The 274,456-nt window shown below is 42.2% G+C and overlaps 5 protein-coding genes and 3 long non-coding RNA genes across 21 annotated transcripts in view; 3 read left to right on the top strand and 5 right to left on the bottom strand.

Moving 5' to 3' along the window:
• GSG1L2 (GSG1 like 2) overlaps positions 1–13,248 on the bottom strand; it is a 20,677-nt gene extending 7,429 nt beyond the window's left edge. The window contains 4 exon segments of the mRNA XM_072025887.1: positions 4,422–4,574; positions 7,085–7,132; positions 8,821–9,139; positions 13,237–13,248. Of these exon segments, the coding sequence (XP_071881988.1) occupies positions 4,422–4,574; positions 7,085–7,132; positions 8,821–9,139; positions 13,237–13,248 (532 nt within the window).
• A 587-nt stretch (positions 13,249–13,835) lies between these two features.
• Positions 13,836–55,499, top strand: GLP2R (glucagon like peptide 2 receptor). Its single transcript, XM_038165381.2, has 14 exons — positions 13,836–13,951; positions 14,043–14,213; positions 19,365–19,458; positions 21,643–21,747; positions 23,221–23,342; positions 27,458–27,564; positions 27,832–27,988; positions 29,758–29,917; positions 35,784–35,844; positions 39,032–39,101; positions 41,731–41,819; positions 45,030–45,168; positions 48,674–48,715; positions 54,438–55,499. The coding sequence occupies exons 2-14, from the start codon at positions 14,109–14,111 to the stop codon at positions 54,774–54,776; spliced, it is 1,590 nt and encodes a 529-aa protein (XP_038021309.1). The 5' UTR covers positions 13,836–13,951; positions 14,043–14,108; the 3' UTR covers positions 54,777–55,499.
• Positions 55,500–71,349: 15,850 nt separating this feature from the next.
• On the bottom strand, positions 71,350–185,671 carry GAS7 (growth arrest specific 7). 7 transcript variants are annotated; one of them, XM_072025811.1, is made up of 16 exons: positions 185,364–185,379; positions 142,933–143,038; positions 142,082–142,202; positions 120,740–120,811; positions 118,598–118,683; positions 114,420–114,473; positions 107,457–107,546; positions 105,308–105,423; positions 98,908–99,009; positions 98,049–98,123; positions 94,635–94,713; positions 91,347–91,475; positions 89,246–89,369; positions 85,586–85,665; positions 82,367–82,465; positions 71,350–81,638 (listed from the first exon to the last, which is right to left on the bottom strand). In XM_072025811.1, exons 3-16 carry the CDS (start codon positions 142,125–142,127, stop codon positions 81,525–81,527), a joined length of 1,266 nt encoding a protein of 421 aa, XP_071881912.1. In that variant the 5' UTR covers positions 142,128–142,202; positions 142,933–143,038; positions 185,364–185,379; the 3' UTR covers positions 71,350–81,524. The 7 variants fall into 7 exon arrangements, with proteins under 7 accessions (XP_071881912.1, XP_071881911.1, XP_071881908.1 ...); XM_072025810.1 differs by lacking the exon at positions 185,364–185,379 and adding an exon at positions 147,627–147,741; XM_072025807.1 differs by lacking the exon at positions 142,933–143,038 and having other exon boundaries at positions 185,364–185,671.
• Positions 125,895–138,479, top strand: LOC139999098 (uncharacterized). The gene is made up of 3 exons (XR_011804147.1): positions 125,895–126,199; positions 131,332–131,419; positions 138,343–138,479. It is a non-coding gene; the product is annotated as an uncharacterized lncRNA (long non-coding RNA).
• A 291-nt stretch (positions 185,672–185,962) lies between the features above and the next one.
• LOC119713172 (uncharacterized) lies at positions 185,963–226,213 on the top strand. Its single transcript, XR_005260112.2, has 4 exons — positions 185,963–186,048; positions 214,862–217,151; positions 220,015–220,167; positions 225,839–226,213. It is a non-coding gene; the product is annotated as an uncharacterized lncRNA (long non-coding RNA).
• Positions 196,536–202,466, bottom strand: LOC119713171 (uncharacterized). Of its 5 annotated transcripts, none has more exons than XR_011804173.1 (4): positions 202,342–202,466; positions 201,681–201,893; positions 198,398–199,732; positions 196,536–197,966 (listed from the first exon to the last, which is right to left on the bottom strand). It is a non-coding gene; the product is annotated as an uncharacterized lncRNA (long non-coding RNA). The 5 variants fall into 5 exon arrangements; XR_011804174.1 differs by having other exon boundaries at positions 201,681–201,897; positions 202,342–202,454; XR_011804170.1 differs by having other exon boundaries at positions 201,681–202,464.
• On the bottom strand, positions 218,700–258,063 carry LOC119713167 (myosin-4-like). 4 transcript variants are annotated; one of them, XM_072025825.1, is made up of 41 exons: positions 257,974–258,063; positions 257,524–257,559; positions 255,238–255,454; positions 254,993–255,136; positions 254,471–254,627; positions 253,898–253,925; positions 253,702–253,813; positions 248,739–248,831; positions 248,577–248,640; positions 248,389–248,487; positions 248,198–248,301; positions 247,844–247,982; positions 247,354–247,472; positions 247,109–247,258; positions 246,863–247,033; positions 244,571–244,880; positions 243,128–243,201; positions 242,932–243,019; positions 240,870–240,987; positions 239,119–239,242; positions 238,133–238,269; positions 236,547–236,802; positions 234,587–234,829; positions 233,512–233,688; positions 232,707–232,852; positions 232,538–232,628; positions 229,529–229,918; positions 229,310–229,436; positions 228,772–228,890; positions 227,874–228,070; positions 227,071–227,254; positions 226,003–226,168; positions 225,067–225,191; positions 223,463–223,771; positions 223,176–223,379; positions 222,966–223,091; positions 221,706–221,876; positions 220,165–220,269; positions 219,970–220,065; positions 219,435–219,569; positions 218,700–219,068 (listed from the first exon to the last, which is right to left on the bottom strand). In XM_072025825.1, exons 3-41 carry the CDS (start codon positions 255,439–255,441, stop codon positions 219,054–219,056), a joined length of 5,817 nt encoding a protein of 1,938 aa, XP_071881926.1. In that variant the 5' UTR covers positions 255,442–255,454; positions 257,524–257,559; positions 257,974–258,063; the 3' UTR covers positions 218,700–219,053. The 4 variants fall into 4 exon arrangements, with proteins under 4 accessions (XP_071881926.1, XP_038021304.1, XP_038021306.1 ...); XM_038165376.2 differs by lacking the exon at positions 218,700–219,068 and having other exon boundaries at positions 219,095–219,569; XM_038165378.2 differs by lacking the exons at positions 218,700–219,068; positions 257,974–258,063 and adding an exon at positions 257,673–257,944 and having other exon boundaries at positions 219,095–219,569.
• A 2,654-nt stretch (positions 258,064–260,717) lies between these two features.
• Positions 260,718–262,015, bottom strand: LOC119713236 (myosin-1B-like). Its single transcript, XM_038165561.2, has 3 exons — positions 261,806–262,015; positions 261,583–261,719; positions 260,718–261,018 (listed from the first exon to the last, which is right to left on the bottom strand). Exons 1-3 carry the CDS (start codon positions 261,998–262,000, stop codon positions 260,733–260,735), a joined length of 618 nt encoding a protein of 205 aa, XP_038021489.1. The 5' UTR covers positions 262,001–262,015; the 3' UTR covers positions 260,718–260,732.
• Positions 262,016–274,456: the final 12,441 nt, after the last annotated feature.

Raw genomic sequence — 274,456 nt, 5'->3', positions numbered from 1 at the left:
AAGCCTAACGTTTTATTTTCCAGCAGTGAACTTCCCTATGAACTTTTTTGTTGTTGTTGTTCCTAGCTACATTTACAAATCCATAATGATCTTAAAATTATCAAACATCCCACTGTCTAACACACATGAGCTTCTCAGAGCTGACAGCCCCCCACCAAACTCACAAGACCCAATTTGGTAGGTGTTCACAAAGTAGATCTTTTTCATGAATTCTTACAAAACAAAGCAATTGCTAGTACACAGAAGCTCTCAGTCTAGTTCATAACAAGTGAGGACTAACCATGATCTGTCTTCAGTAGTCACTAGGAAATGCCCTTCCCTGAAACACTGGTACTCCTTGAAACACCATCAACAGGCAATCAAGACAGCTCTTCTATACAGTATAAAGCCAAAGGGCGTCATAGTGTGAAACACAACTTTGGTAGTTAGCTGACACCCTGATACCACATTCCTTAATAAACTGAAGAAAGATGTTAAGCTGTAGATGTGGGGATTAGAGGACTGATGCCAGTTATAGAATCATTAAGGTTGGAAAAGACCTCCAAAATCATCTGGTCTAACCATAAGAATTGTTCATTTCTCACCAGAAAGATGGCATATCATAGTAATTTCTGAGTTAAAACAAATATTTCTCCTAAATCCGCCAGTCTGGTTACCTAGAGATGTATACACTTGAGTGTGAACATGAGATCTTTCACTGGAGCTCCCTCCTTTTAGCTCTTGTATAAGAATAAAATTTCACACTATGACTTTTTTTAGGTCAACATATTCTACATCAGTTAGAACATACATTACACATTTTATACAGTCTGAGCTGAAGACTGAAGGAAATCAAACACTGGCATACAGTGGTTAAATATTATTGTTTTCTTAAAATGTGTGTTTTCACAATAGTTAGAATTATGTAGCTACAATTTCCAGTAGCTGAATTTTAATTTGCATTTTTGTGCTAGAATAAAGAATGTGTCATTATAAGAAATCACATCTTCATTTCAGATTAGAGTGAAGGAAACCTTAAACCCTTTCCTTGATAAGGCAACTAGATCTGATTTATATTTACAACAGATTTAAACAACTAAGACATGTTCTTCAACTTTGTATTATCTCAAGAAATGTTTTAAATCAGGGAACATCTGAAATAAACAGCATCCAGTAAAATCTTCCTGTGTAACCCTCCTCCTGACCTTTTCTCAGTGCAACAAGGGATAATAAGAAAGGAAGGCAGCTATACACAAGAACATATAGGAACACAACCCTTACTGACAAATTATATGGGAGGCAGTGATAGAAACCAAACCTGGTCAGTCAGATTCATTGATGAGGGCATGTGAGAATATGAAAAAATTTATTCCAGCAAGAATATCTGATGGAGGAGATTGTCAACTGGGAAACTAATAGAAAAGGTAGAAACCAGAAAACAAAGTACACGGACCTGACAAAATAAATGTGGAGACAATGACAAGGAACAAACCTCTCAGTCACTCTAACTGATTAGCTATCAAGAAACTATAGGTGCCACTTCAAGAAGGTCAACTGGGACTTTGCAACTGATGATCCTATAGACCAAGGGGCTCAGGACTGGGAGGGGTGTTGGATTGGTAAAGCTCTGCAGAACCATGAGAGTATGTGCATGGGAAGGAGAATCAGTGAGTAGCAAAAGGGTGGGGGGTGGTGCAGACTGTAGTCAGGCTGTGTGTGAAACTGGGTCAGTCAAGTGTGCTTGTCTGGCAGAGCCCTGCATCTGATCACTGCAGTCTGTCCTACCTTCTTTTCATATGAAAACTTTCTCTTATGTATCTCTCATTATATTTACAATGTCTATCCTGTCTGTATGTGGGCTGCAAAGACTAAGTGCCATAAGACGCGGAAGTCTGTATGTGTGAGTGAAATTTGGTGCCAGCTATTGGAGTCAAGCATCTATTTGATGCTTGACTCCAATAGTCAAGCAGCTATTGGAGTCAAGGTGGAATCGGGCATCCCTGTCTGTGGTGCCAGCTACAGAAGTGAGTGACAGTCCTAATGTCAGTAGCTGGAGGGGCCATAGTTCTCTGGTTCTAGGGAGGGTCCTACAGACTTTGAGCCCCAGGTGCAAGCTACTGGGGTGACCAGTGTGAATGAACTGGGTGCCAGCTCCTGGAGTCAGAGCAAGGGTATGGGTGCCCCTGACCTGTGGTGCCAGGTACTGGAGCCTGTGGGGGTCCTTCACTATCAGCTACTGAAGCAAGAATGATAAATGTTCCCAAAAACAACTATCAGCAGAGACAAATGTGAATGTAAGCATGATATGTGTGTGTATATGACTTGAAAGGATTAAGTACCAGCTACTTGGAGGCCAGTCTGAGTTGAATTTAGTGGCAGCTACTGGATTTAGGCTGGGGTTGTGGGTGCCCTGGCCTACAGTGTCAGTTACTGGGACCAGTAGGGTCCCAGTGCACCTGCTGGAGTGAATAGGGTCTTCTACTCACCGACACTGGGGCAGGAGCAGTGTGTGTTCCCAAACCAACCACTGGGTGAGGTGAGAGCCAGGTTCTGCACTGGCAGCCAAAATGGGGCTGTGCATCACAGCCTCTGTGCGTGGTGCTGGCTTCTGGGGGCTAAACGCACAGACAACCTGGTATAGGGAGGTTGTCTATGTGCATTCACCAGCAGACTTCAAGCTAACCCAGTCAGCAGGACCTCAGGTTTGGGCTGAGGTGTAAGGAGAGTGGAGAGTCAATGCTGGTTCTTCCAGGGATATTGCAAAGTTGGAATGTGTATGAGAGCTGCATGTTTGCTGCAAGCATCAAGCTGGGCCAGCCAGTGAAGAGGGGAGCCATGATATGGGTAAGGGGGTCAGGGATCTAGACTGGTATGCTGGACAGACAGAGGGGCTGTACTTGGAGACCCATGAGTGTGTGTGTGCTTGCAAACCTAGAGAGTGCTGTGTGTGTGACTGCACAGGTCCTGTGCCAGCCCAAGATGATGAAAGGGACTCAGCTGTCTGTGTTTATGTTTTATGTGAGTCCTCTGTGGAGTACTGCCTTGTTCAAGGCAGTGCCTTATCTGTGGCTGTGTCAGTGTTCTCTGTGTCTGTGTGTGTCCTGTGTGTCTCTGGGGCACATGCTCAGCATTGCTATTGGCTGAACCTGCAAAGGGGAAAGGCAGCTGTGTCTCTTGGTCTGGGCAGACACTATGGGTCTACGGGCACTGGACTAGGCTCTGCTGGCCAAGATGGTGGGTTTCCACTGCCAGAGTCCTGGAGGAGGTCATCGCGCTCTTTACATCACCTAACAAAGCTTACTATCCTTTCTTTCAAAATAAACTTGACAATGGATCAAGAGATACAGGTAGAAATGTTTCTCTGAAAAGGTAGGCTTATTTAGTCTATTATTATTACTGTTATTATTATAGTCAAGTTAAAAATCATACTGTTTTACTAAGTCTATAGCTGAGGTTCAAAATACAGAAAATCTCTGATCAATAGGAGAAAAAATATTTTAAAACTGTTTTTCAGGGAATCTACTGATAAATCACTAGTCAAGAAAGATAATGGAGACTAATTTGAGTAATTAGTAGAATTGGTGAAAAAAAAAAAAAAAAAAAAAAAAAACACATTTTTTTACCACCTAGACACCTTTCAAGAAAATCATTCAGAAGAAAGGAGATGTTCCAGCAGGTTCTCAGAGATCATAGAGTTTGGGTACCACTCTCTGTCCTACAGGGAGCTGAGATAGAAACATGAAAATGTGCAAATGTTAGCTAAAAAAGAGGAAAAAATGACCTGCTCTCTATCGCAGGTGGGAGCCTAAAAGAAATTATGAAAAACTGTAGCAGTTGAGACTTTATATGTGGCATGAATAAGCATTTCCAACAGTAAAGCTTGGATTACATTTCCCAGAAAGGTCACAGAAACTTTTTTTTTTTTTTTAAACTGCAACTTTCCTCAGTAACAATTGTTTAACATAGACAAAATTACAGAGTAGTTCAGGCTGGAAGACACCTTTGCAAGTCTTCAACCTCCAGAGCTCAATAGCTCAATGCATGGTCAATGCTGAGTTCAGGCCAAATTGCTCAGGTACTGATATATTAACTTCTTCACCATGAGGACAGACAAGCAGTGGAATAGGCTCCCCAAAGAGTCTGCAGGTTTTTAAGATCCAGCTGGATACAGTCCTGCTCGGCAAGCTTGTCCAGTCTCAGAGCTGACCCTGCTTTGAACTGGAGGTTGGACTAGGGTACCTTCTGAAGTTTCTTCCAAACTGAATTTGCCTAGATCTCAGTGATTAAATAGCACTGGATTAAGAAGTAACATGGATAAATGAAACAGTGTCTCCATAGGTATTGTTATAGTTTTTAATCCTGGACACTGTTATTAGTCTTCAGTTAGAAATCTATCAATGTTGAATTTTCTTGATGTAATAAATTGAGATATTATACTGTACCTGCAAGTATGGTGACTACTGCAGAAAAGGCGTTGATCTTTAGCCCATCAATGACACTATGATAGCAACACATTTCTACTGACATAAGAACAACTCCAGTCAGAAGCAAAATGTTATACAGCAGCTCTGCTACAATAGACAGCCATAAAACCCCTGTAAAATCAAATTAATCGCACTGATATTATAAGCAGTCATTCAGTATTTTCAACGTTTATTTCTTCTTCTTTTATATTGTTTACACGAACTTAAACAAATGGTCAGAGACTGTGAGGTTGTTGTTGTAACATGTATAGGAAGATAAACATGGTCAACACCATAAATTGTTATTCCCTCTGCAGATTTGGCCATTTAGAAGAAGAGCACTTGCATGTTCCTGCCGTACACTTAAGTTTACAGTACAAGGTCAGGCAGTAAATTTTTTATACACAGTAGTTACCCTAAAATTAACTTGAACCAAAATTAATTTTAAAAAGGGGGAAAATTTTTATAAATGTTCATAAACAAAAGAATTAATTTCCAGTTATCTAGTTGTTGACACCACAGCTACTGTGTCCAGAATATACCAAAACAGAAGACATTCATCTAACAAACTTCAAAGGCCACATGCACAGCCACATGGCCTGAGGGTCTAGTCATTAACTAAAATATTCCTTTTGTGTTTAGTTTCTCACCAGGTAAGCTCTTGTTTTTGGACAGAGAAGCCTTTATGTGCCTAAACGCTCTCCAGATTTCACTGAGATTCATTGTTCTGGGTATTGCTTAATTCAGTTCTCCCTGGATATCTGTTGATTACATCTTACTCAAGAAGTTAATCTTCCTTCGAAAGATTATTAGCCTGCTGTTTTATTATTAACATGATAATGTCCCATTGGCTGGAGCAGGCAGTCTTCTTGTGTCCATACAGTAGCAAGAGCTGGCCAACAACTGATTGCTGAATCTCACAGACCATCTTAAGAACAAATTGGTATGTCTTCAGACATCTAGTTGTAGATTCAAATAGTGATCTAATATGCATTCATATGCATATATGTACTAGGTATATATATATGCTAACAATCATAAATGTAAAATGAAAACATTGCTAAGATGTGATTTATAAGAAATACTATGGATTATTATTGTCAGGCTATGCATGGGCAAGGTCTATTTCTAAAACAAATCTTTGTCTCAGTAAAAATAAAATAAAATAAAATAAAATAAAATAAAATAAAATAAAATAAAATAAAATAAAATAAAATAAAATAAAATAAAATAAAATAAAATAAAATAAAATAAAATAATTTTGTTCAGGAACTCCAGATGTTACATTGTCCAGCAGTGTGGGCTTCCCCAGCTATGAGAACTTGCATCTAAATATTCTTGAATAGTGAGCCATTGTTACACATGCACTGGGTAACTGTGATAACACCTGTGTACGTTGCCTTGTCTAAGGATGATAAATTCAGAAAAAGTGAGACTGATGCATCCCAAGTCTTGCGTACACTGCAGTCATACACCTTTGCTGATCACAAACTCTTTTCCTTTGTGCAGGACAAGAGCCTTAGTTTCCACACAGTAATTCACTGCCCAGGGTTAGCTTCACAGTGTGGTTATCAGGTACCAAGGTGCTGTATTAGGTCCCTTGATCTAACTTTTGGATGCCTGTGGCCACTCTCCTGGTCACAGAGATAATTTCTTCTCTGTGCCCATCAGTGGTTTCATGTGTAAGTTGCTCTCAGGCCAGGGCCCACAACCCACCCCTCCTTTTCCTTTTAGAAGATCATGTCTCTGTGGCTAAGAACCATACTATATGGTTTTTCATACTATAAACAGCTCTCATACAATAAACAGTTGTAATTATTTGTGTATAGTGACATAGTTGCAATAGAGGGAGGGAGAGCTAGCTTTCAGATATCATCTTCCTTTTTCCCCAGGGGTTGAAAACGTGATCTAGAAAGTAGTCCAGTGCCAGTATCCTGGATATGCAATTTCAACCCCCTGGGGAAGAAGGAGGACTTTTTTTCAGGACCCATCACTTCCAAAATGATTGATTTAACCATTTAAATTATAAGGATTACATGGGAGGGTTGCTCTTTCAATAGTATCTGCAAGCATGCATTGTAGGAATAGGAACTGTTATTTGAAAGAACAAGGCTAACTCTATGCTTTTAGGAGGTATCTCTGGGTTGCAAAACCTTGATGAGTGAAAATTCTTCCTTATAGTTCTGTGTAGGGTGCAGGAAGAGGATTCAGACTGTCATCAAGATTGGCTTGGTCCACAGTACTTCTCTCTGAAGTCCCCTCAGCACATTGCCTGGCCTTTTTCACATGCTACCTATCCTTCTGCCCTCTCCAGGCAGTATAGTGCCAACCCCAAAGTCCTAACTCTGAATTTGGAGATTTGAGGAGAGAGGTGGCAAAAACTTAGAAATCTTGATTTTCAGTTCTCATAATTAAAATATATATTTTTTAAATTTCCTATTCAAATTGAGTAGATTTGAAAGACATTGACTCAGATTTCAAGTCCTGTGGACTTTATTTTGAAGTTTAAAAACTAAATAAAAGACAAAAACTATGTGGGATTAAAATGCACATTATTTTTTTTTCAAAACAACATACGGAGTATTTATATTGGTTAATGTGATCAGGAACATTTTATTTATATTTAAAAATTGCATATTTACCTCGATCAGCAGCTGGAGCTAGACTGACAAAACTTCTACATTTCTCACCTTAAAAAAAAAAAAAAAAGAATTAAAATAAAACATACTTTTAAAATAAAATTAATTATGATTATATATTCTGTATTGATCTAAATAAACAGATCATTAGAATGCAGAAAATCAAAAATCTATCATAGACATACAGATTAAGATGACCACGATAAGCTAGTTCTGATGTGTGTTTGTACACACAGAGTCCCTGGTATGTGGACATACTCCTGGAGCTCAGATAAAGAATCGTTTCAGATTGTTTCAAGGCAGAAACAGAGTCACACTTTTGTGGTAAAGTTAGAGAAAGGCTTATAATTTTATTTTTTTTTTATCCAGAAGGTTGTACCTGTGAAAGTCAGAACTGGAAAACTAACGATTTACAAAACTGTATGCCATCCTGCCTGTGAAGGAAGAACTGTTTGCCGTACAGCAACAAGACTGATGCTCACACAAATTTCTTACAAGCTTGACTTACAAGCTTTGTTTGTTGTTTTTGTTTTTTTTTTTTTTTTCCCTATAAGCTTTGATTTTCAAACCCATGTGACCTCTTGACCCCTGTGCAGCTGCTTTGAACAAAGCTCTTGTAATTAATTTTGCTCTGCTCTGAAAATACAGGGTGGTTTGTTGTTTTTATTTTTTCAGCTGCTAACTGCACCATGTATGAAAATAAGAACTGCCGTAGCAGACAGACCAATTCCAGATGAATTCCATGATCCCAGTATCTGCAGCAATAATCCACCTAAAAGATGTCTTCACTGGTAGATGTCTTTTGCTCTGATCTATGACATCTACCCCCTTAAAACTACGTGATGTACAAGATCTTCTGGCAGAACTGGTCCTTCAAGAAAGTCAACCATTAAAATATTTTCATTTTGTTGCACAGATAGCTGATGACTCCTCTGAAGTTTCATTCAATTTGCCACTGCTAAACTAATCAGAATGATAAGTGGAAAAATCTAGTGCTGATTTGTATTTACCATATAAACACTATTTCTTGAACCAGTTAAGCAATTCACATACACAAAGATCCAAAATTAACTCGAGGTTCTCTTTTATGACAATTTGCATTCATTCCACTGATATTTAAATAGCAAGAATGAAACCAAGTCAAATGCCTTCTTTCATGATTAGTGAGTCTCCAAATTATGTTATAGCAAGGTGAAAATAACCTTCTTGTGCTTCCATTTATTGAAGGTGAGATCACAGTAAGAAAATTAAAATACCTGTGCTTAAGAGGAAATCCATGAAAAAACTTAGGTATCACAGAATTAATTGGTCAAATGAAAATCCATTTTTTAATATATTTTTTTTTTCAAAGAAGCATATTGTGCTTTTAATGTTGCTCCTGTGATATCATTCAAGACAAATATGTTCACTTTTGCCTAGAGTAACAACATCAGAAAGAATAAAACACTTCCCTGTTAAAGTAATTTAACTTGCTGTTTTATCTAGAAGTGTATGACATTTTTCATCTGTACTATAATCTGTCACTATAAAGTTCTTTACAGAAAATAATAGATTATTTTTTTTAAGGAATTGAACAGAAAGTACTCTCTAAGATCCCCCTTTCCAGGGTAGAGCAACTTTTTAAGGATACTTTTTCTTTTAAAATACATACATGATATTGCAGGAAAGAGGAAACTGACACCAAAAAATAGAAAAATCTCTGATTAATTTCTGAAGTAAATGTACATATTTCTACTTACCTTCCCCATTTATAATCTCTTCACAGGAATACCAGATCCCAGCATGAAACTTTCGGTCAACAAACTTGTCATCTCCTGTCTCCCAAATATATTGCACAGCATTACTGTTGTTGGCATCAGGGCTATTAAAGCGGATGCAGTGATCCCCTTTGTTCTGTTCTGTACAGAAAGGTTTGGCAACTTTTCTTGTCCCTTCACACCAGTAACTGCTGCTGAATGCTGTAATAGAGAAAACTAAAGAGAAAAAACTGAGAGAAAATGCTGCTGAGGCTCTTTGCTGTCTTGCTGTGCCAGGGTCTAAAACTGGCATCCTTCAGGACTGCAGTATTAATTATTCTAGAAACAACCTCTTATAAAGCTATGTCTGCCTGGTGAAACACCTGCCTATGTTTACTATCCCAATCTTTTTTCCTCTCAGCAAAGTGTACCAGCTTAGTAGTTAAGACAGAAAATAGAGATATGGGCATAAGGAGAAATCATGTGGCAGAAGAGATTAAGGATATAGGACAGTGTTATTTGGCACTAATGTCTTGTGAAATAAATACGAGGAGAAGAGATAAGTTATAGTTTGGCCTATGAATCATAGGAGAAGAAACACAAAGAACACAGAAGCATAGGAAGTACACCAATATACGATCAGAAAAAAAATATTTACAGAAACAAAATTCACATACTTACCTCGATCAGCAGGTGGAGTCAGACTCATGAAGCTTCTACATTTCTCACCTATGAAATAAATAAAATTAACCTTGCAGTTCCAAATGCTCCTGTTACACAGAACATTGAATTAAATAGAATACAATCAAGAATCCTACTTTAAAGAAGTTCTTAAAGAGATGAAAACAGTTGCTAAGTTAGAGCATTTCACAGCATTACATCGTTTCCCAAGACCACTGGGAAGGTGAGCACACTTGTCTGAAGTTCTACCAGTTACAAATGAAAGTCATAAGTTACACATTTTAGCTAAGGACAGTATGCTGGGCACTAGCCAGTTCTCCTCCATGAACACATAATTGAAACCTTGATAATGTTAGGTGAAAGAGTAGAGAAAAGGCTGTATTGTCTTAATTTTGTCTGCCCATCTGTTTGTTCACTCTGTGAAACAGCTATTTTTTCCTCCACCTAAGAAACATTTCCCACCTTGACATGTTAGAGATGTGTCTTTTTCTGCCTATTTGATAATGCAAAGGATTTTAAACTTTTTCTTATGAAATGAGTGAAGAATTTTGTGAAACCTTTTGTGGAACAGTTGTTGCATGATGAGATATTAAAAAAACATTTGTGCTAAAAGGAACAAGGGACAGGGTCCCTGCAAAACAATGCACAACCTACAGGAACATGAACAGGTCAAATCCACCTGTCCCTGCTGTGTAAGTGTATGAATATTATTATAAAAACGTGATGAAAAAAAAAAAAAAAAAAAAAAAAAAAAGAAAGAGCAGGAGTGTAATTAAATTATCACTTTGACTGTAAGGTCAAAAACATTCACTAAGGGAAAGTGATACCACAGGACAGAGGTGTATCTTTTAACAAAACCCATTCTAATTTTTAAGACAAGAAGCTGCTGGGGAAATAATGAGTCCATAAAACATCAGTACTTAGTCCTAAAATTTGCAGGCAGAGGTATATATATGGCCTTTTATGTCATTTGTTTATTCTTCCTATCATAGGATTTCCACTTTCCTTATGATTGTGGGAGTGATGCACATAAGCAAAGGACTTTGAGGACCTCCTTAGTTGTTTTGTAGCTTCATCCAAGGCCTAAGAAAAATGGAGGGAATGTTTCCACTCCCCAGCTGTGCAGAGTTCCTATTTTCAATTATGAAAAATTAAGCTTGAGGAAGTAATCAAGATTGCTGGTCAGGTATCTTCCTTTCTTGAATATTAGCACTTAACCATTCATTAATTAGTGGCATTTCCAAAGAGAGTTTGTCTTTAGATCAACTGTAAAATTACACCTGGAGTGAAGGCAGGAGCATGTCTTAAAACAAAATTGATCCATATAATTGCTCTTTTTTATGAGCCTGGCTTAGATTCCTTTGTATTCAATGTATCTGACAACTTGAACAATAGAAATATTGTTGCATTCTTAGTACCCATTGATATATTGATTGGATTATGTGACAAATATGGAGCTTTTTTTCTTGCTTTTTTTTTTTCCTTTGGCACAAATCCCTTTTCCTTGTACTGAAAGTCTCCTAAAATGCCATTATGTGCTACAGAAAGGTGTAGTCAAGATGAAAGATGCTGAAAGCAGAGTTTAGTATATGCCCCTTCTTGCATTGATAGATCACCTGGAAACCATATTAGCACTACAAGAGAGGAAGACACCTGTTTACCATATTCAGGATTATGATTTTGGGGTTTAGTAGAGCACTCCAACAAAACTGATGGTGTTAGAGGTATCAGGAGATGCAAAAACAGCAAAACCATAAATGATGGTGCTGAGGAAAGCAGGAGACACAAAGGTGGACCTTGGTGTAAGAGCAAAAAAGAGATACAAGACCTTGTAACGTAGGTCTCCTTCATTGACCTAGCCCTGGGTATTTTTAGCTCTGAAGAGAGGCCACAAAGCTTGATCAAGCATAAATGATGATTTTAGAAAGTGAATAGGTAAAAGCAACTTGTAGAAGTTGAAAACGGAAAACCGACCACTAGCTGCTGGGTACCAGCTATCAGTAGAGCAGATGGGAGGTATTGCATGGTCCTGAAAAATATCAAGGATGTATTGTAGAAGATCCTGTGAATCTGCTCATTTAGGTTCTAGGTATGCTTCATGATTTCTTTATCATCAAGATATATATGGTGGTCTCAAGAGAGCTCCAATGCCAGAGCATTATTCGGGTTTGCTGTTTGTAATCTACTACAGAGTTAGTTGATCTTACTCACATAACAATTAGAAAATTTGCATTTATCACTTGTAGCAATATACAGCTAAGCAGTTGCTCTGGGTGTTTTGAGGTGCATCTTCCTGGTCCTTATAATTACTGTTAGGTGTGGCTTTGGGAGGTTGTATACTCAGAAGAACAATTCCTGGACACAGGCACAATAGGGACAGCAGTCAACGCCCTTGCTGCCAGGCCTCTCTAGAGCAGGATGGTCCATTTCCATACTGAAATGCTTGTCTCCAGAGCACTTTCTCGTTCCATGTCCCAGCATATTTATCTACCACATCCAGGTTTCATGTAAAGATTGCATATGGTTATACATCATACCCTTCCACCCCTTGATTCATCTAGACAAAACCTTGGGCATGTGAGTGGGTAGTGAGTCAGGACACACCCACTGCTGATAAATATTTAATATCCTTATCAATGACATAAACAATGGGGTCTAGTGCACCCTCAGAAAGTTTGCATATGACACCAATTTGAGTGGTGCAGTCAACAGAACAGAAAGAATAGATGCCATTCAAATGGACCTGGACAAATTTGGACCTGGGCCCATGTGAACCTAATGAAGTTGAAGGTGCTTTACCTGGGCTGGGTCTTTCCCCATCATGAGTACAGACTAGAAGAACTCATTGCGAGAAGCCCTACTGAAAGGGATTTGGTGGTTCTGGTGGATAAACAGCTTGACATGAGCCAGCAGTGCACGCTTGCAGCCCAGACAGCCAACTGCACCCCGGGCTGCATCAAAAGATCAGTGACCAGCAGGTTAACAGAAGTGATTGTATCTCTTTACTCTGCCCTTGTGATACCTCCCTTGGAGTACTGCATCCAGGCCTGAGGCCCCCAGCACAAGAAGAATGTGGATCTATTAAAGTCACAGAGGAGGTCCTCAGAGGAGGATCACAAAGATGTTCAGAGGGCTAGAACATCTCTCCTATGAAGAAAGGCTGAGAGAGCTGTGGTTGAACAAGAGAAGGCTATGGGGAGGCCTCATTGCAGTTTTTCAGTACTTAAAATGGTCTTATAAAAAAGATGGAGAGCAACTTTTTGCTTAGGCAGGCAATGACAGAACAAGAGGGAATGGTTTTAAATTAAAGAGGGGAGATTAGATATTGAAGGGAATTATTCACTCAGGGTGGTAAGGCACTGAATCAGGCATCCCCAGGAAGCTGTGGATGTCCCATACCTGGAGGTGTTTACGGCCAGGTTGGATGGGGCCTTGGCCAACCTTGGGTGGCATCCCTGCCCATGGCGAGGAGTTGGAACAGGATATCTTTGGTTTCATTCTACCTAAGCTGTTCTATGATTCTATGGTTCTATGAATCCATGACTGCTGGACAGGTTGAATGATTGTATTGCAGAGTTTAGATATAGCCTATGTCTAGTGTTGAAAACTGGGCTACCACTGGCTCTATGGTCTTAGTGGCACATCTCTGCCCCTTCTTGCTCAGCTGTATGGGAAAGGTACATAGAATCTTCCTGTACCAATAGCAATTCTGGAAATGCAGAAGAAGGTAACACCTACCTGACTCTCCATGCTGTCAACTTAAAGCATAAAACAGACATGAAAATTATTGTACTGCAAATGGACTTTTTTCATTTCATGAGTCTACATATCATATACAGTTATTAATATTTTCAGGCTTTCCTCTGAATCTAGAAAAGCTGCAAAAAATGTTTTGAAAATTCAAGCTGAAATTCATTGGCAGCTTCTCAAAAATTGCAGCTGACGTTGTGAGAAAACTTTGAACATTACAAAAACTGCAGTAAAACTTGAACTGCTGGTTAGATCAGGTTTTGTATATTTAGAGTCTCTCTGAGAAGTATGTACTGATGGTACATATTTGATGAAGTATGATCAGAAATGATTAAAACAGCTATTATTGAGCAGCTTCCTATCAACTAACTTGATTCAGAAACCTTCCTACATTTTTTTTTTCATTCTGGGTCATTTTTTAATAGTTTCATGTGGTATGTATAAATATATGTATATATTCGTGGAGCTGTATTCCATTCTTGCAAAACCACTGGCAAAATTCCCATGAAGTTTCAAGGGAACAGGATCAGCCCTTTAATGTTTTAATAGTTTTGTGACTTCTTATTGGCTAAGGGACAAGCTGCAGTAAGCAGACTTTCTGTGAAGTTTAGAGAAAATTATCTGTGCCTTTAATCAGAAAAAATACAAGACTTAGTTGGAGTCCATCAAGCCTAGACATTCTTGTAGACTTCCAGGCTTGTTTGTAAGAAGATTCTTGAAACGGTTACACTTGTAAAAGAAGATAATTTTTGTTGTTGTTGTTGTTTTGTTGTTGTTTTTTCTTTTTTTCACAGGACTGGGTGATATATTTGATCTATAGCAGAGAGAAATAGCAGCATATTGGGTACAAAATTATTAGAATGGGCATGATGACACTTTTTGGTCTCTGCTCCACCATGGGGCTCTGGTCCAGAATATCTGCTGGACCTGCCAGCTCTGTCATGATATTATTTCTAGTTAAACAGGTAAGCTAATTCAATAATTAATAATTAGCAGTATAAAGCTATCACACAGCATTTTAACCTTCACTGCATGTTTGTTTCAAAAATAGTTCTGATATAACAATTAATGATAAAATGAGTTATGAGAAATGTTGACTGAGAAGCTGTAAAATTTTGTATCGTAACTCATTCTGAATAGGTAATTTATTACAGATTTCTGCTATTAACGTTGATTCATACAGTGAATAAGTTGTGTTTACTTGTGTTTATGCAATTTCTTTTCATAACAATATTGATCATTATTATTTTTATTTTACAGCTTGCCTCAGATATCAATTTCATTCTGAAATGTGTTTATTTTCTACTATTTTTTGTACTTGTATTCTAAAGTCACCTTAGGTTTGTTTACAGAGCTACAGCTTAGCCTTTTAGACATATATGAAGAGTGAGTGTTACATCTCCAATGCAATCCAAGGTTATTGGTGTTGTTCTGCACCTCAGCTTCTTAAGAAGGCTAGCAAAAAATTTATACAACATTTACTTTTATTTCTTGTGGAGCTTTAGCAAACTGCTCACTTCTATTTCTTATAAATCTATAAAAACTTAAAAGCATGTTTCTTCATCTATATTGTCTTAAAATTTTAAGAACTTTCAGTATTTAATGAATCTCTGTGTAATTCACTTAAATGAAATTTTCTTTTTCTTTTTTTTTCTTTTTCTTTTTCTTTTTCTTTTTCTTTTTCTTTTTCTTTTTCTTTTTCTTTTTCTTTTTCTTTTTCTTTTTCTTTTTCTTTTTCTTTTTCTTTTTCTTTTTCTTTTTCTTTTTTCTTTTTCTTTTTCTTTTTTTCTTTCTCTTTTTCTTTTATCATTTTCACGTTCATTAATGTGTACCATGAGTTCAGTAACGTTAAAACAAAAAATCTTAAGATGTTGTAGTAAATTCCAATTTGTCTGAAAAAAAAAAAATCTATATAAATTTAGGGTAAATTTATATGAAATAACTATACAAGAAAATGAACACAATAGATAGGTTTATGTTAAACTGAAAGTAGTCAGTTATTTCTATACACTTGTCCTACACTTAATTCCACAGGAAATATATTTGCATGTGTATGTGCTGTAAAGACTCTAATTTTGCTCCTTTTCCTTTTTTATCCTGAAAAAAAAATTACCAGGAGACACATATTCTGATTTATTTTTTTTTTAGTAGTAAATATTCTTATTGCTTTTGGATAATTGAATCTAGAGCTTTTTTCATATAAATGAGAATAGAACTGAAGCATCTCCCAGTTTTTTGAGAAGCTTTGAATCCATAGTCTTGACCTAAGTGCTGGTGCCATCAATATTAACAAGAAAATCTCCCAATGAGTTTTGTGAAGTCAAAGTTTTACAAGACTATAAACCACCATGAGTTAATTTATAGTAGTGTTTCCTGTAACTTGTTTACAACAGATCATGTAAAGAAATGTGTAATTTTTTTATATTTAACAATAAAGAAAAAACAATAATCATATACCACTATATCCACATGTTCTAGCAAACACCTCTAGAGATATGAAATCAGAGTAAATCAGGATGATGGATGAAAGAATGAATAATCCTTTGAACTCTTACATTATTTCTAATTAATTCCAAAATTTTATTACTTTTTTTTCTAACCATAATAGCATTGTCCAAATAAACAGAACCATTTCATTTTATTGTTAGCTTAGTATAAGAAATTTAAAAGGTGAAATCCTGATTAAAATGTAGTCAGTTATAAAAAAAAAAAAAAAAAAAAAAAAAAAAAAAAAAAAAAAAACAGATTTAAATCAGTCCATTTGCAACTTTGGAGGTTTATTATTTTAATCCACCTCTTAAACAAGAGCTTCACGCAATGTTCTCTGCTTATTTTTAAGCAGCTGTGTCAACTTTGTGCACCTTGTGTGCTCTGAGTGAACTAAATGAACTTAAAGACCCTTCCAGGAAAGTCTGATAAAATTTCAGTGCCAGTGAACTTTGGTGCAAGCATTTAGGACTAATGTGGTTTATATATTACCATCAAATTGTCAGACATTCTGAAATGAAGAAATGTCCAGTTTAGGTCAAAAGGTCACAGACTTGCTGAGCTTCTGTCTTGGACTTTGGTGTTTAATTTCTTCTGAGGTTAAAGTTCTGTTTAAATGCTAGAGTGCCTTAATGTCAACTGAAATGTAAAACTGAGACAAAAAGCCATGTTTAGCTGCATGTTGTCAGAAAGTGAGATCACTTTAAGTTTACCTAAAAGCTTGAGAGCATGCATTTAAGTTTTGGTAGCAGAGTAGCACAAAATTTAAATCACAATCAAACCTCATTGGGATCTCTAATCACAGACCCATTTCAGATGCAGAGTGATGTGTCATCTCTTTTTAGAACACACCCAGAAAACTAGGTCTTCACACATGGTGAAAGCAGGAAAAGTCCCTGTGATCACAGCAGTTATTGCTGTACTCCTCACATTGACTCAGGCTGTAGATCTTCCTCTTTCTGAGAGAACCTGCACTCCTTTCTGAAGAATATTAACGACACAAATATAAGATACAAAATCTGTATCTTTGTCCTGTCTCTTTGATATTCTTGTTGAATCCTTTTCGCTTAGCTAAACAGACACAGGACATCAAGGTGTCTCACCTCCTTAATTTCCCTTAATTTATTTACTTTTATCAGAAAGTCTTATGGCAGAAAACCAATCACCTCACAGACATTTACATCAATAGTGACCGGGTATTGAGTATCTGACTCTGCTTATTGTTTTGCAGGGAATGACAATTGCATTAGAAAAGGAAATGAATCTGCACTTATGCTTGATCTGTTCCTCCATTTTATTTACTGAGTTTCTTCATGCCAGCTTCTCAACTCTTTCTCTAGTAATGGAACCAAACAAGCAGCCAGGTCGCCATTATATGGCTTTTTCTGTTTCCATAGTTGTTTAATGCATTTGTTTATTAGAAACAGAAGTGCTATCTCTTAAATCAAGCAGTCTTTTCCACAAGTGCGTCATCTTCTATTTGCCTCTTTGAATGAGGTTCACTGACCCAGGAGTGTACAAAGAATCTCCCCATGCTTTCAGCATTTTGAGACCCACATGAGGGAAATATCAAGATATTTATTTTGGAAACATGCATTCCTTTCTCATAGCTGATGTAAATATTCTCTCCTTATCTTACAAGCCCATCAACTGAAGAATAATTATAGTCTTTCTACTCCCTGGAATTTAAAGCACAGTGTCTGGAAATTAGCTGAGCTTCTCAAAGCAGAGCAGAGAGCAGGCAACATCTTACATAGCAAAAATATGCATAGGGTGTGGTCTCATATAACAAGTAGATAATATTCACCAATGTTCTTGTTTGAAAGTAAATAAATACAGTATTATTTATTTTCCAACAAACTTAGCTTCAAAGAATAAGGTACAGGTGCCAGTCCTTGGTACATCACCTAGCTCAGACAAGCCCAGTACAATTGCACAGATGTGAAAGGCAGTTTCCAAAAAGGGGGTAGTCCAGACAAAAGGAAATGGATTTTCCCTGGTGAGCTAAAAGGTATTGTTTGGTGTAAGGATAATTGCTTTTTTGAAAACTTGTACTTAGCCCACTATCCAAATTGTGAGACCACTTCTCAAGTATTGTGTTCAGATTTGGGCCACATGCTACAAGGAACCCACTGAGTTGCTGGAATGTGTTCTGAGAAGAGCAACAAAGCTGATGAAGGGACTGGAAAACAAGACATATGAGGAGTAGCTGAGGGAACTGGGGTTGGTTAGTCTTGAGAAGAGGAGGCTGAGAGGAGACCTCATCTCTCTCTACAACTGCCTGAAAGGAGGCTGGAGCAAGGTAGAGGCTGGTTTCTTTTCTCAAGTGACAAGTGGCAGAATGCAAGACAACCACCTCAAGTTGCCCCAGGAAAATCTTTAGATGTCAGGTGGAACAGGCTGCCTAAGGAAGTGGTAGAGTTGCCATCCTTGGAGATATTTAAGAGATATATGGATGTGACACTCAGGGATATGGTTTAATGGTAGTGTTGGTTGGTGGGTGGACTTGATGATCTACTGGGTCTTCTACAATCTAAATGATTCTACAATTTTGTTATTTAATGTGGTTCTGCAGCTTCTATGCTGTCTATATAAATGAAACTATGTTCTCTCATGCAGCCCACCAGGATTTGTACATCAAAGTGCTCATTTAGGGAAAGGAACAGCCAAGAGGACCAGATGGGGTCTTGACATTGCAGAAGGGTTGATTTTCCAGGCACTAAGAGGGGAAAGTGCAGAATTCACTGTCACCAAACTGAATAAATCCAAAGTTGAGCCTATACTACACTACAACAGTAAAAGAGAAATTGGTTTTGAAGTGCTCCTCTTTCTATTCTCTTTAAGCAAACCACATAAAAGTAATTATTCCAGATTATATTCTCCAGAAATCTAACTTTTCAGAGGAGACAGTAAAACTGTACCATCTCTAGGCAAAGAGGATAAGATAACTCAGATGAATGATTGAGTGTTTTTCAAAATGCTTAGGAAAATAAAAGTGTCTATAGCACAGTTGCAGGTGTTGGAGGAAGAAGTGTCTGTTGAAGTGCTCAGGTGGAGCACAAAATGCATTGCAGAATAGATAACAGCAGCTAAATATTATTGTTTGTTTATTATACTTTCAAATTATTACTGAAGTACTGAAGTAAGGTTGATTATCTTTAAAAAAGCTGTAACAATAAACAGCCCTCAAAACTGTTATAAATCAGATTCATAAATTAGTCTAGCAAAAACAGAAACATAAATAAGAAACCTACATGAGAACGGTTAGCTGACTTTGGCATAAAATCATTGTAAAAGGCTTGGAAAAACTGAAGAAGTTTTGAAGATCAGCACACATTTTCTACAGTGGAGGAAATAATTGTCTTTTTTTTTTTTGGTGGTGGTGGTTTCTATGGTAACAGAGTACCATGACAATACATTTCTTGCTCAGGCAAAGAAAACAACTAATGAAATTTCAGTAAGAGTCTCCTAGAGAAGGAAGGCCTTTTTCTCCCTGCTTACCTAACTTGTCTCCATTCTCCTACCCTCTCCTCTCCTCTGTTCATAAATTTGTTATAATGGAAGGAAACTACCTCAGTAAAACACCACAAGGCTCTGATTTTCCTCATGCAAGGTGTTCTTACTCACAGGCCAAAGCATCTCTGCTGGAAAAAACAACTACCGGATGGAACAAATATAAACAAGAATGCTTGAAAATGCTACAGGAATCAACTGTAGATGCTGGTAAGGAAACAAGCAGAACAATCAAAAAATGTGTTAAGTAACATTGCTGAATATGCAAAATTCAAATTATTTTCCTTGCTTTGCCCAAGTGTGTGCCTCTAAATGTAAATTCTAAATGTAAACAGTCAGCTGTAACTAGACCTGCAGACATGCAGTCATGAAGTTAATGGCTGTTTTTGTCCTGAAATATATTAGGTTTCTATATATAAAACCAGATCATATACTGAAAAGAACTACTGAACATCTGGTCCTGAGCTACCATTATGATATGTCAGAGAATACACAGTCAAGAAATGGCTGCTACCCATTACTTGGATGAAACACATCATTTAGTTGAAGGAAACCTATGTTCACTCCCCTTTTCAGCCTGAAGGAAAGTCAAAACAATATTCCTGGAAACTGTAATAGCCATAAGACAACAGGTTATCAAGGGAAAATGAGATGACTCCCATTTTTCATTTAGAAACTGAGACATGGTAGACAAAAACACAAAACAAATGAGGTAAAGCATAGTCTGGTTTTTGCCTAGTCAAGGCACCTGGGGCCTGCTCTCTTCTCACAGGACTGCTTATGCTTTTTGCAGTAATGTAATTAGGTTAATAAACTAAGGCACAGTAAACAGGTTGCCCCATGTTCACCTGGCATCTGTAACCTTTAGCTTGCAGTTACTTATATATTCTCCCAACTCTGTAACTCGAAGTCTTAGCTCAAGAGCAGAATAGGTTCAGAGGACAGTGTCTTCTCCTGAAAAGTGGCAGAGGGAGGACCTGAGTCCACGTCTCCTACTTCTGTGTGTGTGCTCTTTATTTATTTTTTTAATTATTTTTTATATTTTTTATTATTATTTATGCTCTTTAGCAAAAGGGGAGCTCATAATCTGCAATTATTTTACACTAAAAGTATAAGTTCTGCTCAGCTAGGTGTCTGTCTTCAGGAGAGGATGACACAGGCTCTGTCTGAGTAGTGAGTAGTTGGAGAAGTTCCAACTTCTCTCCTCTCCTCTCCTCTCCTCTCCTCTCCTCTCCTCTCCTCTCCTCTCCTCTCCTCTCCTCTCCTCTCCTCTCCTCTCCTCTCCTCTCCTCTCCTCTCCTCTCCTCTCCTCTCCTCTCCTCTCCTCTCCTCTCCAATTTTGTGTCCCTCATGAGATATTGGTGAAATGAACAACAAAAATGCAGCTATAGATGTTAACAACTATGCAAGGCAGATAAAGTCACAAGTTCAGCCTCAAAAAATATTATGGAACTATTAAGAATGCAAATATTGCCCTTGTATTTTAGCAGAAGCAGGCCATAAAGTTTTTGGTGAGATAACCCACAGCTGTATTTGTTGTTCCCTATATTCTTCTTCCCACTCAAGATTCTCAAAGTATTGCTGAGTGTTATGGAAAATGAACCAGGATATATTCTTCTACCATGGATGGGCAGCAAGCTTTAATGTTGAGAGAAGAGAATTTCAACTTACCCTAGAAAAAAAGACAAAAGGACAGAAAATAACCAAGAAACTAGTGCAGTCATTAATGCATTTTATTTTATCTTACTCTAACATGACCAAACCATTTCACTTCTGCATTTTAAAGTGGTGTATCTTAACCTTGAGTCCTGTGAGTGACATGACTTCTTAAAAATGACTGAGCTTTTCTGAGAGATTGTAAGCTCTCTATCCTCTAGTTCCCCAGGTTCACTATCAGAGAAGTTTATAGTTGTCTGTGCTGAAAATTGGTGTCAGAGCAGTCATGAAAAGTAGAATATTTTCCATTTATCAGCTAAAACTATGTGGCATGTACAAACACAGTGGCATGTACAAACAGAATTCACATACCTGGAATCTGTTACATTTGGACAACAGAGGCCCCAGGCTGATTTTGAATAACACCCTTAGTTCATAATGAAGCGTGTAATACCTACTGCTGTTTCGTACATCCAGGGAAGGACAGCAGCTATTTCTGCACTGTGCACCAAACACTGCACTGTGAATGCACAAAGTTTATGTTAAATCTAAATAATTTCTGTCTAGAACACAGGTCTCTATATGATGGGATTGGTATCTACTCCACACAGAATGAACCTGTGTGATTGCAGGTTACTCAGTATTCATTGTTTTTCATGATTATCCATTGCCTAATTTTTTTTTAAATATTTATTTCACAGAATCACAGTGATTCTTGGTATTTTCTTTTCTCCCCAGGAATACATTGCAATGGAACATTTGATCAGTTTGTTTGCTGGCCTTACTCACCCCCGGGAAATGTCTCTGTTCCCTGTCCTTCCTATTTGCCATGGTTGGAAAATGGTAACTTGAATGTAATAACTTTTCTTGGAATGTATGTTGGTAATCCAGATATAGGACAGATGGTTCTGGTCTATTTTGTTCCTGGCTCTTGAATCACAAGGCACAAATTCACAGTCAGGTTCCTGCATAACCACTTTGAAGATGAGAGTTTATCAAGTGTGACCAAACTTCTCCCTAATGCTGATGCTGCTGATGCATAAGAACTGAGAAGGTATTTTTTCTTCTCTCCCACTTTGTGTGTCAGATTGGTCAGTTTAATGCCTAGAGAGCTAACCTGGCAACAGAATGGGACCACATCACAGCAGAGCAATTTCTCAGGAAGTTGGTCTGTAACTAACACAGACCTTAAGATTCCTCCTGATCTGACCTTATCTGGAATTCCAGGATCCCCACCCCCCCCCCCTTTTTTTTTTTGTAATTAAAAAAAAACAAAAAACACCACCAAAAAAACATCTTGCATAAATTATGTCCTTCAAGAAAACCTTCCTCTCTGTGCAGTGTGCCAGATTGCCAGTAAAAGTGGAAAAGCCATTTTCTGCCTGGGGAACCTGTTTCAACTCCTCTACTTGTTAGACCACACAAACTACACTGGGCACGGACAGCAATCCTGCCACAAAGCTCCTGCTGTCAGAGCAATGTGTGCTCTAAAAACAGTTCTCTCAATTCCAGTTATTCTAAATAAAATGAGATTTTCTGGTGGTTGCTCCAACACATTTTATATATATTTGTTATATTTATAATTAAACACTTGTGAATTCAAGAATGAATGAAAAAGCCCAGGTCTGATTAGAAATCATCTAATGATTTAGGAAGGCATCTGTTGAAGACAATCTTAAAATGAGGTCAAGAGGCTAAGAGAGAAAACATGGAGAAAATGTGGAGACACTGAAAAACAAACATCAGCCAGAATCTCCATACCATTTTTCTGATGTTATGGGCAAATTCTAATTTAGTATAAACTACAATACACTGAAAGCCAAGAAAGTTCCACCTGCTAATAGGGTCCCAAAGTGCGTAAATAAAACATCAACCACAGGTGCTTTGAAATTCAAAAGAAAGATAATTCCCTAGTTAAGCCACAGTCATCTTCATATAATTTTTGCAGCACAGCATAGGCAGTGTTGACAGAACTTAGGAACATAGTAAGGAAAAAGAATTAAAATGAAACGTGGGCTTATCTTTTGGATGGAGTAACCATGTTTTTTGTAAAGATTGAGTATATATTGGGAACTGATTTTTGCAATATTATATTCCAACTTTCTTCTGTGTAAATATTAAAAATATATTGTCAAAAACAAAGTAGAAGATGTGGGTGTTCTTGGTGGTTTTTTTTGTTTGTTTTTTGTTTTTTTTTTTTTTGTTTTTTTTTTTGCAGGTACTATTGCTATGGTATGAGGGAGAAATCCTTGAAATGTGCATGAAAAATTATATCTTTATTTTGACCTTTCAGACTAAACCTCTGTTTACTTTCAGGAAGTGCAGGAAATGTATACAGAGTCTGCTTGGATGAAGGAATTTGGCAAACAAAGGAAAACTCCACAGACATTTGGCGTGATAGTTCAGAATGTTCTGAGGAAACTCATTTCAGAAAAAAAGTAAGTATGATGTTTTATATTATGGTTTAATACTTTAATCTCCTTAATCCCTTCCTGAATAACTGATAAAACATTTCTATTGAATACCTGCAAAAGATATTCACATTTTATTTAGATTACCAAGTAGGAAACCTGCTTAGAAGAAGCAGAAGAGGAAAGATTAAGGAGGATTCCTGCTTTAGATGAAACAAATTATTTTCTGTTCAATCCACTGTTCACATGTGCTGAATTCCTCCTAATAAAATGGAAGGGAAGGGAAGGGAAGGGAAGGGAAGGGAAGGGAAGGGAAGGGAAGGGAAGGGAAGGGAAGGGAAGGGAAGGGAAGGGAAGGGAAGGGAAGGGAAGGGAAGGGAAGGGAAGGGAAGGGAAGGGAAGGGAAGGGAAGGGAAGGGAAGGGAAGGGAAGGGAAGGGAAGGGAAGGGAAGGGAAGGGAAGAACCCAATGACTTTCCTAGCAAATAGCTTAATCTCAGAGGACCCCTGTTCTGCCAAAGTCAGACAGCTTCATTCCCCATGGCCTCCTGAGCTTTTTGGTACTTAATGAGCTGTTAACTGGTCAACTGAAAAAGTTTGAAAAGCAAACCCTTATTTTCCGTTTGCCTGGAATTTCACCTCATAATCTAGCTAGCAGCAGACTGGAGGATTTAACATAACACAAATTCTATCCTGCCTGATACAGCATACAGCCCCAGCACTGGGCTTCGACAGAATGGGAAATTACTATCCCGGGCTGAATATAGAGCATAGTGGAAATACCTTGACAACACTCAGCTCTTAGTAGTGAAGATAAAATTAAAATATTTACTAATCATCTTTGGGTTTTGAAGCTGGGAATCATCCTTACTCCTCTGTGTTTGCAAAGAAGCCTGGCTGCATGTTCTCTATGAGAAAACACTTTGCAACTGCATATGCTCGCTTTCAGTTTTCATGTTATGTTTTAAGCAAAAAAGAGTTCAAACAGGAACCCAGGGGTCAATCCTGCTACCTGCTTGCCCAACCATGCAATGATGTGCAACAAATGCAGCAGAATTTCAGATAACAATAAAGTATACAGTTTACCTCATTTCAGTTTCTTGTAACTTCTTTTGCCATAAAGTTCAGCTTTACTGATGTCAAAATAAAGTCTCCTAGATGAACACTATTACCATTGAATGCTTTATAATTCACCTTTTGTTACTTTGGTGAGCACTTTAATTTTTTATTAATTTACTGACTATATTATTAATTAAGAATTTATTGATCATATTATTTATTGATTACTTTATTAAGCACTGCTATTTCAGGATCCACATGTTACCAAGATCTTAGTAAGTTATAGTGAGTATATGGATTTCCAACCTCACAGTTTATTCAAGTGCAATAACATTCCACGAGTACTGAGGGCTTTCCATTGTCTATTGACTGTTCTGGATTGTAACTTGTGGGCAGAAAAGTACCACATTAAGTCATCATGTGTGAGGTTTCTCTGAAGGCTTTCCAATCAATCCTAAATGTGGATGTTAAGCATAACATGCCAACATACCAGAGCTAGTATCCACCCACAATGGATTATTCACCCTGATTTCATATACTTTGGTTTTGAAAAAATGTCATAACCAAGGTGATAACTCACTCTATTTCTTAGGTTCTTGCCTGTTTGAATCTTCTCATAGAGCTGAGTATGGCCATGCACCCACATTGTTCTTCCTGGGCACTTCCACTCCTTCCAAGAGAGTTTCTACCAGCAGGCACAGCTCACTCTGCTATCCAGATAGTACTTATTAGCATAAATTCATCAGAGACAACTAACTGGCAGGAAGAGAGTGTTAAAATCTCTGGCTGAACAAGTAGATAGTTCATATAGGAAACAGAAAAAACACTAAGGAAAAGAGACAAGTTCCAAGAAAATATTTGTAGGGCAGATGTGGATTATGAAAATAACATATTCTGCATCTCCATGTCCTCTCTGTAGAGAAGCTTTTATTGAACTAGAAAAGCAAAATGAACATATGGGAGGCAGACACACAAAGAAAAAAATATAGCAGGAACAAATATCAAAAGAAGCGCTTCCCTTCTTTCTCTGAGGTCTTGCTCATGGCATAGAATCATAGAATGGTTTGGATTGGAAGGGATCTTAATGATCATCTAATTCTATCCTCCCTGTCCCATGGGCAGGGACACCTTCTATTCGACCAGATTGCTCAAAGCCCCATCCAGCCTGGACCCTAGTTTCCAGGGTTTTAATTTTTTCCCTTTTTAAAAATAGAGGTTATGTTTTCTGTCTTCTAGTCAGTAGGAACTTCACTAGACTGACACCACTTCTCAGATATGATGGTGTGAGATGTAGCAACTACATACGCCAGTTCCCTCAGGACCCATGGATGTATCTCATCAAGTTTCATGGACTTATGCACCTTTAGGTTCCTTAGCTGGTCTCAAACCTGATCTTCTCTTACAGCGGACAGTTCAGCATTCTTCCAGTCCCTGAATTTGCCTTCTGGGGCCTGGGCTATGTGGCTGGAGCTCTTTTCAGTGAAGACTGAGGCAAAAAAGTCAGTAAGTATCTAAGCCTTCTCCATATCCTGTATGACTGGGTCCCCTGTTTCCTTCCAGAGAGGGCCCACAATTTCTCTAGCCTTCCTTTTATCGCTGACATACTTATAGAAGCCTTTCTTCTTGCCCTTGATGTCTCTGGCCAAATTTAATTCTAAAAGGGCTTTGGCTTTCCTAACCTGATCCCTGACTGCCCAGGCAATATCTCTGTATCCCTTCCAGGGCATCTGTCCTTGCTTCCACCCTCTGTAGGCATCCTCTTTCTGCTTGAATTTGGTCAGGAGCTCCTTGTTTCTCCACATAGGCCTCTTGGTGTTTTTCCCCAACTTCCTCTTTGTTGGGATACATCTCTCCTGAGTTTGGAGGAGGTAATCCTTGAATATTAACCAGCTTTCTTGGGCCCCTCTTCCCTCCAGGGCTTTGTCCCATGGTATGATACCAAGCAGATCCCTGAACAGGCCAAAGTCAGCTCTCAAAGTCCAAGTTTGCTGTGCTCCTTCCTTGATGTCTTCTGAATAAAAAACTCCCCAAATTCATGATCTCTGCAGCTGAGGCTGCCCTTGAGTTTCAAATTCCCCACCAGTCCCTCTTTGTTGGTGAGAATGATGTCCAGCATAACATCTCTCCTCATTGGATCCTCTATCATCTGAAGAAAGAAGTTGTCATCAATGCATTTCAGGAACCTCCTGGATATGCCCTGCTGTGCTGTCCCTCCAACAGATACTGTGGTGTTTGAAGTCCTACATGAGGAAAAGGACTTGAGGATGCGAGGCTCCTTCTATCTGGCTACAGGGGGCCTCATCTGCTTGGTCTTCTTGGTCAGGTGGCACGCAGCACTCTCCTGATAATGTTCCCTATCCCTACTATCCCTTTAATGCTGTCCCATCAGCTCTGTCAGCTCCTCATCTAACCACAGGCAGAGCCATATACACTCCAGCAGCTCATTAACATAGAGGGCAATGCCCCCTCCTCACCTCTTCTGTCTGTCCTTCCTAAAGAGCCAGTATCTTTCCATCTTTCCATCCATTCTTGGGATCTGTCCCACCATGTCTCAAAGACATTCAAAGACATGCTAGTAAACAATAATTAAATCATTCTGTTTGTTGTGAAAGAAACCTTCATGGCAGAAGTCAGTCTATTTCAATGACTCAGACACAGCTGACTCTGAAAACTGTGAACACAGGACTGTTATGTAGCTGTGTCCTCAGGCCACACAAATAATAATTGCATTTGATTGCACAGGTGGAGTCAGTTAACTCTGCAATTAAACCAGTAGGATCCTTTTGTTGCAAGTAGTCATGGCAATGACTAGCTGTAATTAAGACTCATGATGGTGTTTGTGCAAGATCATTCTGGAAATTAGACCTTGAGTTCATTCTAATTTGAAAAGAAACTAAGGCTGTTCTCCATTTGTGTCTTTCCTGGAACGATTTCATGAGGATGTGCAGGGAACAGACAGCAGAAACCCTCCCTGGCTATGCTGCAACACAAAGTTGGACTCAAAGTTTTCTAAGCTGTGTTCATGCCCTGCCTACCTGCCTGCATGTATTGTATAGATATATTGTCTTTCTTTTTTGTTCCTAGGAAGAAGAACATCAATTACTTACTACACTACAGCTGTTGTACACTATAGGATATTATTTTTCTCTCATCTCACTTGTATTAGCTCTCCTTATACTTTCTTTGCTCAGGTTAGTACAAATTTGCATGTATTTTTAAATTATAGACCACAGTATGCACAGTCTTGTTTTCATATATTTAAGTTTATTATTTAAATTCTGATATAAATTTATGGGTTTTTGTTTGTTTGTTTGTTTTTTCTAATAATAAGCCTTACAAAGGTAATTCCTAATTAAAATCCATTAATGGCAGCAATATGACTATAACAGTATTTAGTTGTTGTTGCTATTGTTTTAATTAAATATATTCCAAAGGACTGATATATTTTCTTCCTACAGAAAACTTCACTGCACAAGAAACTACATCCATATGAATTTATTTGTGTCTTTTATCTTGCGTGCCACAGCAGTTCTTATAAAAGACACTGTACTTTACAATATTTACTCCAAAAGACCAAATGATGAAACTGGATGGATATTATACCTCAGTCCTGAGGTAACTTTTTAGTTCATTGCTAATAGTGAATGTGTGCTGTCAGTAGACATAACAGTTATGGTTTCAGAAGTTTGCCATGTGGCATCAACATTTCAGGTATTTGTTAGTTGATATTCAAATGCTAAAACTTTAGTGATAAAGCTTGGGGTAATCTGAAAAAAACACCTGTTTTGATAAATTATAAAATATTGATTTTATTATAAAGGTTTGTATAGAAAATAATAATTAAAAAAAGAATAAATATATATATTTAGAAACCTACATAAGCAAAACAATTTTATTACATCTGTAGTTTTAGGAGGAAATCTATACATTTATTTTGCACTTTCACATTATATTTATTTGCTCTAGATATGCATAGCACAATGCAATGCACACAAATCTTACTTGTGAGCAATGTTATCAAACTATGTATTTGCATTGAAAGTAAGAGGAAAATGTACTTTAAAGGCTTTCCGGAGTAGGAAAATATTCTAATTTTCTTATACTTCTATACATAATGGAATAACAATGTCTTTCATTGCCACCACTGTGGATATATTATACTTTTATGATGTATCTATATAGTTTGCCCATATATAGTTAGCAAGCTAAATTACCTGTAAGATGTTTATCACTTCCTAGCACAGGACTTCTGCTTGGGGACAATTGACTTAATAGCTCATCAGTAAAACTTACACGTATGATATGCAGGTCATGACAAAGAGCACATACCACAGCGTACACTGTCAATATCCTATCTCAATTATCAGCTCTTCTCAAACTTTGTGGCCATCCAATATAGAAACCGTCAAACTGTTACACTCCCTTCCAACCTCTCTCAAGTAACACACAGAGTTTCAGAAGTACTACAAGTCTTGTTTCTCCTCATTTCCTCTTAAAAGTACTGAATGCAGCTTGATTAATCTCAGATTAATTCAGTAAGTACTTTCTGGTTATTGGTACATAAGTTTGGAATATGTTCGGATGAATCATATAATCATACAGTATCTTGAGCTGGAAAGGACCCACAAGGATCATCTAGTCCAACTCCTGGATCCACAAAGGACCACTCAAAAATCAGACCGTATGTCTAAGAGTGTTGTCCAAATCCTTCTTGAACTTCAGCAGGTTTGGTGCCATGACCACTTTCCTGGGGAGCCTGTGTCAGTGTCTGACCACCCTCTCAATGAAGAACCTTTTCCTAATATCCAACCTGAACCTGCCCTGATACAGCTCCATGCTGCTCCCTTGGGTCTCAGGACCCAAGGTCACCAGAGGGATCACTGGTCACCAGAGAGAAGAGATCAACACCTCCCCTCTGCTTCCCCTCATAAGGAAGCTGTAGATCACAATGAATTTGAAATTGTAACCAGAAATTAATCAGAGTAAGTATTGAACACAACAGCCAGTGTAGTGTCATTTTCTCCTGACCTGCTTGTGTACTAGCAACACTTTTCTACAGAGTATAATTCATGAAATGAATACTCCTCAGTTCTTCCCCTTGCTCTTAGTGTCAACCCCTGGCATGAACAGGAGCCGCTCTGCCTTCAGCTCCTTTTTCCTCCAAAGAGCCATACACAGTCTAACTGTATTACAGGTTCTTTACTCTCAGAAAGCCCAGATCTCCCAAAATAACAGCAGCTCAGTATCTTGAAAGATATCTGACTGAACTACATATGTACCAAAACCACATGCTGGTTTTAAAATGGTTGCTAAACTAACAAATAAAACAGGATTTGTCAGAGTTTTTATACATTACAATGATGACTGGTCTTTCATTCCTACAGATTTTAATAATTTGCAGGACTGCCCAGTTTTTCATGCATTACTTTGCTGGGGCAAATTATTTTTGGCTATTGGTAGAAGGAACTTATCTCCATACATTATTGATTACTGCTGTACTCTCCGAAAGGCGACTGCTACAGACATATATTGTGATAGGATGGGGTAAGTACCTAACAATTTCAAAGTTCTTGATTCTGTGGCATTTTTTGTAAGTCATTGGTGGATATTTTGTAATGAAGAGAGAAAAAAAAAATGACTTTTGTTGTTTTGAAGTCAGCAATTGTTAATAAAAGTATATTAGAACTGATACACTAGCTGCAGGTTTGATCTGCAGGTACAGAAAACGGGTTAAATGTTTTATAAGATAAAATAGCTTAATAAACAGAATGAGAATAAATTTTTACTATATTTGACCATTTTTTCTGTCATTGCTGAATATTAAAGCACTATCAGCACCTTCACTTTCTTCCTTTGTAATAGAGCACCTACATGGTGAAGACGTCTGTACATTAAGCAATTGGCTTTTATATATTTACCTTGTTATCTCAACAAGTTCTTCAACTTCTGAAGTATGCTTTAAATCAGAGGACAGTGTGAAACTCTATATGATATGGGTCCTATATTTCAGGCATATTTTAATGGAATAAAGACAATGTAAAGTTAGTTAGAAACATTTGAACAATTTTGTGTAAATTGTACTCTTTTTCTTTTTGTATGAGAGGTGTGTGTAATCTGACAGTTGTATTTGTTGCTCACTCAGAGAACATAATAACGGACAAAATTATTTGCATGGACAAAGGGGAAAGTCAAGGCTTCCTAATTCCCAATTGTCATCTAAGATCTACCTGTACAACTTGCAAGTCTTGTAAGGCTTTAAAAGAAGATAAAAAATGTACTTTTAGACAATACTTGGGTTTGGTGCAAGAGTTATTGATTCATATTCAGTGGCCTGACTTGAGGAGGATGATAGGATGAAATGCCATATGAATAGCTTCTGACCATATAAATTTTATCAATGTATAATTTTACAAGCTTGTTCACCAATACTCTTATATTTTCTAAAAATGTATTACAAAAAAAAAAAAAAAAAAGTTAAAAAGAAAAAGTGATTAGACTATGGTGGATGATTACATAGTTATAAATAAATTATTCCATATTTGCTCTGCTGTTCTGCATGCTAAAATTATCAACCCAGGATAAAGAGGAAAATTTTAAAGATATGTTTAAACTCAAAAATAAATGAAGCAAATGTCAGCTAAGACTAAAGTTACACTGATTACAGTTGGAATGAAGAAACATCTACATGTTTAAAATATTTTTTTGTTGATTGTTACTAAGACTGTAAAAAATTCCTTGTCAATTTGACAATAGTTCATGTTCTAGCTGTCTTAAAGTTGTACAAAGTTCTTTCACCGAGAACTCTGAGATTTTAATTGGATAGGATCTAAACCAAATGGACCACTGGAAGAAATTATTAGAATTAAGTGCATTTTAGGTAAGGTCATTCTTCATACCTTTATAGCTGTATTTATTAAATAAACTGCATTTATTAAATGAGAACAATTGCTGTAGAAAATACCAACACTTTGAGAAAGATCTGAAACAGGGCTTCAGCATCAAATATACCACACAGGAAATCTAAAAAAAAAAAATAATAATTCAAAAATGTAATTTAAAAGCTTGTTGAAGTAAGTGTGGTAAATTGATTTGGGGCAACGCTGTCTAGTCAGAAAGAATATTGATGCATGAAAGAACCCAGAAACCTTAACTCCTTTACAGAAAAATCTTCCTTTTCTTCCTAACACTGACACTTCCTAAATCTTCCTAACACTGACATGGTTAAAAGGTATATGATATCTGTGTCTTAAAAAATTTGAAACAGGTTTTGGATGCTCATGATATGGTATCATATGCATTGTTCTGAAAATATTAATATAATGTGCATTGTGATATATTGCTATCAGAAATCACCAAAATTGTAGTCAGACCTAGTGATTTTGGCAATGACACATTTTATTCTGGAGTATTAAATCAGTTAGTTCCATGATGTGAATGCAAAACTTACTGTTGACCTTGTTTGTTGTGTCATTTTTTTTTCTTTTGTTAACAGTGAGAATATCTATATTCTTTTCTTCTTGTTTGCAGTTTTAAAACCAAAACACACACACACACACAAAAAAAAAAAAAAAAAAAAAAAAAAAAAAAAAAAACCACTAAACTATAACCATAAACTAGAAAAACAGGTTATTCCGGCTTAGGTTCCTGAGAAACTGAGGAGTTCTGACACCCTGTTGATTAGCGTTCTTTGCTAATCAACAAAACAATGAGCTAATAATGTGGTTAGTGATGAGAGTACAGAACAAGCATTAGACAGAAGTGGGTGCAGTGTTTCGATTAACTCAAAATTATTTTATTCAATTTAATTCAAAATTATCTCACTGTGTAACATATCCTGACATTTTGATGTCAGATCAGAAAGAAGCTTTAACAAAAATCACTGCTTTCAATTCAGGAAAAATGTGCAATGGGGAAATGCAAGTTTTATTACATACTTGGAAGAAACTTTTTTTTTTCCTTTTCTTTTTCCACCTCTGAAAGAGAAATATTATTATACTCTTCAATATAAATGTGTTTAACTTCATTAGATTAACACGATTAAAAACTTGTTGGAAATAGGTAGTTAATACTTATGATGAAGATTATTATTATTATTTACTGTACTGATTATTTACTCATCAATCATTTGGAACACAGTGCCTCAAAGTAAATGCTAGATACTCAAATGCAGTTTTTCCAGGTCCCAAGGCAGATGTGAAATTTCACATAAGCAATCCTTCTGTAACAAATTCACTCACACATTTGATCTGAGATGGATATGTACAAATATTCCAACATATTACAGCTCAGATTTGGTGATAAAACCTAGGTACATACAGAGACATCTCTGTGCATGCTTTTTCGAGAGTTCATAGGGCACATAGAAAACAGAAACAGGAATATTAAAGACCTGCATTTTGGTATTTGGATGGAAATGTGCTGATTAGAATTGTCTCAGAAAATTGGTCTTGCTCCAGAAAAAGTCTAGTTTCTGAGGGTAAATGATCATAACAATAAAGCAGATAAAAAAGATTCCTGCCATCTTCTCTCCATAATCAATGAGGAGTGCCAAATACTCTCAACCAATTTCCTTGTGTTTCCCTTTACAGGGAAATCAAGTAGTTAATATTAAAAATAAATAAACAAGTCTTTCCTTATTATCTAACCATGAAGCCCAGCTCTATATGATTAAAGCAGAATTCTATTTTTTTATTTATTTTTTTTTTCTATTCCTGTACCATCTCCCAAACTCTGTTGCTCCTCTGGTCCCCCAGTATGATTTTTGCTTTGTTTTTTGAGGCCCATGCTCTAAGTACTGTTTCACTTAAGAGTTCCTGTGAGTTCTTAAAATCAGGTAGAATTTAAATCTTCAAATTTAGTCTACCTTATACAGAGTGAGATTCATTTTATTTTATGAAGTTAAACTTAGGTAACTAATATCTAGACTCTTCCTAGAATTAAAAGGAAAAGAGAAGTACCTTTAAAAAGTGAATTTTAATGCTTAAGAGAAGTAGAATATTCTCTTAATCTTTTCATGTGCGTAACTCTAGATATAGTCAAATAAGAACTTGTATTTCCTAAAGAACCCTTTTCTCTGGCCTTACTTGTATCCATCCAGAATGCTGCTATGAAGATTATTTTTCAGGGTTGAAATTTTTAACATGCTATCCAGTTTTTGGCATCTTTCCTTTTCCTCTTTTACTTATTCCTCTTCAGAAATTAACTACTTCCCTTCTTTTTCATGCTTGTTCCCATCCTTCTTTATCTATAAAAATTTTCTGTCAAACGATAACACCACTCTTCAATGTCCACTGGTATATAACTTCTGGGCTGTCTCCTTTACTGTACTTTATACTTTTGAGGTTCATTCTCACCATTAATTACTTGATTTCTCTGTTCTGTCTTACATTCCTCTTTAAAGATCCCTGTGCTATGATAGCTTTTAAAGTTTATGGTTCTGGCACACCAAGACCACTGTCTTTCATGCTGATTAGTGTTCTCTCATTGCTGCCTCTTTCTTTCCACCTCTCTGAATGCCATTGCACTGATCACCAGCTCACTGGCAGGTTTTGTTACTTGAACAACTGCAATAGGACAGGTCTGTTAAGAAATCTGATTACCAATGTAAGAGTATAAGAATTATCTATTTGTAAGTTCCCCTCAATTGTTCTCATTCCCATGTCATCATCACTGATTTCATAATGGCTTTTTTCCACTATTTTGCTGTTTCCTATTTATATTTATTAGAATTACTCCTAAGACAGGAGATCTGGTCCTTCACTTCTTACAAACATTTGTGGTACTGCTGCTGCTGCTGAGCCAGCAGCATGCTTACACTTGCAGCTACACACACCTCCTCAGCTAATCCCCAGGAACTGCACTTGATAATGTCCACTCATCCTCCCTGGTATCATCTTTCCCCACTGGAAAACTCCATATTCCCCTGTACATGTCATCTCCCTTCCCAAGTAGTCCATGCCTTGATTGTTCTCTCAGATCTACCTTCTACAACAAAATAAACTTACATCCAAGTGAGATGGTTTCTATCTCCTTCCCCATATTAGCCATGCAGAGGTCTATTTTCACAAAAACATGGACTGGCTGAGGCAAGAAGGGTCCTCTGGAGGTCATATGGTCCAACCTCCCTGGCTCAAGCAGGGAGACCTAGAGCCTGTTGTCCAAGAGCATGCCCATGACAGATTTTGAATAACTCCAAGGTGGGACACTCTTCAGCTTCTCTGGGCAACCCATGCCACTGCTTTGTCACCATCAAAGTCAGTAAGCGTTCCTGATGTTTAGATGGAGCCTCCAGATTTTCAGTTTGTGCCTATTGCTCTAGTCCTGTCACTGGGCGCCATTGAAAATAGCCTGTCCCCATCCTCTCTGTACTCTCCCTTCAGGTCTTACAGACTTATAAGACCTCCCCTCCAAGCCTTTTCTTCTCCAGACTGAACAATCCCACCTCTTTCTGCCTTTCCTCCAGTCCCTTCAGCATCTTTGTGACCCTTCAGAGCACTCTTACTACTATTTTCGTGTCTCTCTTGCACTGGGGTGCTCAGCACTGGACACAGTACTCCAAGTATGGCCTCACCAGTACAGAGTATTACCTCTGAGAGTATTTTGTATCCAACCCTTTCTACACACTGCTCCCTCCATTCCAGCTCTCCTCACAGCCTTAGCTAGCATTCCCAGACTCATGAATAGTCCTTGTTCTGACTCATATCTCCTCTTCATTCCACCAGATAATCAGTCCTGTGTTGTTGAGCTGAGAATCCAGCTGAATAGATGCCTTTTGTAGTTCACATTGTCTTGTGCTTGAAGTTTGTACTTGCACATTTATAGGCCACTGGAACAGTGTAGTAATACTTAATTCAATATTTTTTTTCACTCTATGGTCTATGATCTCCAAGAGGGGGGCAACAATAGGGGGACAGGGACCATAGATTAACTTTAAGGTGTCCATGAAAGGTAAGTCAGAAAAACAAGCTTTTGTTAGTTGTGTTAACTAACCAGATAGAATTCTATGTCTCCACTGAAAATTGTTTAAGGTTCAACAAATGAAAATGTTAATAACCAGTACTTTAGGTAGTCTGTGATGCCTCAAGTGCCAATTCTTCTGAAATCTCATGGCCAGGGACTTAGAAGATTAAGACTAGTCAGGAGTGTATGTAGCCGTGTATCTTTGTGTGTATATATATATTCCAGTGGTGACAATTTCTATACTGAAAACAGGATATTCAACTGTAGAATGAAATTTCTTATTGTCTTTAAGCTACAAATGGGGAAATACAAGAACAGGTTGATTTTTGTACAACATCTAAATGGAGTACTGAAAACCACATGTCTTTGCACCACACACAGTTGTAGTGTATCTTTATTTTATATGAATCATTCTGTAAGCTTGGCTGTAATCAACTCCTTTTCTTTCCAGTTGTTCCTATTCTGTTTGTGGGCCCGTGGGGAATAAGCAGATCAAAATTGGAGAACACGGGGTAGGTTACTAAAGGAAAAATGTCTTAGAATACAGGTTTTCAGTTGCTTTTATTTATTTATTTATTTATTTATTTATTTATTTATTTATTTATTCTGGAAACCTTTGACCGTAATTGACACTGGTGTTGACAACTGGATTATATGGGTTATATTAAGATTATACTACACATATTAATACTTGTTAGATTTTCTAGGTTCATTTTAATCCTTTCACAGTAAACTAGTAGGAGTTCATGGGTTCACATGCATAAATCGAGAAAGAAAATGAACGTTCACTGTGTCTCAAATGCAAACTACTTTATTCACTGTTCATGAATACGAACATGGAAATTACATGAAGCAAAATTTCAACACAAACATCTTCACTGAGAGTATCTTGTTAGCAAGAAATGAAGACCAGTGCTTTCATTGGAGACCATCTGTGGTTTGAGTTTAATTAACATTCACTGCTATCATTTTGGAAGAAAAAAAAAAAAACAGTCATAACAGAAAATGACAAAAATGATATTCACAAAAAGCTGTTATTAGATGAATGTATTCAATATAGAGCTTAGGGATATGGTTTAGTGGGGACTGTTAGAGTTAGGTCAGAGGTTGGACTCGATGATCTTGAGGTCTCTTCCAACCTAGAAATTCTGTGATTCTGTGAATATTCAGTGAATTAAATAGTAAGAGTAACCTGCACCAGTAGGCATCAGTTTTCCAGTCTTATGGTTTTCAGCATTGCTGTTAATGGCGTCACATAGACTTTGTCTTTCATATATGATTTTCTTTGTTTCATTTCCCTATTTTATTTGTGGATCCTAGAGAGTTTTGTTTGAAATATCAGTATAGTTATTAAGCAACAATCAGGAGCTGAATCAAATTTGCCCTCTCATAGCGTTACATGTTACATAGACCATAGTCCCACAGGGTTACAAGCTAATTAGCAAGAAAGAACATTTTCATATGAAAAATTAGAAGGTTGAATCAGGAGAAAAGAAGACATTTTCCTGCTGACAGAAAGTTAGTGAATGACCCAGTTTCAGGGTCAGTTCTGTTCATCATTTTTACCAGTAATATGGATGCAGGATTGTAATGCATCCTCAGCAGTATTGAACTGGGAGGTTCAATATCATCAAAAACTCAAAAACTCCCAGGAGGGACAAGAGCATGAAGAGGGGTCTAGTTAGATTGGAGCAGTGGGTGATTAGGAAAGGCTTGAAACTCAATAAAAAAAGTGTAGTGTTCTGTACGTGGGACAGTGTAAGGCCAGACACAGAAACAGACTGGGAGATGAGTGGCTCTAGAATGGCCCAGCAGGAAGGGATCTGGGGGGTTTTGGTCAACAGGAGGTTCCACATGAGCCAGTAGTAGTGTGCCCTGGCAGCCAAGAGGGCAAACTGCATTTTGGGGTGCATTAAATACAGCATGGCCAGCCAGTAAAAGAGGTGATTCTCCAGCTATATTTAGAATTTGTGTGGACTCAACTTGAATATTCCATGTTGTTCTGGCCTCCAAAATATTAAAAGAATATTAAGGTCTTTGAAAGTGTCCAGAATAGAGCAACAAAGCTGGACTGGAAGGCATGTCATATGAGGAAAAGCTGAGGGCACCTGTGTTATCTAATCTGGAAAAGAGAAAGCCAAGAGGTGACCACTTTGCTCTCCACAGCTACCAGAGGAGAAGAAGCAGGGATGGAGGTGCTGGTCTCTCCTACCTGGCAACTGATGACATGATGTGTGGGAATTGTACAAAGTAGTGCCAGGGAAAGTTCATGGGAGCCTGTTCCAGCGTGCAACCACCCTCACAGTGAAGAACCTCTTCCTGATGTCCAGCCTGACCCTCCCCTGTGGCAGCTTGACACCATCCCCTTGGGTTCTACCGCTGGTCACTAAAGTTCACACCAGATATAAAGGAAAAATTCTTTACTCTGAGGGTGGCCAAACACTGATTTCCTAGTGAGATAGTTGATGCCCCATGCCTGTCAGTGTTCAAGAGTCATTTGGAAAATTACCTTATCCCTGGAAGTCTTTAAAAGATGTTTAGATGTAGAGCTTAGGGATATGGTTTAGTGGGGACTGTTAGTGTTAGGTTAGAGGTTGGACTTAATGATCTTGAGGTCTCTTCCAACCTAGAAATTCTGTGATTCTGTGATACTGTAATTAATATAATTTATCTTTCAGTTAGGCAGGCAGTTGGTCTTAATGGTCTTTCTAGATCCTTTCCAGCTGAACCATTCCATTTCATTTCATTCACAGAGACAGGATGCATACTTTTTAGTTAGTCAAAAAACAGTCACAGTTTGCAGCTTATCCTTTTCCAGTTTATGGATTTAGATGACTAAATTTCAGTAAGATTTATCCCACTACAAAGGTTCAGTGCCACATAAAGTTGTTGTGGGGATCCAAAGAATCATAGAATACCCTGGGTTGGAAGGGATCTTAATGACCATCTAGTTCCAACCCCCTGCCGTGGTCAGGGATGCCACCCACAACATCAGGTTGCCCAGGGCCTCATCCAAACTAGTCTCAAACACCTCCAAGAATGGGACATCCACAACTTCTCTGGGCAACTTGTTCCAGTGTCTCACCACTCTCATAGTAAAGAATTTCCTCCTAACATCTACTTTAAATCTCCCCACTTTCAGTTTAATCTGTTCTCCCTTGTCCTATCAGTACCTGCCCATGTAAAGACAAAAACCAACCAAACAAAAAAACCCACCCTACATCTTTTTTATAAGACCCCTTTAAGTATTGAAAAGCTTCAATATGGTCACCATGGAGCCTTCTCTTCTCCAGGCTCAACTACCCGAGCTCTTTCAGCCTTTCTTCATAGAATAGGTACTCCAGCCCTCAGATCATCTTCATGGCTCTTCTCTATCAGACTCACATCTTTCTTGTGCTGGGGTCCCCAGACCTGGAAGCAGTACTCCCAGTGAAGTCTTACAAGGGCATATTAGAGAGGGACAAGAGTTTGCCAAGTACACAACCTATGGAAACTTCTCTCAAGATCCTAATGGAAAGATTTTCAGAAAACATAGCAGTTGTTGGTGAGACTTTGCCTATTTTAATTCAATTTCTCCTGAATGTCACCTAAAAAAAATAAAATTTGTCAAATTCCCTTTGAAATATATACATACGTTATTTCAGCTTTCTAATTTATTTCTATGAAAATAATGTAATTATCGTTCAAATTATTCTGCAGGTGCTGGGGAACAAATGAGCACATGGGAATCTGGTGGATCATCCGAGGACCTATGTTGTTTTCCATTACAGTAAGAATTATTTTATCTTTTCCAATATCATACACAAATACGGTTTTTGTGATGTTTTCTCCCAGTGTAATCCAATCCTTGGACTGGAGGACATGAGATAGAAAAGACTGTAGATGAGATCTCTTACTTTGTGGGGCTAGACATAGCTTCACTTTGTCTATCTGTAAGCAACAAGAATTTCAGTAATAGTCTCTCAAAACACTGCTGTGTATCTATGCAGTGAATTCTGCACAGTTCTGCACAAACACAAAGCCTTTTGCTGCTCATAATTTTAGCCTAACTTCATGCAGTGAGCAGCTGACTTTGGAGAGTCCTACAATGTGGTGAGAATCTACAGAGTAAGTTCATGTGATAACAAGGACAGAGAGAACTAGCAACAGAAAATAAAAATGGTCATGGAGAGAAAGCTCTTATCAGGCATCAGAAGAATGGAATAAACTGGAGCATGGCTTGATAAGACTAAGGTACAGTTTAAAATAATAATAAAATTGCACAGAACACTAAACCTGAAATTGGGTGATAATGAAGAGATGAAAAAAGCATGAACAGAACAATTCATGAGGACATAATTGTGAGCACACATTTTTGATAGGCAGGGCTATGGTGTCTATCCATAATTATCTTATATTTTTACAAAGCCAGCAAGGCATAAAAGGATTAGAGGAATAGGTGATTAGTTTAGCATATTGTTAATCTTTCTGAGATAGCAAATGTACAGAAGAGATGTTCTTTACTTATGCAAGGATTGCTCAAAGTGCAATACTGAGGCACTGATGCATGTGGAAAGAACATTGTTTTCTGTTACAATGGAGAAAAGCTGTAGAAATTATTACTTTTGCAAAGAAACAATGGACTGTTTTGCTGCTGCCGAGTTGGAGAAAGCCATAGGAGAGAGAAAGTGGACATAGTTGTGAAGCAGAGAAACACATTTAATAAGCAGTCAACGAAAAGTAAATAACTTGAAGGGCAATGGAGCTCTTTATCTCTGTCTGCCTGTCTGTCTCAAAAAGACAGTGGAGAGAAGAGCCAGAAAAGAAAGGGAAGAGGCCTGATTGTTGAGAAGAGACACAAGCGGAAAGTGTTCAAGACTGAAACTGTCCCAAAACCGAGTGAGAGTTCAAGACAGACAAAGTCCAAAACTGAGGGGATCTGAACCAATTTCTTCCTGGATATGTCTAATTCTAAAGGAAGACTGGATTGCCAATTTACATTTTTGGAGCTTGGGTAGAAAATAAACAGCTAGTGGAACATAACAAGCAAAAACAAATACTAGAATTTCTATTATATTGAAGAGATCCAAGAGTTTTACTTTTGTTGTAAGAATGTTACATTCATTGATGTTAGTGTGCTCAACCCAGAGCACGTTCCCTGAATAACATGAAACTAATCAGATCTAAGAGTTAGGAATGAATTCATAAATAATTTGAAGAATAGCACTTGGATGGAGAGTATCAGTAGTTTAAAAACACCTTTTAATAAAGATATTTCTGCATGATTTCCTGTTATCTAGTGACATGGTAGGGCATAATCTTTGCTGCTGTAAATCAGTGCAAAGAACTGAGGAACTGAAAAGTTTGCCAATGACACCAAGCTGTGTGGTGCAATCAACATGCTGGAGGGAAAGGACGGCATCCAGAGGGCTCTTGACAGACATGAGAGGTGGACTGGTGAGAACCTCATTATGCCCCTGTGACATAATGATGACTCTTTTTCCTCTGAAAAAAATCAAACCAAACCAACTTGAATTACTGAGATCTTACACTTTGGAACTCCATCTATTTATGTTTCCATTTTCAGGTGTCTGTTTTAAAGAGAATAATATCTCCTTATCGCCCTTTGATATTTTAAAGATCTATCTGTGCACATTTATAGAGAACAGTATGAAAAGTGTATGATTTTTTATACAGGACAATAACAGGACTATACAACAAATGAAGACAAGAAAAGTAGTCCTGATTAACTGTCCATTGACCAAATTGGGAAACACCATTCCATGTTAAAATTAAAACATAATTTTGTAATGGAAGATCACATATCATAACGTACATGTAAATCAGGCTGAAATAAGGCAATGTTAAATTTCCTAACTGCACAACTTGAATATCTTTTTGTATAGGGCTTTTTGTTTGTGGAAGTAAAATAGTTAATGCTGTAAAGGCCTTTGCAGGCCACACTAGATGGAAAATATTGTCAGGTTAGTCTCAGTCAAGTCAGAACAATTTTATTAACATTGAGTTATTTGTAAATGGATGCACTGCCCAGAGCTTCCTTATCTGGTTGACTAGAAAGTACTTATCTAGAGAATTCCAAGTGCTGCTGTTGTTCAACCACATCCTGCCTATCTGACTAATTTTGGTGAAAAGTTTTATAACTTAAAGGTACATTAATGCTGTAAGTGTCTCACTGGGAGAGAGCACAGCCTACCAGCATAGCCTGTCACTACTGCTCTGTGCTCTCTCCCATGGCTGTACTAATAACCTGCTTCTGTTCTGACCTGAACACAGTTGCATTCTGGTTATTTAACATCAGGTTTTACAAATATTTAATGCCAATTTTATGACTCTTTTATAGCTATATGAATAATGACATCAAATCTTGTGTAAACAACTAATATATATTTTCTTTCAAGGTTAATTTTGGCATCTTCTTAAAAATTCTAAGGATGCTGATTTCCAAACTGAAAGCCCAGCAGATGAGCTTTCATGACTACAAATACAGGTATGTAATAAACACGAAGAAATCCTAGTCTTTTTTTTTTTTTTTTCTTTAATGCATCAGAATATTCCCAATGTGAACTTGCAAACTACACATTTACCTACCACCACCAATGTAAAAGGTATTCAGAATTTGACATATGAAAGCCAAATAGGGAAACAGGTTCCACAAATAGTTTCTCACCTGAGTAAGGAGGATAAGTTATTGCCTGTGTGCTGAGCATTATGGGTATTTTCTCAAGGAGTTTGCAATGCCATAAGACTTCTGCACTCATGTAACTAGACTATACGAAGATAGTCTTAACTGCTGTGACGCTTTTATTTTCCTTGATTGTGACAAAGGGCCCTCAAAAGAAAAGGAGGTTCAGCAGATTTGTGGGAAATTCCTAGGTGACACTAGCATTTACATCTTTTTCACAGACACAGACACCATTGATTGAAGAATATCCCTCTTCTTCTTGTACATCCAGATGAGAAAGCTAGCCTTAGTCTGCACTCTTGCTAGCCTTCCTGTGTTGTTTCCTAGCCAGAGTCTCAATGGTACAGCATGTCTTACATGAAGTCCTAGAACTGACCTCTGCATGAACATGTTCCCACTTTATGGGAACATCAAGGACAGGCTGCTCTGCAAGAGCAGGTGAGCCAGAAGCAAAGGACAACAGCAAGGCAGGCAGGGACAGTGATCTAATTGACAAGGGGTGTAGACTCACAGTACTATAATGATCAGGGCAGGTCCAATGAAAGTAGTCAAGATAGTCAGTTGTCCAGTGGTCATCAGACAAGTCCATAGTGAAGGACAAGGGAGCTGCAAGGTCAAGCCAGGAAATCACATGTAATATGAAAACTGCAATTAAACAAATGGAAACCAGAGGATATGCTGTTTTACGTATTTAATCTCTTTTCAGTTCTTAGTATCATTTAACAGCTTTGTGAAGCTCTGTCTCCTACTACAGTCCTACCTTACTTATATGAAGTATTTTATTGTCTAATGCAACTTAGGGGATATGGCCAACCTTTTTAAGGGATATGGCCAACCTCTTTTTAGTGGTCTGTGGAGACAGGACAAGGGGCAATGGCCACAAAATGGAGCACAGGAAGTTCCACACCAATATGCAAAGGACCTTCTTCACAGTGAGTGTGACAGAACACTGGAACAGGCTGCCTGGGAAGGTTGAGGAGACTCCTTCTCTGGAGGTATTCAAGACCCATCTGGACGCTTATCTGTGCAACCTGCTCTAAAGAACCTGCACTGGCAGGAGGGTTGGACCCAATGATATCTGGAGGTCCCATTCAACCCTTACAATTCTGTGATTCTGTGAACTGGATGGGGGGAGAGTGGGTGGCCATTCCAGTATTAAGTTCCTAGAAAATTCCAATATTAAATCCTCAACAAGGAACCTATTTCCATATTCCATATTCCCTCCCATCAGTGCTGAGTACTGAGGGACAATCGCTTCCCTAGTCCTGCTGGCCACACTATTTCTGGGGCAGGCCAGAATGGCATTGGCCTCCTTGTCCACTTGGGCACACTACTGGCTCAAGATCACGTATTGGCTGTTGACCTAGTTTACTCCTGGAAACTATGCTAAGGCACATGGAAAATAGGGAGGTGATTGGTGACATCCAGCATAGCTTCAGAAAGGGCAAGTCGTGTCTGCCAAATCTGATAGCCTTCTAGTAGGGCGCTAAAGCATTGGTGGACCTATCTGAAAGAGCAACTGACATCATCTACCTGGACTTGTGCAAAGCATTTGACACTGACCCACATGAAATTCTTGTCTCTAAATTAGAGAGACATGGAATTGACGGATGGACCACTTAGTGGGTAAGGAATTGGCTGGATGATTGCACTCAAAGTGTTGTGGTAACTGGCACAATGTCCAGGCGGAGATCAGTAATGAATAGTGGTGTTCCTCAGAGGTCAGTATTGGGGGACCAGCTATAACATCTTTGTAGGTGACATGGACAGTGGGGTAAGTGCACCCTCAGCAAGTTTGCCAATGACACCAACCTGTGTGGTGCAGTCAACATGTTGGAGGAAAGGGATGGCATCCAGAGAGACCTTGACAGACATGAGAGGTGGGCCTGTATGAACTTAATGAGGTTCAATAAGGCCAAGTGCAAGGTCCTGGATCTGGGCCAAGGCAATCCCAAGCACAAATACAGGCTGGGTGGAGAATGAATTGAGAACAGCTACGAGGAGAAGGACTTGAGGGTGTTGGTTGACGAGAAGCTCAACATAAGCCAGCAGTGTGTGCAATTGCAGCCCAGAAAACCAACTGTATCCTGCGCTGCTTTCAAAATAAGCATGGCCAGCAGGGCAAGGGAAATTATTCTCCCCTTCTGCTCTGCTCTCGAGACCCCACCTGGACCACTGCATTCAGCTCTGGGACCCCCAGCACATGAAGAATATGTACGTATTAGAATGAGTCCAGGGGAGAGTCACAAGGATGATCAAAGAGATGGAGCACCTCCCAAAATATTTTATGATTCTGTGATTCTATGACTAACACTCCAGGTCCTTTTCTGCTGGGCACTTTTCCAGCCAGTTGTTCCCACATCTATACTGTTTGGTTGAAAGTCATGAAATTGGATGCAGCTCATCAGTGTAGGCTATGCATATCCCTCTGAAGATCCTTCTTAGCCTCAAGCAGATCAACGCTCTCACACAACATGGTGTCATCTGCAGACTTACTGAGGGTGCACTTGATCTTCTCATCAAGATCACTGCTTAAAATGTTAAACAAAACTGAACATACAGCCAGTTTTATACCCAGCAGACAGTACATCCATTCAACCCATGAGCAGCCAGTTTCTCCAAGAGAAAGATATGGGAAACAGTACCAAATGCATTGCTAAAGTCCAAATATACAACATCCACAGCCTTTCCCTTGTATTGTTGTTCAGGTTAGTGAGGCAGGACCTGCCTTTCATAAACCCATGCTGACTGGGTCTGATATCCTGGTGGTCCTGTATGTATTGTGTGATGACATTCAAGATGACCTGCTCTATCACCTTCCTTTACACCAAAGTCAGACTGACAGGCCTGTAATACCCCAAATCCTCCTTCTTGCCATTTTGTAGATGGGCATCACATTTGCTCATTTCCCTGGTTAGCAGAAAAATAATTTCTGGAATATTTTCTTTGTAGATCAATTTTAACCTTTTACAAAGGATGTTGAATAATACCATAATCAAACATTTTCTTTTTAAGATTGGCAAGATCTACACTTGTTCTGATTCCATTGTTGGGGATTCATGAATTTATATTTACCTTCATCACTGATGAACAGGTGCAAGGACTTTCAAGACATATCAGACTTTTCATTCAGCTGACAATGAGCTCATTTCATGTAAGTACTCTTTTGCAAGTACTTTTTAGGGGTCAGATATCCACATATGTATGTTGTTCGCATGTAGATACCACAGACATATAGTATACTTTTTTAATGTTATACTCCAGCCTGTAACGTCTTTAAATATATTGTAAGACTGAGATGATAAAAAATTCACAGAGAGAATTTCACATGTGAAAAATCTTCTGGAGTTCTGATGAGATTTGTCAGTAAGCTTTCATGGGTGAAACAAATAGATGGACTAGCATCTGCAGACAGAAAAAAAAATCCCCACCTTGGAAACAATTTTTCCACAGTCAGTGGAGTGTTTTAAAGATATTTGTGCACTTGACTCCCTTTTAGAACCCTGCCTTTGTAGGGTGTAAGTATGAACAAACTTGAAGCAGTGAAGGAAAGTGTAAAGTTCTGGCAGCTCTGCACCCTTGTATCTTGGGCTGTAAACACGAAGGTGTGAAGGAACCACACTCAATTACAGTGGTTAATGCTAAGTAGTCCAAATTCCACAGGTAGCTATTACTGAAAATGAATGGTGTTTCTTAGATAATCACTTATGCACAAGTACACATATTTCACTGTAACTATTTGTTTTACAGTTCAAAAATGACAAAGAATGAAAATGCCAGTCTATTCAGCACTGTACATTGCTGTCTGCTTCAATCTGTGTTATATAAAGTTGCTGAGTAAGGGGTATTTTTTTCATGTAGTACTCCTGTTAAACTACCTTCTTAGCAAAGTTGTCCTTTGCCCATGAAAGATGATATATAAGAGATCAGTGAAAGCACTCTTACCCTGCTATATCTTCCTGCCTTAAACATCTTGGTGATATAGGACAGTTATCTTCAGGTCTCCTTTCTTTAATGTGGTGCTAAGGAAGATCTCTACCCAGAAATCCTTATTACTCACCAGTTCACTTATTTTTGACATACCTGTGCCCTCTGCTATTTTCTGAGACATGAAGACATCAAAACGCTTTCTCCACAATTTATTGTAATATTTGAAATTAACTTGTCGGTATGCATTGGTGGATGGCGTATGCATCAATGATTTGACACTGTTATTGAACCACTAATGAAAAATTTTGCACATAGTTTGAAGGGGAAAACCATCCAGGCAGGCAGAAGGGAGTTCATCTAGAAACATCCCTAAGAGGACTGGCTGATATTGTGTGGAAGTGCATGTTCCTCAGATAAACATATCCTTACTTGGAGAGATTGCAGTGTCTAGATGTTATTTTAAGCAACACAACCATATTAAGTGAAAACTTTATTTACTGGCTTTTAAAATAAGACTGATATAGAAGAGAACTTACTCAACCCTGCTAGAAACTTCATTCCATTTAGAGAAACATGCAGATGCTCTGATATATGGCAAGTTTAGAAGAAAAAATTACATTTGTTTAATCTGTATGTCTTCTCAGTAGTTTTAAAACACAGTTAAACTGTTTTGCTAAAGAAAACAAGTTATCTGGGATCTCATCTGCAGGTTTTAACTCAAACATTTTCAAAAATCAAAAAATAAATTCTAAATAAGAGTTCTTTTCTAGCTATGATGCCTTTTTATTTCAGAAAGTGGGGCAATCTCATCATCTTGGCCACCTGGTACATACGGACCACACGTGATAAAATACTGGCTTATGGTATATTAAAGACAGTTATTTAATGAGTCATTTATCATATTTTTATTGCCATTAGAACTGGAGGACAACTAAGAGGCTTACACATGAATGTACCCTTTCCTATTGGATAGCATGCCAATGAATATTTCTTATGAATTTCTGCTGCTTCTTTTCGCTTCATATTCTGGTCGTTTAGAAGGTGTATTCCTCGGAAGTCATGAAATAAAAGAAAGATTTCTAAGAACAAAGTTCTATGTATGGCAAAGGAAGAAGCATTAAAAATATCAGGATATAAAACAAACAGCAAACATGAGTAGTCAGCTGAATTTGCCATCAACTAATGTGAATTTACTGTGTTTCTCCCTGTCATTGCATGTTCTACTTTTGCAGCAGCAGTGGATTTAATTCACACAGAAATTTATGAAACTTTGTTCAACGTAGAGGTGCCATCAGTACTCATAAAGCTTTCTCTTAATTTGGTGACTTTCCACATTTCTGGTAATGGATGGTACAAAGCTTGTGACATAGCAGCACCAAGTAATTCGGCTCCTATTTCTGCTTGTGGTGCTTGTGGGTCCAAATTCAGAGCTCATGCTCAGAATATATACAAGCAAACAAACAAACACGGTACAGAACTGGATTTTAATGGAATTTCTACCCAAAGAGAGAATAATTTCTAAATAAATGGCTGCTTTTTAAACCACTTAACTTGTTTTTATGCCTCAGAACCTTTCTCTGTGGAATAATATTTAGTGATTTTTTTTTTTTTCATATTTCTGTGAAATAACCCAGATGCAGAGAATTATTTAAAAGTTACATTAATAAATGGTATAGCAAAAGTACCTGGATCTTGCAACCACAATCCAGGTGAAGCATGAAATATGGCAGAATTAAAATACAGGGATAAAGCAATTGCAACTGCTATTTCTCCTGCCCTTATTTCACTGATATGGCAGACAGACTGTTCTTTTTCACACTAACTGGACATATGTTTAAATTGCTAGAAAAATTCACTGTTGGCTCAGACTGCTACAGGTCAATGAATAAAAAATATTGAAGCTGCTGTACACATTAATTTCTTTTTAAGATTTTATATGAGAAAAACAGAAACACCTCTGGAAAAAAAAGTATGACTGTGAAAACAGATGAATGATATCAACTGGTTATGACACCTTTTTCCTTGTTATATGAACATTGCCTTGGGACTGATAGTCAACAACATTTATTCTCTTCATCAGAATCTGTGCCATAGATGTGTTTAGACGTACTAAAGGAAGTTCATTTCCTGAAGCAATTGCCATAAATCTGTACATTTGTGCCAGACTGTTAGTCTGAGATGCATACACATAATCTGTTTTGATTTGAGATCAAAGACAGGGAGGAGGAAAATGGGAGGGGTAATTTTTGGCTTATCTTAAACAAGTTTGATTTCTAAAATTTCAAATCTTTTTTTTTTTTTTTTCTTTCCTTAAGGTGTTTACTTAAATCTGTTTCACAGGAGAAATGACATTTCAAAATAGTCAGAACACTTAATATATTTGCATTTTTGGATACAAGTCTAATAAGTCTAAAAGTAGCAGTTTCAGTATAACAGTAGTAGTCTTAAAAATAATGTAGTAAAATGTAGATAAAATGTAAGATCAGATGGGGTTGTATAGGCTCTGTTCTTCAGCATCTGCACCAAAACACCTGCAATTGTGCCTTAATTTTGCTAAGGCACCATAGGAAAACAAGTTAATAGGTACTTCACTAATAAGAGAAGACAGATAGCTAGTTTCCATTCTGAAAATTAGGAAATGTTGTTTATATTTATGACTTTAATACTAATGACATCGCTAAACTGAGACTTCAGGTATCTAACTTTTCTTTATTGTCTGTCTCTTACAGGGTTTTTTTGTAGCAGTTTTATATTGCTTTGCCAATGGAGAGGTAAGAGTCAATTAATGATATAAGTTTTTAATCGATAAACAAAATATACTGACACCAAGAAGGATGAAAATACTGACTGGCTCTGATTATTTGGGAACATACTTGCATTCTTTTAAATTGATGTAAATATTTTGAACAAAGAAAGCAGTAAGACCTCTCAGGTCTGTATTAAAATTTAAGGTATTTCCATTAAAGCTTGTGTTACTATGTGACACTGTGGAGGTATAGATGTCTGTGAAATACCACTAACGGCTTATTATCAGGTACCTAAACCCCATTCATTTACACAGATGAAATCTCAGACTTCGTGTTTGACTCTTGCCTTGCTTACCCCTGAAGTCTAGGCAAAGATGCAAAATTTGGAGTGCTTTAATATTAAAAAAGAACAAGTTGAAAAATATATTTTCATGTGTGCACTTCACAGGACATCTCTAAATTTGATATAAGGCCATTTCTTGGCTGGAGATTGTCTTTTGCTAAGCCTCAAGAGTAATATGGGGGCGTCTGTTTACTCCACTCCAGAATTTAGGCAGATCAATAATGCCAATTTTGCAAGGATATGCCAGCAGAAAATCACAGAACAAGTCAGGAAGGGACTTCAGGAAATACTTAGACAACTTCTTGATCGGTGCACTGTGAAGACTGAATTCAGAGAAGGGTGCCCAGCTATTTATCCTAGTGAGCTTTGAAAATCTCCAAAGAAAGGTTCTACCGTCTCTCTTGTCCTCTGCTCTGGTGCTTCACTGCTCTCAGAAGGAAACATATTTTCTGTAGTTCCAGTTAGAACTTCTATTTTCTTTTACGACTGCTGGCTCTTATATCCCTACAAAGCAACTCAGAGCTCAAAACCAGATGCAGCATTCAGATGTGGGCTGTGGTTTTATTCTGCTGGGCAGCCAAGCTCTACCACAATTACTCTCTCACTCCCCCTCCTCAAAGGGAAAGAGGGAGAAAATATGATGCAAAGGGCTCAAGGATTGAGATAAGGATGGAGATCACTCAACAATTATCATGACAGGCAAAATAGGCTTAGAGTAGGGAGGTTAGTAATTTTTTTTGCCTATTACTAGGAAACTAGAGAAGTGAGAAACAAAGGAAGGAAGCCAAAAATAACTTCCCCCCATCCACTCTCTTCCACCTGCTCCCTCTGAGCAGTGCAAGGGAATGGTGCAAGGGAATGGGAAAATGAGGCCTGCGGTCAGTCTATAGCACTTTGTCTCTGCCGCTCCTTCTCAGTCACTCTCCTCCCCTGCGCTGTGGAGTCCCTCCCACGGGATGCAGTCCTTCCTGAACTGATACTGCATGGGCTTCCCACTGGCAGCGGCCCTTCAAGAACAGCTCCAATTTTGGGTCCATACCATGGGCCCATCCATCAGGAGCACACTGCTCCAACATTGCTTCGCCCATGTGCAGAAGCTCCTGCCAGGTCAACAGCTCCTATGTGGTCCCCTCTCCATGGGCTACAGGTCTGGCCCAGAGTCTGCTCTTTCAGGGGTTCTCCACAGGCTTCAGCTTCTTTCACGCAACATCTACCTGCTCCACTGTGGACTCCTTCATGGCCTGCAGTGTGAAAACCTGCTCTACTGTGATACTTCACGGGCTGTAGGGGGACAGCCTGCTCCACCAAGGGCCTCTGCACAGGCCACAGGGAAACTTCAGCTCCTATGCCTGGAACATTTCCTGCTTTCCTTCTTCAATGACCTGGATGTCTGCAAGGCTGTTTCTCTTTCCTCTATCTCCTGGCTGCTGTTGTGCAGCATGATTTTTTTTTTTCCCCTTTTCTTAAATATGCTCTCACAGAGGTGCAAACAACATCACTTATTGGCTCAGCTTTGAGCAGCTGTGGGTCCCTTTGGAGCTGGCTCAGACTGGCCCTTATCTAACATGGGGCAGCTTCTGGATTCTTCTCACAGAGGCCCCCCTGCAGCTCCCTGCTACCAAAACCTTCCAGCATAAACCCACTACATGGCCTTACAACTACTGAGAAAAGGAGGATAATTTCTTCATCCAAATGGTTGTGCTATACAGCCCAGTGTACTGTTATCATAGAATCACAGAATATCCTGACCCACGGACCCATGAGGATTGAGTCCAACTCCTGTGTCCCCACAGGGCCACCCAAAAAATCAGACCATGTGACTAGGTGTCTGAGAGTGTTGTCCAAATACTTTTTGAACTGCAGCAGGCTTGGCACCATGACCGCTTCCCTGGGGAGCCTGTTCCAGTGCCTGAACACTCTCTTGATGAAGAACCTTTTCCTAATACCCAGCCCCAACCGCCCTTGTCACAGCTTCAAGCCATTCCCCTCAGGTACTTATCAGAGGTCACCAGTGAGCAGAGATCAGCACCTGCCCCTTTACTCCCCCTCATGAGGAAGTTGTAGACTGAAAAGAGGCCTCCTCACAGTTTTCTCTTCTCCAGGTGAACAAACCAAGTGACTTCACCTGCTCCTGATACATCTTCCCCTCCCCTATCACTTCCCCTTCACTATCTTTGTAGCCCTCATTTGGACACTCTCTAACAGTTTTCTTATACTGTGGCACCCAAAACTGCACACAGTGCTTGAGGTGAGGCTGCACCAGTGCAGAGTATACTGGGACAATCCCTTCCCTTGACCAGCTAGCAATGCTGTGTTTGATGCACCCCAGGATACGGTTTGCCCTCCAAGGCACACTGCTGGCTCATGTTCAGCTTGCTGTCAACTGAAACCCCCGGATTCCTTTTTGTGGGGCTGCTCTCCAGCATCTTGCTCCCCTCCTTCCCCAACCTGTATATATAGCTAGGGTTGTTCCTCCCCAGGTGCAGAATCCAAGACTTGCTCTTGTTAAACTTCATATTGTTGGTGATTGCTCAACTCTCTTATTTGTCTAGATTTCTCTGCAAAGCCTCACCACCCTCGACAGAGTCAACAGCTCCTCCTAGATTGGTACTATCTGCAAACTTGCTCAAAAAACCTTCAAGTCCTACATCCAAATTGTTTATGAAAACATTGAAGAGGACTGGTCCTAAAACAGAGCCCTGGGGAACCCCACTAGTGACAGGTAACCAGCCTGAGGCAACCCCATTTAGAAGAATCCTCTGGGTCCGACCCATCAGCCAACTGTTCACCCATCTTATTATGCTTTTATCTGACTGTATTCTGGTCATTTTGTCTACAAGGATACTGTGAGAGGTGGTATCAAGTAATGGACCAATATTATCTCTGGTCCTTTTGCTGTTAACATACTTTAAAAAGCCCTTTTTGTTGTGCTCCACAGTACTGGCCAGCTTCAACTCTAATTGAACCTTTGCCACACAAATTCCCTACCTACAAAGGTGAGCGTCATTCTTGTAGTCCTCTGTTATCTCCCTATCTTGCTTCCAGTAGCCATACTCTTTCTTTTTCCACCAAAGCTCTTGAAGAAGATCCCTGCTCAGCCAGGCCAGCCTTCTGCGTCTCCTGCTTGACTTCTGACATTTTGGAATTTCTTGTTCCTGCACTCTTAGGAGGAGGTAGTTAAAAACTGACCATCACTGTTGGACCCCAATGCCTTTAAAATCAGTTTCCCAGGAGAGCTCACTAGCTATTTCCCTGAGCAGTCTGAAGTCTGCTCTCCCCCAGTCCAGACTTGAAGTTTTGGTGTCAGTTTTCCTCCTATCACCAAAGATTTTGAATTTGACTACATCATGGTTGCTATGACCAAGCTGGCCACTTCACCGCAAAGACCCTGTTTACAAGGCACAGGTCAAGGAGGGCACCTTTCCTAGTTGGCTATCTTAGTACCTGTACCAAGAAGTTATCATCAAGGTGCTTCAGGAACGTCCTGGACTTGTTTGTCTCAGGTATGTGATATTTCCAGTTGACATCTGGCAGGTTGAAATACCCCATAAGGACAAGGGTAGCTGATCTAGAAGTATCTCTCAGTTCCTTAAAGAATAATTCATCAGTGCCATCATCCTGGCTAGGTAGACTCCCACAATGACATCTCCTTTATTTGCTTGTCCCTTGATCCTTACCCAGAAGCTCTCAATTGCATTGTTGCCAAGTGCAAGCTCCGTAGAACCCAGTGATTCCATTACATAGAGTGCCACACCCCTGCCTCACCTGTCCTGCCTGTCCCTTCTGAAGATACTGTAACTGTCCACTGTAACACATCAGTCACAGGACTCTTCCCACCAGATTTCACTTATGCCAATGATGTTGTAGCTCTGGGACTGGACCAAGGTTTCTAGATCCTCTTGCTTGTTTCTCATGCTGTGCTTTCATATAGAAACATTTCAGATGTGCTTCATTGAACCCAGCCCCTCATGGGGCAGACTGAAGGGTCTTGCTAGCTTGCAGTCTGACAAATATTGGCGTTCAGTCTTATAAGTGGTGGGCCTAGTTTTGTCCCTTTTCCCCTTCAAATCTAGTTTATAGCCCTATTGGTCAGCCCTGCTAACTCCCGGGCAAAAATCCTTTTCCCTTTCTGAGAAAGGTGCTCCCCACGGGAAGCCAGTATGCCTCGTGTCATGTAGACCTTACCATGATCAAGAAACCCAAAATTATACTGGTGGCACCAGCCTCAAAGCCATGTATTGATCTGCTGGGTCTGGCTGTTCCTTTCAGTGTTGATTCCCACTACTGGAAGGATGGAGGAAAACACTACCTGTGCACCTGATCCTTTAAGCAATTGCCCCAGAGCCAAAAAGTCCCTTTTGATCACTCTTGGACTTCTCTCTGCTACCTCATTACTGCCAATGAGAAAAAAAAAAAAGAGGGGGGGGAGATTATCAGAGGGCTGTACCAATGATGTATCATCCTTGATCGCTGTCACAGTTGTATGCAGCTTTTACCATTATCACACTGACTTGCTACAGGCCACTTCAGGATATGAGGCTTATGTAGGCTGTGGAATTCATCTCACAATTTTAAATGTTTTCCAACTTGAAGCCCATTGTTTACACTTCCCTTATAGTCCACATGGGTACAGATATCCACTACTTGTGCTAAACTGACACTTATCCAAAATCCGTAGCATTTAACAGCCTGGCACAGCCAGCTGATGTGGTACACTGACATTTGAACACAACATTGGACACTTTCTTAAAGGCAACAGAGGAGATGAGCTATGTAGAAAAGGTAAGGTATACGCTTCTAATATTTAACAAGGAAACCTGGAACAATTTCTGAACTGCTAAGCAAAACAGAGAGCCGACACTTGTCTGCAGCACAAGAGCATTTGTCTAACATTTATGGAGGGCACAGACCTGCTAGCATCTCTCAACATCAGTTAAAAGTTGTTCTTTGGGGCTTTTAACTCCTCAGTCAGCTGAGCCCTCAGGCTAAAGGTCCTGCTGGTAAAGCAAGGGGACATTCAGTGCAAGACATTCCGTACTGAGAATTTAAGGCAAGCTGCCAAACAAAAAGCTTCAGCAAAACAAAGCAAATATTCAAGCATAACACTCCAGAAAAGCGGCATGGTCCTCATTTCCATAGCCCTTGGACTTGTCTCCTCCTCAGTTCATCAGGTAAACATGAAAGTCAATTGAGTTCTTCCTTTACACACACATCAGGATCACAGTATATAAAATTATAGAGAGAGATTCAGGGGCTACAAAAACCTCAAAAGCTGTGAGGTGACACCCAAAGGGGCAAAAACACTTCCACAATCCCTCTCATTTTATGATTAGTGTTTGGATTAGCAGACTGTGGGTGGTTACAAGTCATCACCATGGACGCACTTTTTTCTTCTTCCCCCAGGTGAAAGCAGAACTCCAGAAACAGTGGTCCCGCTTCCTGCTGGCAGACCCCTTTGGTTGTAAACTCTGCTTTCTTGGAGAAAACATAAAATACCTCAGGAAATGTTCACAGAAACAGAAAAAAAAGCACCCCAACAGCAAACACTTGTGCTTGGAGGAGAGTAAGCCCTGGGGCATGCAGCTCCAGCAGGTTCTGGCAAACCAGAGGACAGATCAATGCTCAGAGCCAGGCTGTAGGCTTCCATCTCATCTGCGGGCAAGTGTGTCAGACAGCAGTGAAGGAGAAGTCACCACTGGAGAGACAACTGAGGAAGTGGTCTTTGAAGAAAGTGAGATTTAGAAAGCAGTCCACTGACAGCACCTATCAACAGCCATGGTATTTTGAAAGAGCCTCTTCTTTCATCTCCAGGCTGTACAGTCCTTCTGACATGCTTAATGCAAAGAGAAAGCAGACGTATTACTTGCTAGCAGTTAATACCCCAAATGTCCCTGTTTTCTTAATCTGAGAAAAATCTGAATGTTCCTAACCTGTGCAGCCAGGGTAGAAGAGGCTCATTGGATCAAACAAATCCTTTGGGTCTACCAGTCTAGATGATAAATGATGATAAGAGACATGTACACAGGGGAGCAAGATATATGCTGAAAATGAACAGATTCTGGTCATTGTGTCCCCTATCAGCTTCATCCATACATGTCCACCATTCTATTCACATAATAGAGAAGTCGTTAGTTATTTGTTTCTCTCTCTCTCTCTCTCTCTCTCTTTTTTTTTTTTTTTTAGCTGTATATTTCATAGAGATACTTGATTAGAAGACTTTTTCTCTCTGCCAACTGAAATCATTCCCCATCTCAAAAAATCAGTTTCAGGTCAACCCAGATACGTTTTATTTAAGCAACATGGAATAATTTATATATAAAGAAAGCTCAGGATGAAACAAACTTTTGCTTGTATGTTTAAACTTCTTACCTTACAGTTAGTGCTGGAAAAGCCATTATGAAATGAAAGACCAAAAAGGTTTTGTTCTTTTTTTTTAAATGCCCAAATGAAACATTTTGACACACATTTTTGTTTTATTTTTGTTTTCGCTGTTTTATGACACAAGCCACGCACTGTGATGCATTTTCAGGTTTGCTCTACCTGTCCTGCAGATATCCTTTATGATTTGGCCCAAATAATGACATTTATGTCATTGGGGGAAATGGGCTGCTTCCAACTTCTTCCTGAAGTACCCAAAATGGATAATGGATAATGAAAAAATTTTGATTATTACATATAGCTCACCTGGAGACCTGAATAATTCAGTTTTTTTAACATTCAATCAGTCTGCAAGTCTTTCAGTATGTCAAGCCACTTGACATACTGAAAGAAGAAAAGGAAAAGGCAAAATAAAGATCAGCAGACAATATTTACCTACAATATAAATGCATACCCCAGGCACAAACACATGTAATTACCTAGCTCACATCTAGTTACATAGCATTTGTTATGATTATTTCCTGTGCTTTACTGGCAAACGCTCTAAGTGCTAGCATATGTCATAAAAACAGATGATCTTTTACAGTCTTAATGATTCTATGATTATACGAAAACATCAAATATCACCTAAAAATTTTTCAGGGCTGCTCATGGACTCCATTCTCCCACCACTCCTTCTTTCCACCAGGTGCCAACAATGTAGCTGCCCTAGCTTTCCCTGTGTCTGCATCTCCCCATGGTGCAGCTTTGTCCTTAGATCTCCACTGACAGCTTTACAAATGGCATTTTTCTGAGATAAGCTGCCTATGACTTTGATGTGTTGTTTGAGCAGACTCAGTTTATGAAGCTTATGTAACTTAGTAATGCTTTTTGAAGTATTTGTCAGTCTGCAGGTGTTCAGACCTGTAAATATTACCAGCTGTGACATACTACTTTCTTGCAGAGACCATATAAATTCATTGACTAACACTAGATCAAGACTATGTTTTAACAAAAATATTTCTGGTACTTTTAGAAAAGCATTTCTTTTACATTTTTATCAGTGTTAAGAATGTAGCCTCTTTAATCAATACAAGGCTGTATGTTTAGATAAAATATTAATTAAAAGTAAATATTAAAACGTTTTGAAAATATATATTTAGTTTTTAAAGCTTTTTACTAGAACATCCACTTTGTTTATATAACATTTTATTGCAATGGATCACAAGCACCAGACACTACATATCTTCTGATGCCTTTTCCAATTTAAAAATGACTGATTTCTCCCAGAGACATTAAGATATTTAAAAGCTTTAAGTGCTTTAGGATACATTTTACTTGGGAGCTAATAATGTAAAAATTGTAAGAACTTTGTTATCTCTCAGCAAAATACCTTTTATTTTAAAGCATTTTTGTGGTCAAAACTAACAAACAGTTTTCTATGCTCTCAACAGCAGGCTCTGGTGAGTTGTGTTTTCTCCTCTCCCTTGATGGAGAAGGACTCTTTACTAGGGTAGATAACTATAGGACAAGGGGGAATGGTCTTTAAAAGAGGCTAGATTTAGATTAGACTTTAGGAGGAAATTCAATGTAAGGATAGTGAGACACTGGAACAGATTGCCAAGAGAAGTGGATGCCCCATCCCTAGAGGTGTTCAAGGCCAGGTTGGATGGAGCCTTTGCCAACCTAGCATCCTTGTCTCTATTGGCAGGGGGGTTGGACCTCTTTAAAGTCCCTTCCGACCAGAGCCATTCCATGATTCTATGATTATGTGCATGATCTTTTTGCCTTTTTTAGTTTATAAAAATCAACTATTTTTGCATATGTAGGCCCTGGAGGCCAAGTAAAAACCATCATCATGTGAGTTCCTTCAGAAAACATGTTTTTAAGTATATAAATTAACAAGTTTCATCATCAAAAATATAGCTTTATTTATTGTATCAGTAAAGTATAAAAGTTGTTAAATATGGATGGCCACACACATGATGTATCTTTACAGAAATATTACAAGCGCCTCAATTTTAAACAAAACATCAAGCAGTTTAGAAGACAGCAACAGACTTGAAAATTTCAACATTTTAAAAGAGTCAGCTGCTTTCCTCTTAGGTTTAGATGTAAAGTTTAGGGATATGGTTTAGTGAGGACTGTTAGTGTTAGGTCAGAGGTTGGACTCGATGATCTTGAGGTCTCTTCCAACCTAGAAATTCTGTGATTCTGTGATTCCGTCTGAGAAGCTCTGCAGCTAGGTCCTGCCTGGAATCCATCTCCCATCCCTTGTGGAGTTCTGAGGCTGCCAGAGGGATGCTGCAGCCAGAGAAGGTGGCAAAAGGAGCTGTACCAGACCCTTTGGGTGGGAGACAAAAGCCAGACAACTAGCCAGGCTTCCTACAAGCAGACAGATTGGAGACACAGAAAACTGTTTAGAAATGCCTTGGGATAAAGGACAAGAAATGTGATCTTGCGCTGATGAAAAAAGAGGTGCAGGAGATAGATCGATATGAATTAGTGTTTCTTTGTGATTAATATTTTGTGTAAATTATTTCATTTGCACATAGGTTAATTATAAGGTAACATAGTGATCATCCAGAAATTTATGTTTGGGCAGACCTAGTAATAGGGTTTTTCTCTTATTAAATCCACCTTTACTCTCCAGGTTACTATTGTCTTCATCTTACCAGAAAGACAGATGTGAGCTAAAGACTTCTTCCTCCTTGGTGAGAGAGGCCATCCTCCTATTGTCCTGCTGAGTGTGGTCTCTGCTGTGTCAGTAAAGTAAAGTCAAGTAAAGCAATTGGAATGTTCATGGTCAGGACATAGAGACAACCAATGACAAAGCCTGACTCCCACAATTTGGAAGTTGTCTTATACAAGGATTTTGTTTTCCATCAAAACTTGTGGATCAGGCCCAGTCAGCATGGGTTTATGAAAGGCAGGTCCTGCTTGACAAACCTGATCTTCTATGACAAAGTGACGCGCTTGGTGAATGAGGGAAAGGCTGTGGATGTGGTCTACCTTGACTTCAGTAAGGCTTTTGACACCGTTTCCCACAACATTCTCCTCAAGAAACTGGCTGCTCATGGCTTGGGCTGGCTTACGCTTCGTTGGGTTAGAAACTGGCTGGATAGCCGGGCCCAAAGAGTTATGGTGAATGGAGTCAAATCCAGTTGGAGGCCAGTCACTAGTGGCGTCCCCCAGGGCTCAGTACTAGGGTCAGTCCTCTTTAATATCTTTATCGATGATCTGGACAAGGGCATTGAGTGCACCCTCAGTAAGTTTGCAGATGACACCAAGCTAGGCGCGTGTGTCGATCTGCTTGAGGGCAGGAAGGCTCTGCAGGAGGATCTGGGTAGGCTGGACCAATGGGCTGAGGTCAACTGCATGAAGTTCAACAAGGCCAAGTGCCGGGTCCTGCACCTGGGGCGCAACAACCCCAAGCAGAGCTACAGGCTGGGAGATGAGTGGTTGGAAAGCTGCCAGGCAGAGAAGGACCTGGGAGTGATGGTGGACAGTTGGCTGAATATGAGCCAGCAGTGTGCTCAGATGGTCAAGAAGGCCAACAGCATCCTGGCTTGCATAAGAAGCAGTGTGGCCAGCAGGCCAGGGGGAAGTGATTGTCCCTCTGTACTCGGCTCTGGTGAGGCCGCACCTCGAGTACTGTGTTCAGTTTTGGGTCCCTCGCTACAAGAAGGACATGGAGGTGCTCGAGCGAGTCCAGAGAAGGGCGACCAAGCTGGTGAAGGGCCTGGAGAACAAGTCCTACAAGGAGCGGCTGAAGGAGCTGGGCTTGTTCAGCCTGGAGAAGAGGCTCAGGGGTGACCTTATCACTCTCTACAGGTACCTCAAAGGAGGCTGTAGTGAGGTGGGGATTGGTCTGTTCTCCCACGTGCCTGGTGACAGGACGAGGCGGAATGGGCTAAAGTCGCGCCAGGGGAGTTTTAGGTTGGATCTTAGGAAAAACTTCTTTACTGAAAGTGTTATTAGGCATTGGAACAGGCTGCCCAGGGAAGTGGTTGAGTCACTATCCCTGGAGGTCTTTAAAAGACATTTAGATGTAAAGCTTAGTGATATGGTGGAGGACTTGTTAGTGTTAGGTCAGAGGTTGGACTCGATGATCTTGAGGTCTCTTCCAACCTAGAAATTCTGTGATTCTGTGAAAAAGAATAAATAAATAAAACAGAATCTCAAGCCCAGATTTGCCTGTGGGGTTCATCAGAGCTCTCCCACTAGATGTATTGTGGTAACTGATCTGGTTCATATGAATAAGGTTTATGTAGTTGTCGTGGTTTAACCCGGCTGGCAGCTAAACACCACACAGACGTTCGCTCATTCTCCTCCCTCCCTCTCTGGGACGGGGGAGAGAAATGAAACGTGAAGCCCATGAGTTGAGATAAAGACAGTTTAATAAGACAGGAAAATAATAATAACAATAATAATAATAATACAATGATGATAATAGTACTACTACTAATAATGTGTACAAACAAGTGATGCACAATGCAATTGCTCACCACCCGCTGACCGATGCCCAGCCTAACCCCAAGCAGTCCAGCCCCCCTCTCCCAGCTAGCCACCCCTATATATTGTTTAGCATGACGTCAGATGGGATGGAATACCCCTTTGGCTAGTTTGGGTCACCTGTCCTGGGTCTGTCCCCTCCCAGCTCTTGCTGCACCCCCAGCCTGCCCGTTGGCAGGACAGAGCAAGAAGCTGAGATGTCCTTGGCTCAGTATAAGCACTGCTCTGCAACAATTAAAACGTCGGGGTGTTATCAGCACTCTTCTCATCCTAAGCCAAAACATAGCATTCTTCCAGCTACTAGGAAGAAAATTAACTCTGTTCTAACTGAAACCAGGACAGTAGTCTTAACAATCTCTTGTGAGAAATGCGTTTGTTTGTGTTTTTTTTTTTTTTTTTTAATATGTTTTACTACAGATAAAATACAATCTTCCAGACACAATGGCTCCTTCTATGGCCTGAGATGTCAACTATGTGCTAATTATAAATGTGCACTCAGGTTCTTTGTTTAAGTATATTACTTCTGCATATCAGGATCTGTTTTTCAAAGGTTCAAACAGTAAAGCATAAAGACCCCAGTCTAGAACACCCTTGTTATTTGTCATTTGTGCCTTGAAATCAGTAACACGGGATTGGATTTTTGAAATAGAGAATAAATCTGGCAGATTAAAAGAGATGTACCGGTGTATTGGGTTTACTTGACAAGGTTTAGGTAGCAGGGGCCTGCAGGTGTGGCCTCTGTGAGAAGAGTCCAGAAGTTGCCTCATGTCAGATCAAGCCAGTTCCAGACGGCTCCAAAAGGGACCTGCTACAGGCTAGAGCTGAGGCAAGAAGCAACATTAGTTGTGCCTCTCTGAAAGTGTATTTAAGAAAGGGAAAATAATGTGCTGCGCAACAGCACCTGGGAGAGTGAGGAATGAGAAACAGCCCTGCAGATACCAAGGTCAGTGAAGAAGGAGGGCAGAAGGTGCTCCAGGTGCCAGAGCTGAAGTTTCCCCGTGGCCTGTGGAGAAGACCATGATGGAGCAGGCTGTCCCCCTGTGGCCCATGGGTCCCACATGGAGCAGTTACAGAATCACAGAATTTCTAGGTTGGAAGAGACCTCAAGATCATCGAGTCCAACCTCTAACCTAACACTAACAGTCCCCACTAAACCATATCCCTAAGCTCTACATCTAAACGTCTTTTAAAGACTTCCAGGGATGGTGACTCTACCACTTCCCTGGGCAGCCTGTTCCAGTGTCTAACAACCCTTTCAGTAAAGAAGTTCTTCCTAACATCTAACCTAAAACTCCCCTGGCGCAACTTTAGCCCATTCCCCCTCATCCTGTCACCAGGCACGTGGGAGAATAGACCAACCCCCACCTCACTACAGCCTCCTTTAAGGTATCTGTAGAGAGCAATGAGGTCGCCCCTGAGCCTCCTCTTCTCCAGGCTGAACAAGCCCAGCTCCTTCAGCCACTCCTCGTAGGACTTGTTCTCCAGGCCCTTCACCAGCTTGGTCGCCCTTCTCTGGACCCGCTCAAGCACCTCGATGTCCTTCTTGTAGCAAGGGGCCCAAAACTGAACACAGTACTCGAGGTGCGGCCTCACCAGAGCCGAGTACAGGGGGATGATCACCTCCCTAACCCTGCTGGTCACACTGTTTCTGATACAAGCCAGGATGCTGTTGGCCTTCTTGGCCACCTGAGCACACTGCTGGCTCATATTCAGCCAACTGTCCACCATCACTCCCAGGTCCTTCTCTGCCTGGCAGAGAAGTTCTCCACACTGCAACCCATGGAGGAGCCCCTGGTGGAGCAGGTGGATGTGGCCTGGATGAGGCTGAGGCCCATGGAGAGCCCTCACAGGAGCAGGCCCCGGGCGGGAGCTGCAACCTGTGGACATCCCACGCAGCAGGGGACCTAGGGAGAGCTGCCACTCATGGGGGACCCATGTTGGAGCAGTTCTTGAAGAGCTGCTGCCTGTGGGAAGTCCATGTAGGATCAGTTTGGGAAGGATGGAATCCCATGGGAGGGTCCTGACATAGCTGGGGCAGAGAGTGACCATGGAGGAGTGGTGGAGACGAAGTGCTGGGGACTGACTGTAGGCCCAATTGCCCATAACCCCATGCCTCTCGAGGGGGAGAAGGTAGAAGAGGGTGGATTGGGGGAAGGTGTTTGTAGTTTGCTTGTAGTTTCTCACTGCTCTAATCTGTTAGTGATGGGCAATAAATTATATTAATCTCCCTTATTGAGTCTGTCTTGCCTGTGATGGCAATTGGTGAGTGATTTCCCTGTCCTTATCCCTTGAGCACTTTTCTACTGTATTTGGCCCTTTTCTTTTAAGGAAGGGAAGTGAGAGACTGGCTATGGTGGAGTTAGCTGCCCAGCAAGGTAAAACCACCACTGTTCTGTCATGCTTGATGTCCTCACTTCCCAAGGCACCAAATAAAAGTGAAGTAAAACTAAGTCCCACATGCAACACCTCATTACATTCTATGAAAAAAAAAAAAAGAAAAAAAAAAAAAAGCCAATTTGCAGAGGTCTGGATTCTGTGAGACACTACAGTGCTACTGTTTTGTTCCAGTGCAAACACGAGTCAATATAACAACCACTATTTTTTTAAAGAGATAAAAGACAAATTTAATAAAAAAGATAAAGTATGCTATGACAACCTGTCATAACTACATAACTGCAGTTATGATTGTTTACAGCCCTCTTCCCAACAGGACACTGAAGTTGGAATAGGAGGAGAATGGTCCATCTTAGCTACTAATCAGACTATGCAACAGTGGCAAATTGATATCCCTATATCTCCAGCTTCAAGTGCAGGAGAACAAAATGGTGATGTTGTACTTCTGTGTCCCTGTGAACATTCTATATAGCTGTGCCTAATACCAGAACTGGAAGAAGAAAAGCCCTACCAAAAGGCATGTGCCATCCTTAGCAGTCTTGATCTTCATGAGTGTTTAGACTTTGGTGGAAATTGAAGATGTGTGACAAGTGGTACAACAGCAGTACGAGAAACACCAAACATGGCACGCATCTTCGGTAGGTCATAGTCCACAACTGCCAGGGCATCATCCCCTCACCTCAGGCTTGATGTCATGTTCATCTGCATGGCAGATCAGATCACTTCCAGCTTGACTACACTGTGCTTTACAACCTATTGTCTCTTAGTCCATTTCTCTGATTCCCTTCAGCACCAGCATTTGGTAGTACTGGCAAGTCAAAGTCTGTTTACTGGCATTGGCAACCTGATGACAAGAGCTGCATTTAGGTACTTCTGGTGTCCTCAGTTCACCAGCTGTCTACTGGGCTAATGTCAGTTTGTGTCTACCATAGCAGTTCTTACTTGCCTCTCTACTCAGGCATTCCCATCTGACACTTCAGGTAAGGAACTGCAGACCACAGGAACCATCAGGAGAAAAAGAAACCTAAATAATGTGCTAGGAATTATTGGAAAAGAAGTATACAGCATTATGTTAACCTCAGTGCACCTACACCTTAATACCTTGTCCTTTTCTGGTCTTCCCAATTGGAGAGGATACATCAGAACTAGGTCAGGCAGAAAACAGAAGAGTCTGGGGACCAGAACTGCTCACCTTGAGGAAAAAATGGCTGGGGCAAGAGGAAAGGAATATGATGGTGAGATATCAGATCATGTGGACTACAGAAGGCAAGTAGCTGTCTCTTCCATACAAGAACTAAGATAATAAACTAACTTGGTGAGGTGCAGATTACATCATTGTGCTTTGCAGCTGTTTTCTTCGTAATGTTATGGGAAGTTTATAAAAATCAGAAGTAAAATCATGGAAGAAAAAAGTCTGCCAAAGGCTGTTTAAATGCAAAACTGCACAACTGGGAAAGAGAGTCCCTAAACAGAGATCACTGGGGCTCACAGTGTAATCTGGGAAAGTATCACAATGTATTTCAATATAAAGCTTTCATCTAATATATCCCACCTGAGAAACCAGTATTTCCTGGTCACCGTCCAAGCCAAGATACTGGGCTACATGGAAATTTTGGCCTAATGCAAATGTTTACTCTTCAAAGACTTGAGAGGTAAGTTATTTGTAATTTGTTTCAGCAATAGGGAACAGTGGGAAAAAACAAAGAGCTGAAAGAACTAAAAAAAGGAATTGACTACGTATGTCCTTCCATGTAAGCACCACAGTAACTAAGCAGTTAATTATACATCTGGAACAAGTTATTTGCTAAAATCTGTAGGCATTTTAATGATAATGTGAACATGAAACATTACTGGGAAATGTGAGCAGTGCTAGAGAGTTGTCCTGACCCAACGCTGACATTTTTTCACCTTAACTGAAGAAACATCCAGCAACCTTTCTCCCCTTTAAATATGCTTACCAGAATCTGAAAAGGCATTTAGGGAGAGCTTCTGAACTGTGTTCCTGTGAGCAGAGAATAGTCATTGTTGCCACACTGCAAACTTTAAATACATGTAAGCAGTTGATGCAAAAAGAGAGTTCTACTCTCTTCCAGCAAACAGAGCCAAATGACACAGTCTTAAAGTATATGCTAGGCCTACAAAAAATCATAGAACTGTAAATGAAATGACTATAATTTATGCTATAGCTCCGGGAGACAGAGTGTTCACTTCTTGGCTTTATAAAACAGCAAGTCAAAATAAAATTGGAGCTATAAGTTTTCATCATGTACTTTCAGGGACTTGTAAAAAAAACAGTGCAAACAGACCATACCACATTAACCAATGAAGCTAGACTGTTTATCCCTACAATAAATACTTCACTGGTGCGTGTTTGTAATTTCTTCTTTAATTTGTATAAAGGACTGAGACAGTAATTTAGACAAGGAAGAATTTTTGAGTAAGAAATGTGACATTAGTATTTCTGTGGTTTGTCTCAAGATAGAAGAACCTGACTGCCAAAACTTCACTCACGTATGAGGTCAGATTCACTGTAAGGCATACAAACAGCCTTCCTTGGGCTTGGCTTGACTTTCAGATCTGAAACTGCCATTGTTTTTAATAGAACTATTAGAAATGGTAGTTGGTAGCTGTGTAGCACACCAGGAAATGTTACTAGAGCTAAAAAAACGTGAAACCATTTGCATCAATTTGGCACATGGTTTTGCCCCTTAAGAAGGGCCTCACAAAAGGCATGTGTCACTATAAGCTGTGAGAGTTCACAAAAACTTTTAGCCAATTTTGGTTATAGAAGTTTAACCTTTGTTTGACTCACACTGGTAGACTGCTCCTATTCAATGGTCTTGTCTGAATTCCTCCATGAGCAGTGCAAATCACCATGAGAACCTCTGACCTTCTTCAAACAGATTTTTTTCTCTGTCCATTGTAAGCCTCGCAGAGCACGGTTGTCTCTTCCTGTGTTACATGCAGTGACCAACATAGATGGATGCAGACAGGTCCAACAGATCATTGCCTGTCAGGCCCCCTAAGTGCACCAATAGGACTTAACTGCCCTGACCAGCCTGACATGGACGTCCTCTGTCCACAGTTCAAGGAGTACCATTTAAGTTCAAGGCTGAGTTATGTTTTAGGTGTCTGACCTATGCTATAGGTGCAGCTGTTTCCAGACCTGTCTCCAGCTTTGTCTCTTGAATGGACCTCAGACCCATGTTGTAGCCTCATATCCTAGTCCTGTGCCTAAGCTCATCTCCTATCACACTTGACCAAAGTCCTTGGGTGGGCCTTGGTCCTGATTCATGAACTCATCTTGCCTTAGGGTGTTGATGCACCACATTACCAGCACCCTACTTCTTTCAAGTTTTTCAGAGCTGTGCCCTGGTGACAGCTGTGCTCACTGAGGGCTCTGCCTGTGCTGTGATCTGGGGCCAGCACAAGAAGGGTTTGGGGCTGTTAGAGCAGGTCCAGGGGAGGGGAGGTTAGAGCAGGTGGGGAGGTTAGAGCAGGTCCAGGGGAGGTTAGAAGGAAATTCTTATCTCAGAAGGTGGTGAGGTACTGCAACAGGTTGTCCAGAGAGGTTATGGATGCCTCATCCATGGAGGTCTTCAAGAATAGGTGAGCAACCTATCTAGTGGGTAGTGTCTTTGTCTATGGCAGGGGGGTTGGAACTAGGTGATCTTTAAGGTCCTTTGCAACCTGAGCCGTTCTATGATTCTATGGTCACTTTGCTCCTGGTTTGTTTCACACTCATGGAGTAGCCCTGCTCTTCCTGATTCTTGACACCACTGCTGAGCATATTTTTCATATTTCATTGGGAAACATGACTATTTGTGATGAGTATATGTGAAACATTAGAAGATGTAAGAAGCAACTCCATTAGGGTGACACCAAGGAAAATGACTACACAGCAGGGGATTGTGTGGTCCCTTTCCAAACCTGGCATCCTGTCCTCCAACTGGCAGGCAGAGGTACTGAGTGCTTTCATGCTCCCACGATTGTAGTTTCCCATGGTATAAAAGTTCATTACTACTTCTCGTTTAGATGTAGAGCTTAGGGATATGGTTTAGTGGGGACTGTTAGCATTCGGTCAGAGGTTGGACTCGATGATCTTGAGGTCTCTTCCAACCTAGAAATTCTGTCTGTGATTCTGTCTGTGATTCTGTGATTCTCCTTAGCTGCAGGTTATACCCTACCCCTTAAGCAAAGAATCTTTTGCAGATCCACCACTGCCCTGCCCTGGAAGGTCTTAAGTCCAACAAACTTCCTTTGCCTGGAAAAATACAGTCCTGTCAAGGATTGCAGATTTGGGTTGACTTAATGCTGGAAGTGTGGTATGTAATGTGGCTGCAAATGTGGTGTTGTCCTCTGATGACTATACTTGACATCAAGGTCATATGCAAAGAAAAGGAACCAGTTAGAAATATGTCACATCTGTCACCTCTTTCCTTTTTCCATTCCAAATCAGGATACATTGCAAGCATGAGTTAATACAACAACGAAGCCAGGTATTAGAAAGCAATCAGCTGACACATTTGTGGGCAAGACATAACAGCTTTTTATTCTGCCAGGCCTGTGTCTGCACATGCTCCATCACCAGTCCTGACAGCAGACCTGGTAATATTCAATGCAGTTGCAGTTTTCTAAGTACACTCAAATCTGAAACCCTGTAAGGCAAAAAGAGAGACACACTGACATCTTGTGTAAGACAGAAACATGCACTCCAAAAAAAAAAAAAAAACAAAATCTGCACTCTAAAGGCAGAAATGGCATTGAACTGTGAGGGAAAGCAAAAGGGCCCTAGCAAATAATTCTGGGGTTCTTCCTCAGGTAGTAAATTGCATGAAGGGAAATAGTCTATGGAAAACCTATGCCAGACATAACTCCACCTCCTGTATTTTAAAAATAAACACCTAGCAGCAGTTTTCCTTATGTTCATGAGAAATAGCAGGATCATTTTCCATGATATTCTTAGATATATTTATTATGCTAAATAGATTTAAACTTAATCCTAAGTAGATTGTTTGTTTCTCTGTTTGTCTCTATCACTATTCTTTTAATTAGTCAAGCACCTGGGGTGTTTCTTGTCTAACAAAAACAGAGCCCGTGCCTCTCAATCTGAACTTTTCAGATCTCATATGTAAAACAGATCAGCACAGATCAGGTGTAAATGCACATACACAGAACAAGACTCTGCTACATTCACCTATGGGGCAGAAGCGATGGGTGGAAGGGTTTTGCTGGGGCACATCATGTTTTAACAAAAAAATCCAAGCAAAACTGAGGCTATGAGTTTTGCCACATTACTGAAACTCACAATTTCTACTTCTTTCTGCTCTGTTGTCAGTGATAGCAAACCTTATATAGCCAGGGGAAGGGTGCACAAGCATGTACCTGGTGGTGCTTCCTTCAGACTCCTGCCTTGGTCCATATAGCTGTAGGACCTTCTATGACCAGGGGCTGAATCTCTGTATTAAGCAATGCTTGGAGTAAGATCTTTCTCACAGCAACTAGATCTGTTTCAGAGCAGTGCAAACTTCTGACATCATTCTGACGCATAAGGATTTGCAATTTGACGGTGCAGCCTGAGAGGAATTATCACCTTTCACTTGATCTGTTAGTTAACTTAAATGCCTCTAGCAGGAAGGATTTGGGGGTAAGACAAGCCTTCCTGACTTGTTTAGACTTTGTGTGAAGGAGGGAAACCCACAACTGCAGGGCACAAAAAAAGAGAGGGGAAATACAGATACATTTGAAAACTAATACAGGCTGGGAAGAGACATGAAGAGCTCTTGAGAGGAAGGCTACACATCCCTTCAGCTGAGTTAGTAGTGGGCATTTAAATTAAGCCTTTAGCTTCTAGGCTACAAACTATGGTGCAAAACCCCAAAACATGCATATGAAAAGAGTTGTTTATTTCTACAGCATGCAACTAGTACAAGGTTGATGTCTCACAAATACAACACAGTTAGTGAAATTTACCTTGGTTGCTGTTCAGTTCTACTAACCTACTGACTACTCATTTTTTATCACACGAGTCAAAAATAAGTACACCTCATGAAGGACTTGAGAACACTTACTTCAAAGCAGGAAATAATTACTGAACATTCTTCAGAGTCCAGACCAATATAAGTAAGTAAGCACCATGGTACAATGCTTTTTGTCTGACCATTTGGTAGAGTGGGATTATATTGATAAAAGATTAACTTTGCTTTTATCTGCAGAAGCATTGCTGGGGCTCTAGACACTCCCAAGATTTGGCTGTTTGGAAATTGTGGATGGTATGAGTAGGCATATGGGAAAGAAAATGTAGAAATAACATTTTAAAATGTAGATCTACATAAACATTTCATTTAGGTGACAATGTATTGTTTCTGTGACATAAGGGTCAGCTGTTCCTGATGATAAAAATGCTAACTCTGCTTTCCAGGCTTACTGGCTGTATTCAATATTCATCTACAATGTATTATCATTGTGGGAAGGTCCTGTCTGAAATAACAAATAAATCAAAAATATTTTTCTCAAATCAATTAACAGGGCCTTTATCACATAGGAAGGTCACGGCACAGTCAGAGCCCTGAAACAGGTATATCTGAAATGCTACATTTTTCTGCAAGTTGCATGACTGTCCAAAATCAATAATGGAAATACAGTATATAACATCAAAAGTTGATGCTTACATTCAACAGCACAGGATGCATACTGGACAGTATATGTAGCCAACAGTGAGGCTTAATCCTGAAATATTCTGTGCAAAGTAGAGCCAAGTAAAAGCCATCATTCATTACTTACTGATTATGTGCTAAGTCATATGATCTCTGAGTTCAGATGTCTCTGTGGCAGCAGGCCACTGGAAGCACATCATTGGGGAACTCCCCCAAATCTCCTCCAACTGGTCTATACACAGCCAGGTTAAGAAAGGATCTCCTGCAGGCTAGACTTCTGCCGACAGCCTGTCAGGTGCTATTTGGCACAGTGCAATTTGCATTCCCTGCAGTTTTTGGGACTGTCAGAACAAAATCTATTCTGATTAAAACATTTTTCTTTGACTAGCAGGTCTCCCATTAGATCTGTCAGTAGGGCCATTAGATCAGAGTCTTCCTTTGAAGAGACTTGCAAATGGGCTTTATACATCCTGCCTGTGGTACATGTCCAAAAACAGCAACACAGGAAGCATTTTTTTCTCAGGTCACTTAATAATTGAATTGCTCCAAAATTCTACCTTCAACAAGACTAATTTATTCCACCCCTGAAGACAGTTCTTTTATGAAGGAACCTTGCACAAAAATAATGAAGGTGGTGAAGAACAGCACCTAGAACAAATTGGACCTGATTCAAATCACTTCCAATGTCCATTTAATATTTTTAACTTGTACGGACTTATCCAGAGATTTCCAAATCAAGTTGCTGATTAGGAAACATCAGAAGATGCAGATAGAATTGACAGGATTTTATTTATAAGTAACAGGAATGTCAGAAGCATTACATGAGGGCTTGAGGAATAAAGCATGTCTACTTATTAGTCATGAAAGAAATCTGAAACCAAATCACTTCACTGATACCCTTCCACCTTTTTTTCTACTTCTGAGGAATGTGAGAGGGTCAAAAGCTTACTTATACTGTGAAATCCAAGCTTTTTTTTTAAGTAATTTTTTTTTTTTTGAGTAATTATTTTGAGTAATTTTTTGAGTAATTATTGTTTGCAAAAGACTAGCACAGGTGTTTGTGTGCAAAATGAAGTAAAATCTTCTGCCCTTTATATCCAAATGTCATAGACTGTGAGGTTGACAGCCCAATCATCCACTCTGGTCCTTGACTATAACAGTTAAGAGCCACCCCACCAGCATAGCAAATGTCACGAGTTGTAAAGTATCTCCTCATCTGCAGTTTCAGAGTTGTATTGTCCTCCGCACTTAAAAATGATGTTTGCTGATAAGGTGCAATGAAGTGTTACCACAGTATGTTAAGAATTGCTAAGCATTCCCCAAGATGGTCTACACCATGCACCAACATCTGAAACAGCATTCTGAGGTATTTTTTTTAGCAGATTTAGGCTACTTTGGGCAAAGTGCAAATGTACAGCTTTGAAAACCAAGCTTCAACCTAGAACTTTTGCAGTGTCTTACTCCTTTCCTGTGAAGAGTAAGCACAATTCTGCAACTACTTACCACATCAATGCATTAGGAATTTCCTTTATTAGCAACTCCTGTATTCCTTTATCTTTAAAAACACATCATGCAAGTATAGGACTATTCTGCAGGTGGGTGAAGAAAATAAATTTTTACATGAGATCAAAACTGGAAAAATTCTTAGGAAGAAGCTCCAGTGAGGATTATGAGATGTGTGGATAATGCCTTTACCTTCAAAGTCAGTGTATCAGAAGCTGCTGGGAGAGTGAGCTCATGTTCTGCAGAACTGCGACACATGCTTGTTCTGTGCTCTGCTTTTCCAGCAGTATCTCACTTTGGAGACAGTTGTTGGACTACATAGAATTTTGGTAAGGCTGACTTTGACTTTGCTAGAAGACCTGCCGGCATGCATGTTAACTCAACCATTCAAAGTAGAACAATTTATTAAGAACATTTTGCAACAGTGCTTTCTCTTCATCTAAACTTCAAGGTAAACATGGGACTTGCAGGTAAAGGACTGTGTAGAACACTGACAGAGCACTTAAACCACACCCATTTCATGGCAGCTGCTTTCATGCCTGTTCATGAATCAAACCCACTTAACTACTGCTTTTTAAATAGTTTTCTATATAAAAATGAAATTTTAACAATTGTACTCATCTGAATATCATGCAAAGGTCTGAAAAGGATATGGGGGTTTTTGTCTCTTTATGTAACCCTACATAAAGTCTCTTTATGTAACCCTAACCCTTTTATGTAAAGTACACTACACCCGATTGATGTGATTGCAAATTATAGCTATGTTACACTAGCATCAACAAAGCAGTAAATGTGCATATGACACCCCAGGTGTACTTTGATGATACTGCATTCAAAAGGCATGTGACTTTGGTAGAAGAAAAAACAGTCTGGTATATACAATTCCATGCTCAGTGTGTCTCTGTACAGTTTATTTTACAGGAGATGAGATGAGCACTGTGGTGCATATAAACTTGCAGAACAATATAGGAAAATACAGTTTAACCATATGAAATAGTTTTACAGTAAGACAAACATTATGTAGTGGAAATGCCTTCGATATTGAAGGACATGATCCATACTAACATAAAGTAGCTTCCACCAAACTCTGCCAGTTTACCCAAGCTGAAGATCTGTCCCTTAAATGCTTTCTGCATTGAACTTCTTCAGGTTGGTGATTCTTTCATGTACCTTTATGGAACAAACCTCATCCTATAATTTGCACAATGATGCAAGATTTACTGATTACCTAGACAGAGACTGCAGGATCCATAAACTATTTTAAGAGGTCTAGTCAGCCAAAATTTATGGAACGTTACAAAACTCTGGTTAAACATCTTTAAAAAGAAATTAGTAGTGGCGAGAGACATCTTTTCTAAAATTTTAGAATGTATTTAGCAAATTACACAAAAAGGACCAAACAAGCAACCATATTTTAGCAGAAAACTCTGTTATACTGTATGACTGGTAATCTGGCCTACCCTTGAATCCTTGCTGCCAGAATGTCTGCAAAACCGTTTGTTAGATTTTTCACTTGCCTTGGGCTGCTGGAAGAATGGAAATTAAAGAGAAGAAAACATTTGCCCAATAATAGAACCTGTTGTGTTATTTTTGTTGTGTTTTGTTTGTTTTTAAATTTCATTTTAATGAATAGAGGTTTCTGTCCCTAAGAGAGATTTTGTCATACTGTAGTAACAGAGTGGTAAATGGGTATCAAAATTCCTTATGTTGTTTTGAAAATCTCAGTCATCCCATCAAAACACTTCCAAAGGAACAAGGGATTTCAGGTCAAGCATTCCCAAATTCAAATGACTAAGACTGTCACATCATGCAGATGTGAGATCCCTGAAATCGCTGTTCAGCTTTGGACTTCCAGTACCAGAAAAAATGTTCCAAGCAACTGCTTTAAAGAAGAGTAAAGGTTTGTTTTTAAAAAATAGCATTACTTAAGCCCCAAATGCTACTTGAGTCAACTATATTTTATGCAGAATTCCCTGTTTATTCCCTACTGAGACCCCTATACTGAAACCATTATACCATTGTGTCAGAAGATTAAGTTAAAACTGTCTTTCAATGCAGTTAAGTCTAACATGGCTAACATTTTCTTCTCCATTTTCAGCACTATGATTTTATGATGCCTGTGTTAGACTGTAAATGATCAGTGATATAAAGGCAGGAATATGTAAATGTGAATGCCCTAAAAGAGTGCACAGTCCAGAACAAGGAGGAAGGGTTGAAATTCCTGCACAGATCTGTACATACTGGCTGCTCCTAAGTTCTGAAAATTTTTAGGGTCAATCTGTGTATTTTATATGGTTGTAGCATGTATAATTTAAAGAGGCACTTCAAGAGGAACAACTAGTTGAATTTTAGTAGGGTTGTGATACAAGCCATTATTCAGTTATTTATGAAAACAGTAGCTCTGAAAGACTATATATATTCAAAACTATAGTCTCGTCCACTCACTGAACCTGAATATAGCAGCTGAAAAGTATTTGTTCTTAATATCCACTGAGTTTGTCTCTTACAGTACACCTGAAACAGTTCAACTTAATGTAAGTTGAGGGAGTTAAATTTGAGTGTTTCAAATTTATATATATTTTTATGTAATTAGAATGCTATTATTGTAAGACAAATTTTATTGGTCTCTAAAAGATTTTGTCCATGTACAATTGCTAGAATCAGATGTTTCATTAGGCACAAAAGGTTTCTGTTTGAGAACACATGGGATTAGAAATTTAAGTTAAATTGTGCTATGTGTTGGTCCCTTCAAAAAAAATCTCCAGGGAGAAAAAATAAACTGTGACTTGCACAAAAAGGAGTCATTGCACTTCCAATCCTAGTGGCTGTTTAGAGAACTCCAAAACAAAACCCAAAACAACATCTCCAAAAAGCAAGCACTTACCAGCCTTGGAAAATATCCGGAAGTGTGAAGTTTGGTCAGCATATAAAAGCAAAAGAAATGTTCTATGAACATTCAAAATCAAAGAAGATCTTGAAAACTGGTGTATGTCAGTAATGAAGGAGTGGATGCAGTAACAATAAAGTTGAAGAAATTAAAATTGACAGATGCCCTCTTACATAAGATCTACTATGAGACAATGTAATGAATAATATTTATACAACAGTTCTTCTCAGGAAGACAAGGACTTGCTGATGTGAAAGATGACATCGTAATTATGTAAAAGAAAGACTGTTCTCCAAGCTCCTGGAGAATACCTGCAAACCAGGCTTGACACATTTCTGCCTGACTTACAGCCAGTTCAGTGCCGTGGCACAGGACATCATACTACTGCCAAATCCAAAAAACATTCTGCAGTCATCAGTGTGGTATTGCCACATATCAGTCTGCTGCTTGTACAATCATATGCTAGTCAGAGAGCCCTGTATCAAGGAAGAGATACAAGGCAACATTTTGTTACTGATTTTCATATGCTAAGCAAAAGTCAGTATGAGCCTTCTACTGGAACCATCAGGGTTCTGAGGGTGATGACTGCCTAGCATCAAGTCAAATTTCATTGGGGCAATTAAATATTTTACTATCTTATGTGTACACTTTTTACTTTGAATCTGCCTGTGACTATCGCTCACCTGGTTAAGAGGGACCTACAGGTTCCTCTGTAAAATGTCAGATGCCTCCACCATGCACAGAAGGATACCAGTCAGCTGCTCCTGAATATTGTACAGGGGGAATGCCCATACAGGAAGAATTATTCACAGCAATGCTTCAGAAACCACTATGTCTAGGACCTGATTCTTCTGTTTGAACATGTGCTGGATAGCAAAACACTTACAGACTTTACATAAGGCTCAGTGATCAGGAAAAAAGACATTGTTCTTGCAAAGTGGAAATATAAAGAGTGACCAGGACTGCTTCCAGGACATCAAACTCTTGACTCCCATCTCTAGGAATAGGCCCAGCAGGCTGCACTAGTGCAAAACAGCACACTGGCTATTACAAAATAGCAAATATTTTTTCTATTCAGAATGAAGCAATCAGTTGATCACACCAAGAAGCCACATCTACGCACTTCAGGGGCTCCTTCAAAGTGCTGGTTTGGATTTCTAAGGTGCTTCATAGTGAAGGACCCACCTGGATAAGCAATGCTCTTTCTCTCTCTCTCTCTGTGATAAAACAAACAGATGGTCAGAGCCACATTATCACTTATTTTGGGAATAGAATCGTTAGAGCAGTAACAGGAGAGCGGTAAGCTCTAGAGCCATGCTCCTACAATAGCTTATTACACACAGAGCTGTTGGGAACTGCATAGAGCAGCTAGGTCTCATACATGAAGTATTTGAGATACTCATTTCTTAATGTTTACCTCATTGAGAGACTGAGGAGAAAAAAAAAAAAAAAAAAGGAAGCTTGTGAATTTCTATTCAATACCCTTATTTTCAAAGTCTCTGGTATCACCTCTGTGTGCCCTGCTGACTTCCTAGAAACCTCTGCCAGCTAAATACTTCCAAAGAGCAGGTCAAAAGAGTGTACATTTCTGCATAAGGACTATGGAGGCTCACTTCCAGCAAACATTTAAAGAATGATGTAAAAAAAGGTACAAGTTTAAAGATGTTCTGAGAATGTATGAGTAATTATGACTGCTACCACCATGTAAAAGCTTCCTGTGAATGCTTTAAAGAAAATTCTTGTTCAGAGAATAAAATACAAGAAAATAAAGTGACTTGCAGGCAGGTGACTGTCCCAAAACAGCTACACTGGCTTGCATTGCATCATGGGGTATGATTCTATGGGGTTGCAAAATTAACAAAAAGCAGTTAATTCTGCAACAAGAAACTGAAGATACATAACGTTTAAAGAGAAACAGAGAACAAGTTTGCACATCACCTGCTATGCATGAAAGAACGAATGATTTCAATATATACTGTTACTGTGCAATATGGAAGAAATACAGCTACCCCACAGCAGCTCAAGTAGGACTGTAGAGGGAAAAAAGAGTTCCAAGAACATACGAAGAAGATAAGAAGGATTTCTGTATGTCTTTCAATGCTCTTATGATCTTTTAACATTAAAAAAAAAAATAAAATAAAAATTAAAGCCATCTCTAAAGATCTCCGTATCTAGTAATTACAGAATGGCTGAGGTTGAAAGGGACCTCCAGAGATCACTTAATCTGTTAGTTTAACAGCCCCCCTGTTGAACTTCATGAGGTTACCAACAATGCAACTCTCCAGCCTGTCCAGGTCCCTCTGAATGGCAGCACAGCCCTCTGGTATATCAGCTCCTCCTCCCAGTTTTGTGTCATCACTAATCTTCCTGAGGGTGCATTCTATTCCATCATCCAGGTCATTGATGAATAAATCCAGCAAGACTGGACCCAGTACAGACCCTGGGGGAACACTACTAGCTTACAGGCATCTAAGTAGACTCTGTACCGCTGATCACAATCCTCTGAGCTCTGCCATCCAGCCAGTTCTCAATTCACCTCACTGTCCACTCATTCATCCCACACTTCCTGAGCTTGCCTATGAGGATGTTATGGGAGACAGCGTTGAAAGCCTTGTTGAAGTCAAGGTAGACAACATCCACTACTCACCCCTCATCTACCCAGCCATTCTATCATAGAAGGCTTTCAGATTGGTTAAGCATGATTGCCCCTATCTGTTCCATTACCTTTCCTAGGATGGAGGTGAGGCTGACTGGCCTGTAGTTTCCTGTGTCCTCCTTCTTGCCCTTCTTCAAGACTGGAGTGACATTGACTGCTTGGGGCAGAATGGCTGGAAAACTTCCAGAGGAAAAGGACCTGGGGGCGTTGGTTGATGCTCACCTGAACGTGATAAGGCAGTGTGCCCAGGTGATCAAGAAAGCCAATGACATACTGGCTTGTATCAGGAATAGTGTAGCTCACACTGGTAATCGTCCCACTGTACCCTGCTCTGGTGAGGCTGCACCTCAGGTACAGTGTTCAGTTTTGGGCCCCTCACTACAAGAAGGACATCAAGGCCCTGGAGCATGTCCAGAGAAGGGCAACAAAGCTGGTGAAGGGCATGCAACACAAGTCCTGTGATTAGCAGCTGAGGAAACTGGGGCTGTTTAGTCAGGAGAAAAGGAGGCTTAAGGGCGAACTTGTTGTTCTCTCCAACTACCTGAAAGGAAGTTGTGGGGAGCTACGGGTCAGTTTCTTCTTGCAGATAACTAGTGATAGGACAAGAGGGAATGGCATCAAGTTGCGCTAGGGGAGGTTCAGGTTGGAAATTAGGAGACATTTCTTGTCAGGAAGAGTGGTCAGGCATTGGAAGGGGTTGCCCAGGGAGGTGGTGGAGTCACCATCCCTGAGGGTGTTTAAGGAAAGGCTGGATGTTATACTTAGGGTCATGGTCTAGTGAATAATATCAGTGGTTGGGGGATGGTTGCACCAGATGATCTCAGATGTCTTTTCCAACCTTAATGATACTATGATTGGTTTTCTTCCAGTCCTCAGACACCTCTCTTGTTCTCCATGACCTTTCAAAGATGACGGAGAGTAGCCTACCAGTGAAATAGCTTTCCTACAAGAGAACAACTGATGACTTACAGCACAAGTTCAACATATAGAAGTGACTAGCAAACAAGAGTTACGGATGTGCGTGAATCTGGAGCAGGTTGGAAATCTGAGAATTAGGCCTTTTTGAATCTTGCTCTATGAAAGCAACTGGAATCCTGCCAGTGATGGAGAGAGTGCACTTGGCCAATGTTGCAAATGACTCATTACTTTCAGCTCATTAACTCAAACAGAAATCAGCTAACAGCATTAGATCCAGAATCAATTCTGTTATGAAAAAAGTTAAAAAGAATACCTCAGAGAAAGACTTACAAAGACTTTCTATTGAGTTAACTGTACCAGAAGAATATACCTTAGAATATACAGGCAGACTAGTATAGACAATGAATAAAATGTAGGCATTCTGTACAGTAGCTGAAATTACAGTTGCAGAACACCTCACCTGTTCTAGCACCTGAGTCAGGACACCCATGGGATTCAAAGCCACCAGAGATCATAGAGCCCTCTAGCTCAGACAGAACTCAAAAGCTCTGCTTGAACTGGAGATCAATAGGGAACCAGAAGCTTGGCAGAATTATACAAGTACGTATGTGACAACATTGCTTAATCATAGAGAGGGAGCTATGCAGGAGGGGAAGGACTTCAAAACACAGGCAGCTTCAAAAAAAAAACAAAAAAAAAAAACAACAGAGCAAGTGGAGCTACCAGGTGAGAATCAGAGGCAAATTCCTGCTAATCGTGCTTCTTTAGGTAAAAGCAATCAATCCTAATCAAACACCCACCTTCTGCTCTGTGAACAGGGAACCATATGAAGATGCAAGACAGCATCAAACAATAAAAAACAGTCTGGTACCTATAGCAACTAGAACAGTAAAAACCTGTATGACATGTGTTGACCCATCTGCCAGAAAAACAAGATCACACCAGAGCTCAGGACCTCTGATGACAAGAGACTTTTTTTGCAACTCGATGATGAATAGAGCAATGCTGAAACTCCCAGAGTTATCTTGTTAAGAAACATGAGGGCAGGCAACCATACTTCCTTTCAAACATGCCACTACTACTTTAAAGATATAGGCTGTTCAGAAGCATAGGATCTCCATCAATCCCTGATTTGTAAGGTGTCACACTGTTCAAGATCCATCAGCCAGACAAGGTAATGGACCAAGTATCACTGATTCCACTCTGCAATGTGGTACCACAATGTAATATCATTCGTAAAAACATTCAAATTGTTTTCAAGCAACAGCAAAACTTCCCTAATGCTTCCATCAATAAAAAGATAAAATTCCTACTATATAGGAAATATTTCACTGAGTACAGAGCAGTTCCATGCTGGGTTTGCTGGGCCATCAAATGAACAACAGCCAGACGCAAGTGCACACCTCATATTATGCAAGAAAAACAAAAATACAGCCTCCAACAAAAGAATTATCATTCTATGCAGCTCACACTTTCCTGCAACATTTCAAACAGACCAACAAGTAGAAGTAGGAAAACTGCCTGGAAATAATTAAAAAAAAAAAAACAATGACAAAAAATAAGTAATCAGGAACTGCAACTGCGAATTGATAAAAGTTTAGAAGTGGAACCAAAATACATTTCAGCCCTCAGAGAAACATGTGCTAATGGACAGTATTTCCAGTTCAAAGCAGATAAAATAATAAACAACTGTGAAAAAAGGAGGAAAAATTAACTATAATTGGTAACAGAGTATTTCAGGTATTTATCAAGAATACCATTTAAAGTGTACAACTAGCTTGTTTGGTTTTGCAATCAAAACGTGATGAGATATCATCAAGACTGCTCATTTTAACTTGCAGTATGGCTTAGAATACAGGGGTTGACTTTAGACGCAGCTCTCAAGTGCACCAGTAAATTTTGGCCACTGAAGTTTTGAAAGTGGTTTGAATTTGTGGTTTAAAAAAAAAAAAAGTGCCTGTCCTCCAAAGTGCATGGTAGAAATAGGAAAAGTACAAATTGATATGCCAAAAAGAATCATATTGAGAACAGTGTGAATAAATAGGAAGACTGAAAAAGCCCTATCAGCACAAAACCTCCCTGTCCAAGAAGACTAAGAAGAGTTGAAGTAAAATGTGTGTAGTCTAACAGTTCAAAGACAGAGTGACACTTAGGCAAGCTATGGTTCAGGCATCAGCATGCTGGATGCTTCCAACACCGAGAATAAAATTGTAAATGCAGATTATGAAGTGTGTAACTGAAGGCCAGTATGGTAGGTGTCAGGTCTAACAATCAGCAACAACAGGAAGAGTGATCCAGGGAATGCAGCAGTCACAAAATCGCACCTGCCAATGTGCAAAGGTTTATAAAGGCTAAAAACACAACAGGGAAGGGTGTTGAAGAGACATTTACTATTGAAGATGGGAATGATTTGTAATATCCGATTTTTTAAGGTGAATAAAAGGCGATTCATTATTTTTCTATGAATCTATACAGGTAAAGAGGTGGTTGAAAAAAAGAAAAAGCTACTCTGTGAGAATGCAGCAGAATTCAGTTTGAAATGACAAGCCAGAAAAATAATCACTTGCAGCAATATTTTAAAAAGTATTTCAGATAAGACTTCTCTGCATCTCAGCTTGTGTTTGTAAAGGGGAAGATTGATTATCAGTGATCTAATCACAGCAGAGTAATTTAAATACTCTGAGACTGGTGAACAGAAGCTTAAAATAACAGCCAAATGGAAGACACAATTTTGGTATGGGGGAAAAGGGATGTTAATAATGAGATACAGTAGAGCAAAACCGTGGATCAAATGAGAAAGTATAGTTTGGGATACTGTAGCTAATACCACAATACACAATAAGGAAAGGCTATAGTGGTGAAAATCAAGGTTTCACAGAATCACAGAATGGTTAAGGCTAGCAGGGATCTCTGAAGGTCATCTGGTACAACTAACATGCTCAAAGCAGGGCCAGCCACAGCAGGTTGTCCAGGACCGTATCCAGGTGGCTTTTGAAGATCTCCAAGGAGGGAGACTCCAGAACCTCTCTGGGCAAATAGTTCAACCAGTTTCTGCTGGATATGAAAGTAAGAATCTTGAGTATAAAATGCTGAAATAATAGAATCATAGAATATCCTGAGTTGGAAGGGACCCATAAGGATCATCAAGTCCAACTCCTGGCACCACACAGGTCTACCCAAAAGTTTAGACCATGTGACTAAGTGCACAGTCCAAATGCTTCTTAAATTCAGATGGGCTTGGTGCAGTGACTACTTCACTGGGGAGCCTGTTCCAGTGTCCAACAACCCTCTCAATGAAGAACATATTCCTGATGTCTAGCCTAAACCTCCCCTGCCTCAGCTTGACACCATTCCCGCCAGTCCTATCACTGGTGATTAAGGAGAATAGATCAGCACTTGCCCCTCCACTTTTGGGCCCTCTAATATATTAACAGCAACACTGATCAATCAGTCAGAAATAACAACGGAAGAAGAAAATGAACACCTTTTAAAAAACAGTCTCTAAACTACCAACCACTGTGCCAAGAGCTGTGTTGAATTTTTGGTAAGGAAAAAACTGTGTTTAAATATATGATGATGCAGAAGTGCTGGGCATCTACAGCTACACTTAATGCAGTCTAGAATCACAGATACATGGTACCTTTGAAAATCAGGAACTAAAAAGATAAGTATAATTTAGCTACATGAACTTGTTAATTAAATATAGCTATGTCTCTGATATTCAACTGAAGGAACCAACAGAGGGCAATTTAAACTTGAATCCCAAACAAAATATTAGAGAGTTGTCTTTCAGAAGATACCGTAAGAAAACATCTTGCATATGCAGGGAAGATTTAGAGCATCTCATTTATTTCTTGGTATATAACTTCTTTCTGTCATTGAGCTAATGAGGTAGGTATAACACAATAAAGTCTTTCCTGGTAAATAACACTTTCAACTTTATCAATTGGCCTAGAACAGAAACAATGACAATAATGGGTTTATGTATCCCTGAGAGGGAGTATAAAACAGGAAGAACAAGAGTCCTCTCTATAGATATGGGGGAAAAGGGCCATGGTGGGAAACTGTGTTATATGAAATGTATTTGCACAACGTTGCTGCAAGATATGCAAGTCTTACAGATGGGGAAGCCAGAAAGTTAATTGACTTGCCTGTGGTCATGAAAGCAGTCAGTAACAGACCTGGGGTTCATGATTAGGGCTTCCTTGCCTCCTGCATCATGTTCTTTTACCTACTTGCTGGCCAGAGGAGACACTGCATTGTTGTTCTAACATAGTATATACGATAGTCATGCAAGGGATATAGCACAAAGTCACTTAAGAACAGAGTTCTCTCTGTACCAGAAAGCAGATTTCTTCTGGAAGCTGCGTGCAATTGAGAACCTTTGGTGGGAAATGCACACCTGTTTTCTTCACCTTGGAATGTTTGGTGTTTAAGGCTTAGTTAGCACAATGAAGACCATTTTAATGACTAAATGTAACAGAGATAGCCAGTACAGGCATAAATTACAAGGTGTCTGGTAGTGGAACAACCTTATCCATATGCTCTTCTGACCCCAAAAACATTACCCTGGTTAATTCACCACATACAACTATAAGAACAGTCTATATTTCCATGTCCACAGGTCGGATATCTCCAGTTTTGTGTTCTTTTACCCACAATTCCCTGTCTTTGGCAGGATCCACTTTCCGAAGCAACTGATCCACGAGCTCTACTGTCTGAAATAAACAAAACAAGAATCAAAATGTCAATGGTACATTTCAAGTGGATACAGTCATTGCTCTGAAGTGCAGAACTGCTTTGGGCATGCCTGCGTGGCATTTGCTGACAACTAAGTACTGCATGTACTTGAGGCCAGGGGACAACAGCCAGAATGGGAAGCCTTGTAAAATGAAGCAGAAAAGAGGCAGGCCTGCAGTGTCAGGCAGAGACAAGCTTCCTACACCAGGCACCATCCAGTCAGACTCTTGAATCTAGATCTGCAAGATATACCTTACAATAAACACAACCATGTAGTGCAGGTAAGCATACATTCTCTGTATTTAAATATTTGAAAACTAGACCTTTTTAAAATGAAAAATATACTCCCTCTCCCAACAGTGAAACCGTCTATTTACCATCTTTCATTGAAAAAAAAAACAAAAAAACGACCTTGAGGTATAGCATATGTTGCTGGGAGAGCTGGTAACAGCTCATGCTGCTCAAATGAAATTCAATACCCCAGCTAAAAGCTGTGATCCAGTAGTATGAAATGTAAGCAGGATCACGAAGTCTTGGGGAACAGGACTAGAGGGTTGCACTATAGTACTGCTGCAAACTTAATCTGACAACATACACTACTTCCACATCTCCTTTTGGTATCAAGTTAGTCAGATCAGGATAGGGACCATTCAGCTCAGATGAAATGCTGTAAAGACCAAAGGGATTAAACAAAAAGCAGACTTACACTTTGGTTGAACATGTCTGTCTCATGCCGCAGCTGTGTATACTGACAAAGATGCTGCCGAATCATCTCCACCCTTTCAACTTCTAGTCTCTCAAGCTCCTGAAGAGGAAAAAAAAAAAAATCAAGTCCACATTTTTCTTGGAAGCTGATCTGGAAGGCCCGTCCTCCCAACTGATGACATACAAAAGGTTGCCAGTCAGTGCAATACAGCCCCAGGGTCATGCTTGGGAACTGAATTCTGAGATTGCCCCTGAATTGCAAAGAAGAGACAGCAAGCAACAGAAGTCACTTCGGCCTTAGCCAAAGGACAGAAAAGAAGTGTAAAATCTTGCATTGTACTGTTTTCAGGGATACTGCAAGCCAAGAGGGAATCTGTTTCCTGCAAGAAGCTTTGCATGTTTGTTGAAGTTAGCTTTGGTGATTCCTTGGGGAACCAGGAGACTCTGTCAAGGTATATGACTCAGAGGGCCTATCTTCTTTCTAACCAGACACCTGATAGCAGTTTTATCTGTTCACTAGATGATGGGTTAGGACAAATCTCCACCTTGCCCAGCTGACAGCAAGAATCATAGAACACCCTGAGTTGGAAGGGACCCATAAGGATGGGTCCAACTCCTGGCACCACACAGGTCTACCCAAAAGTTTAGACCATGTGACTAAGTGTACAGTCCAAATGCTTCTTAAATTCAGATGGGCTTGGTGCAGTGACTACTTCACTGGGGAGCCTTTTGCAGTGTGCAACCACCCTCTCGGTGAAGAACGTCTTCCTGATGTCTAGCCTAAACCTCCCCTGCCTCAGCTTGACACCATTCCCGCCAGTCCTATCACTGGTTATTAAGGAGAAAAGATCGGCACCTGCCCCTCCACTCCTCCTCATGAGGAAGTTGTAGACCACGATGAGGTCTCCCCTCAGCCTTCTCATCTCCAGGCTGAACACTCCAAGTGATCTCAGTTGCTCCTCGTACATCCCCTCCCCTCTAGGCCCTTCACCATCTTAGTCACCCTCCTCTGGACACTCTCCAACAGTTTTACATCCTTTCTGTACTGTGGTACCCAGAACTGCACACAGTACTCGAGGTGAGGCCGCACCAGCACAGAGCAGAGCGGGACAATCACTTCCCTCGACCAACTAGCGATGCTGTGCTTGATGCACCCCAGGATATGGTTGGCTCTGCTGGCTGCCAGGGCACATTGCTGGCTCATATTCAACTTGCTGTCAACCACAACCCCCAGATCCCTCTTGGTGGGGCTGCTCTCCAGTGTCTCGTCGCTGAGTCTGTATGTATAGCCAGGGTTACCCTGTCCCTGGTGCAGGACCTAGCACTTGCTCTTGTAAGCCCAGCAATGCTTTAGTTGAAAAGACGGGTGATTTCTAACTTTCCTGTTGATTTTTTTTTTCTGCCTCCCTCTTCTCTGAAGGACAGCTAGGACTAGGGAGGGCAGTATGCCTCCTGGATTCTGATACTGTTCTGTGTGTCAAAATCTGCATTTAGTCCTTTCCTTGGCCATCTGAGTGGGAGTCGTAGAACCAGCATGTCACAGAAGTTTATCTCTAAGGATACAAACTGAAATGGGCTTAACACTCCCCTCTGATGTATTACTAGAAAGTTCTGCATCCACAGGGACATCAGTGAGGTAAATCTTTAAACCAAAATTGCATTCAGAGAGCATTTCTGATGTCTGCTTTTTGGGCACCATGGTGAGTGCAACCTCAGCATATAGAAGCAGGCAGGCTGCTTCATTGCCTTCACTGTGCTTACTGCTATTTATTAGATGTCTTGTGGGAAACAAATCCCTGATTATAGCACGAAAATCTCAGATGGCTCACTATCTGCCTGGGGAATAAGAAGAGCAAAGAAGCTCATGGTATGCACAGGACTGAAAAACTGATCTATTGCTGTTGCTGGCTGACGTACTGAGCTTATGGAAAAAAGTGGGCCAGTTTGAACTCAGACTCCCTTACTGAGGGCACATGTTACGTGGGACCAAGAAACAGAACCCATTGTCCTAATGCTGATGAGCATGTGATACAAAGAACGTGCATTGTATGTGTAACACAAACTTCCTGAAAGAAGGCACACAAGGAAACACAAATCTTCAAACTCTGACTCTCTTGACTTTGTGTTGTATATGAACGGATCGGATGCAGATTGTTTTTGAATTTAGATCTTACATCGATTATACCGAGACATATATTCAAATGTTTCTCAGCTTCCATTTCACAACAAACCAACCTACTGTGCAGGCTATAGACTATGACAAAAGCACTTGAGTTGTACTGATTCCCCTGAAACAAATATGCAACTTACATATGGCCACACCTCTGGCACTTATCAGTGAGAAAACACCAGTGCAGATAAGAGGAGGATCAGATCCATTACATACGGGAACTGCCAATTTTTCCTCTCTTGTTCTGCTTTTGAGAATATATCTGCCTCCTGGATTTCCATGCCCCATCTGCCTTTATTTATTTAGTGCACATTAAATACTGTACTGACACACGTCTAAATGCTGAGCAATTGACTCTGCTTCTTATTAGGAGGAGTTTGAAGTTTTGTGTTTGTCCAGTGAGGAAAATACCCACAGAAGATATTTTCATTTCCCACTTTTGAAAGTAACTGGCTGTCATTCAGAAGGGCTCTAAGGAATGGCATGAGGGAGGAGCCCTAAAGCCAACGTATCCATATTTCAAGGAATACAGCACATCAAAGCTAGAAGAGTATCTTTCTGTGCTAGTGACTAACCCTGAAGGCATATGCCCTTAGGGTGAATACTGTGAGCCGTGTTAGCATCAGAGAATAAGAAAAGTAAGAAATTAAACGATATCTCTACTGAGCCAGCAATACTTATGAAGAGAGTTTAAAATCATAGAAACAAAAATTCGTTAATTTATAAATGGATTCAGTGATTTAATGTGTGTCTTTCCATTTATTCCTTGCTCATTACTTCATCCTTCCTGGGGACAATTCCAGCATTCCCACCCATAAGCAGCTCTGAACTGGTTTAGAGTCTTCTGCAATGAAACAATTTATTTTCCCTTACCTCAAATGACATGTTTTTCTTAGAACTGAGAACACAAGATACCACAGGAGATTTATCACCTAATTCTCACAATGCTTTTCCCTGTAACTAGCTAAGTAATCAATGTTGCAAGTTATTAAAAGCTATTACAACTTTGCAATGCTATATAAACTTAAGATACTACACAGAGTTACATACCAGAGTGGTGGTCACCATTTCCTCAAACCACTTGGACTGTGCTTGGTTATAAAGATCCACACAACGCATCAGATCATCTCCTGAAAAAGTTCACAACAGCAGCACTTTAGTCCTCTCTAGCCAGTATTATGAAGCTTAAAAGAAAGTTGTAATTCATGTATTGTATACAGATCAAAATGTTTTGACGGTCAGTCCTGGCAGAGCTGAACACAATTGTTAGTTGGTATTTGTTAAGCACAATAAAAACAATTTGAACAAAACGTATGTAATTGATGTCTGTTTAAAGATCAGGTGATTGGGGTGAGAAACCGTGAAGGAGAAAGAGAAGATTTTAAAATGAAAATATGAACACTAAGCAATATTTTATATAATGACCAGAACTATGAAAGATAGCTACTTCAGTTAAATTAAAGCTGGTAATAGAAAGTTATATATATAAAAAAAATTAAAATGGGAAATCATAATATTGAGTTAGGGAGCTGCTGCAGGATAGCAACTCTGTAGTTCAGACTGCATTCTAAAACGGGTTTAAAATAGGAGAGAAGCATCAGGCTCAAGCTTTCTGAGATCAAGGGAAGCTTTTTTGCAGCAACCTCAACTGAGCTACACGCTCTCATATTCTTCTTCTGAAGATGCATAATTGCAATCTGTCTCTGGCTTCCTCTCTTGTTCAGGTCAATAATCACACCTTTTTGTGTTACTTGAAATTTTCTCCACTGTAGAGCTCTGCTCTGACAAAGAGGGTAAAGTGGGTGGCATGTTTGAGATTACCATTTTCTGACTAGTGTAATATCTTTCTTCTTTAAATGAGGCTGTTACTCCTCCACTAATCGTTGTAATGTCTTGGTCCACAGTTCAAGTTCAAATTCATACAGTTCTTTTAGGAATAAAAAGATTTTTATACAGAAACCAGGGAAGAACTGAGCTTTAAGAACAGGACTACATAGACCAGGAAAGTGTCAAAGAAGTAAATGCATCTGAAAATTTGAGCCTTATGGACTTAAAAGTTGCTGTGGAAACCAAAGTCTATAAAAACAAATGAACAAACCAGCCACATAGGATTCAGGGCTTGAAGTTTGGCAATATACTTATCTGCCCAGACAGGGGACGCCTAGGCTGACATGAAAACTGTGACCTAGCAGCTCCCACACTCCAGAAGACTCTGTAGGTATCAGACTCCAGATATTCTCCACCCACCTGCATGAATCTGAGTCACTATACAGCCAGAAACATGAAAGTCGTAGAACATATGACATGGAAAAAGCAACATCACTTATCAGTAAGTGGTGTGATTATAGAAAGGGTATGGTTTGAAGTAGTATCTAGAAGTCTCTAGTCCTAGTGCAGCAGGCCTAATTTCAAAGCTAGATCATTAATGCTGCTGCTGCATACACGTACATCCCAAGCACCCCAGAAAGGCTGCTGGGTAGCAATAACTGTGGGGATAAGGCCAGTCCTCCCCCTTCCACACACTGTAACAGTGGCACGGTCTGGGAGAGTGATGGGGGAACTCAAGCCCAAACTCTTGGTTACTCCCTCCTTATGTTCATCTCTCCTTTGCTTGTTTGGTAAATAACTATTACAAACAATTTCTGAAGACCCAAGTGAACAGAGTGGTTGTGAATTTGCAGAGAGACAGAAAAAGAACATTTATCAAGGAGTCTCCTGTCACTAACACAGCATTTGTTTCTCCTCAGATGGCTGCCTACACACACAGTCAAACTGCAAATGACTCTCACCAGCGTCCTCAGAACCCAGACAAGCCAAGAGAAGCCTTAGAGTCTTAAAACTGTTAAGGACCACTCTACCAAGGGATAGACCTATGAAAGGATGAACCACAGAAGCCCTAGTTAAAACATATTTTTATCAAAGGCACGAACCGGGATGCACATGGATCCCATGAAAGCGATTTGACTCTATAAAACACATGTACAAATCATATCGAGTAGTTTTGTCTTCACTACAGTATAACACATGCTACAATATTCTCAGTATTCCTTAAATCATTTTAATCACTGAGTAACAGGAAAAATAGACAAAAAGTTCACTTTCAATGAAAAAGGCAGTGTAACAGGCACCCACATGGCTGTGGGTGACTGTGACTTAGGGAATAACCAAGGAAGGAACTACAATTTAAGGAAGAAACATCCTCAGTTGAGCAAAAATCTGTAACTACCTTTGGCACGAACTTCAGACAAGTGAAAAAATCAAATGCTGTCCCCCAAACAACTATAAATAGGATTGGTCATATGGGCCTTAATTTTGCCAGTACTTGTGGTGTATGCAATGGTTACCTGAAGAACTTCAAAAGAGAAGAAAAATCTATGAAGATAATAGCAAAGACTGATAAGGTTTGTCCCATTAGAGAAACAAGAACCATGTGTAGACACCACTTGGAAGACAAACCTCCAGAACTTGAGCTGCATATGAATCAGAAAAGGCTAAGGTCCTTTCTGTGAGAGAACAGAGGCTGGTACCACCTAGTTCTCTTTCATTGCAGTAATAAATGGCACTGAGCCATGAAAAATTAACAGTAAGTTTAAAAGTTAAGATTGTACTTAGCTTGAACTGTAAGCAGTGCTATGTTTCAGCCAGAAGTTCAGAAGAACTCAGGATACAGGGTGGGCCACACTACCTCCATACCCTGTACGTGATATGTGGAGAGGAAGCCTGTAGTTTGCCTGCCCCTCTGAGAGCTCCTGGGGCTAAAAGTGCTTTGGTAAGGTATTTGAACATACCTGAAAGTGTGAATTTGCAGATCCACAATCACACCAAGAAAAGCCCCGAACTCCTTGCTTGCCATCTGGATCCCCAAGCTGGTAAGAAGATTCAGACTCCTTCTTGCTTGCTCCCTCTGGGCCCATAAAACTTGCCTTCATGATTGCACACTAACTCAGCCTCAACAAAAGTGATGCAGAGCAATCTATCTTATCCCAGAACACCCCATAGTTTGCTTACGCTTCCTTGTGGATGGGCAACTATATGTTTATATCCCTGACTTGAGAGAGCCTAAACAGGTCTGCTGCATTCTGGACAAGCACCTGCCTGCTACCTGAATGGCAAGAGGTCCTCCTCTGGCAGATTTTCAACTGAACTAAATACAACCTGAGTAAGTTACAAGCATGTCAGGAAAACCCTAAGGAATTTAAAAACAGAGACCTCAGGTACGAGACAGGCATCTCGCTGTCTCAGCAACATCAACATCAAGCCACAATACAGATGTTTCTGTCTGAAATCTGAAGCATATATGCAGGTTAAATAAGTTTACTGGACCCTAATTGCATCTCAAAATCACTTCAGGCTACTACAAATTTCTTCGGATCTGACTTTTCAAGTTTTTGTTATCCTAGCACACCTTTAGAAAACAAGTATAATTCACTCTTCTTTTTGGCCAGTTACTGTAATCAGCCATCATTTTCTGATGTCTGACTTAGAAAAACCTGGCTTAGTTTTTTCTTTGAAGAGAATTCTCCTCTTCAGAGGATTTAAAACCAAACATATCTGTACCATGCTTCACATTGACTTCATAGCTGCAATCTTAAAAAAAAAAGAATGCAGATGGACAGGCAGTTCTGTCCCAATTTTTCCTGCCACAAGCTTCTTGGTGGCTTTCCTGGTGCAGCACTTACCTCCTGATGGCTCACAGTCACAGGTACTTACCTGCCTGAGTGGACTTCCGCCTTGCCTTTTTAATTTCCTCTTCTGTCTTGTTGCTGAGCTTCACCTCCAGCTGCTGTGTTTTTGCTTCCAGATCCTTCTGTCTCTCTGTCAAGGCCTTCCGGGCCTTGGATTAATTAAAGAAGATCACATGTTTTTACAGGAAAAGAGCTTCCAGCTGCTTTCAGACATCTATGACTTTTTCATACAAATGTGTCAGTAAGAAGTCAGGTTTCTAACCCAGTTTTTCAAGTACAAGGATTCAAGTTCCTAGGACACCATGTGGTGTTCAAAGAAGTGCCTTATTAGAATTTTTCACTGACTGTCTGGACTCTCCATAGGTTTCTGCCTATCTGCCTTACTGTACAAAAAGCATCATCAGACAGTCATGTTCTTTAGTAACTTTCTCATTATTTCTGGAACAAAAGGGAGCTGTAGCTTCTTCCAACTTTGTTAACCAGTATCACCAAGATACTTCTTCCACTTACTTCTCTCCTTAGGATCTGACTTGTTGAAAGAATTTCAAGTACACTGTAGAATTTATTGTCAACTACCCTCTGGTTTCAATATATATTTATCAGAAACTTTAACAATATGTAATCTTAGACTTATTTTAGAAAAACTAGTTCAGGCTCATGACTACAGCAGTTCATAACACAGAAATCAATAACCTGAGACCTGTTTACAACTGATAATTTAAATTACCTTACTTTAAAGTTCTTCAGGCTTTTAAAACCTGATTTATCGGTATAATTACTGAAATTATACAGGCAAATTAGTGAAGTGTCTGAATTATAATTACCATATATGCATGCTGTCACCCCATTTGGTGAGGCTGCCTAAATATATTTAAAAATAAAATAATAATAATAAAAAAAAGCTTTGTCCAGACTATTTCACTTGTTATAAAATAGGTCTTATTCTTTCTCCAGCATCTAAAACTAAATTTGGATAATCATATGTTGTTAGCACCACAGAGTTTTCCTGTAACTTACAATGCTTTTGAGGTGTTACTTGAATTTTTCAATTCACTTATAGACAGTGTTCTTAGCTCGGTAGGTCGAAAGGTGGAGCTGCAGGAAAGTAATATGGTGGGAAGCTGTGTGCTTCAGGCAAAAAGCATACACAGCTTTTTCTCTTTTTTTTTTTCCCTCTCAAGACTTCTGTTTCTGATTCATTCTTTTCAATATCCTACCAAGGATTGTGTTTCTATGCAGATGTGATGGTAAGTAACTAAGAATTTTACAGAAAAATGCATTCCGTGCATAAATAGTCTAATAATCTTGTATATCCTGCCACATTTCTGCCCCTGAGCAAACTTTCTCATGTGCACTCTGGTCCTTAATGGAAATCCAAACAACCTCCTGGATTAACAGAGAGAGACATTTTCCTCTCCAGGTCATACCCAACAGTATACTGGTTGAGGATACTGTAACAAACAGTCACACCATTTGGGGTAAGTGTCTTGGCAGCTGAGCCACAGTTATCTGTTTCCTGCCAGCTACCAAAAAGACAGAACTATTTGTAGACAAAACTTTCTGTTAATCATGACCTCAGCTACTACTGGATGGTCATATTAAAACAGTCCCTGAAACCAGGGTGCTGCTGTTTGCTGTGAGGCACATAAAACTGGAACTAGGAGAAGGTTTGCAAATTATTGTGCCAGGTTTAAGGCTACCCTTCCTTGGCCATCTGCTTCTGGCCATTGTACAAGAGGATATTGAGCCATGTAAGCTTTTAGCCTGACCCTGTTCTAGCTGTTCTAGTGCAATGCCTTTAAGATTTTGTGGGCAATACATGTAACTTCTTGATGCACATGAGCCAAGAGTATTTTCATCAAATGTATTAGAAATATATTATCCCAAATTGGAAAGGAGATGATGCAAGAAAAAGTTACTTCGGCAGTAACACAACAGCACTGTCTGCAGCACCCACTTTCCCAAAACACCAAACTATGCTTGCAGCCCAACAAAGAATAAACAACTGCAGAAAGCACTCAGCAGAAATCTGTGGTTTCTCATAGTGAAACAGAAACTTTCCACTTGCAGTTGTTTTTCTGTCCCAGACAGCATTATCTTATAAACTTTCCAGTTTCTATTCCCACCTTTTCAACTGCTGCATAGCGGCTGGCCAGCTGCTTCCTTAAGTCTGCAATATGGTGGTCACACTTCTTCATGTCTTTCTTAAAGTTCTCTCTGAAGTTGAGCAGGGGTTTCTCTACCTCACTCTGAAGCTGAAAAAGAAAACACAAGGAAGAAATGGTGGTAATGAGGAGCTGGGCAGTAATTCCTGGCTCTTCTGCTGAGAAGAGCTCAGGACAGAGTGAACAATACAAACGCTGCAGACACAGGCAGCGTTCTACTGTAACACTTCTTGTACCCAAGACAACTTGGAGTGATGCTACTGCAAACATCAGCTCCTCACAAGACACCTCTGCTAAGTGAATATTTACTGAAGGAAGCAGAAAGGCTGAAGTTTTGTCTTCCTCCCCTGTTACATTGTATCTCTCTTCTTAGAGGTAAGATCAAACTTCAGACGATTATCACAGTACTGAGGTGCTCCAATTCTGACCTAACTGATGCAACTTACCTCCCAGAAAGTACACAAGTAAAACTTGCTAAACCTGACTGCAGTAAGGTTACTCAACACATTGAAGTTACACACCTGCATTTCTTGTACAATTTAAACAGATGCATTAAAGATATATTTTATTTATTTATGCTAAATATAAGGGAGCCTAGCTAAACTCCTCTAAATAATGGCAAGAAATCACTGTGAAATGGACTCAGGAAGACTTCCTGTGTGACTGCAATTACTTATCTCTTACAATCAGGACTTTGTAGTCAGTAATACTCAACTCTGACAGAGTCTGTATCCCACTGCTCTTTGACTTCTTGGAAATGCACTCTGAAGGGACAAAGATATTTCAGAAGCAACCCACTACTTTTTTCTATTGTCCCTTCAATGTAGATGCTGGGCTCTTTCAACACAAGTGAGTCTATAATCACCTCACATGGCCCACAGTGGCGCAGTATTAAACAGTCCCCGAAACGAAGTATTTTTAGCCTTTCTGCAGTGCTATTTTAATGGAGAAGGAAACTTCCTTCATTCAAGCTCAGTAAAGCCTTTCAGTGGGGAGATTCTACAAAGACAGCCAAAGCCTCACAGCACATCCTGGAGAAGTTAGTTAAGCTAGGCTTGATAACGCAGGTGGAGACCAGCACCAAGGTGATACAGTATCGCCTACAACTACACAAAGTTCAGCTGCAAAGGTAAAAGACAAATTATTCTTTGTAGGGCCAGGCAACGTCACAACTAACAATGGCCATAAATCGATCTTAGGAAGGTTGAGGTTGAATATCATTCAAGAAAAATATCACAAGAATGGTAGTGGGGCACTGGAACAGGCTGAACAGAGATGTTTTGAAATTTCTGTCTTTAGGGATATTCAAGACATTGCTAGACAAAGATGTAGCTGACTTGATCCACTACGGGTGATAGGCCAGCTCTCACTGGGAAGCTGGACTAGAAAACTCTAGATGCTATTTTTATGACACTCTCCTCAGGATGACCCCAGACAAGCTTATAGAGATCTGTACAACCATGCTGAACCACAAAGTTGTGAGAGGCTCTCTCAATATCGAGGTACAAACCTATAGCTGTGCCAGAAGCATTCCCAGTGCTCAATGAAAATAAGAAATGGCACAGAGAGAAGTTCAGGATAGCTTCTGTGAACTCCAGAGGCAATGTATCACAATTGACAGAGATGCCTGTTTTCAAACAAGCTAAGCTCTCTGAGAGCCCTTCAGATTCCCCCATCAATAAATGGATTAACCTGGGTAAACAACCCCAAGATGAGTTAATTATCCTCAGTAAGAGAGATGGCAGCTTGACTTGTCTGACCTAAGCAGGCATTGCTGTAAAGACCCTCATAAAACTGCCCAGAGCTAGAGACCCCAAACAGGAGTACATTTCAGTGGTAGTTCTCCTTGCCCAACAAAAAGTAAAGACATTTGTTTATTTTATGCATTTTATAATGGGACTGGAAATTTTGAGATCCTTAAAAAAAATGGGAAATGCATGACCAAGAGGCCCAAAATGTGAACAAATCAGCTTTCTCCATTTTTGTGTGCAGGAAGTCACAGAGGCTTTTCAGCGATGGCTGTCATCTTCCTTCTAGCATCTTAATTGTCCTACTTGAACTTCCATCTTGCAAAGCCATAGCACAAGCTATCACATAGATTGACTGAGGCTTTTAGGTGTTGCATTATAGTTTACCATATTTTTTCTTTTTTGTTAGAATATCTTGCTAAAAGACTTTATAATGCATGCAGTGGATGAAAACCAAACAAAAAAAAAAAACATGAACTAGTTTCCTAAGATGATGAGAATTAAAGCATTACTGTATATAGACAAAACTGACACCTATCACTAAATGGGTAAGATGCTACAAAGAACTTGAAATCTCAAAACGTTTGCTAGAAGAAGTTATCAGGTATAGGGCAGATACTGCGCCACCAAGGGAGAGACTTAAGCAGTAACACGTAGTGCACCACCCAGGGTACACTTCTTCCCATTGGAAATAAATTCAGTAGGCCAACAGGGAGCAAAAAGTATTTCACAAATTACAACCTTGAAGTTGAAGTTTGAAGCAGAGCAGTGGATTACTAAGGCAGCAGCTGGTTGCCTGAGTAACATCTGCATAATCACTTACAAACACTGCAGAGCTATAATTTTCCTCTAGAACATGGCTGTCGTGCTTAGATATCTGCATCTATATTGAACATGATCACCCACAGAGGTTAACATAATGTAACAGGATGCAAGAATATGTCACATGGTAGGAAAAAAACAGCTGAAATACAGTTATTTGTACAAGAAATCTCCCTGGGCATCATTTGAAAGAAGATCTAAAAATAACACTAAGTTTAAATTCTCGCCACATTTTTAAGAAACACTAATAACATGAAGAGGTCAGAATCCTGTTTTTCTTCCTTGCAGACAGATGCAATAGATTCTTGTGAGAAACCTTTTTTTTTTTTTTACATTTCTCCCTCTACAGAAGTAATCTGTACAAGCTCTAGGAAATTTTACTTAAACAGGCTGGAACTTTGATAACTAATTGAATAACCTTTAGAATCTTTTTTTTTTTTTTTTAATGAAAAACTAAGGCTAGAAGTGTTTTAGCTTACTTATCAGGTGGATTAAATGAGCTATGATTTTGGCAGGAAAAAATGGACAGTTTCAAAAAGCTCATTCACCAGCTTTTTAGTTCTTCAGAATTTGTACCATATGCATTAAGTATTTTCCCTACTAGAGATACACACACTGAAGGGGACACTCATCAATTACAGGGCAAATATTTTTGCAAAAGGAAGAACGAATAATTTACCTTAGAAGAAAATTTGAGATGAACCTCTGCTTCATCAGCAAGACTCTTCTTTAGCTGAGCCCAAGCCTCTCCCAGTGTGCTGAAAAAAACCACAGTGCAACAATGATCAGTGTCCTGTTTTCTGCATATCCTCACAGCAAAATTAATCATACAGCTTCATATGACATACCAAAGCTTTGTAGCATATCATGCTCTGCAAAATCATGGAAAAGTGAAAGCAGAAATCTGAAAAGATAACTGATCTTTGTGACCAAGGAAGAACTGTATTTGGACTGTATGTGAAAGATCTGTGAAATCGGTATTCATAATGATGATTTGCAGACATGCCAGTCTCTTTAAGCAAGATACTCCACTATCTTATCCTTCCCATAACAAGATTTCTTTTTTAATACTTAACATAGAAATATAGAATCATTAAGGTTGGAAAAGACCTAAGATCTTCACTAATGAAGTTTTTCCATTGCCTTTTCTGTTTTATATCTTAGATTTGATGAATTGGTTATATCACTTCTCTGTGGAGAAGTATTTGAAAACTACTGGGTCTCTCTCTCCACCTTCTTTATCCTTTAGACAAGTTATTTTCCAGACAATGGTCCTCTAGACCATCTCCAGCAGCCTAGATTCCTCTTAATGTGTCGTAACAAAAAATACATTGACTTCCAGCAGAGGTCTTCCAATCACTAAATTGGTAATAGAATATTTTGAATATTTTCTATCAGACACTCTTTCTTTTGCATATCTCAGTACGATTGCTTTTTCAGACAACAGCATGAAGTTCTTGATGAATAAGCTTGTGATTCACTATAACCAGATCCTTCTCCCACAAACTGTTATGTAACTGTATCTTCCACATTATGTGAAAGTATAAAAACTTGGTACTTTGTCCTTACTGAAATGCCTCTCAGTTTCTCTCAGTTAATTTCTCTAATTTTCCAAAATTACTCTGAACTACGATCTTTTCTTCAAATTTTACATCATCCCTCGTAGCTTTGTCTCATCATCTCTGATTTCAATAAACCAATTCTTTCTTCTATGATAGGTCATTAACGAAAATATGGAAAAAAGAATCTGGGCTTGGGACAAACCCTGTGGACTGTCACTCCACAGCTACTTTCTGTTTGTAAGTAGCGAATAGGATTTCATACCTAGTTTTGCACCTCAGCCTTTATTTAGCCCACATTTTAATTGCCTGCCTACAAGAATCTCTCGTCAAAAGCTACAGTAAATTAAGAGCTATGATGCTGACTCCTTCTTCCACATGGCCTGTTATTCTGTCACTGCAGGGACTTCGGTTGGTTTGGCACAGTTTCTTCTGTATCCACCCAAAATAACTGCTCATCATTTTGTTTTCCATTAAGTGCTTCTAAGTGCTAAGTCTAAGTCTAAGTGCTTGACTGCTTATTCAATCATTTTCTTGAGGTTATATAAAGCCAACTGATCTACAATCTCCCATCTCCTCTCTATCCCATAAACCTCTTTCCAGAGACAGTCATATTTGCCTCTTCTTGGTAGCCTAAAAAAATGTTTCATCAGCAATTTCAAATTAACGATCTGTAATCTCTGTCATTGCTCCTCTAAGTTGAGTCAAGCATGGTGCCCACTGCAGCTGAACACTGAGAATGCTTCACTTACGTAAGTGCACCCAACTCTTCTCCTTCCCTAGTTAAACCCCAAGTCCCCTCCCATTGTCTATTTGTTACTGGCATTAGGTATTTGAGCTGCATAATGGTAGTTGATCTATTAAAATAAAGAAGGCATTTCAGCATCTAAGCATCTTCTGTATCTCTTAACCAACTACAATGAGTTAAATGACTGTGGATTTTATTACTTTATGTGCCTATGCAACTGCACTATACTCACAGCAGCTTGGCCAGAATGATCACACCAACACAGATTAACGCTACTCCTCACCCTCACATCCCATTCACAAAAGATGGTGGGAGCTATTACCACCAGAGGAGGGTAGAGGATCCTGGAATAGAGCCCATATTTTAAGTTAATTCCATAGACGGCTGGACAGCAAAGGTAAAAAATGCTCTGTGGAGTATTACAGCAGCAGAAACTGTCATGTTCACAGAGCAGTTCATGAGGTCCCCTGACTCACACCTTTTCAAGAATGAGGGGGAGACCCTGATGAATGTGTATTTTGAGAATGCTGGGTTTAAATCCCATGTTTCACTCCTTCAAGTCCTCTTGTTTGCTGGTATTCCTCCCTCACTTTATAAAATGGAAATTTTCCCCTTTCTGTTTCTCACCAGTTCCCAGGATCTTCTCTTTCTAGACCTAACCATGATGGCCAGCACAGCACCAAGAGAAGAAATTCCAGGAGGACTTGTTTCCGTTCCCTCATCTTGCCACCCTTCCAGGTAAAGCACCACCAAGCAGTGTTCCTGGCTCCCTAAAGGGAGCTTTGAGCACTGCCAGGGGTGCTCTGTTCCTCACCCCCTTCAATTCCCTACTTTAACATTTTTAAACTTCAGTTCTCATTCCCTCTCTCTTTTCATCTCCTGTCTCCTGCTTCTTCTTCCCCTTCTCCTGCTTTCTCTTGCCTTCCACCTCTCTCCTGTTGAGGGTAGTAGATAGTACAAGGAGGATGTGGAAGAAAGCAGTGTTAGCTTTGTTAGGAGCCGGTTGACACCTGCCCCTAAAAGAGAAAGAACAGAAACCATGGTCAGTGCCATGGTCGGTGCTTTTTTGTCCTTGGCTATTGGAAGTAGTGCAAACAAGCCATGAAGCCTCACTCCTAGAAGAAACACACTGTGTCTGAACTAGGGTGAGCATAGTTATTTCCAGCCTTGGCTTTCAGTACTTAGAGGGCTTACATTGGAATAGACACAGCTAACTATTTTAATCTTTCAAGAGTACTATCTTTTTTCATTATTACCAAAGAATTGCAATCCAGCCTAAGTGCATTGTCTTTTATCTATCTATAACTTCCAAAGTTATACTGTGGTTTGTTCTGCAGCCTTTGCTACTGAAGGAAGCACTGGTGCCAGAGAAACCTCACTGTATTTCTCACCAAGGCCTCTTTGATCCTTCCGTTTTCTGCAGTGAACATGCTTTCAGCAGTATATATATGTTTATATATTACATATATTCCTCCATATTCAAATTAATTTAGCATGTATACATGCTAATACCTAGAGGAACTACTGCTGGTTTAAACATGGATAGCATTAAACACACCAGTGGAAATGTAAGGTTCTATATAGGTATTCCTAAAAATTTGTCATGAATATCTTCAAAAGAAAAATACTCCAAAGCAATTCTGTCTTCCCCAACACAACTGGGATGCTAAGCTAGATAAACCTCTACTGAATAAGAGAGTTCAGGAAAAATGCATGTTCCTGTGTGGGAGGAATGACTTATGTTAGAAATTCTCATCTTCTACAAAAGTCACAGAGACAAACTTACCCTTCTTCCTGAGCAGCCAAGGAGTTCTGAGACAGTTTGGACAGATTTTTAGCATATTCCTCCTCAATTTTTATCCTACACAGAGAGAAAGAAAATACAAAGACAGCAGTAAGCAAGCATTAATACAGAAACTGCCACACATAATTTAAGGAAAATCTCTGCATTTCAAGGAATCTTGTAACAGGAATTTTCCTTGCAGTCTTCAGCACTAGTCTCAGGATCCCTCTCTCCCCCCTTTCATATGCTAAATATACAGCAGCAAGAGCAGATATATGCAGGACACCATACATGATGAAAAGAGAAAAATCTACAGTTCTGGAGTGCAAATCACAAGGAGAAAGTTTTTCCGTCGCATAACATGGACTGTCTGCAAAACTGGGCTCACTTGCAAAGCATGTGTTTCAGTGAGCTGCTAAACATGAGGCTACACATCACTGAAGCAAAGGTGAGGGAGCGCAGCTACACAAAAAAAATTTATGTGAGCAATGCCACATCACTGATAATCAGGCTTGACTCAATCAGAATCACAGACAGACAGAATCACAGACAGAATTTCTAGGTTGGAAGAGACCTCAAGATCATCGAGTCCAACCTCTGACCGAACGCTAACAGTCCCCACTAAACCATATCCCTAAGCTCTACATCTAAACGTCTTTTAAGGACTTCCAGGGATGGTGACTCTACCACTTCCCTGGGCAGCCTGTTCCAATGTCTGACAAACCTTTCGGTAAAGAAGTTCTTCCTAACATCCAACCTAAAACTCCCCTGGCGCAACTTAAGCCCGTTCCCCCTCGTCCTGTCACCAGGCACGTGGGAGAATAGACCAACCCCCACCTCACTACAGCCTCCTTTGAGGTACCTGTAAAGAGCAATAAGGTCACCCCTGAGCCTCCTCTTCTCCAGGCTGAACAAGCCCAGCTCCCTCAAGGAGGCTGGTCTCCCACAAGAATAAAGATGTGACCTAGGGCGAGTAAGGATGAACAAATGTTTAGAAATTCACCAGCAGAAAGGATAGAGATCAACTCTACCTGATTAAAGAGAAGGAAACGAAGCAGACACATGGCATCAAGTATTCAGCACATAAATGGCTACTCCATGTTTCCCATAATCCTTGAATCTGGGGTGCTGCACCTTCCCTAAAACACAGAATGTTTCCTTCTCCCTGTTTCAGATGACAAAGCTGGTGAAGACGTGGCAGAGGCTTCTGCATACTACGTGCAGGATTGCAGCCCCTGCCCTTTAACTATCCCAACTGTAGCTGCATCAGGATCCTGGTCCTTCTCTGCATTCACTCAGCATCATCATTCCAGTAAGAGGAGCTGAGCTTGCCAGCAGTGGGGGTGACAAAGACAGTAGCTGTTGGCACATGACTGTTATGGGATTGGCTGCAGGGAGAAGAATAAGAGTAGATGTTGAGTGAGGTAATGGGGGTAAATGCTTATTGCACAGCAAGGAGGGGAAGAACAGCCACTGGTTCAGAGGTGATGTGCACCTTGCTTGAAACCCATTTCAAGCTCTCTTGACATTTTTGCTGAGTCAAACATATGCAAGGTTCTCCTAACTAGCGAGAACTGCTTTTCTGATTTTCAAACAAGTTTGCTCTGTTTAGCATCTCTGACAGTGAGCAGTGTGACAACCAATCAGGAGCAGTTCTTGATTCTGTGCTGAGCTACAAATAGACAGAGGAAAAGGGAGACAGAAGGTGGGATATTTCTGGCATACCATTCTGCAGTAGCTAGTTGAACAAACACTGCTACGCGTTAATACATTCCAGACAAGAAGGGTCCCTCTGGCCAGCTAAGATGTGTCTGATATTCTGGGATGATGAAAATATGGTCTGAATGTCACCCCAAGATGCAGCTGGCTGAGGCCCAAGGTATTTACCTGCTCTCTGCAGCATTACAGCACAGCAGAACTACTGACCTCACCCAGCACACTGAGTCTTTTACTCCACATCCTGTGAGAACAAAACCAACCAGCAGCTCAAGGCCAAATCTACAAGAACATGACTCAGAAATTGCCTCTGTCACTCAGAAGTTCATGGTCTCTGTCCATGACTGACTGCCCAAATCTTGGTCAACATCCATGGGTCTTTGGTCTGGCTGAAGAACTAGCAGAACCAGTCAGGTCTGCCAGCAGCAACACACTAACCAAGTCTCAACACTGCTTGTCTCCCCTCACCCACATGACTATCTGCCAGTACTTTTCTCACATTCATTTAGAACACCTAACAAAAGAAAACATCCATTTAAAAACCAACCAAACAAGCTAACTAAATCCACTAATTTTGCATCAAAACATACAATGGTTGTAAGGGACCCTGAAGATCATCAAGCTACAAACCCAGCAACCACAGGCAGGGACACCTTCCACTACACTAGGTTGTTCAAAGCCCCATCCAACCTGGCCTTATATACTTCCAAGGAAGTGGCATCCACAGCTTCTCTGGGCAACCTGTTCCAGTGCCTTACCACCCTCATTGTAAAAAATTTCTTCCTAATATCTAATGTAAATCTACCCTCTTTTAGTTTAAATCCATTGTTGTTGTCCTATATCACTACACTCCCTGGTAAGCAGTCCTTCTCCAGCTTTCTTGTACTACCCTTTAGGTACTGAAAGAACCCCTATGCATGACCTTGTTTCCAAGTTGGTTGATTGCCGAGCCTGATCCCAAGCTGCCCTGTTCCAGCCTGCAGCTCTCCCTCACCCCTCCCCACCAATGCTGCTTCCTGCATCTGTTGTACCAACACCAATAAATACAGTTGCAATGTGCCAGAGGAAAGCTACAAGAGATGAAGGACATCTAGCTCCCTGCAAAAGTGGGCACTTTCTAAGAAACACTCCCTGTGGAGCCTGGAAGGGGCAACAGCCCATTACTAAGGGAAGCAAAAGCCTCCAGAAGTCCCATCAATCTCACTCTGGGGCAAACTGAGAAGCACCTTCTGAATCTCCAGGGAATTACTTAGTACTGACACATGAGCATGAGAAATCCTCAACAAGCACATAAACTACCTGCAGTGTAGATTATTTAATATTCTCCCAAGATGTAGATTATTTAATATGCTCCCAAGCACAACCAACATTTCATTTATGGGAAAAAAAAAAGGCTTAACTGTGTGACTAAACTAAATGAAGGACTGAAGTCTCAGGGCATAAACAAATTTGTCATTTGGCACTACTAAGAGGACAGGCTGCCTTGACAAGCAGGAAGGAACAAGTTGTAGGAGTCAATAGTTCTTCAAATTACAGTAAAAAGGCTACTGCTCAACAACCTCAGACAAAAGTGACCCTCAGCCTGGTGTCCCTTCACCTTTTGTAGCAAAAACACCTTGAGCAACTTAGCTTCAGCGGCAGATAAAAACAAGTCAAAAGTATACCTCAAAAAGGGAAAAAAATGCTTCCTGAACTTGGCCAAAATGCCTACCTTCGAAACACTGCATTGTGATTACTGTGAAACACCAACACAACAGATATACAGGGAGTCTTGAACATCGTGATCCTGTCTCTGGAAAGTCCCAGGGTTGCTATGAATTATTCTAGCTTCACACAGAAAAAAAATGAAGTTTCTTGTTTCCACAATCTTATTCAAAAACTTTTAGAATTTCACTCCTGTGTAGTCAGAAGCATCAGTTTCTAAGTGTATTTTGATCCGTATTGTCTTAACTTTATTAGTTCCAGTTGCACTTTTTTTTTTTTTTTTTTTTAAGTACATTGTATGCTCACACACACATTGTTGGAGTTCCAGACATTCTATTCTATAGTGGATGAAGAAAATCTAGAGAGCTACAAAGAGAGGCCAAGATGATCTGATGAGACTACCGTAAGAAAAAAACTAAATACATTATGACAACATGGAGAACACAAAGAAGAGGATACCTGACAGACATCTAAACAACTGTCATTTGTGTGAACAAAGTGACTATGAGTCTTTTTACCCTATTTCTCAAGATTGTGAGGCAACAATGAAATTATCAGAAAACAGAATTTCTTTCTTGCATATAAATGCATTACAAAAGTCTGGTATAAAACATTACCATGGTCAAAAAACAAGACTCAAAAGGATTGGACAAACAGTGGAAGATAGGTTTACAAATACCTAGTGAACAAGGCAGACCTGATGTAAACTCTGGCTGTGGAAATCCCCAAACTTTTGGTTATCAGAAGTTGGAAGGATAAAGACTCTGATGTTCTTTTCCTGCTAACCAGTGAGTACATGCACAGAGTAACGTCTCTGGACTACGCAGACCATTATCAGACTCAGTATAGACATTATGCTTGTGTTTCTTTTCATGTGGCTAAATAATCTGCTATGTATTTTACACTTTATAAACACACCTCAGCTCAAAAAGTGCAAGTGGACAAAAACAAATTTCATTATATATTTCTTTCTTCAGAGCACCTTTTCTCCAATTTTCCCTGTCCATTCCTATCATGATTCTGCTTGTTCGTTTTTTTTTTTTTCTTCCATCTTCTAGCTTTGCAAGTCTATGTTCCTTTGACAGCTGATCCTTCCTTCTACCTGCTTCCACTGCTCACATTTTTTCCAGGGGTTATACAGGCAACTGTCTTACAAAGACATTAGGAACCAAGCATAGATTCTGGGCACTCTGCACCTCCTATATCAGACTGTCTTTATTGCCTGTGCTATATTTTGTATAGCCACCACACTATTACTAAAAAAAAAAAAAAAAAAAAAAAACACCTTTTTTTTTTCCCTATTATGTGGATGTGTTTCTTGGCTTGTTCATTGCTTCCACCACTATTTACATCAGCACAGCCATGCTGTGACTGCAGCAGTAGAGCAGGAAGGCCATGCCAGCTCAGCAGTAAGCACCAGTGGAGAATCAGTAGCTGAGGACGGCAGCCCCTTCAACTGGTGTAACTGCCTCCAAGACTAATGTGCTCTGCCCTTCTCTTGGGATTCAGCACCATTTCTTCCCTGTGGGCTGTTCTTGCGTTCTGAGAGTCATCCACAGATGATTTATACTAGCCTGGACACATGACAAGCTATTTCAAATGTCAGTGACATTACTTGTAACTAATGATGTCATATTATCTCCAGTACCTGGCAGAACTGTGCATCTATCAACTATTTGTTTGGTGCTGAGTGCATTTATGTCAGCAGAGCAATGGACCATTAATAACATTCTGGCATTTTCTGTTAGTAACATCTAACGTTATGATTCTGGGTTCACTCTAAATATCTGTATACGTAATTTAGCTCCACAACAAGCTTGAATTCCAAGTGATGTTTTCTTTACATCTTCTAGAAAACTGCGTCTATGCTCCACTGTCAACAAATTGGCAGAATTGTTTGGGTTGAAAGGAACCTTAAAGATCACATAGTTCCAATCCCTCTGCCATGGACAGGGACACCTTCCACCAGGCCAGGTTGCTCAAAGTCCCATCCAGCCTGGCATTGAGCACTTCCAGGGATGGCACATCCACAGCTTCTCTGGGCAACCTGTTCCAGTGCCTCACCACCCTCATAGCAAAAATTTCTTCCTAACGTCTAAACTCAATCTTTCCCCTTACAGTTTAAGGCCATTGCCCCTTCTCCTATCACTACTCTCCCTGACAGAGTCCCTCCCCAGCTTTCTTGTAGGTCTCCCTGAAGCCATTTCTTTTCCAGGCTAAACAGCTCAAACTCCCTCAGCCTCTCTTCACAGGAGAGGTTATCTGGCTTCCTCCTGATCTTCATGGCCTTCCTCTAGACTTGATCCAACACCTTCATGTTCTTATGTTGGGAGCCCCAGAGCTGAATGCAGCACTCCAGGTAGGCTCTTACAAGAGCAGAGTAGAGGGGCAAAATCATCTCCCTTGACCTGCTGGCCATGCTGCTTTTTATGCAGCCCAGAACATAGTTGACTTTCTGGGCTGCAAGAGCACGTTGCCAGCTCACGTTGAGCTTCTCATCCATCAACACCCCCAGATCCTTCTCCTCAGGGCTGCTCTCAGTCCATTCTCCGCCCAGCCTGTATTTGTGCTTGGAATTGCCCCAACCCAGGTGCCGGATCTTGCACTTGGCCTTGTTGAACTGCATGAAGTTAGTGTAAGCCCAACTCTCAAGCTTGTCCAGGTCCTTCTGGAGGGCAACCCTTCTCTCTAGGATGTTGACTGTACCACACAGATTGGTGTCATTGGTAAACATGCTGAGGGTGCACTTATTCCTGTTGGTTATGTCACCTACGAAGATGCTAAACGGTGCCCAGTACTGACCCCTGAGGAACACCACTCATCACTGCTGCTTCTCTATTTTTTAGACAAAATATTTTATTTCTAAATATCACCTCTACTCCCTCTACTCTGTTTTTCCCATATCCTGGTTTTCTCTCAACTCAGTAGCTTTAATTTTCTTGTTTCCTTCCATCTAAACGGAAGGACTATATGCAGTATGACATAGACAGCTGAGACACAAGTGAGGGCTGGGGAAGACCACAGAGTGTTCACAGAACCACAGAATCACCTAGGTTGGAAGAGATCTTCAAGATCACCTAGTCCAACCTCTGACCTAACACTAACCAGTCCTCCACTAAACCATATCATTAAGCACTACATCTAAACGTCTTTTAAAGACCTCCAGGGACAGTGACTCAACCACTTCCCTGGGCAGCCCATTCCAATGCCTAACAACCCTTTCGGTAAAGAAGTTTTTCCTAATATACAACCTAAACCTCCCCTGGCACAACTTTAGCCCATTTCTCCTCATCCTATCACCAGGCACATGGGAGAATAGACCAACCCCCACCTCACTACAGCCTCCTTAAAAGGTACCTATAGAGAGTGATAAGGTCGCCCGTGAGCCTCCTATTCTCCAGGCTGAACAACCCCCCAGCTCCCTCGGCCGCTCCTCATATGACTTGTTCTCAAGACCTTTCACCAGCTTTGTTGCCCTTCTCTGGACTCACCTGAGCACACTGCTGGGTCATATTCAGCCGACTATCGACCAATCCTCCCAGGTCCTTCTCTGCCAGGCAGCTTTTTAACTACTCATCTCCCAGCCTGTAGCACTGCTTGGGGTTGTTGTGTCCCAAGTGCAGGACCTGGCACTTGGCCTTGTTGAACTTCTTACAGTTGGCCTCAGCCCATAAATTTGTTGATAGATATTAGAGAAGCATTTTATGTGCTTTATGAATCGATAGCACAACTTTTACAGTTTTACCAGTTTAAGCTCTGTGATTGACATATATAAAGAATACCCACATTATGAAAAAAAATATTGCCAGAAATAGTCACTTTGATGACAAAGTGCTAATTACCTTTCTCGAACGAACTCTGCCATTTCTTTCTGTGTTTGTTTCCCTTTAAGTTGTTTTTGGAGAAGAATTTCAAATCCCGACACTGTATTGTTCCCTTGTGAATCCTTCTTATCAGCCTGGAAGGAAAAAGAAAGTTCAAACAAAAGATATGGGGATCAAAAGCACAGACACACAGTTCCAAGTAGCAGTGTGATTTCTCTCTGAGGAGTATGAGCTCGCAGCAGTGGTGTCTGAAGAGCCTTTTGCAGAAAGGAGCTTCTGTGACAAAAATTCTCATCTGAACACCCCAGTCCCTCTCAGAGGAATATTCCGATACTTTCCCCTTCCCTCTCCTCTTATTTCCCCTTAAAAAAAAAAAAAATGTTTTTAAAGCTGTTGTGGCCAAAGCACAGTGCCTTCCCTTCTGCCCATGGCCTTTCATACCTGTTAACTCTCCTGGGCTGGCTCTGGCAAGTATAAGCCCTGACAACTCAACACCCTGCAAATTAAAAATGGGTTCTGGAGCCAGTAGAAGGGAACTGACACAGAAAAGGGGAGGACTCTGCTGCCCAATTCAGGGGTAATGCAGTCTTAAGTTACCTATAATAGACTGTAAAATTCTATGCCAATTTGCACTCAAAACACAAAAAAACAACACTGAGTCTGCACAGATTTGCTGTAAAGCAAGGCAAAACATTAACTTGTTCAATAGCTTACCACAGTCCATCCCATCTTTCACCGTTTTTTTTTTTTTTTCCCATACATGGCCCTTTTAATTCCTTGCTCCACCAACTTCAGCACTGCTGCAAGGACTAACTGTCTCCTATCTCTGTTTTTCCATATTTCAGAATTTCATTTCCACCCTCTTCTAACAGACCCCTAGAACACTTCTGCGAGGATTACATTTTTTGCTCCAATACCTTTTGGCACTGTATATTTGCACCAAGAAAAAATCCACATTAATCAAAGTGTGAGACTTTAGGATGTATGGCCACAACACCAGGCACTGGGCAACAGGGTGTTACAAGCCTGAGACTGGAAGAGTGGAGTAGACTGAACGAAGGCAAGTCATGGCCAGATCATGAATCACAAGGCTGATTGAAAAGAAAGACTTGGGAGCAGATCTATGGGAGGATAAAAAAGAAAGACAACTTTCACTCAAGTTCCACTGAGGGCAGGATTTGAACCAAACCAAGCAACGAAGCAGTTATCAAACTTAAATGGAAAGAACCAAGCAGGGTGGTGTCTTCTGAAAGACACACAAAATTAAGCCTATAAGTCATTTCTAATTTTGTTGCTTATTGGGATCAGAAGACTGGAAGAAACTGAAAAAGCACTTAATGATTTGGTTACATGACCATTTGTAAAGCACGTTAGTGTATTTTAGCAAGTTGTTGCTGTTAGTCATAATCTGCTGTGCATGCCTCACACAACACTGAGCACTTACAAGGGGAATGTTGCTGCAGTTGTAACTACACTGTTTTAAAATTGAAACTGATTTTTTTAAACAATGGAAACACTACAGTAACTGACAACTGAAAACACATGCAAAATTCATACAAAAGTTCATGAACTGGCTCTTACCTAACATGGGGGCAGCTTCTACTCTCTTCTCACAAAGGCCAGCCCTGCAGTCCCCCCCCACTACCAAAACCTTGGCACATAAACCCAACACATCTCATCCTTTAAAAAAAATAATTTATCATCTGCCTTCACAACATCCTGTTAGAGGGAGCTTCAAAATTTTGCATAAAATTTGTAAATGGGATACCTCTAGCCTCCATGTACATTCATTGCTGTTGTGCTCTAACAACAATGAAATAATATTCCCTGTCTGTCATACCCCCCCCTGCTGCGCAACTCTTTTGGCTGAGGTATTTTGAGATGTGTAGGTTTGTCGTACATACTACCCATTTCCTGACCAAAACTATCTCCTGACAGCTCATGCTGCCTTTCTGGACACTCTTCAAATAACTGTCCACATGGCTGAGTCTGGTTAGACGGCTTCTATGTGATCTTCACTGGCTTCTTCAGTCTCCCTTGCACTGCCCTAGCATGCTGCAGTTCAGCCCAAATTCTCCTTCACGTTGTACCACAAATCAAGCTATTTGTTCCACTTTTTCTGAAGCTCAAGAATGACAAAATGGCATGTAGCTGGCTGCCCACTTACCCAGAAATAATCACAGTAGCTCCACTCAGAAGGTTTCAGCAACTGCTGCTCTGGCATTACATCAGGGTGGGGAAAAGTCACACAGTTTATCTGTAAGAAAGGAAAGCAGAAGAGAGTTAGAAGGTAATAAAATTTAGCTGATGAGAAATATGCAAATGAAAGATTATATACATGCATACCAATCAAAAAAACTACACTGAACATATCAGTGAAGAAAAATTGGTTGTTGCATGGAAACAGCAGCTAAGTATTCCCAGAAAGCTCCTGTGAGCAAGCAGTAGCGTTGGCTCAAAGGACAAACTACTTGTTTCGTAAGAGGAAAACCTTCCTGATTCAGAAGTGCCATACAGAAAGTTCTCCTAGATCTCTTACAAAGCTGTGGAAAAATACCTGATGTGAAACACCCTGAACATGCTCTGAACAAAAGAAATAACATAAACAATGAAGAGTACTGAAGGCACTGCTACTGGCATAGCCTAATCATGAAATTATTAAGGTTAGTAAAAACCTCCAAGATCATCTGATCCAACCATTTCCCTATCACCAATATCAGCCACAAAATCACATCCCTGAGTACCATGTCCAACCATCCATTTAACACCCCCACGGACTGTGACTCCACCACCTCCCTGGTGGAATCTCATCAGCAATTTTGGTTATGTTAGTTTCCTATGGGAGTACAAAAAAGGTGTTATTTTTTCATCACATAGCCCTTCAATCTGTATCAGAAACCTTTACAGATAAAAGTGGTGCTCCTGGAGAAAGGAATAGAAACTTTTAAATCAGTTAAGCTTCAGTGCACAGAAGCACACAGCAATTTTTGAGACAGAACCCATCATGCAGACATTAAACAAAGGCACAAAAATGTAAAAGTGCTCATTAAGTTATCACAGCAGAAAATGTAGCCTGATAAAAGCACAGTGTAAGCGAAGAACGTGAAAGTTAGGGCAGAACACGCTGCAGAAAACTCTGGATGCAACTAAGCCCTTTTCAAGTGAAGCACCAGCAAGAGTCAGGTCTCATTGTCAGTACACAATGCTCCTGTAAAACTCCTGCTGGGACCTCTTACTGTACCATCAGGTTCACTGGACACTAAGGACACTTGTATATTAATCGAAGAATTAACCAAAATTAGGGATGGAAAAGTATCACAAATGTAACTGTCTGTTGTTTGCTGTGGGTGTTGTGTTTTTTTTGTGTATGTGTGTGTGTTTTGTTTGTTTGTTTGTTTTTTTGGGGGGTGGGAGGGGAATTACTTAATATTCAAGGGAAAACCAAGAAAGGATTTTGGGCAGGCAGACCTAAACCTAATGCTTGTAGGTCTTGAATCTGCCTTTGGACTATTCAAAGGGGATCAAAAAGGACACAGCACCCTGTTATGAAGAGCTGACTGTATAAATCCACCATACCATATCAATGCAGCAATGCCTTTAGCTGATACAAAACTGTTCCTGCAAATCCACGTTGACTCTGCCAACTGTTTGCCTCCACCGAAGTTTCAGTGGCTGTCCTGTACACAATCCAGCATCTTTCTCCAACCTCCTTCTTCAGAAGGGTCACTCATTCTTTACAGAGCATACTAATTCTTGTTTCAAAGCAGGCTCAGGACCCAGGCCACATGTTCCACAACATCCATCTACCCTAGACAATAGGAGCAGGTGAAAACACTCAGTTCTTTCACACTCTGTCATCCAAAGCTTTCACACTCCGTCATCCAAAGCATCACAGATCATAAAACTCTGGCTCAGTTCAGAGTGAATGGTGCAGTGAAAGGCACCTGCATGCCGATCTCTGTCACCACATAGCCTCCAGCACTAAGCCTACCTCTGAGGAATGTTTTACTGAATAAACCTTCTGCCTCAGCTAACATTTTCCTGTTCCTTGTCAGTTCAGTCATCTCAAGACAGCACTGCAAGCCTATCTTGTCCTGTTTTTTTGGTTAGGTAGGTTGAGTTACCTTCCCTTCTCCATTCAGGGACCAGTTCTAAAAGCCTGCAAGCAGAGTCCGCTGTTCCCTGGAAATAGCCCAGCCACAGAGAGGAGCCTACAACTCTCCTCTGTGTGTGGCCAGCCCAAGCAGAGGTTTGCTGAGAAGATCTTGGGCACTGGAAAGTTCAGGTGCAAGGGGCTGCCAGCGTATACTAGTTCAACACCCTGCAAGGAGAGGTCAGCAACCCTCACCCCATCAGGAAGTTCAGACAGATCAGTACAAAGGTCTTAAAAATAACAGCCAAAGACCCTAAGCAAATCACTAGTTCGAGACAGTGTCTAACAAGCACCCACCTGGATCAGTACCAAAAAGATACACAACGACAAAATACTTTGCAGACAACAGTAAGTCTCTGCTTGACTTCACAGATTGCCAAATTCCATGATATCGCTAATCACAAGCTGCTCTTGTACCTAAGCATACCTCCCTGCTGACCATTTCTCAAATAAAATGATGTATTTTGCCTTAAAACATAAAATGACCTCAAAACCTACACACAGCTGCTCTCAGTTATAGAGATGAACTGCTTGGTGTAAGTATGAAAAACAGTAGGTCATCCGGTAGCAAAGATAGAGAATGTAAAATATTGCTAGCAACAAAAATGTTATATGTAACCATGTTGAGGAATGGGATGGGAGGCACAGGTTTAAATACTCTCTGGCTTTGATACTGCATCTCACACTCACTGAATAAAACTTTGGTGACAAACACAGTGTGCATGAAACACTGCCCTGCGCACAGCTACAGCATGTGCTTACACAACACTCCTCGTGGGACTCCAGGACAAGGTACCACCTGCTAAGAGCAGTTGCCATGCTACAGTTACTTAGGTTGTGCCTCAAGTTAAAAATAGGCAGCAGGAGAAAGCAAAAGAGGTGAAAAGATTGTCTGGAGGTTTTAGAGACACTGGCAACAAATCACATCTCCAGTCATGAGCATCAATACTGCAATGGTGAAAGAAGCTATTCCGGTTTCAATCTCCCAGATTATCCTCTTACTGGTGGAGTTGCAGAGAATGTCAAGGAATGTCCCCCATGGAAATACGCTACTGAGTGAAGTTTTGTGTGGACCAAGATCATTTATTTCAACTGGCAAAGGACCAATGCTTGCCATCAAGACAATAATGCTTTCAAGGCAGATTTCTAAGGCACAACATTGTCACAACAGATGAAAAGGAGCAGTGTGGAATGCATCTCCTAATTTTATTTTGCATCCTTCACCAGATGACTGGGCATCACCCCTCTGTGCACATCAAGACACAGATGTGACAGATGGCAAGAAGCATATACAACACTAGTTGAGAAAGGAAACTGCAATGGAAATATGTATTTCCTGCTAAAAATGTCACATCCCTGACAAAAATTAAACCTGTGTCATTTGGAAGCTATTTACTAAGACTGTTATGTCACTGATATGTGAATAAATAAATAAAATCACCAGAAATTCCCACACTTGGAGAGGTGAAGGTGTCCCACTGAGATGGACTGAATGCACCGCACTACTTCCATGTACACAGCAGGAAGAGAAATAGTGAGTACAGATCAACAGGTGATGAAAGTAGGGTTAAATTAGTGTCTTTCTCAAAAAGCATTCTCTGATTCAAAGTTTTCTTAATAAATTAAACATTCTTCACTGCTCAGAAGTTTATGCTTAACTATATCGAAATGATGCTGGAATATTAACTTAACTATATTGAAATTGGCTGGAAAACATCAGGTACGTTTAGTACCACATCCAAAAGGAAACTGGTGTCAGAATTTAAGAAGTACGATGCAGAAGCTTTTGAAATCCTAAAAAAAAAAAAAAAAAAAAAAAAAAAAAAGCAAAGAAAAAAGATTATTTGTGCAGTAAAGTTAACTTACGGTTTCCTACACTGAGTCCCTGAGGAAGCATGACAATTTTCAAAAATCTAGAAATATTACTAAAACAATACACAATTGTCTAGGAAATCTTATGACTCTTTCTTTCCTTTCATCGCCAGATTTTCCTAGACTTAAACAAGAAGTCTTGGACTTAAATTTCCAAACATTTCTAAAACTTCACAATGTATCTCAGCAGGACAGGGATGACTGGGCAGGCATTGAGCAGGACAAGGCCATGAGCTCTCATCCCATTTCATTCCCCTCACAAACCTTTCTCTGAAATATTCCTTTCCTTGTTTCTAAAAGGAAAGATAGATGAAAAAAACACTCATTTACCAGCTCAGTCCCATTGATGGTCTTTTGCCTAATGCTAAATCACTGTATCATCAGTTACACTCAGAAAGTTTCTTCAAATGAAACACAACTCTCTTCTCCCAGGACATGGTATCCCATTCTACCTTTTCCATTTAACTCTCCCTCACTTCCGCTACACGAACCTCAGCTTTCACAGGTAATTCTTGTCCAGAGGATTATCTCTTCAGAAGGCAGACAGCAAACCATCCAGGCTAAAACTAATGACTGAACTTTGAAAGTCACTGCAAAATCAATGCAAACCACAGACCTGCACTTCTGCTTTCTAAGTGAGCATCAACAATTTGTGCAAATGTCAGTTTCATAACAGTCTATGATACAACCCATCAGGGGCTTCCTTTCCAGAGAAAACAGACTCTTAGCGTTGGTAATATTTGTTTACCAAAATCACCATATCCTTCATCTTGTTGAAATACTCCAGACCACAACTGTCTTCAGGATTTCCAGAAGCAAGAGCAAGTCACACTCCCAAACTGCACTCTGTAGAGAAGGCACTTGCACTTCTAAAAAGTCAGAAGCTAAGTCCCACTCCTCTGCGAGGCTAAAGTTGCTGATCAAGTGTCATTACCTGATGTTTGCAATTTACCTATGACAGGATTTGTGTTTAGGTGGAGTTTGCTAGACTGAGAACTCCAAAGTTAATGATCAAACTCCTCTTTGCAGGAAGAGGTTCTGCCTGAGCACTGCTACAGACCAAGAAAAAAACATTCAACAAGTCAAGGACATGCCCTGAAACTCTGCTAACAAGAGTATCCCAAAGTTAGCTGGAGCAGGGCAGAACAAACATAACCTCCATGGAGGGGAGAGGTAATTTACATTGCTTTACAGTCCATATGAGAATGCTGTTTTTAACAATGCTTCCTTGATGCAGGCAATGGCTTAGAGTAAACAGCTGTTAAAATTAGATTGGTTTTGGCCTCTTTGATTCATTATACTCGAAAGCTTTGGACTTCTGTTGGAGAAAGGCACACACAGGGATCCTTACATAACACACAACGCTTTATTGCTTTGTAGATGCTACCAGATGGCACACAGGCCAACAAACATGACAGTGAGAAGCCTAAGTCTTCACCCTGTTGCTCTTGCATTACAGTGCAATCCACCCAAAAGTCACGTCCAAACCCTCTGGCCAATCTGCCCAAACCAACAGATCTATATTCACTTCATGACATACCACTCTCAATGCTCTAATTAACAGTACATCTTCTTATGTTTAACAACTGATTTTGATAAAAAGAATCCTCAACAGTGTATCTGTTTTTTTCCTGAAAAATGTTGCTATGTGGCAATGACTGACCTGCACTGCACTTATAAGGGGAAACCTGAACATGCTCCTTCCAAACCCTTGCTCCTGTCACCAGAAACCCTGGGAATCATATTCACCAAGGGACAAATCAACAAGCTGTATGTAACAATGCAGACAACAGCCTCCTTCCTGTAGTAACAGCTAACCATAATATATAAAATCAAACATTAAAATTATAACATTCCTTTTGTTGTCTTGTATTTTATACCTTGGCAATGCTCACAACTACAAGCATGCTTATTCCCTCTCCTTTCTCGCAGCAACTCAATTACTTTCTTATTTATCTTTATTATTTCCTTTTAAATAAACCATTGTACTTCCAGCCACTTCCAGTAGTTTCTTTTGATATACTTCCAGTTTTTAAACATCTGTCATGTACTGAGGAGTCCAGAATTTCACACTTTGTTCCAGATGAGATAATCACTCATACAAAATATATTAAGATTTATAAACCCGATAGTGAGAACATCTTAACTGAACCAACTATATTTAATTATTATTATGAAAAGTAATGTATCAATAACTTCATGCTGATACCTAAAATCTTAGGCTGTATCAGAAATCTTCAGTTGCTCTGGCACAAAAAAATACCTTTGATGCCTTTGAAACGCCAAAAATTGTTCTCTAGCAGGGCAATGACCCATCTCCTGCATTTTTCTATCCTTTCAGTGCTTCTTCAACTATTCAGGCTATTTCGGGGAGTGCAGAAGAACAGTTAAAAGCATAGTAAATTTTCTCAGGACACCAGATTAACAGCCAGAATCCTTAGAGAATGCCTGTTCCCTTTTTCAGTTATTTTCTTACCTCCTGGTTACCACAGAATCACTAGAATTGAAGGCAAAAATCACACAAGAATTTGCACTCTGAAAATCTCCAAGGATGAGCAGAACTGAACAGAACTTCCTGAATTATAAGGGACGCACAAGGATCATTCTAGACGGAGTTCCACCCTTTTGGTGGAAATCCCAAGCTTCTCATGGCACCGACTTAGTATTTAAACACTGCAAAAGTACTCGTGGTGAAAAATCTGCTCCTGTAGTCCATCCGGAACTTCCTCCCTGCAACACCACCCGTCCTTCCACCGGGCACCTCCGGCAGCCTGGCTCTTCGCCTCCGCTACCGGCTGCGCTCGCCCTACGGCCACGACCCCGGAGCGCCTAGCACCCGTGGGCTGGAAAGGCAAAGCCGGGCACGGCGCCAGGCGCAGGTGCCCTCAGAGGCGTTCCTGCCGCGTTGCCCCGAGATCGGTCCCCGGGATCAGCCCCAAGCGCTCTGGCTGTGGCTGACGAGACGGCTGCCACCGACCCCCCCCCCTTCACCCCGACGGGGTGGCGCTGCAGACCCCTCGGCCCTGTCCGCCTCCGAGCTCTCAGGAAGGCGACTCGCAGCCACCCCAGGGGGCCGGTAGCCCACATCGGCGCGGCGGCACTCACCGTCAGGCTGCTTTCCTTGCTCTGCCTCCGCGGCGCCGCCGGGGAACCCGGGGTCTGTGGAGAAAAGTGGGGCGCATCGTCAAGGGCGCTCTCGGAGCCTAGCATGGCGGGCGCGAGCCGTGCGGGGTGGGCGCTAGGCCGCCTCCATGGCACGGCACGGCACGGCACGGGAGCTGGAGGCGGCACTGCCGTCCGGCAGGGCCGCGCCCCTTCGCCGCGGCCAATGGTGGGCCGGGCCGGGCCGGGCCGGGCCGGGCGGCGGAGCCCGCTGCCAGCCACCGAGGCGGGCCGCCGGCCCCGCCGCCTCTCGCCCAAGCCCTCGGGGAGACACCGTTCCGGCGCTCCGCCTCTCGCCTCCGCCGTGCCGCTCTGCAGGGAGCGGCCGGGGACAGAGTCGGCGCTGCGGCCGTAACGCGGGCGCGCCCAGCGCGGTGCACGCCTGCCCCGGCCGTGCGCGCAGCCCCGCCGCCTGGGCGTGACAGCAGGAGAGTGTGTGTCACAGCCGGCCTGTCTGCTCGGAGGCGGCAGGAATCGCTTCCACTGCGTGCGAGCACACGTGAGCTGCCACCACCGTCGTGGTCGTGTGCTGTGGCCCCCACACTGCTCTGGCTCCCTCCCCTTGCTCCTGTGTTCTGGGGATTGCCACCCGCTATGAAGACTATGGGGACCACTGGGGATACTCTTGGTGGGGTAGGGGGGAATGTATCTGAGCTAGCCTGGGCCAGGGCTCTGCTGGAGCCCCTGAACATAGCATTTCCTTTGAGCTACAACTTGAAATTCAATGTCAAGCTAAAGTCACATCAACAGTGAAGTGACCAGGGCTGAACATGTGAGGTTTCACACTGGCCTGCTGCTGGCCTGCAACACACCAGCAGGCAGTTCTGCTGCTCCACTTGTGCTGGTTGTGACAACCTGAACCAGCAGCATTCAGTTTTTAGCTGCTCTCTAGGAAGCTGTAAGTGAGGCTTGGCCCTGTGCCCAGCACAGTACAGTTCTGTTTTGTTCTCAGTTGTGGCTTTTTCCCCCTTGAGCTGTTTCCAAGAAATGTGGCTGAGCTTGCCCAAGGGATCTTGCCAGCATTTGTTTGCATGATGGCTGATGCCCAGGTCTAAGCGTCCTGGAGAATGTCTGGAAGCTGCTCTCCAGCAGAAAGCCTGTGCCAAGAACAGGCAAGGAGGCAGTCAAGGCAGAGCAGCTTGGGATGGCCCAAGACAGAGGTAGGGGAGGAACAGGCCAATCTGTAGAAGAGTCTGAAGGCCTAGAGAGCAGCACTAGAAAAACACCTTCTTGCAACCAACAATATGGTCAGATGTTTTCTTTACTGAGGACTCTTCTGCAAAAGCATCCACAGCTCCCAGGAACAGCACGCTCCCACATGGGTGTGGACATAAGCTTCTATTAGTATTAATGCAACCAGCAGCTAGTTACAGATGCAAAACTAGTTCAAAGTTCAAAACACGAATGAGGTGAGGACTTCAGTTTGGGAAAGCTGGTAATGTAAGAACAATGTAAATAAAGTATCATGGAGGCTGCCAAAGTGAATGAAAGAAAGAATGAAAAGGATTTTTGTCAGTGTGATGGTTGAGTCAGCTAAGCAAAGCAGTGCATGAAAATAGACTCCATGTGTATCTCAAATGTGAATCTGAGCAAAACAATGACTTTAGGCAACAGGTGAACTTGAGTGAGACTCAGCACCCTAAAAGAGGCAAATGTTAGAAATAAGGTTTGGGGGAAGTCAGTTAATCTGACCTATGTACCAAGATACATGTATAGCAGGTATCTTGAGAAATTAGATTTGTTGCACAATGATTAATACTGCTTTTTTAAAAGAGAAGTCACACCTTGCAAATTTATTTGGGTTCTCTGAGGGAGACACAGCAGACGTGTGGACAGGGTTGTACAGTAATGCACTATGTCAGCTTTTAAAATGGTTTTGAGGTAGGTGTCAAAACCATTGAGCTAGGTTAGGTGTCCATGTGCTCTGCCTCTAGTCTGTGTAAAATCCTCAGAGAAGAAGCAGTGTAAAAATTAAATGTGAAATGTTTGTAATGAATGTGGAAAGAACAGGGAACCTGAAATGACGGATTGTATCACAGGAGATGTCATGAATCCACCGGGAAAGTAAAACCAGAAATACTGGCTCAGCTGAAAGAGCACCCCTGATGTTATGGGGCAACAGTAAAGGCCATGGACAAGAAATAGGGTGAAGGCAAAGGGGGACAGTGAGCAGACAACACAAAATTTAGATCAAGAAAACAAAGGGACACTAAGAGCAACAGGCAATCCAGTTCAGCATGGTAACTGCACACAAAACGTGCATTCCACTGTCAGTATTTAAATAGTTGCACTACAGGAGAACCTAGCAGTTAACAGAGAAATGAAAAAGAGAACTCAGGTCCTGTACTACCAGGGGAAAAGAGCCAGCAGGCAGGGAAGTACAGGAGTGCTACCTAGTACCTATTCAACTGTTGCAGTTTTGGCAGAGAATGAAGTTTCAGTGCTGGAGCTGGAAGAGGGCCCTGTGGCATATGATGAAATGCAGGGAATACTCTCCTGGAGACAAGAGGTGGTGCAATCAAAAGTGCAAGGATATTTAGTAAAAGATGAGACAAACAGGCAGAGGAGAGTGGCTGTTGAGTCAGCATCTTGAACACTAGCCTGAGGTGATGAGATGGGTGTTGCACAGGCTATGTAAGTTGCAGAGGAGGGCCTGTGAAAGGACACGCAGAAATGGATGAAGTAACTGAGAAAACCATTTCAGATGAATTCTTTGTGAATAATGTCTTTGGGAGGGAAGGCTGGAGCTATGTAGTGGGTTTATGTGGCAAGGTTTTGGTAGCAGGGGACCATAAGGGTGGCTTCTGTGAGAAGAATCTAGAAGCTGCCCCATGTTAGGTAAAGGCCCTGCTGCTGACCAGAGCCGAGCCAATAAGCGACGTTGTTTGTGCCTCTGAGAGCATATTTAAGAAAGGGAAAAAAAATGCTGCTTCACAGCAGCTGGGAGAGTGAGAGGAGTGAGAAACAGTCTTGCAGGCACCAAGGTCAGTGAAGAAGGAGGGGGAGAGGTGCTCCAGGCTCCAGAGCAGAAAGTCCCCTGCGGCCTGAGGTGAGGACCACTGTGGAGCAGGCTGTCCCCCTGCAGCCCATGGAGAGCCACAGTGGCGCAGGGTTCCATGCTGCAGCCTGTGGAGGAGACCACAGTGGAGCAGGTGGACTTGCACTGATGGAGGCTGCGGCCTGTGGAGGACCCCCACAAGAGCAGATTCTGGGTCAGACCTGCAGCCCATGGAGAGGTGCCCACACAGGAGCAGGTGACCTGGCAGGAGCTGCTGCCCGTGGAGGATCCCATGGTACAGACCCATATCTGGAGCAGTTCTTCAAGAGCTGCTGCCTGTGGGAAGCCCACGCCGGATCAGTTCGGCAAGGACTGCATCCCACGGGAGGGACCCCACAGCGCAGGGGATCAGAGTGACCGAGAAGGAGCGGCGGAGACAAAGCACTATAGACTCACCACAGCCCCCATTCCCCCGTTCCCCTGCATTGCTCAGGGGGAGGAGGTGGAAGAGGGCTGATTGGGGAAAGGCGTTTTTAGTTTCTTTCCTTTGTTTCTCACTTCTCTAGCTTGTTAGTAATAGGCAATAAATCTAACTGTCTCCCTATGCTGAGACTGTTTTGCCCATCATAATTACTGGGCGATCTCCCCATCCTAATTTCAGCCCTTGAGCCCTTTTGCATCATATTTTCTTCCCCTTCCTCTTTGAGGAGGGCGAGTGAGAGAGCAGCTGTGGTGGAACTTGGCTGCCCACCCTGGTAAAACCACCACGAGCTGCAAGAAAATACAATGAGAAAGATATGGACAGATCTGCACATCTAGAGGTAGGCCCACGTTTTAGGCTAGAAGGGCAGGAAATTTTGGAGGGTTGTTAACAGTGACTGAAGTGGCCTGAGGGATTTTTCAGAAAGAAGTGATAGGGCACAAAAATTCAAAGTATTTTGGCATTTTGCATTGTTTTGCCAGTTAGACACAAAGACTGACTTTTCTAGATGTAATGAATATGACAGTTTTTTTTTAAAGAAAATGCCTTTAAATATCCTACTCTGACAGACTCCTAAACTACTTAAGCAGACACCCACATATGACTTTGTACCACTGCTTGGATTTTTTCACCCAAACTTACCTGGGGTTCCCCACTGGCTTTCCGGAGGCTCCTATGACCAGAGTCTAGTTGGTGTACTGGCGTCCCAGAAATGTGGTAGCCATTCACTGTAAGAACATGAAGAGTGAGCAGGCTTGCTGTAGGTAGCAAATGCGTAACTACACATTTTAAAAACTAATCATGTAATTGAATATAAATGCATGTACTCTACTGAAGATCAGCACACAGAATCTCCTCTCAGCATCTTGCAGTAGGCTTTTATCAGCAGTTATGACAGGAGTTAACTGAGTTGGAAGAGTCAAGGAAAAGAGGCCCCAAGTCATAGGAGCATAGACTGGTTTGGGCTGAAAGGGGCATTAAAGATCATCTAGTTCCAAACCCCTACCATGGACAGGAACACCTCCCACCAGGCCAGGTTACTCAAAGCCCCATCAAGCCTGGCCTTGGGCACTGCCGGGGATGGCGCAGCCACAACATCTCAGAGCAACCTGTACCAGTGCTTCACCACCCTCAGAGTAAAGAATTTCCTCCTTATATCTAATGTAAACCTACCCTCTTTTAGTTTAAAGTTATTATTTATTGTCCTTTCACTATACTCCCTGACTCCCTGACAAAGAGTTCCTCCAAAGCCTTCCTGTAGGCTCCCTCTAGGTATTGGAAAGTAGCTATAGGGTCTCCCTGGAGCCATTTATTTTCCAGGCTGAACAGCCCCAACTCCCTCAGCCTGTCTTTGTAGGAGAGGTTCTCTAGCCCCTTGATCATCTTTGTGGCCTTCCTCTGGACGCTCCTAATAATTCCATGTCCTTCTGGTGCTAGGGGTCCCAGAGCTGAATGCAGGGCTCGATGTGGGATCTTAGTAGAGTAGAAGGGGAAAATCACCTTCCTTACCCTGCTGGCCATGCTTCTTTTGATGTAGGCCAGGATACAGTTGCCTTTCTGGGTTGCAAGCAGGCACTGCCAGCTCATGGCAAGCTTCTCGTCAATCAACATCTGCAAGTCCTTCTCAGGGCTGCTCTTAATACGTTTTCCACCCAACCTGTATTTGTGCTTGAGATTGCCTTGACCTAGGTACAGGACCTTGCATTTGGCCTTGCTGAACTGCATGAGATTTGCACAGGCCCAACTCTCAAGTCTGTCCTGGTCACACTGGATGGAATCCCTTCCCGCCAGAGCATGTCAGCTCCACTGAGCAGCTTGGTGTCATTGGCAAACTTGCTGAGGATGCACTCAATCCCACTGTCCATGTCACCCACAAAAATGTTAAACAGTGCCGGTCCCAACGTTGACCACTGAGGAACACTACTTGTTATTGATCTCCACTTGGACATTGAGCTGTTGGCCACAACTCTTTTGAGTGTGACCATCCAGCCAATTTCTTAACCACTGAATGATGGATGGACCACCATCAATGGACCAAAACTCAAACAGTTCCCATAGCCAAGTCTGGTAAAATGATGTGTTTGAAGAATTAGTCTATGTAAAAGCACTGGTTTAATGAAGACGGACTGTTAATTTCAAGAAAGCAAGCTTTGTAAGATGTTTATGATTTACGTACACAGCTGTAGGGTGCTTTACTTTTGGAAAATAGTGAGTAAAGAATAACGTTCATAGTAGGCTTAAATGAAGATACACAGCTATGTTACAAATCCTTTGGTTACAACAAAATGTGCATCCTTAAAGCATGCTTCCCACTTGGCTCAGCCAGTAAAGACAGGCATCAGTTTGAAAAATTTTGGCAAAAAACGTTCCTTTGGACTGCATTACTATCAGCTGACAGAAATGTAGCTATCACATGCTGCAAGACTTCCTTGTGCCCATGTTCCCTCGAGAGCCTGCAGAAAGCAGGACTGGAAAAGGCAGTCTGTCCTCCTCTCCTGAAGCCTGCAGCTCCAGTGCCTTGCTGGGCCACCAACTGCCTCACTGCTCCAAGGAAGGAGCCACCTCAGGTCTGAGCAGGCACTTCAGACAGGCCAGAAGATGCGTCAGTTAGGAAACAGCAGGTGAGATGTAGCAGAAGGGAAAGCCTCACCACATTTGCTCTGCCACACAATTGTGTACATTAAATATAAATCCCATTCAATCACAGCATTTTCAGTTGCTTTGCTAACTTGTAGAGAAAGAGATTCACCCAAGGCAGTGGTCAGGCACAGCAACAAACAGTACCTGCAGTATTCTTCTGTGTCACAGGGCTCTTTGGAGTCCCAGGCATGCTGCTCGGCCGCTCCCAGGTTGTTTCTGTTGAAGGGAAACAGCAATGTAAGGATGATGGAGGCCTAGTACACCCAGCAGAGTTACATGTTTATGACATATACAAATGGGTCTTACTCTAAGTGTTCTCTGATCCAGGTACCCCATGAGTAAGGTGTTTGCACCTCTCTGCACTCGCCATCTCTTCCCTTATCTTCCTGCCTTGCTTCCCAGCCCCCACTCACTTGGCAGCCTGCTAGGATCAGTGGAAATAGATTCAGAGTAGCATCACCAGTTCTTCCAGTGCAGGTGTACTCCAGGGCCACACTCAGCAAGACAGCAAGCTACAGCTGCATGCAGAGATCACAATCTATGCAGAAAGCATTTCCAAGTGTAGTTAAATCAAACCCAGGACCCTGTCTGCAGCCCCGTGCACACAAGGAGACCTGCCCACCCACAGCAACTGCAGCACAGCCAGCTATGCCTCTTATCCTGGGAACAAAGACCAAACAGTGGCATTGCCTTTCGACCTGTTCTTCGCATGGAATGCAACTCAAAGACATAGTTTTAGTGATGCAAACACAGACCACAGCACTTTTTTTCCCCTCAAAAAAGCTATTTCCCTTGCAAAATTTTCTTTTTCTGCTTGTTTCTATGTCACACCACTTTTAATACTCAAAAGACTACTGCTGCTGCTTTTTTCTTCTTATTCTCCTCTAGTTTAACCATTCCGCTAATTTTCTCATCAAATGCAAAATTATCTTTGGCCACATGCAAAGCATAGAGTATTTAATTGCAAAATTTCACAGAAGTTGCAAATGGCATAGTGGAGTTAGAACAGCAACTTCTTTAAAAGTCTAGCTCAAAAGCCCAAGACAGCAACATTCCTTTAGAAAATAAATATATATATTGGCATCAAACAAAAATAAATACTACTGCCTATCAATTAACTAAGAAAATAAGCAAGTTAGTGTAATCAAGTCAAAGAACTGCATCAACCACTTCATTTCAAACTGTGATTCTCAGAATCCAACCAACAGCCAATCCTGCCAAAGCCTGAAATCCTACATCTCTCAATATTCTGGATGGAAATGGGCAAGTGGCAACAGGACAGGAGACACTGAGAGAGCCTTTGTTTGTAACAGCATAGGGGCTGTCAGTCAACACTTGTATGGGTGGCACATAAGGCTCCCTATCCTAAATAAATGCTTATTTGAGCAACAAAAAAGATGGCAACATATTCTTCAAGAACTATAACAGGGCTACTGGGTAAAGAAGAACCATTTCCTCTCTCTTCATATATACATTCATTCACATACATACACATGCAGATGTATTCAAGGGTTGCTTCAGGTTCTTAATTTCAGGAAAGGGGATCCCAAAGTCCTTACTTTAGGAACTCCAGATCCCAGATGGAGGAAGGTGCCATCCTCCCAAACCTATCATGCTCACATCCTTGAAGACACACACCCTGCTTCTTGCTTTGCACTCTCTCCTCTTCTTCCCAAGCCTCAGAACTCATGACAAGCTTCTTGTCAGCCAACACCCCCAAGTCCTTTTCCTCAGCTGCTCTCAATCCATTTTCCACCCAGCCTGTATTTGTGCTTGGGATTGCCCCAACCCAGGTGCAGGACCTTGAGCTTGGCCTTGTTGAACTGCGTAAGATTCATGTATGCCCAACTCTCAAGCTTGTCCAGGTCCCTCTGGATGGCATCCCTTCCCTCTAGTGTGTTGACCGCACCACACGGCTTGGTGTCATTGGCAAACTTGCTGACGGTGCATTCAATCCCACTGTCCCTGTCACCAAGATGTTAAATCATGCCAGTCCTAACACTGACCCCTGAGAACACCACTTGTCACCAGTCTTCACCTGGACATTGAGCTGTTGACCGCAACTCTTTTGAGTATAACCATCCAGACAGTTCTTTATGCACTCAATGGTCCATACATCAAATCTATGTCTCTTCAATTTACAAATAAGGATGTAATGCGGGTCAGTGTCAAATGCTTTGCACACATCCAAGTAGATGACATTAGCTGCTCTTTCCCTATCCACCTAAGCTGTAACTCCATCATAGAAAGCCACCAAATTTGTCAGGCATGATTTGTCCTTAGTGAAGTCATACTGGCTGTCATCACTCACCTCTCTGTTTTCCGTGTGAATTAGCATGGTTTCCAGGAGGATCTGCTCCATGATCTTGCCAGGAACAGATGTGAGACAACTGGCCTGTAGTTCCCCAGACCTTCCTTTTTTCTGTTTTTAAAAATGGGGGTTATGTTCCCAGTGACTTTTCCAGTCACTGGGAACTTCAACAGACTGCCACAACTTTTCAATTACGATGGATGGTGGCTTAGCAACTTCATCTACTAGTTTTCTTAGGAGCCTCGGATGCATCGCATCAGGTCCCATGGACTTGTGCACATTTAGGTTCCTTGGACTGTTTCAGACCTGTTCTTTTCCTACAGTGGGCAGTTCTTCATTCTCCCAGTCCCTGCAACTTGGGTAGTGTGGCTAGAGCACTTGCTGGTGAAGACAAAAAAGTCACCTAAACCTTCTCCATATCCTGGGTGACCAGGTCTTCCATTTCCTTCTGGAGTGGGCCCTCATTTTCCCTAGTCTTCCTTTCATCACTGCATACTTAGTAGAAGTCTTTCTTGTTGCCCTTTATGTCCCTGGCCAGATTTAATTCTATCAAGGCTTTAGCTTTCCAAACATGATCACTAGTTGCTCGAACATCTCTATTCATCCAAGGTTACCTGTCCTTGATTACACCATCTGTAGGCTTCCTTTCTGTGTTTGACTTCGTCCAGGAGCTTCTTGTTCATCCATTCAGGCCTCCTGGCATTTTTGCCTGAACTCCTCTTTGCTGGGACACATCACTCTTGAGCTTGGATGAGGTGACCTTCAAACATCAACCAGCTTTTTTGGGACCCTCTTCCCCCCATGGTACTCAACAAGCAGAACCCTGAACAGGCCAAAGTCTGCTCTCCTGACGTCCAGGATAATGATTTTGCTGTGCACCCTACTCACTGCCCTAAGGATCTGGAACTTCACCTTTTCATGGTCACTGTAGCCAAGGCTGCCCTTGAGATTTACATTCCCCCTGGTGAGAACATGGTCCAGCATAGCACCTCTCCTTTATTGGTTCCTCTATCACTTGGAGAAGAAAGTTATCAACAGTGCAATCCAGAAGATTCCCTTATGCCCTGCTGTGCTGTCCCCCCAGTAGATAATCAGTTGATTGAATTCCCCCATGAGGACCATAGCTTGTGCACATGAGGCTGCTCCTATCTATCAGTAGAGGTTATCATCCTCTCGGTCTTCCTGATCAGGTGGCCCCCACTACATCACCTGTCCCTGCCCTCCATTCAATCCTGACACATAAGCTGTGTCTACACAGAAATGATATAGCAAGAGCAAAAATAGTTCCAAGACCCAACGTATGCATGACAACAGAACAAAAGATGTTTTTCACGAATGTGGTTAAGCATTTTCTCCCAAATGAAAGCAGAAACCTGTTTTTTGGAAAAAAAAAAAAAAAAAGCTCAATTTGCATATTTTTGGCAGAACGAGAAATGGCATGATGTGTCAGGCCTTCAAAGAGACACATGCTCTGTGTCTCTATGTTAGTCAGGAAACACAACTTCTGAAGAGGCACCAGTGTGGGTGATTTTTGGATCAACGTGTAACAGCTGAAGAGGACATTTTATGTCCCTTCTCCATTAATCCTCTGAGGTCAAAGCAGCTGATTAGCTGATTTACAGTTTGAAAATGCAGCATAAGCCAAACATTAATCATAAGCCTTAAGTTTGCATAATACTCCCTGAGTGTATTCATATTTCTTTCAGGAATAGGTTTAGTATCGCTGCATGGTGTTATGTTGTAGTGCCATTTTAGGAGCTACATGCTCCATAGTTTCATTGGCCAAACTGTGAGAATGGGACAGAGTCAGCTAGAGGATCCCTGGGTCTGTTTACTGTACAGAAACTTTCCCTTGTCTTAAGGTGTCTTAAGTTGGGTGACTAGGTGTCACCCAACTGCTGGTGCTATCTCACATCTTTATAAATAGGTTTTGAGTTTGTTCTAGTTTTAACAGCAAGAAAACTGTAATGTTGAGCAGCTCCAAATACAGTGTCTGGATCCAATATTGTAAAGCTGTGCAGGATCTCGCCTACAGGAAAGCTGGGGAGGGATTCTTTGACAGGTAGTGTAGTGATAGGACAATGGGTAATGGCTGTAAACTAAACGAGGGTAGGTTTGCATTAAATATAAGGAGGAAATTCTGTACTCTGAGGGTGGTGAGACACTGGAACAGATTGCCCAGAGAAGCTGCGGATGCCCCATCCCTGGAAATGCTCAAGGCCAGGTTGGATGGGGCTTTGAGTAACCTGGCCTGGTGGGAGGTGTCCCTGCCCATGGCAGAGGGTTTGGAACTAGATGATCTTTAATGCTCTTTCAGCCCAAGCTATTCTATGATTCTGTGATAAGATGCACATGTCACTCTGACGTAGATGAAGAACAGCAAATTAAATTTTCTCCTGTCACTCCTCAATGCCACAAGAAGAAACCCTGCAAGCTTCTCACACTGTTCCTGATAAGATGCAAAATTAGAAGTGATATTTGTGGTAAGGTAAAACAGCCTGCCCAGTCTTACCCCGTCTTTTTTTGCACTCACTTTGCACTCATTGGTGGCATGTAGGAATCACTTGTCTGTGTAGACAGTTTGCAGACCTCCTATTCTTTCCTTCCATATTTACAGGCTTTCTGCAAGGTTTGCTGCCTGTCTGTGGCTCCCCAAAGTGCAAAATTTGGTTGGACCCAGGAGTCAAAAGGAGTGCGAACAGGCTTACTTTGTAAACAGCTTTCCTTTAACTGCATAATAATGCTCTCCACTGTCCAAACCTCCAGGCTGCTTGAAGCTGACACACTGTAGTGGGTTTATGTGGCAAGGTTTTGGTAACAGGGGGCCATAGGGGTGGTTTCTGTGAGAAGGATCTAGAAGCCGCCCCATGTTTGGTAAGGGCCCCACTGCTGACCAGAGCCGAGCCAATAAGCGATGTTGTTTTGCGCCTCTGTGAGAGCATATTTAAGACAGGGAAAAAAACGCTGCGTCACACAGCAGCCGGGAGAGTCAAGGGAGTGAGGAACAGCCTTGCAGGTGCCAAGGTCGGTGTAGAAGGAGGGGGAGAGGTGCTCCAGGTGCCGGAGCAGAAGTCCCCTGTGGCCTGTGGTGAGGACCGTGGTGAAGCAGGCTGTCCCCCTGCAGCCCATGGAGTGCCACGGTGGAGCAGGGTTCCATGCTGCAGCCCGTGGAGGAGATCACGGTGGAGCAGGTGGCCCTGCACCGACGGAGGCTGCCGCCTGTGGAAGACCCCTGCCAGAGCAGATTCCGGGCCGGACCTGTAGCCCGTGAAGAGGAGACCACGCAGGAGCAGGTGACCTGGCACAAGCTGCTGCCCTTGGGGGATCCAGGTTGGAGCAGTTTGCTCCTGACGGTTGGACCCTGTGGTATGGACCCATATCTGGAGCAGTTCTGGAAGAGCTGCTGCCTGTGGGAAGCCCATGCCGGATCAGTTCATCAAGGACTGTATCCCGTGGGTGGGACCCCACAGCACAGGGGACAAGAGTGACCGAGAAGGAGCAACAGAGAAGAAGCGCTGTAGACTGACCATAACCCCCATTCTCCCATTCCCCTGCGCCACTCAGGGGGAGGAGGTGGAAGAGGGTGGATGGGGGGGGGGAAAGGTGCTTTTCCTTTCTTTCCTTTGTTTCTCACTTCTCTAGCTTGTTAGTAATAAGCAATAAATCTTACTATCTCCCTATGCCGAGTCTGTTTTGCCCGTTACAATAATTACTGAGTGATCTTCTCGTCCTTATCTCAACCTTTTAGCCCTTTTCATCATATTTTCTCCCCATTCCTCTTTGAGGAGGGGGAGTGAGAGAGAGGCTGTGGTGGAGCTTGGCTGCCCACTCGAGCGGAACCACGACACACACTCTATCTGGCTTTCTGGAAGCACACCTCACCTAGGCAGAAAGAAACAAACCGATGGCAGTGCTTTTATTTCTTACCTCCCCTTTCTTGCTAAAATCTTTCCCACATTTGTGACGAATCAGAAACAGTTTAATGGCACTTCATTCCTTGATATTGTGGGGGAAAACAGCCCTAAGACAGGAGGAATTGGTAGGCTTGTGCGTGTGAGGAGAGGAAATCACTCACAATGCCCTGAGACTGAAGCAAAACATTCAAAACTGTAGAAGCAGAAGGAACGGGTGAAGGAAAATATTTTCCTCTGGTTCCATACAGGGCACATAGCACAAGGAGATTTTGTTTAGTTTAAACATGAAGGTCTGACCTTTGCATCAATTCATCCTGTCTCTCCCTTGCTGACCTCCTGCAGACTACAGCATAAAGAATCTCCTGATTTATCACAGCAGCTGCTTCTTCTCTTGTGCTCCACCATTTTGGCCCAGTGAGCCCTGCAGTACTGAACGCCATAGGGCTATGGTAATATCAGCTTAAAAGGCCCAACCAGCCAGTCTGTGTATGAGTTTGTCAACAACATGGTGTCTTCTCATTGCACTGCAAAGTAACATTAGCCCAGGGGCCTCCCAAGGCCCTAATCTTTACTTCCATCCTCATACTTATTTTAAATTAGAGACAGGAAAAGCATGCAGAACTGACAGATGCAAATCTCCCTGCATCTGCATGAAACATGAGATTCAATCTCTTAAGTGCTTAAAGCAGAGTACTCTGTAGTACATGAACTATTTCAGCAGGAGTTGCCATGTCAGAACTGAAATCCAGCTCCATCCTACCCTGCAGCCTCCAAAGAGACTGAGGCTGCAATATAGTTTTTATTTTCCAGCCTTAAATGTTGCCATGGAGACACGATTATGGAAGAGTTCTTGAAATTTTATGTCTATGTGTTGACAGAAGAGGTGTTTGTTACTATTCCAGCAGCATGGGAGAAGCTGCTGACAACAGTCCTTATTTCGTCTTTCAAAGTATCTTTTAAAATGAGCACTGAGTACCATGCACTTCCTTTTGCAAACAATATGCCAGACAAAAGTGACCCTATGTTGCAAGTGTGGTAGTGATAATAATGCTGTTTCCAGCATTTACTGAGACACACTTTGCTTTTCTAGGTTTTAGGCCACTTTACCAAGGTAAGGTTACTACACCACCCTTTAGCTAGGGCATTCTGTATCACAGGGGAACTGTCACTAGGAGGTTTTATCTGTAAGAGAAAAGACATAGTAGAAATGCTTGACATCTCTTAGTCATCTCCATAGAGGACTTACTGTCTTAGCTGCAGTTCTTAAGTTTAGTTGGAGTAGGTATTGACTATGGCTGGTGAGATACAAAACAAAAAGCCCAGCCTACAGACTAAATCCATCCAAACTCCCTAACTCTCTCAGAGAGCTAGAAAAATATGTAGGCAGAGGAAATACTAGAGAATGATGTGGTTATGTTCCTTCCATCCACTGATCTCTTACTTCAGGTCTGGCAACCAGCAACTGAGAAGAACTAAAATTTGTCTGTAAATGGCAAACATCCTCACTGTTTTCCGGTGTTGTAGAACTTGTTGTCTTACAGGAAAGAGTCCCTATAATGAATTGCACCTGACTTCATTGAGTTTCAGGCTGATGTGCTCAGGTACATGACAAGGTGTGCTAGGCAGAAGCTCCAGGAATATGCCTGTCTAAGGGAACTTCAGGGCCATCTCCCTCAAAGAAACAACATGTTTTCACCTTGCTTTGCAGTTGCTTTCTAACCAAGCAAAGATAAAATAATTCTTGTTTACTCTGTCAAAATAAAGAGTTCAAGATTTGGTAAAGGTTGGAAGTTACAAAATGACCAACCAGCTTTAGAGTCACCCTTAGCTGGTTTCTTTCCAGGCTGTGCTCAGGCTGTCAGCATAGATCTCGCATGCACTTCCTCTGGAGAATGGTCACTGTCTGTACGGACCCACTTTTCTCCCTCTCTCACAACAAAATCAGTGAAAATGCAAACATCATTGTATGATAGTAGGTCAGAAATGTCTCCTGCTTAGTCTGTTGTCACACTCCAATTACCCAATGAAATGCAGCATTATTAAAATTGCTTTCATGTTCTTGATTAAGGTCTAGCTTATTACAGTGTAGCAGGGAGGCTTCCTTTTAGTGTGCTTACAATCCTTTAAAATTATGTGTCTTAGAAAAGGATAGTTGAGCTTGTGACATCCTAATGTTACAGTGCTCTCAGCTCTGGCATTGCACAGAAGCTAGGAGACATAGATGTAGTGAATTATATATTTTAGGATGGAGAACCTCAAGACATGCAAAAGCCCCTTTGAGTTTCTGTGGGTATTCTCTGACCAAACAAGTGTCCTAATGGCAATGGTACTGCATAAAACATGACCGCAAACACTGTTACCATCTCTTATCTTTATATGTTATGCCAGGCACCATTCATGACAATGGCCCATGGACAAGGTGCAAGAAGGGCAAAGAGCCATGGACATTCCAGCTGCAGATTCCAAGGTGGGTTAGTCAAGTCAGTGGTAAAAGATGGCTGGTGGTACCAGAAGAATACTAGGTAGTATCTATTTTTTCAGGCAGACAGAGAAAACTTTCCTGAGCCTCTGAAGCGTTAGACTTCTCAAGATTCCTTTCAAGGAAATAACTACTTGCCGCTACACCTTTCAGACTGCTTGCAAGTCCATGTCCTAAAACTTGGTTTTGCAGGTGGCATTTTAGTGGTGATTCTTGTGATGATGAGAATAAATGGGCCTTAATCAGGATCAAGACAATATGAAAGCAGACTTCTTGCTTTCCATGAAGAAAAAAGCTGTTCAGTAAATGGGAAGAACATAACATTGTAGACAAGAAAAGCCTGGAAATAAGAACACACCATGTAAGGCTGACCTCAGCTGAGAAAGCAAGACGACAGCAAGCCACACAAACACTTGTGTCATAAGTATGTGTCATCTTTAATGTGATGGACAACGTAGATGGAGTACAATTGTTTGACTAATGCAAGAGGTATCACAGCTGCAGCACATCTGAGAATTTCTTCTGCATAGTCAAATATTTTCCAGCTGAATCTACCACCCACACACAGTAGTAAACCACTCCCAAAGACAGTGAGCAACCATATGGCTAATGACATAGTAACTGTGCACTCCGGGCACACAGTGCATTCAAACTTGACATGGCAATCTAATTCTAAGGCTCTCCATTCAAAAAAAACTCCAAGACCACCCATGCCATGCAGCCTAGAAATTTCTCCACATTCTGTTACAATCCAGGTTATATGCAGTCTCATCTGCTCTGCCAGCACCATTCAGCCAATGCCTTACTACACTCTCATATCAAAAAGAGGATTAACTGAATGTTAAAGCAAAGGAGATTGTTCTCTCCACTTTTTTTAAAGATGGATAAATATTATCTATGCAAAAAAGATGATTTTAAGCAGCTATGCAATTTCTTACACCTTTCAGAAATCAGATAGCACCTCTACCCTCCTACCCTGACTGCTGCTTAGCTTCTTGACTCCTTTGCTTTCCTGTCCTTCCCCATCACGTCTCCCTCTGCATGGACTCACATCTTCTCTTATTTGAAATCACAACACAAAACTGCAATTATTATTGATAAGAAAATGTCATACTAGGGAATTACTATATAAATACGCATTTCTTTCAGATGATGGCAGTGTAGCCCTAAGGCTACAGGGGAGAGGCTCAGCCCTAATAAAACTGCATGAAGGTAAAAGCAGTTCTAACACTGCCTGAACTAAATTTGAAGCACTGTGTAGAAATGCAGCCAAAAAGCCACAGTGCTAGTTTTCTTGCTTTGGGCTGTGAAAAATGCCAGCTAGAAGCCACCTGCCAACTCTGAAATAGCAACATGTAAATAAATGCAGTTCTTTGATGGGGACTTTCAGGTAGGAGATATTCAGGGCAGAAATCTTTTCACCTTACCTACACCTGCCTCCAATTACCCACAGGTTGTTCAGAAGTGCTCAACATTGAATGTAAGCATCAGAACCCTGTCTATTTTGCACTCTGTCTCAGACAGGATATCTTCCTATTCACAGTCCTCCCATCAGCTCATATACATGAAAAGTTTTGAAAGCTTCACACACTGTGATTTTGCAACCCGGGCCAGCCTGGAAACATTTATTTCCTGTAATTCCAGCACAACAGAGCTTCTAGCTGAGTTGCTGCAATGGTACCTGTCTTGGGAAGGGAACAGATGGGACATCCCTGTACACAGGAGCAAACAGCAATCTCAGCTGAACTGAGAAAACGGACACAGGTCCTGAGGACCCAATAGGGGTCTAGAGCGCTTCACTTAAACACTTCGTGGCTTCTCTTCGGTAAGATAACACACAATAGCAGTTCCTCATTCATTAAGATCATGCACAATAATAGCTCCTCATCTTAGTCACAGGCAAAGATAGAAGAGCCTGCATGGAGCAATGGAATGTTTATCAAGCCAGGACTTGAACCAGTTCACTTGAAATATGAAGGCCATAAGATAACTGGCAGTTTCTGGAGGCCTTATTTCATGTTTCTCCCAACAGGTCAACATGGGAGCTGAACTTTGAGCCCAACAGGAGTGCAGATGGAGAGCTTACTCCCCAGGGATGGAGACCACCACTGTTTGGTGAGGTAAAAACAATGAAAAGAGCAGTACAGTTCTGATGAGGAAGAAATAACAAGAACTCCCATGTTCTAATTTTCTTCTAAAGCAAATAAGGGAATTGGAGTGCTGAGGGGTGTCTGGTTGGTTCAGAAATCTGGGAGTTGAGTACAAGGGTGATTGCCACTGTCTCCACTCCTACCTTTTTTCTTCCCTTGTCTGCAAAGAGGACTCCTAAACCCACCCATGTGGGCTGTGAAGACTCCCTTCCCACTTAACTGCCCTCACCTCTAGCTGCCAACACCCTCCTACATCCCCAGAAAGCAGAAGCACATATCCTGACAGCCCCTTCCCTGATGCTGAGAAGGACCAGGCCAGCAAAGGGTGGGTTGCACACCCTGCACTTTCCATCCAGAGTCACAAGCACCAATACCCCTGCCCAAATTTTCCCTACAGGGCAGCAGGGGCTTCAAGACAGGGGGATGAGGGTCTGGGGCTGCTTACAATCAAGTGGCTTCTAATAGCCATTTCCTCTTACCTTGGAATGTGTGGTGAATGTAGGACAACAATGAATTGAGTGCATGTCATAGAGGGCTTACAGAAGGTGCAAGGGACTGTGTGGCTGTGAGTAGTAAGGCTAAGGTTGAAGACTGTAAGCATGGGGATAGCCAAACACGGGAGATTTTAAAGTCTAAAACTTGATGGGTAAAAAAATCCAAAGCAGAATATGTCCCCTATGCAAGGGCACAGGGGACATAGTGTCGAAGAACATCCAATGCTGCAGGCCTGGGGTGGACCTTCTCATCTTTAGACAGTTATTTCTCAGAGTAACCATTTCTCTCCCATTCATTGATCCATCAGCAGAAAAAAATCTTTTCCCTTCCATCTGCTGCATCAAACCTTTGATTACTGCACACACAGATACTAGTACACAGAAAAGCTTTCAGCAGGGCTTACAGCTCTTCAGAGGAACATTAAACTGTTTCTCTGTCCCGCTATAAGCTGTATGTTGTGGCTAAGCTGAATGAGGCAAAGTGTGCTACAGGGAAAGTGTTCTCCTCCCAGAGATAATCTCTGAAGTTGTACTTATAAAGTCTCCATTGCCTTTCCACTAACTTCCTTCCAGCCTCCATGTGACCTTCTAGATTCTTCTTAGTACTTAATGCAATGAAAGTTTCTGCAGACATATTTTTTTTTCTTAATCATTGCTACCCTGAGAGGTCACATTTCTGATATTTCTGCTACTTTAATTCCCTAAACCCGTAAGACTTCTTGCTCCCTTATAAATGTTTTCCCCAGTCTGATCTGCAGAGGTGCTTGTCTGGCCTTCCAGTCATTTTTAGGGTGTAGGTCACGTTAGCTATTTTAGATGCCTACAACAGGAAGATAAGTGAGAGGTGAAGGTAATTATTTCTTTTCATTGATAAACAGTGAGACTAGAAGATCCAGTTCAAATGGTGATGTTCACCCATGCACAGTACCTTCACACAGTACCTTCAGACAGGTGAATCAAATCCTGCCCTACTCAGACAGTGATGGGGATGGTGAAACTTACATGTATCTAAGGACACTACAGTAAGCTCTCCTCGAGCCCAGTCAGTGCTGTGGACTTTGATGAGTGTCCTTTATACACACTTCCTTGAGTTTATCATCCCTGCTTGGTTGTGTCAAATTCTAAACAGAAAGCTGGTACAGATACTTAACCCCCCAAATCCGAGTAAAGATATCTTTATCATACTTCCAGACAGCATGATTCCCCACAGGAATGATGCAAAGTCTGCAAAATAAGGACCATCACAGCTATAGAAGGCTTTCCAGGAGTTTTAGAGTGGTTAGTCATCTCTATACTTTTCCTTACGTTTTGACATTACAAGCTATGATGGCTATAGACATTGCACAAAATAGAAGCCCAGCATTCCGAATGTAATGTATTCAACCTTCCTATAACAGGCCATATTGTGAAAACAATTTTTTTCATTATGCAGACCTTTAAAGGTTGGAAGCTTTTAGAATGGCTTCAGGATTTGAGTCCAATCAGCTTCAGAGAATAAACGTGGAATGTTCATCTGATTTGGCCAGCAGGTGGAGATACACAAGAACATGCTGTCTGTTGGCTGGCTCGTTTACCTGTGCAGATCTGTTTGTTCAATAAAAAGTTGCCCCACATCTTTCATTACAGTTTTTTTCTAACATATTATTTTTATGGGTAAGGACACTGTCTCATAAATTCTATTTTTTTTTCCATTTAAGTACCAATTTCCTTGTGTTTATCATGTAAAGACAATGAAAATCACATCACTCTCAGTGGAAATGCTAGTATGGTCAGATAAGATACAAGACCAATAATCACAATGTAGAAAGGCACTAAATGTTGCAAGCAGCTGACAGAATAATGGTGGCAGGTTCTGCTGTATTTTGAAGTCTTGTAAGAATCATCATGTTACTTCCCCCAAAAATCCCATTGGTCCCCAGGTTTGGGACTGCATATCTTGAGTTCCCTTGTCTGAATAGCAAGCACCGAGAGCAAAAAGCCTATTTAATCTAACAAAGGCCTCTGCATTTTGTGAGGAAGGACACAAATGGTGACAGCTAGTTGGAGCAGCAGGGGTGGTGCAGTGTTGGTCATGTTTGGAAAGGCATTTGTCGAACTGGACTGGCCATCCAATACTTCCTATCTTCAGGAGGAAGGAGCAGAACTACACAAAGGATTCAGGGTAAGGAGCAGCATAGAACCTCATTGTACCAAAATTTGTATAGCTTTTACTCCCTGACCTTCTTCAAAGCCTATGCTCCCTCCAGGATTCTGTCTGTACACCCATCCCAGCAGATCAACTGCAAGGCATGGAGCCCATCCGGTGCTGCTGTCCTGGATGCAGGACCACTGAATAATCCTGCCTTCTTTAAGGGAGCAGGAGGGCAGGACTGTCCAGGGAGGATGAGGAACCATAGTGGGAATATTCAGCACATGTACACGTAAGGACACATGACGTGAAGCACAGCAAATGTTATCCTCAACTTATATTAAGGTTCTTTCTGACTTAGAGGGACAGGAAAAGCAAAACAGCAGTTGTATGCCAATAGTGTAGTTATATATGATGCATTTAAAAAAATTGGAAACCAACAATATTGAATAAAAAACAACTCTCATGTGAGTACCAGGCATTTGCCATCCTCTACATTAATATTTTCATATAGGTTAGGCTTTACAGACTGAAAAAACAGGCGTGACAGGGATTTTAAGAGGTCATTTGGTCCCTGCTGTACTCCAAACAAAGGCCAACATGACTTTTCACAGTTTTGTGCCACCTACTTTTACAGATCTGCAGTGACACTGAATCCCAGGCAACTCCCTGCTCCCACACTCCACTAGCTTAGACAGCCAGGAAGAGTTAATGTTGTCAGCATTGCAGCTGACACGTTACTGTATCCTCTAGTCACCACAAGCATTGCAAACAGTCTACTTCCATGTCCCCATTCATATCTTCACTTTCTTAGGGCAAATAGACCCAATCTCTTCACATGTGTGCACATGCCATGTTTTCCACATCTCTCATCATTCTCAAAACTCTTTTCTGGACAAAGAGTCCAGAACTCTTCCAATTGGCTTACATTTTTCCTGAAGTGTGGAGCTCAAACAAGATAAAATATTCCAGCTGAGACTTCATGATTTCCTAGTAAAGTTGAAGGAATACTTTCATGCCTCACAAACAACACCCCTGTTTTATACAATGGAAAATGCTGACTGCTTTTGTAATAGCACAACCCTGCTGATTCGATTTCAGATCCTCAAGAGCTCCTACATCTTTGTGAGCTGCTCCATTGCCAGCCTTTGTCACTTATTTCTGATGAAATCTCCAATCTTATGCACATCTTTACCAAACAGCTTCTTACACTTTCAGCATGTGTCCTCAGTTGCAGGATGATTCTGAATTCTGAGCTTGTTCTGTGCAGAACACAATGTTCTTTCCCAGCTTCATTTAAAGTTAACATTTGAATAAATACTCTCAATGTCAACATGCCATTCATTTCTGGAATTACTGACTAGAGAGAAGCCTAGGGAATTCCCTGCAGGATTTCCTTCCATGCGAACTTCCCTTTGACAAGGGACCATTGAGAACCCCTTTTGAGTATGATCTACCAAGCAGTTCTGCACTGTCTTCATAGTTATTTATGATCCCTTTCCCCTTAATTTGCTTTCCCTCTAGCCAGCTTCCAATTTGCCTTTGCTATTTTTAAGACTCTCTGTAAAAAAGCAGCCCTGCTGCAAATGGAGTCTTTGCTCACAGCCCTGCCCTGCCTTGAGGATGCAGAAATGTTTAGCCACAATCCCCCAATCCAACTGAGAGGGTGCATACCTCATCGGATCACTTCTTGTTGATGATGGAAGTGCTAAAACTGCTGTAACTTTGCCAAGAAAGCCTGCTTTTGCCAGCACTCACAGTCTGTAAGGTGATGATTCCCCCTGCAACTCCTCAACACAGCATGTGTCGTGGAAGTTATGTTGTGCTCTTACCCATCCCAGGGTTCAGCCACAGCTCTGAATTTCATGAATAGTCCCAACCTACTCCACTTTCAGATATGCCTCCTAGTAACTCACTGGGCAACTGGTTAAGCACATAGGACAGCTGGAGTGCTGTAGAGAAGGACATGCCACTCAGGGAATGTCCAAATAAAATATTTAAATGAATAGACAGTGAACTCAGTGCCTGGAGCTTCCACATATGGTTATCATATGGCTGAGTTAAGTGACTGTATTCTACCTCATGCATGGGAGACAATATAATGGAAAGGATAAAAAGAGGGAGTGTGAATGATACGAATGCAAAAGGGATATGTATATAAACAAAGCAGAAGCTTTGGGCTCTTTATGGGCATCAGGCTACAGGAGAACCAGCAGAGTGCCTTTCAACCAAAAATGCAACGTTAACATTTTTTACCTAACATAAGCTTTGAAGAAAATAAAACAAACAAAAAGCCACTGTGTAACACTAGCATTTGGCTGAGTTTTGTTGTAGGCCAAGTCTGGGTATCTCTGGACTCTGGCAGAGGTGGGAATAAAGATAGCTCCTGCATCAGTATGCTGTAGCCAGAGGCCAAGCAGCTGCATCCTTGGATGCAATTGGCTGCACAGGCTCCCCAGGGTGTGTATGGAACATGGGCAATACTCAAACTGCGAGCAGGAGTCTCCAGCTGAGGAGAGCTGAGGATGTTCCTGGATGCTCTGTGTCATGGGGATGAGCCTGTCCATCCTTCCACTCAGTTTCTGGCTGCTTTTCCTTGATATTACTACCTGTGAAAGCATCTTCCACTCTGTCCACTGAGCAGCTGTTTGCTTTTTCTAGTTATTATCAGTTTCTCCTTTCAAATTTCTGCATGACTGAGCTGAAGTAGACAACCTCGTCCCTCTGTTTCAGCTTCACTGCCTAGCTCAACCTCAGTGGGTAGGAGAGGCACAGAGAAATAACACAGAACCTGTGGTAGGAGGGATATTATAAGCTAATTAAGAGAAAACACAAACTTCAGTTTTCACAGTAGCCAGAGACACCTGCTGTAAGCTAGGAGAACACCCTGTCATATTTTCTGAAATCATTTACTCTCTCACCAAGTGGAGTTCAGACCAGGGTTGAGATACAGAAATCCCTTTGTGGATTTAAAGATTAAAGAAAGAAAAAAGAAACGTCTACATGAAGTGTAACCCACTATAACAAGGCTAATGTTGTACAGTCTCCTTAGACAATTTTGGTGCTTCAGCACCTGGAGGAGACACCCTTGATGTGACAGGGTGATTCTGATCCTGATCCAAATTCTATACTTGAAAGAAACTCCACAGGACATTTCAGAGGAGCTAGGGAGTGAACCTTTGGTGCATCACAGCGATTGCAGAGGCCTTCCCAGGACAATTTCATGTTTCTTCCTGTTGAACAGGAAGCTTTGTGAAACCTGGTAACAGGAGACATGAGACATACACCTACACTGCTCTGAAGTCAGAGCCTTCACCGGGACTGAAAACTGAAGTCCTCTCTGACAGAAGGCTACAAATAGAGGAGAAAAAGAACTCATTTTTCAGTACACCGCAGTGTAACAAGGCCCCTATAAACCTTTATAATCCAAGTATATGTCATAGTGTTTTGCTGCATGTCAGAGGATCCATGCCTTTGGTGCCAGCTCTTTACCACATAGCAGAAAGCTCTGAGAGGACTGAGTAGAAAGTGTACTAGTTGAGATTCCCCTGACTGAAACATCTACTGTAACCTTCAATGAACAATGCCTTGGTGTCATCAATTTGTCTAAAACTTACCTTCCAGTGCAGCTATGTTACCATACAATTCTAATGTTATACTTTATTCACAACATCTAATTTCTGCAAAGCAGTTACAGATGCCTGTGAAAGACAGAAGTAAAAAAGAAAGGAAAACCACAATTAAACCACTTAGAGTAAAAATAACCCAGAAATTTCTCTCTCATTCCCTTATCACTCTGGAATACTGTCCTCTCCTGGCAGGGTGGTACACAGCTTCCTAAGCATACCTTTTACTTTGCTGTATCTACTAAGGAGATCCCTTCACAAGAAAGCCTGCATCAAAATCTCACAGTACTCCTTCCTTGTCCAGGAGATAGCTTTTGTCTTCATTAAATAGAGACTGCCTCACTCCCTTTGACGTTCAATTATTTATTCCTCAGATAGGTGAGAACCACTCTGTTTAGCTGATTATTTAACACTTCGTTGCCACAAGAAGTTCCCTGCTCTTCCTTCTAGTGACTCATTGCCATGTTTAACTATGAAATTTGTCTTAACACAGAATCTTGTATTTTGTAACAGTCCGTATGTTAACGACAGTGCCTTGTTGCACCCATCCAGAGGAGGTTAATATAAATAGACCATTGCTGGCACTGGCTGAGACCAGAAACAACAATAGTTGGGTGTGTAATCTCTAAAATCTGTCTCTTGTAGTCACATTCATCATCCATATTCTGCTGGTCTTCATGGACAGACCTGCTATTTCCCATGCTATGCTATATCCTAAACAGCTTCCGTTTCATCACACCTGTTGAAGATGGACCTCTGTCCAGCAAGGACAAGTTATCAGTACTGTTTGTCAAGATGTGCAGTGTGCATGCACATTCTAGCAAAAGGAGTGCTCGTACACTACCTAGGAGACATTACTGCCATCAGCACCTGAAGTTTTATTCCCTGACCCCTCACTGTCTCCTGCAGATCATCTCAGCTGCGGAATTAGAGGAGAAAGACTCTGTGAAAGCAATGCACATAAGGTCTACAGTATTTCCTGATTGGGAATTAACAATGTTCCTTCTCTTTCAGCTGAGTCCAAATGCATATTCTAACAGTGGTTGTCACCCCTATAGTGGTATTACAGATTGTTTTTACAACAAGCAGTCAGCCAGCCACTTTGTGAGTTGTTATGTGGAAGCCACTGCACATGTTAGAATGAAAAAAAAAAGAGAGAGAATTTGTGAAGAATTTTGAAGAGGTCTTGAAACACTTTCTTATTGTTCATCTTAATAAAAAGAGAACTGGTTCCTGGGAGATCTGAAAAATGGTTACAACTTCACTAGCCAAGTGTTTTGCATCTGCTGCCATTGTTGGTAATGGTGAGAAAAGCACCTTTAACCATATGGATGAAACTGAAAGCCAACCAGGAACATGTCTACTTCCTAGAAATATAGCTACTGGCCTCTGAGTTACTGTACTTGTGAAACTTAACAGTGATGTCTCTCTCAGACACTCCAGCATACATTCATCATTTGGTAATAGCTACAATAAAGGGAGACCAATTTAGGAGTGCATCTACACAAAAGAAAAGACCTTGATGGAAAAGAGACCTAGATCCTACTGCTGAAACAATGGTGCCAGGAAGGCAAAACAGGAAGGAGGTACATGAAACTGTGAGAGAGATGTATGCTGGCACCATGTCCTCATTACAAATATTGTCAGTCTTTATCTGGATACTGCCAGCAGCAGCTGCAGCAGTTACAGGACAAATAAGCAGTTAAGACAAATGAGAAGGTGTAGTCAGTGAGATGTCCAGTCTTTGAAACTTGTTATAAACATTAACTATGCCAATACAGATGTGCCACACAGCAAAGATGGGGACTGCAGTTTTATAGCACATTGTCTTTTACTTATGCTTTCACTTAAAGACAAAGAATACTTCCTGAGTGTTAAGGTACAATCCCACTGTTAAACAAGCCTCACAAGCCAAATGTGACTTTGTGTTGACTACATGGCTCAGCAGCTCCAACTCTGCAGCACAGTCAAGGAAGAAAGTGCATATACAACATGAGACTGTACGATCTACAGATGGTCCTGCACTACCAGTTTTGGAGGGACAAAGGTCAGAGCCAATTAGTCAGATTTACTCAAAACACTGTACTGACAGCTGCTTAATCCAGGGCTGGATGAGACTTCATCACATGCTTCAACAGGAAGTTCTAGAGAACATCCATCTTCTGCTTTGTCTGAGGCCTAAATGACACGACGGGACACTTTCTTGGCAACTAATTCACCTTGAGGAAGCACAGACACTGTCAGCGTGAATCTGATAATGCAATAGAGCCTAGCTAAAGCAAAAAAAACCTCCCAAGCAAAATCATAAAACTGCCAAAACTAGCAAACATTAACATCCACACAGACAGACAACTTTCAGGCAGCAGCATATTCTAACTGAGCAAACTGAAAGGAACTGAGCTGGCCAAGAACACCAGCTAAACTGGAGTGATGGAAGGGTCACAGTGCCCCTGTACATGCCATAGGGCATGTACACCCATCTATCCTCTCTTCTATTCTGTTACTCTGAAAGTCATATTCCTTGCTGCCTAGCAATCCCATTGCAGTAGGTGAGACAAGAATTTGCAAATAGCAGGACAGGTTGGAAGTGAGAAGTCTCTAGCCCAGCTGTTCACTCTGAGCAGTATCACTGCCAACAACAGAAAATGTCAGCCGCAACTTTATCTAGCCATCTAAAAACATCAAAGGACGAAGATTCTACCACCTCCTTGGTCTGCTTCTGCCAGGGCTACCCTGCCTTATGTTCTGGTTTCAGTTAGAACAGAGTTAGTTTTCTTCCTAGTAGCGTGCCATGTTTTGGATTAGGATGAGAAGAGTGCTGATAGCACACCAATGTTTTAATTGCTGCAGAGCAGTGCTTACACCAAGCCAAGGACGTTTCAGATTCTCACTCTGTCCTGCCAGCGAGCAGGCTGGGGGTGCAGCAAGAGCTCGGAGGGACAGACCCAGGACAGGTGACCCAAACTAGCCAAAGGGGTATTCCAGACCATCTGACGTCATGCTAAACAATATATAGGGGTGGCTAGCTGGGGTGGGGGGGGCCGGCTGCTCAGAGTTAGGCTGGGCATCGGTCAGCAGGCGGTGAGCAATTGCATTGTGCATCACTTGTTTTGTACACAGTATTAGTAGTACTATTATCATCACTATTGTTATTATTATTGTTGTTATTATTATTTTCCTGTCTTAATAAACTGTCTTTATCTCAACTCACAGGCTTCACTTTCCATTTCTCTCCCCCATCCCAGAGAGGGAGGGGAGAGGGTGAGCAAACAGCTGTGTGGTGTTTAGCTGCTGGCTGGGTTAAACCACAACTTCTTAGTGAAAACTTGATTTCCAACCTTCCCTTGACTTCTGAAGCAGGCTGTGGCTATTGTCTCTTCCTATATCATCTGTAAATTTTGTGAAGATAGTAAAAAGCTGTCTGAGATTATGTGGAAACATTTCAGGCTATCCCCTTTTCTGGGATAGGGCTACTGTGGCAAGAGTGTTTATTGCATGAAAACCAGGTTCTGCTTCTTACTGCTTTTTCCGACCTCAAGCCAATGCATGTGAGTAAGGGTCCATTGCCATGCTGGCTCAGGACTGAGCTTAATCACCACCTTATCCACCTCTGAATTGCAATGGGGACGGGGTATGAACACAGCGGGGACTATGTTATGAACACAGCGAACTCTTGCTGTCCTCTCCTACCCTGTCACTCTTTCTGCTGCAGAAATCTGGTTCTGCTGGTCACAAGTCCCTGTTTTGCAATGCTGTTATAAGCTCATGACCAGAGCAGGTAGACAGTGTAAGCCAAAAGTGCTACAAGTCTAACAGTTCTTGAGCAGTTTATACGATTTTGAGTTAAGTCTGTTACTCTACTAGCAAGACAGTGAATTAAAGACTGAAATACAGACTGAAAAGTTTATCTTTGATATCCCATTGCACAGCCTTTTCTTTTATCTCCAAGCCTCTGACTTGAGCAAATTGTCAATTAACTATTTATGTTTTACTTTAAAGATAATATGTGATATTCTATTACTCTACATATATGTACATATATAGATACACATATCTGCAGCTGAAGGAAAAAGAAATAAAGAATGTGATACAAATTAAATCATTACAGTATTTTGTATTCTGAATCATTTATGGCAGAGTTGTTTCTATTTTACATTACCTGTCTTTTAAAAAAGCTTCAGATATGTTCTAATAGTCAGAATTAACATGAGAGAGGACCAGAACACTAGATCTAGTTACATTATTTTCCTTCATATGGTGGCAGGGTCATATATTCATTTTTTTGACTCACTAGGTGTAGCTAGCCATCAAAATTAACTTGAGAGACAACTTCCTGCAGCAGATCTCTGCTGCTAGTGACACATCTACTGGAGCCTCCACTTACCATTTGTGAAGGTGTTCACATAGTACCTGCGGCCCTGGGGAGACATATAGCTCTGCCAGCCTGGGGGAAGATGGCCATTCAAGGTATCTTCTCCTGGCTGAGTAGTTGCCTTTCTGGGTTTCTGCCGAGGACCAAAAAAAAAAAAAAAAAAAAAAACAGAAAAAGAAACACGATCTTTTAAGTCGATATCTAGATAATTTAAAGTCTAACCAGACACACATCTGGAAAGAGATCATATGGTTTAGCATTCTAAAGACTGCAAAACACCCAAAGACTTTCAGTCCATTTCTCTCCTTATCTGTCCTAGTTTCATCCAGAACATGATTTATACCCTAGAAATCTTCCCTTGGAGCACTGGGTACACAGAACATCCTTTGGGAGAGAAATGAAACCCCTCTGTATTTGATGTTCCATGAGCACCCAGACCTGTCCAAGAGAAGCATTCTCATTAAACAATAAAACTTGAAGCAGAGAATAATCAAGTGCCTGAGAAAGAAAGACATGCATGTGGCACTCTCATTCATTTCATGTAGACATACTGGCAGGTCAAAGTGCTGGTCATAAAGGTGCTGTCCCAATTTAATTTACAGGGGCATCATCACCTTCAGACATTGTGAAGATGAAACACTGCACAGATGCCTGTTGCCTATAGGAACAACATGCTGAAGTACATTTATCAGTATGATGATTATATACCAATAATGGATGTAATTATCAGTGCATACATTACTGATCCAGATGTACTCCAGATCCACATCATCCAGTGACTATCATCCTGATTGTTAGGATCCAGATCACCATGAGTGATCCAAACCATTAGGAACAGCAGGAGATAAGCATCATGCTGTCACCTGCTCTCCAGGCACAAACAGAACTGCTATGAGGGTTCAAGTGCCACCTCAGCTGTACATCTCTTCACCAATTCAAGTTCCAAGCCTCAGTGTGCTGGGGTTCAGGCTGCAAGGAAAAGAAAGAGGTGAAGCTGAAGTGCAAGTAACTGCACCACATTGCATCACCTGGTGATATCACTTCTTCCAAGCGGCTTCAGTGGTTCCTTGGAAGCTAGGGAGTTACAGCAGCTGTGAAAAAAGCAATGAAGGTTTCATCACAAAGATGGCTTGAAGCCCTGTCTGGTCCTTTCAACCAGGGACACTAAATAAGGCCAAGCTGGGAAAATAAGATACATGGTCAAAGACTGCCAGCTGCAGCCTCGTAGGGCTGCAGCTATGAACCCAACAGCTTCCTCCTGGCTCATATGTAGAGAGCTTCACTCTGTCTTTCCCTAATCTCTAAGGCAAACCAGGAATATACTGATTTTGTTTGTTTGTTTATTTGCATTGCCCTCAAAGGAAGAAATATAAGAAAGCAAGGAAAAATGTGTGAAATGCAATAATTTATTCCATGGAGGCAATTCTCCTTCCAGGATATGCCTTCTGATATTGTGGAGGAATGGTCAGAAATGACTGCACTAAACTCACACAAGCAGCCACATCCAGAGGGCAGGCAGACCTTCAGCATCTGCACACAACATTCAAACATTGACAGACATATTAATATTACTGTCAAACAAACAAACAAAACAAAAACAAAAAGAAAAACATGCTATGTCCTTCTACAAATTCATTTTCTGAGTGAAATTCCAAATCTGCTCCAACCCAGAATAAACAGGACTTTTAATGGTTTTGGAGCCAAATGTCTATTTCCTGTTTCTTTGCAGTTTGAGAAAACTGAATACAATGGCTCTGAAGGAGCAGCGAACTAAAGAATGATTTTCTGTTTATGCCTCATCAGGCATTCTTGCACAGGCAGGTCACAGGCTGCAAGGCAGCTGTATGGACCCAAGTCCAGTGCGAGACAACCATTACCTCCACACTGCAGCATAGATTGTGCCTATGTTGATTCAGATTTTAGCTCCTTTCCTAAGCAGAGATACAGCCTGGGAGACTCAGCTGACCCAACATGAATTTGACAAGTTAGCTAGGCAGATACTAAGGGACTCTATACGGTGTATGACTCACATGTCTATTTTGCATACCTATGGCTAGCACAGTGGTAATCAGTAAGATCTTTGCATTTAATCCTATCTCCTGCTCTTCTGCTCTCTGAGGTTCAATTAAATCAACTTACAGCTCTGTATCTGTATCTGTTATCACCCTGCTTTATATGTGAGAAAGCAGAAGCTTTCACAGCTTATGTTGCTATTTGATAGTTACTTTTTTGCTGTTTGATATTTAGTTTTTGTTGATCCCAGCTTAGGATGCAAGGGAAAAACCTCTCACACATTAGCCAATCCAAAGGCACATGTTCTTATTGTTGTTATCCTATTGCCTAGAAATGTACTAAATGAAATTCCCATCGTAATGAAACTAGCACAGGCATGCCTATTCTTCTGCGACCACAGGGACTGGATCCCTCCATACATCACATGGAAACACTTCAGTGTTTGGTAAAGCTTTCTATGAAAGCTCTAAATCCTGTTAATGAAAACACTAAAGTTCATGGATATAACAGAAAAATTGATATGCCTGTTTTATCTCTGAGTTATCTTGAGTTCTTCTCCAACATGGTGGGTGCTTACAGAATTGTCTTTTTCACTAAGGAATGAGACTTGTAACAATTCCAATGAACACATACTTATTTCCAGTTCCTTACAGCCACCTTACTGGCACCACCAAAATGACTTGCTCACACAGTTACAGCACCTGCAGTATGGACTCAACGTCCAGCAACATCTTTCATTTGATTTAATTCTCAAGACTGAAAATAATTCATTGCAGGTTCCCCAGGCACAATGTCGCTGGAAGCATCCCACTGCTCACGCAGCTGATGCAGACCAGTGGCTGCACCGACCACATACTCTTCTCACACAAATCTTACAAATAGAAGTATTTTTGTGCAAGCTGACTTTGGGTCCTTCTCAGTTTGTGTGCTCTTTCCTGCCATATAGAGGAGCTTTTTCATCTCATGTCTCTCTCAGATATCCCTTTGCACAGCCTTATCTAACGGAAACATTGGGAATTAAAAAGGACTCTCGGAAAGAGAGTGTCTTACCAGTGTAGTAACTGTATTAATGTCTAAGAAGACATCTGGCTGATTTCTGTCTCCAGGACTACCTCCTGAGGGGCTGTACTTGCACCTTACCCATACACAGTCCTTATTGAAAGCATGGGTAGGTTTGGTAAGAAAGTCAGGACTGAAGGACTTTCAGAGGTTCAAGGTCAATAAACATATGCAGGGAAGGTCAAAGAGAAGGGAAAGAAAGATAGTTCCTGACTATTTTTTTGAACCACAAAACCTCTCTCACCCAACACATTCCAAGGGATAGCACAGAGTAATGCTCCAGGGGCAGCTCTTGAACTCTCTCCATCACAAGATTAATGACCCCCATTGTTGTTGTACCAGGTCTGGCTGGAATATTAACTTTCCTGGCAGCAGCCCATACAGTGCCGTACTCTGTACTTGTAGCTGGAACAGCAGTGTTATCACACCAGTGTTGTGTCTACTGCTGAGCAGCAGTGGCACAGTATTAGGCCTTTCTCTAACCCTCCTAGGGGATGGGCAAAAAGTGAGGAGAGAAACATCACTAGGGCAGCTGACCTAAACCAACCAAAGGGATATTCCATACCATGTGATGTCACACTCAGCAATAAAAGGTGGAAACAGGAAGAGGAGGGGAGGGGTGGGCTCTCGTTGAGAAGACGTCGCTCCTCCTCTCAAACACCGGCTGCGTGCGTTGAGGCCTTGCTTCAAGGACGTGGTCAATCATCGCTCATTTGTGGGAAGTAGAGACTAATTTCTTTCCTCTGCACTTCCATATAGCTTTCATTTATTTTGTTTGTTTGTTTTCCTCCCTTCTTTTTATTTTCCATTTTCCCCTCCCTTTTCCCCTTTCCCTTTTTATTTCCCCTTAGTTAAATTGTTTAGTTCATGGTAGTCTTTATTTAATTATTATAATGATTTCCCTTTAATTAAATTATCCTTATCTCAACCCGTGAGTTGTTCTTTGCTTTACTTCTCCCCCTCCTCATCTAAAGGAGGGGGAGTGAGAGAGCGGTTGTGGGGTTTAGCTGCCCAGCATGGTAAAACCACCACAGTTGTTTAAAAAAGCATACTGAATAAAATAGAAATTCCACAGTGCAGGAGTATACCATCTCCTAAAGAATTTGACAGCAGTTTGGGACCCTTAGATTCACTGTACAGATCTCTGGCCTAGAAGATAAAGTTATACCAAAAAAGCACACAAGCATTATGTTTCACAGTTACTATTTTGGAATTACTGTCTCTACCATTGCTTCTGATTCTGCAAATGCTTAAGTGCTGAGGGCACAATAGTCCCTGTGAATGATGGTCAAGTGGACTGAATATTAGGAAAACTCCAGCACTGCCAAATGCAGCAGTTCTAGTAAACAATGGAACACTGGTCTGCTTGGATGCATCTGAAGTACGGATATGTGTATCTCTCTCGTTTGTTTTAGGGAGCAATATGATTCCAAACAGTACCTCACTATTGTGCAGTATTCTACCCCACCATAGGGACTGCAGAAGAATCTCGGGATACATGGACCATTTCTGTATTAGAGTCCCTAACTCCTCCTGGTGCAGTCCTCTCCTGCACACAATCCCCCTCCTGTGGTGGTTCTGCTCCAATGTGATACTCTATGGAGTAAAAAGGAACTGAAAATGGCACAAGGAAGGAATGAAGAAACAAAACTCAGTTTCATCCTCTACTCCTCACCACCCTACACTCTAGGAGAGATCTGGGATACATTGTGTGGGGCTGTGGCACATGAGGCTGGGCTATAAAATGCATAACAGTTTATAGTTTTGGCACACTCCTTTTAGAAATAAGAGTGCTGTGGAGGCCATGGGGGCACCACACTGTCCCTGCTCTGCCAAAAGAGATCAGTGTCACAGTAGAGTTTCTCACTCTGTTTTGCTTGGCAGACACAATCCTGTCCTATCCAGACCCTCTGCATTGCCTTTTCCAGCATCAGCACAGCTAAATTTGGACCAATTTGCACATGGGAGGAGTTCAGACTAACCTGTATGTAATGAGAGGCAATCCTGCTCCAGTCCGAGGAGACCAGACAGGCAAGGCCACAAGGCAGCACAGAAACAGAAGGTGACCAGCAGATAGCGTTCAAGAGCCCAACTTCAAAGCTGGCAATGCACAGCACAGACACACTTCAAACCTCCCCAAGCCCAGCTTATACCAGAACACACCCTGTGCCCTTTCCACATATCACAAGAAGAGAGGCACATCTGCTTGCCTGCCTCTTCCTTGAACAGCTTGGCAGGACTGTGCTATTACTTTGATCTCTTGTTACTATTTTTAGGAGAATTATTGCCATGGTAGTTTAAGAGAACTGTAAATCACAATAGAGGACAATCTACACAGAGAAGAGGTTTCATTTTTAGCAGAGAGCATTATGAACCTGCAGACAAAGACAGAACTGTTGATAATTACTGGAACTTGAAAATAGACAGGCTCAGATTGAAAAGAATCTTTCAGTCATGACGATATTTGTCAACAGGAATGGCTTACCGGGAGGCTGTTCACTTCTTGTTCCTCCATCAAGATTAAGTGCTTCTTTCTAGATCTGCCCTATTCCAATCAGAGAAAAAAGATGGAACCCTGAATCCCCTTGAGGTGGCTGTGCAGAAGCTCCAGCTGAGTGGACCAGCAATCCCTTTTGGCTTTCAAATCTTGCAACTCCCACAATGCATTTGAACTAAGAGAAACACTTAGGCCACTCCCCTCAGTGTCATTTCTGGGAGTGTCACCAAGCCTCTACATGGTGGTGAACAGGCAGATTTGGACCTGAAAATGATGTCTGCAACACACCATAGAGGAAACAGGAAAAGTGAACAATGTGAGTAGAGAGGGGAGTGTGTGAACCCAGTAAAATCTTTCTGCATCTGTATTTGGAGCCTAGAAAAGAAATCCAGTATCTCTCAAAACATTACAAATCAAGAACACAAGCACTTCCCTCCTACAAGATTTTCTAGAATCAGAAGTCCATACAGCAGGGATACATGCAATGGTAGACAAGAGCCATCTGCCTAGGCCTCATGACAAACAATGGAAGCAATGGTTTTCATTTGTTGTCTGCAGAAGCACAGGGACAGGAGTCTTCTGATGTATGCACAACAAAGAGGAACTAGAAATTTGCAGCAAATACAAAAGGAAGCCCAAAGCAGAGTGGGCACTGGAGCTATTCAGCACCAAAGCATGTACCATAGAGCTAGCCAAGGTGAGCATAAGAAATAAGAGCAGATCTATTGGGTCAACCCACCTAACCCAGGACTACAGCACTGACAAAGAGGCAGAAGGATGTGCTTTTTAAGGCACAGCACATGAATCTGTCCACTACCCATTCCACCAGCATTCACAGGCATTGGATTAGGGATGTCAGGGCAGCCACCCCAGAGCATCACAACCTACTCAGAAGCTGCAGTCTTGAGCATGAAACACACTTTTTTATGGCTTTCTCTGCTGTTACACACATATTGCTTAGAAGCATTCCTGAAGAGAATGAGAAGTGGGTTAGACATCCCAGAGGCTCTACACAAAAATGACCACCAGTCATGGGCTGCACATGGAAGCCCTGTCTATTTGCTGTTTAGATCAGCCAACTCAGAAGAGAGCATGCAGGTCCAGCAGGGAGGCAATGATACACTGGCAGTGTCAATGCCTCCTCTGCCGAACTCTACTGACTTTCTGACTGCTTTGTTTCACTTTTCTTTCTCTTTTTGATCAAGTTAGCAGCAGCACAACTCACCCTGTTCCTTTGCAGACCATGTGGCAATGTGATCCACTCCAAGCAGTGGAGAAGAAGAAAATGAAGAGGGGTTTTATGCAGCTAAGAGAGGAAACAGAGAATGAAGAGCCCCCCACATTAGTCCATCCTATGCTGAGTGACCCCCTGAGTTCAGCCTTGCTCAACAGAGGAAAATCACTTCCCATTTTCAAACTGCAGGAAATCCCCTTTCCCCTTCAAAGACGGATCCAAGGGAGGAAACATCTGTGCACTTAAAAGCCTGAGTTCTCTGGAGATGTGTCTGCACTATGGCAGAGTACAGCCCAGTGGTTCTCCCAAACACACAACCCAAGGTAGGACAAAACAATCCCAAAACCACAAATGCAGGCCCTGAGCAATCTGATCAAAGACCTCCAAAAGGGCTGGACCAAAGGCCTCCAAAAGTTCCTTTCAATTTAAATTAGATGATTTTATGGTCTTATTACAACAGAGCACCCAGCCTCTGAGCAAATCAAGAGGATGACTCTAGCTTTGAGAAAGGTAAGAATTAAATGCAGTGTTACCTGCTGTCACCACTTGCTTGGAGTCACACTGCACTTCTGCTGTAGTGTCAAAGTACAAAGAAAAGCTCCAAAGCCTTGTTATGCAGTCCCTCTGCAATGTCCTGCCTGGTGTTGGAGGATCACTTGTAACAGAAATAGACCAAAAAAATATGCAGTGGAAACTGCAAGAAGCAATGCAGGTACACAGCAGAGAAAAGCTGCCACAGCATAAGCCTGCATCACAACAGTCCCCTGTCCTCTTGGGGGGAAAAGCTTGCCCTGTAATGACACTTGTGAGCAGATCTTTCTGTCTAACTGCAGTTTACATAAATACCAAACTTGGCAAATGTATGTGTCTACTTGAGGGTATGAAGCAGAAATAAGGTTGATATGGTGAAGCCAAAGAGCTAGGGTCTGTGTGTGAAGGCAACTGATGCTGTAAACAGGACTGCTAGTGTGAGAAGTCCACAGAAAACATTCAGCAGCAGCAATGCTTACATTGAGATCCGTATCTACTCTGAGTTTGACATGAAGATCCCAGCACAGGAATTACCCCATACAGCCTCCTCAGGCTTGGCACAGGCACAGACACACTAACTCATGCCCCGGTAAAGGAAACTACCCGGTGCACCTCTGAATCCCTCCAGCATTACCCACACTCTCTCTCTCTAGTGTGTTGAGTCATCCCATGTTTTGCTCATTTTTATGCAATCTTTCTTGCTCAACATTTGGTTTCCATGGTGTCACGTACATTGTGTGAAACAGATTTATATTTAGAAAGTGGAAGGGGTCATATGAGCTCTCCCAGTTGTTATGGCAACCAACACAACTCCTAGTTCAGCTGAATCTAACAGCAAGGGCTACTGGGGATAAGTTGCCCTCCCTTGGGTGGTTCTGCAGACACTGTTTCTGCAGCAGAAACTCAAGAGAGACTGCAATGCAGACACGGCCACTGCCTCCCCTCCCCCCTCCTCCCCCATCCCTGCAGCCCAGCTGATGGTCTTCTTCTTTGGGTACCATGCCTCATCCTTGGTCACCTTCTGTAACACCGCCCACTTTTGAAGAGAAAAAGTCCTTTTGCCTGTACCAAGTGCTAAGGCATCTCAGTGTTTCTTGTGTCAGCAGATTGGAGCCATGCACACATCCCACATGCCAGTCTAACAGGACAGCTTTCATTTTTCTCTTCTCAAAAAAATCCCTTGCCCTGATAACTCTCCTCCATGTCACCCTAAACTCTTCTTCATCCCTTGTCCTCCTAAATAACATCAGCATCTCTGTGCAGCTGCTGTTTCCTCAGATGAGCTTTTCATCACCTTCCCACCAACCCCATACAGCTGTGACAACTCCACTGGAGGACCATGGAGTGAGTTCCTGTGGACAGCTGTCCGCTCTGGGGTGAACTCTCCTAAAGCTTTGCATACCCATTTCCCATTTGGCTCTGAAGTCCAGCACTATCTTCCTCACTGTAGGCTTGCTCTCCCAGCCAGACACACAGCTGCCAGAATTCCTCTCCTCTCCCACGCAGGGCCCTGGATGTGGTACAGTTGTGCCCAGAACTCTGTTTTAAGCTAAGATCCACTGAAGAGTACTACGCTTGGGACTGGTATACTCACCTCTGCCAGCACCCTACACTTGAGAAAAGCAAGCTGTTTCTGAAGGATATATGACCTGGGCACATAGGCTGCATGATGTTTTGTGGCTTGGAGCTATGTGAGAGACAGGTGGGAAATGAAATGCTATGGTCCATGAACCCCTCCTCGACACCTTCAAAATAGGGGCTGTCAAGCCAGAGTTGATCAAGCCAAGTCACTCCAGTGCAGCTCAGTCCTCTCCCTTCCTTCTTAACGTGCATCTGGTGCACAAAGTCACATAAGAGGCCAAACCAGAAGAAGCCACAGCAGTGAGCTGAAGCTGAGCCTCTCTCATGAGACCCATGGCACCAAGTCTGGTCCAGATCCTGCTGCACACAGGGGTCACTCCCCTGCAAAGCAGCAGTTCGAGAAGGTACTTGGCAACAACTATAAATTTGCTGGCTGAGGAGAATGAAGCTGGGTATCATTAAGATTAGAATTATTAAGGTTGGAAAAGACATCCAAGATCATCTGGTCCAACCATTCCCCTACCACCAATGTCACCCATTAAACCACGTCCCTAAGTACCAAATCCAACCATTCCTTAAACACTCCCAGGGACAGTGACTCCACCACCTCCTTGGGCAACCTGTTCCAATGCTTGACTACCCTTACTGAGAAGAAATTTCTCCTAATTTCCAACCTGAACCTCCCTGGGTAGGTGTAAGAAGTAGGAAGGATAAGAAAGATTGGGCATGGGGGAGATTCAGTGTGGGAAAAGAGCATGGGAGTGGAGCCCAGATTTAAGGAGGGTAGCTAGCACAGAAGAGTATAAAAGGTTTGTGATGGCTTCTGATCTGGAGAACAGCAGGTGTGGCAGCAGGTTGAGCACAGTTTGCAGAGGATGACAGCCTGGATGCTGGCTGCTCTGCCTGAGCTATCAGCACACTCCCAAGCAAGTTCATCACTTTCCTATGCTTCCTTTTCAGTGTGCTCACAGCCACTGTGAGCACCACTCTGTGGCAGTATTTAGCACTATTTGACAAAGTTGTAGAGTCCTGGTACTGAATTAGCAACCAAGAAAGGGGAAATGAAGTACCACCCTCATGGCAGGCACTGAATAGCCAGAGAGGAATGGTATCTACATTGAATGAGAAAGCCTGTCCAAAGCATTGTAACCACAGCTACAGTTGTTCATGTATTCCTACAGCTATAATGAATATACCCACAGTGAGCTCAAAAATCACCCGTAGGAAAATAAATGGTCTACTGTTTTTCTTTCTTGTGCTAATGGATGAAAATTCATTTAATGGACAAATATGTCCCGTTCTCTTTGAGCACTTCCTTCTGGTTAGTGTTATCAAGCTGAGCTGTGCATGAGAAGGTGATGGCCACAATGAAGCAGAATGGGAAAGAAGTTGCGGGTGGTCACCACAGGCAGCGGCAAGAGTTGGCACTCCTGGGTGGTGTGGCCTGGGGAGGCTGAACACACAAATGGCGAAGGTGTCTACCAGGCAGACTGTTGTGATATAGGGTTCATTTACACACACAAGGGGGCAGAGAGGAACAGCAACAGAGTGACAATGGGGCATCACCTTGCATTCATTCCATCCTGCAGAAGCCTAGCTCTGCAGCAACAAGTTTATGAAAAGACTTCACACACCATGTCCATTCAAAGGCACCGGGTTCTGAAGAGAAAACAGTGATCTCTGCATCCCCATGAGGCTCCACAGGAAGTCAATACACATACATGCCATGCAGAAATTAAAAGGCAAGAGCAAAAATGGCAGGAAGGACTGAGGTGGTACCTCTCACTCACTCCCAAACACAGCTGTGTCAAACTACCTCCCTCAAATGTGAAGCAATCCGTCCCAGCAGTCTGTTTCCCCATAACAGTCAAGGAGTTTATCTGAAACATCTCTACTCCTTTTTCTTCTTCCAAAATAGAAATAAATAAGTTAGTACTCTCCCACTCCCCTTGTTTTCAGCAGTATTACACAATCACAGAATCACAGAATTTCTAGGTTGGAAGAGACCTCAAGATCATCGAGTCCAACCTCTGACCTAACACTAACAAGTCCTCCACTAAACCATATCACTAAGCTCTACATCTAAACGTCTTTTAAAGACCTCCAGGGATGGTGACTCCACCACTTCCCTGGGCAGCCTGTTCCAATGTATAACATCCCTTTCAGTAAAGAAGTTTTTCCTAAGATCCAACCTAAAACTCCCCTGGCGCGACTTTAGCCCATTCCCCCTCGTCCTGTCACCAGGCACGTGGGAGAACAGACCAATCCCCACCTCACTACAGCCTCCTTTGAGGTACCTGTAGAGAGCCATAAGGTCGCCCCTGAGCCTCCTCTTCTCCAGGCTGAAAGACCCCCCAGCTCCCTCAGCCGCTCCTCGTAGGACTTGTTCTCCAGGCCCCTCACCAGCTTCGTCACCCTTCTCTGGACTCGCTCAAGTACCTCCATGTTCTTCTTGTAGCGAGGGGCCCAAAAGTGAACACAGTACTCGAGGTGCGGCCTCACCAGAGCCGAGTACAGAGGGACAATCACTTCCCTAGCCCTGCTGGCCACACTGTTTCTGATACAAGCCAGGATGCTGTTGGCCTTCTTGGCCACCTGAGCACACTGCTGGCTCATATTCAGCCAACTATCAACCATCACTCCCAGGTCCTTCTCTGCCTGGCAGCTTTCCAACCACTCATCTCCCAGCCTGTAGCTCTGCTTGGGGTTGTTGCGCCCCAGGTGCAGGACCCGGCACTTGGCCTTGTTGAACTTCATGCAGTTGACCTCAGCCCATCAGTGCAGCCTATCCAGATCCTCCTGCAGAGCCTTCCTGCCCTCAAGCAGATCGACACACGCGCCTAGCTTGGTGTCATCTGCGAACTTACTGAGGGTGCACTCAATGCCCTTGTCCAGATCATCGATAAAGATATTAAAGAGGACTGACCCTAGTACTGAGCCCTGGGGGACGCCACTAGTGACCGGCCTCCAACTGGATTTGACTCCATTCACCACAACTCTTTGGGCCTGGCTATCCAGCCAGTTTCTAACCCAACAAAGCGTAAGTCAGCCCAAGCCATCAGCAGCCAGTTTCTTGAGGAGAATGTTGTGGGAGACGGTGTCAAAAGCCTTACTGAAGTCAAGGTAGACCACATCCACAGCCTTTCCCTCATCCCCCCAGCACGTCACTTTGTCATAGAAGGAGATCAGGTTCGTCAAGCAGGACCTGCCTTTCATAAACCCATTGTTTTTTTGCTGTTTTTATTTGCTGATTTATTTTTTTGTTTTGTTTTTGTTTGCTGTTTTATTGTTTTTTGCTGTTCAGAGTTAATACCTGGCATCTAATTTGCTAGCTATCAGAGCCAATACAGGCTATGGAGGTCTGTAAACAGCTTATATGTTAGTACACAGCAAGCTTGGGTCACCAACATGCAGCATATTGAGCGCTCTGTATTGCTACCTTTCTGTTATTAGGAAATTAAGCCATGATGTCTTCCCACCATGCTGTCAAAATAAGAGGATGTACCCAGCTGGGACAAAGCTGATCTCTCAAGAGATACAGAGCTGATGGTAGCTGACAGGGTCACATCTCTGTGCCAAAGCTCTGCATGCTCCCACATACAATTGGCTTACAAACTTTGACATGAGCTTACCAAAATGCAGGCCTATTATCTCAATATGAATTGAGACAGAGCTCCGCCACAGGCTGGCATGAGCTGGCTTGCCTAGATCCTAAGACTTCCCCAGGAAAGGGTTATTGCACCACAGCTTTCAGTGTGGGAATGGGTAGGAAAAGATGAAGGCCTGGGGCTAAGGCATTGCCAGCATTTCATGAGCTCAGGTCTGGACATGACATGGGCAGCCCAGGAGGAGCCTGAAGCCCAGCATGGCTTAGCACATGGCACCCTCCTCCACTCGCTGTGCTCCAGAGGGATACTCCAGCTCCATCCCTTACATAAGCATTTGGTACAAGGCAGAGCACCGGTGCCAAGTGCTCTGAAGGACTTTGTTGTCCTGGGCAGCCAGGGATAACAGGCCCATTGTTGGGCAAACCTTGTACTGTAAGAGTCACCCCACATATGCCTAGACAGTCACAAGGCCAGGTCAGGCCAGCTGCAGTGTTGTTGCTTGTCTACAGTTGGAAATGACAGATCCCCCTCTGAGTAACTGCAGAGCATGCCATACCAGGAAGACAATCCGACGCTCAAGAGGCAGCTAAACACTGCATGCTCCAGGTGCTCTACACTGGGGATGGAGACTAGAAGCAGTTAAAAAAATAAACTTCCAAGAATGATCTAAATTTACAGTCTGTCCCCTCTCCCTGCACTGCTTACCTCAGTGTGCCCATGATTCTCACAGCCCTGCAGAGCTCTGGTATCAGCAATGCCCTGTGCCCTAATTCTACAGCACAGAAAAGGCAGACAGAGAAGTACCCACAACAGGCTTGAGCACCAGCAAAGGACAGGGCAGCACAACTGCTTTCTGTGCTCCTAGGATCCTGTGAGTACATCTGGTTTTGAAAAAATGTCTGGGAATGATGCCAAATGTTTTTATACAGGACCTGCAGTCCTTACGTTGCAGGGAAGTTCAGTCTGGCTAAGCTCTCTCTTCCATGTGCACTGACAGAACACACTCTCATCAGCCCAGAACGAAGCTCTGAGTCTCCCACACTTGCTTGCATGCAGTGATATGCCCAGTCTGTCCAATCAGAGCCAAAAACCATGGACGAGTTCAGATTAGATGCAGTTTCATAGTCAGATATTTCACAAGATGAACTGCAAAATGCATGCACTTAGAACTAGAAGGCAGCCCCAAGCCACCACGGCCTTGGTAAGGATGTGCCATACTACCTCCTATGACTGTCCCCAAACAGTGCTGCACTACTTTTGAAAACAGATGCCATGTTTTATCTGAAGACAAATGAGAAGAAGTAACTGTTTAAGTAGGAAAAAAAAAAAAAAAAACTTGAACAGAAACAAAAACAGAAATAAGATGTGGTAGAGAAACCTCCACCACCCGCACCTGACTTTCTGCATGCCACCTAGAAACCCCCCATCTTGAGGCCCAAGCAGGAGGGCAGCCCCTGCCTCCCGCCAGTTCCCTGTGGGCTGCCCAGCTGGTTGCTGACCTGTCCATCAGCTCTGTTACAGCTCCACAGATTCTAGGAATTGTAAGCATCCCCTCCTCCTGCAGCATTCCATCTGACCCTGAGCACAGCAGTCAGGTGAACAAAACCCAGCATCAGCTACTGCAGTAACACAATAAAAAAACTGCCCCCAGCAGCAAAATATTCCCTCTCCAAGTCAGATTACAGGCTTCCAGCATCTCACAGTACAACATGAATGTGGTGCCACCACAGTAGCTATTAGTAATGAAAAGTCGCTTGCTTTTGTGTGCTTTTTGTGGATTGTACAGAAGCTGGAACTCTTCCACTCCAGCAATGCACAAGGTGAAAAAAGAAAAAATTATGAGTAAAAATAAAATAATAATGAAAAATCCATGAAAAATCTACAAATCACTGTGCAAGAGATTTGTTCACTCAAGGGTAGAATGTACTTATATAACGTAACGTGACAAACATACACCACTTACAAAAGAGTTGTGTCAGGGCATGGCTTTATGTGCTTCATTTCTCAGACAACACTGTTTTTTTGTTTGTTTGTTCTTAACAAGCATGACTCTACTGCTGTGCTCTGCAGTTTCCCAGACAAAATAAACTTCATAACAACTAAGAACCAGTGCCTGTTCTTTTAGGAATGGATCCTCTCTAAAATTATATGCAAGAGCTAGATGCTCTTCCATGTGCACACATGCACACACAGCAAAGCTAAGGCATGGCACCATCCACCTCTGCTGCTGTCATTTGCCAGGAATGGATATTTACAAAAATACTCTGGAACACATGAATAACCTATCTGCAAGATAGAAAAGGAAGTAAAAGCAACATAGTAGAGTTTCTGCTGAGAGTTGGTGCATTCTCCTTCTCAAAATAAGTTAATGAGAGAATATTCTGAGATTGTCCAAAGGATAATGTGGGTTAGTTGTTGATATTTTTCTTTAATTACGTTTTAAAAGACTTTAAAAACCCTCCCACTGTTACGAAGAATGTTGGGACCAGGTCCCAGAGAACCTTATGCTGATCTGCATGTCTAATAAGATATTTTTCATATAAATATTATCTCAAAATCTATGCAATTAAAACAAAATTGGAATAGTTAATTCAGATTCTGTTCCTGGCCCCAGGCCTTAAAGCACAGCTCTTAAGACTTGGGCATCTTGCTGCTACATTTTCCTGCGCTTTAAAATGAAATTTGCTTCTTCCTGGTGGTGTGGTATGTCAGGATCCCCAAACAAGACCCCAGCTACTTTTGCATGCAGCCTGGACGGCCTTTTTATTTACAATTGTTCTTAACTTCTTTTGAATGGTGCTTCCTTGCAGAGGAAATCTCTTATGCAGTTCCTACCTGCTATTCCCTGCGTTAGATGACCTTCCATAACCAAAACTTAGGGAAACTCAGATGCAGAAAAAACAATTGAATAGACAAGATACACAGTGCTGCCAGATGCACATTCCTGTGCACTCCCTCATCATCCCTCTCAGGCAAAGGGAATGTAACTATTGTTGCCAGTAACTCTGCAGTAAAGCATATGAAGACAGACATGACATTTAGCTGTTATTTTTTGCTGCTATCAAATGGTATAATTCTTCATAAATGAGCAAACAAACAAAAAGCAAGAAAAGAAGGCCATTCCCAGCACTTGCCAAGGCTAACCCAGGCTGCAGCAGCCCCAGCCAGTGCCCCCAGTCAGAGCCATGGTTCTGCTATGTCCCCGTGGCCTGCCTGCCACCAAGCCACTGCACCCAGCCAGAGGCCACTTAGGAGGGTAGACACCGCATGGAGCTGTGCCAGTCTGGGTGGGAGCTGGCTGGGCGCAGGGCTGGTGTGAGGGGCCTGTGGTGGCCACATGCCAGGGTACAAGGGCAGTAAGGGGAGGGCTGGGGCTTTGGGGCATCATGGTGAGGTAGACAACACCTGCTGCACTTACAGCTGAGATAAGGGTGTCCTGCCAGACTCAGCAGGCACTTCCTGCAGGGACAGCCCTGGTGGCATGTGCCTTTGCAGCATTCCCAGTGTTTTTTTAAGGAGATCCTTCTCTAAGAGAGGGAAGTATGAGACTTCCTACCCCAGGGGAGAACAAAAATGTCACCAGAGCAAAGCCTTCCTTCCCCACCAGTCTCAGTAACACCAGAGGGTGCTCATGACAGGATGTGCTGAGCATGACCACAGACACCTCTGCTTGGCTGCCTTTCCACTTCCCATGGGGCAGTCTGGACACACCAGCACAGGTGGAGAGGCCGACTGGCACAAGAGGATGTTATATTCACCTAAAAGCTCCTTTCCCAATACGCATATTGGAAGAAGTGCAAATGTGATGTGCAAGTAACATAGCAGCATCAGCTGCCTCTGAAGATGTCCCTTTACACATAAAGCAGCACAGGGTCTGGCTGCTGGGCAAGAGCCACACATCTCCCCCACCCCTACCACATAGACTTGGCCTCTGAAGCTCTAGCAAAGACTGGGCTGGTGCACAGAGACCTCAGCAGTGCAGTGTGCTCTGTGGCTGCTGTCTCCCTCTGTCTCTCCTGTGTAGAGATTGGCCTTTCTGATTTGGAAGAGGACAACTTGGTCTCTCCCACATGCCACATACCCAGGGCTATAAAGTGAGCCACCATCTTAATAGACTGGGCAGCCTTTGACAACATGGATGCCTCTTATCTCTGACATATCACTAATGCTGACATGAAAGGGTCTGTTCATGTTTACTTTCTAGTTAGCAGCATACCTTGAAGCATTTGAGAAACCACAGAGTTTCTTGTCCTCAGAGCTACTGCTCCCATCTGTTTGCACACCAAAGGGAGCTCAGACCTCTTTTTAATGAAACTGCACTGTACAAGCATTTCATCTGAGAAGAATACCTGGGTCACCACACTTGTAAAAACTCATTTAGCCCTGGGATGGCTCATTTATGAGAATAAAATTTAAAAAAGCACACTGTAGACGGGGGGAAGGGCTGTAGATACCAAGGATGACAAAGGCAGACCTAAAAAAAAACACCAGGAGGCTGCTGCAGCCAAGCAAGTCCAGAACAGTGAGAGACATCAATCAGAGGTGATCAGCTGCAGCCAGAACAGACACACACAGAAAAGTGGAGCAGGCAGCAATATGGACAGGAAATAACAAGATGATATTCAGCTTCGAAAAATGCAAGTACAAGAAAACAGTCCATAAAAGAACCAGTGGGAGGGAAATCCCTGGAAAAAGTCATTGATGATTGTAATTTGCCCCACCCTGTAACTGAGAACATCCTCAGAAGAACATCATGAGCAACACTGAACCGCCTCCCTCCCACCCTCCCTTCGCTCGGTCATTCCCTTTCTGATTCTAATCAGAATCTAATCATTCCTTTTTTAATTCTAATGCTGATTTAGAGGAAATTAATTATCTCCTCATTTTAAAATTGCCATATTTTCCTCTAGACACCACATTCCCTTCTGGACTTTTCCATACTTCAAGCCTCCAATCAGATGTCTATGAGAATGCATTTTTGCTTCACCTCAATCTAATTTATGCAGCAAAAACAATAGAGGAACTTGTTAGAAAAAAATGGCTGACAATTGCCATTGCACATAAAGCTCACTGCAGAATCATGAACTGAATGTACGCATCTGGAAGAAGGCTGGCCTCTTACCCCCAGGACTATCCTTCAGCAAGGATGCATTTCCACAATGTCCAGATACTACAATGCGTTGCTTACTCAAGATTTATCACCAAGCCTCACTGTCTTGCAAAGCAGGCAAAGCAAATCTATCTACTTGGTTGTTCTACATCCAGCACGTTATTCTTGTTTAAGGATTTCAGGATTTCAATATACATCTTCCTCTTTTGTCCACCGTGCATTTTACTGCAGCACTGGTATTTACTGGTTATTATATGGTAGCACCAGAAGTCATTGGGACTGGGAACCCTTTGTGCTTGGTGCTATGCACGTAAGGAAAGGAACCTCTGAGATTGCTTTTAGATGGAAAATAAGCTGACAGTTACTCTTACAACAACTACAGAAATGTGGGTGTAATATTAGATAAAATCAGAAAAAAGAAAAAAAAAAGCATGAACAGTAACAGGAAATGTTCTATAAATGCAGTAGTATTAAGAGGAAGACCAAGTAAAGGAACTACTTGCTGTGCAGCAGAGAACAAAAGCTACCCATGGATGATCGTGTTCAGTATCTTCAATAAAAAAAGTCATCTGCTAATGAAAGAATCATCTGTGATCAAGAAGTTGTCACAGTTAATACTAGCAATAAAACGTTAAAATCTTTGCCTGCAACAGGGAAGGAAGACACAGAGTACTGATACTGAATAATTCATCCTAAGACTTTTAAAAAACTGGCTCATAAGTATGAGAGCCTTTGCTAATCATCTCTGAGAATTTGTGGGGAGGGAAAGTTCTGGCAACACAGAAAAAGCAAAACAGCGTGTCTCACTTGAAGAAATTGGAAAAGGAGATGGAGTCATGGAACAGCCAGTCTAATTCCAATTTCTAGAACAAAAAATGGAATAAATTATTTAACAATTTTAAAGAGCTCTGAGAAAGGAAAAAGGATATAATTAAAAGCCTACACCACTTTGTCAAAGATAGATCTGTTAAACCAATCTGATTATCTGTGTGAACACTAGGTAAAAGTGAGACTGCAGAGGTGCCAGCAGTGGTACGCTCCACTTGAAAGACGAACATCTTATTGGGATGGAAGAGAAAACAGCAGCTTTAAAGACATGAACCTGGTAAACTGGATTATGTGCCAAGTCTTGAGCTTTACTCTTTAAGATATGAACAAACTGGGTAGTCCAGAAAGAGTGTAAAACAGAGATCTGGAAAAAATGACCTGAAAGGAAGAGCAAAAGATGTTTAATATAGAGAAGGAACAAGCAAGAGTGGAGTGTCTCAGATATGTCACAAAGCTGCTGAAAAAAAAAGAAAAATAATGGTTTATTTTCCTCTGAAGTATGATAAAAATGAATTCAAATTGCAGGTTCAGCCTGTAGAGTCATTTTTCATTTGCATTCAGTCAATTCTGCAACCACAAGCCAAATGTGAGAGGATTTCTTCAATCCAGTCTGAATCCTGAAGCAGAAAAGCTTCTGGAGTGATCCAGTAGACCTTCCCCACCCCACTTAATTAATGGCATTTAAAAATGTCAGTAACAATGAATGTACTTGAGTGACAGAGATACAAGGCCCTTGTTTAAAGAGACCTGGTAAAAATTCAGATTGAGGTTGGTATGATCCCACATCCAAGCCTGTGCTGTATTATTTAAAGGATTTTGCAGATCAATGGCCTTGGATTTGTACAAAGTGGTCTCTGCCAAAGCCCTTAGGCAGCACAGCACATACATGCTTGCAACATCTGAGGGTTTCTGTACGAGGCTGAAATACACAGCTGCCTGTTTCCTTGTCCAGCGCAGCACCCCAGCAAGGCACCCATCCTCCAGCCTTACTCTCACATCATCTTAACCTTTTCTCAGCACCACCTTTGCTCTCATGTAACCTGGACAAAATTACCTCGACGAGTAATAATTCCTAGACTATCAACCCTTTTCACATTAACTGCTAGTAACTTTTGCACATGAACCACAGTCATATTTGCAGTTCAGGAAGCTTGAAACTGGGGATTGCAAAAAACTTAATCTAGACAAAGCAAGAAAGATTTAATGAGTCTTGCAATTATATCTCACTGCTTCAGATGGGATTCTTAAGGCCTGGAATCATGTGTTTCAGTGAAAAATACTCTATTTTGAACTTAGAATCAATGTGACATACAGGGCCAAAAGTTTCCTGTTGTCAAGCTACTACCCTGTGGAAAGCAGAAAAAGAAAAAAGTATTGTAGTATAGTTTTTGATACAGCTAATCTAGGAGCAATGGAAACGCCCTCCTGGAAACACAAAAAAAGCAAGCTTCTAGGACATCACCTCTGCCAGCAGCTTGCCCATGACAGTATGCCTTGCCATCTGCACCACTTCACTCCTGAAGCCCTGCATGAAGGTACATTGTTGTGGTCTCACCTTGAATATTCTGTACAGTTCTGGGTTCCACAATATAGAAGTGATGTTAAGATCCTTGGTAGTGTCCAGAGGAGGGAAACAAAGCTGGTAAAAGGGTTGGGTTGGAAGGAATGTCCTATGATGAGAGGCTGTGGACACTTGGTTTGTCTAGTCTGGAGAACAGGGGGCTAAGTAGGTGACCTCTACAACTCCCTAAGGAGGAGAGATGGAGATAAAGGTGCCAGTCTCTTCTCTCTGATAGGATATGTGGGAATGGCACAAAGCAGTGCCAGGGGAGGTTCAGACTCAATATTAGGAAAAATGTCTTTACTGTGAGGGTGGTCAGACACAGGCACGGGATTCCTGGAGAGGTGGTTGATGCCCCATGCCTGTCAGCGTTCAAGAAACATTTGGGTAATGCCCTCAATAACATGCTTTAACTTTTGATTACCTCTGAATTGGTCAGGAAGTTGCACTTGATAATCTTTGTATGTCCCTTCACAACTGAACTATTCTATTCTGTGAAGTCCATGGGCCAACCCCTTTGTGACACCTGTGGTACTGCACCCAGCCACCTGAATACTTGTGTTGGGTTCAGGAAGACACAGACAGGAATAGAAAGCACTTAGGTTCAAAAAAAAAAGTGCTACAATTCATACCTGAGACACATTTTCTGCTCTGTAAAAAATAATAATAATAAAATGCATTTTCATGCACTGCTGTTAATAGTCATGTCTATGAAGAAAGGAACTGGAAGCCTTAGCAAAGCCTTGCATGTCCCACAACCTCCTGGACAACAAACACCAGCGTTGACCTCATGCTTAGGAAAGAAGCATGGCAACACGGAACAGATGCTGAATGCAAACCACAGATTGGTAACTCCTCCAGGCTCCTGCACTCTGAGTTAGCAATAGGAAGAACAGTTTGGCAAGACAAGAAAATTACATTTCAGTGTAGATTCTCATAGATAGAGTCATAGAGACTGTTCTGAGCACAGGGAGTTCAATACTCTGAGCTGGTGAAACTTCCTGCCTGAGTTCAGCACTGTAAAGTTTATCTGAGTGAATGTAGGTGCCTACAGCTGTGCTCCTGTGATCACTGAGGAGAAATGGAGGACCAAGCTCCTTCCAGACAGGCTGTTTGAAAAAGCACAACCCCAGAAGTATCTCTTTATCAGTTGGCTACTAAGAACTCTGAGTAACTCTATTTTGTCTTTTTCAAGAAAAGATGTTCTTCACAGTCTACATGTTACTAAGAAGTTTCCCAACCGAGAAGCTTCTCCTCTGGGACTACTCACGGGTCCACTTACAATGGACCATGACAGCAGAAACAACTCTCTAAGCTTATCATAGAATCATAGAATATCCCGAGTTGGAAGGGACCCTTAAGGATCATCAAGTCCAACTCCTGGCACTGCACAGGTTTGCCCAAAAGTTCAGACCATGTGACTAAGTGCACAGTCCAATCTCTTCTTAAATTCAGACAGGCTCGGTGCAGTGACCACTTCCCTGGGGAGCCTGTTCCAGTGTGCAACCACCCTCTCTGTGAAGAACCCCCTCCTGATGTCAAGCCTAAATTTCCCCTGCCTCAGCTTAACCCCGTTCCCGCGGGTCCTGTCGCTGGTGTTAATGGAGAAAAGGTCTCCTGCCTCTCGACACCCCCTTACGAGGAAGTTGTAGACTGCGATGAGGTCCCCCCTCAGCCTCCTCTTCTCCAGGCTGAACAGGCCCAGTGCCTTCAGCCACTCCTCATACATCTTCCCCTCTAGACCCTTCACCATCTTCGTCGGCCTCCTCTGGACACTCTCCAACAGTTTAATGTCCTTTTCCTGCTGTGGTGCTCAGAACTGCACACAGTACTCAAGGTGAGGCCGGACCAGCACTGAATAGAGCGGGACAATCACCTCCCTCGACCAACTAGCGATGCCGTGCTTGATGCATCCCAGGATATGGTTGGCCTTCCTGGCTGCCAGGGCACACTGCTGGCTCATATTATAAGAAACCTGCCATCCCTCCGAGTTCCCCATGCTCACTCTGCTTGTGTCACCTGGGCTCCTGCCTGCTGACTGCACTCAGCCAGCCTTCCCCAGCAGGCAGGAGGATGTTCACGGCACAGCCCGGCAGCTAACATGCTCCTCAAGAAACTGAGAAGTGCAAGCTTGAACCCACTCTGAATAAGAGAAGCCACATCTTCCACTTCCTGCACACAAGCTGTTCTCATGCTGCAAGAGGTGGTTGTTCATGTCTCTTCTCCCTGCAACTTTTAACAAGCCATGAGACCCCCTCAGCAATGGACATCAAATGCATTATGGCCCTCTTGCACACCCTCACATCAGACACCACAGCTGGTAGGAGGAGCTCTAGCACACACCAGCCCCAGGACTTGTCTTTTCCCACTGGTGAATTTTGGGCAGCTTTGTGCTAAGCATAAATCAACACTCAAACCCCTTTGGAGAAGCCAGCATGTCTTGCATCATCTGCACACAAAGGCTGTATGCCTCCCTTACATGATTGAGTTTAACGTGCTTGAGCACCACACTTACTTGCTAGTGATCAGGTGGACATCTGGCTCTGGTAACATCTGTAACCCTTTACAGTTTGTGTGCTCAAACTGATTCACCCCCAATCACTCCAGTCGCAGAGAGAAAAGGAAGGGATCTCAGCAACCCTGAAAACCCAGCATCTGAAACCACAAGGTAAAGTACCAGGGAGCAGTGAGCTGTCCTGACAGCTGTGTCCTGCTCTGCTCCCATCCCCACTCTTGACATTTACTTTGAATGGGCTCTGGTGCTCAGTGGTCCTGTGAGCTCACCCAGCTAAAAAGCAACCCTGCGAAAACTCCCTCGCACCTTCCGCTGAAAGACCTGGACTAGCTCAGAGGGAGGTAGCACAGACCTCGGGCCAGGATTAAAGAGGCAGAAGAGGACTGAAGGGGAGGCCAGTCTAGGCCAGCTCTCCACCCTTGCTAAGCCACCCAGGCTAAAGCACCTGAAGTCAACTGAATGCTGACTGTCTGAGCCTAAACACCCCTCACATAGGACTAAATATTGCAGGGCCTGTTGCTGAACCAAAACACTGAGAGCTTATGGACAACCCAAGATCAGCAGGATCTGTGTGTCTGTGTACAACTGTATACATGCTACCTTCCTACAGACCTCATAAATTTGTCTCTACCCACCTTCACTGGTGCAGTGGTGCTCCTGCCACAGAACCTTTATGTGGTCCATCCCAAATTTCTGTAATTGACTGGATTAAGAGAGAATAGTTGGTCTGATTACAGATGGAATTTCCCTTGTGAATCCTGCACTGCTGTAGGATCTCACCATGCAAAGAAAAACAAAGCCTGCATTATCTGAGAGAAACTTGGGAGGGTATCCTGGTTTTGGCCTCACTCTAGTAGTTTTGCACACATAATGATATTGAATCTGTGTCTAATTAATCACAGCCTACTACACCGTAGCAGCACACTCAATATCGCTGTTCATCAGAATAATATTGCTTAAAAATACAGAGAACTGCAACTTCGCTCTAACTTGTGGTTCTCACACCTTAGAACATGCTCCTAAGAGGGAGTCTTTAGAGCTGAAAGATGTTCTCAGCATGCTCTGAACAAATATAATTAATGTGACATTTCATGGTCTCCACTGTCTTTAGACAGGAAGCAGGGCTGAGATCAAAATTAGTTTTACAGGAACTGCTTTCAGATCTGGCTTGCTCTTTCCTGGAGTGATATATTTATTTCTTTCAACTGAAGAAATAAAGCTGCCTTCCTACTTCTGGAGCTGATGTCAAACAGAGAAAAAAAAAAAAAAAAAAAAAAAAAAACAATACCAAAGAAAAAGGAAGGCTTACAAATTTATAAATTAATTTCTCACCTTGAGAATAAAATGTAGAAATTGCCAAAGAATTTAACATTATAAATAAAGGAAAAATCTTACAACAGAGGAAAAAATGTGTCCTGTGTTGTAATGATCAACTAATTCCTTGGAAATATTCTGATAAGACAATTGAGGCAGTCATATGTTACATGACAAGAAGAAACAATTGCTGCTCCTCGCAGAGCAGTGTTAACACTGCTTGGGTGTACAGGCTCTATTAGAGCCTAAGCTGTAGTATTATTTGTTAAAATAAAAGGAAGTATTTATAAGGGTTTAAAATTCATTGCTTTCTCAAGCCATAAGAAGCTGCCCTTCAGGCTGTATACCATCTGAAAAAAGGGTAGATGACAATGATAAACCATGACCATTTGCTATGTTCTCTGCATGGCAGGTAGAACTGTTCATGACAGCTGTCTGTTGCATCGAAGCCAAACAGTCCTGACAATACTCATGTTGCCTTTCTCCACTGGGATACAGATGTCAGACACCCAGTCAGACAGCACCAATAGCTGCTGATAGCTGCACTGTTAAATAAGCAACATGGGAACACAAAAGCCCTCCACCACACAGAGCAAGGCAAAGGTTACAGGCCAGCATCACTTTTATTTTCAAAACAGATGTCTAATGACTCTGACTTTGGTTCTGCTATACACGATGTGTGTCTCAGAGAGATTGAAAGGTCTTGAATGCTGGGGACACAAGAGAAGGACTCAATGAGCACACAATAGCAAGGTACCAGAGATTACCAGTCATTCAAAAACTCTTGGCTTTGGTCTCCATGCTCATTTTTTGAAAGTGGCTCTTGTCTCAGCACCTCTGTAGTAGGTATCTTCAACACAGGCTAAATCAACACAGACAAGATTGGCTTTTTGAGAGAGAGAGAGAGGTTCGTTTATGGAATCCTAACAGAATGGCAAGGCTCCAGCAGTGGTGAGCATAACCATGTCCTGCAATACTGGTCTCACTGCTTGCAGGTGTGGCCATGTGACTGCACAATTTTAATTCCAGTTACCGAGAGAACAGACTGGACCTCTGATGAAAGATCCCACTGCAAAAGCTGTGGGGTAATGCAGAAAGGCCTGTGCATAGTCATAGCCCCCTCCTCAAGCACAGGCATCTGGAGAAAACTTGCCCCAAACTCTGCTAAAACTTAGGTAGTTGTCTGCTGCATGTGTTATATATGGAGTGGTAATTCATGTCGAGAAAATGGTTGATATTAATAAAGAAGGGGGAGATTTAGGAATGTGGCCATGGGGGTTGGAAAACTCCATGACTGAGATAACATCAGACTCTTAAGGACGAGACCATCAGGAATATAAAAGAGTTTAGAGGGAACAAAGAAGGGTGATTCAGGAGACTCCATGCAGTCTCAGGGTTTCTTGTTCCCCAGCTGGTTCTCTTGTTCTCCAACCCTTAAGGCATGGATGTTTCTGGGTGTTTGCTGTTGTTGTTATATTCAAAATTGTTTGACCAATGAAAAGTTGTTTTGAAAAGAACTGCTGTGGAGAGAAGAGTATAAGAGAGGAGCCTGCCCTCAAGATCTTAGGGATATGGTTTAGTGGGGACTATTAGCGTTAGGTCAGAGGTTGGACTCGATGATCTTGAGGTCTCTTCCAACCTAGAAATTCTGTGATTCTGTGTGATAAAAAAAAAGGCAACACGATGGAGTTAGGATCAATAAAGAAGCAGAAAGAAGGAATGAAGAGGAACAGGCTGGCAGAATGGAGACCAGGACGGGAACAGACATTTTGATTGCCTCATGAAGATAAGTTTGGCCAGACTCAGCAAACCGCTCAAAGAAGCTCGTACTGAAAGTCGCTGGAAATGGGCGCACTGGAGCTGGAAAGAAGCTCGAGCTGAGAGAAGCAGACCTGTGCACGCAGCTGCCTCTCGCTGGTAAGCAGTTGAGCATTATGTGCGCAATATTAGTTGCGCACAATCACAACTGTGAAATATATGTTCATCAGATTTGTGTCAATATGGAACAATGCTAGGGCCGCATGATGAAATGCAACCTTCTGTCTTACATCATACGTCCTTAGGAACAAAGACTGTCCTGGTAACCTTACAGCTTATTCTCCTAATTAACAATCGGACAGTTTATCAGCCTGAAATATGGGACCAAATTGAGGTCAAGGTGTGGGACTCTGCTACTAAAAATGACAAGGTTGCAGTGGGATTGCTCGGCACCTGGTGAGCAGTCTCTGAGGCCTTAAAAAGCCATGTGGGACCACAGTCAGAAGCATGTGGTTTGCCAGATAGTGAGGAAGCTGCGGGCTCCTTTACTGATCTGACTGCTACGCCATGGGCCCCTCTGCTGCTACAGCCATCGAAGGCTTTTGCTGTTCCGCCCCCTGGTGACCTGGACGTGCCTTTTGACCCAGGCCTCGTTGGCCTTGAAAAGGAGATGGATATGTTTTTCTTCGATCTGGGAAGAACGAGATACATAAGGCCTGAAGACTAAGTTGCTTGACAACTTAAAGCGAGACGTATTGTTCAAAAGGAATGGTAAATGGAGACTGTTATGTTATGGAACTTAAAGGACTGTTTGTTATCTTTCCTGATTGTATGTATGTACAGGCATACTCGGGTTTAGTATGTATATGTAAAAGCAATGTTCTTAGAATGTTTGATGTTCGTGTGTGCGTGTTAGTGGAGTGTAGACTCCCCGCACTCCCAGCACTGTTTACTTGCTTTTTATACCTTTTAGAAATATTTATTTTATAAATATTACAAAATTCAGATTGAATTCAGACCTCATTTATAACACATGCATGCATGGCAGCTGCAAATCCTCCCAGGGCCAGTCTCTCCATTGCAGCCACTCTTGTACAGCAATTTCCTCCTGCTGATGTGGAAAAGAAATGCAGAGTTATATGGAGTATGGGGTGGGGTGAGGCTTCCCAGGCACAGTGTTATAACTTAGGACAATGACACGCTATCATAGAAATAAAATTATACATTTGTCTCTGCACAATGAAACTGAAGAAACTGTTTGGATTGCAAATCTCCTCGGTTAAACTTTTCTACCAGTAGCTCTAAAGAGTAGCATGGGATGTGACCAGCCCCATGGTCGACAAGCCACTGAAGACAATGGGTGATAACTTTCCTATTCAGATAACACACAAGAGAGACAATAGTTTGGATTATCAGGGTTCTAAAAGGACCAGGGGACAGATGCAGTGCTGCTGCTGGAACATTTGCACTGACACAGGACTTGCAATTTGTTTACTCTCAAACACCCAAAAGCAGCAAACAAAAACCCCGTCAGTCCAGGGCAGGCAGCAAAGCAGACACAGCACATCTAGCTCTGTGTTGGTGTGTGGGAACGGGGCAGGTTTGGCAGATTAAAATTCCTACGCAAAAATATACCCTCCCATGAGATAGATGCCCTGACCTCAGACACATTCTTTATTATTCACTGGCCCCTAAATGGTGGAAAATGAGGCTGGCTGTTGATATCACCTGCACCTCCTATCTGACCTTGCTCTCCAGTTGGCTCACCTACGCAACAAAGAAGGCAAAAAGACAGCGTTGAAAACACTGCTGGCAGAGCCTATGAGTTAGTACTCCTGGTGGGATGTAGCTGGAAAGCTGGCATCTGAGTACCCAGTACAGCTGCAGTACTTTTTTCTTTTTTAGTGCACAACAGCTTTTGGGTAATGATGAAGGTGCTACAGCCCTTTCCTTAAGTTTTCTCAGTGCTAGAGGACAAGTTGCATGGAGGGTAAAGCATGAAGTTTTAAGAGGAGAAAAAACAAACAAACAAATAAACAAACAAAACCAGCAGAAGATTATGTTAGGATAGGTAAGGAGGAAACCTTCCATCCCAGCCTGGGCACAGCAATTCAAATCAACTTCCCCAACGCATTTCCCTTCCATCAGGAGGGGAAAAGAGACTTTTAAACTCTCTCCACTCCAATCACAACTGTGAAATATGTTCATCAGATTTGTGTCAATATGGAACAATGCTAGGGCCGCATGATGAAATGCAACCTTCTGTCTTACATACCTTTGTATAACCACAAGTCTAAGAGAAACAGAGTGGTTAATGTATGTAGTTCTTGCATCTTGCAAAGGAATGGTCTAGCAGTTCGTGTCAATAGAGGGTTTGAAGGGTAAACCTTGAGACTCAGGTCTAGGGTTTGAAGGGTAAACCTTGAGACTCGGGTCTAGGGTTTGAAGGGTAAACCTTAAGACTCGGGTCTAGGGGGTAAGAGAACAAAGGGGTTTCAAAATAACTGCTAACTATTGCGTGGGGAGCTGCACGGGTTTCTGATATCCAGCTAAGAGATTACCAAATAAGGAGAGGGGGGAAGCTGAAGAACGACCAAAGGATAAAACCTGGGAGGAAGACTATGAGCCTTCAGTATGAGCGACCCTCCAGAGGGACCACTGGAGACTGATACGCATGCATCCGTGGGATGGTTTGGATCCCAGGAAACTAATTATAATAACCCTGCCTTTTCCAAAAGTAGTGATGAATATGTATTTGCCTAGGAGCATAAAAACCAGCCACCTGATATAACTGGTGTGCGTCTTGGTGGAGCAGAGACCCCTGGCGCACCCAGCGCTGTTTGCTTGCCTCTATTCATTTAATAAGTTGTAAACTTTAATTGCAATCCTATTTGGGACTCAGTCGTTTATTACAACAAGCAAACACTGGATCCTCCACCACTTCAAGCAAAGCAACTAGAACTTCTGATCCTAAAGTCCCAAAAGAGCAATTTCCAGAGATCCGTAACTTGGCCAATGAAAAGCCACTCCATTTAATACAGCCAGCTGCATTACTTATGTTCCAAAAATCAACATTTTTTCAGATGCAAGCATATGGCTGAGGAACTGCTGCTTTGCACAAGACCCAGTGCATGGCCCTCAGCTGGCCCTCCCTGATCACCTGTTCATGTCAGCACCAGCACCTCCTCCAGTACTGCAGAAAACTGAAAGACAGCAAGAACAATCCTATTCATATTTACCTCTCAGAACCAAGAAAGATACATTGGCTTCAGAGACTCCGAGACTCATGCAGAGTCCACTGAGGTCAACCAAAATAAAAGAAAACGGGGAAGAACAACCTTTCCCGAGAAGAGCTCTGTACAGTTCAGGCTATGGCAGAATCCACCTGCTGCCTGAGCCAGCCCAGTTCTCCACATAACCTGTCTGCTGGCAAATCGACAACCAGCAGGACAAAACTGGCAAGATGGGGGCAGCTTCCCATATGACACCCATTGGAATGATCTGACAAGGTGATCTGAGTATCTGAAATGATCGACATGGGGCTGTAAACTAACACTCTCTCAGCCCAGAACATATGTGTGGAGCAGCTCTTTGCCTGGAGAAGGGAGCCTGGGCAACACTGGGTCATGGCCACATGGAAGGTGGCAGTTCCCATGCTCATACTGGTCATACTGGAGTGGTACTCACTTGGACACCCAGTAGGAGCAGCACACAGGTGCAAGCCTATGAGGCTCTGATATGAAGAAGTTTGCTGGGCATCACTGAATGGACCTCTGTGATCAAATTCTCCAGCCTACTAGAGGAAAAAGTACTGCAAAAATTGTTGCTTTCAGTGAGCACATACTTCACATAAATTGAATTCAGCCTGGAGAAGAGGAGGCTGAGGGGAGACCTCATCGCAGTCTACAACTTCCTCGTAAGGGGGTGTCGAGAGGCAGGAGACCTTTTCTCCATTAACACCAGTGACAGGACCCGCGGGAACGGGGTTAAGCTGAGGCAGGGGAAATTTAGGCTTGACATCAGGAGGGGGTTCTTCACAGAGAGGGTGGTTGCACACTGGAACAGGCTCCCCAGGGAAGTGGTCACTGCACCGAGCCTGTCTGAATTTAAGAAGAGATTGGACTGTGCACTTAGTCACATGGTCTGAACTTTTGGGTAGACCTGTGCGGTGCCAAGAGTTGGACTTGATGATCCTTAAGGGTCCCTTCCAACTCAGGATATTCTATGATTCTATGATTTCCCTGAGTCACAGTGAGTGTAGCAGCTGAGCCCTCAGCTTCTTCACAGACTGCTTGCAGTCAGTAGGTTGTCTTTAGCTGTGCATTTCCTGTGTATAGAGCTCCAATACGGTCAGAAGATCTCCTGTCATGCTCCAGCACAGTTTCCCACATCAGAGACATGCCAGGTCCCACCGCTGAGAAGATGCCAGAACAGGTGGTCATAAATGAGAGAAATGTTGGAAGATGCCATGTTGTCTCCTGCCTCCTCCAGTGACAAGGAGTGCAGCATCCTGCTTCGTACACACTAGACAGCACAGACGACCAGCTACAGCAATCTCGGGAAGATGGGAATGGTGATTTTCACTAGCTGCCCCTTCTAGCACAGACAGGAAGACATACATCAGAAGAACCCAGTTTGCTGAGGTAGAGACCATAATATGTCTCTGGCCAGCACTGAGGGAGGGCTTTGTACCTCACCAATGATCCATTTTCAGACTTGGTAAATCCTGGTGGTTAGGGACAGAGGAGGAAGCAGGAGTGCAGGAATCCAGCAAACCCTGGGGCAATGCAGCTCAGATGGGAGCCGACACACAAACTCAGTTTCATTTCAAAACAATATTCCAAAAAGGACCCATAAATCATTTAAATATGATTTCATTTTGGAAATACCTTAAGTTCCATTCTTCATGCTGTAACACACTGCAGTTCAACTCCAGTCTTCATTTGGTGCCAGTTATCATTATGATTATCATCAGCTCACAGCACAATGAGATAAGTCATAGGCACTCCTTTAAATCTTGCTATTGAGAGTTATTACTTGGCCTTGAGTAATAAATTAGCCCTATTATATAGCAGCTGGCACAGGAGAAGCAAATCTGCTGCTCAGGCAGCTCATTACAAGGGCAGTGCTGGAACTTCTCAGTCATGTGCTACATACACAGCCCTCAGCAGGATTTTTAAACAGAATTCTGCAGACAGGACACAGATTTCTCTGGGACTGCAGAATACACTACATTCATCAATCCAGTTTCTAGCAATTGTTTTCCAAGTTAAGCATTTGCCCACCCCTTGGAAATATAATTCATCTTCTGTGCAATTTCTGCAAGGCACTTTGCCATACCGTTATCAAATTCAAACTGTTTTAATCCTTCATTCTTTGTCACCCCCTGCAATCTCTGTTACTCTGCATCTCCATTCTTTCTCCCAAATTCTTCCATGCTAATTATTCCTTCACCCCCACTACCAGAACCTTGACAGCTTGTGACTCTTCCTATTCTACAGCCAAGTCTCACCTCTGCAGCAACTGAAGGAAGTTTCCTTTGCAACTACTTCTGTCATACATCAGATTATCACTGGAGATCTGCTTTGTGGCTTTGTGGTATTTGGCTCAAGGAGGAGCACACGAGCACACAGCAACTGCAGAATTTTGTTTTGGAAACCTGAATGAAGTGCTAAATAAGTGAATTAGAAAGGATCAGGAAGACAAAGCAGATCCAAGCAATCAATTTAAAAGAACATTCTGAAAGTGCCTATAGATTATCAGAATAAAAAAAGCAGAATGAAAGAATATGCTTAATAGTAATGTTATAGCATGATGGCATAAGCCTATCTGTTAGGTACTCTTGGGAGAGCCGGCATCTTCTGTTGGACCACCTATCAGAAGTATGCTTGCGAAAATTAATTCCTTCCGTGAAACTTTCAGAAGAAAAGAAGCAGTCAAAGAGCAAGAAAACTACCGTGTAAAATCAAAAAATTGATAAGCCAGAGAGCAAGGAGCAGGAAAAAAAGAAGTTAGTCTTCTTAACCCAAAAGTCTAGCAATGCAACCACAAAGGTGATGCAGCTAATTTCTCAACTAATTCAAGAAAAGGAGAGTGAGAAGTGTATTGTAAATATTTGCAAGTGATACATGAAGCTAATCCAGTCAAAAGCCTGAAGAACTTTGATTTACAATACAATAAAGAAGTAACATTATAGCAAGCAAACTACACTAGTGAGAAATGCTGAGTATTATATACCGGAATAATAACTGGAGTCCTGCACATATCATTCATGTCCCAAACAGTGACGACCAGCTCAGAGATCCTTGCTTCCGTCTTCCACAGAAGCTGGTCCTTTGGCAGCACCATTTGCTCTCATGTGAGAGTAGAAGACTCATTTTAACAACATTCTTGCTTTCCATTCAATAACTGCTTTTTCCTTAACAGTTCCAGCACTGCTTGACCATGTCTCTGACAGAATCAGTGTAGGAAGGCTAACAGAGGCAATGAGCGATGCTGAAATGCCAGAAAGCACAAGCTAGGCTTAGTAAGAGATGAAATTTAATTCTGAGCTAATAGACATGTGTCTGAAATGTAAGGAATATTTATAAGAGTTTTAAATAAAGGATGGGGACAAATATGGGAAAAAGTAAAACCAGCTTGGGACTCTTAATTGTGTTGTGATGTGCCTCCCTCCTCGCTCTCAAGTTTTTCTCCCTTTTATCCATTCCTGGACTCACTGAGTGTGAGAGGACAATTCCAAGGCTAAGATGCAGTGCTAATGGGATAACTTAACAATTGCATGTGAGGTGTACAGCCCAGAGGCAGCTTCCACATTTTTATATGTAATGTGCCTTGCAGCATCACCCATCTTCTAGCAGCACTCTACTAGCATGCTGTCTAGCTCTGCATTTGATGTAGGAGAGGCAAGTGAGGTTGCAGCTGGGCCAGGAAGTTCCCTTGCACCTTTCAGATCAGCTGCATGTTTTCCTTACCTGGGAGCAAGCACTTTGTGGTACTGCCATGCAAAGCTCACTCACATCTTCCTTCCAGATCTTGGCTATCACAGGTCTTCACAAACTTTTAAAGTTTTAATTACCTTTCATTGAGCTTTCTTTTTCCCCATGGAAAAAGATAATACAGAGCAAAAGAGAAAGGTATGGAACTGATCAATAGGTGTACACATAGTGATACAAGACAAAAAATAATGTATGTATTTTGTTTCCACCAGACACCCTGGAAACTCCAGTAGCAAAGGTGCAAATGGCTATTTAAAGTTGTCATTGAGCTAGGAAAGCCCTGGGAGATACGTGCAGTAAAGAACTTTGGTGCTCAGACCAACACAGGAAAACTACATTGCTTTTGCTGTCAGCATCACAGTGCAAGTATCTGTGGCTCAGGAAGAATCTGCTCTTACCAAATACAGGACAAAGTGCCTGACTGCTGTTCAAAAATGCCAAGGAAATATTTTTGACCTTTGGGTCTGCACCTGCCTAGGAGTTCAAAGATCTCCACCCATCAGTCAGCCTGAATTCATTGCAAAGGGGCCCATACCAGCAACACAGACTGTTCCCAAGCATTAAGAAAGGCATATGTTAAAAGGTACCAGCCTGTTCCACTGCTGTACGTGTTCTACAAAATGCAGAGTGATAGTTCTTGAGTAACCCATGGCATCCTCCTTTAAGAATTTACCAGCAAAAAGGCTAACCACAAATGTACTAGACTAATACAAAAGCTATTTTGATAGAATGATGTGGAAAACTGGTTTACTAGCAGGAGCAAGGAGTGCTTCCCCCAAATGGTTACCACAGTGTGCACAAAGTCCTCTGGCAGACAGCATACAGTGTCAAATCTGTAGCCCCTGGTGTACAGCCTGCCCTGCCTCCAAGCCATAATAAATTTTACCAGTCAGAAGTGCACTTTTGCTGGTATGGCATGTATGTAAGGGCTCTCACTGTAGAGGTGCACTCCCATGCCTAAAACCCCTGCTCTGCCTGCAGCTGCATGCTACATGGGCTTGGCCTGCCTCCCTACACTGCACATACAGTGCAGATCTACACAGCTGATGGCCCAGGTTTCCTGCCACACACCAGTCCTTTACAAGAGGTCCTCTTAATAAGTAATGGTTTACACAGTGGCATGAAATAAAAATTCCAGCTAAACTATTTTTTTTTTTAATTTTTCAATAGGGTCACTTGCAGAAGCACCCAGCTCTTGAAAAACTAACTGGTGAAAGTGTTGGCCTTGATTTTACACTGTTCTGCACTAGATCATAAGTGGATCATACCAACACAAGGGAGTGCAATTTGTAATTACATATGGCCAAAGACATTTTAAATTGATATAAGCTGATGACAATGTGCAGAGCACAGTATGGGGACCACCAAGTCCATTATGCTTTTTTCAGATTTCCCCAACAGGTACTCCTTCTCTGTCTGTGAATTCTGCCCAGATGCAGAGCCTTGAACCATTACTGGAAATGTGCACAGTAGGGATCAGCCACCGCAATAAGACCCAAGGTTTTGGGAGGCTTCTGGCAAATCTACCATGTACGCACAGTGAGACACATCGCATAAATGTTGGATTCTGAAAAAGATTCATAGAACAAGTGTTCCCTGGAAGTGCCAGAAATCGAGGACAAAAATATCGGTGCCTTATGTCAAGTATTCTAAGACACAAGTTAGCAGTGCTGCTTGCCTGCTACGCTCATCAGGCTGGCTCCCCATGCTCTACTGATGGCACAAACTGGATGAACATATGGAATATTAGAAGTATCACCCTTGCTGCTCCGAGTTATAATGTGGTCATGGTGAAAACATCTGCAAAAGTCCCAAACACTTCCAAAGGCAGACACTATATGAAATGCTGCAGAATCACATACTTGTTTGTTACTATTATTACTGGACTTCACCAAAACAGAAGAATGTCCTATCTTTGTGGTTTTACATAGGGTCAGTATTCAGTGAAAGAATGAAAGTAAATCCCAAGTACATACTCAGACATTTAAGGCTCTGGAAACACAGAAACAAGATGTATTGATGATAAGAATGTGCTCCATGGAACATAAGCAACCATGGATAAACCCTCGGTTACTAAAAAGACCAGTTAATTCTACCCAGTCACCACACATGCAAAAGTGAAATGAGCAGAAAAAATCCAAATCTGCAAGAATCTTCTGGTCTTGGTTTCAGGGCTGAATTTACTAATTTGGAGATCAAAATAAAGTTCTTTTTAGAAAATAGTGAGTATCCAACATATTCCCATTATTCCTTTAAAAAGTATTCAGTGTAACATACCATATCATATATTCAGTGGATGCTGTTTACAGTGCAACTCTCAGGACATCAAACACGCATTTTGCATCCACGCCAGAAAAGTAGACTATCACTACAGAAATCTCTTAGTTTTCCACGAGATGTGTGTCCCAGAGCACAGTACGAACAGGCAATTCTTCAGTGAACTAAGCAGCCTTTAATTGAGTCTTAAAATGATCTATGTTTTTCATCTTCACTCTATATCCACCCCTACAATGCAGGTAAATGGCAACTCATTTCATCTTCAACATCTGCCAGGCAGATATCAGCAGTGAGAGGTTTTAGACACCCTTTGTAATCCGTGGGTGGAAGACATGAGCGGAATAAGCCTCCTGTGACTTGTTTCCATCTTCTAGAAAAGGTTAAAGAAAAACATTTTTAAAACTTCTGTTCTGTATAATTTCTGCAAGGTAAGAGATTTGATTGTTCTCACATGCTATAGGCACAGCATCCATGAGTTCAGCTTCTACATGATCCCCTTGCACAGAGGGCAAAAGAGCTCACAAAAATCCCACACCTATCAATAAGACCCTTCCTTTCACAGGTTTTGGTCCGATGACCAGAAGTTTCAAGTCTGAAAAGTTACAGCCACAGAAAGTCACAGATGTCAGAAATCAGAAATGACACTTTGAAACTAAAATGCCTGTGTGGTCAGAGCTGCACATATCACTGACTACAGAAACATGATGGCTAATTGAATCATCCCTGCTCTGGAAGAACCAAAATTATCCTTCTTTGCCTGGAGGAGTGAGACATGGGGAAATGTCAACCCCTCTTCAGCCATGCTTACTGCCTCTCCCCAGCACCATCACTCAGTGGCAGCAGGGCAGTCAGAAAGCACAAGCAGGTACCACAGGCATCCCTGGACGGAGCCAGCAGGAGACAAGAGTAACCAATTCCAGCCTGGCAGTTGCTCAGCCAAGGAACTTAATGGTTAAGTGTGAAGCAACAGAAGCAAAACACCGTGTAGATTTTTTGAGCATGATGCCATGCTCACTTGCTAGCCACTAGATAACCACAGAATGGTTCAGCACTCACACCCTTATCACCCTAAATTAAAGGTCAGCTTCCTCTCCCATCACACAGGACTATGTAAGAGAACTACTACTTATTCCACAGAGTACCCTCTGAAAAAAGCAGTGATAGCAGCCACATTTTACCCAAGATCATCACATATCGCCCTATGTCCTTGTTGCTCGCTGCGACTTTTTATGTTGAGCTTTTGAGGGGAGAGATGGAGGAATGAGGGAATGTCAGGTAACTAAGCCAAAGGACATAGAAACACCTGCTAAGAAAACAAAGCACCATCCTGTTGCATGCAGGAAGTATAGACACTACATATCACAGAATCACAGAATTGAAGGGGTTGGAAGGGAACTCGAAAGATCATCAGGTCCAACGCCCCTATCAAAGCAGACATATAAAAAGCCCAGGCCTCAGATACTCAGAGACAGACAGGTACTTTGCATACGCAGCCTCACCTTTATTTGTATGGTCATCAAGTAAAAGCTCTACTGCAAAAGCTGCCAATTTCTCTCTTTTAGCTGTATCACACACATTATGTAACTCTCACTGCAGCAGAGAGCAGCACCTGCAGCTGCTATACCAGCCCTTGCTGTGGCAACATGCAGCACAGCCACCACACTGCAGCACTGGCTACAGCAATGCTCATTCCTAGCACTGGCGGGAAACCTTCTGACAAAATGTTTTGGGGTGTTTTTGTTCAAAATGCACTTCAACATCAAACTGAAAAAAGAGAAATAAAAAACAATCTTTTCTCTCTAAACATAAAGATTTCATCAAAATTCTGTTTCACAAGAATGTTTCAAAGTTGCATTTTGTCATAAAGTAGAATTTTCTGTGCTAATCAGATTCTCATTTCTCCTTAAGCACACTGTCTCCTTGGATGATATCAGCTTACAGCAAGATATATCTTGGCATGGAAATTCTCTACAATTTCTCTGCCATTATAAAATAAATTACAAGCATTATCGTTCCTATTAACTCCTTTCATCCTTATTTTCCATGAATACCTGGGTACAACGAATAAAGCAGTTCCTGCCATGCCATGCTTCCTGCAGATAAAGGTGCCACAACCTCCTGTCTCAACTGTTTGCACTTTTCCATGTTTGTGTGTCACAGGGGAGATGAGTTTCCCCCTGAATATTGCACAGCAGTGGAAGTAATGCATAATACTCTCCGATGCCTGTGGATGCATGGTGCAACACGTGATTCTTTACTTCCAAAATGTATCATGGTTCCAGTAAAGTGTGAAAGTGCAGACAAGATCAATGGTAGCTCTCAGTCCTACTCAGTCCAGCTAGCTCAGTTAGATTCCAGAGCCACCTCCATCCATGCTGGAAGCACAAACTGTGCTTCACACAAAGACTTACGTCTGTGGGATGGCTGAAGCTATAAAAACTGCTGACAGTTATCAGCAAATTTGCATATGTTGCTACTGCTGCTGCTTATATAAGTGATTTCTAGCCAACCACAAACACAAAAAGCAACACCCAAAATAGATTTTAAAACAAACCACTTGCAAATATGACTGAATGACACGTGTCCCCACCTCTCTAAAAGTCACATCTCTAGAAAAGGCAGATGCAACAGCCAGCATCTCCCCAGAGGGCCTGAGTGCAAAACACCTTCTTTAGTACATGCTCCAGAGCTCTAACCTCACCTTCTCCCTCTTGACGTTTATGGTATCCTGCACCAACACAAGCTATGACAAACTGGGACACACTTGAAGCTTGTCCTAAATTGCTCTCAGGTCTGGAACTGTGCGGAGACCTGTCTACACGTATCATCATGCTAAGCATCCCTGATGCAAATGGGGCGAGGAGCCTCTGTTTAGGAAATATATTGTTTCTTTCAGCTGTTAAGGAATGCTGGAATTGTCATTCACTGTATCATACACCACATTCCACCTGCACTGCACCTGTGTTTGCTGTGATGGAGCTGATCTGAAGCACTACTCAAGGCCTGTAGCTGCACAGATTCCTCTTTGTATCAGCATGGTAAGGAAAATTGTTCACCGCATGAGTACATGTTGTAGTTTAACCCAGCTGGCAGCTAAGGACCAGACAGCCATTCACTCACCCTCCCCTCTCCCTCTCTGGGATGGGGGAGAGAAACAGGAAAATCAAGCCTTTGGTTTGAGATAGAGACATTTTATTAGGTCAGAAAAGGAAAATAATAGTAATAATAGTAATAATGATAATAGTACTACAATGCAATTGCTCACCACCCGCTGACTGATGCCCAGCCTAACCCCGAGCAGTCCGGCCCCCCACCCCAGCTAGCCACCCCTATATATTGTTTAGCATGACGTGATGGGATGGAATACCCCTTTGGCCAGTTTGGGTCAGCTGTCCTGGGTCTGTCCCCTCCCAGCTTCTGCTGCACCCCCAGCCTGCCCACTGGCAGGACAAAGCAAGAAGCTGAGACGTCCTTGGCTTGGTGTAAGCACTGCTCTGCAACAATTAAAACATCAGGGTGTTATCAACACTCTTCTTATCCTAATCCAAAATATAGCACCCTACCAGCTACTAGGAGGATAATTAACCCTATCCTAGCTGAAACCAGGACAGTGCAGCAGTCTGATACAGTTTCTGCTCAAATGGTCAAAAGGTTAAACCAAAAAAAAAAAAAAAGAAAAAAAAAAAATGAGTACACAAGACTGAGGAAATAGCCAGAAGAAGTAGGTGACAGAGTCCCCGGACTGTCAAGTTTCATTGCTGTCATAGCTATAAATCACCAAAGGCAGGGTGAAGATTGGAGCTGATGGAGCTGATGGCATATCTACTCCATCAGATATGAATCACAGACAACAATATCCCTCTTTCCCAACCTCTCTAGTATGCAGAAGGATGTTACTTGAACACAAATCAGGCTCAGTCAGAGCTAATCCATATGAATTTAGCATCACCTTTTCAGACTTCTCTGGTGTCAACTGATTCTCTTGTTGAGAAAAAAAAGCTGGGTCCTCTTTCTCCATTAACCTAGTATCTCCAAGAGTACAGCAGTTCAAGAAACAGTACTTGGCTTTCCAGTACAAGAAAGACAGGGACATACTGGAAAGACTCCAGCAAAGGGCCACAGTGATGTTTAAGGGATTGGAGCATCTGTCATTGCTTCCATCTGTCATTGGAGCATCTTTTGATCTATTACATCTGTATCCTCTCCAGAGATTATAGACATCTTTTTTCCTAATTATTCCCTGCACACATTCCACCCATCCTCCAGCTCTCATTGGTTCTATCATTGCCATAACAGGGACCTCCCGGACATCACTTCCCTCTAATCCACCACTGCGGGCATGCAGCGACCATGGTAATAGGCACCGAAGACTGCCAAACCTCTTGACCTCCCTTTGCCTCTCTTGTGCTACATTTACTACAGTTTTGGTCCTTTCCTTGATCTCCTGTGACGAATGAATTGAAAATACATTTTTGCCATTAGGAGAACCCATGAGTCAAAGGCATTCCTCAGGAATGTCCATCTCTAGCACTGGAGTTTGTTTCCCACAGGCCACCTTCATGGTTTTCTCAGAGCTGTCCAACTCCACATTTGCCATTAAAACCAGTCCTGGTTAACAACCAGGCACAGATACCCATTTTTCATTGCAAGAGTCTAGTGCTACCATTCAGTGTGAGTAAGCATACAAAGAGGAGGTGCATGACCTATCCTCAAATCCTGGGTAAGATGGCCAGAGCAATGCAGAAGCATGCAGATACTCCTTGTGATCAACACTGGCAGCTTCACAGCTCTGCTGCCTAAGAAAAGACAGGTGCTGCTGGTGCAGTACAGTTCCTCCCAAGTCAGAGTTAACACTGGGAACAGTCCTTAGTCCTCATTTGTCCAGAATGAACCTGCATGCTGCAGTCTGGATGCTAAACTAACCACTCAATGCTAGAAGAAACTCCCCTTTCAGCTGCTGTCCTTCATTCCTTTCTCACTTTCCTCTTTCAGCTCAGGAACAAAACAAACAGCAAACTTTAAGGGAAATTTCCCTGTTGGTAAATGTGAAGTAGTGTGAATAAGAAAATCCAGCCCACCCATCTGTGTACAGTGACAACCTTAAAGTTACAAAGGCTTCAGAAAAAGAACATCCCCTTTGGGTAGCAGCCAGCCACCTGACAGACTTTGCTGCAAGGAGAAGCAGTATGTGCCATACAGGGCAAACCCTGCCATCCCTGGCACACCTTGGACAATGCCACGAGCCGTGTTTGTGCTGTGAAAGAATACTCAGCCTGTTGTCCTTAAGGGTAATGAGTTATGGGTCTACAAAGAGAGGTACCCACTAGAGTGAACAACAAGGAATGGGGAAATGAGGGCAGAGCCAAGAGAAGATTGTTTCTTCCTCTTTCAACAGAAGTGTGTAGCTAAACAATTTACCTCACAACATAGTGCTGAACCTTACCAAAAGCTGCAGGGCTGGAGCACTCAAAGACAACATGAGTGCAGGTTGGTACTGAAAGGAGAATCATGTTCATGGCTCCATCCAGCTGTGTGTTTTCCTCACCTCCCTGGTGCCAGTTCCAGTGTCTGTGTGGTTGAGTGGCATATTGGATCAGAGGATTTCAGTTAGATCAGGTCCCTGAGCAAGCTAACCATGCACCTAAACACCAGGGAAAGGCTACTTGCACAGAGCCATGAGAGAGACACACTAACAGATCTTTTTCATTCTCACACATCCACTTAACTGCGATGGGTGCTAGCTACCTGTGGTCCCATAAATTTAGTTAATTAGCTCTTGCCCCTCAGTACAAGAAGGACATTGGGGCTGTGGAACGTGTCCAGAGAAAGGCTACGAAGCTGGTGAAGGGCCTTGAACACAAGTCCTGTGAGGAGCAGCTGAGGGAACTGGGGTTGTTTAGTCTGCAGAAGAGGAGGCTCAGGGGAGACCTTATTGCTCTCTACAACTACCTGAAAGGTAGTTATCTTCTCATAGATAACTGGTAACAGAACTAGAGGGAATGGCCTCAAGTTGCGCCAGGGGAGGTTTACATTGGAAATTAGGTGACATTTCTTCTCAGAAAGAGTTGTCAGGCATTGGAACGGGTTGCCCAGGGAAGTGGTGGTGTCACTGTCCCTGGGGGTATTCAAGGAAAGGTTGGATGTGGTGCTTAGGGCCATGGTTTAGTTGGTGATATTGGTGGTAGGGGGAAGGTTGGACCATGTGATCTTGGAGGTCTTTTCCAACCCTAATGATTCTATGATTCTATGAATTCTTTACATATTAACACTGGTTCATAGATCTTATTAGGAACAACCTCTGGAGGAAAAGAAAACATGCCAGAGTAAACACCTCTCAGCACTTGTTGTCCTTCTTATCTTCCTTCTGAAGGTTTATTCAAGAGACAGGAGTCTGGGCTGCATGGACCATCAGGCAGTAACAAAGTTTTCAGCCATACATGAACCTAGGGTCAGAAAGGCACAACTGGGGGCTCTAAGCACCACTGAGCACATAACACACTCAGAATTAAGTGGGAAGAGAGGAGTTTGAAAGAGGGAGGTGATATAAAACCAATCATTGTGTATGACTTCCCACTGCTTTTGTTGAGCAAAGTTTGTCTCATCTCACTTTGCCTCAAACAATGTCTAAATTCCTGGTTAGATGTGTAAATATTTGGCAATGTAAAAGACCACTAACATTCACATATCTCAGTAAATGATCTTGTAGGTGGCAAAACTGACAAAAGGACTCCCACACTCCTAAACTATAGCAAAAAAAAATCCCAAATGCTTCAGTGGCACTGAATAGTCTCTGGCCTCACTCTTCCAGCATTGAGAGTGGAAATTTTGCATCCCCTTTTCTGTCTTTCCAGGTAAGAATGAGAAACAGAAACTTCATTGAAATACCAGGGATATTTTATTCATTTGGGCCAGAGAACCTGAAAGGCAATTGCAAATTTGCAGGCAAAATATTGTCCTACCACAAAGAACCTTCTGCTCGCAAAACATGCACCTCGGTGGGCCTGGTTCTGCTGAGGGCTGTGTCCTGCCACTCTGGATTTCCCAGAGGGTGAGCATGAAAAGCCTTGGACAGATAGTGTCTTCCTTGCATATAAGCAAAGCAGGCTATCCTGCAAATTATATATTTCTCCTTAGAAATCTGGAAGACAGAGGCTGACTTGCAAAGCCCTGCACTGCTAACCACATCAGCACTGTCATTGCAGGAACTCATACTCACATCCTAGGTTAAGTTCCAAATTACACCACACAGAATCATCTGGGTTTCAAGAGACCTCCAAGATCACCAAGTCCAACCTCTGACCTAACACTAACCAGTCTCCACTAAACCATATCACTCAGCTCTACATCTAAACATCTTTTGAAGACCTCCAGGGATGGTGACTCAACCACTTCCCTGGGCAACCAAGGCATGGTCATCAAGGGAAGGGCTGATGGGCTCATAGCAGATTCTTGCTTTGGTACAAGTTGTTTCAAAATTCGCTTTCAGAAATGCAAGACTGTGAAGGCACTCTTTGTGGATGTGTATTTTACACCCAAATTGTGTCTTGTTTCCAAAGGAAATAAAGCAATAAACAAAATCAGAAGCAAGCAGTTCTGTGGGAATACAGCTGGTGCCCTAGACATCATGGCCCTGAAGAGCACAGACAGTAAATGAGCTGCTCAGCATCCTGATGGAAAGATCATGACTTTTGAGTGAGGATCTCTGAGGCAATGCCACACATATTGACAGCAAGGTATTGCCAGCCAACTGCGGAGCTGTGGCAACAGAAGGGACACATCTGAATCTTCCACACCATAAACCCAAGATATGTTTAGGGGAAGGACATAAAAAGGAGAGGGAGGAGGAGAGGGAGGGGGAAGAGCAACTTGCTCAGCATTTGGTCCACCCTGCATGACTGACAGGAGCTGCATCACCTCTACCACTGAATTCTGCTGCTGTTTAGCAATTGTGAATGAAGTGTCCAGAAGAGCCTGCAGCTCAACGTTCAGCCTGAACTCTGCCACTCTGCGGCTACAACTGCGGGTACCAAAGGCACACTCTGCTCTTGGGTGGCCAGGGCACTTTTCCTTCCCTGGGCACAGGGCTGATGCCGAGGTGGGTCCCCGACGAAAGCGCCGGTGTGCTGCTGTGCGTCTGTCCCCGTGCACTGCTGGCACTCTCCTGTGAGCCGAGCTGGCGTTCGGGGCGCCCTCGCTGCCTCCCAGCGGCTCAGCCCCGGGCAGTGCCCGGCGCGCAGAGTGCGGAGCGGCGATGGCACCGCCGCAGGACCGCTCCCGGCCCCGGACCGCCCGGCCCGGCCCTGCCCGCCGAACGGCTCCCGCCCGGCCGCCGGCACACCCCCCTCCTCTGCTCGCGCCCCCCCCCCCGCCGCCGCCGCCCTCTCGGCGCAGCTCGCGGCCCTGCTCCTACCTCCAGGAGCTGCACGTAGCTGGCCGGGAACCAGCCGCGCAGCCCGTCCTCCTTCTGCCCTTCCCACCAGCCGCCGTCCGGCACCTGCAGCACCGTGATCAGCTCCCCCGCGGCGAAGCGGAGCCCTTGCCGGTGCCGCTCCCCGGAGAAGGGGTACAGCGTCTGGCAGCGCGACCCCGACATACTGCCAGGCAGGCGGCCGCGTCCCGCTGCAGCCCGCAGCCCGCAGTCCGCCGCCCGCCGCGCGGCCCCGGCCCCGGCCCCGGCCCCGGCCCCGGCTGCCACTCAGCGCCCGCCCGGGACGCCGCCGCCCGCCCCACGGCGCGCAGGGCTGAGGGAGGGCCCGCGCTGGCCGCGCCCCTCGCCCGCCCCGTTCCGCTCCCAGGGCGAGGCGGCCGCCGAGCGCGGGCGAGGTTGGGGCAGCCACGGTGCTGGACGCCCCCGGGCGCTACCGGCTTGCAGGACGCGGAGGGGGAGGGCGGGGGGGGGGGAGGGGGGGGAGGAGAGGGGCGAAAGGGGGAGGAGGAGGCTAAAAGGGGGAAGGGAGAGGAGAGCGGGATGAGGTGGAGAGAAGGGGGAGGGAAGAGGCGGAGGAGGGGAAAGGGGACGGGGGAGGAGAAGGAGGAGAGGGCCCCAGGGAGCGCAACCCACTCCGCGTGACGCGAGTGCCAGCGGGACACCGTGGGTGAGAGACCGCGTGACAGATGCCGTGTGTGTGTGTCAGTCAGAAACACCGCGTGGGTGTCTGGGACCCTGTGACGCCGAGCGCGTCTGTAAGAGACACTGTGTGTGTGACCCTGTCTCTAGGAGAGACCCTGTGTGTGTGTGCAAGATACTACATGCATTAGAAATGTGATATCCATATATGACAGACACTGTCTGAGAGATGTATGTGACACCTGGGAGAGAGGCCATGCATGTGTGGGAGACACCATCCATGTGTGACTTCCATCTTGCCAGGGATGCCATGTGACACCCAAGGATATATGAAATGTACAAGTGTGTGTGACATACATTCCCAAGTGTTGGTGTGTCTGTGCAACTCAGCTGAGTGCACAACTCACTTTGTGTGTGCTTCTGATGCCCATTGTGCATGAATCCCATGTGTGGGACACTTCTATATGTACATGAAGTGAGGTACACCATATGGGTGACACCCCCATATGTGTGACGCTCCTGTATTATGTGTCTGTATGTGAAACACCACCACGTGTCTGTATTTTGGTTATGATCACCCATTCCTTGTGCACAACCTGCTCTGGGTGGGTATGCCAGGCTCACTCTGCAGCACATCTGTGCCTCTCATGTGTAAGACGATGTCTTTGTGCACCCAGGTGTGTATGAACCTGTGTGTGTGGCTCTGTGCAGAAATGCACACCTGACTCATTGTATTACATGTGACTCACACATACATAATGCACACATGCCTCTACATGTATGGACACTGACAGGGATGTGTATATGAAGACTATGCAAACAGGTATGTGCAACCTAGTGAAGGGTGTGCTGCCTGCCCACGTGCTTTGGGGGGGGAGGGGAGAGATGGGCTTGTGTGAGATGCCTGTATCATACATGAGATCTCCTTGTGTGTGGGGGTGTACCTGAGACACAAGATATGCATACCTGAGTGATTGTACTATTGTTGTGTGTTGTGTTTACGGGACACGCTTTCATGTATGAGAATCCCACAGCTATGTGTGCAAAACTTAGCCTTGCATGAAGACATACACTTTTGCTGTTACACCTGTGTGCGAGAGACTGTTGCTGACTGTTACTGACTGGCGTTTATGTAACTCTTAGGCTGAGCTTTGTGTGTTTGTGTATGTGGTTCACCCGGAATGTGCAAAAATCACTTATACATAAGTCTGACCTGTGTGTGTGTTTACGAAATAATCATATGAGACCCAACCACATCTGTATGCCTGTGTGTGTGTAAGCATGCCGTATGTCACTGCATGGGTGAGTCCCGTTTGTGTGTGTGTGTTGTGTACCAGACTTGCTGCAGTGTGCACCACTGTGTTTGTGTACAGCTCCATGTATGAGGCCCTCATCCGTGTTTGTGCAACCCACAATCTGTGCCTGTAGGATTGTGTCTGTAGAACATGTGGCATGTGGATGAGAGGGAGAGGCACACTTCTGCATGTGCAAGAGTCATGAAAGCATGAATGTGTGGAAGGAATGAGGCAAAATCAGTTGGATCTGCCTTACAGACATCCCACAGCCATATCTAAGCCTGCTACCCAGCATCCTTTTGTAGTTAGTGGAGAGGAGGTAGGACACAAACCTGCTGCATTTGGAAGCCTGTAAGGTGAGACACCAGGAGCCCTTGGGTCCTTCTCCCCATGGGCAGGTCTGGACATGTCCAGCTCACATGTCCACATCTCCTTTGATGCGCACTCTGTTGATTGCCTCCCACACTGTGTGTTCATGGGTGAGCAGGTATATATGTATCTACTTCTAGTACACTTGTGAGAATCACAGAATTGTAGGGGTTGAAAGGGACCTGCAGAGGTCATCAGGTCTCCAACCCCCTACCAAAGCAGGTTCCCTAGAGCAGGTTGCACAGGTAGGCGTCCAGATGGGTCTTGAATATCTCCAGAGAAAGGCTCCACAACCTCCATGGGCAGCCTGTTCCAGTGCTCCGTCACCCCACTGTGAAAGAAGGTCTTTCTCATATCGGTGCAGAACTTCCCATGCTCCGTTTTGTGGCCACTGGTCCTTGTCCTGTCCCCAAAAACCACTGAAAACAGGTTGGCCATATCCCTTTGATTCCCACACTGCATGTATTTACAGACATTGATAAGATCCCCCTCGGTCTTCTTTTCTCCAGGCTGAACAGACCCAGGTCTCTTAGTCTTTCCTCATAAGGAAGATGCTTCAAAACCTGGATCATCTTTGTGACTCTCTGCTGGTGTGAGAAACACTCTGTAGCCAATAACTTAGGCTCAGGCGAGGATCTCAGTGAATTTATTCGCGATTGCAATGGTGGGCAGAATCCCTTCTGCCCAGATAGGGCAATCTGAACAGCATCTCATATGGTGAAATTCCTATATCCTTTCTTGGTGCTGTTTAAACCTGTAGGAGTAAGCATTTTACCCAAGGAAGTTGGGTTTCTAACACTAGTTTAGTTAATTGCTTCTTTAATGTCTGATTCATTCGCTCCACCTTCCCAGAAGAGGAGGGGTGCCAGGGGCTGTGAAAATCCCACTCAATCAATAAGGCCTGCTTTAACCCTTGCAGTAAAGCTTTACACCCATCCAGTCACATGGTCAATTAGGACAAACAAGTAACTCAGTAAAGTCTACCTGTATACTTTGGAAAGGTCAAATCCCTGGCTCCCGTCCTTCTCTAGATGGGTTACAGAAGACCTTTTATTTACCTTTTGACATATGGTACATCCTCTGCATATGTGCTTCCCTAAAGTGCATATTCCTACACAGACATACTTTCTTAGCACAACATCACACATTGCTTGCACCTCCCAATGACTCTTTTGATGTAAAACAGTTAATATTTGCCTCATTATCACTTTATTCAGCATTTCTGTCCCATCAGGGAGTATCCATTTTCCTTCAGACTTCATGGCTCTTGATTCCTTAAAAAAAATCTTTCTTTTAAATCTTTTTAGTTCTTTCTTAATTTTCAACAATTCCCTGAATCCTCTCTGCATTTATTCTTTGTTTTCCTTCAGACATTAGATGACTTAAATACCTGACTTCTTTTTCTCCATATTGTAATTTATTTTTCAATACTCCCAAGCCCTGCTTTCCCAAAAAGTTGAATAGCTTGTTAGTAGCTTTCTTCACAACTCTTTTCTCCTGTCCTGACAATAGAAAATGATCCACATATTTGTAACATTAATACATCCTTGGGAGGTTGTAATTGCTCCAAAATCTTTTTTTTAGAACTTACCCAAATAGATAGGTGGCCCTGTAAACCCCTGAGGTAAAATTGTCCACCTATATTGTTGCTTCCGCCCCCATTTCAGGGTCTTTCCAGTAAGAGGTGAATATACGTTTGCTCTCAGGGCCTAAGAGCACTCCATTAATAACGCTGTTATTCCAGTCTAACAATTTACTATTTGAATGCCCAATTTAATCATCAAATCCCTTCCCAACAAGTTAGTCCCTGCCTTGGGTACATACCATAATTACTCAGTGATCATTTTATCCCCTAGTCTCAGCTTGGTATCCCCCAAAAGCAGCACTGTTATCCCAGCCCCTTCTACCCCCATCACATGAATCCCTGATACTTTACAAGCCAGTAATGACCTAGCTGCCCCAGTGTATTGGGTTTGATGGCAGGGTTCGGGGGGTGTGAGGGGTGTGGGGGTGGGAAACTGCAGTGGCAGCCCCTGTGAGAAAAACCCAGAAGCCTCCCAGTGGCAGATAAGGGACAATTTCATCTGCCCCCAAAGGGACCCACTGCTGCCCAGAGCCAAGCCATGAGCAACACAGTCCGTGCCTCTGTGAGAGCATATCCACGAAAACAAATAAACAAAGAAACAAACAAAAACCTGCTGCTCAACAAAAGCTGGGAGAGCAAGCAGACATCAAGGTCAGCGCAGAAGGAGAGGGAGGAGGCGCTCCAGGTGCTGGAGCCGAAACCCCCCTGCAGCCTGTGGCTCCTGGTGGAGCAGGCTGTCCCCCTGTCCCTCCCCTTCCCGATACTTGGGAAACTGACCAAACACAACAGCACATATACCAAAACTTCTGGACTGTTATTTAGACAATGCCTACATCCCCTTTCCCTGCTCATGCAACTTCAAACAGCTCTGTCAAATGCTACATACCACACCTTTAACACCTTCAGCAACCCTTTTAACACTTCCTTTATCTTTCTCCAGCCTGTACTTTTCCAATACCAGCACCAAAGGCTCAGTCAGGGTCCAACTTAATTCCATACCTTTTCTTTCCAAGATACTGAAACAACATATCAGTATACCATATTTCATCCCATTTTCCTTCTTTCCTCCTTCTTCCACTCCGGATATTCCTATTCGAAGTGGCCAGCCTAGTCACACTTAAAACACCTTATCAAAGCCTGTCCCTGCTAGGATTCAGGCCACAACACAGGCAGCCTTCTTTGCCTGCCATTCCTTCATCTCTCTTCCTCTCCTTTCCATCCTGGCCCTGACTCCCGCTGAAGATTTTCTTCCTCTTTCTCCAACCCTCTGCCTCACTATCCACTGCACTGTCAATACCATTAGTTTCACTCTCTTCACTTTTTTTGTTGTTGTTGTTGTTGTTGTTGTTTTTTTTCCTCCAGACACACACCTCCAGGGCCTCCCTCCCGCAGGAGGGTCCCCCAGTGACTGTTCACTACATCCCCCCACCTTCTGAAGCATTTTCTGCGTATCTTGCCAGGCTTTAATTGCACAATGAACTTTCAAGAGCCCTTGGGATACCAGGTCCTCGGGACTCATCCCCGAGTACTTTCTCATTCTGACCCCAAGTTTCTCATATGATTTCTGTGTTGCACACTTATTATTCCAGCCAGGATTGGCAAGTGGGTATTTCTGCCCTGCCGGTATTACCCCTGGTCCTGGAGGATGAGCTCTTTCCCATTCTTGTATAGCAGCTCTCCTCCTGATCATTCCCATTTCTTTCCCTGTAAACAACATACTTATAGACATAATTCCCTTCCCCAAGAGTATGTCAGGTCGTAGAAACTGGTCTAATTGTTCAGCTAGGCTGTTGGGGTCCTTGAATAAAGACTTCCTCTCCTTCTTAAAAGTCCTAACCTCTCTGCTGGTAAGGAGGGGGTAGTTCACCTAAGAGGATACACAGTTAGTGTTAGTACTGTTAGTATCAGGGAAGGCAAAATTCTCAATATATCTTCTACCTTGTTCTAATTCTTGCCAGAGCCTAGAGTATGATCCTTCTTTAGGGACAGTGTTAATTATAGTCCCTGTCTCCCTTCCTGGAGTGACTGCTGCTGCCACGGGTACAATATTAGGATTATAGGGAGCATAACTTGGCTCCTTCTCCGAAAAAGGAATCTTATTGTTTACAGATAAATTTAAAGCCTGAATTTTCATCAGACCCATATTTTGGCCAAAATACTGCTGTTTCCTTAATTGGTTCTTTTGTCCAGGCTGATACACAATATTTAATTATTATTTTTTTTTTTTTTTCTTTTACAATCCCTCTGATTTTGGGATTATGTTTCCAATTTCTTATCATTCTTAAGGAAGAACTATTGGTAGGCACTCCCCCAGGGATATCTCCCTGTTCTCCGGAACTCATATTTCCCATTTTTCCTAGCCCTCGTCAGTATGTTGCTACAGAAATTTCCCTTCTGCAGTGTACCACACACTAACGTTCCGATTCTGGAAAATGGGGGTGTACTGCCAAGCACTTCCCCGTGCAAAGGTTAGCGCACACCTATGAGTTTACCAGATTTCCCTGGTGTACTTCCAAGCACTTCCCTGTGCAAGGATTACTATACACCAAATTTCCCTGGTGTAGTGCCAGCACTTCCCCGTGCGAGGGCTTACCATACACCAGACTTCCCGAGACTCTCCACAGAGTCTCACCCGACCCCCAAGGCAATACTTAATATTTCTTACCTTGGTCTGTGCACAGAGTTACCGGATCGATTCTTAAAAACCCGGAGTGCCTACCTTCTTCCTTTCCCCACTACTTCACGGATCCTGCCTCTTTAACCAGTCTCGGGCCCTCTGTCAGCTTTCTGCAGAACTGCCACCGTCGATGCACAGGACCGCTGAAATCAGCAGGGCATGCCTTCCTGCTGCTGCGGCGGTGGAGCTCCCCAGTAGGTGACTGGATCCCGGACGAGCCCCCAAATTGTGAGAAACACTCCGTAGCCAATAACTTAGGCTCAGGCGAGGATCTCAGTGAAGTAGTAATTTATTCGCGATTGCAATGGCGGGCGCCCCACAAGCAGGAGAGAGCGCATCTACTAGTTCCAAAACACAGTTTATATACCTTTTGATGGCAGGACCCTCCCCTGTTTCCCCACTGAGTGGGTAATCCAGGTTCACAATCTATTTGATGCTTCACAAACAATGCATGGCCTTCAGTTGCCGGCCTGCTAAATTTCAAATTTCTTTTGACATTTTTACTGCTTGAAGTAGTAATGTTTCTTCACTTATCTGACTTATCACACCGTGATTTTCACCTAATTGTCCTAAGGAGTCTGGTTGTCTGCATTTTACAAGGTCGCCTGCTAAGCTTTCTTATCACTGTAAGCATATTTCAGTACCACGTTCCCTCCTTCTAAACAATGTAACTCTGCAAAAACAACATTTATATTCCCACGCTGGACTCTTTCCAGGAGATCCTTGTCTTTTTTGTACCAGGGAGCCCAGAACTGGATACAGTACTCCAGGGGAGGCCTGGCCAGGGCAGAGTAGAGGGGGAGGATCACCTCCCTCACCTGCTGGCCACACTCCTTTTAATACACGCCAGGATCCCATTGGCCTTCATGGCCACCAGGGTACACTGCTAGCTCATGACCAACGTGTTGTCCACCAGGATCCCCAGGTCCTCCTCCACAGAGCTCCTCTCCAGCAGGTCATCCCCCAGCCTGTATCTGATGCATGTGGTTGTTCCTTCCCAGGTGCAGGACTCTCCACTTGCTTTTGTTAAACTTCATTTGGTTTCTTCCTGCCCAGCTCTCCAGCCTATCCAGGTCTTGTTGAATGGCAACATGGCTTTCTGGCATGTTGGCCACTCCTCCCAGCTTTGTATTGTCATCATAGTTGCTTAGGATTCCCTCATCAAGGTCATCGATGAAGATGTTGAACAAGACCATACCCAGCACCGACCCTTGGGGAACACCACTTGTCACAGGTCTCCAACTGGACTCTGTGCCACCGATCACCACCCTCTGAGCTTGGCCAGTCAGCCAGTTCTCAACCCACCTTACTGTCTACTCCTCTATCCCACACTTTATCAGCTTTGCTATCAGGATGTCATGGGAGACAGTATCAAAAGCCTTGCTAAAGTCAAGGTAGATGACATACACTGCTCTCCCCTAATCTATCCAGCTGGTGATGCCATCATAGAAGGCAACGATGTTGGCTGAGCAGGACTTCCCCTTGGTGAATCCATGCTGACTACTCATAACATTCTTCTCTTCCAATTGCTTGGAGATGGCTTCTAGAACAAGCTGTTCCAACACTTTTCTAGCGACAGAGGTGAGACTGACTGGCCTGTAGTTTTCTGGATCCTCCTTCTTGCCCCTTTTGAAGACCAGAGTGACATTGGTTATCTCCAGTCTTCAGGCACCTCTCCTGTTCTCCAAGACCTGTCAAAGATGATAAGAGAGTGGTTTGGCGATCACCTCTTGCAGCTCCCTCAGCACACATGAATACATCCCATCAGGGCCCATGGATTTGTGTGCATTGATCCCACTCAGACACTCCCAAACCATTCCCTCCTCAACCAGAGCAGAGCTCTCAATTTCCCAGACTCTTTCTCCTCAGTCCAGAGTCCAGGAGTCCTGGGGGGGAGTGTTTGAAGCAAAGACTGAAGCAAAGAAGGTATTCAGTATCTCTGCCTTCTCAGAGTTCCCTGTTACCAGGACACCCCCCTTATTCATCAGGAGATCCACATTATCCCTAGTCTTCCTTTTACTGTTTACATCCTTAAATAAACCTTTCTTATTATTCTTTAACTACTTTGCCAGGTTCATCTCCCAGAGGGCTTTAGCCTTTCTTGTCACATCCCTGCAGGCCCTGACAACACTCCTATACTCCTCCCAAGGACACAGGCCCTTTTTCCACATTTTATAGACCATCTCTCTTTTGATCTTGTCGATGAGCTCTTTGTTCATCCATGCAGGTCTCCTGCCCCCTTCCCCGATTTCCTCCTCTTAGGGATGCACTGATCCTGAGCTTGGAAGAAGTGCTGTTTAAATGTTGCCCAGCTCTCAGAAGCACCTTTGCTTTCTAGCAAATTAGCCCATGAGATACCCCCAAGTAGATCCCAGAAGAGATCGAAGTTGGGGGGGTGGGGGTAGCAATTCTTCTTCTTGCCTTACTTCTACCAAATTCCATCTTGAACTCCACCATCTCATGGTCGCTGCATCCCAAGCTCATCCCAACTTTCACATCCCTAACAAGACCATCCCCGTTGGTAAGGGCAAGGTCCAGAAGCACCCCCCACCTCGTCAGCTCCTCTACCACCTGCATCAGAAAATTATCTTTAGTCATTGTAGGAATCGTTTGGACTCTGTGTGCCTGTCCGAGTTGCTTACCCAACAGATGTCTGGATGATTAAAATCCCCAATGAGAACCAGCATCCAGGATCCTGAGGCAACTTCCAGCTGGATCCCTACAAGTCCATGGGTCCGGATGGGATTCATCCCCGGGTGCTGAAAGAGCTGGCGGACGTCATCGCGGAACCTCTCTCAATTATTTTTCAACGATCCTGGGAATCTGGAGAGGTCCCGGTAGACTGGAAGCTGGCAAATGTTGTGCCGATTTTCAAGAAGGGTCAGAAAGAAGACCCTAGCAATTACAGGCCTGTCAGTCTCATGCCAGTGCCTGGTAAAATCATGGAGAAGATGGTTCTCGAACTTATTGAGGCGCACCTGGGGGTCAAAGCAGTCATTGGTCCCAGCCAGCATGGGTTTGTGAAGGGTAGGTCCTGCCTAACTAACCTGATTTCCTTTTATGATAAGATCACCCGTATGGTGGACCAAGGAAAACCAGCTGATGTAATTTTTTTGGACTTCAGCAAGGCTTTTGACACGGTTTCCCATAGGATCCTACTGGACAAAATGTCCACCATACAGCTAAATAAAAACATCATACGATGGGTGAGCAATTGGCTAACGGGCAGGGCCCAAAGGGTTATGGTAAATGGGGCTGCGTCAGGCTGGCGGGCGGTCACCAGTGGGGTCCCTCAAGGCTCCATTTTAGGGCCGGTACTTTTCAATATTTTTATAAACGATCTGGATGTAGGAATAGAAGGTATTTTGAGCAAGTTTGCCGATGACACCCAAAACTTGGAGGAGTTGTGGACTCGAATGAGGGTGGAAAGGCCTTGCAGAGGGATCTGGATAGGTTGGAGAGCTGGGCGATCACCAAACGCATGAAGTTCAATAAAAGCAAGTGCCGGGTCCTGCACCTGGGATGGGGAAACCCTGGCTGCACGTACAGACTGGGTGATGAGACGCTGGAGAGCAGCCTAGAGGAGAGGGATCTGGGGGTCGTGGTAGACAGCAAGTTGAATATGAGCCAGCAGTGTGCCCTGGCAGCCAGGAGGGCCAACCGTGTCCTGGGGTGCATCAAGCACGGCATCGCTAGTAGGTCAAGGGAGGTGATTGTCCCACTCTACTCTGTGCTGGTGAGGCCTCACCTCGAGTACTGTGTGCAGTTCTGGGCACCACAGTATAAAAGGGACATGAAACTGTTGGAGAGTGTCCAGAGGAGGGCTATGAAGATGGTGAAAGGCCTGGAGGGGAAGACGTACGAGGAACGGCTGAGGGCACTGGGCCTGTTCAGCCTGGAGAAGAGGAGGCTGAGGGGAGACCTCATCGCAGTCTACAACTTCCTCGTAAGGGGGTGTCGAGAGGCAGGAGACCTTTTCTCCATTAACACCAGTGACAGGACCCGCGGGAACGGGGTTAAGCTGAGGCAGGGGAAATTTAGGCTTGACATCAGGAGGGGGTTCTTCACAGAGAGGGTGGTTGCACACTGGAACAGGCTCCCCAGGGAAGTGGTCACTGCACCGAGCCTGTCTGAATTTAAGAAGAGATTGGACTGTGCACTTAGTCACATGGTCTGAACTTTTGGGTAGACCTGTGCGGTGTCAAGAGTTGGACTCGATGATCCTTAAGGGTCCCTTCCAACTCAGGATATTCTATGATTCTATGATTCCAGCTGCTTGTAAAGGCCTCATCCACCTCCTCCATGTGATATGGTGACCTGCAGTACAACCCCACAACAGTGTCACTCATACCAGCCTGCCCCTTAATTCTCACCCATAAGCTCTCCACTCATTCTTCTTCCTCCCCCAGGTGGAGCTGGGTACACTTTAAGAGCTCTCTCACATAGACGGCAACTCCCCCCTTTGTTTCCCCAGCCTGCATTTCCTAAACAGGACATAGCCCTCCATGACAGCGTTCCAGTCATGTGAGCTGCCCCACCATGTCTCTGTGACCGCAATGAGATCATGGCCCCGTGACCATACACAGATCTCCAGCTCATCCTGTTTATTTCACATGCTTCACACATTGGTATACAGGTGTTATAAGTTGCCCCCTTAATTAATTTTCAGAGAGCATTGCATTAATAATAGAAAGGAATTTATTGAGTAAGCAACAGCAAGCAAAACAGCGCTGGGCAGCCGGGGAGTCTCAGCTCCGCCAACGGCGTGCACCTCACCCCCGCCAGGGTCCCTTTTTATATCTTGGTAATTCCGGGATTACGCAGCACATCCTGGTATATTCTGCGACTGCGCGCACTGTTGCTAGGGGGTCGTCTCTGTCCCTCTGGTGGTCGTGAAGATGAAGGCCGTAGTCTTCCTCAGCGTTGTGGTTCAACTTCTGTTTTTATTTGGTCATGTTGGCCCAGCGTGAGACAGGAAGGCAGGATGTTGATACACCACTTTAGCAACTTATCAGGAGATGGTTACATGAGCTTTGCAGCAGTGTCTTTGAACAAAAGAGGCAACTGAGATGCAGAAGGAGAGAAGGGGAGGGGCTTCTCTTTTTTGTTACATTAAGCAAAAGAATTTTCATAGTGTCTAGCCAAGTATTATACAGCTCCTTACTTCAGCAGGGAGCTTTCACAACTCCCACTCCTCAAACAGAACTCCTCGTTTTTATAATACAAAAGACAATGAATAAACATTCATTGTGTATTACAATCTCTCCTTTTTCTTTTAGTTACTAATTTTGTTCATTGAATCTCTGCAATGCCTCGCTACTAAGAACTAATGTTTCCTCGATTCCTTCGTTGGTACTTATTGGCTCGTATTTGGCATGTATGAGCATTAGATGTGCCACTTCTAAACGTCCGTTTACAATCGCAATCAATTTATTAAAAATACATGGTCCAAAAGTTAGTGCTATTATTAAGAACAACAAAGGTCCTGTTATTGTTGATAATAAAGTAGTAAGCCAAGGTGAATAATTAAACCAAGATTCGTACCGGCTTTGTTGGGCTTCATTCTCCCGTTTCCTTTTTTCCAGCCCTTCCCTGAGTCTTACCATTGTACCTCTTACCACTCCAGTGCGATCAGCATACACACAGCATTCCTCTTTCAGGGCTGCACACAGCCTGCCCTGTTGTAAAAAAAACAAACAAACAAACAAAAAAACAAATCTAATCGCCTACGATTTTTAACACTACCTCTGAAAGCGACCTGATAGATTTTCCAGGGCCGAGATGGATTGTTCAATTTGGGTCAGGTCCTCCTCCACAGCAATGTGTAAGGAAGTAAATTCTTGATTTTGTTTAACCAATGAGGCTACCCTGGTCCCCACTCCAGCTCCTCCCAGGATTATTAGAGTGGCTAAAGTTAGAGCCGTGAACGGTTCCCGTCTTTCCAGATGATGACTTGCCACCGTGTGCTGGGTGTACATATAATCCTCAGGGTGGTATAGAATCCTTGGTATAATTATCACCTGTATACAAAAATCACGAGATGCATTAAAGAGTTTTAGTGATAGACAAGGAGTTACATCCACTGAACAAACCCACCTAGCGTTGTTGGCTGGGATTAACCACTCGGCTGATTGTTTTCCATTCTCCGTGATATTACATAGGTGACACTTCTCACTAGGAACCGTGCCCACACACCTACCACCTCCAGTGACTTGTGTTAGTGTTACCCTTATGTCTTTTCCCCAACTGCATTGTAGAGGGTTGTTCTCGTTTGTGCGGGTGGGCTCCCCAGGATTGCCGATAGCATCATAATATGAAGGCCTTATTCTAAAGCATAATCAACAATGTTTTGTTACATTTGGGCTTGTTTTGTTTAATAATTGGTAGCTGGCATTCCTGACCCCCCCCCCCCATATGTTATTCTCAGCTATGTTATCATTCTCGGCTTTACCTGAGCTTGTAGGGCTGTCAAGGGTTGGCACTGTAGTATTTTCCGCAGGCTGGATTCCCTGGACACTTTCTGACAATCAGCATCCTTCTTTTTATTAGTATGAGTCCTCCCCTATCTGTTCTGTGTTTGTAAAATCTGACATTTTTCCTAGTATCCAGCTAGTATTGTCCAAGTTTGTTATATTTATATATAGAACCTTGCAAATTTCTTTATTTCCGTGGAAGGTTCCTGTATACCCTATACCATGCCCTTGCCACTTGTAACGGGGATCCACTTGTCACTTACAACCTTGCGGCCCATATCCCACTTGTAAGAATTTATCCCGACCAGCCTTGACTGTCCAGTCCGTAGCAAGGGTTTCACACCCCCTGTATGCACAATAATATGCGTTTGGGTAATTACAGTACACCTTTCCTGGGTTAGAACTTGGGCAGAAATAAAATCCTGATCGGTTAAAGCATGGCTGCACTGACACCAGGTCACATAATGTGATGCGGAAACTGGGAGCACCCACTGTCATTGTTTGCTGGATGACGAATTGATCCTTCCATCTGATCAAGCTCCATTTAAAAGGCTGGTGGGGATACGCAGACCCATAGCTGACCAAAATGATGATACTGACTCCCATGTATCGTAGGAGGTGGTCAGAGCCCATCTCTCCAGGGTGTTTTTAAATTGTCGGCCCCTCAGTCCCCCACCGTTTTCACTTCTCTGCCTTGCTTGTCAGTTCGGTTGCAGCGAACTACAAGGTATCGGTTCTTCTTGGCAGCAGCAGTGTTCTTCATGGGAACCTACTAGGGAGCCTTTGAAACAGGGCCTCATCCCCTTCCCATGATACACAGATAATATAAAATACTTATCGAGTCCATCTTAGTGTCAGCTGCAAGTCGTCAGGGCCTGGAGCTGCCTCCCATTTACCTTCCTGGATTGGTCCTTTCACACGGCTGGCATGCGTCCATCCTTTCTCCGCAGTTCAAATAGCTGTTTCTGTGGTAAGCAAAACAACATAGGGGCCTTCCCCATCGCGGTGTTAAAGAAGTCTCTTTCCAAGTCTTAATTGGAATTGAGGGTGATCAAGTGGCAATTCCAAGTCATAGGGCATACCATATAGCATTTCTAAAGGAGAAATTCCTACATCAGTTTTGGGCTGTGTCCGTATGTTTAACAGTGCAAGAGGTAAACATTTTACCCAAGAAGCCTTAGTTTCCAGCATAAGTTTTGTTAGTTGTTTCTTAATTTCACCATTCATTCGCTCTACCTTTCCAGCACTTTGGGGATGCCACGGAGTGTGGTATTCCCAACTTGTTCCTAGAGCTTTCATAGTCTCTTGAGACACTTTGGAGACAAAATGAGGGCCTCGGTCAGAGTCAAGTGTTTCTATAATTCCGTATCTAGGAATAATATTCTCAATTCCCAATTCGACCAGATTTTAGTATTTACTTAACTGATCATAAATTTTCGGGATGATTAGGGTCTCAGTTGGGTCGGTCAGGGGAATGCAATTGTCCGCAGTTCCCTGAGCAGTCCCATCGGTCCCATCGGCAATCTGAGCTCGCACATGAACTCAGATTGTTTTAAGAGTTAGCTGCTTTTCTGTTTCCATAACAACTCTCTCTCAGACCCATCATGATCCCTTTGCCCCAGAGGGCTAACATCCCTGATTTTAGGATCTCAGCCTCGGGCTGCGGCGGAACTATTAACATTCCTACATTCTCTCTCCCTGCTCATTCAACTTCGAATACCTTTAACACTTTCAACAAACCTTTTAACACTTCCTTTATCTTTCTCTAGCCTTTACTTTTCTAATGCCAACATCAAAGGCTCAGTCAGGGGCCAACTTAATTCCGTACCTTTTCCCTCCAAGATGCTGAAACAACATCAGTATACAACATTTCATCCTGTTTTTCTTCTTTCCACAAAAACAACATTGATGGTAATATGGTGTTATAATTAATACTTCCATTTAGGGGCCACTCCTCTCCATCCTCTAGTTTATGAAGTGGCCACCACTGATTACAATATTTGATAAGAGTTCTTTTACTTTCTGTACCCTCTCACCCCACTATATCCCTCCAATATGTTAGTATACATCCCAGGGGGCTTTTCCTCAGGATTTCTTTTTTTTAACTTTTCCTATTGTAATCTACAGTGGTTAATATTCCACCATTTTCCTAGAAGCTCTTTACTAGTCAATCCCAATCGCTCCAAAATCCACAATATACAGATACACAAGTAAAATCAGACCACTGTAAATTAATTGCCTGTAGACAATTACACTGAGGACATTTAAACCTGATGAGCCGATAATATGCCTGGGCAAATTTTGTTCTCTTAGACATACACCTCAATGGCAGTTCTTATATTTTCATATTTACATATTAACATATGTATAAAAGAACACTTTAACAAAAATGCCTGGGCTTTTATATATACAATATACAATGTACAGTTATTATTCCAGTTAGAATTATTCCTCAGCAGCTGCAAACATTATGCCAGTTGCCATTAAAGCTCGCTTACCCTCCTCCTGTGTCTTTCTTAAAATCTCGGACGTCCCCGGAGTTAATGGGGATGGCCACATATTCCTAGTCACTGGTCCCTGAGCGCTAGAGTCAGAGTCGCTATCAGAGTCTCCCTGGGGTTGCGGATTAGGAAGCCCGGGAGTCGGAGGGGCTGCAGGTGGGGGTGGTGGAATAAAGGGAGGCAGTGGGGCTGGGATCTCTAATTCTCGGTTTTTCTTGCACCTCCCATCCCCTCCTTTTTCTTTTAGACGGTATAAATTGGCTCGAGTTTCCAAGCTGATCGAGAAATGTGCATATTCACTTTTTTCCAAACTAAAAGGTTCCTTCGAGTTTACATAAATATTTAGGGTCTGGCAAACCCAATCTTCAAAGGACCCAAATACGGGCCAGTAAAGGTGGTCTCCTCGAATCTGTTTACCACCCCAAACTTCAACACAATAATGTATCATTTTTACTTTATTCCTTCCCCGCCTAAAAGGGGAATCCGCCCAATTTTTAATCATTAATCCCGGGGTAACCTAACATCAGACATTACCCCACCCATGGGACCAGAAGGTTTACTCTTCTTCTGTCCCATCTTCCGGAGCGCCTTCACACACACATGCACGAATTGCTTCCCCCTTTTTGTGGCCCAGTCCCTCGCGGGATGTGGGAACCGCACTACTGAGGGGTCCACACTCGCTTCGTCCTGCTGGACGTCTCACAGCAACACGCTCCAGGATACCCAACCCCAACCGAATGGATCACCGGCCTATACTTACTCACTCCTGTGTCTTCGTTTGGTCTTCGTGCACAAAGATTACTAGGGGTTGCCGGCTTTATTTGCTTGCTGCCGAATTTAGGGTTCGTCGGTGAAGGATTTGAATGAAAGTAGTCCTAGTGAAGGCCACTGAAATCAGCGGGGCGCCCCCTCTGAAGGTCTTTCAATCAGATTGCCTTCATCCGAGTCACGGCACCAAATTTGTTATAAGTTGCTCCCTTAATTAATTTTCAGAGAGCATTGCATTAATAATAGAAGGGAATTTATTGAGTAAGCAACAGCAAGAAAAAAAACGCTGGGCGGCCGGGGAGTCTCGGCTCCGCCAACGGCGCGCACCTCACCCCCACCAGGGTGTGGTGGTTTTACCATGCTGGGCAGCTAAACCCCACAACCGCTCTCTCACTCCCCCTCCTTTAGATGAGGAGGGGGAGAAGTAAAGCAAAGAACAACTCACGGGTTGAGATAAGGATAATTTAATTAAAGGGAAATAATTATAATAATTAAATAAAGACTACCATGAACTAAACAACTTAACTAAGGGGAAATAAAAAGGGAAAGGGGAAAGGGAGGGGAAAAGGGAAAATAAAAAGAAGGGAGGAAAACAAACAAACAAAATAAATGAAAGCTATATGGAAGTGCAGAGGAAAGAAATTAGTCTCTACTTCCCACAAATGAGCGATGATTGACCACGTCCTTGAAGCAAGGCCTCAACGCACGCAGCCAGTGTTCGAGAGGAGGACCGACGTCTTCTCAACGAGAGCCCACCCCTCCCCTCTTCTTCCTGTTTCCACCTTTTATTGCTGAGTGTGACATCACATGGTATGGAATATCCCTTTGATTGGTTTAGATCAGCTGCCCTAGTGATGTTTCTCTCCTCACTTTTTGCCCACCCCCTAGGAGGGTTAGAGAAAGGCCTAATACTGTGCCACTGCTGCTCAGCAGTAGACACAACACTGGTGTGATAACACTGCTGTTCCAGCTACAAGTACAGAGTACGGCACTGTATGGGCTGCTGCCGGGAAAATTAACATTCCAGCCAGACCCAGTACAACCCCCTAAATTGCCCCCTTAATTAATTTTCAGAGAGCATTGCATTAATAATAGAAAGGAATTTATTGAGTAAGCAACAGCAAGCAAAACAGCGCTGGGCAGCCGGGGAGTCTCAGCTCCGCCAACGGCGTGCACCTCACCCCCGCCAGGGTCCCTTTTTATATCTTGGTAATTCCGGGATTACGCAGCACATCCTGGTATATTCTGCGACTGCGCGCACTGTTGCTAGGGGGTCGTCTCTGTCCCTCTGGTGGTCGTGAAGATGAAGGCCGTAGTCTTCCTCAGCGTTGTGGTTCAACTTCTGTTTTTATTTGGTCATGTTGGCCCAGCGTGAGACAGGAAGGCAGGATGTTGATACACCACTTTAGCAACTTATCAGGAGATGGTTACATGAGCTTTGCAGCAGTGTCTTTGAACAAAAGAGGCAACTGAGATGCAGAAGGAGAGAAGGGGAGGGGCTTCTCTTTTTTGTTACATTAAGCAAAAGAATTTTCATAGTGTCTAGCCAAGTATTATACAGCTCCTTACTTCAGCAGGGAGCTTTCACAACTCCCGCTCCTCAAACAGAACTCCTTGTTTTTATAACACAAAAGACAATGAACAAACATTCATTGTGTATTACACAGGCACTTTAGGGAAGCAGCAGGCACAGTTACCTCTAGAGGGATGCAAGAAGATTCCCAAAGGGCTATCAGGAGCATTGCCTTCTTTGAGGAACACTCAGATGATCCTATGGGACAACTCAGAGGTTTTTCCCTGCTGCCTTCAACAGTGACAGCAGAGACAACATCCCCTAGCCCTCTTCAGTCACATCTAACTCCCCTCTCTTCCCCCACTGAACCTAGTTTAAAGCCCTGGTAATCAGTCCAGAGAGCTTGCTCCCCAATACACTTGTGCCCCACCTGCTGAGTCAGAGTCTGTCAGCAGCCCACATACCCTGCTTCTCAAAGGCCTGCCCAAGATCAAAATACCCAAGCCTTGGTCTGGACACCGCCCTCTCAGCCAGTCATTTACCTGCCTCATTCTCTTCCTTCTTTCAGGGTCCTGGTCACCCATCAGGAGGATAGAGGAGAACACTACCTGCACCCCTGATCCCTTCAACATCCTTCCCAGGGATGCAAAGTCTTTTTTAATATTACTCATTTTCCTTGTTGCAGCTTCCCGGGACCCAGCCTGAATGACTGTTGTGGTTTAACCTGGCTGGCAGTTAAACACCACACAGCCATTTGCTTACCCTCCCCACTCCCTCTCTGGGATGAGGGAGAGAAATGGGAAAGTGAAGCCTGTGAGTTGAGATAAAGACAGTTTATTAAGACAGGAAAATAACAACAACAATAGTAATAGTACTACTACTAATAATAATGTGTATGAAACAAGTGATGCACAATGCAATTGCTCACCACCCACTGACTGATGCCCAGCCTATCCCTGAGCAGCCAGCCACCCCACACCAGCTAGCCACCCCTATATATTGTTTATCATGACCCCAGATGGTATGGAATACCCCTTTGGCCGGTTTGGGTCAGCTGTCCTGGGTCTGTCCCCTCCCAGCTCCTGCTGCACCCCCAGCCTGCCCACTGGCAGGACAAAGCAAGAAGCTGAGACGTCCTTGGCTTGGTGTAAGCACTGCTCTGCAACAATTAAAACATCATGGTGTTATCAGCACTCTTCTTATCCTAATCCAAAATGTAGCACCCTACCAGCTACTAGGAGGAAAATTAACCCTATCCTAACTGAAACCAGGACAATGACGGTAAGAGGATAGTAGCCCTCTGGTTTAATGAGTTGCGACAGAGACTTCCTAATGTCTTTGACACACACTCCAGGAAGACAACACACCTCCCTGGAGAGGTTATCTGAATGGCAAATGGGAGTTTGCTCTCTTAGAATCTTAGTTATGTGCAAGTGTGTGAGCACTGAACTCATTGTACATGTGTTTGAGAGACCTTGATGATACACACACATACACACGCACTTTATCTCACAACCATTATGTGTTATCACAACAGCTGTGCCTTGTCTGACAAAAAGCAACTGACCTGATTATGATGGCATACATACATGTACAGCTTTCAGCAGTTTTCTCTGACAGTGCCATTGGTAGATGGGAAGAACTAGATTTGAACCAAAAAAAAACAACACTTTTTTTTTCTTTTTTTTCTTTTTTTCTTTTCTTTTCAGAAAATACAATCCAATCTATGTCCCTGTTGGAACACAGATACAAATACAGAGCTTTCATGTACAACAATGAATTTTATTCAAATTTTTCTTTTCTTTCTAATGTTTAGTGTTAATTTTTTTTTTGTTAGTTTCTGACATTTTTTCCTCTGCTATTTTTATTCTTCTAGCTTGTTCTGCTTTCCCATCTACCTTTCTGATATTTGTAGTGCCTTATGTTCTGTAGGTAAACTTTCTCAGTGAAAAATCCTTCAGCGGGTTTTTAGTCCTGGGATTGTCCATTTCCTGAAACAATTACAAACTTCAGCTTTTCAGGACTTTACATCTACTAGCAGACAGGTCCAAATGTAAACACTACCTTCATACATATTTTACTTTCTAAGTCTGTTACTACAATTTCACTTCGGTTGTGTACAAACATCAGACCTGATGACAGAAAGGCTTTGTACATAACAGAGTCACTATAAATCACTTTCAGTCACTCGAAGTATATTTCTTGAACAGGTCCCCAAAGCAATCCTCATTCCACTGTTCAGATAATTACGTGGTCAGATTTTCTTTAGATATGCCTGGTCCTACTTCTCAACTTGAAGAATGGCTTTACTTGCACAGAGAGCAGCTCTCTCACCAAAGGCTTATACAAATGTTTGCTTCTGCATCATGTCTTCTCTTTATTGTAAAGGATATTATTGTGGAAATGACTTGTTCATTATAAGAAAGAGGATTTCTGGTCACAGAAATCATTTTCATATAGCATAAGATATGAGAACCAGAGACACTGGATGGAAGATAAAGAAGCCATCTTAGAAGTATGAATGTTTGCAACAGCAATGGTACAGAGCATTGGAATGAATTGTTCAGCTTTTAGTTTCAGTCTTTTTTTCTATCATCTGTTCCAGCTCACCTAAAACATCTTGTTGGGATGCAGGTATTCTCTGGCTAGTACTCAGCAGGTCTGACTGATGCTCAGAACAATCCCTCTGGCTGTAAGATCACTACAGATTCATTTCCTGAGCCATCAAAACTGTTATATTCTGTCATCTGATCTGTGAGAGTATTCCAATTAGCAGTGAAAAGCCCATTCTAGAATTAGTGTCACATGAACACATTCTGTATTAAAATTAGATGAATCTCAACTTGAGAGGACCTTTTTCTCTGTCTGCTGCCAAAAAGTCTAGGATGAAGACCTTAGTCTTAGATATCAAACTTTTAAGCAAACCTTAGTGTCACTAAAATGGTGTCTGTGAATGGGAAAAAGCCAACTTCATATAATGCTGCAGAGAGCCTCAGTTATAGTCATCTAGTCAGAGGTGAATTAATCCTTCTTGGCTTGATTTTACAGATTGTATCTGGAGCTTAAAGTGACACCACTTAAGTCCTGTACAGATGTGGAGATTCCCTGAAGAGGGGCCTAAGAACATTATAGGAGTAATCAAAAGTCCGCATCTGACAGCAGTAGAAACAGCATGGTCCATATTTAATGCAACACCTAACAATCTCTTTAGCCCATGGCAAAAAAAAAAATAAATAAAAATAAAAAAAAAAGATCCTGCAGATCTCCAAAAGAGGAGCTAACATAGGTGCATGGGAGAGCTTTTTTTAGTTATGACAGACTGCTGTAGGTTCACTTGAAAAATTGATTGGCCATACCAATTTGCAAGACACAGCAACACCAGATATCATGAGGCCAAGAATTAGCCAAGAAAGAGACTAAAAAGAAACCACATGTAGTAGTAGATCTTTAAATGATCTTTGCAGTCTAACTGCCTAGAATAAATTAGTTCTGTTGTTGGAGAGGAAATATTCTAAGCCTGTACATAAAAGATATTACCAGTTTTTAAAATGTTTAAATGCTATAGTTTTTGATGGGAAAGGACTATTTCCAATGCTTTGAACAGCCAAAACATAAGAACAGATACAGAAGCTCAGAACAAAACTTAATCTAGACTACAGCAACTCAAAGAGAATGCATGGGGTAGAGTGAAAGAACAAGAAAACATATAGAAGTTTTTCCCTTGAATATTATCCCATCGTCAACCAAACTGCAGTTTAGTAACTTCCTAAACTAGATATTCTGGAGTATCACACTTGGAAATTTAAGCATCTAGGAATTCAAACATTCCAGGGAGAGGACTCAGAATTATGACTCATGTTCATATGACCAAATATGTGTTTCAAACACAATACAACAATGCATTTGATGATAGAGAATAGATTTACCTTTGATTTCTGCCTGTTTCAGAGCCCTGTTCAGGTGGCTCTGCTGACATTGGAACTCTCCTTGTACAAGGTCCATTATGAAAATAAGATCAGATCAGATGTTCAGTTCATTGCCTGACTGTGGCCACTGTAAAACTTAGTGATGTTCTAGGGCAGGTTTAGTCATCTGTACCTGTGTCATCTGCCAATATCCAGAATTGTACCTACTGTTTTAGAGCCAGACTTAAACAAACACAGTCTCTGTCTGTAAAGGGACAGTGATATGACATGAACGAACAGCTTGTGGTGATTCATCTGAGACTAAACTGGATTTGCCCGCCAGGATAATTCACCTGTAGAGCTAATAGCTCTAGGGTGAATTATATATAAATAGCTCTGGGTTAGAACACAGGTCTGTCTGGTTTATTAGCCTCTTGCCAGCAATGTTTAACAGCAGAAGTCTAGTGAAAAGGACAGGTGCAGAGACTTATTTCTGAAGAATATCCTCTGGATTTCCTGCTAATGATAGCTCAGATCCTCCCCAGTGAGAAACGGTATCTTGTATTTAGAAGAGCTCATTTCCATTATTTTGGGCAGTTATTTTTTGAGCCCATGAAAACTTCTGGTATCCATAAGATCCTGTAGCCAGGTTTTCCAGTTCAGGCACTGTATTTTGGAACTTGCCTCTTGCCTGTTTTGTCTGAGGCAATGTTGGCCCACTGTCATAAGCACAATTCACCTACACTGACCTTTGTGTTATAGCTGCACTGATGCCCAAACTTGAATGGTTGAACTGAAAGTTACTTGCATGTAAGGACGTGGACGTGCACATACATGAATCACCTACTTTAAGCATCTTAAGGAATTTGTCCAAGATCAAATGAAGAGGCATTGGAAAAGCAGGAAAATATCCCAAGATGTCTCTGACAAAAGCCCATAAACCTTCCTTCAAATATTTTTCTCTCTGGTTTAGCATCAGTCTCAGTGGTGTGATTTGGTCTTGCCAGATCATCTACAACAGGTTGCTGGGTCCCAGAGCATCTGAACTTTTGATCCCACGGAGAATTAGACCTTTAGCCAGCTAAAAAGAGCAATCCAGCTAGGTAGTCCTCCAGCCAAACTTCCCCTGGGTGTGCTCATTTGGACATTAATATTTCACTGATACTAAACTTTGCTCTTCATCATGAACTGCTCATTACTTGAATGCCATCAGGGATTTCTTATGTCATGAAAGAGCAGAGATTCTGCATGAGCACACTGAGCAGGACTGACTGTCTGCTTTCTGTGGATAAAGTCGTTGATCTGTGTATATGTGTGTGCCTGTATCTGCAGAACATAGATGTCTTAGTGTTTTCCTCTCAATGGTGTCTCTGTTCTGCAACCATCTGTGTATAAAGCTGCTATTATCTCATGAACAATGAGTCATACAGGAAAGTCTCTAAGAATTAGGCAAAAACTATGTTCATCTCTATTACTGAAGATGAGGATTCAGTCCCACAAGCTCTCTGGAAACTCAGCATTAGTTTTCCCTTGACAGTTTTAATCTTTAAAATCTGCTGTTGCTGGCACAAACTTACAAACAACAGGTTGGCAGTAAGCTGTCTGCAAACTGGCACTTGAAGTCCACTGCTTGTCCTCCTCTTGGAACTTTCTAACAAAGACCCAGTACAGCACTGCTTACTGTGACCAGCCTTTTCCTCATTCCATTTTCCAGTGGGGATCTACTAAAAATAATTCCCCAACTCTTTCTCAGCCCTCGCAGATGACTCTCTCCGGCTCTTTCATTTCCAAACTACTCTGCGGCTCTGCAAATTGCAGTGGGAGAGTTGGAAAAAGTTAGGGTCACTGCTCCTTGTGTCCAACAAGCTATACCTAGACCTGGAGCTGACCAAAAGATTATGAAGTTGGCCATATTAACTGAGACAGTGATCCATACTGGTATCAAATAATAAGATCAAGAGCAAAGGTCTTGCACCTGAGTCAGGGCAATCCCAAACATGAATATAGGCTTGATAATGAGTGGATAGAAAACAGTCCTGCAGAGAAGGACCTGGGGGTAGTGGTGGATGAAAAACTCAACATGAGTTAGCAATGCGCTCTTCCAGACCACAAAGTCAACTGTATCCTGGGCTGCATCAAAAGAAGTGTGACCAGCAAAGCAAGGAAGGTGATTATCTCCTTCTGCTCTGCTCTTGTAAGACCCCACCTGGAGCACTGCATTCAGCTCTGGAGCCCCCAACACAAGTAGGACATGGACATTTTACAATGAGTCCAGAGGAGGGCTGGAGCACCAGTTCTGTGAAGAAAGGCTGAGAAAGCTGAATTTATTTAGCTTAGAGAAGAGAAGGCTCTAGTGAGAACTTATAGTGGGCCTACAAAGAAAGATGGGGAGAGACTTTTTATCAGGAAATGTAGTGATAGGACAAGGTTTAACAATTTTAAACTAAAAAAGGTATGTCTAGGCTAGATATAAGGAAGAAATTCTTCATAATGAAGGTGGTGAGGCACTGGACCAGGTTGCCCAGATACACTGTGGATGCTTGATCCCTAGAAGTGTTGAAGGCCAGGTTGGATGGAGCTTTGGGCAACCTGGTCTAGTGGAAATGTCGTGGTTTAACCCGGCTGGCAGCTAAATACCACACAGCCGTTCGCTCCCCCTCCCTCTCTGGGACGGGGGAGAGAAATGGAAAGTGAAGCCTGTGAGTTGAGATAAAGACAGATTAATAAGGCAGGAAAATAATAATAACAATAATAATAATAACAATAATAATAATAGTACAATGATGATAATAGTACTAATAATTATGTGTACAAACAAGTGATGCACAAAGCAATTGCTCACCACCCACTGACTGATGCCCAGCCTAACCCCGAGCAGTTCAGCCCTCTCCCCCCGGCTAGCCACCCCTATATATTGTTTAGCATGACGTCAGATGGTCTGGAATACCCCTTTGGCTAGTTTGGGTCACCTGTCCTGGGTCTGTCCCCTCCCAGCTCTTGCTGCACCCCCAGCCTGCCCGTTGGCAGGACAGAGCAAGAAGCTCGTCCTTGGCTTGGTGTAAGCACTGCTCTGCAACAATTAAAACATCGGGGTGTTATCAGCACTCTTCTCATCCTAAGCCAAAACATAGCATTCTACCAGCTACTAGGAAGAAAATTAACTCTGTTCTAACTGAAACCAGGACAGGAAAGTATCTCTGTCCATGGCAGGGGGCTGGAACTAGATGATCTTCAATATCTCTTCCAACCCAAACTATTCTATGATTCTAATAACAATAGCCTTAATTTCACATATCCAATGAGATTTGGGTACTTAGGAAATAATTGAAAGAAAGGAAATACCCAGAAGATTTTCTTAGAAAGTCTCCTGTGGCCAGAAAGGGTACAGAAAGAAGAAGATCTGAAAATCAAGTGAGCTTCTCTGGCTAGTGGGGAAGTTTCTGTTTTGGGTCATGTTGTCAGACACAGTGGAAAGAAAAAGTTACAGGGTTTTCATGGTCTCCATTGCCCCAGAGAGGTAACTAAGATGATTAAGAAGGTTTGAAATAAACAGTCACATATCCTAATTATGTAATGTACTCTAAATAAGTAGATCATACCCAGGAAACATGCACATGATAAATTCAGATTTACAGTTAATTTAGATTTTTAATTGGAAATTTTAATCTTAGATTTTAAATGTTCTCTAATATTTTGGGTGATAAATAAGGGTTAGAGATACTGATACATGAAAGGAAACATGCTCCTGTGGGCATGAGTGAAACTGGGTGGCTGGAGTTAGACCAGATGTTAAGATCAACATATTAAATGACAATAACTGAATCACAGAATGTTTGAGGCTGGAAGTGATCTCTGGAGGTGATCTAGTCCACAAGCAGGGCCACCTAGGTCTGCTTGCCCAGGACTATGTCCAGATGGCTTTTAAATATCTTCAATGATGGAGATTAAAATCCTATGCTATATAACGGGAAAAAGATATTGCACTTTATACCTGGAGTCATCACTTTGGGCACCTAAGGAAGTGATTGGGTAGCTCACTTGGATGGTGTCTGAGAGACCATCCATGCCATCCTTCCTCAGCCACCACCCTTCCTGTTAGCTGCATCCTTCTGACTCTCCTGTGGCTGGTATTAGTTTTGTGTTCTCCAGCCTTTTCACTGAACTGATCAGTCTTCAACCAGAAGAAAGCCACTGCTAGGTGGGTTCACTGAATCACTGAAAAATGTGGCTTGGAAGGGCTATTGGAGGTCTTCACTACAATTTTCTACTCCAAGCAGACCTAACTTAAAAGCTAGATAAAGTTGCTCAAGGCCTTGCTCATGGGAATTCTGTAAATCCCTAAGGACACAGATTCTCTGCAGAGTCTCTGGTCAGCATGTCACAGGGCATCACCACTCTCATGGCAAACAATGTATTTGTCAAAAAACATCTTTCTGGTTTGCAACATGAGACCATTGCCTTTTGGCCTTCCACTTTGCACTTGCAGGAAAAGCCTGAATGCATCTAATTTGCATACCCCCTTTTCAGCTGTGTTAGTTTTAGTTACATAGTCCCTAAGCCTCCTCTTCTCCAGGCCAAACAAATCTAATTCTCTTTGCATCGTCATATGGCATGTTACAGCTGACCAGTAATACTAGGGGCTTTTGCTGGATTCTCTCCAGTATGTCGACACCTCTAATATAATCGGGGCGCAGGGTGTGTGGGGCATGGCAGAGAACTGTACAAAGTATTACAGAAGCAGTCTCATCAGTGTCAAATAAAGTGAATAATTACATCCCCCTACCTGCTGGGTCCATTACTAGCTACTTACTAATGCAATGCAATCCAATGACTGATTAGTATTATCACTACAGGAGTGCATTGCTGACCTATGTTTAGCTTGTTTTCCATGGGGATCCCTAAGTCTTTTCTGCAGAGCTGCACCCTAACCAGTCAATTCCTAGTCTGCACTGATGCAGGGAGTTGTTCTATCCCAGGTAGAAAATATAAAAGGATTTATTATTTCATAGAATTAGAACAAACATATGAGGTCAATTAGACCAAAATTTACCAGTTGAAAAGGTACCTCAGTCTTCTTGTGCTTTGTCTGGTAATATATGTGATGGGCAATGGTGACATACAGGAGCAAGGTTTCATCCCTGAGAAATCCTAATTTTCTGCAAAATATTTTTAGAGCCGCACAAGGTCCAATGTTGGTCACAGACATACGCAAATGGCCTGTAACTCTCAGCACAATTTACCCTTTTTCTCACAAAAGGCCCTGCAGGCTTGAAAGTGAATCTTGCAGGCCCCTGGAATGAATCCCACTTCCATCTGTTCCCCCAGGACCTCAAAGGAGCAGCAGGCACCATGCCTAGAAAGGATAAACTTTGTGTGTGCATGGTATGCTTTTAAATCAGCATTTTAATCCTCCTTCTGACTTCACAGATAGGCAAACTACTAGGAGTTCTTAATACACCGTGACGTATACTAACATTCCAGTACATTCTTAGTACACCTTGAGGTATGACAAAGCTCCAGCTCTCCTATTAAGCTTATTTGTTACTGTCATAAAATAAAGAGTATGTCCTTTTTATTTCCCCGGTATAACTTAAAATACTCATAGGTCAACTAAATGAACAGTAGTATGTTTCTTGGTCTTAAAGAAATAAACAAAATTTATTTAGAAACCCTAGCAGCTGTCCTGTTTCAGTTTTCTTCCAGCTTTCTGTTTGGTTGGTTTTGTCCACTTTACTCCCTGTCCTGTTTTCTAGAAACTGTCTGCTTCTGTTCAGAATGCTAATGCTAATACACCTGCAGTTCTTATACATTCAGAAGCAAAAGCTAAGTACAGGGATACAGAAATAAAGAAATACAAAACACTCCAAAGCTGGTCAGAGCTTAGAGCTGCTTCCTGGAATTGCTAGGCACAGACCTGTGTTCACATTCTTCCCAGTCTATGGAGGCTCAGTGCCACTGTCTTGTCTTCTCACATTTCACCTCTGTGTGAAAATACTTGGTTGAACAGTGCGCAATTTCTGAAGAACAGGTAACACGAATTTTTATTTTGACATTTATAGCTAATTTAAAGGTGTGGCCTGTTATTTATTTATTTATTTGTTTGTTTATTTATTTATTTTTCCCTCAACTTAAGAGCAGTTCAAGCCTTTGGCCTGAGCACTGTGCCCACCATCAGCTTGGACAGTGCACTCTGCCTCTGTACAGTGGTGATGAGTAGTATAGAGTTGGACTAAGTCTTTTACATTTACCTTGTCCCTTCTATGTCTCTCCCAAAACTGTCTTAAATGAGCATGGTGACATGATCAGAGGTCATGAAAGGAAGCCACTGAAGCTCTTTTAACTGCTGATGCTAACATATGACCTGAACACCTAACAGGCTGATTTACTGAAATACAGCTGCAGAGAAACAGCTGATCACACAGAATGATCCTTCTTACTGCTGACTGGCATGCCCAGAATAAGCCAGTGCTGGCTCATCGGTAATACATGTGTCTGCTCATTCCATTAACTCTCCTTTCCTGGTATACTGCGACAAAGCAAAGGACACAGAGGGTTCTACATGACATCTCACCTTATGACAGCTATCATGCACATCTAGAAACTTCTGGGAGTTCAAAGAAATTTTCAGACGAAGGCTTTGCTTTCAGCTTTATAAATGTGCTTTTAGCTTTCATCATGTTAAAGAAAAATGGTGTTAAAAAACACTCCTGCAGAACAAAACTTCAATGCAGATGTTATTTCTCCTCTTTGCATATTTCTTCCTTTATATACAAATAAAATTATAAGAACTGGTTTGTACTTAACAAAAGGATAAACCCTGCTAATCTACTTTATGTGCTAGCATTGTGCTTACCGCAGCATGGTTTGTTGGCTGAGGCAGACCACTGTGGTCCTAATGTGCACAGCTGTCCAATGAAAACCGTATCATGTCATGTGAGTGTGGGCAGGACTTGCCAGTTTAGAGGGGGTTGGACACAATGACAATTCAAGTCAGACTTCTGTGTTTGTGACGTTGCTAACCATACGTATCTCTAACAATTGAAAATGCCATGCTGAGGAACGTACAAGCTAGAGCCAATCACAGCAGGTAGCCATGGAGCAAAAGAAGAGAAACAATAAGATGATTTTGACCAGCTTGGCAGGCAGTGATCACAGACCATCATGTGATGGGGCATTAGTAGACAAAACACCAGAGAGCTATGACTGGCACAAAGAACCCTGAATACAAGTAGGATGATGACCAGTCAGGAGGCAAATGGGTTACAGCCAGCAGTGATGACAGGGTACAAAACACGGAAGGATGACAGAAGCCCAAACTGAACACAACATACAAGAACAACTGCCACAATTGTTTCCCAAAACAATTTTTGAATTCTCCAAATGAGAAAGGAATGAGATGGAAGGAACAAGGAATGAGATAAAGGAGATAAGAATAGTGCACCACTAAGTACTGAATGTAAATGAGGGGAGGCAGGAAACCTGACAGGTGTGACCAGCTGATGTACGTTGATGGCACCTGTGTCCAAATACAAAAATTAAACAAAATAATGATCAGAGCTTCTGACACTCAGAACCACCTGGCTGAACATGATTACCCCACATGGCTCCTATTGACATGAAACACAGAGACGTTTTAAAATGAAAAATTTGAAGCTACAGCCAATTAATTGGCTCCTTATCTTTGCTTTTGAGAAATTATATAATTCTTTTAAATGATCTTTTTTTTTTTAATTTTAATTTTTATTTTTCACTTAGGTCTGATCCTTAGAAAATGACAAGCAGCTTGATAAAGACCTGGGCAATGGAGGCCTGGAACGGCCCTTTCTTTTTTCAATGTGTGGACCGTACTCACCACAGAGGGTGCCGAAACACAGTGTATCAGAGTGGCACTTTGAGGTGAGAGTACAATCCCACCATGTTACAGAAGCATGAAATTGGTGGAGGGAAACCGAGACCGTGGCAAGGGATGGGGCTACCTCGGAAGGCTCCTAGGTCAGGCTGAGAACTCAGATGTGGCCCTGCTCCAGCACCACCCTCGGAAGAGGTTTCTGGCTGATGTTTCCAAACCGTGGAGACTAGAGTTCACTGGGTGACGCCCCTCAGGCTCTGGGCCTGCACCTCGTGACACACGAGCTTGCTCGTCTTTGGAAGAGAAACCAGGGCTGAGAAGCTGCGACACTGCGTACGGTGAAAGCACTTCTCTCCCTAAGGGCGGAAAGAGAAGGAACGTTCCCTGCCGCAAGGCCTCCGTCCCGGCCCGGGCAGTCGCCCGGCGGTTCCGACACAGCAGTGAACAGGGTGGGACGGCCCCCACCCGCCACCGGCCCCGGCGCGGCGAGGAAGCGCCCTCTGCAGGCGCCGCCGGCCCCCGCAGGCTGGGTTTCCGCGACCGGGCGGCGGCACGGCCCCCCCGACCCTGGCCTCCCGGGAGCCCCTGCTGCGGCCCCACGGCGCGCCGGGGCTTCCCAGCGCTGCGGGAGAGCGCTGGCGCCGGGCTACCCCGCTCCGCGGTCTGGGTGGGTGGGCTCGGCGGGGTTCTCGTGGAAGCTGCGCCAGCCATGCGGCTTCCTGCCCCCACGGCGCTCCGTGCGGCGTATCCCCCCCTCCCTCCCTCCTTGGACGCTCACAGCACGGCCTTCCTGCCCCACGCAGGCAGCATGGAGCAGGCCGCCTTATTTTCCCTTTCTTCCACAAGCAGGTCTCTACACCACAGGAAACAGCATATGCAGCAAATCGCCACACATCCCTTAGACACCGCAGATCCTCACACATGCACTGTAATGGAGCAGAGGCTCTACCCTTTCCTACAGGACTGTGTCAGGGACTGCTAAGGCAGACAGAAGAATGGAGCAGTTCATAAGTGCTAGTGATATATGGAGCTATAATTTGTGCCAAGAAGATGGTTGATATTATTAAAGAAGGGGGAGATGTGGGAGTGTGGCCATGGGGGTCGACAAGCCCCACGGTTGATGATAACATCAGACTCTTAACGATGAGGCCATCAGGAATGTAGAGTTCAGAGGGAACAAAGAAGGGTGATTCAGGAGACTCCATGCAGTCTCAGGTTGCTATTCTCCAGCTGTTAAGGCATGGAAGTTGCTGGGTGTTTGCTAGTTGCCGGGCAAAGTTGTTTGACCAATGAGAAGTTGCTTTGAAAAGGAGTGCTGCGGGGCAAAAGGTAAAAGAGGAGAGCCTGTCCTCAAGATGAAAAGGCAACACGATATAATGAAGTTATGTCATCAATAAAGAAATAGAAAAAAAGGAACGAATTGAGATGGGGAAGATGCTAAAACTTATCTGAATTAATATTTACCTACATATATGGTAAAATATCCTAATTATCTGGGATGTAGATGAGAACCTTGTGAGAAGCATATGTAAAAAGGAAGATATCGTTCAAGACCAACGGATTAGGGAAGGACGAACAACTCATTAGGGAAGAATGAACAACTTGTTGGCAGGAAACAAGGCAAAGATAAACAAAAAACTTCTAAATACTGTCCAACAGAAGGTCAACGTCCAGAAAGGTAAAAAGTTTAACCTCCTCTTCCTCGTTGCCTTCATCCTGAAAGACTCCTGCCCACAACCACCAGGCTACATTGCGCAGGCGCAACCAGGAGGAGCTAAGGGCGGGGAGTATAGAAATGAGTACTTGGAAGAGGTCTGCCTTTTCGGGGGAAATAATGAATATGCATTACAGCTCATGTAATATGTAACAGTATTCATGTATAAAGTTGTGAGAGACGACCAGGCAGGCGTGCACCTTTTTGAGGGAAGCTATTCCCAGTGTGCCCGGTGCACCACAATAAAGTATACCTACTTTACAACCCTATGGTTGTGGAGTTTTCCGCATGTCAGGATAGGGACAGGCTAACAGGACAGGGACCAGGACAGGAACTGATCACCTAATTAAGATAAGTTCAGCCAAACTCAGCAAACCGCTCAAAGAAGCTTGTATAGAAAGTCACTGGAAATAGGCGCACCGGAGCTGGAAAGAAGCTCAAACTGAGAGAAGCGAACCTGCGCACACAACTGCCCCTTATTGGTAAGCAGTTATGCATTATGGAGAATCATATGTCCTTAGAAACAAAGACTGTCCTGGTAACCTTACAGCTTATTCCATTTATTAACAATCCGACAGTTTATGATCGTTAAACATGGGACCAAATTGAGGTCAAGGTGTGGGACTCTGCTACTAAAAATGACAAGGTTGCAGTGGGATTGCTTGGCACCTGGTGAGCAGTCTCTGAGGCCTTAAAGAGCCATGTAGGACCACAGTCAGAAACGTGGGGTTTGCCAGATAGCGAGGGAGCTGTGGGCTCATCCACCCATCCTTCTACACCATCGCCCCCCCCCACCCCCCCACACACCCCCCCCCCACACCCCCCCCCGCCAGTACTGCCATCACAGGCCTTTGCTGTTATGCCCCCTGGTGACCTGGATATGCCTTTTTACCCAGGCCTTGAAAAGGAGATGGATATGTTTCCCTTCAATCCGGAAAGAATAGGATACATAAGACTTGAAGGCCGAGTTGCTTAACAACTTAAAGTGTGACATATTGTTCCCATGACTAGCCCTGGAATTCTCCAGTGTTTGTAATCAAGAAAAGGAATGGAAAATGGAGACTGCTATATGATCTGAGAGAAATTAATGAAATCATGGAAGATATGGGAGCACTTCAACCAGGAATTCCAACTCCAACTATGCTCCCCCAGTCATAGACATTAATAGTAATAGAATTAAAGGATTGTTTGTTAAACACTTGCCTTTTAAAACTTTGCCATGTTTATATTTCAATTGATACCTTTTCTGATTGTACATATGTACAATCAGAACTTGGGTTTAATATGTAAAAGCAATGATATATATATTTAGATTTATATATATTTAGAAAGTTCGATGTTAGTGTATGCATGTTGGTAGAGTGTAGACTCCCTGAGCACCCAGCACCCATCACAGAGTGATGTTGGATAGTTGGCTGAATATGAGCCAGCAGTGTGCTCAGGTGGCCAAGAAGGCCAACGGCATCCTGGCTTGTATCAGAACCAGTGTGACCTGTGTGGGAATAGAAATGTTGTTTTTGCAGAGTTACATTGTTTAGAAGGAGGGAATGTGGTACTGAGATATGCTTACAGTGATAAGAAAGTTTAGCAGGTGACCTAGTAAAATGCAGACAACCAGACTCCTTAGGACAATTAGGTGAAAATCACGGTGTGATAAGTCAGATAAGTGAAGAAACATTACCACTTCAAGCAGTAAAAATGTCAAAAGAAATTTGAAATTTAGCAGGCCGGCAACTGATGGCCATGCATTGTTTGTGAAGCATCAAATAGATTGTGAACCTGGATTACCCACTCAGTGGGGAAACAGGGGAGGGTCCTGCCATCAAAAGGTATATAAACTGTGTTTTGGAACTAGTAGAAATTCTGTGATTCTGTTTACTTGCCCTTTAAACATTACTAAATTCAGATTGATAACATGCTGATATTTTTCTAAGCTTATGGAGAGATGTTTGCTGACTTCCCTCCCTCCTCCCTCCCTCCCCCCCCCCCCCCCCCCCCCCCCCGTTCTTTTTTCTTCTGTTCTCCTGTTTAATTGTTATCTAAACATGTAAGTTGAAAACATGGAGGACAAATGACGTGTCTGTGCCCATTACCTTTGGAATTCTTTTCCCTGCATTGGATGTAATCCATACTTGGGTAACTGCTGCCCTACTTGCTGTAAGCATTTACACTCAATCTCATTACAAATGAGATAGCCCTTACAGTCACCAGTGTGCCATGCAGGTTTGTTTTTATTTCTCACATCTACTTAGGGTTGACTAAGAATGTAGAGGCCAAACAGCGGTTACATGCATACCTACTGATTAGAAGCAGGTAATGAATATTTGTTGTATGCATAGAAGTCTCTAGTGTCAGGGAGCCTGCAGCAGCTCTGGTCATGGACCTCATTCTTCTGATTTCTAAATGTTAAATAAATAAATAAATACGCAGGTTATCAGGGGTAATTGAATTATATGTGGGGTTGTTACAGGTCTGTGGCTATTGCACATGTTATGCCATATTACTGGCAAAGAAGTATTATCTCCCAATTCTGCTGAAAGACCTGGATTCTTACAGTAGATTATATGTGGTATATACATGTATCTTGGGAGGCACCAACAGGATTTTCAAAAAACACTGATTTTGAATAAGTGCCAACTCTGTCCTTCCTTCATGATGACAATCCAGTGCAAAAGTGGGAAAAGACCGCTGCCAGGTGTTTGAGCAGAGATCTTTGTGGCACTTGTTGAATAAGAAGGGTCCTTCTCTGCAGCCCTTGAACTCACCTGTCTTCCAATATCACGGCTTTTGGCTCGCAGTTTGTTAACTAGAATTTCAGCAATATCAGCTCGTTCTTCAGCCTCTTCCAACTTGTGCTGGGTCTTGTGGCATCGACAGAGATTAGTGTTTGCCTGTGCTTCCTGAAATCATGGTGCCATCAGTGACATGCACACAATCTGTCATCACCCTGTTCCACTTAACACCCTGCACCTGCTCCATAGTAATGTAACCTAGTACAGTTAGCCTCACAGCTCTATCCTTGCAGTGCCAGAACTCAGTGCATTTGTACTACTTACAGGAACATGAGTACTGGGAAAACTGGCTGGTGTGACTCCAAAAGTGTAACAACTCCACGATAATTACAACTGTGCCTGCTCTGTTGTAAGCCAAAACTCTTTAAAATATAGGGAATATTCAAAGATAATGGCCACCACTGTCCCATCAAACTGAGTATTCACTTATTTTAATGAACCTGGGAGACCAGACTTTTCAGAAATATCCACCCAGGACCCACAAAGATTTAAAGAGTCCTGCACTCACAGCTTCCTCAGCCTGTTTCTTGTATACTTTCACTTTTAACTGCAGCTTGTCCACCAGTTCCTGAAGCTGGGAAATATTTTTCTTATCCTCTTCAGACTGTGAGAAGTGAAAATAAAGTCATCCTGGAAAGATGGACCAATGTGATGCACTTAGAATACAAGAAAGATACAGAATAGAGCAGAGGATTTGAAATACCTGGTAAGTGAGCTCCTTCAGTCTTCGTTCATACTTGCGAGCAACTTTCACTGACTCTATTCCTCGTTTCTGCTCAATGTCAAGCTCATTTTCTAGCTCATGAATCTGAAACAGAGTATCATGATAAAGACAGCAAGCTGCCAAGAAGGGCTGCTGACATCATTGTAGGATCCAGGGTTTTGCAGACTAAGGGCTGCAGAGCAGCTTCCTGCAGCTCCTTCTTGGACTAGCTAAAACCCATTCACCATGCTACATTAGTAGTGACATGGTGTGTGACTCCACAGTTACTTAAACAAAGAACTTTGCTGTGTGTAGCTGGGGCAACTTTAACAAAAATCAGGCTTAAATCTGTCAGGGAGGAAGAAACTGAAACAGTGAAGGGAGGGTTGTTCTGCAGTATATGCAAGTCAAATTTGGACACCAATTGTTTTCTTTTTTCGGTGGGTATTTCCTTCCATGACCAAAAGCACCTAACTCCCAGTCAATTGTGCTATATCTTGGAACAGGAATAGATTGAGTGCAGTAAGTGAATCAGGCAAATGTTCCATCTAGCCTAGTGCTCTGTCTCTGGGAGTGGCAATAGCAGATGCTATTTAGGGATGGCATGGAAACCTGGCCACTGTCTACTTCCCTCGCACTTGTTTAGCTTCCACTGTCATTAGATTAGGAGTTTCAGTTGACATATCTGTGCCTGTTCCCTTAAGTGTCTGTTTATAAACAGCTGATTCCTAATCCCTTTTTGAACCTTCTACCACTGCCTCTACAGTTTTCTGTGACAGCAGTTTCCAGAATTTCACTGCTCAGTCTGTATAGTACTTTCTTGTATCTGCTTTAAAGTGACCTCCAGGCAAAGATCTTCTCTGTATGATTTGTCCTTCTAATATTGTGCATTTTGATGACAAACCATCATGAATGCATCTAGTTTACTACTTTCATGATTCTGTAAACTTTGATCACATCCTTCTCATCCATCTCTGCTCCAAACTGAAGAGTCCTAGCCTTGTTTGTCCCTCATCACAAAGCTTCACCCCCTCATCTGCCATTTCCTGGAAGGTTCTCTAACTGGTGGGTTCTTCTTGAGATGCAGAGACCAAACTACATGTAGTACATATAATATAGTGGCAAGTAATGCTCTCTCTCTCTCTCTCTCTGGTCTCAGTGCCCTTCCTAATAAAGGCTAACTATTTTTTTTTTTGGCTTTTTGCTTCTACTGCACATTGAGCAGTTTCTGAGACCTGTCATGGATTGAAATCTCTTCTTTCTGTAACTGCCAGTTCCAAACTTGTCCCCATGTAAGTATGTTTTAAATTATTTTTCCCTAGGAGTATGCCTACACCGGTGTTCATCTGCCACCATCTTTGCCCACTTATTCAGGTTTTATGAGGTTGTTCTCAAGTTCCTTACATGCAGTGCAGCATTTGACTATTCAATGTACCTCATCAAACCTGCTGGAAATCTCTACTGTAACCTTCCCAAGAGATTCCAGCAGCCAAAGATCAACTCAGGACCCTGACCTTAGTGTACCCCAGTTTCTCCCATACCTTTGCCTCTAGTTTCTGAAGTTGCTTCTTTCCACTCTTCAGTGCCAGCTGCTCAGCCTCATCCAGATGGTGCTGCAGGTCCTTCACCATTTGTTCCAGATTCTTCTTCATCCTCTCCAGGTGGGCGCTGGTGTCCTGCTCCTTCTTCAGCTCTTCTGCCATCATGGCTGCCTGGTTATAGTACAGAGTTATATCTTCACATCACTAGCAGTTCCGTGCTCTTGTTGGGAGCAATGAACAATGACCAGCTTCATATTGGTGTTTGGATCTCTACATTCTCAGTCGGTGCCTATGGCTGTGCTAAGGGTCTGTCATATAAGAATGATCACCATTTGTTGGTATTTCTACAGGTACTCTGCCTTGGAGTATGGGCAGGGTTGATGACAACAAGAACAACATCCAAATGACTCAGGATCCAAAGTTTAAAAGCATCTCTGCTAAACTAAATGATTTTAAATATCTGGTTGTTTGGTGCTTAAGTTTCAGAGTCAGACTCCTTAGCAGTGTTTACCAATTAAATGACCCTGAATGTCTCCTAATAACAATGAAAAGCTTGTGCCCGTTGAACTCTTCAGAATCCTGAATAGCTATCACCACGGTTTCATAAAAAGGACAGAGAAGCCATAGGGGAACCTGCAGCATGGCTGCTGAGGGGGAACCAGAACTAAACACAGTACTTCAGACCCAAGTGAGTCGTGATGTGTTGCAGTAGTGTAACAATTTTCTGTTTCATCTTCATACACCCTTTCTGGATAGTTCTAACATTTGTTTCTTCTGATACTGTCGAACAATTTCCTTGTTTAAATAAAACATTTCTATTTTCCCTTTTTATTTTCTGTATCTCTTGCATAGAGACATATGATTTTAGTCTCAGTTCCTGTTTTCTGCTGTATCTAAATAGGACTTGGTTTGGGCTATTCTTCCCATTTCAATTTTGCCATCATTTGTTTTTTGCTTTCTATCTACCCTGGAAGTCAAAGTGAGTACCCACAAAGTAGGTATTAAAAAGAGGAGACAGGGTTCTTTGTCAAAACAGACTGGTAACAGAACATGAGTAGATGACCTAGACTGAATGGTTCTTCCATGACAAGCAGTAGAGCAGAGGCTGTGCAAGGCCCAAGTAGGAGGGATTGTGCGTCACTGATATTTTCTGTTCCTAAGTTGAATAATCAATTCTCCCCCACCTAATGGCTATCTTTCTAAAGTATAAATGTGACTGGAGTAGTATAAAATGGAAGAGAGGCAAGCAGGAGAACTCACATCTATGATTGCTTTTTTTGCTTTCTCCTCTGCATTTCTGGCTTCCTGAATGATCTGTTCAACTTCATTCTGTAAATAAGTAATGTCTGCTTCCAGTCTCTTCTTGGTGTTGAGGAGGCTTGTGTTCTGTTGGGACAGTCCAAAGACAGCTCATTTCCATACCATTTCATGCCAGACTAACATGCCTGTTACAAAGGAGATACCAAATACCTGAGAGTGGAGAATCTGTACTCGCTCACTGGCATCTATCAGCTCCTGCTCAGAAACTTTCCGGACTCGTTCTGTCTGCTCCAGGGCAGCTCTCATCTCCTCAAGTTCTGTTGTCATCAGGTTGTTCCTACGCTCTACCATAGCAAGCTGCTCCTTCAGGTTGTTATTCTCTCTCAAAGCATCATCCAAATGGAGCTGGGAATCCTTTGAAATTGAAAGCACCATGAGATTCAGAGGCAAGCAGAGTGTCAAAGTCTTTATAGGACAGCTGCCCTTCTGATCTCTACCTGGAGTTGCCCTTGCATGCCTTTGATGTGCTTCTGTGTCTCTGCCACCTGACAGTTGGCATGGCTCAGCTGTATCTCCATGTCATATAGATCTCCCTCCATCTTCTTTTTCAGCCTCAAAGCATTGTTTCTGCTTCTAATCTCAGCATCCAACGCAGTTTGCATAGAATCTAATGCCATCTGGTGATTCCTCTTCAGCTGTTGGATTTCCTCATCTTTCTCTGCATTCCTTCTATCAACATCTGACTTCACTTGGTTCAGCTCCAGCTGAACATGCAAGATTTTTACTTCTTTGTGTTCTAAAGAGCCCTAAAAGTGTTGAAACAATATTATTTGTCTATGTAGTGTCTATTCTAGGAAACGCCCATGCAGAATTTTGACACTTCACAGTCAGTAACACAGACATATTTGCATTACTGTGGACCTTTAGAAAAGGCCTAACTCTGCAAATGCAGACTGCTTTTCCCATACACAGGAATTATTATACCTTAGTGGGATAGTAATCAATAATTTAATAATAAGATTTCTTAGAACAGTGACTCCAATATCACAAATTCTGGGCACTGAGAGCTATGTTGACACTGCAGAGATAACAAAACACATGAAAACATTAAATTTACAGGAAAGCCAAGCCTCATACTGAGAAGAAGCTTGCTGTCATTTGTGTCTCAATGCTGAATTCTGTTTAGAGACTCTGCACGTAGTCCCTCCCAAGGTGCGAAGCCCCAACAACTGTGTGAGCATTCCCCCCTTCCATACAGCCTTTTCCCTGTGATATTCATATCATCTAGCTTACAATGTTTAGAAATTAGAGTTTGAGGCTGGGTCTTCAGAACAAGTGGACAGAAATAAGCACATCCAGAGGATTAAGCATTTGATGTAGCCCTGGCATTCCTTTTTAGAACAGACCCTCCAGAGATACCTAGTTCTCCTTCTTGGTTCTACAAAGAGCCTGTGGTGACTAATTCAGGATTAGACTTCTGACATTTAGATACAGAAATTGGACCAGATGGATTATCATGGCCACTATAACTCTTGTTCCTACTGCTGTCCCATCTAGTGTGATCTCAAGATCAGATATGTCAATTGTTTTTATTCCATTTTATTCTATCTAAGGAGAGTTATGGCGAAAATGAAATGAAGCTCTTCATGGAAGTGGACATCGCAAAAGGCAACAGAAAAAAGTTGATACTATGGAAATCCTGACTGAACTAAGCATAAAAATATTCCCCCACAAGAACGAAGCAGCAAGGGTAAAGGTTGTCCAGCAATACTATGAAATCTCCATCCTTGAAAATTACAAAAACAATTAGAATAGGCTCTGCGTAACGTAATGTATTTTGACTAGGGAACAAAAACCGTCAGAGTTTTGAAACAAATGACCTTTCTGTAGCCTTTCAGAGGAGCAAAATCAAACTGGTGGTGCAAAATGAGCTTAGTTTTAGCCTGGGACTGATTTTTTTTTTTTTTTTTTTTTTTGTGTGTGCGTAAGGTGGCACAACAAGCTATGCTACATTAGGTGAGGGGCAGTCTCTATGTTATTTGTTCTGCTTTCTCCATTTATGGTCTCTCCCAAAACAAGACCCCTTATTGAGGACACTTGCCTCCGCTTCTTCTAATGCTGCCTGAATGTCACATTTTTCTTGTTCAGTTTGCTTCTTTGCTTTCTCCAGTCCATGATTAGTTTTTCCAGCTTCAGCAATCTGTTCAGTAAGATCAGAAATTTCCTCTGTAACACAGAAAATACACATTTAGCTCATCTTGTTGCCAATGGCACCTGCAATTGCTGTTTGGCAGTGGGAGTGACAGAAGAGATAATGGTGTATTATGAAATGGCAGTGAGAGAAAATAACAGATCCTGTCTCATGTGCAATATTTATTTTGGATTACCTGCTATTTCCAGTTCAATGTGCAAGTTTAAAAATGAGGGGGACCAACTGGAGGGAGCTCAGAGAGTAGTATCAGTTACCTCTGGATAGTGATATCGTATCTCCAGAGACAGTTCTGTTTGATTCCCAAAATCCCAAATTCATTCCCAAATTCTCCCTCCCCAGGGATCACTAAACTTCACAAAACAGAATTGAATTCCTTTACACAATTAGTTAGCTGATTAAATGACAATCTGTTGTGCCACATCTGCATGGTGCTCCAACCAGAAGGCAGACAACAGCCCACCAGGTCTTTTCTAATGGTAATGACTGAAGCTGTCTGAAAAACATTAGTATCTGTTTTCATCAACATTTCTGTCTGTTCGGTTAATGTGTTCCCTTTCCATCAAGGGGATTATGATGGTGTGAAGGAGGAGAAATATAATGATGGTGTTAGAAACCATGAGGAAGTAGGATATTATCATAAGCTGTACTCATGTGCTTATAGGTGACCTTGTGATGAGCTGAACAGGAAGGAAAGTCACCTAACCTGAGTTTTGTGGGAAAACCATAAGAAACAAAAGCTTGGGAAGAGGCAGAGTTCATGTACCCCAGAAACACGGAAGCATCTTAGCATGATGGATCCCAGCTGACAAAGATCTGAGAACTTACGCTGGAGGTTCTTATTCTCCCGTCTGACAGTCTCTGCCTGGTCAAGAATTTCTTCATAGGCATTCTTCATCCGGAATATCTCAGTGCTAAGGGAGCAAGACTCCTTCTGGGCAGCTTCCAGGTCAGCCTGACTCTCCTGGTACTTCTGCTTCCACTCAGCCACAACCTGGAGTGACAGAAACCATCAGAGCATAAGAATGGCCCGTTCTTCAACACTCCTGTCCCTGTACGTATATGTAACAAGAACCTCAGAGGCATGGCATCGGATCACAAAATCTTCTTTATTGCACATTCACTGCCTGTGACAATCAATTCACTGGGATACATACTTTGTCTGTTTCAAGGGCAGCTACTTATGTTATTCTCTTCAGACAATAGGAGTGTATGCCCCCAAGCTCACAGGTAGGTGTTTGGTTTCACAGCAACTTGGACACAACGTGGTTAGTCTGAATGAGGCTGTGTGAGCCTGTTTATTATTTCAGGACCCAGTGCTCTTGCACTCAGCTCACCAACAAAGATCGTGCTATTTTCTCCTATTGTCTTCTGCACAGCCCTGCAGGCCATGTTCTTTAGCTCATCTACCCATTTCAACCACATACACAGGGCTATGCAACATCACTTGGGCAAACAGTGTTGAGCCTTTTAGTAATGTTATTAAAGGCAGTGAAGGTTGGAACTGATTAAGGAGGTTGAAGCTATGCCTAATCTGAATAAAAGGCTGGAAGACTAGCACCAGCCAAAAGTAGGGGCTTGTTAGAATTTATATGAAAACTTTCAGTCTACTTGATCAAAGACTTGATACAGATCTTCCCATTCTCCCTTGTGAAAGCTTCATGCTTTTTAAAACTATCAGAAATCTATGTTATTATATGATGTGGTTACCTTAGATTATTCACACTGTGACATTATTATTACTACATGTCCTGTTTGGTGCTCCTTACCCCCAGTTTTGCTTTGGATAAAATATAATTTATCTTATTGTGAGTGCAGAACTTTCATGCTTTCAGAATTTGGCCTGGCCTATCAGATTTTTATGATATTCGTATCTGGTAGGCTTTCTGAATGAACCTTGTCAAAATTCTTCTGCTTTTTATCAAACGCTGCACAGGCTGCGTTCAACCTCTCCATGTCAATCATGAGGTCATCCACTTCCCCCTGCAGCCTCTGCTTTGTCTTCTCCAGTGAAGCACACTTTGAATTGACAGCCTCAGTCTGCTCCTCTGAATCCTGCAGCCGCTGAGCAAGCTTCTTTCTGCAGGACAAGACAATCAGTACTGAGAGAAGGAAAATTCTGACGTTCTGAGAAAATGGACAGGAAAGAAGTGTGGCATAGGAGAAAGAAGAAGAGAGAGCAACATACAAAGCTGATAGTGTGATCAGATAACATCAATAGGAGCCTAGGATAACAAAGAATGCTTGGAGTGGTGTGTAGGCTGGGAGAATACACAGAGGAGATATGGACATGTGAGTGATCATAACTTGGAAGGGGGACTCCCTAGAAATCTGGGAGAGAGGTGAAATATGAGATGGAACCAGTGAAGAAACAAGAGTATCCAAGGGGTAGCCTACACCAATGTGGAGAGGAACCAGAAACACACTTTCAGTATCATCAGTGTCAAGAGTGCAATTTTTCAACTACTATGTTTAACTCTATAGTTAATACACTGGAATTGTCCATTCTGTAGAAACTTTAACAAACCTCCACCTCTCCTCCTTTAAACCTTTACTCCCTCCCGTTTTCAGTCCCAACACATTACAAAGTACATTGCTCTGCATATTCCCACTACAAACATATTCTGGTTTCCTCCAGTTCCTTCTCACATTTTTACATAAATATCCTTCTACTTGTTCAAGATCATCCCTCCACATACTTTGCTTCTTCCAGCTCTTCCATGCGCTGAATAGCATGTGTCTCGTATTTGGTTCTCCACTGGGCCACTTTGCTGTTGGCTTTGGACAGGGCACGCTGCAGCTCTCCCTTGGCTTCCTGCTCCTGTTCATATTGTTCCCGGAGCAAGTCACAGTCATGGCGAGCAGACTGCAAGGCATGGGCTAGGGCATTCTTGGCCTGTGTAGTTAGAATGATACAAATTGTCAGAACACTAACCGTTTGTGACTGGACATTTTTACTACATTTTGATAAAAAAATAATAATAATAAAAAAAAAATCCACATCTTACAGCCTACGTACAGCAGTTGCTAGAGTAACTGGAGGAGAAAAGTGAATAGCATTTGGAACTCTGTATTTCAGACTCGACATTGTTAATCAGGATCAGTTCTTTTTGCCCAATTTGTCTGGGATACCGCCTCTTAAGCACATCAGCACGAAGTGCTTCAGGCAAAGATGCAATAAATTCAGCAACAGGAAATGTGTGAATAATTGCTCCAGAAGATGTTTCCCTGTAAGCTTTTTAGGTAAAATTTAGTGTTTATCTGAAGGTGGAAGAGACTTTAAACTGTATTGCCATTTCTAGTCCTGGGTACTCCCGGTACTACCTGGGTACTCCACTACTGTCTTTTTTTCACTGCTGCTGTACCCTTTGCCTGAATGATTTCCTGTAGGAGTAAGGTATGTACACAGAGCTATTTTTATTCACTTCTTTCATGTTTTTGAACTTCAGAAAGCATGGCAAGAAGGGCTTAAACTGTCTTATTTAATTTCTATGTCACTTCTGTGTATTATATTCCAAGGCAAAGCTCAAAAGTTTAACTGTTCTCATGTCTCTGCCTTTATTTTACAGTTTTCTGGGCCAAATTAAAACAACTCACCTTATTTTCTTCCTCTAGTTGCCTCTTTAGCTCTTCCGTCTGCTGCGTGAAAGACTGTTTGCTTCTAGTCAACTGAGAAATCAATGACTCCTTCTCCTGTAGTTGCTGCGTTAGTTCATCTAATGAGAAAACACTTTTTTTTTAGATGGAAGAATATGAACAGACAGACATATAAAATTCATATGAATGAGGAAAGAGATTATATGGAAAGAGATTACAAGATACAATGTGGTAAAAAGAAGGGAGAGTAACAATTTAATTTCCACCAGGTAGAAAAAAGCTATCAAAGATGAACGCTATGCTAAGCATCAAAAGAAAGGGGATGAGCTGACTGCAAAAAACACACACTGGTTTTGGTTCTTTTGGGTTATCTTTGTTTCTTTGGGTGGAGTATCCATGACGGCCACAAGGAGGAAATTCTACAGTCTGAGTTTTGCTCAGATCACTCAGTGATGAACATATAAGAAAATACACAGGCATTCAGGCAACATATTTAAGTGCTTGGCACAGGACAATTATATTTTGTCTAGGGACACACCATTCTTAGTCTGTAGACATGTTTTCTGTGTGTTCAGGTCATTAATTAGCCGCATATGTTCATCATCTTTGGTTCTGACTTCACTAAACTGGTCTTCAAGAGCTCTGCACATCTTTTCCAAATTGCTCTGTTAAGAAATAGAAAGCACATCTGTCAGCTCATCCCATTGTTTAGAAGAACAATAATAGCAATGAGAAATGTTTTTTCCTATGCAGCAACCTTGGCTTTAGAGACAGACTCCATGTTACTGGTCAAGTCATCTATCTCCATCTTCAGCTCACTCTTCTCCTTCTCCAGCTTCTGCTTGACTTGTTGCAGGTTGTTGATCTGCTCCCCAAGCTCAGCTGTGCTGTCTGCGTGCTTCTTCCGCAGGGCAGCAGCTGTGGCTTCGTGCTGCAGCGTGGCCTCTTCGAGGTTGCAGCACATCTTCTGAAATTCTGCCTCACGCTTCTTGTTCGTCTCAATCTGAGCTGCCGTAGCTCCTCCTGCTTCTTCCAGGCGCTCGCTGATTTCTTCCAGCTCCCTGGAAAGTTCAGCTCGCTGCTTTTCAGTCTTTGCATAGACTGCACGTTCAGCTTCAACTTCCTCCTCCAATTCCTCGATTCGAGCCTATGAAAATTAATTGGTTAAATGAAGATTTCTGAATAGAAGTACATGAAATTACCTTTAAGGAACAAAGAACGTACATTCACTTCCATTTATATCAGCATAGATAGTGAAACACCACTAGAAATTTCACTGAACTGTGTCCTAGGACTTAAAATACTCAGTTTTGGAGCAGCAGTGAATGTAAAATCTGATACTTCATTTTATGTTGTATTTTAGAATGGATTCATTATGTAATGACAGACCTAGTACTGTACTTTTTTAAAGACATGAGGGATGTGCCACCGACAAATATAAAATAATATGAATTTATTATAAATTTGCAGAAGGTCAGGCAGGCCATCTCCAGCAGCAAACAAGATAGAAGGAACCTTGGGATGAGCAACCATGGGATAATGTCACTTAAAGGAGTTTCTTCCTGTGTCTCCATTTGGAAGGTGATTTCTGCCCTGATGATGAGAAAATATCAGTCTTTTGTTTTCTCTGAAAGGTAATTCTCAGTAGCTTCACTACTATTACAAGTCAGCATTGGATCCATTTTTGAAGTCTGCCACAAGGTTCACTTAAGTGATTTCTTATATAGTCAGCTATGAGTATAGACCAGAGCCTCTGTAAAAGTGCCCTGAGATTGGAATAGCACCCATGTTCATTGTTTTATTCATGTGTAGATAAATATTTTTGTAGAACAGTCTAAGAAAACATAAATTCTTAATTGATTATCAAACATTAATTCTAATGAACCTTGTGGTGGTTTTAGTTTGCTGGGCAGCCAATTTCCACCACAACTGCTCTCTCACTGTCCCTCCTCAAAGGGAAAGGGGAAAAAATATGATGAGAAAGGCTCAGGGTTGAAATAAGGACAGGGAGATCACTCAACAGTAATTGTCACAGGCAAAACAGACTCAACATAGCGAGATTAATGAAATTTATTACCTTTTACTAACAAGCTAGAGCAGTGAGAAACTAAAAACAAACTACAAACACCTTTCCCCCATCCATCCTCTTCCACCTCCTTCCTTCCAAGAGGCACAGTGAAATGGGTGTTGTGCTCAGTCCCTAATGCTTCATCTCCACCACTCCTCAGTCACTCTGCCTCTGCTCCATGTAGGGTCCCTCCCACGGGATGCCCTCCTTCACAAACTGATCCTGTGGGGCTGCCCACAGGCTGCAGCTCTTCAAGAACTGCTCCCATACGGACCATATGACTCCGTACCATGGGGTACATACCCCAGGAGCAAACTGCTCCAGCATGGGTCCCCCAAGGGCAGTAGCTCCACTCAGGCCCGCTGCTCCTGCATGGGCTCCTCTCCACAGGTGGCAGCTCTGGCTCGGGGCCTGCTCCTGCAGGGGCTCTCTATAGGCTACAGACTCCTTCAGGGCAGATCCACCTGCTCCACTATGGGCTGCAGCGTGGATATCTTATTTTCCCTTTCTTAAATATGTTCTCCCAGAGGCACAACCGATATTGCTTAATCGCTCGACACACGCACCTAGCTTGGTGTCATCTGCAAACTTCACCCTCAGTAAGTTTGCAGATGACACCAAGCTAGGTGCGTGTGTCGATCTGCTTGAGGGTAGGAAGGCTCTGCAGGAGGATCTGGATAGGCTGCACTGATGGGCTGAGGTCAACTGCGTGAATTTCAACAAGGCCAATTGCCGGGTCCTGCACCTGGGGTGCAATAACCCCAAGCAGAGCTACAGGCTGGGAGATGAGTGGTTGGAAAGCTGCCAGACAGAGAAGGACCTGGGAGTGATGGTTGATAGTTGGCTGAATATGAGCCAGCAGTGTGCTCAGGTGGCCAAGAAGGCCAACGGCATCCTGGCTTGTATCAGAACCAGTGTGACCAGCAGGGCTAGGGAGGTGATTGCCCCCCTGTACTCGGCTCTGGTGAGGCCACACCTCGAGTACTGTGTTCAGTTTTGGGCCCCTCGCTACAGGAAGGACATCGAGGTGCTTGAGTGGGTCCAGAGAAGGGTGACGAAGCTGGTGAGGGGCCTGGAGAACAAGTCCTACGGAGGAGCGGCTGAGGGAGCTGGGCTTGTTCAGCCTGGAGAAAAGGAGGCTCAGGGGCGACCTTATTGCTCTTTACAGATACCTTAAAGGAGGCTGTAGTGAGGTGGGGGTTGGCCTGTTCTCCCACATACCTGGTGACAGGACGAAGGGGAATGGGCTAAAGTTGCGCCAGGGGAGTTTTAGGTTAGATGTTAGGAAGAACTTCTTTACTGAAAGGGTTGTTAGACACTGGAACAGGCTACCCAGGGAAGTGGTGGAGTCACCATCCCTGGAGGTCTTTAAAAGACGTTTAGATGTAGAGCTTAGGGATATGGTTTAGTGGGGACTGTTTGTGTTAGGTTAGAGATTGGACTCGATGATCTTGAGGTCTCTTCCAACCTAGAAATTCTGTGTGATTCTGTGTGATTTCCCATTTCCCACTACTCAGTTCTGGGCAGTGGCAGGTCCCTTTTGGAGCCAGCTGAAGCTGGCCTTTAATCTAATATGGGGCAGCTTTTGAACTCTTCTCAGGCCACCCCTGCAGCCCCCCGCTACCAAAACCTTGCCATATAAACCCAATACAAAGCTGTACTCAGCTAATAAATATATCAATATCCCTTAGACTTTACCTGAAGCTCCTTGATTTTCTTTTGCAGCTGAGAACTTTGAGCCTGCTCATCCTCAATTTTACTTTGGAGCTGGTTAATTTCAAAGTCTTTTCTGTTAAAGAACAAAAATGCAAATTCAATATGGTTAAGATAAAATATGAATTCTAGAATTCAAATGTCAGTGCAATACTTTTTTAGCCTGTCATCCATCTGTTTCTTATCATTTTCCAGATCCATGATGGAAACCTGAGACATTTTCAGATCCCCTTCCAGTTTTCTCTTTGCTCTCTCAAGGTCCATTTTCAATTTCTTCTCTTGTTCCAGAGACCCTTCAAGCTAAAATACATAAGACATAGTTTGAAACACATAAAACATACCTCAATGGTAAATATTCCTGATTTAAAAATCTTTACTTAAATTGAATATTGAAAACTGGAGAAAACAATCATACTGTAAATGCTTCTCATCTCTACTTTTGATACGCTCACTACAGAGTCAGGGTTTATCTTCAGATATTAAGCTGGCCACAACTTGGCCATTCACAGTTGAAATGAAAGTTTTTGAAAAATACACAAATTATTTTTTTTCAGTTAGTGCAGTTCTTAGCATGCAGACTGCAAAACATTGACAAATTCCCAGTGTCCGCAGTGTCATGGTGTATATACATAAATTTTATAAGTTCACAGCAAGCTTCAGAATGTCACAGATACACTGCTGTAGCTAATTGGTTAAAATGGGGCACAAAGGCCTACAATACTGGAATATCCACTTATAAACATAGATTAAGCAGGCAAGGAAATATGGAAGAAACACTGGTTTCCACAATACCCTCTCAACTGCCCATGAGTTATTAAGTGAAATTACTAGAGCTGGCTTGGCTGCTTTAGGTATTGTTTACACACCTAGCTGCAGATTTCTACCCTCTCCTAATCTGTCAGAGCATCCACCTACAAAACTCCATTTATTATTATTATTATTTTTTTTTTTTTTCTTACAACATCTACTTGCTGCTCCAGTTTGGTCTTTGTTTTGGTGAGTGTGCTGACTTTGTCTTCCTCAGCTTGCAGGTCATCCAGTGTCTGCTGGTGTACCTCCTGTAAGGCCTTTTTCTCCTTGGTGAGTTTGGAAATATTTTCATCCAGAGCTGTCATCTCTTCAGTTAGATTCTTTACCTGTTAGGCAGCAAGCATCCATACTATGAGGGGGTGCCATGGGAAATGATAGACTAAGAAAAAGCAGTGAGTGTAGCCTTGCAAAATATTGTATGGGTTACGTCAAAGTGCTTTCCACTAAGGTATATACTATTAATGATGGGAGTAACCAGCATCATGGCTGGCACACCTGTCTGACCCTGCAATGGTAAGAATTCCTGCTTGAGTTGGTCTTGACTACCAGTTCTATCCTGCTAGTTTTAGTAGTGGAATGTGTGCTAGATTTTCACAGCCTCTGCAAGCTTTACTTTATTGGGATTTACTAAAGGACTCTGGGTTGTTCCTGCACAAAAAATGCATTTTCTAAATACAATACATTTGCTAGGCACACAGATGTAATTTCTCAGAAAATGAGGTTTATTAAGTTATTACGGAACACAGTGAGTGAGTGAACAGCTGTGTGGTGTTTAGCTGCCGGCCAGGTTAAACCACAACGAAGAGAAATATAAGAAAACATTTGGCATCTGCAAGATCAGTTCACTTTGATGCACATGGGAAAGGCTCAAAACAGCCATTTTGTACTGAGCCACCCACAAACATACTAGTTCTCCATCCACAAGAGACACAAATATACTGGCTCCTTATATGTAAAAACAGTGGAAGATAGAAGTTCTCCATCAAACACCTTAACACCTAAAAAAAGTTAACTCATTTGAACTGCAATAGGAAAATAATAATATTTTTTTTCCTAAGAGGAAGTTATAATTTTAGCAAAACCTTTTATGCCACAGGCACTTAGGTGTTACCTTTCCTATACTTTGGGAACATATCACTTCCATTCAAACCACTTAGGAAATTCTGTAACTTGCCACAGAACTGAAAACATTCTGGGGAAGAATAATTTCATGATCCCTGTCACCTTATTCTCTGTTGCATGCTTCTCCTTTTCCATTCTGGCCAGAGTCTGTTCAAGGTCATCAATATCTTTCTTCAGCTCAGAGCACTCATCCTCCAGTTTCCTCTTCTTTGCTGTCAGTTCAGCGTTCGTTTCTTCTTCATCCTCCATTCTTTCACTAAGTTCTTTAATTTTAGCTTCCAGCTGAATTTTACTTTTGATGAGACCTTCACATCTCTCTTCAGCATCAGCTAGATTTTCACTATCCTGTTAGAACATATTGAAGGCATGTTATATTTTCATAAAAATTATGAAAGGTAACATGTTGCTCAAACACCACCTCCAGGAAATGAATTGTATAAGTCAGGGCAAAAGTTCACATGCAAACCACAGTAATGCACAAGATCTAATCATGGGGAGATTGAACTGCTTTGTCATGGCTTAGGAAAGTGAAGCATAATCCCACAACAGAGATCATAGAATCATAGATGCTTCCTTTCATCTGGTCAGATATTTTGACTGTAATAACACACCATAAAAACTGACCGGTTTGTGTCATAACAAGGAGCCTATGGTATCAGCAATATAAATAGGTGGGTCAGCAAACTGGGTGTCATGGAAGCGTGAGCTTAGATGTGGATTTATAAAACACAGTATTTCATAGTCATCTTTCAGAGCGTTGGGGATGATTCTGTCTGTAATAAGCTCTTCCAATTAATGACACAAGTCTGATAGTCTCTCCCCCAACTTCTGTCACTTAATTCACATGATACTTCCTTCCTCCCATTATTCTCTAAACTCTCTCTCAGCCAAGACAGGCTCAGGCTCATGGCTAAACAGGATTGCTCAACCTAAATTTTAGCCTGCAACTTATCTGTCATTTTGAGCAACATGACTGACAGATAAAATGTTACCCAAATTAATGCTACTGTGAGGTATTCTAGGCAGAATACCAGAAAAGGTATATGTTGCTTCCCATAAGAGTCGTGGCCAAAAGACATCACTGCAGTAATGTAGTATGTTGTGTATAATTCTCTCTCAGATTCCTACTGAAACTCATGGGGCACTGAAAATCATGGTTATCAAGTGTGCATTTTCTGATAACAAACATGGACAAGATGGCTCTTGAGGAACCCTTCAAGCAGAGTTGATTGAAATTCACACAGCAATGGGACTTAAAGAGCAGACAGGAAGGGCTGTTCTAGTGCTGAAACAGTAAGAAACTGTGATTCAAGAAAGAACCAGACAACACTCTGAGGGCAATGATCATACCTTAGGACTTCTTTTATGCCCATACATTTGAAACTATTGAATGCTTCAAATGGTATCCTAACGTTGAAGTTAGTTAGCTAAATATGGTCTTGCCTTTTTTGGATTACCATACATGAAGTGAAGCCTGAAATGCTTATAGACTAGGTTGGCTCTGGAGGACAGGGCATTAAGTACCAAAAAGGGTACAAAAAAACTCAGAAAAATATGTTAAACTGAAGCGCTGAAGGAGGATTCCGGTAAGGAATCTTGTTTTCAACATGCATGGTTACATCCTTGGGGCCTAAAACAATACAGGACTGTCCAAAGATGGCTGGTTTGGGAGCACATAGAATCAAGTGACAGGTCCACTTGCACCAGACTGCCCTTGGCCACAGAGAATCTTTATTATATTTCAATACCTTCTTGCCTTGTGCAATTTCAGTCTCTGCTCAGCACTGTTGTAGCTGAAAAGCATGTCTTTGTTCCACAGTTTCAGTCCTGTCTCTGACAGAAAAGCAGCCCCATCCCTGGCTCCACATTTTAGTGGTCAGTAAATGAGGAAATAGTCTGTATTTAATCCAGATTTGGAGACCACAGGTAGTGCACATTGTGTATACAGTGTAACATCTAAAGCACTGAAAAATCTGGCCCTGTTACCTGTCTGTTTATGTAGGACAACAGAAAAGAGAATTGAAGAGGCGGTAGGGCGAATCTGAAAATGGAGGCTACTCACAGACTGAACCTGCAGCTGCAGTTCATTTTTCTCTTGCAACAGGTACACCATTTTCTCCTCCAGCTCCTTCCTCTTTGCCTCAGACTTTGCAAGCTCTTCCTTGATTTTCTCAAACTCTTCCTTCATATTTGCCATCTCCTTCTCAGATTCTGCACTCTTCAGCAAGGGCTTGATCTTGAAGAACAGCTTCATCCAGGGCCAGTGCTTGACATTCATGAATGCTCTAACATTGTATTGAATGATGTAAATGGATTCTCTGAAAACACATGAAAATGATACAGATTATCAGACTAGTGAGACTTGTGTTAGAAACAGACTCTGGTTATTGGTCACACAGCATCAGCATTCTGCTCAGGGCAGTTTTGTGTGAAACTTTTTATCTCACCTTGCTTCTTTCTATTAAAAGTCATTTCTAGGCCCTGGATTGCTGCATGACTAGTTCAGTAGCATGAACAATAGCTATGTATGGACATGGAAAGAAATACTTAAAAACAGACAAACTTCTCTGGAATGTTGCCTGGAAATCTCTGAGACTTTCCCAAATCTCAAAGAAAGTGCAAGTGCTCTGGTAAAGACCAGAATGAAAACTGATTTCCATGAACTATTGCTGTTGAGATTATAAATATGGGAGTTACTGTAAATCGTGGAAGCAGTATCTTGATGCTTTTGGATCACAAAAAATAGCAACTATAGAAATTATTAAGACAGAACATAAAAACAGAAATTAAATCTTTTTTATGGTACTGAATGCCAAAGGATTTTTGTCTATGCCCATAGTTCAAGGGGACCTTCAACAGTTCATTGTAGAGAAATCCAATAAGAGTTATTGAATTCTTAGAAACTGTGCCTGGGTCAGGAAGTCACTGAACTAAATATATGCTGTAGAATATTATAGATAAAAGCAACTGGTTAGCAAAGAGCTTCCTAGTGATCCTAGCTTTCCCTAAAGCTTTCACTTGTCAACAATGTTTGAGACAGTTTGCTTGGCTGCTGCCATCCCTACATTCTAAATGTTGCATGACTCATTCCACCTTAAAGGGACAGAATATAATTTGGAAGGGTATGTGGGAAGGTCAAAAGTATAGAGTATTATATACAGTATAGAGAAAAAAGTATTCTCTGTACAAGCTAGAATTCTTTATCTTAGATGATGAAGTCATGAAAGAAAATTGAAGAGAAGGAGAGCAGAATGTGATTTTGTTCCTTTCCTTACAAAACTGGACTAATGAGATTCAATAAAATTATCAGACAGCACAAGCCAAACAGCCTACTGAACAAATGGAAAGGTTTGTCTGTCTCCATCACAGGGAGAGGTTGAAAATGGTTCTAAAAGTTAGTGCATTCCTGGAGGAAAGGTTCACTGTTAAATATTAAATATCATGGTCCAGATGCACAGTCCAATTGCTAAACAGCCATTGCAAGGATTTGGAAGGCTATAACAAGGAAAGTATTAGTTTCTGCTTTTTCTGTTTCCCCTGGTCTTTCTAAGGGTCTTCACCGGGGACAGATTTTTTCCTGAGAGAGGGTAGTGCATTGCCAGACTTTTGGTCTGTCACAATAAGTTACTTAGTGTGTCCTTGTATTACCTTCTTTCATTCATCTTTTTAAATTCAGTTCTCATGAGGTACCCTCTGCACATAGCTTGTGTATGAGTGATGAGGCTCACAAGCTTCTCATCTCTCATCTCTTCTAGGAGTCCTAAGAGACCCGCTTTGAAGAACACCTAAAATATAAAAGAGGTTTGAATAGTTTGAGGGCTAGGCAGATACACAACCATTGGAAGCTGATGCAGTATAGTTTAAAGAAGTTTTGGAAGAACACCTGCAGAGTAGACATTGAACAGCTAGAGAAATTTGGGGTTCATATCCTCAGTGTTTCTGTGATTGATGACAAGTCACGTTATATGTGAACTAATCACACTATTGCAATGTTATTTGAGGCACACTCTAGAGTAGGTTGTGGAAGATTTAGCTCATCAATAGTTATTAAAACAGAGTTAACTTGCAACTTAGTATGATATCTTATCCTGTTGCTTCACTGTATCCTTCTGTATCTTAGTGGTCAGGCTCTGTAAACTGACATACAGATGGCTTGAGAGCCATACACGATGATGTCCATATAATAGTATATACAGTTGGGTTTGTGTCCAGAGATAGTACTGCTTTGATTGTGTTGGTCAGAGAATCAGTGTACCACCTAACGCTGCTTTGGATATGGAAGAGAGACATGTGTGTGCCTAAATCCCCTGAAAAGTCTGTCTTCCTAAACTTATCTTAGCTTGCCTAATGTGCACTGATGTCAGGGAGTTCATCTGGCAGGAGAAAGGGGCAGCACTAGTTCTAGTTACAGCCATGCAGAGTCATTCTGGTAGCATGGTGTTGCCTGGACTGACAGGCCTATCCTAACACATACCCCAAGAACCAGACAAGTTTTGTGTGCTCCTTCTTGCTTGTACTGTACTTTGTTTCCTAGTCATCATGAAGGCTGATTTGATCTGGAAGAAATTCTTTAAACAAATGGTATTTTTTTTTTTTTGCCACTGATTGTACCCACTCTTCCACAAGGACTTTACCTTGGTATGGCCAAATCTGTATTGGTTGTGGTCCACATCAATAGAAGAAAGAAGCTTTTCCGAAGCACTTTTGCTGTCAATGAATTGGCCTTCTGGAATGGCTGAGGCATTAAGAATCTTGTACCTGTGGTAAGACAAGTTGCAAGGCACTGGTTGCAAACTGTGAGGAGAATAGGAGTCATCATACATCATAAGATAATGTGATTGGAAACTGAGCTGTCTGAAAGCAGCTGAATATGCTATCTGAAATTTAGACCAGTCTTGGCTGAACAGAACATGATGACAAGAGAATATGTCTGCTTTTCAAAGGAATCTGCTGGCTGTGTAACAACATAGTATGCTGTTACATACAAAATTAATGTGCATACTTAACAGTGTTTGCAGGTCCAGGAATTAGGAAGAACATAGTGAGAACATGTCAACCTTCTCTTCCCATCTTGTTTCATTGACCAGAAAAAGGCTATTTAAATTAAAGTAGAAGGTAAATTAAAACTGCTGACAAAAAAAAAAATCTATATTCCAAAAGGAATACAGATCTTGCAGAAGTCACTGTCTGTATAAAATCTAACAACGAAGCCTTGAGTTTGGGCTAAAAATGGCACAATATTATTTTTTAGCTAACAGAAGTCTTAGTGTTTTGTAAGGTAGCTTAATGATTAAGGTAATCCTGTGTCATGGACAGGATCACCTCACTCTTCTAAAGTGTTTTCCTCATATACAGGAATGAGGACGGGTGACTGCACTCTGGCGCACTTCTTCTTCTCAAGTTTATCTTGAAAGAAAATATATAAAATCAAGATAGTGAAAGTGGCACAAGAACTTTATTCTGTATTTTAGTCTTCTGTTGTAGTTCTTCCTAAACTTCAGCATGTTTCTTTTGTACTGTATAGCACTTTTTGGTTCTGGACCATGGCCATTATGGAGAGATCCCTTCACCTTGTCACTTCAAATTATGATTTGACAGTTGAGACCAGCTAATGCCATAGTGAATTAAACAGCGGGTTGCAGCACATATTCAGAGAGGTCCTGAATCCTAGACTGCTTTTCCTCAAAGTCTGAATACTCTTGTTGCAAAAAGATTAAAAAATAATATTGATTTCTTGGGAAAGGGGAAGGAAGGGAAGGGGAAAGAAGGGGAACAGTGGGGAGAAACAGACAAGCTATGTCCTCTTGAGGGGAAGAGCTTTTTACACCAGGTCAGCATGTAAGATGCTACTGATACATTTATTAATAATAACAACCAATTCAGATTCAGCACTTTATAGCAATTGAACTCACTTGAGCCAGTTTCATTATCTCAATTTTAAAGAAGAGAAAGCAAGACACAGGATGCAGGCAACTGACTGAGCACCAACAAAGCCTTGGAGTTTGGAATGCTTAGGTACCACACTCTAAGGAGACTGTGCTGACATTTATTATTCTTGTAGTGTTTTGTAAGCCTGTAGGAGACTTACAAAGAGCAATCTATTATGCCATTTAATTCATTGCCCTAAAAACATTTTGCATCTTTTTGAATCACCAGGCAATGACTACAGTTCAGAAACAATATGGGTTCTGATGAATCAACAAATCTCTGATCAAAGAGGGAGAAGACTGGAGAGACCTAAGAGAGTATTTATGATGACATTCCCTCAAATTCCACTGAAGTAGTCTGTTTCAGAGGATGTGTCTCCATGATATCACCAGATTTGTCACCTGAGTTTTGGGTTTACTGAATCCTTAAATTAACAAACTAATAACTGAAGACCTACCGTTGCTTAAAGTCTGAATAAAGGATTCTGCTTGGAAACCCCTTCCTGCAAATTCGGATGCCTTCTAGAACCCCATTGCACCGCAGCTGATGCATCACCAAGTAATGGTCCATTTCACCTTAAACAAGATACATATATCATGACTGTTTCTATTTTTTATTTCCTTCCCCCTCTTTCCCCCCCCCCCCCCCCCCAGGAGTCTCCATATTTACTAGCATGACAGTGCAACTTCTCCTTTTGCTAAAATTCAACCCGTTCTTGGTTAAGGATGGAGGAAATGAAGACAGAACATGTTTTCAATTCATAGAAGTGAAAAATATCATCACTCACTGGATGCAGGTAGAAGTGGCATGTAGAATGTAATACAATCTGGATAATCAGCTCTTCATGTTATGTAAGATTTTACCTTGGATTTTCTGTAGAAGTATTGACTATACTTAACCTTGATTAGATTTGATAGATAGATTCCTACACAGTAGAGGATAAGGAAGATGCTTAAAGTTTTTATCAGTTCCTTTAACTGCCTGTAAAGGACAGCTGGAATAATAAATTGGAATAATTATCCTTCTTCTATAACATCTATCAGGTATAACAATCAACTATATTTCTTAATCTTATTCAAAGTATTGCAAACAAAGTACAATTGAATAAAATAGTCTTGGAATCACTTGGTCATGAAGAAATTTCTCAGCTCCTAGAGGCATTAATTAATGCAGAATGGTACATATTGCTAACCCTTACCTTTTCAGTGTAATCAATAAAGGTGTACCCAAAGAAATGGTTAGAAAAATCAAGCATAAGCAGCCTAAAAACAACTAAAATCAGAAAACGACCAGTTTCTCTTCACTTTACAATCCTTAATTTTGTTCACACATTACTACTTTTCTTTTTCTTAGAAGGCAAAAGTCTAATTTCCTCTGAGTCATCTCTGAATATTAAAATGACAGTCATATTTGGCAAAATCATTCATTCATGTATATTTCAGTAGATTTCCTTAATTCCCTTACATCTTCTATTCCTGTCAAGATCCCAGTGGGATTCCTCTCTCTTCACTTTACGGATATGAAGTGTGGGACATTCCATATGGGCTTCATTTATAGTCAGTGGAGTGAAGCAGAAGCATTTTTTTCTAGGATGTGATTCATCTCATCCTAAGACATATAAAAGCAGCCAAATGAGTCATACCTTAAAATGCCAGCTTCTCTCCATTGAATATATAAATTTAGGTGAATAGCTGAAATCTGAGTGTCATACATATGTGTGCTGCTGAAACCATGCTTGTGGTCTTCAGGGTTATACAAAGAGACATAAACAAGTAAGGTAAATGCTTTGAAATTCTGGAGCAGATTAAATAGGTGCTGAACTCCTGTTTCCTTGTATTCTTATTACATCCATTACACCTTCTTATTCCACCTGTATCACACCTCCTATAGATTAGACTCCTAAAACCCACACAAGCAACTCTCCCCAGGTACTTAATGGCCACATGAAATACCCCCCAAACTTGACTGTTCTTTGAGACTAAACTCTGCGTGAGTTAAATATTTAATTCAATAAATGAACAAAAATAATTTTATATCAAAATGCCCTTCAGGTGCAAAGAGTACCCAGCAGCCTATACAGGGAATTCTACAAAGGATGCATGATTCTTTTGTCAGTCCTCCAACTCAGTGAATCAGTTTCTAACATGAAATATTTTGAGTTGTTAAATTGTCTTGAACTGAACTCAACAGTATTGAATGACATAGTGGTCCTTAAAAATATGCATTTATTAGAAATTTGCTACTGTTGTTACTTGTGACATGCAATTTCATCAGCTCTAATACATGCCATCTTTATCATCAGCTCTGTGCACACATTAAGCAAAGATGACTAAGTGTGGTGGACCATATAATGCTCAAAATTTTACAGTCATGAAAAAATACAAGAAGGCTTACTTGAGCACTGTTCCATAGGCCACCCCCCACAGGAATTTTACATGCATGGGGAGCTGTTCTGGAAGAAGTTGGTGTGGAAGCTTAGCAGCACAATTCTGGTCAGTCTAGTGTATAATAACACTTACCAGGTGTCTTGGTCTCATTAGGAATCAAGCAACGCACAAAGTGAGGATGGGTGCTTCTCAGGTTAGTCATCAGCTTGTTTAGATTTTCCTGTGAATAGAACAAAACATGGGGTTTGAGCTCTGAGCTACAAAGCTTTTGCATTTTTATTCAGATGTCGAAGAGCTGTGGCTCAGTTTTAAGAGGAAATTCACATACCCTGAACACAGCAGACACTGTCTGGAAAGAGCCCCCTTTCTTCTTAGCACCTTTCTTGCCACCACTACTATCACCTTGGAAGAGTTGAGATACATAAGAGTTGAATGGTTAGAGTAGGCAGTGTGTTATGGACTAATATAAACATTATATTTTGATGTGAAAGTGATTCAGCAGCGCTGCATGGGAGTTTTATGTGAACTGCTGTCAGCTGGTTATATATTAATCAGTGTTTGGTATATTTTGGTCTCAGATGCACAACTTAAGTTGCGTCATAATGTGATGTGGCTGTGGTAGTATGTAACACTACGGTCTGACATAAGCTCCATAGCAGTTTACTGTGTACCACTGGAAATTGGTTTTACTTAAAGATATACTCTCAAATTATTTTTATTTTGTTGTAATGTGGTGAAAGGCCACATGAATGGTTCAGCGGTGGACATTTGTTCATGAGTGCAGTGAAGCCTTTAGGAAAAATTTGTTCTAATGTTCCAGTTGAAGAATAGGGACCTATTCTGAGTTACAGCATCCCCAAGGCAATAAATGAAATATAGCCTCATGAATACAAACCCAAAAAGCTCAGTAGCTTTTCAGAATTGCTGTATTGTTGAAGTCATTTAAATGGAGAACTAAATGGAGTCTTCTCTTCTCACCTTCCTTGTATTGATGATACTAGTAAGGACCACAACTGCTTCATCCCCACTGTTTTCTAGGAGTGTGTGGTACCCTCTTGAGCCTCAAACCCAGCTGCCCACATGCGTGTTGACATGTTACTCTATACTAACACTTTATGCCTAGCATCCGAGTTTCCTTTTTTTTTTTTTTTTGTAGCAATCGTATGGTTATTTTTGGTAAAACAGACCCATTGACTGTCCTACTTGACAGCCTTAAGTCACAAAAAAAAGGCAAGAGGTTGAACTGCTCTCTGATGCCCTTAAAGAACTTCTAAATTAATTTGTCTCTCTCTCTTTTTTTTTTTCCCCTGTTGCACCAGGGCTGCTCAGCTGGATATGAAATAGTTCTGTGATCTCCTTGAAGATGTAAGGCTGTGAACCTCTCCATTACTTTTAGCTCTTCCTGTTCACATAAAGAAATAAAACTCTGTCTCCTAAGACTATAAAGTGCTTACACTTTGCACATACATGTATATTTGGCACCTGTCTGGATGATGGCTGACCATGCATATGATTCACAGCTCAGTAAGCCAGGAAACATCCAACTCCTATCATTTTGTTTTGAACTTGCTGAGCATTGCTTCTGTGCACCACACCACATAAACATGGTGCTTTCTGCAGTTATTCATGATGGTATCTTAGTTTGGCATATCTGTGCATGTGAATAGGATGAGATTAGGGATGATGAGAGGCTAGAGAATACAACAAGGAGGAGACATAGACTTAACTTTTTTTTCTTGCCTTATCAATCATCACTAAAAAACGCACTTACTTGTTTCTGCACCAGCATAGTTAGAGTAAAGGAAGGACAGGAGCTTCAAAGATGATTTCTGGTACAGCCCAACAACAGTTTCATTCAGGGGATCCTTGTTCTTCTCAAGCCAGCCAGATATGTTGTAGTCCACTGTGCCAGCATAGTGCACAAGTGAAAAGTGGGCCTCAGCCTTGCCTTTGGCAGGCTTGGGCTTCTGGAAGTTGTTGGACTTGCCCAGATGCTGGTCATAGAGCTTGTTCTTGAAAGAGGTGTCAGTTGCCTTGGGGAACATGCACTCCTCTTCCAGGATGGAGAAGATGCCCATGGGCTGGGAGAAGTATGAATATATGAAGAAAGAAAGTGTCAGGGAGAGAGAAAGTAAATAAAATTTCACTTTGCGTGTGTTTTGTAGTTTGTTACAGTGACTGTAATTTCTACTGCACAGGTTCTTAATACATCACTAGTTACTGTAATAATCACACATACTATAATTAGACTTTGCTGCTCACGCCACTACTATGAAAATGGCAACTTGGCAGTAGAGTTTAAACACATCTTTGAGTGAGAGGCTCGTTATATTCAACATTATATTCAACAGCTTCAATCATCTTTGCCCTAAACTCTTTGGAATGTGAAATCAAAATAGGAATTCAGAAGACAGGTTTCAGTGCCCTGTTCATGGGACTGATGATATTTTGTAGGTCTGTTACAAGTCATCAATTGCCAATTGCCAATGTTGAACTTAGTTTAATGGCTTCTCAGGAATGTGAATAGATAATATCTAACAAGTCCTGTGCGGTCTCCAATGGATGTGCATGATGAATTAGATTTTCTTCATCTTATATGGGGGAAAAATGGCAGCAATCTGGCGCTTTAGAATACCCACTGACTTCTAATTTCTCACAGAATGTATTTTAAAATTGAAATATTTCAATACAGAGGCATATACTTAGCTACATAAGGGCCTTCATCTGAGCTACATTAGGAATCTTCTGATAGTGCAGATATTTCCTCTAATTTTACTGAAGACACTGATTTGACTTGCACTTCATTGGCCTAGATAGTATTCTAGGAGTTCCTTCTTTTAATGTACCTACTATATATAATATGGTAAGTCTCTATCCATCTGGTGACGCTCTCAGATCAGATGCTTACATCTGATGTCAGCTAGATAGCTGCCAAAGCTAGAATTGGGGATCCTACAGAACATCAGCAAACACAGGAATTGGATGTTGGGAAGGAATACCAAGTTTTGAATTAAACTTTTGCCCACTAGGTGTGGCTGTTGTGTGAGGACTCTGGGGTTAGGATTGATTTTGCCTAGCTGTAGGTGTCACTAAAATAGAATGTAGATCTGAGATAGATGTCTGTATTGTTCTAGAATCAGTGGAAGCATTATGCAGACATTTCACAGTATCAATAACAGGATGTATTTTATTAGATGAATTGCATCCTAGAAGCATCATCTTCTTTCCTGCCATTCCAAAAGTGACTACAGTGCTAGAGTAATGTAGGTGATGTAATTCCTCTGTCTCTAACCACTCTACATTTCATAGACATGAGGCACAAAATATGTGGACACAAAGCAGTAAGTGTAGATTTTGAGTGTTAAGTATAGCAATAGACACCAGCTGTGAATGGTAGTGTTGTTTGTAGATGCTACTGTGTGGTGGGAACAGTGGGAGGTTATCAAGAAATGTGAAGCTTTTATGTGCAAAGACATCATCCATGGGTATGAATATTAAGTTGTGAATGTGCTCATGAGACAGCTGAATGGGCACCAGGCTGGGAATAGGTACTTGTATTCTCCTGAGAAGGAAGATATTTGGGTGTGTGTACAGTGGATTTGCACATAATATTTAAGTGCTGTGCACAAGTAACCACTGGACACTTACTCCTAATGCTGTAGTTGGGGGTTAATTCACATTAAGACTACCAGCGCAGTGGCAGTGGGCAGTGACAAAGGAGCCAGAAAGAAGAAGATTGCTACAACCAGGAACTCTGAATTCTGTCAACTACTACAAGGACTAAGACTTGAAGTTTCACCTTACTGTCTACTGTTGAAAGCAAAATTAACATTGTGCTTCTCTCCCTTCCATCGCAGCCACGTTGTCCAGATTTTTTTTTTTTTTTTTTTTTTTTTTTTGCGGAGAGGCAGTGTACCTCTCCAAAATGTCAAAATGTTTGATTTTATAAACTGCTTCTTCTGATGGGAGAATCATTCAACAGTAATTATTCAATTTATAAAGAACATAAGGACTAAAATTATCAGAAAATAAATGTGCTTTTCTAAAATTAGATTTCCTCTACCTTTTCAATGAGTTCAATGCAGGCAGCCAGGTCCATTCCAAAGTCAATGAACTCCCAGTCAATTCCTTCCTTTTTGTACTCCTCCTGCTCCAGCACAAACATGTGGTGGTTGAAGAACTGCTGTAGTTTCTCATTGGTGAAATTGATGCACAGCTGCTCCAGGCTGTTGAACTGCAAATTCAAATATAATAACGCTGGTTAGTTTGGAAAAATAATCAATTGGCAAACATACTAACTGTAACTCACATCAAAAATCTCAAAGCCAGCAATGTCCAGGACACCAATGAAATGTTGTCTGGGCTGCTTTGTATCGAGTTGCTGGTTGATTCGAGTAACCATCCATAAAAACATCTTCTCATAGACTGATTTAGCCAGAGCCCCCACTGAATTGTATACCTGTAAGAAACAGCCACAGCAGTAAAGAAAGTTAGATTAGCATTAGTTGAAATAATTGTCTGAACAAAATGAAAACCAACCAGCTCTCTAGATACCTGTTGGACATTTTGTCCTTTAGTCACGTATTCATTCCCAACTTTCACCCTGGGATAGCATAAAGCCTTGAGCAAATCAGCAGAATTCAGACCCATCAGGTAGCCAGCTTTGTCAGCCACTAGGAAGAGATACAGCAAAGGGGTTCAACATAGACAAAGATGTCATAGTCCTCTAGAATATTTCTGTTACAAGGAGCCTACTTCAGACACTACTCAGATACTCAGATGTGCCTGTTGTCAAGGGAAGGTTGTCTCAGCTGCACCACACTCCTGTTTCATGCCTGGGGAGCTGTAGCAGCGCTTCATCTATGAATCAGTTTCCACGTGGTGCATAAATTAAATCAGTGACTTTGTGGCACTTGCACAAGTTTGTAAAATTTACTTTCTAGAAGGGCAGAAACAGTCTTGAACTGATGGGTACTTTATTGGATGAGGTTCCTCTCTTGCCTCCTAGTGCAGTTCACAAATGAAGTCTGCAGTCAACCCCTACCTTCTGTGCTGTCTGGCTCTGCCTGCTCCTCCCGCTGCTTCTGCTTGAACTTCATGTTCCCGTAGTGCATAACAGCCCCTGTCAGCTTGTATATCCCCACCTTCTCATCAGGGCTGAAGCCCAGGATGTCCACGGCACTCTCCAGAGGGAATAGACAAGTTGCAAAAGGTCAGAAAAACACAAGTAGGGGCTTCTGCTTCTGCCTGCATGCCTGCCCAGCGCCAAGTGCATGCAACAGCGGCTGGGAGTGGCTGTGGCTGCTGCAGAATGATAGAGGCCACCTCTGCACCCAGAGCAGAGCCTGGCTCTGACAAGGAGTGCCATTGCTATACTCATATCCATTGCCATACTCACATCCGTTGCCAGCAGCTCCTCACTGTCATCAATGCTGGCAACAGTGATTTCTCCTTGGCTCACATAGGCAAAGTCGTAGGGATTGGTTGAGATAAGGAGGAGATCTGCAGGCATACAGTACACCTTTGATGGTATGGGGAAAAAGTGCAAAGAATACGCACTGAACCAAACCCAGAAATGCTGACACTCACCAATGAGCTCTGGCTTCTTATTGGACATTATCTGGTAAAAAATATGATAGCTCCTTTCACTGGGTAGCTGGAAAGTCACTCTGGATTTCTCCAAAAGATCTAAGAAAAAGAGAGATGCCACTGGTCTCCTGGGAAACTTGAGATCACAAATGCACAAATTCTGCATGTGCTGACTAGCTCCAACTCACAGGTTTCGATATCTGCAGAGGCCAGCTTGCCATTTGTTCCAAAGTGAATACGGATGAATTTTCCCTGTTGAGTAGTAGAGATCAAACAGTTGGTTAGAGTGATCAGTGAATGAGACATATATAGCAGAAATCTGCATTCCAACAAAAAAGAAGTAAACTCACAAAACGTGAGGAATTATCATTCCTGACAGTCTTAGCATTTCCAAAGGCCTCCAGCAGTGGGTTGGCCTGGATGATCTGATCCTCCAGGGTTCCCTAGTTACATGGAAAAAAAGGTTCTTAGCAAAACTCACTGCTATTTAATAACAAATACGGAAAAGGATACATCACAAACAGGTCATTATTACATCTCACACATGATTTTAGCTTTTAGTTAGCAAATGTTTTAAGCACTCATCAGCCATCACTAATGAATTGGTTTCACAGGGAAGAGTGCTGAAAAACTGATTTGTACTTCATTTTCTTTTTGTCCATGCTATCATATATCGTATAGAATATACAGGGTAATTTCGGTGGAGCTCAGAATGTTTGAAATCTGTATGAGAGAGGCACTTCTGCATTCCCATTCACTGCTCACAAAGGCTATAACAGCTAAAGAAAACGTGAAAAATCTGGGATTCTTTTCTTGAGTTTACTCAAGCACAAGACAGAGGGAGTGGTACAGCCTCAAAGCTGAAAGTAGGAAGCACCTAAAAAGGGATAATGTAAAGTTTTGCAGTTATGTTCAAACAACCAGTAACCTTTCAGAATGCAGAAAAAAATCTCCATAGATGCTTTGAAAAGACAAGTAGGACATGGGTGAAAAGTGATACTCAAATGCCAAATGTAAAACAATACAAAGCAAAAAACAAAAACAAAGTACCTCTTGGATGCTGTGATGGTTGTTCCCCCCCCCCCCCCCCCACATTTTTTCTTTTCTTTTTGTACATGGCTACAGTAGAAAAGAAGATCATCAAGCAAACATACAGTTTCAATTCTGCATTGTATCACTCCTGCTAACTGAAAAAAAAAAAAAAAAAAAATGGGAGGAAAGAAGCTTCCATGACATTATGTCTCTTCTGTGCAAGGCAGTGTCACAGAGTGCTGTTTTGGAATCACAGGGCAAAGCTTTTCTCAAGGCTCCTACCGAACTCATGATTGATCCTTAAGTAGTTAGGAAATAATTGTTTGCAGGGATGGTTTCCAATACAGAGCAGGAGAACAAAGAACGAGGAAAAAAAAAAAAAAAAAAAGAAGTTTTTATTCACATGAAAGATCAGTGGCAGAGCTCAAGTTGCTGCATACTACTTGGTGTACAATGGTGCGTGCAGCCTTCAAGATCTTGCAGTGGGGATGGCAGCGCCATCCCCAATACGGTCTGAAGGTGGCGCAAAGGATTTAAGTTAGTTTGAACACCTTGCAGAACTAAGGCCACGCAGTAGCATAACTCTCTCTCTAAATATACTCACATATTTTTAATAAAAAAAATCTCGAATATATAGACTAATGTCCTCTCACATACAGCTTCCTAAATAAACTTCCTCCTTTTAAAGACATTTGTGTCAGTGCTGCTGACTTCACCACAAAACAAAACAACAAAAAACACAAACAAAAAAACTCTATTGCACAGCTGTGAGCCATGAACAGACAAGAGTGCACGGTGAATGGAGAACAGCATAGAATATCTGGCAATTCTTTACACAAATTCAATCTGGAGTACAGTCTGGGTTACAAATTGCTTGAGCTGAGAAAGCAGTCTTGGGAAATGTTACATACTTCCCTTATTTTATGCGCTTACCTGGCATCTGATTTCAGTCTGTGTCTGAGATGGGATGCTGGGAGAGACATAATTTAATGGTGTTTTATTTTGTGGTCTTATGAAGAGAAAGATACTTCTTAGAGATTGTGAACACCAAAGAAATAGAGTATTCTGTGAATAAACTCAAGAAGAGACCAGAACAGCTTGTTGCCCATCTGAGAACCTGGTGAGTTTTCTTATATCAAACACAGCCAGTACATCTCAGCTGTCTCAATGTTTTTGTGAGATCAGTCCCAGCATAGTGAGCAGCTGGTGAAAGTTGAGCCCAAGATACACAGAAATGGTGCTAATGGAAAGAGAGCTTGTAATGAACTTGTCTTTGCCATAACAACCCATCAATCACAGACACCTGCCTCTGAGTGAGAAAAGAATATTCAGCCTTGGAATCTCCTTAGATTCTTCTGTGCCCTTGGGTACTCAAATAACGCACTGACAGGCATCACCCTCTTTGATGCACATACCTTCTCACATACTGTGATGACACACTTGTGCCACAAGGATGTCTGTTGCTTGCTCTGTGCTAGCCCATGCCTTGCAAATGCACTAGTGGGCTCAGACTGCAGCAGCTGTGCTTGTACTTTCCTCCCTGGAAGGATCTGTTCTGAGGTTACTTTCTAATCGTCTGGCAAGTGGTCCCAGCTGTCCCAAGTCTGACACTTTTTTCACACTGTCCCTCAGGGCTGTTACATAGACCACAGGCAGTAATTTCTACTGGCTTGTTATTTCAATTGCATCACACAGAAGAACTTTAACTTCAGTGCAGCCTCTCTGGAGTCCAAAGTTACTGTAATTCCCTTGTCAATAGGAATGAAATAGGGAGTTGTAACACAATCACATGCCAGTGGGAACCAACTGGTCTCTTTCAGGCACCTGGGTGGAGATAGCAGATCTCAGGTACACAGACACGTAGGCATCCATCACAGAGAGAACTTCTGCTGTCTTATATTATTTTCCTCTGGTCAAACCTTCCCTTGTGTAATCATTTACACTGGACTGGAGAGGAACTGAAACTTGGGGCTTTCCTACATTAAAAAGATGTCGTCTTCAAGGATCTACTTGGTAGAGTACCATGGGGTAAAGCCCTGGAGGGGAAAGTGGGTCCAGGAATGTTGTTTAATATTCAAGGATCACCTCCTCCATGCTCGGTATCAATGCATCCTAACAAACAGAAGTCAAGCAAAAATGCCAGGAGGCCTGCATAAATGAACAAGGAGTTCCTGGCCAAACTCAAACACAAAAAGGAAGCCTCCTGGGGATGGATGCAAAGACAGGTAATGTTGGAGGGATACAGAGACATTGTCCAAACATCTAGGGATCAGGATAGGAAAGCTAAGGCTGAGACAATTGAATCTCACCAGGGACATCAAGAGCTTCTACAGGGACACCAGTGATAAAAGAAAGAGTGGTGAAGACTTTGGCCCACTGCTGAAGGAAATGGGAGACCTGGTTACCTGGGATATGGAGAAAACTGAGACACTCAATGACTTTTTTGCCTCTTTTGTCTTCCCCAGTAAGTGCTCTAGCCACACCTCCCAACTCACAGAATCCAAAGGCAAAGACTAGGAGAATGAGGTACCATCCACCGCAAGAAAAGATCAGGGTAGAGACCATCTAAGGAACTTGAATGTGCACAAGTCCATGGGACCTGATGAGCTGCATCCAAGGGTCCTGAAGCAAGTAGCAGATGAAGTTTCTAAGCCATCATCCATCGTAATTGAGAAGCCATGGCAGTGAGGTAAAGTTCCCAGTGACCAGAAAAGGGGAAACATAACCCTGATTTTAAAAAGGGAAAGAGAGGGAGACCTGAGGAACTGCAGGCCAGCCAGTCTCACATCTGTGCCTGGCAAAGAGATCACAATCATGGAGCAGATCCTCCTGGAAACTATGCACATAGAAAATAGAGAGGTGACTGGGAAGCCAACACCACTTCATTAAGGACAAATCATGCCTGGCCAATTTGGTGGCCTTCTATGATGGGGCTACAGTGTTGGTGGATAAAGGAAAAGCAACAGATGTCATCTACCTGGACTTGTGCAAAGCTTTTGATACTGTCTCACACAACATTCTTGTCTTCAAATTGGAGAGCCATGGCTTTGACATGTGGACCACTTGGTGGATGTGGAATTAGCTGGATGGTCTCACTCAGAGGCATGGTCAGCAGCTGGATTTTCAGGAAGAGACCAGTAACAAGTGATGTCGCTCAGGGGTTTGTGTTGGGACTGGCATTATTTAACATCATTGTTGGTGATATGGACAGTAGGATTGAATGCACCCTCAGAAAGTTTGAGGTTGACACCAAGCTGTGTGGTGCAGTTAGCACGCTGGAGTGACAGACTTGAGACGTGGGTCTGTGCAAACCTCATGCAGTTCAACAAGATCAAATGCAAGGTCCTGAATATGGGCTGGGGCAACCCCAAATATGAATATAGGCTTGGTGATGAGTGGATAAAGAACGGCCTTATGGAAATGGACTTTAGGATACAGGTGGATGAAAAACTGTATAAGAGCCATCAATGTGTGCAATTGCAGCCCAGAAAACCAATTGTATCCTGAGCTGCATTAAAAGAAGTGTGGCCAGCAGGCTGAGGGAGGTGATTCTTTTCCTCTATTCTGCTCTTGTGAGACCCCACCTGGAGCACTACACCCAGCTCTGGGGTCCTCAGCACAAGAAGGATATGGACATAGCAGAATGAGTCCACAAAGATGATCGAGGGGCTGGAGAACCTCTCCTGTGAAGACAGGCTGAGAGAGCTGGGGTTGTTCAGCCTGGAGAAGAGAGAGCTCCAGGGAGACCTGATAGTGGCCTAAAGGAGGCCTATAGGAAAGCTGGAGAAGGACTCTTTGTTAGGGAGTGTAATAATAGGGCAAGGAGCAATGTTTTTAAACTAAAAGGGGGTACATTTAGATTAGATATTAGGAAGAAATTATTATGAGAGTGATGAGGCAGTAGAACAGGTTGCCCAGAGAAGTTGTGGATGCCCCATCCCTGGAAGTGTTTAAGGCCAGATTTGGTGGGGCTTTGAGTAACCTGGTGTCCCTGCCCATGGCAAGAGCGTTGGAACTAGATGATCTTCAGTGTCCCTTCCAACCCAAGCCATGCTATGATTCTGACTTTTTTAGGTGGGCTTTCAGTATTTATAAGAGGGATGGGAGTTGGTTAGTAGGGGTAGCAGAGCATAGGTGTGCTCAGACTGTGTATCCTGCTTGTCATCTCAGAGACATTACACTTTCTTTTAATGGTATTGCAATGCAGAAATATGTATTGATTTTGTCTGCAGAGCAGAAACTTTCTCAGCAAAACGCTGAAAGAGTGTGCCTATCACATACCTGCATTTTACCAGGTTGATGGTCTTTCTTCTTCTCACCAGTAACTGCAATTGTTGCAAAGTACTGGATGACACGCTTTGTGTTCACAGTCTTCCCTGCACCAGATTCTCCACTGTTAGAATGAAAATACTGTTATAGGAAATAGGACACGTTTTTACTTTGGTCAGTGTTGTCACACATATCAAAATATACTCACGTGATAAGGATCGACTGATTATCATGATCTGAAAACAAAGCCACAGAAAGAGCTCTTCAAATGAGATGTGGAGGGCTTTTATTCCTCAGAGGTAGCTAACTGACTTCAAGGGAAAGAATATTGAAACTGCACCACTTTGTAACCAGGTAAGGTGAATTCTGCATTAGTCTGTAAGTGGATTTTTGCACTCCCAGCTATATGGAGCTGTCCAAACTATAATGTTAAGCAGTGGTTGTTTATAAGGCTTCCCCACTTATTAATTGCTTTTGGTTACGTACAGATCTTGGATTGAGTATTGTTTATTTGGAGTCAGATTCTCTGCTATGATCATTCTATATTGTTTCTTCAAATTCCTTACTTTGGCACAATGCCAAAGAGCTAGCTACTGCCTTTCTTTCATTATCCAATGCTACAGGGTTCTTTAAGATGCCATAGTCAGTTTAACTTGAATTTTGCCAAAGGACTATGGGAGCTATTTCCATCATGCCCTGAGTACAAAAGAATGCAAGATGCCTGAACTGTTAAGTGTTCCTTGACCAAGCAGCCAGCTTATGTTCTTGCCAAATGACTCACCAGTCAGCATGAACTGATAGGCATTATCAGAGATAGAGAAGATGTGTGGAGGGGCCTCCTGGCGCTTTTTGCCTCGGTAGCCAGACACCACCTTGGGGCTGTACACGGGCAGCCACTTGTAGGGGTTGACAGTGACACAGAAGAGACCCGAGTAGGTCTGCAAGGAAGAAAACGGGAATGTTGGCTTCTGCTCAGCCTTGAACAGCAGGCCTTCCAGCTACCCCGAGGAAGACTGCTGCGGAGAACTCAGAAGGCAGAGGTCAACAAAACTCTGCAAAGACCAGGGCAGTGGAAGAAATGAAATTGGAGGAATGACCTATCACAGAATGGATGAAATTTACCATATGACAAGGAAAGAAGGAAGAAGAGCAATGATACATAGAGTACAAACGGAGAACACATGCAAGAGAGAAAAAAAAACAGAAATGAGGAAAGGAGGTGAAAAGTCAGGAATATCTTCAGAGAGATTGAAAAGTGTCTTCAACCCCTCAAAAGCACAAATCTCCTTCTGCTTGTACTTACATAGATCATCCAGACTGCATAACGCTCTTTGAGGTTATACAGCACTGCAGGTTCGTGGAGGTGGGTCATCATAGCCATGTCCTCAATTTTATCAAATTTGGGAGGGTTCATGGGAAAGACTTCATCATCCTTTACTGTTACAGTCTGACAAAACCAGAGAGAAACAAAAGGAGAAGAAATATTAGCCAGGGAACTTTTAGAACTGGATGAGTTATGTATGACGAGTAACGGTTAATGGCACTTACTATATCATCACATGTTTTAACTGTGACTTTACCACCTTCTCTACTCTGTATGGTACCTTTCACATACATTTGCTTTTCATCCACTACAAAACAGGCTGTCTTAGCATCAAATGGGCGATTCTGGTCTTCAATTCGCTCCTTCTCAGATTTCCGTAAATAGGGAGCAGCTTCTCCAAAGATTGCCATCTCTGCATCTGATGTCATGACTGGAGTTATTCTGGGGGAATTTAGAAGAGTTTCAGATATCTTGTGCATTTGTTATTTATATTTATCCAGATCATATCCATTGATCATACTCAATGACTAAAATGAAGAAGAGGACTAATCAACCTCAGGCACCTGTCCTCCATGTCAATTTTATGTATTCACTGAAGAAATTTTAATAAAGAAAGTTTCTTGTAGACAGGAGTCTTCAAGACTCTCACAGATTAGTGAGTTAAGATTTGTTCTCATACATAATTTGTAAGTGGAGGCGTTCTTCATGCATTTCTGTTTTCTATGTTTTAATGACAAACAGGGCAAGTGCAAATAGTTTCTTTCTGTATCAAGCACAGAAACTAATTGTAAGCAACAATCATCATCCATCTATAGCTAAACCCATTTATCCTACCTATGAAATATAAAATGTATTTACATACCACTGACAAAATTAGCAATAAAGGAATATAACATGTAGTAAAGGAAATAATTCAAAGCATAGTGTTACCCAGATACGTAAGTACTTGATATTACCTTTCAAAAAACATCAGTGTCGAAGTACCTTTTAGCTTGATTATATTATGTAGGGTGACATCAGTGACAAATCATTAAAAGACGGTTTGTAAGTACCAATACATACCAGACATTCAGTTAGGGATTCTTCTAGTAGAAAAATTTCATAGAAAGGTTTTTGTGTTCAGTTTTATTTTACATTTTCAGCAACATCTAGTAAAAATTCTTTAATACAAATAGATGTTATTGGTTGCTACAGTTGAAAGGACTGATGTGGATAATTCAAGACTATCTGGAAACAACACAGGTAGAAATAATGTAGGCAGCAACTAACAAACAGAAAGTTCTGCAAGCTAGCATTAAAGTAAGGTACTGAAGTAATCAACACAGAGTGTTTTTATGTGGTGCCAAGAAGTAAATGAAAACAATTAGAATGCATTTGCAATGTTTTGATTTTGGACACATTGATGTAGAAGTGCTGAACTCTCAACAAAACCTATCTGCAATAGAATCTGTACCTTGCAGGACTTTGAGAGGCTGCATCTCTCAAGAGACTTTAACAGCCACGAACTTCAAAGCACAAAATCTAGAACCATTAACATACTTTGAAATTATTATTCTGTGTATATAGAGCCCAACTTTTTTTTTTTTTTTTAAACCTATACGATCCTTCTTCTGAATGGCTCAAGTGAAGCAACATGAAAGAAAGAGAGAAACTATCTCACTGTAGCCATGAAAAGGCTAAGTAGAGCATCAGAAAATGCTGATAGGTTGTTCAAAACTTTCTTGAGAGGCATGGTCTGTTATACTACTGAATCATCTTTGATTTATGCCTTCATGAAAAGACAGAAAGGCATTCTCTGAATGGACAGTTTGCATTTCTACCCATTTCAGCACCTCAACACTATCAGTGAACCTTTTGTGGTATTAGGTATCCACAGGTGTGGATGGCTCCTTTTGTTACTCTTGTGAGCTCTTCCAGTCACTAACCTTCCCTAGAAAACTTAGAAGAGAATCATTCATATATAAGTTCTTTATGAAGGTGTCTCTTTATTCATGAACAGTTCTGTCTATCAGATAGGAGACAAGACCATATTGAACTTTGTTCTGTATTCAGGACCTCATGGATAAGCCAGCATACAATGCTTGAGACCTTACCCCAGAGGAAACTAAAGGCAGGATAAAGTCGAACCCTTCCTAAATCGTACTGTGAGCATCCTCTCTGAGCACAGCCCTCAGTTTCAGATTTCCAGCAGTTGTACAGATGGTAGGGGATGAATTGTAATTGTCTACAAGTCCCAGAATACCGGTTTACATGACAAAAAAGACATTACCATCTCTGTGATTCGTGCCTTCTTGGCTAAGCTTGAGTATCAGTAACTTTTCTTTCCCCATAACTAGAGTATTTCCTACCAAGATCTATGGATGTGCTCCTACTGATTAAAACATATCCTTTGCAGTTAACCGAGTTCTACAACATAATCCTTTGCCACCTCCCCCTACCATTGTCTAGGTGAGCTACACTTACGGGCTCAGGATCAAACAACAGAACAACCTTATTTGTTAAACCCTTACCTTCAGAGAGCCCAGGAGGAAATCTGCTTTCAGTATCTGTGGGGAACGGTTAAAGAAAGGACAGAGAGAGTTAAATCAAGAAGAATTCATTGCCTTGGTTAGCTCTCACTACATATGCCTTGAGCATATGCTCTATTAAACATGCACACATTCTTTGAGTAGTCTTTCCTAGTAGATGAACTGTACACAGAGCCTTACAACTCTTAAACTAGAGTCAAATCCCACAGAAAATCTTGTGTTCCTCCCCACATTGCTGTGATCTGCTGGAAAAAAAATATATGTCATCCAGGAAAGGATGTGCTACATTATTAACCCAATAAATTTCAGTTGCTTTCAGAGTTAGTTCTCTGTGCCTTTCATAGGGCTTGAAGGGAGCAAAATTTGTAGAGGGCCCTACAGTACGGCTCTACTACTTCTGCTACTACACTGAACTGGGTTGGGTCATTTAACCTTAGCATCGCGTGCAAAACACAAACAAGAATGTTAGAAGTGTGGATTGAGAAGAACATGCCCCTAGATGTTGAATCAAGCAAATTGGACTTACCGTGAGATGCTGAAGTAACAAAGAATAAGATTGCTTTCAGCTGTAGCTCTTTATAAGTAACCTTCTGCCCACACAGCATTCAAGTGCTCTATTTTTGGTCAATAATAATTTGCTCTTTAGTTGCAAATGTGTTGAAGCTGTGATCTGTCTCCTAATTACTTAGAGACAGGATTGATTCAAGGTTGTATGGAGTCAGCTGCACTGACCTTTTTTTTTTTTTTTCTTTCATGCTCCGCTGTGCCATGATAGAAGATTGAGGGACCCAAAGACAACTCTAATAATGCCAAATAAGGCAACCCTTGGCTCTTGATTTCAGGAGCTTTAAAAAGACTTTTTTTTTTCCTAATTGTGCCCAATTATTTCTTTACAACCCATGTTTTTAATGGATCCCATCTGTCTATCTGCACATACTGATAGAGAAGGAGAAAGACCTAGTGAGACTGATTTTTTCCCTCATTATGTTTGCTTATATCATTCTACAGGGTGCTGACAAGTCTAAGGTTAACATAAAGCTTGGATAAGGCAACTGTCAGTTTATAGATCACAAGAAGGATTTGAAGTCCTGGCCTGTAGGACCATTCAGAGGGTTGTGCTTAGTAGTGCAAAGTCTAGTTGGAGGTCTGTAGCTAGCAGTGTCCCCCAAGGGTCAGTACTGTGTCCAGTGTTCGCCAACTTATTCATCAACAACATGGACAATGGAACAGAGTGCACCCTCAGCAAGTTTGCTGACAACCCAAAGCCCAGAGGAGTGGCTGATACCCCAGGGGGCTGTGCACCATTCAGAGGGATCTGGAGAGTTGGGCCTAGAGGAACCTCATGAAGTTCAACAAGAGCAAGTACAGGGTCCTGCACCTAGGGATCAATAACCCCAAGCACCAGTACCGACTGGGAATGACCTGCTGGAGAGCAGCTCTGCAGAGAGGGACCAGCAGGCTGACCACGAGTCAGCAATGTGCCCTTGTGGCCAAGAAGGCCAATGGTACCCTGGGGTGCATTTGGAAGAGTGTTGCCAGCAGGTTAAGGGAGGTGATCTTCCCCCTCTGCTCAGCCCTGGTGAGGCCAGACGTGGAGTACTGTGCCCAGTTCAGGGCTACCCAGTACCAGAGGGACATAGAAGTATCAGAATGAGCTCAGAGGAGGGCTATGAAGATGATTTGTACATTGTACTGGATACAGAATATAGAGTCCCTGAAAGGTAAAGAAAGTATGTTTTATACTTTTGAATGTATATTACAGAATTATATATATAAATGTGTATAATATTTTTCAAAATTCTGTTTGTATGTCAGCCATTATTTTTTCTCCTTTTTTTTTTTAAAGGAAGGTATTTTTATTTTCAAAGCGGTTTCATAATGATGTTTCAAGTTAGAACTCCTTATCATAAGAGTTTATTTATTTTATTTTTTGATTTATTATTTTTTATACCATTTATTTTGGAATGCCTCCAGCCCTGAAGACAGGTGCTATGTAATAGTATAGTAATAAAAGATGAATAGTATATAAAAATAAAAGATGAAATATGAATAGTATAGTATAGTAATAGGTGCTAAGGATATATATATATGTATATATATAAATTTTATTAGTGTTACATTGCACTGGATCTATGAATGGAATAGAGTTCTGAAATCATTAGAGTACCATGTAGGCAGATTTCTCATCATCCGGCATTTAAAACTCAAATGCTAAGCACTCCAGCATTCTGCTGAGAAATGCTTATTATAAATCTCACAAAATAATTTACTTAGCATAAATTCATCTTTAATACAAATTTTTTAGTTTGGGGAAAATTTTGTGTTAAGATCACTGTTCCAAAGGCATCAACTGCATCAGACATATGTGTAGCCGTTGTGGTCAGGAAGAACAGTTTGGAAAGGAGACTGGTGTTTAGCCAGTACAAATTGCCCTAATTTGCCGGCATTCTAACATGGAAACTTTGAAGTCCTTGGAGAAGTAACCTTTATTTTCTTTGTACTCCATGTTCTTTTCCTTATGGTTCTAACAAAGAGCAGAGATGCCATCCAGGCAGAAGGCTTCCTATGGCTCAGCAAGATGGCTAGTCTGGGTTTTATCTCACCTAGATATATTTATCTGACATGTAACTTCCTGTAATTGAGAAAATCAAGATGCAGTTGATTTTCACTACTTTCTTCTCCCTGCCTTTCCATGGAGAAAGTATTAGCTTTCCCCACTTTCATCACTGTTTTTGGTGAAGAGGCAGGAATGAGAAATGCTGTAGAAATACCTTCCGCTCCAGCTCCTCTTACTTACTCCAATAGAATCCATTTGTAATTCCCCAAATCAGGGTATCAGTTGGACATCCAGACTAACTTCATTCATCAGATGATAACATATCAAAATTATATAGTAAATAAGGTTACATAAAGACATAATAATTGCTGCTCTAAGTTGTCATATATGATTTAAAACAATATACTATAAGCAGTAAGGTTTACTAACTGGAAATGGATTAGCTCTCTCTTGATTTAAAAGTGCATGGAACAAGCTGCAATAACGACTTGAAAATTTCTTAATATTTATTTATTCCAGCTTAGCTTTTCTATGTTTTTCCTTCCTATTTTATTCTTTATATGTTGTTCAAAATAATACTGGTTTGTAATAATGTGTCTGTTACCAAGATATATGGATTATTTTACATGGGGCATTATGAGCCAAAAGCATTAGCAACACTCACTGCCTGCACTTGGAGCTGTAGATCATTTTTCTCCTGAAGCAGGGAAACCATTTTCTCCTCCAGCTCCTTTCTCTTTGCCTCGGACTTTGCAAGCTCTTCCTTGGTTTTCTCAAACTCTTCCTTCATGTTTGCCATCTCCTTCTCAGATTCTGCACTCTTCAGCAAGGGCTTGATCTTGAAGAACAGCTTCATCCAGGGCCAGTGTTTAACATTCATGAATGCACGTATATTGTACTGGATACAGAATATAGAGTCCCTGAAAGGTAAAGAAAGTATGTTTTATACTTTTGAATGTATATTACAGAATTAACTTATATATACAAATATGTATAATATGTAGTGACTGTTCTATATGTAATACTTTATAGTGACAATCCTCTATATAATGAATTACGTACATACAGGCATATATATATATTATATTTTATGTATATAGGAAGCAAATATCCTATTGTGATGTAGTGATGGCCAACCTATATGGACAGTTTTGAAGTCCAGATTTTGGACATGACCAGCTTACATGGCCTATATATCTGAATTCTGGACATTTACAGAATTTAGCCACTTATAGAAAATAGCAAAAATTACTACAAAGAGTGACATAATTTAAAGAAGGTCTTTTCTTCTTCTTCTTCTTTCTTTTTTTTTTTTTTTTTTTTTTTTTTTTTTTTTTTTTTTTTTTGTCTCCATTCATAGTGGTGAAATGAACTAATAACAAATAAATGAGTTTCATTGAGAAGGAGCTCGTTTTCAGTTTTGTTCACACCATTGGTATGTTAGGAGGATTGGCCCAGCAAGCCAAATAACTGTATGTATCTACCTCCTCTCCATCATTTTCTGGAACTCCACTCTCATCAGGAAGCCTCTGCACCTAGCCTGTGTGCGAGTGATGAGCTGTGCCAGCTTCTCATCCCTCATCTCCTCCAGCAGTCCCAGCAGCCCAGCTTTGAAGAACACCTTGAGAAAGGAAATGGTCGCAGCACATAATTGTCAGGTACTGCAAAGTACAGATACACACTATTTAAGTCAATAAGTATTTATACCTTGGTGTGACCAAATTTGTATTGGGTGTGATCCACATCAATAGATCCGAGGAGCTTCTCAGAAGCCTTCTTGCTATCAATGAATTGTCCCTCTGGGATAGCACTGGCATTAAGCACCTTGTACCTATGAGAGGAAGTAGAATATGAAGAACAGCTTCCTGAAAGCTCATTCAAGCCTGTACAAACTGATTCCATTGTTAAGATTCTCTGCAGAGTGGCCATGAGTGGATGAGAAGTGAATAAGCCTGAACTTTACTCTTTTGCTTAGAAATGATATTTCCATGGGTAAATGTTTTTAGAGTAAAACTTGCACTTTCCTTCGTCCCGAAATCCTTGACAAAGAATGAATACAGATTTCCATGGGTAACTACTGGCATATTTCCCATGTCTTTTTATTTAAAGAGTTATCTTCAAATGAGAACGCTATGTGCAAGAAAAAATGTGTGGGTATGAGAAAAAATTCTTCACTAAAAAGTGTCAGTACATACTCTTGGAGCGTTTTCCAGCTGATACAGAGCAAGAATCACAGAATCGTCGTCTTGGTTGGAAGAGACCTTCAAGATCACCTAGTTCAACCTCCGACCTAACACTAACTTGTCCTCCACTAAACCATATCACTAAGCACCCCATCTAAACGTCTTTTGAAGACTTCCAGGGATGGCGACTCAACCACTTCCCTGGGCAGCCCATTCCAATGCTTCACAACCCTTTCGGTAAAGAAGTTTTTCCTCCTCTACCCAGTGCGTTACTTTATCATAGAAGGAGATCAGGTTCGTCAAGCAGGACCTGCCTTTCATAAATCCATGCCTGGTTGCCCTGCAAATGCCATGTGATGACTCTCAAGATAATCTGCTCCATGAGCTTCCCTGGCACTGAGGTCAAATTGACCGGCCTATAGTTCCCTGGGTCTACCCTCTGGCCCTTCTTGTAGATGGGCGTCACGTTTGCTAACCGCCAGTCAACTGGGACATCCCCTGATAGCCAGGACTGCTGATAAATGATGGAAAGCAGCTTGGCCAGCTCCTCCGCCAGTTCTCTCAATACCCTCGGGTGGATCCCCATCGACTTGCGCACATCCAAGTGCCGTAGCAGGTCACCAACCATTTCTTCGTGGATAGTGAGGGCTACATTCTGCTCCCCATCCCCTTCCGCCAGCTCAGGGTGCTGGGTATCCAGAGAACAACTGCTCTTGCTGCTAAAGACTGAGGCAAAGAAGGCATTAAGCACCTCCGCCTTTTCCTCATCTTTTGTAACAAAGTTTCCCCCCGCATCCAGTAAAGGCTGGAGATTCTCCTTAGTTGTGTTGATGTATTTATAAAAACATTTTTGTTATCTTTAACGGAAGTAGTCAGTTTGAGCTCCAGATGAGCTTTGGCCTTTCTAATTTTGTCCCTGCACAGCCTTGCAACATCCTTATAGTCCTCCTCAGTGGCCTGCCCTTTTTTCCAAAGATTATAAACCCTGTTTTTTCTCCTAAGCTCAAGCCACAACTCTCTGTTCAGTCAGGCCAGTCTTCTTCCGCGCCAGCTCATCTTTAGGCATGTGGGGACAGACCACTCCTGAGCCATTAAGATTTCCTTCTTGAAGAGTGCCCAGCCTCCCTGGACTCCTCTGCCCTTCAGAACCACCTCCCAAGGGACTCTGCTAACCAGTGTCCTGAACAGCTCCAAGCATGCCCTCCAGAAGTCGAAGACTGTGGTTTTACTGATCCCCCTCCTGTCTTTGCCAAGAATAGAGAACTCTACCATCTTGTGGTCACTCTGCCCAAGACAGCTCCTGACCACCACATCTCCCACCAGTCCTTCTCTGTTTGTGAAGAGCATGTTTAGCAGGGCACCTCCTTGGGTAGGCTCACTAATAAGCTGCGTCAGGAAGTTATCTTCCACGCTCTTCAGAAACCTCCTAGACTGCTTTCTCTAGGCTGTGTTGTGCTTCCAGGATACGTCAGGGAAGTTGAAGTCCCACACGAGAACAAGTGCTGACGATTTTGCAACTTCTGTCAGCTGCCTGTAGAATTCCTCATCCGTCTTGGCGGTCTATAACAGACCCCCACAAGGATGCTTGCCTTGGCCTACCTGCCAATCCTATCCCAAATGGACTCAACCTTGTCATTCCCAGCCTCAAGTTCCATGACATCAAAACACTCTCTGATATAGAAAGGCACACCACCACCTCTTCCATGCTGCCTGTCCATTCTGAAGAGCCTATAGCAAGACATTGCAGGACTCCAGTCATGAGAGTGGCCCCACCACATTTCCATGATGGCAACCAAGCTTGCCTGCTGCACGATGGCTTCCAGCTCTTCCTGTTTGTTACCCATGCTGCATACATTAGTGTAGATGCACTTCAGTTGGGCCATTGCCTTCTCCTCTGGCCTAGCCATTGTTCCCCTGGCACGTCTCCAATAACACTTGTTTCAGCCCTGTCCCCCCTCTTACCCAGTTTAAAACCCTCTCAATGAGCAATTTAGATAAATTGCATCCCATATTTCTGTTTTCTATTCCTTTGTCTCCTTATATGAGCACAAAATTAACTTAACCAGGTGTGACTGAAAACTTCTAAAATCAATTGCTTCCTTCTTCTCACCTCCTCCAGTAGCGAACATAAATATAATTCCTTCCTCTTAAATGGGACACTTCAATGAATAAAACCTTCACACGAAAACAGCAGAACAGCCATATTGTGTCCATCAAGCCAATTTTTCTGGCCCCCGCTATGGCCAAGACAGACATACAGGAATAAATATAATTTAGTGTTGCTTACTCAGAGTGCTCTCCCAGCCTGCAAAAGCTAAAGGTTCAAGGAATCCCTGATCCTGATAATATGCCTTTGTATTAAATAGTTTTTGATGGATTTCTTCAATGTGTTTATTCTGTCATTTTTGTACTCTTGTAAGCATTTAGCATTTACAACATCCTGTGTCAATAAATTAATTGCATGCTTGCAAGGCAACCCCTTTCATTTGTTCTGAGTCATTCATCTGAAAAATGAATTTGCATCATCTGCAGTGAAGCATTATTTCCTTTTTACTCTCTTTTTCTACCCATATGTTTTTATACAACAATTCCTAACTCAGAAATGGTTACTGCTTTGATCACTGTTGTTGTCCTTCTCTGAGTCTTTTTCCATTCAGTCACTTCTTTTTGGGTTACACGTAGTTAGAACTGGAAGTTGTGGGTGCATCACGTGTTTATACAATCATGTAATAGTTTCTCTTTGTGCTCTATTCATATCCTAATAACATCTCTCTCCCCTGCATCCCAATAAATAAATCCCTTTCTGAACCATTACGAATCACAGAAGCTGATGTATTCAGAGAAATAGCAAAATCTCAGTGACCTCTTTTTAGTGGTGACATTCATCTTATTGTTAAAGAACCTGTTTTTTGTTTGTAAACGTGGGATTATTTTTTTTCCATGGATGTTGATTATTATATATTGTTATCAACATTAATTTCATCTGCACCTTTATCACTCAGTTACAATATAGTTGCAGTGAGGAAAGCAAAGAATGAAATTTGCCAGCTTTTCTCTTCAGACTCTTCTACTATAAAGAAAAAAAAATCCTAAATTAGAACAAACAAGGGAGAGACAGTTAACCACAACTCTGTAGGATAACCAGTGAGAAGGATTTCATCAAATTCTGTGATTCCTAGCTGGCAGTATATACAAAGAGACCTACAATAAAGTTTAGCATGTAGACATTTCCTCCACAGATGAATTTCTTAAGCATCAGGTTAGGTAGAAATCCCTACTTTTCTCTCTATGTCCCAATCATTCCTACTGGTCACCACCCCACCCCACCCACCAGCGAGAATAGAACTTTGGAAGGAAAGTTCCATTCCCACATAGGTACATGCACACACTGGGAGCTTACTGAAAGCTACATATATATACCTATGGAAATGAGAACTTGGGATCTGAATTTCTGAAGTGGCAGTAGAAGTTGATTTGTTGATTTGATGTCTCTCATAGCTTGGGTAAATTCTCTTACCTTTAGATTATTTTGTACTGGAGATGAGGGGTGAAAAAGTGTTATCATTACTTCATCTCCTCTTTATTTTAAAAGCAAGAAAAAAAAAGTCAGAAAAGGATTTTAACTTAAGAGACCATGAAGTATTGTTGTGTTTTCACAGTATTTGCTCAGATTCCTATTCTGAAAGAGATGTATTTTCAGATGCATTGTTTTCATTGTTTCAGGTTGGCTAGGGAACATCTTTGGTGTATTTACACGGTTCTCATTGGCTGTTTGTTTTGTCTCTTTCCCCCTTCAAATCTAGTTTAAAGCCTTATCGATCAGCCCTGCTAACTCCTGGGCAAAAATCCTTTTCCCCCTTATGAGAAAGATGCTCTCCATGGGGAGCCAGTATGCCTTGTGTCATGTAGACCTTATCACAATCAAGAAACACAAAATTACATTGCTAGCCTCAGAGCCATGTATTGATCTGCTGGGTCTGCCTGTTCCTTTCAGTATTGATCCCTGCTACTGGAAAAGTGGAGGGATCAATATCCCCCCCTCTGTTCCCTTCAGAAGGGAGTCCCCGATGACAACAACCCTTCTTCTTGTTGGAGGTTGTGTTGTGGGGGGTAGGCTGACTTGCCTCCAGCAATGCCCCCAGTGGGGATGGACCTTTGTCCACATTGTCTTCTGCTTGCCCATCAAGTTTCAGAACCTCATACCTGTTTTGTAGCAGCACCTGGAAAGGTGAGGTAGGCAGTGGGGAGGTTCACCTGCTGCACTGAACGGGAACCTGCTTCCACTTCACCCTGTCTCCTAGGTCCCCTCCCTCTGCCTGGTAGTGAGGGGGTAGGGGAACCTTTATTTCATGTGTACTAGCTGGCTGAGGAGCCTATCTCATGGATGGCTGAGCTCTACCACACCAGATCGCCTTCTCTGACTCCCTGATACTCCTCAGCCTGCCCATCTCCTCCTGAAGCCCTGTCACCAGGTGAAGCAGTTCTTCAATGTGGGCACACCTCCCACAGCTGTGCTCACTCCTGCCATCCTGTGTTGGCCTAAGAGTAGTGCACACCTGGCAGCCTGACACACCTGGGTGGCAGCATGTTCTCTCTAGAGGTCTGTCTGGGAGGCTGCATTTGTTGTGGTGGGGGCTGAGCTCTGTGAGGCCATGGCCATCTGCTGGGTGGATACCACTGCTCCCTGGTCAAGCTGGACAAGCTTCAGTGTCTTCCCTGTGTGCCCTGCCTTGGATATAGGGATATGGATATAGGGATAACAGATTGAAGATTGTTCTCTGTCAGAGACTATTTATTTTTTAAATCATTTTCTCCTTGGTCACTTTTTAATTAAGTAAAGTCTTGTGGCTTTTTTTTTTTTTTTTTTTTTTTTTTTTTTTTTTTTTTAAATTTAAAGTTGTTTGGAAACAGAAGTGCTGAGATACTAGCAGGCCAACTCCTGTTCTTACCCCTGCCATCAGAGTGGTTCCAAAGGGTCTTTATCAATATGGTGATAGGCACTTTATACATGTATATCTTTATTCTTACATATATATACATAATATACTTTTTAATTAAAAGGGACTAAGTGATGTTATATGGTGAAGAACCAATCCTTTCTGAAGGCACGCCCATCTATTGGTGACTCTACACATATGGAACCATTTTAAGACCTGTCAGTCAAGCAATTTTCAATATGCATAGTGTGTGCTGTGATGATTTTATGGTGTTCTAGCTTATCAAAACACTACAAAGAAATGAAAGCCAGTAAAAAATCTGTGTACTCTTAGAATCGTTACTTTAACAAGAAAGTGTATAGCCTTATAAACTTCAACACAGTTAAGGCTATCTGAAAAAGACAGTACAAATGACAGTAAGTGTATCAAGTTTAGCATATCAAGTATTTCAAAGTTTGCCTCAAATCTATATCAGTATGATTAGACTGCTATTTACAATAGGTGTTACAAACGTTTATAATATTGATTTAATTTTAAGCTACTAGCTGCCCTCTGGATGTTCCCTAGTATCTCAAGAACCTCTAGTATCTCTAGAATCTCAACAAAATCATTATTAATGACGCATTTGAAATAAAATACCTTCTTGTCAGATTGTCAGAACAAGTTACTTTTTTAGAAGTGTGTAGAAAGAAAGAAGAGAACAGCTGTTGTGGAAAAACCTCCACTTGAGGAATGTCTAAGTAGACTTGGATTCTCCAGTTCAAAAATGATTAATTGCAGAAGGTAAAATGCAGAGGTCTGAAAAACCCTGAGTGTCATAACATTCAATGTCTTTTTAATGCAATAACTATAAACCAACACAAGAATGTAGCAGAATGATAATTAAAAACAAAAGAGATGTGATTAATTAATTGCCACAGGTCATAGTGGATGCCACCTGTGCAGGGTAGCTTACTCCAAGAGTCAATAGCAATGATTACCTCAAAAGCACACATCTAGAATGAAAGAGAAGTGATAAAGATCATCCTCCACCATGGCTAGGAATTCGTAAGTTATTAGTCTGGGTTCATGAAAAACAAGGGTATGCAAGACATGTAGATGATGAGCTTCAGAAAGACTAGCAAACCATGTCCTGGGCTGTGCATATGTAATACAGCCAAAAGGAACTAGCTTTATAGGTGATGGCAGTCCTAGATTTGTGCTTGCTGCCAGTAGATAAAAGGACTTTTTAACTAGAACCTCTTGGGTTTTAACATCCATTCATTTACTTTTCTTCACAGAGTGTGAATATATGACAGCCCTGTATACCCCTGTACACCATTTATTCAGCAAAGGAACAGCATGGTGCATATGCCATAACTGCTTCTTCTTTTTGTTTTACAGAGCACAAAGTTGTTCTTTAAGAGGGTTCTCCATCTCCTGGTTATATGCTGATACCAGTGTTATTTACAAAAGAGAGTGTCCCCTGTCGATAACTGTCAAACAGGCAACTGTGGAGCCATTACACTGAAGGAACAAGAGTATATGAAGACATGGAAAGGTTGCATGTCTGTGCTTTGAGCATGACGACTTTTTGAGGCATCCCAGTAAGGCACCAAGGAGCTAAATAATTCAGGAGTATAGATGTCTACCTTGCTTCCTATTGTATGAGTAGGGGAATAATGTTTCCATTAAACTAATGAGATATAGAAGACATTTCTTGTGGCTAAGCAAAAAATTCCATCTTTAATCAGATATGCTGAACCTTCAAAGCTTACTTAGGTTCAAAAACCAGTTAGACAAACCATTGTATGTAGAGACTTGAAAAAAAATAACGTACCAGGAAGATTAGTTGAAATAACATTTTAAGACAATTCAGGTAAAAATACCAGGTACATTCTATAAACACTTCATATATCTATGCAGGTATAGGTGTGATATTGATGTGATTAATCTATTGTCCATCTTGCTTGATGGGTTGTGGTTCATATTACTTATTTTCACGTGTTATATACAGATATGAATTTATCCAAAGGATAAGTATGGCTGGAGTCTTTTACAGCAATTTATCTGTCAAGAAAAATGTTACACATTTATTGTGCCAGTTCTTGAACACATGTTGATTCATCTGAATGGTTTCTGTAAAATTCTTCTGTTTACAAGTGGTTGATAAATCCATCAAGGAAACAGCATTTTGATGAGTTCTCATAATTCTGGCTTTGTTAAGCAATATGTAAACTGTAACTGCAGGCCTGTCTTGGTAGTTGAAAGGTTAGATATGCAAACCACAACCTGTACAACTTGTGCATTTTGTTATCTTAGATTTTTTTTGCTCTTTATGGATAGGAGTGTTTGTTTTCTCTATTCATGTGCTCCCAGCAAGACTCCTCAGTTAACTGCAGTTAGTTCAGGTTGCAACACACCTGTTTACAGAACTAAATACATTTGATCATATTACACTTACCCAGTATCTTTTCCACCAGGTTTTCATTAAAAGATACTTTTCCTAGAACAAGTTGTCCTGTGAAGTAAACCTGCCCATGCTAAGTCCCCCAAACAGTTGATAACCTGGTATATCTGTAACTGACACCAATTGGTTGGATGGACATTTTTGGTCTCATCCAGTGTAGCTATTCTCAGTGCTCCACAGTTAGTTGAAAGTTAGTTTGCTATATCTGCAGATACATATTTTTTCATCATGCAATGTTATCATCTACCTTTCTGACTTTTTATCACTGCATCTTAACAGGTTATTATTCTGTCAATGTTATTGCAGTACACCTGGAAGAATGAAGGGGGAAGAGAGTTTATCCCGTAATTGTTCATTAGGGGATAAACCCTGTTCCCTGTGCTGTAAATCATGTTGCAAAGTTATGTGGGACTGGTGCTGGAGAAAAGCAAGAGTAGCTTCCACAGAACAGAATCATAAAATCATTAAGGTTGGGAAAGACCTTCAAGATCATCTAGTCCAATCATCCCCCAACCACCAATATTACCCACTAAACCATGTTCCTAAGTACATCCAACCTTTCTTTAAACACTCCCAGGGACGGTGACTCTAACACTTCCCTGGGCAACCCTAGGGTGCCTAACCACTCTTTCTGAGAAGAAATGTCTCCTAATTTCCAACTTGAAACTCCCCTGGTGCCACTTGAGGCAATTCCTTCTAGTCCTATCACTAGTTAACTGTGAGAAGAGGCTGGCCCCCAGCTTCCCACACCTTCCGTTCAGGGAGTTGTAGAGAGCAATGAGGTTTCCCCTTTCCTCTTCTCCAGACTAAACAACCTCAGTTCCCTCAGCTGCTCCTCATAGGACTTGTGTTCCACAAAATGGCAGAGTTCTCTATTTTTGGTGAAGTCAGGAGGGGGCTCAATAAAACTGAGACCTTGGACTTCCTGAGGGCAGACATTGAACTGTTCAGGACACTGGTTGGGAGGGTCCCTTGTGAGTCAGTCCTCAAGGGCAGAGGGGTCCAGGAAGGCTGGATGCTGCTCAGGAAGGAAGCCTTCAAGGTGGAGGAGCAGGCTGTCCCAGTCTGCCGTAAGTTGAGTTGTTGGGGAAGAAGACAGGCATGGCTGAACAGGGAAGTTTTGGTGAGTCTCCAGGAGAAGAGTTTATGTCCAGTGGAAGAAGGGACAGGCAACTCAGTGAGAGCTCAAGGAAGTTGCTAGCATATGCAGGGAGAAAATCAGAAAGGCTAAAGCCCAGCACGAGCAAAACCTGGCTGTGATTCTTACTGTAATTTAAAGCCACGGTAACCCACCAGTTTCATTTCATAATGTCCTGTTCATTGAAGCCTTTTAGCCAATTGTCTCCTATTCCATGGGCAAAAGAGTGAAGATTCCTCCATAGCTTTTCTCAGATTTTTTACATACTGGGCATTTATTTTTAGGCTCAAATGAAAAATGGTGACAGAATACATGCATATTCATGCAAAGATGCATCTTATATGTTTCTGAACTCAGCAAGTGTTTCTGCACTTAAGAGAAATGCATGTATTGAGGTTTGGAAATGATTCGGCATGACTTTAAATGACAGTTTTTAAATAAATGTTGGAAGTTAATTTACGTAAAGAGAAAAGAATATTAATCTAAACTTGTGAAAACTGTTTGATACTTTAATGATTCTGTTTTAATAACAGAGGATAGGCACTGAGGATGTCTTTCAACTAACAGTGGAGCACTGCAAAATAGTCAATGATATATATTATTTGGGGTGAAAGGTGATCTCTATCCTAAATTTATCACTTTTTCCATCATAAAGCAGTAATACATACCTTCAGATTTTTTCAACAGTTGTGAGGTTGGCAGCAATCCATATTTTGTGTAAATTACTGACAGGAATTGCTTATCACCTGTTGGACTATGGGGCTATTTCACCTTGAATGCCTTATTTCACCTTCTGCCTTTCCTGAGGCAGCATAATTAGAAAGCACTTCATTACTAGACTATCGTTTATACCTTGGCATTTTGAGGGCAACAAACTACCTTCTTCCTTCTTTCTGGCAACAAAAGCAGAAGCAAAGGCAGAAGAAATTTGAACAACACACTTGGCTTGCTCCCAGTTACAACTGTCCTCATATTTCTACTGTGTCTGTGTACAAGACCAGTTCATATTGCTAACTTGGAATGTTATCTAGTAGCAGCAGAGAATCAAAATGGTGTTGGGAAGAACTGGCTTGGTTTCCGTGCCAGAATTGTTAAGCTAATAAAATGATGGTGATTGTACATTCTGCATGTTGCCAAATAGACGAAATGAATAGTAACAAGTGACCAAGACCAGATGGGATGAAACAACTGATCTGTTGACTGTGATGTGTGAGCTTTTACTAAATCTACATTGTTATTGGAAGTATAGAAATTTTCTAGTAGAATGACAGTTTTAAAAAAGCATTTCAAGGAAAGTTGGTTCAGTAAACCTGGTGGTTGCACTGGGAAAACAGTAGGAGCTAATAATGAATATAATTTGAGGACATACTTGGAAATCATAGAAATCATTGAATCATTAAGATTGAAAAAGACCTTCAAGATTATTCAACCATCACCCTACTACAAATGTTGCCCACTAAACCATGTCCCTAAACACCAGGTCCAACCTTTCCTTGAACACCCCCAGGATGGCAATGCTACAACTTCCCTGGCAGCCTGTCCCAATGCCTGAATAGTCTTTTGTGGGACCACAGTCAGAAGCATGTGGTTTGCCAGATAGTGAGGAAGCTGAGGGCTCGTTCACTGATCTGACTACTACGCCATGGGCCCCTCTGCTGCTACAGCCATGGCAGCCCTTTGCTGTTCCACCCCTGGTGACCTGGACGTGCCTTTTTACCCAGGCTGTATTGGCCTTGAAAAGGAGATGGATATGCTTTTCTTTGATCTGGGAAGATTAGGATGCATAAGGCCCGAAGACCAAGTTGCTTGACAGCTTAAAGCAAGACATACTGTTCAAAAGGGATGGAAAATGGAGACTTGTTAGTAATCAAGAAAGGAATGGAAAATGGAGACTGTTAAGTCATGGAACTTAAAGGATTTTTGTTGCCTTTTCTGATTGCACATATTGTAGGAATAGAAATGTTGTTTTTGCAGAGTTATGTTGTTTAGAAGGAAGGAATGTGGTATTGAGATATGCTTACAGTGATAAGAAAGCTTAAGCAGGTGACCTTGTAAAATGCAGACAACCAGACTCCTTAGGACAATTAGGTGAAAATCGTGGTGTGATAAGTCAGATAAGTGAAGAAACATTACCACTTCAAACAGTAAAAATGGCAAAAGGAAATTGAAATTTAACAGGCTGGCTACTGAAGGCCATGCATTGTTTGTGAAGCATCAGATAGATTGTGAACCTGGATTACCCACTCAGTGGGGAAACAGGGGAGGGTCCTGTCATCAAAAAGTATATAAACTGTGTTTTGGAACTAGTAGAGGCGCTCTCCTGCTTGTGGGGCGCCTGCCATTGCAATCGTGAATAAATTACTACTTCACTGAGATCCTTGCCTGAGCCTAAGTCATTGGATACGGAGTGTTTCTCACAATGTGTATAGGTGTACTCGAATTTAGTAAGTCATGGAACTTAAAGGATTGTTTGTTGCCTTTCCTGATTATACATATGTATAGGTGTACTTGGGTTTAGTATGTAAAAGCAATGTTCTGTATATTGGGAAAGTTTGATGTTTGTGTGTGCGTGTTGGTGAACCGTAGACTCCCCGCATACCCAGCACTGTTTACTTGCCTTTTATACCTTTTATAAATATTACAAAATTCAGATTGAGTTGAGACTTCATTTATAACAGATTGATGGCAATAAATTCCCTGTCTTTTCCCTCCTCCTCCCTCCACCCCCCCCATTGTGATGCCATGGGGTAAGATTTGAACACGTGGTTATACCAGGTATCTCCATGGAAACTGAGAAATCTCTAGAGCCTTTGTGCCTTTTAACACATTAATAGCCAGGCGGCACATGTGTATTTCATGCTTGCTAACTTTGTTTTTGCAGACAGTGAATTTATCACCGTCAATGCAAAGAACCTGTGTACCTGTTGCTGTAACAAATTGCACTTAACTGCATTGTTCCTAGCCATGATAGTTCACACTGAACATGACTGTGCGCGTTATTGGCAATATTTACACATGTACTTACCCAAGTTTACAGTACTTACTGCAACAAATTCCATTTCAGAGAAAGAATTTAAAGGGAGGTAGGGAATGGGTAAAAAGCACAAAATACTTAAAAGAAAGGAAGGAAGGCCCGGCATCTGCTCCGGCAGGGGTCTTCCACAGGCGGCAGCCTCCATCGGTGCAGGGCCACCTGCTCCACCGTGGTCTCCTCCACGGGCTGCAGCGTGGAACCCTGCTCCACCGTGGTACTCCATGGGCTGCAGGGGGACATCCTGCTTCACCATGGTCCTCACCACAGGCCGCAGGGGACTTCTGCTCCGGCGCCTGGTGCTCCTCTCCCCCTCCTTCTACACTGACCTTGGCACCTGCAAGGCTGTTTCTCACTCCCTTGACTCTCCCGGCTGCTGTGTGGCGCAGCAGTTTTTTCCCTGTCTTAAATATGCTCTCACAGAGGCGCAAAACAACATCGCTTATTGGCTCAGATTTGGAAAACAATGGGGGCCCTTCCCAAGCATGGGGCAGCTTCTAGATCTTTCTCACAGAAACCACCCCTATGGCCCCCTGCTACCAAAACCTTGCCACGTAAACCCACTACAATGCCACAGCATTGCACACTGCTTGGACCACACCATGGTGTTGAGGTGGTAT

The sequence above is a fragment of the Anas platyrhynchos genome, chromosome 19 (assembly GCF_047663525.1).
Source record: "Anas platyrhynchos isolate ZD024472 breed Pekin duck chromosome 19, IASCAAS_PekinDuck_T2T, whole genome shotgun sequence".
NCBI lineage: Eukaryota > Metazoa > Chordata > Aves > Anseriformes > Anatidae > Anas > Anas platyrhynchos.
This window is presented reverse-complemented; position numbering and strand designations above follow the sequence as displayed.

Bases quoted from the DNA above. Each gene is read 5' to 3' on its own strand.
- GLP2R (XM_038165381.2), top strand. From the start codon at position 14,109: ATGGGCATGATGACACTTTTTGGTCTCTGCTCCACCATGGGGCTCTGG. The intron at 19,459-21,642 runs GTAAGGAAACAA...TTTTCTCCCCAG, and splicing joins GGAATCAACTGTAGATGCTG to GAATACATTGCAATGGAACA. The intron at 41,820-45,029 runs GTATGTAATAAA...TTTCTTTTTAAG, and splicing joins TTTCATGACTACAAATACAG to ATTGGCAAGATCTACACTTG.
- GAS7 (XM_072025807.1), bottom strand. From the start codon at position 185,546: ATGTCGGGGTCGCGCTGCCAGACGCTGTACCCCTTCTCCGGGGAGCGG. The intron at 107,547-114,419 runs GTGAGTGCCGCC...CCTTTCTTACAG, and splicing joins GCAAGGAAAGCAGCCTGACG to ATAAACTGTGTGACTTTTCC. The intron at 91,476-94,634 runs GTAAATTATTCG...TTTCTTTTTCAG, and splicing joins ATCTCAAATTTTCTTCTAAG to CTTCAGAGTGAGGTAGAGAA.
- LOC119713167 (XM_038165376.2), bottom strand. From the start codon at position 255,441: ATGACATCAGATGCAGAGATGGCAATCTTTGGAGAAGCTGCTCCCTAT. The intron at 223,772-225,066 runs GCAAGTGTCCTC...CAACACTTTTAG, and splicing joins CAGCATTAGAAGAAGCGGAG to GGCTCTTTAGAACACAAAGA. The intron at 223,092-223,175 runs GTATTTGGTATC...CTGTCCCAACAG, and splicing joins TACAGATTCTCCACTCTCAG to AACACAAGCCTCCTCAACAC.
- LOC119713236 (XM_038165561.2), bottom strand. From the start codon at position 262,000: ATGGAATCAGTTTGTACAGGCTTGAATGAGCTTTCAGGAAGCTGTTCT. The intron at 261,720-261,805 runs GTATAAATACTT...TCCTTTCTCAAG, and splicing joins ACAAATTTGGTCACACCAAG to GTGTTCTTCAAAGCTGGGCT. The intron at 261,019-261,582 runs GTAGATACATAC...TTTACCTTTCAG, and splicing joins CAGAAAATGATGGAGAGGAG to GGACTCTATATTCTGTATCC.